This window comes from Rhinolophus ferrumequinum, chromosome 5, assembly GCF_004115265.2.
Source record: "Rhinolophus ferrumequinum isolate MPI-CBG mRhiFer1 chromosome 5, mRhiFer1_v1.p, whole genome shotgun sequence".
In the NCBI taxonomy this organism is placed as follows: domain Eukaryota; kingdom Metazoa; phylum Chordata; class Mammalia; order Chiroptera; family Rhinolophidae; genus Rhinolophus; species Rhinolophus ferrumequinum.
Window position 1 is genome coordinate 86,200,737 of NC_046288.1, and position 213,336 is coordinate 86,414,072.

Below are 213,336 nucleotides of genomic sequence, written 5' to 3' on the forward strand. Positions count from 1 at the left end.
GGGTCCTTGAGGCCCGGGCGCCCCCTGGTGTGCAAGGGGAGCAGAGTGCTGCCCAGATCCAGATGCTCCCAGAAGCACTCGGGCTGGGGGCTCCTCCTATCGCATTAGTAAGTTAAAGGCTCACAGGGGAGCGTGTCCCCTGAACCTTCCGGGCCACGTTCAGTTGTCACTGCCCTCTGAGTGGCCCCTCCCTGCTGAGCATGTGCGGAGGCCACAGCCCGGGCCGTCCTCTCCAAGGACCCGGGCCCAGCTTCCCAGCCAGCGACTGTCACAGCTGTTCTCCGGGTCCCACCCATCGCCCCCTGCACAGAACAAGTCGAGCGTCACCCAGGCTGGTACTCGGTTTCGGGCACTCACCCCAGAGGGAGGGCTAGAGCACAGTGAGGGCACATGCTGGGAAGGGTGCTCAGATGTGCAGGAAACTCCTTCCACGCCCCCCAAGTCAGACAACCACACGCACTGCAGCCGCGGCCACCAAGGGGGGCTGGGCCTGCGCGGCAGCGAGAAGCGATTGCCGTTCAGAGTCTGACCCACGGAACCGACAGCACGGCTCATCTCAGCTCCAGGAGAAGCTGCCCACGGCCCCAAGGGCTCGGAAGTGACCCCGGCAGCGAGTGTCTGGGGGGGGTCCTAAGGGTGGAGGCCTTCTCGGATGCCACATTCTGGGTGTCTGAAGGTGTTTCAGCGTCATCCTTTCCTCCTGAAAGGACAGCGCTGCTGACAAAAGTGCGAGCAAACAGTAGTAAAGGGCACTTGGCAGCTGGCCAGGCCTCCGGCGCACACTCGGCGGGGCGGGGCCAGCGGGGGGGGGCACGTTTCTGGAGAGGACACGCTGAAGTGCACTGCGGAACTAGTCTACCCTGGTTGCGTTCAGATCGTTCCTGGCATCACCAGGAAAACAAAACAATCCCCACAAAAAAACCCCTGGCAATCAAATGCATGATATTTTCAACAAACTTGGATTGAGGATATGACTGGTACCTGCCAGACATTCAGGAACGTAAAGTCTTAATCCCTTCCTCGGAGTTGACAAGGGGGCCTATTTCCTCAGTGGGATTTAATGAGCAACGACCCCCACTCTCAGACGTGCCAGTCACGCAGCCGACTCCATGTGGCAGCTCTAAGCAAAGTCAGCCTCTACAAAGACCTGACGGCATTCCTAGAAGCCTTGCATATTTGAGATACACAGGGAACTATAGACACGTACACACGCATACGGACAGCCCTTATCCAGGGGTACAGTAGCCACCCATAAACTCACATGCATCTCCGGAGCACACAGGCACGTCTCTGGGTTGGCACCTATCGCCAGAGCTGGGCTCCAAGACCCCTTGTTAAGAACTGATTGCTTACATCACGTCGTAAGCAAGGGAAGCCCGTGACAGGAGCCCTGAGGGGAAGGTCCCAAAGCTTACGCTCAGCGTTGTTCACAAGTGCAAATACCTAACCAGGAACCCACTGGCCGGTGGTGCATCCATCTCAGAGCTGCTGGAATCTCGGGAGGCAGCACATTCTGAGAACTCCCTGTGTTCACAAATCCTCGCACAGGCGTTTTAGGGCAGAAGTTAGGATGAGAAACGGGGGCCCAAAGTGAGCAAGGGTCAGCACTGACTTTCTTCCTTCTCGTTAAACCTCAGCAGAGCCCCTAAGGCCCTGCTCAGACATGTGCCCCACTTCCACCATCACGCCTGGCTCGTCTGGGTCTCTGCTGGGGGTTGGCAGGAAAAGCCAAGGGCTTCTCTGGGGAGGAGTCCCATAGCCTCCCCTCATGTGCGTGGGCAGCGGGCAAAGCCTGCACCTCAGCTGGCCCAAGGGAGTGGGGCAGCGGGTCAGAGCCCCTCGCTGGCCGTGTGCACAGAGGTGAGACGTCAGGTCCTCACACACAGACGTGAAGATAACTAACCAAGTAGCAAAAGGCTCTTCCTGCTTCGCAGACTCCAGAAAACAACTGCAAACTTATCTCCACTCACCACAGGAACTACCTCCCACCCTGACTGCACTTGAACTGCTGACCAAATGGCCAGCCTGCCCCTGGGGACCAAGGAGGCAGAGCACCCACAGGGCCTTACGGCCCACGGCACACAGAGCCCCACCCCTACGCTCCAAGCTCCTAGACCCACGTCAGCCTGACTGCCCAGGGCTCACGTGCATCCCATGGTTTGACTGCTTTGGGCCTGGAAACAGAAAGCTGGTCCAGGGGCCTGGGCCTGGGCTAGAAGCTACATTGAGGAGCGTGGGCTGGCTGGTCACTGCCCGACCCATCTCATTCCTGCCCCGTCCGTGGCCCAGTGGGCACAGACCTGGCTGTCCTGGGCTGAAAGGAGGCCCAGTGTAGCGGCTGAATTGAAAGGGGGCCAAGGAGTGCTGTGGTTGCCCAGACACAAGCTTTGCTCTGGACCAAGAGGTCCGGACAAATGTGGCTGTTACACCTTTGGGGTGGCCGGGCCAGGCGTGCACTTGGGGCCACAGGGGAAGCAGAGCCCTGCAGTGGCCGGCCAGCCGCAGGGCAGACCGCAGGGCAGCCCAGAGCCAGCTCGAGATGGGAGCCGGAGGACATCAAGGCAGTGGCTCTGGGTATGACAGAGGCTGCTGGCCCGGCCCGCTAAGTGCCAGCGAGGCCACCCCTCACTGCTGGCCTCTCGGGAAGAGGTTGCTGCGGGCAAAGGGGCCCCTGGACACAGGACAGCCGAGTGGGCACTTTGTCAGTCCTTCAAGGGGCTGGACAGAGAATTCCTGACACAGACATCTGAAATCAACATTTCTCTATGTTCTAATGGGTGTGAATGCATAAAAAAGGGTGGCGCATGCCTGAAATGTGTCAGCGTGTTAAGGAGGAATTAGGTGTTAGGTGAGAGGGGCTGCTGGACACGGGAGAGGGACAGGCTGTCCGCACCCACGGAGGCTGTGGCATGCAGCACAGACTTTACACGGGCATAGCAAGTACCTTAAAATTAATCTCTTTACTGATACAATTCAATTTGAAATCCTGAGAAGAAAACAGACAAAGGGAAGTATGGCGCAGGGTATGCTCCCGGCTGGCCCGCCCGGCACACAGCGCCAGGAGCAGGACCGCCACCCATGGCTTCCTGTACCGCGCTGCGGGACGCGGCAAGGCTCGCAAAGCCTGACAGCGTCACCTCTGCCTGACACAGCAGGGGGGCTAACGGCCAACCTGCAAGAGCAGAGGGCGCGTGTACCCTGGTGACGAGGACCAGGCCAGACGTTAGGAGAAGAGGAACAGCGGGCTAACTGGCGGGTAACACTAGTTACAGCAGAAGGGCCAGCATCACAGCTGTCCGTGCTTCCTGGAAGGACTCAGGCTCACCCCCACGTTACCGCATACACGCCCTGCGCGCAGCCCCACGGCGACAGCGACAGCGCGTCTGCCTGCAGAGACGGGCGCCACCTGCGGCTGCCCATGCGATGCTCAGCACGCCGCAACCTTGTGGACGTTCTGCAAACAAGCCAGCAGTCGGTGGTACGGGTTCCCCGGGGCTGCGACCACCTCAAACACAGACTGGAAGGCCCGGCGGTCCAGCTCCTCCTGTATCTGGTGCCGGTAGAAGTCCGTGGCCACCAGGCAGAAGAGGTGAACGTCCACTTGTTCCAGCTTGCCCATCCTGCTGATGACGTGGGGAAGGCTGGCAGCGGAGTTAAGGAGCAAGGCTGCAAGTGAGAGGAGAACTGCCTCCCTGTCCTCACCTGACACACAGCTACAATCGGGCCCAGGACGTCGCCCCAGCTGCCTGGAGCAGGCAGCAGAGCGGGGCTGTGCCAGCAGCAGCTGCCTGCTACCGCGGCTCCTGCAGCCGAGTCCGCAGTGGCTCCCAGGACACTTGCCCTCTCTGGCTGGAGGGCACTGCTCGGGAGCACTTACCTGGCCCGGCTCCCTGAGAGGCGCTGGTGGCTGCTGCTCCTGTGAGCTCTGCTCCTGCGAGTGAGGGCAGAGCCATGGCCGCCCTACCCGGGCCTCCCAGGCACGCTGGGTGAGGCCCGCTGTCAGCACCAGGACGGCCGTCTGCTCAGAGGCTCTGTGGTCTGTCTTGGGGGGAGGCTGCCAAAAGGGGGTGGGACTTGGATGTTCACTAAGCCTTTACCCAAGGGGACGATACAGGGCACAGTGACAGAGGATAATGAGAAGCAGCACTGGTGACAGACCCAGATGCACAGAACCCGAGAGTGTGCAGGGACCTCGGCCCTCCTGGTTGGAGGTGAACATGCTGTTTTGTTTCCTTGTCAACGGTTCATTCTCTTGGGGCTTAAAGTAAATGTCACCTTGACATCTGGGATTTTACAGAGGTCAAGTTGAAAAACACACACAGAACATCTACCCAGACATTGACAGAGGGGCCCACGGTGGCTGGTGGTGAGCAGGGGCTGCTCCGCCCGCCCCGCCAGGACCCCGGGGAAGGATACATGGCTGAGACCCATGGGCTGGTGGATGCACTGACGAAGAAGCAGGAGAGGCTCCACACAGCCATGGCAACGGGGGTCCTCTGTGTGAAGTTGGACAGGGACAGCATGACCCAGTCCCGGACCATGGACGACTGCCCCGTGCTGTGCAAAGTCTGGAAAACCTGAGAAGAGAAGCCCGGAGCGTCAGGGGCACAGGCAGCCCGGAGAGAGGGAAACACAGCTGTTCAAAGGGGAGGAGGCGGGCCCGTGGCAAGGCCACTGGGAGAGGCACAGCCCAGGAGTCGGGAGTCAGGCAGCCCCCACAAGCGCTTCCCCGCCCCACCCCACCCCCACACCTTATACACCACGGTGGCCATGAATTGTGGGTAGGGCTGCTGGTTGGACAGAAACTCTCCAATGACTTTGTTCATGACGTCCTGGGGTGGGAAGAAGTCGTCTAGAAACTGAGGCAGGATCCGTGCCACCACTCGGGCCTCACAGGGAAACCCCTTCCTGATCCTAAAAGGAGGGTCACACTCAGAGCCCCGCCTGCCCCTTGCAGCCCTCACCCCCCCCCCAGGACCTTCAGGGCCTTTCCAGGGGGGTCATGAGCTGGGCTCCTAGAATATTAACTGGGAGACCAAACGTCAACCCTCTTGGGGCGGTCAGTGGCTCAGGTGGTTAGAGCGCAGTGCTCGTAACACCAGGCTTGCCCGTTTGATTCCCACATGGGCCAGTGAGCTGCACCCTCCACAACTGGACTGTAAACAATGACTTGACTTAGAGCTGATGGGTCCTGGAAAAACACACTGTTCCCCAATATTCCCCAAATGAAAAAAAAAAAAAAACGCAACCCTTTCCTGTTGACCTCAACAGTGACCGCAGAGATGCACAGGCTTGGAGCTCCCCAACCCATGTGGGGGCCAATGATCCCCACAAAAGGGGTCTTAAGGTCGTGTACAGTATTCAGCAGAAATGGTTTGGGTGGTGACACTGCAGCAGAGATTTAAAAATGCGCAGTGAAAATACCATCCCTGTGACATTCTTCTCTTCTCCACGCCCAAGTGCACGGCACATGGCCTTTTCACCGCCACATCCTGCCGCTGGAGCACAGCTGCCAGCGAGGATTTTTCCCTTTGCTCTACCCTGGACCTGGGAGTCCCTGCTGGCTCCTCCCTAACGGACCCCACCGTGTGCATGGGCAGCATCCTGAGTGCTGGCAGACAGCCCCCAGGCCACTACCCTGGCAGTGCACACAGAACGGCTGTATGTAACCGAAAAGCACGGGAAGGGACCCAGAAGCCAGGCCTATACCCCCTCCCAGGTGTGGCCGGATCTAGCCACCTGCAGACGCTGGCCACATCCGACAGTGTCCTTCCACTAAAAAGCCCAGTGTCCACCTATTGTCTGCAGAGTGATCACGCTGAATGCCTGTACTGCAGCTGCTCAAGCTTTCCTTTGTAACGTGAGACCTGGAATGCAAGCCTCGGGGAGGTAGGGACCCGAGTGTGCTCCTTGCCCACCACCTGGCTGGCTGGTGGACGACTCTGTGTGGAGCAGAGGAAGCCCGACTGTAAACATTTGTTTAAATTTCAACGCGGAAACAGAGCCCATGTGCTCAGCTTCCAGAACACTTCATCTAGCCAGAGTGCGCAGAGGGACTTGCTCACTGTGCTCTTGTGAAAATCCAAATGCCCCACTGCTCCCACACAAGCTGACGGGAGATGACAGCCAAGCAGGGCAGAGCCAACCTCCCCGAGGCCATGTACCATGTCGGCTGCACTGAGGCCTGAGTGAAACTCGGGGCCTGTCCTACAGAAGACGACTGAGGAGGCCCCTGGCCCACTGTCCAGACGGTCAGGCTGAGCCGACCCTGGCAACCAGCTCACACAGTGGGGAGGTGAGGCTAATGTCGGCTCTGAGATGCCAGTGAGCTGTTTAAACCTTCACCGGGTCTACCAAACGCTTCCTGAGGCTGCTCTGCTGCTGTGCTGCCCCCTGGCCACGGAGGGCACCCATGTGACCGGGGGCTCCTTTCCCCAAAGGCAGCAGCGCCGGACGTTCTTGTCACCGCCCAGGGCTCCATGCCCAGTTCTCATGCATCTCATTCACGTGCCCCTCCCGATACCCACACCACCTTCCGGAGAGGTGGGCGGGCACTGGGATGGCCTCGGAGCCGGTCACCTCCAAACTCCCGGGGGCTGGGGCCCAAAGACCGCCTGGTCCCCAGAGCCCTGAGCGGGAGGTCCCGGGACCGCACTGCAGGTGGAGGAGGGCGAATGTGCGTGAGGCCGCTGCAGGCAGCTCAGAACAAGGCAGGCTTCACTGCTCACCTGTCGAAAAGAACAGACACCCGCTCCATGGCCACGATCACGGACTCGCTGTCGGGAGCGGCTGCGCTGGCGTCGGAGGTTCTGCCTGGGCTGACTTTCTCCTTTCCTGAAATGAGTCGTTCAGGACTGTCACTTTGTAGGACTGGACAGGCTTTGCAGACAGTGCCCTGAGCTCACACGGGAGTTCAATGAACCCTAGACATGCTCTGAAGCCATGTGTGCGAGCCCCTGGCAGCCCAGGGCCCAGCCCAGCCAGCGGAACAGGTGGCAGTACTCAGTCTGCAGACCTGCTCCCCAGATGTGGCTCTAGAATCTCCTTGAGAATGAGAGGGGACCTGTGGTCTGCGTACCGAGAAGTGACAGAGACTCGAACGGTCTGGAGCTCAGACCCCGTGGGCCTGGGCCCGCCCTGGCGCCACTGCTCACCTGTGTACATGCAGGTGAGCATTAGGCCCAGGGCCGCCATGGCCCGGTGTGGGCTGTGCACGTTCACTCTATCCACACTCAGCTTGACCAGGGACTCTGTGTCCAGCCGGGAGAGCTGCTCGGACAGCAGAAGGCGCTCCAGGCCCCTCAGGACGCAGTGATAAATGATGGACGGAGTGGACTCCTCTGTCCCAGACAGCATCACCCCGCACATCTGGAGAGAAGGACGCCGTCTAAGTCACAGCGGCCTCCTGCCGCTCACGCTTCCTGCCCAGATCACTACCCAGTGGTGCCATCACGTTCCGGGGGGATGCTGGCCGCTCACCTGGATCACCGATGCGGAGAAGTCAGGCCCCACGTCCAGAGGGTAGTTCTCGATCAGGTAGAAGGCGGTGGCACACGTCACCAGCACGTGCTGCTGGTTATGAACGTTCACGCAGCTGCAAACACCAGACGACAGCCACGCTGAGCCACAGCAGGCCGCTCCCGTCCGACGCTCTGTGATGTCCTTGCGTCCCAGTGACCTCAGCCACCGTCCCCATGAGCAGCCTGCTCAGATTCCCACTGACCCCTGCCTGTCATCTGGCCAGGGTCTGACATAGCTTGGACACGTGTACCCTCACTTCTCCCAGCCCCCTCTAAGGCCCCGCCCCTGGCTGTGGCCAGCTCCACTCACTGGGCGATGCCCTTGAGGTTGGACAGGAGGTAGTCGCTGACGACCGGAATGAGCTGCTTTGCGGTGTCGTCCAGGAGGTCACACTCCAGCACGTAGAGGACGCCGTGCAGGGCCCCAATCTTGCTGGGCAGGTGGCTGCTCCTGAGGGTGCTCTCCAGCAGCCGGCTGACCGGTTCTGCCACGGCCTTGTCCTAGAGCACAGGCACAAGCAGAGGCAGGCCCACGGTGACACGGGGCAGGCTAAGGAGGGCGGAGCTCATGCTACATGGGCGACGCACAGCAGGCCTGGCTGCGCTGGGAGATGCCTGCGTGAGAGCTGGCCCTGGGCTGGCATCGCGAACCTGGGCGTCGGGAGCGTCCTCAGGACCCTGACTGACAAGAGCGGCTCCCTGTGCCTCACCTGTGTGCTGACACCCCTCTCCTCCTGGGGGTCTGGAGTTCGGGACGTGCCCGCCAGAGGGCCCTGTGGGACCAGCCCCCCAATGAAGGCCCTGGCTCTGAGTCTCTGAGGAACCTCCCTTGTGGACAACACTCCACACGTGTTGTCACGAGCCGCTAGGGGACTTGAGCGCGTCCCGTGCGACTCTGGGAGAGGGTTCTGGAAGCTGAGCCTGGTTTCCTCTGGATTTCGGCCCGCGTGCCTTCTCCCTTCACTGACTTGCGTTTGTATCATGACTCTTAGCCGTGAAAATAGCTGAGGCCTGTGAGTCCTCCTAGCAAACACCCAGGTGGTCTTCGTGACCCTGACCATCGTCTACACAAAATGCTGTCCACTTCATTTAGCATCCTCAACTCGAGGTGAGCAGGAACCTAAACACTGAGAAGACCTTCAGAGAAAGTACAGTGCAGAACTGGGGGCAACCATTTCAGACCATCCTGCCCAGCGAAACGCGACCCCTGCTGGCTGAGCCCTTGTCTCGTTCTGTGAAAGCAACAAGAGGCAGGCGGACCACGTGGGCCCCACGGGAGCTGTGTCCCTGTAGTCACTGCTGAGGGGTGACACTCCTTGCTCAGAGCTTCCTTGTTCTCTGCCTCTCTCACAGCCACAGACTGCAGACACCTTCCTGGGACCACTCCCATGCGTACCTCCTGTCCCCCACTCTGAAAACACCAGTAGGGCCACAGTGAGGGGGCAGACCACACAACACTGGGCACTCAGGAATGTCTCAGGAGGTGTCTCAGGAGGAAAAGTGCCTTAGGAGGAAAAGACAGCCGGGGCCCTGCCACCTGCATCAGGGCACACAGGCGACACCCACAAAAGACTGTCCTAGGGACAGTGCCCGGACACGTCAGGACCGGGGAGTTCAAACGCATCATCTTGCCTGAAGTGCTTCTTTACAAAGGACTGTGACTCTGATTTCCTAGAACCCAGCATTTGCCTGGGGGTGTGGGCCTGAGCACACACACACAGTGACGGTGAAAGTGAAGCCAGCAGCTCAAACTCCCCACAAAGACAAAAGGACCCCTTCAAGTCCAGCTGCCGCTCACGGTCTCTCCACACCCACAGGGCGCTGGCTTTGATGAGCTCACGGGAGGCGAGCCCAGGCACTCAGTGCTTCTGTTCCCTGGATGGTGGCACCAGGGCTGGAGGCCAACCAGGACGGGGGAGCACGGGGGGACGGGATGAGAGTCAGGGCTCGGGTCACACCCCGTCGCCCCGTCCTGTGTGACCTGGAGCACACAGCCTGGCCGCGTGTGGCCTCCAGGGTCAGAGTTGGGAACAGCGCTCCCTGCCCATCACACTGTGGAGGGGGCCATGTAGGGTGCAGGAGGGAGAACCCCACAAATGCGGTGGCATGTGGTTACTGTCACCGTTAGGACAGACAGGACCGAGGAGAGAACGTGCGGGAGATAGGGCAGGCACTGCCACAGCATTCACCAATGGTCCCAAACGTGCAGCCAATGGCAGCCACTCATGGCTGCTGAGCGAAGGAGTCTCCACCGCCACCATAAGGATGGGCTCCAGGAGATGCTCAGTCATAATCGCCAGTCACTGGCTAACGTGACACGCCAGGAGCAAGGCCAGTTCTGGGCAGTGTGGTGTCGAGTGCTCGCCAGCATGCTCCAGCACATGGTGGTGCCACGCGGAAGTGCCCTCACGTGTCTATGTGAGGTCTGCTCAGCAGACAACTGCGCGGTGACGTCCCCAAGCGGGGGCAGGGCAGGCTGAGTTCTGACCAACTAGATGCATAATAAGGCTGAACTCAAAAGAAGGCCCCGCCTGCCCTTACGATACCCCCACTTTGGGGGTGTAAACAGGGTTACTGTGAGAGCGGTCCCCAGGAGGGAGGCCCTGCTGACGGAAGCACATCAGGGAAAGGGGAGTGGGGGCGCTGCGGGTGATGTGGAGACGTCAGCCACGTTCCCACTACCCGCACAGCTGAGCTCCTGGGGCATGAGCCACCGTGACGACCTAACGAACACGGGTCCAGGAGCCCACACCGGGTTTGCCCACCACAGCACGCTTCACACCAGCATCCTGTGGAGAAGCACTGATATGAGCTGAACTCTCCAACATCTCACACTTGCTGTGGAAGTTCAGGGCGACAAGGCTGACGTGGCCCCCACAACATTCGGCCCCACCCCTCACTTACCATTCCAAGGACAGCGGCCGCCTTACAGGTGGCGGGCACCAGGTACTGCAGCAGAATCTCGTCTTCTGAGGGATGCACCCTCCGCAACTCGGTCAGTGTCAGATACATCATCTCAAACTGGCTGCGTTCGGTGAACAAATCTGAGACCACGAGAAGCTGGAGACAGAAATTCAGACATAAGGGGAGAATCCCGCGATCAGGAAAGCAATGCAGTTCAAAATACACGTTCTCACAGCCAAGGGACAATAAAGGACGGATTCACACAAGCCCTGACTGGGAAAAGCAATCGGCAAACACCTGGAGACCTAAAATACAGCAGAGACACGAATGTGAGGACCAGATGGTCAGCGACAGCTTCTCCCAGACGCCTCTGCACACACACGCTGCAGACCAGGGTGCACTGGGTCCTGTCACAACCGAGGCGGGAATGCACACACGGCCGTCAGTCACCACAGACAAGCCCACATCTGCTCTGTTGCAAAACCCCAGGCCCTTCTCACAGTGTAGGGGGCCAGGCTCTCAAACGCCCCGGGACTGAGAAGTTGTTTCACAAATAAATGCTTGGCCAACGATTTTTTGTCTTCCCAAAATGTTTAGTTCTCTGGTGTTCTGTTCTTCATATTTCAACTAAAAATGAAGGTGAGTGAGGTGAGATAGCCCTTGTTCTCTGGAAGCCTGTGGAAAAGTGGGGTTGGTCCTTCACAGAGGCCACAGGCGAACCCCACAAGTTGTCTGAGTCAGCAGTGCTTACACATGGGACACCTGGAGTTCAAAGTCAAAACTCCATAATCACAGTAAGACCTTACTCGCCTTTTCATTCATGTTCTCTTCCAGCTCTGTGCTGTTTTCTAGAACTTACCTGAGAGTAAGAGCAGAGCAGGTATGGGAATCCACTATTCTCTAATAAGCCAGGTATTAAAGATTCGCGAAAGTATAAAATAAGGCTCTTCTCACCAATTTGAAAAATTATTTTAAAATAAAAAATGATCAGTTATTTTAAAACGGATTAATAAGTTCTTTTTTTTAAATGTAAGACCTTTATTAATGGTGCTTATTAGTTTGACATTTTTGAAAATATCAAACTTTTACAAATAAAAAATGAAGTTCTTAAAAATCTCAACTTGACCAGATATAAAACAATTTTAAAAAATTTAAAGGTGCACTGAGAAAAACCAGGCTTAAAAAAAAATACACATTTGTCATTACTAAAAAGACGTCTGTAAGTAAAAATAATAAAAACCCCATGCTGCACAGAAAATGCAGAGGTTCTGGTTCTCTGCTCAACGGGCAGAGAGCCAAGTGCTGAAAGGTCTCGGCGCCAACCTTTTGCCCGTTTCTTCCTGCTGGAATTCCTACTGTTTCTTCCTGCTGGACATTATCTGGGTGAGGGTAGAGACCGTGAGCGGCATGCAGTAAGCAGCTATTTTTAAAACTTCTCAGATTTCATTTCTAATACTGTAAATACCAACAGATATAAGCCACAGAAACAAACACTCTTTGGCCCCCACTAATTTGAAGAATGGAAGTGAACTGTGAGACCAACAGTTTGAGAACGACAGCTCCAAACTGTGCTTCTCTAAGGGGGTCCGTGGGACTGTGTCGCAAGCCCTCCAGGAGACACACGTGGACAAGGGCGGCGCGGCCTTAAACTCGGACAGCAGCGTGACATTCCCCCACACTGCCACTGGCTTGAGAAATACAGTTCGTCACGCTGTGGCTCTGAGAGTTCCCACGTAGGTTCCCAGAGACGCACGTACTCACAGGAGTGATGTGCACACAGGACAGGGACGGGGGTCGGGGCAGACTTACAGATCGCACCACTTCGCTGATCAGGATGACGGGGGTCCTTCGGGCCGAGCTGGACGGCAGGACCCAGCGACTGTACAGTTCAAGCAAGAACTGAGAACAGGAGTGGATGTCGACGCCAGCCCGGTGTTTCCTGCGGGGACAGGGCCGGGTCACTTCCCCGCACACAACACAGAAGCTCACCTAACAGGCACCCCAACAAATCAAATGATTAACAAACTTCAAACAATGTTAAACTAAAGGCGATGGGAACCTGGAGTTGACCGGAGACGTGGGCGGTGACGACGGTGCAGGGACTTCAGCCTCCTCATCCTCCTCGCTCCACTCCTCCTCGCGCAGGGGCGTGATGTTGTTCCCCAGCCACACCGAGTGGATGGACACCTAACACACACAGGCTGCCCGGGTCAGTGCTCGACCAGGCGGCAGGTCCCGGAAGCAAGTGCCGCGTGCGGCCCGGGTCCTCTAAACCGAGCAGCCCCAGGAGGCTCCAGGCGGAGAGCCCCAGACCGGGGGTGATGGGCTAGTGATTCGGAAAGCTCTGCCTCCAGGACAAAAGACCCGGAGCGAGGGGAGCAGCTGAGAACAGAGACGGAAAGAGCCTCCAAGAAAGAACATCTGAGCGGCTGAGGAACATGTGGCTGAGGTCCAGCAGAACCAGAACCAGGACATGGTTTCTTCCCAAACCAGTCCTGCCTCATGGGGGCCATTTGTGGTAAACCCCATTTTCTGACTTACTTGCTAAGAAAAGCACTCCCACCAATGCAAAAGCAGTGCCATGCTTATTCTGCAGCGGGTGGGCCAGGGGCGCGGCAGTGCTGGAACAGGAGGTATCCCAGCACATGCTCCCCCGCACCAGCTCAAACACACCACCTGCCTCCCCACGGCCAGCTCACAAGAAGTCCTCCAGCCCTGGGCACGGTGCCACACTGCCCGGTGACGGGACAAGTGGCCGTGGGCTACACTGGCCCCAACGCCCACTCTGCACCAACAGCCATTTCTCCTTCCAGCCCACCACCTGCAGTGGGGATGGGGGCCGCTGCCCCAGGCCTGCCAGAATGAAGATAACCCAGGGATCCCCAAAAGCATCTTCAGGCCATGCCCTCACTTCCCGTCCGACACCCTCTCCTAGATGTCAGTGGCGGCCAAGGGCAGAGGGACTGGAGGCGACAAGTGTCCCTGGCAGGGCAGGTGCCCCACATGACACTGGGTTCTCGGTGGCGGGTTATGGACACAGAAGCTGAAGGAAGGACACAGTTGGAGAAATGCCACTGAGCCCGCAGCCCCAGCCTGTGCTCACAGCCTGCTACTCAGGCCCCTGTGCAGACAGGACAGAATGCTTCCAACCATTCGGACTTGCGGGCTGGGGGACAAATGTCTCTGCCAAAGAGCGGACAGTGTGCCTGGGCTCCCCGATCACAGGAAGGCTGTGCAGGGGAAACGGGGCCCTGCTGCAAACCTGCTGTCCAGGGCGCACGGGGAACCACCGGACCAGTGTTTGCAAACCCTATTCTGACCAGTTTCTCCTGAAACACAAGCTAAAGGATGACGTCAGCCTAAGTGCTTTCTGGGCAGCCTGGCACCGAGTCCCTGTGCCCAACACGCATGTGGCCTCATAGCACCACCACCCACCATCCCACGCACAGCTGCCCCCACGTTTCTGACGGGAAACTGACCACAGTTCAGTGACCCACCCAGGAAGCTGTGGGCCTGGCACCCAGTGCCACCGGCCCTGTGCCTCACTGGGCTGTGTGGCCGCGCTTCCTGAGCTGGCAGCTGGGACACTGCGGCAGATTTGTGGCCAGCACAGCCAGGGCCCCTGCACGCGTTCACACCCCTGGGCCGCGGGACCCCGGCCTCCTGTGTTCCTTCTCAGCTCAGCCCAGCTCACACTCCCTCAGCGAGTTTACATACATTTATACCACTGCGGACAGAAAATACCTTGAATCATCCGTGGAATAATAATATCAGTGAAACAAAAGTAATCCTTTCTTTTAGGTAAGAAGTGCGTTCATCCTTTCTTGTGAGCGTGTGAAATGGCCCAAGTCTGGGGACAGGACAGCGCGAGGCAAGCGGAGGGGGGGCCCGTGCGGGGGCATCACTGACCTGGCCGAGCTTGTAGCTCATGTCCCCCAGTTCCCGCTCGGGGTTGATCTGCAGCAGCAGCTCATCGTGCTTGATCAGGGCCCCTGTAGACGACGACAGTGCATCAGCCCCGCCCACAGGCGCCACCCAGCCTGGCTGGGGCGCAGCTCTGCGGAGCCGGGGGCCTCTCTGCCACTCTAGAGCCTGGTTAGCTGGCAGGGGCACTGGGGCACTGCTGGACCATCACTTTTCTCCGGGACAAACCAGATTCTTACAGGAACTGGCTGAGCTGCAGAAGCTTACGGGTCAGGAGCTGAGGACGAGGCACCAGCCCAGAGCAGACAAGCCCTGGGGGCCCAGAGGACAATTCAGTAGACAGTCCCTCCCGGGACCCTGCTGTAGTGCCCGGGCTACAGGGAACAGGGGGTAGGCTGATGCCCTCCTCACAAACCCCTTACCGTCCTCCATGCCCTCCACGCCCCAGACCAAATGGCCCCTCACTTCCTCCCACTGGGCATCACCCCCACACCAGCTGAAAAGCCCATTAACCTTCGCCAGACGTAGCGTCAGCCTCTCCCGAGAGGCTTCCCTGACAGCCGGGGAGCACCTGCTCTCCTCAGAGCTCCGGGAGCATCTGTCGGTACCTCTCCTGGCACTGGCTCTGCTCCTTCTGTGACACTAGGGATGCCACTTCTCATCTCTCCTATTGGCCATCAGCTCCTCGAGGGACGCACAGCCATTCAAGTTCACAGACACAGCCTATCTCAGCCCCAGTAAATGCCTGGAGGTGTGTAACACACTGCATTTCCATACAGAACCTTTTCCAGGAGAAGCTTTCAAGATGCTTCAACTTGCAGGATCTAATAACTCCTAAAAAACTGATGGAATCACAAAAACTCTAGGCTAAAATACTGTCAACAACAACAACAAAAAAAAAGTGTGTTAAAGAAAAAAAAACACCCAAACTCCCTTCTTTGAAGCCAGGGTGACAAAGTCCAGGGCCCATCACACGGCAGACACACCACTTGCAGGCCCAGATGGAGCAGGTGCCCTGACCAGCCCGTGCACAGGGCCAGCGGTGGAGGTGGCGGTGTGTGTGTGGGGAGGAGGAGCTCAGCCCAGGCCGCCCAGCCCTGAGAGGTGCTGGGAAATGCAGTGTGCTCGCGGCGGTGACTTCTCACAAGAAGGGAACACTCACACTGTCCCCATGAACTCTGCTGACTTTCTAATTCAGCCTTTACAGCCCCATGCAGGCCGAGATTTCTCAGCCTGACGCCAATTTTGCCTCCCACAGCCTGACTGGTGAGAGACAGAGATCCCGTCCATTTCCAAGCTTTATTCCCTGAGGACTGTTGAAGCCCCCGGTCCCAACTGAGACTCACACTTAAATGAATTAGGGCAGCATATTAAGTAAAGAGCCTCCAAATAAAACCATGATTTGGTCTGTCTGCCCAACCGGTGCTGTCACTACGCGGCCACTCTCAGTCTGGCCCAAGTGCAACGACCCCCTTCCACAGATACCTGTAGTGGCCGGAGACAGACAGGGGACAGGATCCCACGCTTGGTACAAGTGATGGGTGGCGATATTGTCTCTCTTTGAAACCATTGCTTGAATTTCCTGTTCTACAATTCCTCTGATCACGCTCAACTTCCTCCCAAACCTAAGATTCAAAACAAAGGGTAAATATTTGCTTCCTTCAAAATCTTAACAGTGAGAGACACCAGAGTCACCCCTCCCCCAGCTTTGCCTAATGCCTAAAGGAAACAGGCATCTACAGTACCAAAGGACACCCCCTTTGTCGGCGATTCCTGCCCGGTGCCCTCGCACAGACATTCTGTTAGCTTGCTAATTCAGGTGACCCCTGTGGCGTCCTGTCTCCTTTTCTTGTCTCTGGTCACATCGCTTTTGGATTCGCACGTCTTGTAGCCAGACAACACACACCGGGTTTTGTGTTAATTTCAGCAACAAGGAAAAGGCCCGGGTGACGAAGCTGGTCGCCCTGGGTGGTGGAGGGCCCCCCCGCCCCCCATAGCTGCGTCCTGGGGACAGACCTCGTGTCCAAGGCCTTCAGCGGCTTGTTGCGGGGCTGCTGCTCCAAGCAGCTCACGGCTGGGTTGCCGGCCACGGGCACAGTCATCGCGCTCAGCACCAGGGAGGTGATAGCCTGTACGGCCAGGACGTGGGTCTGCGTCCTCTCCGTGTCTTCCTGCAAGGACAGCCCCGCATCAGCACGCTATGAGCAGCCGGACGCCAGCAAGCACTGTGTCCCGCTCCCTTTCCTGCCAACACATAGACTCCGAGGCTGTGGCCCTGAGTGCCAGCGGGACAAGCCTTCCCGGCCAGGGGCTGCTCTGCCTGCCTACGCTCGCCACCCCCCACCCACAAGTGACCTGAAACAAACCTGAGGGGCAAACGTCCAGCTTTCAAAGCAACATCTCCACGGGCACAAACCTCCAACAGCAATCACTTTTTAAAACAATTACCCGTAAGTTTCCTGATATGGCACCTGTTAGCTTCTACACGTGGATGTGAAGACAGTGAGGATGGTTTTGACATCCATCTAATCTTTGAACCTGTCTCTCCATAAGTCACACCACACCTTCTGTGAGAACAAGAACCTACGTACATGCCATGGCTTTGGCTCTCTAGGGGCTTTGCTTTACCAGAACATGGCTTTCACAAATATTATGTCACTACAGTATACATTAACACGCCTGGGTGAAGCTTTGCAAAACAGTCAGGAGAAATGAACACAGCACATACGCACGGCCTTTATAAAGCCCCTTTTCATTCTGATTCAACCTATACACTGCACCTGAACACTGGAAAACAGAACTCAGAAATCTGTTCAAGAAAGGGTGCAATTTACTGACTCTTAGCATGGGGAGGCACTGTGACAAAATGCAAAATGCAGTGCAGCCACTGGCAACCCAGGTAGGACCCCCCCCAAACCTTGGGGACATCTGTTCCTGCTCCGGCTACTCTTTTAAAACTAACGTGAGACAGAAAAAAACGAGGCTGCTGCCCTCCTTGCCCACCACCACCGATTCCCAAGCTGCCGTAACTGCCCACATGCCAGCCAAAGGATGCGCGGGCGGGCACGAGGCTTACTTCCGGCGGGCTCTCCTCCTGCTCCATAACGAGGGGCTGGGTCACCAGGACACCGAGGAGGGTGGCCCATGTTTCTTCAAACTGGGTACGGCTGGTCCACCCTAGGAACGCAAATGTTACGTGAGATGGAGGGTCACTCAGTCCTGGAACTTCTCGCCGAGCTGTGACAGCTGGGCTGCATAGCTCTAACTGGCACAGGCCCTGCCCCAGGGCCTCGTACGGCCGCCCTCTAACCATCACGACAGCTCTGTGACGCACAAACACTGCCAGCTCCGGCCCATCAGCAAGGACGCTGAGGCACGCAAGTCCGAGACCACACGACAGAGAAGCAGCACGGGCTAAGTCAGGGCGCCCGGTGGGGAGGCGCCCCTCCGCCTCTGCTTGGAGATGCAGCAGTCTAACGGGCTCGGAGCCGCTTCGGCCCTGCGCACCAGAGAGTTCCGAGTCCCCCAGTGGGTCGGCCGCTGGATGGAGCTCTGCACACACACAGCTCAGGTCACGTGTGCCGCTGTGCATGCTGGAGCGTGTGCGGTGCGGGGTCTGTCTCAAGAAAGTGACAGCAGTATCTCCGGGCCTGTCTGGAAGAACAGACCCAAAAGAAATGGACTGCAGCTCGGGGCACGCAGGTCCTGAGGGCACCTCGGGACCTCAAGCACCAGGCCACAGGCTGCGCTCCGGCGGGAGGGTAACAGCTGTTTCTGAGGGCTGCGCTTGGCGTCCCTCAGGTGGCTATGCCACCTGATTAGTGCTACAAGTGACAGAATCCTTGCTAAGCTGGATGAAGAAAGAGTGACAGACTGATTAGGACATAGGCTAGATATACACAGACGGAGACAGACGCATGTAACAATTTACATAGGGTTTTCAAAGCAAAGGATGAACTAAGGGAGAGTAAGCAAGAACAAATGCAATCATGAGGACCAGACTGCCCGCCCAACGGTCCTGGGTCCCGTGGCCTGACTGACAAGCCACACACAAGACGGCTCAGCGAGGATGACGAGCTGGGAGGAGGCCTGGGAGGCCAGGAGACCGGCTGGCAACAACCTCCAGAGAGACAGGAAGAGGACACGCTCCGGGGCAGCCGGCCTTCGACTGCGCTGATTGCATCTTGGATGGGGTGATGGGTCGTGCGCTCGACTGAAGGGAAAGGTAGAGGCAGTAAGGTTGCCAGCGCGAATCCTCCAGGACCTAAGTGAGCACAAAGCCTGCACGGCCCGGGACAGGAGGGCACCGCAGACCCAGGCTGGGTCCGGCGCAGTCAGGGTGCCATGCCTGACGCAGCAGACAAAACACTCCCGGGACGCCCTAGCAGGGCACTGCCACTCAGGGTCTACCGATCGCAACCCTCAGCAGGTGACACCTCCAGATATAAAACAGGGACAAAAAAAGGCCCTTCCCCTGTGCTGCAGAGAAGAGTCCTGACAGGAAAACTGCCACCGCCATCACCTACAGGGGCACTGGGCACTGGTGCGTCTCTGAACTTCCTGGTGACAGGCTGGGTCCTGCCCACATCACACAGAGCCCCGCGCTGCCTCACCTGAAGTCTGCCTCCTCTCCGCTCTCTCCACGCTGGGTCCACTGTCCCACACACGAGCAGAGGCAGCAGGGATCACACAACGCAATGCCCAGGACAGGTGCCCAGTACGAAGACCGATGTGGCCCTCACTGTCATTTCCCAGAGGACCTACCCAACCTCCAACAAGCGTGATGTATGAGAATTTGGGGTTCAACTCACATACAAACTAGGATTGAATTTCCCACTGTGACAGCTCTGAACACACTGCCAAATGCATTCGTGTGAGTAGGTCACGCCCTGAATTTTTTAGGGAGAAAGATGAGACGAGCCCCCATCCGGGGCGTGGGGTTTGCCCTCAGCGGACGTGTTTCATGGCCCCAACTTGCAGGAGAAATGGCAGCTACCTAGCGTGTTGATGCGGTAGATAAACTCTTTGAAGACTTCCTTTTCCTGGAGGAACTCCACAGGGATCTCGGGGAACACTGTGCTGAAGTCCCCTCCCGGCGTGGGCGACCATCCGAGCTTCCAGACCTGAGGGCATGAAAAAGGAACCAGGCTGCACAGTCAAGGGAGGACACTGCGTTGCGAGGGCACCAGGAAAGGCCACTTCTCTCGGCGCGGCTCCCTCCCGAGCCCGGCCTGCTGACCCCGCACAGCCACCCTGAGAGCCAGCATGCTCCTTCCCCAGGGAAACGGCTCCAACCACCTGGCTGAGCAGCTCCCTGCCCACCAGCGAGCCCATCTGCTCCCACCTCGCCCCTCACCCCCCCACCAGGCTGCGCCTCCGTGACAGGCAGGCAGGAGGGAGCCGGCAGCTGCGCTGAGTCAGGCACCAAGAGCCCCCCGTTCCATGTCTGTTAGCGCCACTGATCCAGCTTTGTCGGTCAGTCAGGGGCTCTACAAGCTGGACCCGGACCCCCCAGCCCATCCAATAGGCCTCAAAGGCACGGCCCCAACCTCAGCTGCCAGGCAGCTCTCGCTTCCCTATGGAACACACTTCCTAAGTGCCTCCCGTTCCTCCCCAGACCCCCACGCACTGCTGTCACCGCCGCCTCAAGGGGACTGCCCGGTGCGGGGAGGAGCCTTGCTGGAAGAGGTCATCTACAGGACAGCTCTGTGCTGACATGTTCCCGGGTCCGTCCCACACACGCTGACCTCTACACTGCCTTCCGGCGCCACCGCCCTGTGCCCTCACAGGTGCAGTTGTCTCAAAACCTACAGTGATTCTGTTGCCACAGCTGAAACCAGCCCTGCAGTGACCACAGCCTCTCTTCCCAGAGGGCGCCTGTGTTGGAAATGCCGCCAACTGTCTGTTCTGCAAAGCCGCCCAGCGCAGCATGCCTGGGGCTCTCAGAAGGAGCCCTCCACGTGGGTACTGTCACCCCACAGCACAGCCCTCTTTGTCCCCGGGTCTATCGAGCACCGTTACTTTGCTACGCGCACGGGGCCTGGGCCCCACTGGCGGGTGCAAAGCCAGCGCCTGCCCTCTGGGTGCTGGCTGATCTTCCGCTCCAGCGCCAGACCCTGCTGGGCCAGCCCATCGCCCTTGGTTACTGCGGCGCACTCCCCGGGGGGAGCGCAGTCCAGCCTCCACCACCCACCCTGCTCACACTAAGCTCCGTTGTCTGAAACGAGCCCTGAAACCGATTCTGAAGACAATTTCAAAAGGAGCGGAAAGGGGGTTGTGCCAAAGCACGTCAGTGACCTTCAAAGGGGACGACTTGGAAAGGGAGACACTCCTGGAGGGGGTCATTTCTGTCACACCGTTAACCAAATTCACCTGTGCCTTCAGCATCACACCGGACACTAAGTGCCTACTGGGGGGATGTGGTCTTATTTCTTACGTGCTGCTTTGCCCCACAGAAAAGCCAGCATTTCTGCTAACTCCAGCCGTGTGTCATGCCCGAAGACACGAGGCAGATAGCAGGACGACAGGCAGCGCCCTGGACACCTCAGGGTGGCATGTGAAGTCACGACCACGCTCACCTGGGAAGCCCAGCCCTGGTCTCCACAAAGGATCGCTCAGACTCACCAGCGGGGGAACGCGCGTGTAGCTGTTGACGAGGGGCAGGCGGGCCAGGCTGACGACGACGTTCCTGAGCACGGACGTGAGGAACGCGGGCGTGCTGCTGTTCCTTTTGTGCCCCAAGGCCAGCACGCTTGGCAGAGCCTCCACCATTTCCGCCACCATACCACAGGCTGCGGTGACATACTCAGGCCCTAAGCAAACAGCACAGTGGAGAGGCGGTGCTGTGAAGCCACGCCCGACCCGCCGCCTCTCCTCCTCCTCCAGCCCGGCCCAGCACACCCCACAACCAATCGTTCCGTCCTGGAGAGAGGCGCCCCCAGACTTCTAGCTGCTCACTGAAGGCCTACAGACTTACCTGCTCTCATCTGTCTACACACTCAGCCGACTCCATGTCGGCTAGACTGCTGGGATCGTCGGGAACCTGGTCTGCCGCCAGGCGTCCCAGCCGTCCCGCCCTCCCTGCAGCTGGCTTTCTTTGGTTCTCCCAGGACCTGGAGCTCGTCCCTACACTGGCATGCGAAAAGCCATGCTGTGCTCCCCGGTTCACCATTTCCCACAATCGGGGTTCTCAGAGTGGTGGGTGTCCCAGCCTAAAACTCTGTAGGCGGGAGAAAGCCCCACTCTTAGCTGAGAACTCGGCACCCAGACAGCAAGGGCTGCTTCTGACTCGCTTTGAGTCTGGCATTGAGTATGTACCCCAAATCACGTGTTGACAAATGTTTAGGACTGTGGGCAGGTGTTAGCCATGGTCTGTGAGATTCAACAGGCCAGGCGACGTCCTCTTACGCAGAGGACTCTTACTGCGTGGAAGGAGTTAGACCCCAAGCTAAGAGAAACGAGGCTGACTTCAGTAAAACTGACGGGCCGTCTTTAGGAGGTATCATCCTAGGGGGTGAGACAAAAAACAGGCCTCTTCCTCTGGCCAAGGAACAGTAAGTGGCCTGAGCAGGGTCGTGGAGCGTGAGCACGACGGCATTAACCCAAAGACAGTGCGCTCCAGCCCGCAGCCTGCCTGTTCCGACTCTACCCTTGACACACCTGAATTCCTTTCAAATCACACCTAGAGTTAGGGCGCCACCGGCCGAACACCTGTAGCAGTAGGGCACTTGTTCTGGGTGCTGTACGAGGATTAATTTACTCCGCCCTGCACCGGCTCTGGGAGGTTAGCATCACTCTTAGCCTCACGGAAGCTCAAGGCCACTAACTGGCACAGGCCACTCAGCGAGACAGGGGCTGCTGAGCAGGGAAGTGAGTGTTTGCACGTTCCCTCACGTTCTCATTGCACGTTGTCAATGAGAAGTCCTGAAGTCACCCACAAAGGGCTGACAGAACCAGTTTTGGGATGAACACTCGGAGAAGAGCCTGGCTGTGTCATGAAACACCACTGCTTCTGGATGGCTGTGCAATTACAAAGCCTTGAGCAGGTTACCATGAATACAAATGACAGGAAGACTCCATCATTAATTACATTAATTACCTGGGACTGCACAAAAGCTGGCAAAAAAAAAAAAAAAGATACAAAGCATTCATGGACTTGCTATGAAAAAGGTGTGTTAAAACCAGCAGAGCATGGATAAGACACTGGTGTTCCAAATAAGAGCCGCCAGGCGGGGCATCTCCTCCCCTTTTTGTGGGATGGGCTGCAGGCTGGTATTCCAGCCAGACCCTTGGTGAAGAGCAGGAAAGACCCTGGAGCCTAGAGACCCAGGTGACAAAAAGTCACTCAGCCGAACAGCTTCCCTCTCACGCTCCCTCGCCTCCAAGTTCAGGGTAAAACACCTGAATTGGGAGAAAGTATGTGAAAACTGAGATATCTGCCTAAATCTAGAATAGGTAGGTTTAAATAAAAGGGATGTGGACTTTTTGTTTCTGTGGGAAGAGCAAGAATTTTCATTTAAAAATCCACCCAAGTGGGGCAACCGGATGGCTCAGTTGGTTGGAGCGGGAGCTCTGAACAACAGGGTTGCCAGTTCGATTCCCGCATGGGCCAGTGAGCTGCGCCCTCCACAACTAGATTGAAGACAACAAGCTGCCACTGAGCTTCCGGAGGGGGGCCGGATGGCTCAGTTGGTTAGAGCGCAGGCTCTCAACGGCAGAGTTGCCAGTTCGATTCCCACATGGGATGGTGGGCTGCGCCCCCTGCGACTAAAGATTGAAAACAGGACTGGTCTTGGAGTTGAGCTGCACCCTCCACAACTAGATTGAGGGACGACGGCTTGGAGCTGGTGGGCCCTGGAGAAACATACTGTTCCCCAATTAAAAAAAAAAATTCCACCAAAGTAAATGGCTGAAATAGACATTCAGGTTACCTAACATTCAGGTGGGTATTTCCCCTAACTGCAAGTTCTCTAGTATTTCTACTAGTTCCTAGTAGTTTGTTCATTCATTACTAAACAAACATTAGTCTGTCACTTATAATAGTGAGAACACAGAAGGCCGCATACGCCCCAAGGAGCCAGTCTGAGGTGAGACACACACTAAGCCACTGAGTGCAAGACGGGGGACAGCCGGGCCTCCCCAGGACCGTGATGCCCGCTGAGTTTGGAGGGTCAGCTGAAGCGAGTCACCAAGGGGGCAGATGTGCAGGTAGAGGAGAGAGCAGATGCAGGGCAGTGTCCTCAAACTGCCCTCAGTTTAGGGACGAGCTACAAGACGCAGCCAAGTCGGCTTTCCAGGGTCCACATTTACCACTTTAAATGTCTTCTATGGATGAATATCAAGCCCCCAAAAACACAGGTAAGAAATCAGGGGTCTTGAGACTTACTCTGCGTGTGTGAGTGTATTCCATCTTCTCTAGCAACTTTTGGGGTGTCCGTCTGTCTTTCTGGACTGAGAAGCTGGTCCCCGGGCTGCACCACAACTGAAATCATAACAACACAGAGAGAAGAATTTCCGAACACTTTTCCCATTCCTTTTTATTCAACTGTTCACATTTATGCAGCCTCATAACATTTCCAAGCGACAGGCTGTGTCAAACGAGGTACAGCCATCATAGAGCCAATTTTAGACAGCTAGGCAGTACCAGGCTTTGGCATCAAGGTCTGGGTTGCCGTGAAACGCACGAGAAGCTGGGCTCCTACGTTCAGACTGCCAAGCCCTCCCACTGTCTGCTGTCGCCACCTCCAGCCCTGAAGGGTTTTATCAGAAGGGCCAGGATTCACTGCTGCTAAAAGCATCCCACAACCCCCAACTAGTCTGGCTTTGAAATACTACTCCCTGGATCTTTGCTTCAAGTTGACTACAAATGTACAGATGAAAACAATTTAACAATGAAACTTCAAAACACCACTCTATAATGTTCATTTAGAAACACAAAACTTCAAAACACCCTCTAACATGTAAACTATAATGTCCAATTTTTAAAAAAATTTTGGCTAATGACCCTTGTTGAGGACATAGTCCCTTGAAAAGAATTTTTACAATATGTTAGTATTACAATGCAGTATAGAAACAAGCATTTTGGCTGTGACAGAAATCAAGTCATCTTTGAATGTAATCTTATTAATCTTACGATCGTTTAGGACTAAAGGCATGAAACTGTCAACTAGGACCAGAGACCAAAGAGACATAAAACGAAGAGTACTTTTTATGAAAGCTGGGACTCCAAAAATCTAAAGAAGAGCCAATTCAGGTTAAATCCTAACGTGGACTTCGAGGCCCTGAGGTTAAGGCAAAGCCCCTATCTTATCCACCTCTTCACCCCAATGCCTCACGTGGCCCCAGGAGGACAGCTGGCACAAAGCAAATGTCTGTGAACAGATCTAAGGAGCTGACTACTGGGTCAGTGGCAAAGGACAGACACCCATCGAGTCAGGGACTCACTGGCCTCCAGGATGAAGCGGACGCAGTGGATGAGGGAGCAGGTGTGTGTGGCCATCTCGGGGGAAGACAGCGCGCTCCAGAGGCCGGGCAGCTGCAGAGCCAGGCAGCAGCAGTCCAGACCCGCCTGGAGGTCCAGACTCAGCGGGACCCGCTCATGGATCAAATGCCACGCCAGCGCCTGGAGGGGAGGGAGGGCTGCGTTAAAGAGGCTCAGACCCACGCTCCCTCCTATCATGCACGCGTGTGCTGTCAGGGAAGCAGACAACACCCGCTGGCAAGGAACAGTTGTCGGAGGCTCGAAAGGCCGGCAGGCGCCAACGACCCTGCCCGTCCCCAGGGACAGGCCACTGCCACTCCTTTCCGTTCACTCCTGACCACCGCTCCCCACAGTGCGTGGGCACCCCCATCTGCCGGACCGGACCGCCCACCCTGATCTGGCCGCCCCTTTCCCTCGGCTCTGTGGGAGCCGCACTCCAGGCCAGGCTCTTCCTTGGGGCCCCCAAGTGCTGGCCATGCCTTTGTTGTGGTCACAGAGGCTGAATGGAGAGCATGGGTTCAAATGCCACAGAGGCTCCGTCCCAGCCGGGTGACCTGGGCAAGAACTCTCAGGGCCTGCTCTCCTCCCTCGTCTGTGGGACGGGAGTTCACAGCCCATCTCAGGGAGATCTGAGACCTGAGTAAGGTGACACACAGGGAGTGCCTCATCCTGCACACAGTGGGCACGTGACCGAGCAGGCAGTGGTCACTCTTACTGAAACTGTGCTGCTTGCCAGCCTCCCCACTACCCTGAGGACAGAAGCACAGCCATGGGACTCGGCCTGGCTCCAAGTAAACGCTGCTTCGTCGTCTCAAGAACCACCACACGCACGTCTCCCAACAGCTTGCTCTGTGTCGAGAGCCGGCTGGTGCCACCAGGGCTGAGTCAGCCCTGTCCCCGCCCAGGCCACACAATGCAGCTCTGGCTCTCGGCTCCAAGGATGCAGGCTACACTCTATTTTCCAGAAGCCATATGGAAAGGCAGCGCACCCACAACGTGCACACATTTTGGGGTAACTACAAGTGTTAACACAGAGTGCTAATTCTTCATGGCTGAAAGTCTAGGTTTACAGCTAAATTTAAAACATAATAAATTTCCCAATTTTTGTTCAAGTGTCTTAAATTGGGATCCACCTTACACTTGTAGTGCTTCCTTTTCCTTGGGAAAAAAGTATAAATGGACCGTCTGTCCTAAAATCAGAGGCGTCTGAGAATCAAGGAAGTAGATCCACGCCCAAGCACACGCTCACCTCACTGTACTGGGGGGACCCCGAAAGGCCTGTGACGGTCTCGCCAACTCCCTGCCGGCCCTCCTCCAGGACTGAGACCCACTCCACTAAGCCGCTCCCCAGACCTGGTGACAACCGGCCAAGGCAGGGAGGAGCCCAGGCACAGGTCCCAGGCCTGGCTCTTCAGAGACCGCTCTCCTTGGCTCTGAAGTAGGTGTCGGAAGTGCCATATCGCCAAATCACGAGGCACCCGTGATCAGAGCTATGAAAGCACTCAGGAAAAGTACGGGACAGGTGTGACCCTTGACAACAGGCGTTGTTAGTTCAGTGGGAATGAGGTGAAGAGGACCCCGGACCACACAGCTCCCGTTTCCGGTTAAAAGTGCCTTCCTCTCGCACGTGACAGTGCCAGTCACAGAAGCACCGAGTTCCCGAGTGGCCGCTTACCTCGAGGGTCATGACCACAAACTTCACCGTGTCCGGCTCCTTCTCAGGAGGAAGCTGCAGGTGGCCAGGCAGTCTGGAGAGCACCACAAGGTACTGGGCCAGGGCCCGGGCCAGAGTGGTCAGGGAACGGTATACCATGGCATCCCCTGAAACGGAACAGCTCGGTGGGCGGGAGAAACCACAGAGGCTCGCGACTTTCCTGAGAATCTGACGGGCGCGAAAGACGCCGCTGCCCGGGAGCACACCTGCACACACGCCAACCTGCACGTGAACTCCAGGCCCCGCGGCCCCTGGGATTTAGCCTAGTGTGGCTCCCGGCTCACGCCCAGGCAGCGTCAGCGAACGGCAAAGTGGCAGACACACCAAAGACATGCAGAGCTAGGGACCCCAGCGCCATTCCTCAGTTACCCTGTAAAGCTTTCAGTTGATTAAAGCAGTGTTTACTGTATGTTTACTCATTGCAAAGCACGGTACTGGCTCTGCAGCAGTTTTTAAAAATAAGACTTTCTTTGTGTTACCAAATAGATCATTCAGCTTGCTCCAGTAGGCAGTGGGCTCCACGGGCAGGAATGGCTGGAAAACCTGGTGGACAGCCGGGAGCTGCTGAGCCATGCTGCTCACACGCTCCAGGGTCGCCTCACGAGCTGCTTCAAAGAGGGGACTGTTCTGGCCTCCGGAGATTTCACGCACCCCCAGGCCCAAGCACGGGGCCAACAGGCTCACGTTGAACTCCTGCATCGGGCAATCAGGGTGCAACAACAACGACAGGCTTTCAGCCAGGCAAGAAAACACAACAGAAGAAAGGACAATGCGAACATTTCTGAGACAACACAGGTCACTAAACCATAAAAAATCATAAGGAATACTCTACTTCTGTTATAAATACACAAACAACTCCAATAAACATACACGCAGTGAAGTTTACTTCTGGTCTCTTTTGGGTGTTTTAATTTTAAAGAAATATTTTTATTTTATTATGCCTTCAGATTGGTGTGAAATAAAAAATTTAATGACAAAATTTAATTGATAAAAATATAAAATCGAGCTGATGTGCCATCCAAGAAATCAGTGAAACACCTAACATTCCCAAAGTTTGAAAAACATAAGCTATGTCCAAAAACGGCTGAGATAAATCAAAGTACCTACCATACAAATGCCACAGCTTTGGCTGGAAAAATAGCATTTCATAGGATGTTTCAATTTGTATTATGTTTTGCCAACTTTTAAAAACCATTTAAGGATTTTGGGGACCAATTTTCAGGTAGAATGTCAATCTTTACTTAGTTAATATTCAGAGAAGCATGTGTCACCATCAGTGACCAGAACAGAACACTTCTGTTACAGCCAGAAGTTTAAAAACTGTTAAAAGTCCAATCACTGAATTTGAAAATTCAATAAATTGGTCATTAAAACAACTTACCATTCAGCAAATCAGTTTTCAGTGAATGGATCTTAAACTGATTTGATTCTAGCCAACTGATTTGGGGCCAATTCTCCTGTTTCTGTCAACGTGACTTGTATTTTCAAACTATTGGAGATTAGTACGTGGGAACAAAGTACTGTGTGGCCTCCCCAGTCTCCGTCCATCCACACCGGCCCAGTCTTTGGTGCCACCCCCACCCCCCATGCAGCTGCCTCGCCGTCCCCCTAAGTCCCTGCTGCTTTACATGCCCGCTGGCACATATCAGAGCGGCACTAAAACACTACAAGTTTAGTTAACTGCTCGCCCCAGGAGGTCTGAGGAGCCCAGTAAGTCTGTGGCTGGATAACACTGAAAGGGACCTGCCCAGGAGCTAAGGACAGGACCTGGGCCAGCCCCGCATGGGGGACCTCAGGACAACTAGTGGGGAAGTGGGGGACCTCCCTGCATCTAGTAGGAGTGGAGGGAATCTCACTACAGGTTATGGGGGAGCAGGACCTCACTGCATCTACGGAGGGGGCTTATGAAAGATCAACTTCCAGAGCTCCAGGAAAGTGTTAAATCTTGCGCTGTGATACCGTCTAACAGCTTTGCTCAGGCCCATGAGAACGAGCCGTTAGAATGGACTGTAATCTGAGAGAACCTACTTTTTTTTGGGGGGGGGGTACTTTTCACTTTATTTTACTTTCTTAGCCATTGCAGAGTATACTGAATTGAAAATCCCAGTTGTACAAAATCCTTGTGTGAGAAACGCAATGTGTCAATCTGGCTAGTGGGGGCTGGCCAGTTTGCAGTGAGCAGGCCTGAAGGGGCTGGGAAATTCAAATGATGATTAGCATATCAAGTATTCAAAAAAACCCTCGTTTCCCAGACCAGCTCCTCAGATGCTTTTCTCGAAAAGGGGAGAACCTACTTTCTTTACATGTGTGAAAAGTTGACACAAACAGTTTGCCTCCTTCTGGACTTGAACATGACTGAACTAACGTCCATCCTGCCTGGACAGCACCTCTGCCAGCAGGGCAGGTGGATGAGTGGTACCACCCCATGGAGGCGGCAAGATGGCAGTGAGAGAAAGCCAGTGTGTTTCAGGAACAGGAGAAAGGCAGGGCGGCCCAACCCCGCGGTGCCCACTGTACCGAGTTCATCATGAATGCACTCATGTCTGCCGCAGGGACCCGACTCAGCAGCTCCGCCCCCTCCAGCAGCGCAGAGTCTGACCGCGTCCAGCACTGGGACTGGACGAGGCGTAGGTACCAGTCCTGGGAAGGAGAGGAGGGCGGGTGAGGACAGCACACAGTGGGCCAGGCTTCCCAGGGCCCTCAACACCACTGGAGACATGGTGCGTCTCCACTGGCTGCCCTGGCAGCCTGTGGCCCCCGATCACAGGACCCTGTCCTCCCCGGACTACGAACGCAATCTGGAAACGACACGCTGGCCGCGCAGGCCACTACCACACCACAGGGGGCTGCGAAGGCTGGTCGCTAACCTTGCCGTGAGGGACACAGCTCCTTCTCCCCTCCACCTGGTGAACGCCTGACTGTCCTCCAAGCCAGCGATGGTGCTATGGGAAGCGGGCCCTACTCTGTGCCCGCCCTGCCTGTGCCTCACTGGGCACCGCACCCACCACCTTCTGTGGGGGTGGCTGCTCTGCTCCTCTCTCCAGGGCCAACACAGGACTCTGCTATTTGTGCCAGGACTGCTGGCTGTTGAAATCCAAGTTCTTACTTAAATTGAACTCTCTCCAGGAAAGGAGAACACCAAGGCTCTCCCCAGGGTCCAATGGCCCCAGCTGTGAGGTGTGAGAGGTGAGGGTGATAACGTGCAGGGTCCATGGCAGGGGGGAGGGGCGTCAACATGCAGGTGGTTGGCAGGCGTGAGGAAGACACAGGCCAGGTGGGCACATGCCAGAAGGCCTGTGTGGTCGTGGGTGCAGGCCACGGTCCCCACCTCCTGCCTCTCCCACTGACCCTGACCTCCCAGCCCCGTGATACGTGTCCCAAGTCAGCATTTCCTTTCTCATCACTTGGGCTGGACCTCGGGCACGCTGTCAGGGATAGGACCCTGCCCATCGCTGGCAGGAAACAGCCGTGCCAAGCGCTATGACATCCTGCCACCTGAACCACCTGTCGCACTATGGAGCTGCCAAAGGTGGACAGATGCCCTCAGCGCCCTGAGCAGCCTACGCGTCACACACAGACATGCGGACACTTACTTTGTCTGGACTCACTGTCTCCAGTGCCAGGGGCCCATCCCCATCCAGAGGGTGAGACGTGACCGGAGGACAGGGGCCGCGTGACCCTGGGGCAGTGGCGAGACGAAGCCTGTCCAGCAGGGAGTACAGCCTTTGGTGCCTGGAATCCAATCACATGGGGGTTAGAGACCGGCTTCATGGGGAAAAAATAACAGTGGCTTCTTAAAGCGAGATGAACACGACTGACATGCTCTTTAGAGCTACTTTTCATTGACGCTCAAACAGTCATGACGCAGATTCAGGCCCTAGTTTACTTCTAGTAACCATATTTATGCCCCATAAATATTTTTCAGAAATTTCATTTAGACTCACACATTGCAACAGGCAATACGTAGACAACAGCTAATCAAAGCATCCTCTAGAAATGCAAGTATCATCTAAGACCCAAGTGCACAGCACTCTCCCAACAAGACAATTTATACCAATTATGGTCATTTCATAGGAGAATCACCCCATCTGGCACAAGATATTTATAATTGTCCTCATCCGGGGAGACTAATAAGTCTAGGGTCAGACAATAATAACAGTTTGTCCAAATCACAACACGATTCAGGCCGGCATCCTGAAAAACCATCCACAGCCAGGTCCTGCCCACCAAACCTCGCCCCTTCCCAATAAGACACCGTCCACAGCCACTCCTCAGACTGAAGTCACAGCATCATAATTAGATTTTCTCTCTCACACGCTCCACCACCCCTATCCACCCTCATGGAGGACAAAGGCAAAAGCTTCTCAGTTTATTTTGCAGTCTGAGAAATATACTCATGTAATAGATCCATGATTTCTGATAAAGGCTTCTAAAGATTTTGCAAACAAAATTAGGTGATAAATAGCTATAAAGAAAAGAAGTTTAACAAGATGCAGACATAATTCTTGCAAGCCAAGAATTGGGTAACGTCTTTCAGATTTGCCAACTCCCACTTAGCAATTAGATTACATACTATGATTACACACAAATGAAGCTGGTAACTCATCTTCCCATTTGCCACAGGACGGGGAACAGAGCTGAAGGCTACCCCTCAAACAGCCCAGAGGTGGGCGGGCACACGTCCACACAGGCAGGTCGGTACACATCCACACATGTGGGCAGGCACACGTCCACAGGTGGGCAGGCACACGTCCACTCAGGCGGCCCAGAGGCAGGCGGGCACACGTCTACACATGTGGCCCAGAGGCGGGCGGGCACACATCCACTCAGGTGGCCCAGAGGTAGGCGGGCACACGTCCACTAAGGCGGCCCAGAGGCAGGCGGGCACACGCCCACTCAGGCGGCCCAGAGGCAGGTGGGCACACGTCCACTCAGGCGGCCCAGAGGCGGGCGGGCACACGTCCACACATGTGGCCCAGAGGCGGGCGGGCACACGTCCACTCAGGCGGCCCAGAGGCGGGCGGGCACATGTCCACTCAGGCGGCCCAGAGGCAGGCGGGCACACATCCACTCAGGCGGCCCAGAGGCGGGCGGGCACACGTCCACTCAGGCGGCCCAGAGGCATGCGGGCACACGTCCACACATGTGGCCCAGAGGCGGGCGGGCACATATCCACTCAGGCAGCCCAGAGGCGGGCGGGCACACATCCACTCAGGCGGCCCAGAGGCGGGCGGGCACACGTTCACTCAGACAGCCAGTTGATGCTGTCAAGTGATCCTGGCCTGTATAGAGTGAGGCAGTTCTGTTTAATGCAGGAAGGCCTTCTATCAAGGCCCTCTGCAGTAAACCTGTCGACAAAGGACGTCAATCTCTCGTCCTGGGAGTTTATTCCCTTACAAACCTAAGTCTTCACATCCAAAGCACAGAGGGCCTGATTCCAACGTTACCTCTGAGCTAAGCCGCTGCTCTGAAGGTTCTCTTGGATTCTGTTTAGTTCTTCCACTGGCAGCTGGGCCGTGCTGTTCTAAAGTAGACAAGCACACATCAGGGGTTTGTAACACACAATTCAATACCGCCTCACACACGTTTACAACAGAGAAACTGACGTGTGCAGCTTATCGGACGCAGCAAAGCAAATTAGAATACAGTGCCAGAAGCACTTGTATCAGACACACAAGGAATGACAAGTTCATACATGTCACGTTTCCCTTAGTGGCCATATGAAGAACATGCCCGTGCAGGAAAACCCCAGCCACTGCCTGGCTTGCCTTGCTCAGTGTTCAGTGGAAATCAGCACCAGTGTTGTGCTTAGTACCTGTAAATTCGCAGCCAAAAGCATTTCTACCCGGCGACAAGCCAGGGTGTCCACCATGTGAGCCAGCACGCGGAACGGAGTACACAGCAGCTTGTCCACATACAGCGCCAACACGGCGCCCGACTGGCTGAGGTGAATCCCTTCCAAGCACTGGAGCGTCTTCTTCAGCGCGGTGGGCTAGCGTTGGACAGAGGACAGAAGGTTTTGCCAACTAGAAACCAGCACTTCCAAAATGCCAGGCCGAGAATACAGACTGATAACAGCGGGCGCAGGGCACTTACGGTCGAGAGGTTCTCACAACGAGACTGAATCGCCTGGATGAAGAGGCCGCTGGCGGCAGCGTTCCGGTGGACGGCACTGATGAAATCTTGCACGGGGGGCTCCCGGGACAGGCTGATCAGGTCCTGGATGTGATTCACGATGAGCCACGTCAGGTGCTCGGAGTCGTGCAGATTCTGACACTGAGCCAGGGAGAGAAACAGGCCAAGCCTCACTCCCAGGCAGAGCGGGAGAGAACAGATGCTCGTGCTGCAGAGCGGCGCGAAGGGGCAGGAAGGGAAAACACAGCTCCAGGTGTGATCCTCACTGAACAAAGCTGGTGTCTGAGCACCGACCATCGACGAGCAGGAACTCTCTCTACAGAGCCTGTCACCTCCAACCATGCACTGTGGCCAAGGCTGCTCCAAATGAGATACCACCGGGGACATGGGAGCCAGCAGTCCAGCTGCAAGGGACACCAGCTGATGGCCTGGCTAGGGCGAGGTCCAGGGCCGTGGTGGGGTCATCAGGCACCTGCCACGGGCGGCAGAGATGGTGAGCTCTGTCCTGACAAGTGACTGGCCCAGAGCCGGGACGCTCCGTTCACGGCCACCCTGCTCTTTCCCAGGCGTCAGTGTGGCCTCTTGGGGGCTGTTCTCCAGTTCCCTTTTCTCCAATTTTGTGAGCGGAAAAAAAGAATTCCCTGTAACTGTCACAGTTTTGACAGAATTCTTGAATCTAAAATATGAATGGATCCCACATATTGACTGGATCTTAAAGGAGGAAATTTTACTTGAGATTTATAAGGAAGTAAAAGAAATACTCCTTTTTAAATACGTATGTTGTCTTTTTATCTTAATTCATAATCCTTCTAGACCAAAATTGTAAAATGAGATCAATTCTTTGTAATCTGGTTAATGATTAGTATTTTCCATGTGGGATAATTTAAGAGCATTAACTTATAAAAATAGTATTTTCCTTACATGCCTGTGAACTACACCATTATATAATTGTATTATTTCTCAGAAGTGGAACAAGATAGAAAAACTATTTCAACATCAAGAATGTAAAGCAAAAAATGAATATTAATAAACTGCTATCATAAAAAGAACTGTAACGACGAGTTCAGCTGAGAAGTCTGCACCGCCTTTCCAATCCAGAGTGCTCACCAGTGTTTTGCTACATGACAGCGGTATGTATACGGCATCATGTGTATACCAAAGAAACACATTTTTATATCGCTGTGAAAAAGTAGTAAATTCCAACAAAAACATAACAGGATCTCTCTAATTATAGGAAATGTTATTTTCTTCTGTTTACTTATTTGGTTTTTGTAAATTTCCTATTTTACACGTGATGCTAGATTTATGGTCAAAAACTCCCTATGTCTTAAAAAGAATGGCATCTTAACAGGGATCTGTTTAATTTATTATTACTATTTTATTTTATTTTTCCCCCCACTGGTACAGGGTTTTTATTTTTATTATTTTTATTAAAAAAAATTTTTTTTTTCCAGATTGGCTAACAATTTTCTTTCTTTTTCTTAATGAGCTTCAAGTGTACAAAACAATGTAATAGTTAGACATTTATCATTTACACCCCTCACAGTGGTAACCACCCCCATCTACTGCCCCTCTGACATCACGTACAGCCGTTACATTTCCACTGTCTCTACTCCTCATGCTGTACTCCGCTTCTTGTAGCTATATATAGATATAAAATTATAGTTGACATTCATTATTGTTCAGCTTCAGGTGTACAGTGCAGAGATCAGGCATCTACATCATCCCTGAGGTGGTCTCCCTAAGGAGACAAATGTCCATTGGATACCCTACAAAATCTTTACAACATTATTAGGGATCTGTTTTAAAATGCAGTGATGAACATCTAACACTTTTTCCACAGATTAAAAACATTTTTAATCAGAACCCCCCCTTCTGGTCAACACTGTCAGCTTGATTTTATTGTTACTATAATTCCACCACTTCCCTCCGTTCAGCAAAACTATCCAGCGTCACGAATGGCATGGAACGGTCACTGCATGTATGAGGGACAAGTGACAGCTGAGTGATGCCTTTACACACAAATTTAGACCCCGTGACCGACTTTTATGTCAGAGCAGCAGGTCTGGACGTGAACTCCGGATTTCCACCCTGTCAGAACGGTGGGACGGCGGGCAGTTTGGCTTCAGCCAGTCTGGAGAGTGTCGCGCACGTGGGGCGCTCCCCAGCCCCCCACCTCCACGGCTCGCGTTCTCACACTTACGACATAATCGCAGAAGAGGATGAGGGCGCCTCTCCGAACGATTTCTCGATTGCACACTCCCAGTTTGGGGGCCACATCGGAAGGTTCCTCTGCAGACATCTGGGGACTAAGTGACTTTGTGCTGGACAGACTACGTCTTCTAGAAGGAGAAACAGATGCAGTGACATTTCCTGGGTAGCATAGAGCTGACTTTCAAAATCCTGAAGGCGATTACATTTAGTTCTGGTTCTAAAGCAGACAGTGACTTCAAATATCGCACATCAGAAAGTGTTTGTGTAATGTGTGCTCTTCGTTACCTACTGCTGTGATAAAGCACACACAGAAACGAGAGACACAGGACATAACAGGCACAACATGCAAATGCTCGACTGAAAGAAAGTCCAGGAAGCTGCGCATTCGATCAGCACTGCTTTCTGCACTCTCGCTGGCTGGCTGATGATGCAGCCACTGCTGCTGCGGTCCCCAGCTCTGGTCGGCATGAAAGCTGTCAACTGCCAGAAGGTGACCTTGCCACGTCCCTATTTTACTACTCAATTAACACAAAACGTTACAACTCTAGACACACCCACAGTGTATATGCTGTTACGGAAACACTGTTTAACACTGCTTCCTGTTCTGTTCTTCTCACTTTGTCTCTCTTCTTCTAAGTACGTGGAATAGACTCTGAGACTCTCGATTCAAGCGCAAACACTTAGATCCTGGCTGGTGCCACACTCACCAACTGCCCCTCTGACTTCTGGGTCTGACCTAGGACCCCACGTCCCCTCAGTGAGTGTCTCTGCTAAGGCTTAGGGAGGCAGAGGTCACGCCAAGACAAGACTATTCAGAAATGTGTCAACTTTTCCTGTAATGCCTCAGGATTTAGAAGAGAACTAGTATAAAAAAAAGTACTACGGATTTAAACGTTTTAAACACTGCCATGCCCGTTTTCCACCTGGTGAATGGATAAGTAAATCATGCTACATCCACACGATGGAACGGCACTCAGCAATCACAGGAACAAACTACTGACATGTGCAACTCCATGAATGAACTTCATTTGGTACAAAAGTGTGTATTACTGTGCTGTAAATTGTTTGTCAATTCAAAATGTCCCCTTTGGCCAGCCCTCCTGCCAGCCCCAACACGACACACATTCACGCTATAATTTGGTGTTTGCAATTGGACAGCAAATAGGGGAAGAGCCTCTGAAAGAGAAGGGCAGAGTCTCCAATTCAAATATCAGCAGCAAACACAGAGAAGGTCTGATGTCAACCCCAATTGAGTCCCAACTGGTAGTAGCGCAAGCCCCCAAGACCTCCGACAATGTTGCCAGACACTGATGGTGAATGTCTCAAAGCCAGGACTGCACGGCAGGCCTCAGAACGGATGGAGAGTGACTGCCACGCTATACCCCTGGGGCCGAGGCACATGTAGGAGGTCACTAAGCACCCGCCAATGGTGGGAAAGATCGAAGGCGAATCATAAGCCTATGATGATGTAAGAAGCAGACAAGAGTAGACCCTGGTGTCCCCAGGGGAATGGTGTGGCCCAAAGCGTGGCCGGCACCTGGCCCCGTCCCCAGGGGAGTGGTGCGGCCCAAGACGGGGAGTAATGCAGCCCAAAGCATGGCTAGCACCTGGCCCTGTCCCCAGGGCAGTGGTATGGCCTCAAGTGTGCCTGGGAGCTGGGCAGATCTTCTGTAACGATCCGACAGAGCAGTATCTGGTGAGTCTACACATGAAAACCAATGGCTTGTCTTTTTGTATTTCCTACTTCATAATTCATTCTTATTATCTCATCCCCATAACATGCAGCTGGAGAAACAGCGTCCCAGTGCAGGGGTGCTCTGGACATACAGGGGCGTTTTCCCTTCTAACAGGGGGACGTGAAGCACTCTAGTGCTAAAGTACTTACTCCATACTATTTTACCTTCATTTTACCTTTGTTTACCTTTAAGGCATTCTATTTTTATGAAATTTAAATACAGATAGGTTACAGACCCCACTAATTGTATTTCAGGATAAGAGAGGGCAATACACAATATTACAATAGGGAAACTGAGTCAGGTAGGGTCAAGAAAAACTATCACAGAGTAAACCGCCTGCATTTACGAAAAGCTGTAGTTTGTCCTAAAATGGCTCAATGAGGACACCTGCTAAAGCCCAGACCACATTCACTTTGGGTTCATTTCTTTCAAACACTGACTGTCTGGTCCAGCATTTCTGTGACTCCCAGATGCAGACGTTTCTGCCATAACATTAGAGTAAACCAAGGCGCACAGGTCAGGAAAGGAGGGGATGGTGAAGAACACTCAGGAGGTTAAACTGCCACCAACACAAGGGAAGGGACACACGGGTGGAAGACAGGCGCAGATGCAGCGTGGCGGGCCGGAAGGATACAGGCTCTCTCAGCACCCAGCCGTGGGCAGCCGCCCACCCAGGCTCCGGAGACGCGCCTGAGCAGAAGAGGCACCTGTGACCTCTGACACTAGTTGGCTTTCAGGCCCGTTTGGGTTTTTCAAGCATTTACGACCAATGTCTAGATCAGCCTTTACCTTCTCTGCTTTAAAAACTTCAGTGAATGTTGGCAATTCCTAATACCCTTGCAGTTTGTGTCTTACATGGTATCAAGGGGTGAAGTTCATCTTTCCTGCCCAAATAAACACCAGATCATTCCCTGAGGTAATAAGACATTCCAGGAGCCCGACAGAAGCAGCCAGCAGCTCAGCCTTGTGCCGGAGGGCCCGGCCCATGTGTGGGGAAAGAGAAGGGAAAACAGGAGGCACCCCGACTGGACAGGAAGAAGTGCAGTCTGCAGCCGTCAATGGTGTGCTCATGTCGCAGGAAACCCCAAGGAACCTCAAGAAGGCCACTGAACGACTGAGGGAGTTTCATGTCAGGACATGCGGTCAGTACGCAAGAGCCACCTGCATTTCTGCAGACGACCAACACACTATGGGAAGAAGAAGTATTTCTTAAAGGACCATCTACAACTGCATTCCAAAATATGAAGTACTCAGGGACCTCAGCAGGCTTTTTTATAGACATTGTAGAACCCGATTCTGATACAGATATGGAAATGCAAAGAACCTGAAAGAACCAGGACTATTTTGAAAATAAAGAGCAAAGCCTTAGGCTGTGCGGTATTTGCCAAGCAGCTGAAGTAACTGGCGGTGCTGGCACTGACGTGATACACGGAGGGGTGGAAACAGGCAGAGCCCAGGGAAGGTCCATATGTACATACTCGACCGACTTTTGCGAAAAGTGCCAAGGTAACTCAAAAGAGAAAGGACAGCCTTTAACAAATAATGCGGAAAGAACTATCCACGTAGGGAGAAAATGGCTCTATCCTTACATGTCATTCACAAAAATGAACTTGCAGGTATACTTGAAGGTATGAAAGTTTGAGAAGAAGCCACAGGAGAAAATTCTCACCTCCTAGGGTGGGCGAAGCTCTTACTTCTCCTTTGCATTTCCCACACATAGAGCAGGGTGATGTTTAATATCCCTGCTAACATGGGATATTCCAGGTGTGAGGAACGGGCTGGCCAAATGGGACCCCGTGGCCTCACACAGCTCAGTGCCCCACACTGAGCACAGAGAAGCTGACCCCAACCCTCCAGCCCTTGCAGTCTCTTATTTCCAGAGCCTTCTCTCCTCGCCACAGGCTCTTGAGCCTGGACTCCGCTGGGGGGATGTGGGTGTCAAAGCTTTTATTTCCACACATGCACAAATGTCTGAGCAAGACAGTGCCTAGAAATTGAGGCTTAAACCTAGAAACTTTTTGCAAAAAGAGGGCCACCCACAATCAGATACTTAAGAAGTCTTTTTGAATGATAAAAAAAGAAGGTATTTACAAGCAGTTTTGAAATGTTGCTAAGTAATTCCTTCATTGTCTAAGAATAACCAGAACCACATTTAACTTACAAAGAAGTTAAGACATTGCAACACGTCTGGCTCTGGAACCAATTTAAGGATGAGAACCTAGCAGGGGGGACACACCATGACAAGAACGACCCACAGGATGGAACAGTGTCAAAGAACGTGTCAAACAAATCACATTTAAAAAGCAGCAGTGATTCTGAATGCCTTTGGTGGGACCACATTTTTTTCCCTACACTAGTGTCTGTGAAAGGAAGATTAAAACGCAAAGGAATCTTTACTAAGCCTCCCGCAAATGGGCCAAAGCTTGAGCTGCCGAGAGGCTTGCTAGCGCAGTGCGGGCTGGCCCGGCGGACGTACTTGGGGGTCTGCTGCACCTCGGCCCACCAGCGGTAGTCGGTGTGGCTGACCAGCAGCAGGATCTGACACCAGAGCAGCACAAGCGCGGGGTGTGTGGGGATCATACAGCGCACATGCGTGTTCAAGCTCTCCAGGCTGTAGAAACTGCTGTCGGCACCGTCGGCGGTGAAGAGTCTAGAGGCAGCTGCTGTAATCCTCCGGAACATTCCTAGAGACAAACCCAAAGTAACACTGATTAAGGTGGAATCTCTTTGTTGCTCATCACCGTCCAACACTTTGTAACTGCAAGAAGATTTTACATAAAAAGACACACGCACGGCTCTGTCCTGCATGTACTCGAAGGGACGGGCCGCCCTCAGCGCACCCACTCCTGCCACACCGACCGGCGCCTTGGCTTGCTCAGAACCGAGGGGGGGGGGGCAACTACAGAGGTCACGTGGGCCACCGCAAGTGCCCAGAGAAAGAATACAGACGGTGCCCCACGCCAGTTCCCGAGGCCTCCTCGCCTCCCACGAGGGGTCCTGGGGTAGGGTGGCCACACGCGGCAGACCCCAGTGGGGTTCGGCCCACAAGTTTCTCCGCAGCATCCTTCTCAGGGCCTAGAAAATTCCCCTCTACGATTTAATGATTTCATCTGGCCCCTCCTTCGGACAGACAGAGTTAGCTCAACACAGCACTCCTGTCACCCTGCACGGCTTTACGCGGCTGGCCCTCGTCCCACAGACGCACAGACACTCACGTGGCACAGCATAGCATGGGGGCGGGAGCTGGCCAAGGGCTCCCTGTCCCCGTATGTTGGGTCTCCTGGCCTCACTGCTGGAGAGTCAAAATCTTATTTCTAGTTTAAATGTCAACACATCCTAAATGCAAGAGGGTTCTAAAACAAGCAAAAGCGGACCGCGGTCTTCTCCTTACTGTTTCGTGACGGCTACACCCATGATCTGAGGCAAGAGAAGAGACCTAATAAAAGCAGGACGATCAGAAAAATCCCAATAAGGGCCGGCCCGTGGCTCAGGCGGTTGGAGCTTTGTTCTCCTAACGCCGAAGGCTGCCAGTTCGATTCCCACATGGGCCAGTGGGCTCTCAACCACAAGGTTGCCGGTTTGACTCCTCAACTCCCACAATGGATGGTGGGCTCCGCCCCCTGCAACTAAGATTGAACACGGCACCTTGAGCTGAGCTGCCTCCTGGATGACTCTGTTGGTTGGAGCGCGTCCTCTCAACCATAAGGTTGCTGGTTCGACTCCTGCAAGGGATGGTGGGCTGCGCCCCCTGCAACTAGCAATGGCAACTGGACCTGGAGCTGAGCTGCACCCTCCACAACTAAGACTGAAAGGGCAACTTGACTTGGAAAATGTCCCGGAAGTACACACTGTTCCCCAATAAAGTCCAATTTCCCTTCCCCAATAAAAAAATCTTTAAAAAACAAAAAAAGAAAGAAAAATCCCAACAAGAAGTTCCCAGGGTTCATCTGGTCTCTGGCCCCCATCCCCAGGGTGTCTCTCTGGTTGCTTCCTGGTCATCACTGCCCACCTCCAGCCCCCTGGTCCTTCTGTGCCCTCCATTACTGTGTGGGCTCTGTGTGGGCACAAAGCACACAGGGAGGAGGCCAGTCTGCCCTGAAGGAATGCTGGAGCCAGGCCAGGAGCACGGGAGTGACGGACCATGGTATGAGGTTTATTGCACAGGAAACCATGGCCAGAAATCAATGGCTCCGTGTCTTTGTTAGGAGAAATGATGTCAGAATGACACCAACCCTGAGGTGACGGGAAGAGGAACTGGACAAACACTGGTGGGACGGCTGTTCCTCTCTGCAGAGCCTGGAGGTACCTTCTGCAGGGGAAGTGGAACTGGAGGTGCTATGAGACATACGAGGAGTGGGACAGGCCCTGGAAAGCAACCCCAGCCCCACCCCCCAGGAGAAGAGAAAGGCGCCAGGGACCGAGAGGCAGTGACAAAGAGCAGAGGAGCACACGGAGGCAGGAAGACAGACGGAAGGCTGTGCACAAAAAGGACTCCCCTAGCCCTGTCTTTTGGCGCCAGAGGGAAGTGCTTAGTGTCTAAAGAAGTAATGGAAGCAGAGAGCCAGTGCCACCTTCAAGCCAGGGGATGACGAGGACGGAGTCCGAGTCAGAAGGCCGGTTCTGGCCCACCCCCACGCCCAGGGCTCTTGCATCACCCATCTCTGCCTGCTCCTTGTGCTACAATATGGGGGTCAGAGCCCTTCCCACGGTGGTCGGGCCCACAAGAAGTGCTGTGCACACGCTGGCGGCCATACTCCCATCCTCAGCCCGCGGGGCAGCACGGAACAGCACAAAGAACACAGGCAAGAGAACTTGGGTTTTCATTCTTAGTTTTACCACATGACCTTTCCGAGGCGAAGTTCCCTCAGCAATGAAAAGGGAGAAACAGATCCGAGTTCTTGCAAGGGGTAACAGGGCTAACATCATGACCAGAAGCAGCCCTTACCTTGCCCACACATCAGTTGGGATCAACGTCAATTTCATGACTGTAGTAACAACTGTTTTCTCTTTCTCCCAGTACTCCTACTCTGGCCCCCACATAACGTGGGAGCACGGACCCTTCTGGAGTACTGGGAAGGAGCCTTCCCGCCCGGCCTGCAGGACGTGTGGTGAGCGAATGGCATCTGCGGCCCGGCTGCTCCTGCCTGGGGTTCAGGAAGGGTACTACCACCCACTGTGTGAGTGTCTGGCCGGCAGGGGCAGGGCATGTGGTGTGGATTTGGAGGACAGTGAGCAGTGAGGGTGCCAGGCCATGGCCAGAGGCCCAGCAACGCCGGCAGCACAGCACGGGACTCTAACAGGCCCTGTCGGACGACAGGACGGGGCACCAGCTACCCAGATTTTGTAAACTGGGGGCCAGGTGTCCTTCTTGGCCATTCTGCTTGTGCTGGCTTGAATCTGAAACAGGCAAACAACTTTGGGACTCACATGCCTCCCCTAACAAGCGGGGTGGCAGAAAACTAGAGGTCAAGGCCATTGTTCAGACTAGTTTCATTTTTGAGAAAGAATACCAGAAATGAGCAAATTCAGTCTTAATTTTCAATGAAGGAGTGAAATTGATTGTCTTTGTTTAAGCAACGCATAAAAAAAAGCTTACCAACTTTATATGCTAACTGTCCCTTATTTATATAAAAGTACGTGACTTATTTCAACTCTATTTCAAATCAACCAAAGACAGTAATTCTGCCCCCTAGTGTCTTTACAAGAATTGTAGTTAAACAAGATAGAAATAGACTTTTACACACACACACACACACACACACACACACACACACGCCTTATTCATACATGTTGGGCCAACAGAACACGGACCAGACACCAGCAGCAAGACCCGAGGGCCACAGTCCCAGCCAGGTGCTTCCATGGAGTGACTGTGCGGCCTGTCCTAACATGGCAGCCGCCAGTCATGTGTTCAAATTTACATTAAATTAAAATAAATGACACAAGCCGCATTCCAAATGCCCAGCAGCCACAGGTGGCTAGAGGCAACTGAACTGGTGGGGTCACAGAGCACCCCACAATGCAGTAAGCTCTGCTGGACAGCCCCACACAGGACTCTAAGAATACCACTCGGGTTTTGAGAAAAGAAAGGTGAGGAAACTAAAGCACCGGGTTAGTGAACACCTGGACAGGCACAGAACGCCACCTGACGCGGTAACGACACACGCCACATCAATCTTCTCCAAAGAAGGTGGAAAAGCAGTCCTAGAGATGAACTATGTCCTTCTGGGGTCAGATCCAAACCCATTGATGGCCAAATACTTAAATGACCAACATACTAAAAAGGGCCTATTATTCACAGGACATAATTATTTTCTCCAGTTATTTAAAGGTATTACAGTGTGTCAGTGAGGCATTAACCAAACAATCTTCAAAAAGAAAATGTGTTCAGGGCGGCTGGATGGCTCAGCTGGTTAGAGCGCGAGCTCTCAGCAACAAGGTTGCTGGTTCAATTCCCGCATGGGATGGTGGGCTGCACCCCCTGCAACTAAAGATTGAAAACGGAGACTGGGAGCTGAGCTGCGCCCCCCACAACTAGATTGAGGAACGACTTGGAGCTGATGGGCCCTGGAGAAACACACTGTCCCCCAATATTCCCCAATAAAATTTTTTAAAAAATGCATTCAATGGTAGTAAAGAAGGGGACCTGAAACCAAAGTCCATTATCAAAATTACTCTGGTCACGTCCCTGTGCCTGGGGTGCTGGCAATCAGATGAAGCGGCCACAATTCTCCCTGCCTCCAGCGCCAGGAGCCCAGGTCCCTCCTGCCTCCCCAGCACCCCGTCTGCCCCTGGCCCCTCACGCATCTCTCCAAAAGGCTAGCGGTTCGGGTCTAAGCTCCACGGTCCCCTCCAGAAAGCCTGGCCCCACCTACCCACCCTGTGGTCTGTCACTGCAGTATTTGTGTCCTTCATAGGAAATACCAAGACTTGTGACGACGTATCCATGAACCCTCTGTCTGCCCCGCTGGGCTTTATACTCCACAAAAGCAAGAGTCACGTCACCTTACTGACCACGCACGCCAGGGCCAGCAGGATGGCAGGCTGCCATGGCCCACCTTCGTCCACGGACCAAAGGCTGAACATGGTTAACTGTCCTGCTCTAAGGTAGTTACTGAGTGTGTGTGTTTTAATTTGTATTAAAGATCTGTGCGTGATTTAAAAATCCAGTAACAGAAAGGGGCTTCTGATTTTAAAAGAGCCCTGCTCAGCCGCCTTCAGGCAACTACCTGCTCTCCCACGTAGTTGTTGGGGCGCCCCAAACTTCCACTTGCTGTGCTCTTATCACGCGGAGCTCTTTTGTCTGCTTCTCTTCCCTCAGTACAGGAAAGCAAGCCTCCCTCTTGAAGGAATGCTATCCAATCTCTCCGCGGGACGGACTGGCCAGAGCACGCAGGGGCCCACACGTCACTCGCAGGACTCACGCGGAAGCTGGGACCACAGGCGGCCAGAGGCCAACCTGCCTACCGTGGGGGAGGAGCACAGGAGAATAGCAACAGGCACGAGAGCTGTGGTGTGGGGCCATGACATGGCCCCCGGCTGAAGCCGCCAGGAAACTCCTCCTCACGCTCGCGCTCAGGGTGGGCCCGTTCCTGACGCGGAACTGCTGACAGGGACTCATCGTGATGTGACTCCGCTCTGTGAGTGGCCTGATAGCACACTTACATACCTCCTTCCCATTTAAGCACACGGTCCATTCTGAGTGGTTACCTGGCAGCCCACGGTTTGTTCTGTGAACTTCACATTTGATCGCATAGCCCCGACCATGCCAGAGGGGACTGTGCATGCCCCTTCTGCCCTCTGCCTCTTCCTCTGCCTTCCACTTGCCAAAGTAAGTAGGTTCCTTCCCTTTATGTTTGTCAGAACTGAAAACATTTTCCTTCTGTTCTGAAACCGTAAGTCAGTCAGTCTTCAATGCTTTATTCATACTGGGTTCCCAAAATTACAAATCAAACAGCATTCACTACGTGACGCCAGTTCCCAACAAAGCCCAGAAGGATGACCTCTCTAGGGGTCCGGGGTCATGACCTCTGAACCACTTAAAGGAGCTTTATAAAGTCAGGGGTTCCCATCATATCAGCTGCTGAAAACCGTGCCACACTCTGGCTTGCTTCACATTTGGACCATGATGTCCGTGGTGTGTTTCTCCTAGAGGTTAGAACTGCCTTTCGCTTTTCTTGCGGAGAGAAGACAGATAGGCCTGTACCCTGTAACTAACGTCTTCCAGCTTCTCACTGATTCTGTTCTTGAACACTCGCTCCTCTGGGAAAATGCTGACTGTCCTAATACAGGTTGGCGGCTTCCTCTGCTCGATGCATGAGTGGCATCTCGTGACAGCTCTCTGGGGTTCACTGTCCTTTTAATTCTCAGCCATATATGTAAAGATAACAAAAACATCTCAGCCTCCAGAATATTTAACACAGGGGCAGCTCTCAGGTTCACTCTCATGGCCAACACAGCGGACGGAACGCACACTGCGCAGAGGCTGCCCCAGGCAGCACGGCCTCTGCACTCGGAGTGCCGCCGCGATGGGGGACCCAGACGCGACACCTACCGGACTTGAAGATGTGGATCAGACACATCAGCAGGGTGCCCAGTTCTTGGCAGTAGAAAGTATGTTGCTGTTCGCTCATTTCCACTTTTAGCTGCTTTGTAACAATGTCCTCTAAAAGAATGCCGACCAGTTGTAGGAGAAACCTTCAAAGAAAGGGGAAAGGGTGACAGTGAATGAGGTGGCATTCCAGAGCACTCAAGAGGTAACCTGGAAAAATATACACAATAGACACAGAGAGAGAAACAATGTGGGTAAGCACTGACACAGACCGCACGCAGCACGTGGTTCCCGGCGGAAAGGGGTGGGGGCAGAACAAAGAGGGTAGAGGGGGTCAAACACGTGGGGACGGGAGGACACTAAACTCTGGGTGGTGAGGACACAGTGCACCACACAGGTGACCGAGCGTAGAATTGTGCACTTGAAACTTATATGATCTCATTAACCAACGTCACCCCGATAAGTTTAATTTTTAAAAAGTGTGAGTCAAGTAACGTAAACAAGTGGAAGACTTAATACCAACCCCTTGGATTAGTCCCTGTGCCTTCTGCATGTCACTGTCCTCCCTTTGGAGATGGCGGTAATCACACCACCTGCACAGGACTGTCAGGTGGACAAAATGACACGTAGTGCCTAAGCTCTGTAAACCGTACAGGTGCTGTGGCTGACGCACGGCAGAACTGAACGCCTCATCCATTTCAGGCGCCTGCTTAATGTAACGGGCAGCTGCAGGCTCCTTGCTGACCTTGCAAACACAGGTGCCACGTGGGTTTCCTGGGTTTATCTCCACACATACACACACAGGCCTCTCCGCTGAAGACCCAACAAGGGGTTATACACACATTCCGGAGGCCTCAGCTGGAAGGCACACATGGCAGAACCTGCACCCACAGCACATCGTCTAAGCCACTCCCACTGAGGGAGCGCCCTGAGTTCAGCCACGGGGGGCACACACTTGTCCAGGCCACAGCATGTAGTTTATGAGGGCAGACATGATTTGATACCACAGCATGTTGCGGGGAGCCCTGGCGGGGAGGATGGTTTTATTACTGGCCAAGTTTAGAATGCCCAGCACATGGTGGGACTAAAAATACGACCAACTTCTAGTGGGTCTGTTCAGCTTTTTCAGTCCTCTGAAGGCAGCGTGGGCCCTCACTGTCTGCTCCCAGGGCAGGCCACCCTCCCCGCACTGCGCAGTGAGCCCCCGTGCAGTCTGTAACGAGGATGCAGGTAGGATGTAAGAGATGAGAGGGGCCTGGACCAGGGCCATAGGCAAGGCAGGATGGGTAAAGAAAACACGCCGACACACACGTCCTCAGGGCTCACAGAGCTGAAGCGAGACAAGCGTTATTCCTGACCTTCCGACCCCCAAACACCACATACTTCCTGAAGGACACGGAAAAGGTCAGATACAGAACACACCTTGAAAATGTTTCTTCTGGCAAATTCTTCGTTTGTTTCCCTTCACTGTGCTCTTCCGGCGTTGAAGGACTGTCCCCATCTCTTAACCTGTTAATTACTGGACAGGAGATGAAATGCGGAGAGAAGGAGAGCTCCTGAATCCGAGAAAGAACGATGTCTTCCGTTGACTGGGAAATCAGAACCCTCAAAATAGCCAGGATTCCTGAGACCCAGAGTTGGACAGTGCTCACAGATGCCTAAAAGAGAACATACACCAGCTACAACGACAGGAAACAGAGGATTCAATTTTTCCCGATTACAGGTTTCATAAATGGAAACCACCACTTTTATTTAACATCCTACCAATAAATCCTGTCTCATGGGCTCTCAGTGTGGTCCCAGACAGGCAGCACCCCCCCGAGCTGGGAACCTGTTCAGAATGCAAGCTCAGGCCCCGCAGTCCCAGCAGAGCCCCCGCGACTGCAGAGTGCTGCATCTAAGACACCACCGTGGGGCAGGATACTCACCATTGTATCCGGAGTGACAAACATACTCCGTAAAAGCATGTCCACAGGCCGCAGGGAGGAAGGGGCCAGAATCTCAAATAAAGTGTTTAGCACACCGAGGGCTTCATGAGAGTCAACGTGCATCTGTTGCAATTAAACAACAAAAAGGCCAACGCTCACCCCCCGGTCAGGTGTCTCCGGGCCAGACAACCTTCCCCTTGCCACCATCACTACCCCAGCACCGAAACTGTTATAACTTCATTAGTCAACCAGGCGAACATTTTTTAGAACACCACCGCATCAGCTACATTTTTTCCACAAAGCAAATCTTTACAGTTATGTTTTTATTATATGTTTTCTATAAAAGATTCAAATATATAAAAGTATGAAAACAAATCAGCTGGACCTGCACCCCCAATACAATTGTCATCCCCATTTCCAGCTGTGCACCCTTGGGAAACCTACGAACATCTCTGAGCCCTGGTTTCCACACCTATGGAGCAGGTAACAAGAGCCTGGGGCCACTGAGGTTCAACGGGACCCCCCGCCCGTGACCGGCACTGACAAGCACCATCGTGAAATGAATCTGCCGCCTCGCCCGCCTCGGGCTCTTCCTCCACATGCGAATGTGCCCCAGTGGCGGGCAGGGTGACACACCTGCTGCTTGGCTAGCATCGGGAGGATGACATCGGCCACCTGGCGGGACAGTCGCCTCCACTTGTCCTCATTCTCCTTATGGCACTGCTGCAGGACCAGGATGAACATTTCCAGCACCTACGAGGACAACGGGCCTGGTCACGCTCGCTCTGGCCTCACTGCGGCTCAGCTGCGACTCCAGGACCCAGAGCAGCACGAGTCCCCACGAGGGCCTGCTACACCCACGTGACCCTGGCCCTGGGCCACGAGACACGGGGAGCCCGCATACAATGCGAGGGTCCTGAGAGCTCCAGCTGCACTCCTCAGGGAGACCTGCCTCGTTACTGTTTCTGTGGAGTCTGCAGGACTTCACGGCGAGGGAAAAGGCCCAAAAAGAAAATCAGACTTCCACTAACCTCTGGCAAAACACAAACAGCCCTCACTACACTGTTCTGCAGAGGCTTCTCGACTTCCGTGCACAGTGGTTCGTGTCTGTGTTCTCTGCAATGGCAATCTCCCACTGGGCAGTCCTTACTTTCACAGGAGTTACGTGGGGTTCAGGACGAGTTTATTAGTGAGCGTTTCTAAACAGAGAAGTCTAAAGGCCTGTATTTGTGAATAAAGTTTCATTGGCACGCAGCCACACGCGGTGCTGAACATTCTGACCAGGATTGCTTTCGCCCACAACAGCCCACATGAGGAGTTGCAACAGATGCCATATAGCCTGAAAAGCTTAAAATAGTTATCTGCCCATTTACAGAAAGTCTATCGACCTGGTCTATAAAATGTAACTGCTACAAAGGCAGAGACACAGCCACTTAAGCTCCTGCTCTACAAGGCCGGCCGCCCGTCCTTTCAAGCTGCGGGGCCCTCCGAGGGACTTGGCGGTGCTTGGACGGCACCAGCACCTTCGCACATAATCCCAGCTCTCTGTCATGGAGACTAATCGGCCCTGTTCTCTCGTAAACCAGCCTGAGAACTTCGGGGATGCGTACAGCTGATAAGCCATTCTCAGGCCTCCCACCAACTAGCACACTGAGTTGCCAAGAGTTCTCGCTGGTTCTCAAACCTCTATGGCAGTTGTACTTATTATTGTAATTATGGGATCTAATTAAAAACCACACATTTAATTAAGTGTTACCTAAATAACCAAACTGAGAATGCACAAAGGAAGTGTTTCTATGAAAAAAGCTTATGGGGCGGCCAGATGGCTCAGTTGGTTAGAGCGCAGTCTCTGGGCAACAGGGTTGCGGGTTCGATTCCCACATGGGCCAGTGAGCTGCGCCCTCCACAACTAGATTGAAAGAACAACCAATGACTTGGAGCTGATGGGCCCTGGAGAAACACTGTTCCCCAATAAAATTTAAAAAAAAAAGAAAAAAAAAAAAGCTTATGACCTTATAAAGATTCAAAGACAAATAGGTAAGAAAAATTACAAAATAAGTGAGGGCTAGGCTACTGTACCAGCTAAAAGAAAAGAGTCATTAAAAAGCCACATTTCTGCACTTAAACTGCCTCAAACTACCCCAAATTCTTGCTCCACCTTAAGGAAAACAAAACCAGAATCAGTTCAAAGAAACCAACTTTGGCCCTACATCAACACAGTGGTAAAGAAATGTTCAAACAAAGTCTCCAAATTATTTCAGATTTGAGACTTTTTTAAATCATTTTTTGGGTCAACAGTGTCAATTAATTGCTTTTGGGGGGGGTCCTCATTTTGGGAAGGAGGGCCTCCACTGTACTCGATAGAGTGGCTGATGTGTGACCGTCAGCCAGGGGGCAAGAGGCCTCCCCACAGGGCAGTTCTGCTTTAAAGACAGGCCCCTCCGCAGCTGTCCCGAGAGCCCAGGCAGGCCCAAAGCGACCCCCAGCTGGTGGACGGTGGGCCCGTGGCAGTTCCTTCCGGGCCTGCAGGGCGCGGCGCCGCGTGCGCCCCGCCTTACCTGATGGTACTGGATCAGTCTCAGCAGCATCGACACCACCACCTCTTTCTGAGTTTCAAGCTCTCTTCCTGCGTCCGCTTTATTGGTTCCTCTCAGTACGAAGAGGTCGTGCACGATGGGCTGCAGAGCCGGTATGGCTGTGGGGGCAAAGGTCGTGCTAAGAAGGCCCTGCACGGCCCTCACGCTGGGGACACAGCACCTGGCACCTGCAAACCCCTCCAAGAAATACAGGAAACCTTACTCCATACTTGGTTTATGGTAAGGGTTATCGAAGGTCTGAAATTGTCAGTGCACCACCATGGAAGGCAAGGGTGTTCCTCTGACACTTACTGATAATTTGTGACAGCTTTAAAAAATAATAAAACTAGGGTTTCTGTGTGTAACATCACTTCTGGAAAAAGAGACTCAAATTCAAAGTCAAATTCAAAATAATAATACCTTCCAACTAGCTAAAATAGTAACATTCTGTACTCATGCACAAACTACTTAAAAGATCCAGGCAGATTTCTATGCTCATTTTAGTAACTAATCTCACTCTATCATTAAATAAAGGTTTTCCCCTGGGTCTTGTCTTTATTCAAAATAGCAGGCAAAGTAAATCCTTTAGTCTAACACAACATGAATAAACTCTTAAGAAATGCCTTTCACTGGGAAGGGTGCAGCCCAATGATGTCACTGAGATTACTGGAAGACATTGTGTCACCTAGTGACACGCGCACATGGGCACACGCACCCCCATGACACGCGCACGTGGGCACAATCACCCCCGTGACACGCGCACGCGGGCACACGCACCCCCGTGACACGCACACAGCTGCACTCTCCCTTTCCCACAGTGACTGGGCCTCCCAGTAGAAAGCAGTGGGGTTTGGCTGCCCCTCAATTTCCTACCCAAAGATCCTCTGTCTCACAAAACCTTGGTCACCCTTTAGCTGACATTTGCACTGTCATCTACATCCAGTGACCCTCAAGTCCATACATGTAGTGATGTATACCTCCCTGAGGCATAAATTTTGGCCCCCACGAGGCCATGACACAGGTGACGGCAGTGGGGACCCCGAGCTGGCACTGGGCCGCCTCTGCCACCTGCAGTCCAGCAGGCACCAGCTCGGTTGCCTGCTCTCCTGTCAGCACACGGAGGGGACAACACTGCATGCAGCAAGCGCTGGGCCCATGCATGAGGTTTGTGGGGCCTAGAGAGCACCCCTGCCTAAGTTCAAAAGCCTAAAGCTTCCCGACAAGGGAGCCAGACAGGAGTCGACAGAGCTGGGGGGCCCCTGGAAGTTCAGAGAAGGGTTTCAGCTCATTCCTAAAACCGCACAAACTCATCCGTAGGCTGGAAAACGGATGCCTGAGCAGCTGGCCGTTCTCTGTGGCCCTGCAGACGTTCCTGCACAATAACCAGGCAGAACAGAAGACCCTGACAAGGCTGACTGTCCCTCCCAGGGCCCAGGTAATAAATCAGCTGTCCTCACGGAAGCCGGGTTTTGCTATTTTGTGTTTCATATGGATAGACAAGACTCGATCCATTCCTTATACCATCTTATTCTCATGCTTTTACCTAAGTTGATTATAAAGTCCTGAGAATAAAGAGTATGCTCTCTCCACACACATGCGCGCACACACAAACACACACGCACATGTGCTCGCACGCACATTCATGCACAGGACCTCCAGAGCACACAGCAGTTGTCGACACAGCTGAAGTGGGGGCAATGAAGACTAACACTGCTGAGCACACCGATTACTGAAGAGCACAGTGAAAGGTTTGTCCCATTACCGTGTGTCACAGCCTTCCTCCCACTGGCCATGATGCCATCACAGAGCTGAATGATTTTAGGAATCCCAATGATCTGTTTTGAATGATAGCGTTCGTAAGACAGTAATACCAGGAAGAAAAAGATGTTTGGGATAATTGCTTCTGATTCCCTAGAAACAAAAACATCCATTTAGACACTTCCTTTATTTACAATAAAAACAACATGAAATTACGCCTGACTCAGCTGAGAGGGACAGAGCACAGACGGGAGCCCTAGTGATCTCGTTCCGCCCGCCCCTTCTAGGTCATCACACTGTCCCGTCGTCTGCAGGGCGGGCCCGCCTTGCCCCTGGAGAGCATGGACGGTCAGCAGGGCTGCGTGGGAGCCCAGACATGCAGACTTCCTGGTTCTCCTTGTGCCCCTTCACACTTCAGTGGAGGAAAATGTATCTCAGAGGAGAAAAAGTAACTTGCCTCAGATCACATTGTCAAGGTGTCACGTGATTAGAATAAGAAACCGGGTCTCTGGACCCAGGTACTCTCACGACACTTTCCTCTGCACTGTTTCCCTCACTACTTAGTAACTAGTTCAGAAATGAAAGAATTTTAATTTTCAGTAATTATATGCCCATCACTGCACAGGAGGAAGTATTAAGTATTAAAAACTTCCTGTCTGGCAAGGAAAGCTGCAATCAATAAAGTGCATAATAATCACCTTACGGAAGACAACCGTACTTAAGAATGTTTTATTTCAGAAGACTTAAGAAATCAGTGTTCTGCCAGGTGAGATTTCATTCAGCAATCTATTATCATAATTAAATGCTTTGAAACATGAAATTAAACTGACAACATATGTGATTGCCAGATGCTGGGCTGCTTCTAAACACAACTTCAGATACTTACTAATTCCTGAGGAACAAAACGGCACAGCATATTTTACTGATCAGATTTCCATTAAAAAACACCTAGCAAGAATGCCTAACAACCCTTTAGGGTATGTTCACGAACACAATCTAAAATGACACATACTTACGCAGCAGGGACAAGAACGTAAGGTGACAGGACGCTGTGAGTTACCTGAACTGGCCGACTTCAATGTACTCGAACTGCTTCAGCACGAACCCAATGAACACCTGCAGCAGGGACAGTCCACAGTGAAAATGTGCGGGCGGGGCCACTTCGCTCCCTACTTGGTGTGAATTTTTAACACGTTTCCTGACAGCACATATATCTGTATACAGGAATGCAAATATATGCTACTGGCGGACTGGACACTTCCAGAAATCCCTTTAATACCTTTACTGAACACTGAGGCAAGGCCTCTTTGGAAAACCCAATCAACTCCAGTACACACTGGGTAGGACCCAGACATCTGGGGATCATTTGTCCCAGATCCTGGCAAAGCAAGCAGCACAGATTTCCTGAGAGCGGCTAGACAACAAGATGCCCAAACTGGTGCACCTTCTCTCTCCCACAAGCCCGACCTCCCAGGAGCCAGGCGCTATGAGCAGAGGAACGGCTTGGGGAGCAGAGGCGGTGCGTGAGGCCGGACTGGAGTACCCGTCTGCTCTGCCCAACCTGAAGCGCGGAGCCCACACATTCTCTGCTCTCCCACGTCCTGGGCACGACACACACACAAGAGCAGGGGCTCGATAAATCACTCTCTGAATCAAATCCAAGGTCTGCCCGCTGGTTTCCCATCCTTATTCAGAAAAACTGTCACTGTACTGAATCCCAGGAACTGGGGAGCAAGGGCACTGAGTGACAGAAGCAAATCAGAACGAACTAAGGCTACAGTGTAAAGGACCCCTAAGGCTCCAAGCGAGGGTTTATGGGGACTTGACTTTGTTGGAGCGAGGTGGAAAGTGCCGGGAAGGAGAGGGAGGCACGAGCCGGAAGAGTCCAACACATCTGCCTGGAGGAAGTCTAACATTTAAGTATCAGATGGAGATTTTAGGAAGATAGAAGAAACAAAAATTGTTCCATTTTGGAGAAAAGGCTCCATGTAGAACGACTAAAGAAAGAATTTGGTAAGAGTCATGTCTATCTGACAAGTCTACTTGGAGTGGGCAGCTGTTTACGTTCTTTGTCTACTAACGAGGGCCCCAAAGAGACCAGCCTGTAGCACCCCGAGAACATGGTTTCTAGCTGTGAAGAGTCAAGGAGCAGGCGGACAGCAGGCTTGGCCGTGTTCTTACTGGGATAGATTGGGATGGATCAAGACGGCTCTGGCCGTGGGCCCCAGGTTTCTTCCCGGGAGCCCCAGGAGCCCTCCTCCTTCCTTAAGCTCCTGTCATGGCTTCAGATGAGGGCTTCTCCCAAGTCACGTGAGGAAAGGGAAGGATAGCCCCAACCATCCCCAAAGGGCGTCTTCCCCAAAGAAGGAAACGGCCCTTTTGAAGGATATTCTGGTAACTGGAGCAGGAGAAGGAAGAGAGAACATGCCGGGCCAGTGCAAAGCACACCCTGCGGCCCTCCTGTGTCACAAGGTCACAGCCCCTTACCACCCTTGGGGAAATCAGCACCTTGGCCTGTCTCCTCCTTTCTCCTGAAGAAACAGACCCTTTAAGGTGAGTGACGGCACTGATGAGAACTGTAGTATTGCTAACTCACAAAATTTCCTACCCCCCATAGGAATGCAACCTAAGGTTGCAGCCCAACAATGACAGTCACACGTTTTGGTGACCTCAAGCCAACGGTAGCTGCCGTGAACTTATTTAGTAGGCATGAATCTTGGTCTAAGAGAATTCGTGTCAGGAAGTGACCGACTGGCCAGAGTCGCATCCCCATGGTGTGAGGATGGCCAGAACTGAGTCCACCTGGTGAACGAGTGCAGCGGCCATGCAGGCACCCGGGAGCCCAGGGGTCAGTTACTGTCCCCTCAGAGCACGTTCCTTTCTAAGGAAGTGAGCTAGCCATAGATTCCTTGAAACTGAACGTCATAATTGATTATCTGCTTAAACTAATTCTCTGGGTTTTGTAAAAGTGTCCCCCCAAACAATAAATCTTAGCTACATCTTATCATTTCAATTCCAGCTTACCTTGGAGTGGGGGAGGTGCGTGGACAGGAAACCTCTGACACACCTCAGTACAGACGGAGAGCTCAGGGCGAGGGCAGTAAGCTGCCGGGGCCTGGAGGCCCTGGGGCAGCCGAGCAGGAGTGGCGGCCACCGCTGGGGAAGAACTACCTGCACATTTCTCTAAGGCAGTTGAAAGATAAATGTGACCAACCTGGTCTGAGTCCAGGAGACAGTAATTGACCCGTAACTGAACCAGCTGCGCCAGCAAATCCAAGACCTGCTTCTGCAGCCGCACGGACGTTGTCGTCGTGTACTGCTTTAGTGCTTTGATGACCAGAGGCTCAAACAGACGGATGTGATTGTGGATAGCACTCTGTGGGAAAGCAAAGGAACACTCTGCTAAGTGAGTCTCAGCCCAGAAGCTTCGAGCAGCCAGCCTGGAGGGCAGCGCGTCCGACCTTCCCCGCCCGTCCCCGGGGTGTTCTCACAGCCTGCGGTCGCTGCCTGCTCCCATTTACCTTATCTGCACGGTTCTTGGTGACACTTGTGAGGTTTGTCTTCAACTGGGTAGACACCTTCTGGAGGACGTCAAACCACCTGCAGACAGGCCAGAAGGCGCAGGAAGACTCCCTTACATACACGTCTGCGGATCAGCACAGCCCAGCCACACTCGTGCACACTCACGCACACTCGCAAAACCCGAACATGCAGGAAGAGCTTTCCGGCCACCCAGGGGAGCAGCGTGATGCTCTCCTGCTCCTGGGCGTAACTAGACTGCTGAGGTGCAGTGACGCAGCTGCCAGCCCCGGCCGCCGAAGCAGAGCGGCTAAGACCGCGCCTCCCACCACTGCAGGACCTGACTGCTCCGCACAGACGGCAGCGGGGCCGGGGAGGTGACGGTCACTTGAGATTCAGAGATTCAGAAAGCATCACTTCAATTTCTTGGGAAAGTTTTGTTTAAACAATTATACTCTTTTCTTTGTAAGAAATACATAGGAAATTAAGTGACAGTAAGACACACACTCACACACACGCTTCTTTTTTTATACCCCACAGTACTGAACAAAGTATTTCAAGAGCCTTATTCCTGAGACTTGGATACACAGTAAGTGTGTCCCCAGCACATGGCCCGGCCCAGGGCTCTGTCCCTGGTCCCTGAGGCTAATGTTCTCACTGTGGCGTTTTGTCAATACGTCTACAAAAGGGATACAAGGAATTCTGTTGTTACTACATAGAGTAGTAACTCAAACACCTGCTAATCATGGTAATTTAAAAAGCAATCACTGTATGCCAGGCACCAAAACACAACCACCAATTTAAGTGACAAGAGATTTTTGGCCATAAAGTTACAAAACACAAATATTATCTAAGACTCTTCTATGCCCTTGCAACGGCCTTACACTAGCACTACTGTGCCACGTGGAGGGTGTTCTTTCAGCCTAGTTATAAACCCCCAAGTGCCCCCAACACACAGCACCTTACTGTAAGAAAAATATGAGGTGAGCACGAGGAAATAATGAAGTCTTTTAACATGTGAGGACATTCCATGGCCTGATTCACAATTTGGCCAGCGGCTGGCTGCTTCTCCAAGAGCGCGCTCAGGCCTCCTCAGCCTCAGGCCCTGCGTCTCTGAGACGGCGTGCCTCCAAGCCCACCTCGCTCATGGGGCCACACACGTCTGTGAAGGCAGGCCTGTGCCTTCAGCACCTTCTCTGAACACACAGACTATTAGAAGATGGCGCTATCCCTTTTTATCTTTTACAAATCACTGACTGCTCGCGCTTTTGTGTTTCTGCCGCGGAGAGCCAGGACGGGTGCATGGTTACCCTGATGTGTCGTGGTCCTGCTCGGCCTGCACCATATTCTTCAGGCTGGCGTCCGCTAGGGCCTGGGTGAAGTGGGTGTAGGGGGCCATGAAGCAGTAGTGGTACAGGCCTGGCCGCACGCTGGATGAGCCCAGGCGCTGTGCTTGGCCTTGAGACTTGTTGGGGTTGGAAGATAAGCCATCAAACTGGGAGGCCAAGTTTGTCCCAAAGAGAGTCTTCAACAACTAGAGTGAAAGAATGAAGCCATCAACATGTCACTTCATGTAGCATGAGCAACACTCCCCAAAACCAAAACATCTAAAACCAAGTACAGACATTAGCAAAAACGCAGACTGAGACCTCGCTGAGTCACTATTTGCGACTCGAGGACGGCTGCTGTGAATCGCGGTTCTCCCCGTAAATAACAACCTAGTAGTTTCGAGTTTCTCTGTGATTCTAAGTGAGACAGAGCACTCTAACACCTACAGGGACACTGGGACAAGTCACATAAAGGTACAGCAGGGCTCCTAACACGCTCTGCCCTCCAGGTGCCAGGCCGCCTCCAGGACAGTGAGGGGATAACGGAATGAGCCAAGGAGTGACAGGTGGGGCTGCTGGACAAGCCACCAGCACCACCTTCTAAAGAACAAGTAGCGTTACGCCTTGTGCCTGGAGTGAAGGGCTTAGAAGAAAAGGGCAGGAAACACTTTCTTACCTGCTGAACGCAGACAGTTGCCATCATCGGTTCACGATTAAAGCAGGATTTCAAGTATCCCAGGATCTCTTCGACACACTGTGGGAAGAGTAAGTCGTAAGATGTCAAAGTAAGTGACTCAAGATGACTTACCCTTGCTGTGAAGCCTAGACAGAAACCAACGACACGAGCTAGCTTCCATTTACGTGGTGTACCTTAGTGATAGCAGAGGAAGGTTTGCAGCCTACCATCATGAACAGAGTGTCAGTAAAAAGTACTGAGGTCCAAGTAGCCGTGTTCCAACCATCCGTGCACATACTCGCTCACTCACCGCTCAGTAACTGCTCACCGTGTGTAGTGCCCACTCTGACCCAGCCCTGTTTTCAGTGCAGGAATTCAGCGTACGAAGGCGTGCGAGCCCTGTATCTGGAGCCCCTGCCGCTGTTTAGGTGTGTTGTGTGTGTTACCACAAATCCTAGGAGGTCTTACAGCGACCTGCAAGAATGGCCAAAATGACGGCCTTCACGTGGCCATTCTCACAAACTACTGTGTTACCCGTCTCAAAAATGCAAGCGAAGGCATGTGGTGTCCACTTGGAGAATCAGATGGAAGACCCAGCCTCTCAGAGGCCACCAGTCCAGGCCCAGCAGCAACAGGACACCTCCTCACTGCCTCCTCCCCAGTCACCAGCTGCTGCTTCCGGCCGCTTGGCTGAAAGTCACACCCGCCAGACTGAAGATGCCTCACACTCATTCGTCAGCTGTACAGGAGGCCCCTTATCCGCGGGATATGTTCCAAGCCCCCCGTGGATGCCTGAAACCGCGGAGAGCACACAGCCCTCATCAGCTTTGTCAGCTCTGCAGGAATGTGACAGCAGATTCTTCATCAGCAGACACAGCCTCTCCAGTCATTTTTCTATTTTTCAGTCCAAACCTGTCCCTGAATCTGTGTAACCATCCGACTGGCAGTAAATGGCTTGGTGTCACTCTTTTCAGGGGGCCCCGTGCTGAAGTCCTCACAGAGGCTCCATGCTTTCTGGCGCACACACATTGCTGTCAATTGAACATGCTTTCTGCTCACGTCCTCCACCCTCAAATTCAGTGCCTTTTCCATCTTCACTAGGCATTTCTCACGCACTGTGGCCCTAACTTTTACAGTTTGAGGTACGATAGCAAAACTGGCATGAAAATTCTTTTCTTCCTCACAATTTCACAGATAGAAGATTCATTCTGACCACAGATCTTAGCCACTTCAGCACAGGATTTTTCCTTCCTTATAAGTGGAAACCTTTCACCCTTTCATTTAAAGGAAGCACCTCACAGCTTCCCTTTGGCGTATATGAATTGCCAGCATGACTACTCTTGTGGTTTGGGGCCATTAAGTAAAATCAGGGTGACCTGAACACAAGCACCGTGATAATGTGACAGTTGCTCTGATCACGGAGACGGCTACTAAGTGACAAAAAGGCGGGGGCACCTACAGCAAGGAGACGCGGGACAAAAAGATGATTCACATCACAGGTAGGATGGGCTCGAGATTTCATCACACTACTCAGAACAGCGTGAAATTTAAAACTCATAAATTATTTCTGGAATTTTCCATTTATTATTTTCGGACCACAGTTGACTATGGGTAACTGAAACAGCACAAAGCAAAACCACAGATGGGGGGGCCACTGTAATTTCCTGTACTAAAAAACAATAGACTTTTGTTGGCTTTAAATACTCAAGGACCAAGTATTTTTTAAATTCTGATTTACTCAAATTAGTCTTAAATGTTCAAGGCTGTACTTGGCAGGGTTGAACTTGCGGCACGTCACATTTTGTTTTTACTAGCTCAGCAGATGTCTAAGAAATGCTAACTGAAAAGTTACAACTAGAGTCTGCAATATCTAGTTACTCCGTCCCACATCTATGGGTTGGTTTTCAGAGATGAAGTTACTACATACCCCTTTAAAAAACAAGAAATATAAGCAGATCTCTAATTTCAGCAATATAAAGATCACCTAATGTCCATCTTCATTAGATTGTGAATTATTAATTTACTTTCACATATTTAGACACATGAAGCATTTGATAAATTCACTGACTGCAACTGAAAAATAACTTTTTCTGTGCGTGTGTGATACTCATAATAAAGAGGTAAAAAAAGAAACCACACAAAAACTAAAACATACAAAAAACAACAAATTATAAAGTCTTAATTCCAAGAAAAACTTTATTAAAAAATCCCACGTAAATGGTTTTTTATTTATCTAACATCCAAATTTAAAACATGTTTTATTTTTCTGAAATGTGCTATCCATACAGACTGCAGGCCACGAAAGCCTTCTCAGTAAGAGCAGTGAGTCAGGAGGAAAGCGACAGGTGGGAAAAGCTGTGGGGCCCCGGACGGTCCCCTCTTTCAGCCTCACGTCATGAGCCAGGCTAACAGCAGCTCCCTTCCAGCATGGCTGCGGGATGAATGAGGCACTGTCTCTGAGAAATGCCTCTTTTACTGACTTCTGACAAGAAATCGACTATTCGTTCACCAAATGTCACTCAATACCCACTACCTCCCAGGCACTGCTGTGGGCACAGAAACGACAGAGCAGCCAAATGTGTAAACAGTGTATTTGATGACTCTACGGTAAGAGAGAAATGAACAGGGAAAGAGAACAGTGTGTGGGGAGACGCAGCCTTAGACAGGCCGGCCAGGCAGGTCTCACCAAGGTGTGACATCTCTAAAATCTTAGCCATGTTCCACTCCGAGAAGACAGAACTGAGCATCGACAGAACACTAGCTAGCCACCAAAACAAGTATGCACAAAAGTGACTCATGGAAAAAAGCACAGGCATAATTGAGAAGAAACATAAAACAATATATGTGATTAAAGCTGGGTAAGCTTTTATGCACATCGAGAAAACGGCTTAAAGAAACTTCGTAAGATGGACTGCATTTCACTTAAGAGATACATGGTTAAGGGGGGCTTAACACTCTGAAATGTATCTGTAAGTCAGGTGTCCCGGGAGCGAGGCAGGTGGACACGCACACAACAAAGCAAATCTAGCGAAATGTTATCTAAAGGATCTGGGCCGTGCTCGGATGACATGGGTGTGCACCAAGCAACTGTTTGAACCCTCCCACATGTTCGAACATTCCTTATAAAACGGGGGAAAACATTACTGGCCATGGAAGCAAAGAGCGTGGGTTTCAGCAGTGCTCTGCTGCTTCCTCAGGCACCAAGAGGCATGTCGCACACCCTCGCCAGGTTTTTATTTTTCCCTCTTCACTTCCGAAGGTCAAGTACAGAAATAAATGACTCGGTCAGCCCAGTTCTAAACCACCAATTTTCTGAAATAAACTGGGTCTAAGCTAGCATAGAACTCACTTCGCATGAGGCTAAGCCAAGAAGCAGACTCAGATGCTGTGGCATAAGCAGTGGCTTCCCCCAAGCAGTCACCACTTTCTGAATGTGCCTGGAGGCCGGGGGCCCACCCCAGAGGCAGTGAGCCAGGGGCCTACCGGGCGCACCAACTACGGCTCAGGGAGAAGAAATGAAACACGAACCTTCCCGATGTCCTGCAGCGTGGCCAACTCCAGAATCTGAGAGAGCACGTCCAAGGCGGAGCGCAGAAAGCCCCCAAACTTCTCAGTGCTGTTCTGGAGATCCAAGGTGACCTTGGGAAGGCGGGGGGTGGGGGGGAGAGAACACACGACTGCTGGCTCTCTAAAGCGAGGACATGCGCTGTCTGCTGCAGCGCCATGCGTTCCACAAGCAGCCCTTGACACTCACCACTCGGGGTGTTTGTGTCTGTCTGTCTGTTTTTAGTACTGGGAAAATGTCTTGGAAAGGAAATTTCTCTTTCAGATAGCTATATAAAAACTGTTATCTTTCAAAGGCATCTTCCGACTTATACTGACACTACTGACAGAAACAATTCCTAATCTCCTACCACAATGAGAAAATTTTAAATGTCCACCATAACCAGTACTTATAAGTAGCGTATCAAAAAGTATCAAGTACACATCCTGTTTCATATACATTAGGCTCCCCGGTGGAAAATAATTATCCAATTCAGACACAGCCTTTCAGTCTGGTTCCAGCAAAATATTAAGTTAGTCTTAAGAAGTATTACATTAAGATCCTAACGGCTGCAGCTTAATTCCATTATGCAGCGATTCTCCCACGTAACAAACTGAGAGAAAAGGTCAGCTCCAAAGATATCACATGGAAGAACAAGGTCAATGGGAAGAGACTGACCGTGAAAATAAAAACTGGCATAAACCCTGTAAAAGCACAATAAATAGAATGAAGGTGCTCAGTGAGATAAAATCTAATCCCCCCACGAAAGAGATGAAAGCAGACAAGAGACGCAGAGGGTGATGACGTAAGGGGCGGATACTGTGAGCACCAGTGCGTCCACCTGGGGGTGTCTCCAACAGGCCGCGGAAGGAGGGAGACTCCAGGAGTGAGACCACCCCAGATCCCGTCCCCGGGGAGGCAGGAGGGGCGGGGTGCACCTCCAGCGGGCACTGTGGGGAGAGGACCCACCGTGGCGTCGCGGGGAGTGGGTCAAGGAAGTGTGCTGGGGGAGGCCTTTCTTGAATAACCAACAGAGGCCACGAAGTGACAATTAAGATCGCAGGGCAGTGAGGAGAGGGGCAGAAGGGGCTGGAAGCTTCCATCAACCACGCTGAGAGACAACCTGGAAAGAACGAATTGTACCTCCTACCCAAAGGCCTAACTTGCTACACACGCACACGTATGTACACAGGCTCCACATCTGAAAGAAACACTACAACCCAGTGGATATTGTGGATGCACTGCTGCCAGGAGCACTGGTACCTTGTAATTAGCGTGAGTGGCTTTCAGGACATCGTGCAATTTGAGGTATGAAGGAAGATGGTAGAAACTCCCCAGTGAGGACGATTTATTTGCTGTAACCGGCCCTGACGTGTCAGACTGTCGAGAGGCTGTTAAAAACACACACACACAAAATAAACTTTTAGATCAAACATTTATAAGTTCAAAAGGGATTACTAGCAATGATGATTTTTAAAAGTACTCTAGTAGAATAAAATTCAAACTTTTTCTCTGACTTGGTTAATCAGAAGTAATGAGAAAGTAATTCCTAAACGACTAATAAACATAAGTAGAATCTGAGTAGCTGCCCAAAAATAATAAAAGAAGGAAAAGAAGAAGGAAAGCAGTGTGCTGCTATTATTAGCTTGCTCTGGTCTGGATGCCCATTTGCTAAGCAGAGGAACAACGAATTCAGTGGCCTTCAGCCAATCACATGACCTCTCAGAGCCCAAGCCTGCCAGTGGCAGGACGGGGTTGACCCCACAGCTCTTTAATCAACCAAGCAGGGGTGACATGTGAGCAAGCGGTGACAGCTGCCAAGGGGACACGTTATCATTAAAGCGGCCTTAGACATTACAATGCCACACCACATAAGGCCAGTCTGGCGTTAAACAGTCTTGACTCGCAGCCCTCTGTATATGTAAGCCATCAGAAGGCCGAGCAGTCACGTACACGTAACCTTGCCCTTGTGAAGTTCTGAAGCTGCTAAACCTTCCGCAGTACCAATCAGCCCTCAGAAAACACATCCTCTAAAAGCCTGAACACACATGCTTTCCCAGCAGCATGAGGGGGAGATTCATGACTGCCCTGGCATGGTGACACGGGCACCACAGGTCACCTGCTTTCCTGGGCCTCTGGGTCCCACCACGATGAGCGTGTGCACCACACAGCCGCTCTCACGCGTGAGCCTGGCCCCTGCTGTTCTGAGACTCCCAGGTGTGGAAGCCCCAGCAAGCGTCTGAATTTTCAGGTTCCTCTCACGCGGGTGACTGTATCCCCTCGTCATCTCTCGTTGAGCACATGCCGTTTGTAAGTTTTCCATTTGTTCCTTCGGAACTCTTCCAGCCAGAACCAACTACCACACCACACTGCCTGCACTCAGGCACCCACATCACAGCCCTGATGGACAGCCAGGTACCCTCCCACCCGGGCAACGAGAAGGAAACGAGGGGGACAGCAAGGCTCCCTGCTCTGGGCCAGACGCCTGCAACAGCTGAGACCACATAGGAGCAGGTGACACTTGGAGATGTGGTTTGTGGTCATTCAGGAATTAACATTTAGTTTCTGAAACCACCTGTGGAAACTGCTGGGTATTGCATTTCCATAAAACACCACGTTATTGCATTAACCTTGACATGAATGGATGCTGAAGCCCTAAGTTCCCATCACACACACAGTCCCCAGAGTCCCTGCCCTTGCGCCCCACCCGCCACCACTTCATACCTGGACTGGCCTCGCTGCCTTTCTTGGGGCTCAGCGGCACAGACGCCTGCTCTCCGGGCTCCTTGTCTTTCCCCTTTCGTCGGATCGGACTTAGGGAAGGGGGGTTTGTTAGAGATGGCAGGGCTGCCTAGGAGAGAGAGCAAACCTGTGAAGACACCGACAGCCACAGTGCACAGTCATACCATCTGCTGAGAACTCACGCACGGACTTCCTTCTCTGTGCCGTTTACAGAGCTCGGGCACTGTACACACACTAGCTACTGTAACACACACCATAGCCCGGACACGGACACAGGCTGGGGAACAAGGGGGCCCTCAGGGCTGCAGGCGGGGCACGTCACCTCCACCAGCAGCAGCCAAGGTGTCCTGTGGCAGCCACACCACCAAAGGTGGCACAGAGCACCGTCTCAGAATCTGTTTTCCAAATGAGGGAACAGGCAGACATGAAGTGACTTGTGGCTGCCATCAGCAGGATGGACTGAGGGCTGCAGGGAAGGACTAGAGAGAGGGCCGCACGTAGGCAGCTGCGCCTGGAGCCCACTCGGGGACAGGGCCAGCACGAAGACACTGCGGGCGCGGCTCCATCGACACGAGACGTCTGTAAGAGGCACATCCACAGAAATGGAAAGGGCAGTAGGGGTGCCTGGAGCCGGGGACATGGAATGGTTGAGGGGTGGCGGCTAAGAGTACAGGGTTCCTGCTTGGGTTCTAAAATTGACAGGGGTGATGGCCAAATGCTTCTGTGGGCCTACGGAAACAAACGAAACCATGTGCTTTAAATGGGGTGTTGTATGGCCTGTGACTTATGCTCTAATTGTGTATGTCGGCAACGCTGTTTGAGAAGCACTCCGAGGACGCTCCTGCAGTCGTCGACTGAGACCACAGCAGTGGCACGTGTGCCTGTGTGTGCACATGCACATGGAGGTACACGTCTATGCACACATATATACGTGACGTTCGGGCAAGATACTTAGTAGGGAAAACAAAGGACTTGGTAAGCGAGACTGAGGAGCTGCCAGGACCCTCTTTTGTGGCCTCACAAAATACGAGTGAGGGAGACGGCGGGCGCAGCGGGGAAGAGGCTGGGTTCAGATCTGGTCCGTGTCTGGGAGCCTGCGAACCACCGAGCAGAGTTCTCATGGGCAGCTGGCCACACTGCACAGCGCCCCAAACACAGGTCTGGGGTCTCTGATGCTTAGATACCGAGGACACGAGAACAGAACTGCCACTATCTACATGTGGCTGTTGAAATGTGAACGTAATGACAATTAAACAAAATTAAAGTTCAGGAGCCGGCCCAGTGGCTCAGGCGGTTGAGCTCCGGGCTCCTAACGCCGAAGGCTGCTGGTTCGATTCCCACATAGGCCGGGGGCTCTCAACCACAAGGTTGCCAGTTGAACTCCTCGACTCCCGCAAGGGATGGGGGGCTGTGCCCCCAGCAACAACAATGGCAACTGCATCTGGAGTGGAGCTGCGCCCTCCACAACTAACATTGAAAGGACAACAAACTTGACTTGGAAAAAGTACTGGAAGTACACACTGTTCCCCAATAAAGTCCTATTCCCCTTCCCCAAATAAAAAAAAAAAAAAGTTCAGTCGCAGCGGCCACGTGACCTGTCCCGGCTGGCACAGAGGTGGGACACTCCCATCCTTATAGAGTTGTTTCGCACGGCACCGGCCCAGAGAACATGAAGAGGACAGAGCCTGGAAAGCACTAACGGTCAGCAGAGACGAAACCAGGAAAGTGCCAGGGAGAAGGGGTCGGGGAAAATCAAGGGACAATCCAGAAGCCAGCTGGAGCGAACACCTCAGGACAGGACAGGGTACTGAGTGCAGCGGGGGAAAGTGCTCCAGGACCTGGGACGTACCCACGTGATTCAAAGACTAATCTGGGCAAGAGGAGCCGCTATGGAGAGTGGTGGCAGGAATGGGACCACCGGGGGCTAAAGTCGATGGCCGCAACAGTGGACAGAGCCCAGGCCACAGAGGCCTTGCAAAGGCAGCCAGTGTCCAGGTGGCGGGAGGCGTCGGGACAAGCGGGCAGACAGGACTCTTCTGAGAAGTCTGCAGTGAGGGAGAGGCTGCGGGGCAGCTGGGGGAGAACCGGAAGCCAGACGCAAGTCTGTTCAAGGTGGAAGAGACTTGAGATGGAAGGCACTGGCCAAGTGAGAAGAACCAGAGCTGACCAAGTGCACTCACCTATTTCAAATCCACTATGTGAACAGGTACCATTCACTTTGAAGTTGACTGTACTGAACTGTACTTCACAGAAAAACACAGGTGTCTGCCCACAGTTCAGAGAGCCAGTGAGTGACTGGAGCCAGCACTTCAGTGCTGAGCGCTCGTGGCGAACGCCCAAAGCCTAAGACCTCAGCTGGCTTTTTCCCTCTTAGCGGTGACAGTAACTGAGGGTGATGCAAAAGGGCTATGAACTGCACGATCGCATTTTGGAATTAAATTCAGTGTCCCGACTGGAGCAATTTAGTTCATTTGAAGAAGAGAGGAAGGAAGGACAGATGGGTAAACGCTGGCGAGCGTGAAGGCCCAAGAGCATGGACTGTATGGGAACAGCTGCCTGAGCAGGGTTACCTTCACTGCTGGTCCTGGGGCCACATCGTCCAAGACGTGCGCACAGATGTTAATGACCTTCAGCAGGTGGCAGAAGAGCTGCTCCACCATGGGCACCAGGCTCCGGTCGCCCAGAGCTGGCCAGACCTCGTCCTGCTTGGTGGCTGCTGGGCTGCCCTCTTCTTCAGAGGTCCATGAACTTCTCAGGGACTTGGGGGCACTGGCTGTGTGTGATACAGGCACACGCGTTACCTCCCACCTCCGCAGTGTGGGGAAAGAAACCGCTTATGGAACACGCATCTTCAGACCCCTCTGTGCTGGACAGCTCCACCTGCCGTCAGCTGATACTTCAAATTCAACAGGAAATTGATATATCCACCCCAAAAATCGTGTTTCCAATTTCCACGAGTGTCACCAACACATACCCATCCAGCACGTGACAGTCATCCTGGGCCATTTTTTGATCTTTACAACCGAAGTTCAACTGGTGACCCAGGCCTGCTGACTGCCTCTTTCATTCTTCTTCCATTGGTCTCTCCCCCACAATTCCACAGCCACTGTCACACTGGACTCTCTCTCTCTTGCTATAACTACAATTTGAACCTCCTGAGTTTCCCTACCTTCTGCTCTAACCCACATTCGGTCTGCCGAGTGAACTTTCTAAAACACTAATCTAGTTGTCAGCTCCTTCCACGAAGCTCTTCAGTGGCCTCCCACGGCAAACAGGACACGTCCTCCTTAATGGAGACCGGTGACATCCGCACCCACGATCTCACAGGCCCCTCCTGCCTCACTAGCCACATTCGCCATCCTGTCCTTCCATGACATCCAAAATGACTTACCATTCTGAAATGTCACACAGTCTTGCATGTCGCCATGCCTGGGCACATGCTGTGCCCTCCGTCCGGTGTGCCCTTTCCTGCCAGCCTATAAATCTTGTTTCCCGTCCTAATCTCCGAAAGAGAGCGGTAACGGCCACTCAGTGCTGTCACTGTGCCTAGTTTACATGGGCCCCCTAGTCTACATGTGACTTGAGATGGAGCCCACACGGCATACTTTCTTATTGCTCTGGTGCCCCCTAAAACGAAACCAGAAATGAGCTTACCCATAGCCAGCTGAGGGGCTAGCCTGTGAAAGGGCTCCTTTAAAATAACACAGAGCGGTTGCCTATAGTACACGTTCCCGCGCGTCAGTAATGTCTGTGATTCTGACTAACGGAACAAGCTAGCCCTGGCAACGACCTCAGAACACTTTTCCTTCAGACACTCACCACCCACAGCCCTCAAAAGGAACTCAAAAGCTGAAGACCTGGGGAGTCCGTCTGAAGTGGGTGCCCATACCTGCAAGCAGGTTTCCGGCTAAGATCAAAGCCTCCTGATGGGCCGGGAGATCCAGCGGGAACCATGCCGATGAGAGCAGGGTGAGGACCGCCGTGGCCATGCCCACAGTACAGCTCTTCCTCGGCTCGTCGGAGGTGCTCAGGGGGGGCACTCTGGAGGCAGACAAATGACAGAGACACTTTAAAGCCATCTTGCTTCCTTATGGACCGAGAGGAAGGCACGTCGCTATTCATTTCACACCAGCTCATACAATGATTTTACTATTGTTAACTAACATCTTTCCTGTAAACCACAGCTCCATAAAAAAATCACCTGGGAAAGGAAATCGGGCAGCAGATCTTCTCCCAAGTGTCACAACTGTCTATCTTGATAACTTTTTAACATTCTTTAAAATTTGAGTTAGCACATTTTACTCCAATGCCTCAGTCATCTAGAAGCTGAGTCCAGTGCTGGTGCTACGACTAGAAACTGTAGCTGCTCATGGACTACTTGCTGACAGGACAGCAATCACACTAGATGGGAGGCCACGGTCCATGCCAGCAAGTGCTGGCTGGCCACACGCTGGCACGCACGTGAGACCTGCAATTCACTTCCAAATGTGACGGAGAGCCACCAAAACTGTCGTCAGGAAGCTGCACAGGACAGAACCTGCCTCCTGACTGTTGTGGCAGCCTGGAAATTATCTCACAGATCTATTAGGGCCCTCTACTGGAAGGAAATCATTTTTCAATGAAAACTGCTGAATCAGCTTCTACAATAGTTCCTAAATTATACTCTCGTAGCTCATCACGATTTTGTATGATAGGTTGCATCTGATTTTAAACAAAAAAGAATTTCTAAATTTTTAATACATAGTGAAAATTTTGGGAGAGAAGCAAGCCAATTAGAAAAGCGTTTTGCCAGCATATGCAAATTCTCTTAAATGAATCTGTAAGTCACACCCTCAAATCCTCCAAAATGAAGAAGAGTGAGCATCACACTGAAATGACAACTAGTTCAGTATTTCCCAACAGCACTCATCACTAGCTCCCACACAAACAGTAGGGCAGAAACAAGCAGCTTTTGGATAGTTTCCCAAGGACAAAAGGCTTCACAAGAAAGAAAAAAGGGATCCCAATAACCATGTTTGTATCACACAACTGCAGACAACCACGAGCTGAGAAAAATACATACCCACAGTGCCAGCCTAAACTCCAAACGCAGACTGGAAAGGCCGTCGACAGAAGACACAAAGCTTCACAGCATCCAAACTAAAGACGAAAGGAAAACACACCCCAACATCAAAAAGGGTTATTAAACGGAAACTTTTACCCTTTATAAAAAGCACAAATGGTGGAAAACTGGAGATCTGTGTCTAATGCCAGGATATTTGCCCTAGGACAGCCTAGTTCTAACTGTCTGAGCTTCACACAACACACAAGCATTTCTTCTGTCACGTAAAATAAATGACAAGGTTTAACTTGGTGATCAGCACATTAACACTACTTTTGTATAATGTTCTTTTTCTCTGATTATGAAAGTTACATTTGTTCATTTTAGAAAATTTGTGAACATCTGAAAAATATAAAGAAAACAAAAATCACTCATAATCCTAAAATTCATTTTGGTAATTTTCTACCCATTATTTTCTTGCGTATGCAAGAAATGTATGTGTGAATATCATTTTTCATAACTAAGATGACAACACAGGAACAGTTTTGTGCTGTGCCTTTTACACTCAATATTATAATCCAGATTACACTCACTATATTCTTAAAAACCTCTAAGCATCATATTTACAGGTGCATAATGAATGTACTACTGTATGCACAGAATTTAATCATTCTTGGTTTCTTGGACGTTATGGTTCTTCTCCACTTTAGCATCCTAAGTAATGATCTATAGATAATTACATTACACAAAAATCTTTGGTGGCATTCTGGTTTTCCCCTTTAGTATATATTACAAAGTCACTGAGTCAATTACATTAGAGATATTTTAAACTTCTGATATAGCACCAATTCAGATAATGTAGTTGTTATTTTCATTTTTATGTCTTCCTGTATTGGCTGAATTTTTTTATAATAAGCATGTATTAATCATCAGAAAACAAGCTGTTTAATTCCTGTTGGAATAAACTACGATACTGTTCACAGAAGCACAACTTAAGAAGCCCACATGTAAGAGCTCTAACACAGGCTCTTACCATCAGCACTGACCATGACCTTCACAGAGACCACCAAAGGAGACTTACTGTGAGCGCGCGAGTGGTCGCTGTGATTAGTTCGTGAGAAACCGCTGCAATGACTCTTGAGAGGTTGTTTTCCATAGTGACATCTGTTATGCTCGGTAGCAAGTTATAGCCTCTATATATTCTAAGAGAAATATGGAGACTTAAAATCTACTATTAAAGCTTATGACGTTTTTCAAAGTTCAAGTGGCACGTAAAAGTTTAAGATTAAAGGCTGCAAGAAGTTCAAGCAATCTTGACTTTTAAGTTAAAGACTGCAAATAAATGTGGCCATTCTTCTATAAAAATGGTTGGAAGTCGCCCCTCCCTTCCTCCAGTGTGCCCTAAATACCTCCCCTCAGAGCCCTGCCTACAATCTCTCTACACATCCCAAGCCACCCACTTTTCAAACTTTAAGTGAAAAGAACTCCCTCACGAAGCTATTCCTGAGCCCAAGACAAAAGAAAGTCCTCCTTCACCAGACTGCCTCGACCCTTTTCCCATATTCCATTCAAGGCCCGTAGCAATTTCCATTCCCCTTCGTACCCACATACAGACTCTAATTCCCCAACTCTGCGAATGAAGCCGGGGTGGGTTAGTGGTGAGTCACCTTGTACCCCTCAGTGTCCTGTCCACGGAGGCACTCAACGAACAAACTAAGGAGACTATTTATCTTCTCACACAAACTCTAAACAGAAGGAGCAGAGCTGCAGACACAGCCGCACAACTAAGTGGGTGCCTCATGCCAGATCCACAGAAACACTGCTGGGTGTCAAGGAGCCAGCCAAGTGTGGAACTGGGAAAATTTTCAAACCAATTAACATTTAGTAACCAATTTTAAGGAAATATATCCATCTGTTGGCACCTCAACATTCATTTTCTGAAATGACATTGAGAAACAGCAATTTCCCCTAAGCTTGTCAATTCCTGATAAATACTCTTTCTCTGCTTCTGCTTATCTTAAAGGATTATTTATTCTGAATCCTTTCAAAGAGAGAAAATGCCAGTTCTGAGCTAACAAAAAGGAAATTCTCTGAGAAGAAAATTACTTCCGTGTGGTTTTTTAAGCACTCTTTACATGTGAAGAGATATTTATTTGGGAGCAACGACTTCAAAATTTGACAAGCTGGAATCCAAACTCAGAATAAAAGCGAACATTTCAGCTTAGAAGTCATTTAGCCCAAGTTTTTTAAAAAATTGCCACTCTGCAGAAAGGAGATTTATCATATAAAACTAATTTTTAAAATAACATTTAAAACACAGAGAGCTAAAAAAGGCATAAATTTTATCACTTCTACAGCCTTCTTTGCCAACTAAAATTCTAAAAAGAGTACAACTTCATTAAGGCATTTTGCTCTAATTACTTCTACAGTCTCTACCACTCATCTGAGAATCAGACGAAAATGGGCTATGTCCAGTCATTTGATACTGCAGTCGAAAGCTTCCACTGTAACTGTGAATACTAATTGCAAACCGCTGAACTAGTGGATAACCCAAGACAACACTGACACTCTATAATAGCCCGTTCACCTAAAAATGAACGGGCATGACACAACCATACTCGTCACAGGTGACAAATAAAGTGAAAATGTTAATGAGTTTTTAGATTAGACATAGCATCAGCCACACAGAAAAATACACTTGTTGGTGTGTGGCTTGTAATGCATGAATGAAGACTTACAGTGTCATTACTGCTGTGACTTGGCAGAGCTTAATTAAATAGGTGGGGGGTAAATCCTGAAAAAAAGGAATATCCTCTCACCGGAAGACCACCTACTCAAAAACCCACACCTAAAGGTTTGTTTCCAGAAAGTCCGTTTTAGACTGACGCCCTGGAGCAGGCATGAGGGAAGGGCGCGTGCTCCCCGACGATGTCGGCAGGCAGCCGGCCGCTCGGTCAGTGTACCTGGTGATCGTGCTGACGGAGAAGTGCGAGGGAGGCTGCGTCTCGTGCATGAGCAGTTTCAGGTAAACACTGCTTTGCTCTCTTGCCACAGCCACTACTGGATCAGCTTGTCCTTGGTCACACTTATAAAACAGCTTCGGGACGAGCCTAACAAAAAAGTCAAGTTCATTTACTCAGGACAGTGCATGCAACACGGGCTCACCAGCCTCCTCCGTCAAGTGGCTCCGCCCGACCCCGTGGGCCCCAAGAACTCCACGCCCCTTTCTCAGGGGGGCACATCCCAGCACATGAGAGTGGGGGTCTCCAAGCACAGGACCACATGCCCCTTCTTTCTGCCTGTCAGAAAGTGCCTTTCTCAGCACATTCTCTTTCCAGTCACCTGCTCAGTACCCACAGGAGCCCCGAGCCAGGGTCCACCCATAGCACAAGCACTGAGCAGATCCTAGGGTGGGAGCTGTCCCCCATTCCTGTTCGCAGCTGTGTGGAACCGCCCCATGCACTCCCCGGAGGCAAAGCTCCAGCTGAGGTCCCTCACAAACCTGAACTGAACTCAAGGCGGAACGCGGGCAACTTTCCCAGGGGCACAAGAGGTGCACGGGTCGTGGCTATATACCCATGCTCACGGCGGGGCGGAACTTTCAGAAACAATCAATGATTTTTATCACACTGGTTTGCAAACTCCAGTACCTCTAATTAAAATCTTTCCTCCATAGAGACGTGGTCACTAAGCACAATTTTGAGAGATATAATAAATTGCTATCACTTGCAGAAAACGGTAAAGATCCAAAATCCCTGATTAGGCAAGTTATACAAACCCAGTTAAAAAAGTCAATGAAAAGGTACATACACCTCACAAGTAATCAAAGACATGCAAATGACAGCAGTGGAAACGGGAAGGATGCACGAAAATGTAACTGGTTTTCTTCGAGTAGTTGGATTACAAAGATTTTCATTTCCTTTTTTACATTTCCCCTAAACGTTGTTCAGTAAATGCATGTTACTTTTAAGATAAAAGTTATTCTAAAAAGAAATACCAATTTCTGTCTGAACAACTGACATGTATTTAACTTTTTCTGAAACATGTGATGTGGTGAGAAGGACCAGGCGTGATATATTCTGATGGTGGGAATGTAAACTGGTCTGTCTCTGGGGAGCAATTCCACAGGAAGTACCAAAACCCATTAAAAATTCACTGCTAGGAATCTACCCACGAGAAATGAAAACGTACGTCCACAGACAATCCTGTAGGCAAATGATCACAGCAACAAGACTCAGAGTAGCCAAAAAACAGAAATAACAACAATACCCATCGTCTGGTGAATGCATGAATGAATAAAACAGCATTGTTCTCCACATGATGGAATGAATACCACTCAGCAATAAAAGGAACGCACTCGTGGTACCTGCTGCGCGGGGATGACCCACAAAACTAAGTGACAGAAGCCGGGGCAAAAGTCCACCTACTGAATGATCCCAGTTACAGAAAATGTCCAGAAAGGGCAGCTCTTTGGAAACAAGAAGTAGATCTGTGGTTCCTGGGGCTGTGGGTGGGAATTGGGAGTTTGCAAAGGGGCACAGGAATCTTTGGGGCGATGCAAATGTCCTAAATGTAGACTGTGGTGACATTTACACAACCCTGTGAGTGTTCTAAGAATCATTTAACTGTACACTTAAAATGTGTGCATTTTAAGGGATGCAAAATGATACCTCAAAAAAGTTATTAGAATTTAAAGGAAGAAAACGCATTAAAAGTTCTGGCCTAGCAACTCAGCTTTTAGAAATAAATTTTAAGAAAAAAATTATAAACATTTATGTGTAATAATGTTGACTGGAGCATTATTCGTTATTCAAATCGAAAAAAACTAAGTATCCAACCAAAGAAAATTTACATAAAAATATATCAAAACCACATAGTAAAAATGGCACTAATTAACGATCCTTTTTTTAGGAGAGTATTTAATAACAAAAAAACGCTAATAATATATTAAGTGGAAATTACCAGATCGCAAAACTGGGTGTCCATTTTGTCCCAATTTTGAAAAAGAAACACATACCAAGGACAAACAGCAAAATGTTAACAGAAATTATCTCCAAGTGGTAGAATCGAAGGTAATTTTCATTTTCTTAGCACTATTCTCTACATTCCAAAGTTTCAAAAATGACAGTGTGTTACTTTTACTCTAGAGGGTTAGTATTTTGTTGCTGTTTGAATTGTCATTTAGACTTCGCGTGGCAGCGAATAATTTCTTTCTTGATAGTTTAAGAGTAGCTGAAGATGACCTCCGAAGATTTAGGAATCCTGCCCTGCGGCCTCGGAGTCTTCCCCTTTCCCCAGAAAAGTAAGTCACGAGGGAAGCACTGCACGTACCTCCTCAGTGAAGCGGCAGCGATGTGGCGCACCCTGGGGTCTTCGTCCCCCAGCAGATGGATGACAACATCACTGAGCACCCGTTCCTGCAGCTTTAACAGCTTTGGAGAGAGGACGAATAAAAGCAGACGTAAGCTCTGTATTTAGCTAATGTTCGGGAAGGTATTTTGGAGCCAGTGAAGAGAAATTCAGGCATCACTAGTCTTACGTTCCCTCCACGCAACCCCGACGTTCATGATACCGACTGTGAACTAAACCTGGGCCGAATGCACCGGCAACACGCCACAGCACGAATGCAACAGCGACAGCGGGAGGTGACTGGGCGGGAAGTGACTGGGCGGCTCCCAAACATGAGTGCGAACGCAAACGTGAACGTGAAGCGCTTACCCCCGTGTAGTGGTGAGCGCCTCTGTGAAGGTGTTCTGCTTTCGCCTCCAGGAAACTCACCAACCTAGCAGGAGAGCACATTGAACAATGAAGTCATTCATTGCTCAGCAAACCCCTCTGGAAGCCCGAAGGCTGCTGGCAGGTAAGACGTCGGGGAGGCCACGCTGGGTCGATCCGAGCGCCAGGGGGCTCTGAGAGGGCAAGGGCAGCGCTTACTTGAAAGGACAGAAAGACTAATGTTTGACAAGCAATTTCATTCCTCTCTGACTCCAGGCTCAAGCAGGCGACTCAGTAAAGTGGTTTCCTCACAATAAATACAAACAAGTCATTCTGAAGGATTCCGGTGCCCTGTGCAGAGAGCGGGGCAGCTGCGGGCCAGACCCCAACATCCTCCCGCCATTGCGCTCGGCACCCCATCTGTGGAGTGCAGCTAGGACAACCTGTAATTCTCAGAGATGTTCTGAGGATGCAAGAAAACACCCTGCCCGCAGGGGGAGGCCAACACGGCCTGGCACGAGACTGGCCTCTGACGGTGGTGCCTTCAAAACACCCGGGCAACACAGGGAAACATCCCTTCTGAAAGAAAAACCTCGAACCCAAGCTCACTCCTAGGAAATGAAAAAGTGCAACATATCAGAAGTTATTTTTCAGTTGCAACAAAATACACATCAGCTGTCCGGCCTAAGCTCAGTGTGATGAAGAGTACACTCCTTTTAAGGAAGCAGAACTAATATAAGCTACACTATTTTAAAAGTTGGAGCCATTTTTATCTCCACCAGCCAGAATGCTTGCAGGACTAAGACCATCAGAAAAGGGCACTGCATTTAAGGAGACAAGAACGGGGAAGCAGAGGAGGAGGACGGCACCGCGAGCTGGAAGCCCCGGGTCTCCGCACGGGCTACCTGGGCACCATCGCACCTGCACAGCCGGCCCCGGCCGGTCCCTGACAATGAAGCTCACGTGCTCACCTGAAGTCGATCTCAGCCAGCGTCTCCAGCAGCTCGGTCCTCACCAGCCAGTAGGAGCTGTTCCTCAGGCCCAGCAAATCTGTGATCAGCTGCAGCCCCAGCTCACTGTAGCTGCTGCTGCAGAGGCTCATGACGCAGTGCTGGGGACGGAAAGCGAGGCCACGGCCATGGCCACGGTGGCCGGTCAGGGGCTGCAGCTGCACTAGCGGGCTGCGACATCATGGACACACACCTGCCCCACACCCGAGATGCTGACAGTACACACTTCACCCCGATAACCTCGAGTTTAGAAGGAAGCGTGCCCCTTTCTATTTCTAAATACATTCTTTAGGAAAAGGTGTATTTCAAACCAATTTTCTGACACTCAAAACTCAAAATAAAGTCTATTAAACCTTAACTTCATCGGCAATGTCTTCTTCCTAAAGCTGAGCAGTGGATACACAGATACTTATTCTTGCTCACAGCTTTAAAAGACCTGGACACATTTACCATTTTAATTGTTAATAGTGGTAAAACTTCCCGTAATCTCACCCGCACAGCTGTACAAGCCAACTTGCAAGTCACAGAAGATTCATCTTTCAAAGTTTTCTGCAGCAAGGGAATGCAGTCCGCCAGAGAAAATGTATTTCCTGACCAGAAAAGCAAGCAACAAATGCCTTCATGAAAACATGAACCTGCGCCCACGACCCAGAAAAGACAGTCCTGGAAAGCTGGCCGTTACCTGTCAGAGCCCTGACGGTGCCCATCCAGTCGCCCACATGGAAGCGTGACCTGCTGAGGGTGGAGGCGATGAGGGTGCCGCAGAGAATGGCTGTGGCCCCTCGGACCTGCGGGTCTCCGTGGTCGATGTAGTTCAAGACGTCTGAGACGTACTGCTCCTCTGTGGGGAGGAAGTGCGCAGCCACCGTCAGGGGCCCTGCCTTCAACCTTGTAACTCAACATAAAAGCTTCATTGTCGGGAAAGAAGAAAAACACAAGGGGCGATGCCAATCTAAACCAGATCTCACTCTAACTACTGTGAGTGGGAAAGGCATTTGGGGGCTACAAGAGTCTAGAGGCGGCATCTGCCTGACACCTGCACACAACAGGTGGTAATTCCAGGGGTCAGCCCATAAGCAAATTACACGATTTCATTTCAGAAAGAAGATGAGAGAAACTCAAGTCTAAACCGGTCCACACTCACCTAACATAAATTAAAAGCACAAGTTTGCTGCCTCGCCCAGAGAGAGAAAGGAGGCCATTTCCCATGCAGGCTCCTCCCACCACTTACTCCGTGACGAGAACACATCCCACAAGGGACCTGCTGCGGCCGCGGCCACGCGGTGCCCACATGTCTGAGTGTGAATGTCTGGCCGGGCTCAGTGTGACCCAGGCAATTCTGACCATACACACTTCGTGCTTTTGGTACAAACCCAAGCGTAGTGAACTGGCTTTACGTTCCCGGAATTCTACTGTTCTGTTGTGTGTGTTTCACCTAAACATCCCATGGACGGGTCCAGAAAGGGACGCTAATTACTATCTGTGTGTTTGATGGAGAGCACGACACACTTCAAATGCCACAAATAAACTCAAAAGCTTCCTGCTCTGAAACAGCCAAGATGGTTTAAAACAGTTTTCTGCACAATGACGACACGTGAGGAGAAAGAGGCAAACCTGACGTACCAAGGTGCTCCGTGGTGTCGAAGGGCGCTCTGTAAAGTTTGCTGAAGAAAGACTCGGGATGAAGGGCCACCGCGGCTCCGACACAGCTGAGTGCCAGCGCCTTCACGCTGACCCGCACGTCCCTGTCCGGAACCAGCGCTGCAAGGGAACCACCTGGGTCACCTTCAAAGCAGCAAACACTTCATTTCTGAAGACACAACACTGGGCCTGCGAGAGCAGCTGCCCCACCGTCCCCTCCCTCCTCCTGCGAGTCAGCGAAACGACGCTCTCACCCAGCTGACTCTCTGGGCTGCACTAACCAGGCCCAAAAGTGACCTGTGACACCTACTGATTTCCTTCCACTGCAGCCGCCCTTCCATACTTACCATTTCTTTCCCCAGTTAGCAAAAACGAAGCAGACAAAAGGCGGACGCAATGGATAAGGGGAGCAGAATCGTTGTCGGTAGGCTGTCCTATGTCACCTTTGATCCGGCAAGGCTAGAACACAGAAAACTGACACTTATTTGTCTTATAGAAACTTGTTTGTCAGAGAACCAATATATTCGTTCATTTGCTCATTAAACAAATGGTTCCCGGGCAGCAATTATGTTGGATGCTAGGGATACAGATGCCTTTCTCTGCCCAGGTACATGCCTGACCTCACAAACCACAGTGGGCACAACAGACTGGTCAGAGGGTCACGTGGACTGTGGCAGGGAGGAGCTCAGCCTACCCGACAGGGAGGGCACACGGGATAGGAAGGCAGCTGAGCCCCGGCACTCAGGAGAGGCTGTGTGGGCAATTACAGTATGAGCCGTCGTCTCTGGGACAAGGAGAAGCTCTCGGGCAGAGGGAAGGGCGTGGGGAAAGCCCAAAGCTGAGGGGCAGGCCTGGCGCCAGGGGACCGGGAAGGAACTATCGGGGGGTGGGGGCAGGCCTGGCACCAGGGGACTGGGAAGGAACTATCGGGGGGTGGGGGGGCAGGCCTTGCACCAGGGGACCGGGAAGGAACTATCGGGGGGGGGGGGGCAGGCCTTGCACCAGGGGACCGGGAAGGAACTATCGGGGGGTGGGGGGGGCAGGCCTGGCACAAGGGGACCGGGTAGGAACTATCGGGGGGGGGGGGCAGGCCTGGCACCAGGGGACCGGGAAGGAACTACTAAGGCCATGACACTAACTGAGCATCTATGTGGGACTAAGTACAAAACACTATTTCTTGCCCTAAAGGAATTTAAAATTAACTGGGAGGGCAGGCAGTTCTTCAAAACCTTAAACGTAGCATGAGCAGCCACTCCACATCTGGCTGCACACACACAAAAATCGAAATCAGGGTGGGTCTTGAAAAAATATTTGTACCCCCATGTTCCGAGCAGCATAATTCACCATCACCACAGACAGAAGCAATGTGTCCATCGATGAATGAACAGCAAACCAAACTGTGGTGTACACACTCAATGGACTATCGTTCAGTCTTAAAAAGGAAGGACATTCTGACACATGGGACAACATGGGAGGACCTGGAGGACACGATGCTCAGTGAGATGAGCCAGTCACAGAAGGACAAACACTGCGTGATTCCACTCCTGTGAGGTCCCTAGAGGAGTCAGATCCATAGACAGACCGCAGAACGGAGGTGACGAGGGGCTGGGGAGGTGTTTCGTGGGGACAGTTTCAGTCTGGGAAGATGGAAAGCTCTGAAGATGCTCTGAAGTTCACAGCAGTGTGCCAGCACTTAGTGCCACTCACCTGGCAAATATTATGTGACGTGTATTTTATTTACCATAATAAACAAACAAACAAATCAGTTCAACGGAACACAAACAAGAAATGTTGCAAGGCCACGCATGACCATCAAATGAATGGCCCGAGAAAGCAGGTGAGGCAGCCACCAGGTAGGACAGGCTGGGGGCAGGGAGGGCGCCCAGGGAGGCAGAGCTCCAGGCAATTCCCAAGGCCTGGGGCAGTGCCTCGGAGGCAGGCAGCAGAGCAGGCCTGGGCAGTATTTGAAGGGCACAGCTGAGCAAAAGCTCGAAGCAGGAGGGCATGCCGCATGGCAGACAGGGTACTGCAGTGACTCAACGCTCACTCACCTTGTTTTCTTGATCTCCTGGTTCAGCAGCCTCCTCTCTTGACACAAACTTCTCTATACTGCTGTCAGAGGGCTGCCTGTTGTGGCCCATGCTGCTCAACAAGTGTGCTCGCTGAAGGGCTTCAAAAACAGACAAATCGAGATGAAGTGGCAAGCTTCCCATTAAAGCACAAATACACATATTTACACACAGTTAACGTGAAACTACAGAAGGAGTTAGATCAAGAAAAAGGACGATCACTCCTCAATCGTTCTTCCTCATTTGCTATTTATGACCCAGAAAATAAAGCTATCAAGAGATTTTTCCTGGAAGCTAAAACTTAGACGTTGCAGTTGAAAGCGAGACCATTTGGCAGCGCACTGGCTGAAGCCAACATACCAAGCGAAGAGTTTCCAAAAGCGTCTGAGTCTTCATCGGGAAGGACACCTGTGGGGTCCTCGTCGTCATCCTGCGGCGACAGCTGCATCCCTGAATACTGGCTGTCGGCGCCATCTAACACCTAAACGGTTCAAGAGGGGCTGTGAGGGCTCTGCAGTGTCACCACCGAGGACAGGCCTCAACACGGAAGGGCAAAGGCAAAACCCCTACGTAACACGGACCACATCGTACACACTAACGCAAAGGCCATTGCACAAAGGCACATAGATGCAAGAGTATAAATTACCGAGAGCTTACTGATCACGAGTTACTACATTTTCAAAGATTTTATAACTCGAAAAATTCCAAAGAATTCCAATCTGGACATTTCTTTTTGATATGAAAAAAAATAATTAAATCTTTGTCTTCACAATTTTTACAGTAAGTCAAAAATGAGGAAAAATTTTTTAGACAAACGCCTAACAGTATAATACTAGGTGTGATCAAACGATGTGGTAAATGTTTAAATTTAACAAATTACAGTAAAAGACATTGCCATTAATCCCCCTCAAAGTACTTCCCCTCACTTCGAACACACTTATCCCATCATTCTTGCCACTTTCTGAAGCAGTTCTGGAAGTCCTCTTTCATGAGTGTCTTTAGTTGTGCTGTCGTGGCTGCCTCGATGTCCTGAATCATTTTGACTTTGGGGAAGAGCCAGAAGTCGCGCAGTGCCGGGTCCGGTGAATAAGGTGGATGAGGACACATCGTAATGTTTTTATGTGACAGAAATTTCTGTACCAGAAGCCATGTGACACGGAGCCTTTCCGCTGTGATCACAAAATATAGTGAGTGCTGCTGCCGAGTGCCATCCAACAGAAAGGCAGGGACCTTCAACGTGGAAAGCAGCCATCAAACCTTAGTAACAAAGTATGTGACAAGTTTCAACTAGTTCAGTGCCGTCAGTCAGGTGTGAGCTACGGTTGAGAGAAGGTGTGTTTTAAAGTGTGCTGTAAATCATCCTCCATCATGACAACGTTCCGTGTCACATATCGCTTCTGGCACGGCAATTTCTGTCAAATCAAAACATTACGGCGTGTCCTCATCCACCTTATTCACCAGACCCGGCACCGCATGACTTCTGGCTCTTCCCCAAAGTCAAAATGATTCAAGACATCAAGGCAGCCACAACAGCACAACTAAAGATACTCAGGAAAGAGGACTTCCAGAACTGCTTCAGAAAGTAGCAAGAACTCAAATATATGGTGATGGAAGGAGAACTGACTCTGGGTGCTGAACACACAATGGGATTTATAGATGATGTAATACGGAATTGTACACCTGAAATCTATGTAACTTTACTAACAATTGTCACCCCAATAAACTTTAATTAAAAAAAAAAAGTGGCAAGAACGATGGAATAAGTGTGTTTGAAGTGAGGGGAAGTACTTTGAGGGGGATTAATGGCAATGTGTCTTTTACTGTAATAAGTTTTTTTCATTTAAACTTTCACTGTATTGTTTGATTACACCTGGCAGGTTATGTCCTAAACTGCTAGGACTGAATCAACTAAGCTTTGGGCACAGTTGCCTCATACATGCAGCCATAAGCTGGGTTAGGATTCCATACTGCAATGTTTTTCACATCCACTTGAAATCCCACGTAATTTACCTGAAAAACTGAATGATAAACCCTTAATATGCCAGTAAATTACTAAAACAAATTCTATATCATTTTCCAAAAATCATTTCAAATCCTTTAAATTAAATTTTTAAAAAATCAAGCAACATGATCAAAAACAACCAAAAAAATTAATTTCCTCCCCTCTCCATCCTCTAGTTTACAAAAATAACAAAAAAGAACATAATAAAAAACACCATAGTAAAAAACATCTTTTGGATGCCTCAGGCAGGATCCAAAGCACTTCACATGTGTTACATGCCCTCGTCTCCATAAGTCTTACACCACGAGTACTGTTACCATCCTCATTTTACGGGTAAGAAGCTGAGGCAGAAGGGGCGTAATGGCTCCAGGCTACACAGCTAATGGCAGAGCCCAAATTCTCATGCTGGTGGGCTCCCCCCAGGCCAAGTCCCTTACCCCACACTGAACTGTCTCGTGAGGAAACTCCCTCCCCCCTCAACTGCTCACTTTTCTCTATGGCGCTTACATCCCTCTGACTATGTATGTCTTTGTTGATTGACTATTATTAGCTAATGACCTGCCCTACACACACATATACACACTCTCAAACAGGGATAGGCAAACTGTGACCTCTGGGCCAAACCTGGCCCACCACCTGTTTTTGTAAATAAAGTTTTATTGGAACACCGTCATGCTCATTTGTTTGTATGTTTTCCATGGCTGCTTTCACACTACAACGCAGAGATGTGACCAAGGCCACATGGCTCAGAAAGCCAAAGATATTTACTCTCTGGTCCTCCACGGAGAGAGTTGGAGGATTCCTACTCTAGGATACTAGTTCCATGCGAGCAGTTTTCAATGTCATGCCCTGGACTTCATCTCCGGTTTGTAGAACACTCCCTGGAACATACTAGGTCTTCAATATATTTGCTCAGCAAAAACTTAATGACTGGATACATGCGCCACGCAGAAAGAACGACAGCAATGTGGAAAGTCAAGGGAAGGTGTTCAGCTCCCTATGGGCCAGAGGCCGGCCTGCCAGGCCCGACCCCAGCACTGCCACACACTCCCCTCTGCTGAAACACTCCCAGCGTCTCCTATGGCCATTCATTCAGATTTCTAACAAGTCTGTCCAGAAACCATGTACTATAAAGAGGCAAGACGTCCGTGGGAGCTGGTGTGCCCCGCCAGCCCCACCCCGCACAGACTTCACGCGCTCCTGCACCCAGCACCTTCCCCAGCCTTCCCTGCTCCCTGTGCTAGAGAACGTGCCTGCCCTTCCATTGCCTGAAGTCACTGCCCTCTGCTCCACGATCAACCCCGGCCTCCCCAGGCCTCTGGTTGAAACCCCTACCCACGAGCCCACTTCTCTAGCGAGTAACTAAACCCACGTAGCCATTAGAAATCACAGCCACGTGACAACTGCTCAAAGGGGACATGCACGTGCTATATCCCGTGGTTTGTAACTCAATGTTTCTGTATTCAGCCAAGTGAAAAACAAAACCATGCTCTGAACAAAACGTATTCAACAGTAGCAAAACAGTGTACAAACTTTTTAAATTAACATTGGGTGTAAAACCTAGTGTGCACTTGTACAAACTTTCTGATTAAACCATCCTTGAGGCACTCCTTGCCCACTAACTCAGAGATCGGAGGTACTTCACGCTTTCTGGATGAGACATGTTGTAAACATTTTGAAAAATCACAAAGTGTTAAAATAATGCATAGTATTCATGTTATTAATTTCACTCTGTTGGCCCACAGATCTGCTAATAGGCTTCTTAAAGATTTTTTAAAATCATGGTTTCACCTGTGCCCAACAAGGTCTTAAAGAATTTAAGATGCACTCAGTTCTAGAGGAGTCCACGTCATCAACTAATCTGGGGCCTCCACGTTCAACACAGACGACACTCAGCCATCTCCTTCAGTGAAGGTCTCGGATGGGGCCAAGCTCCCCACTAATGATCAGAGCTGGTGGCCTGTGCACTGTTATTAGTGGGTCAGATGGAAAGGGGAGAATAAGCAGGCGGGGCCCGGGCTGGGGCTGTAGGGAAGACCCCTCTGCAGACAGCGGGGCACCCCTCCCAGCACTTACAATCTCTGAACTGTCTGAAGGGGTCACCGCTGAGTCCGGCCCTTCAGTGGTGGTCTGGGAGCTGTCACTGAGGGGTGAGGAGGCCTGGGTCCCACCGTTCAGGTCCATGGCGGGGTCGGACGGGACGGCGCTGACCTGGCTGGAGTTGTGGCTCAGCATGTCGTCCTCGTCCCCATCCGTGGCCGTGCTCGTCAGGTCACAGGCGGCCAGGTCCACCGAGTCCGGCTGCAGCGTGTGCTGGGCACGGGGCTGCTCGGTGATGATGTCGTGGCTCGTGGAGTCGGCAGCTGAGCTGGCAGAGCCAGGAGTAGAGACCCCGGAAGAGGAAGCCAGCTCACCACCGATCTCACCCTTGACTGAGGCTGAAGACAAAGAAACACCCATTCCTCAAAGAGCTGGGAAAAATATTCAATAGGGATCAAATGTTTGCACAGTACCCCAAAATTCACTATCACCATTTTAACTGCAAAAAAGCCTGAAATACGGTGAAAATCTGAACCAGTTATTTCAAAAGCAAGGGAACAGCGCAGCCTTCAAACATTACCAAAATCGCTTTCCACTGTGTTATCTACCTCCCTTTCGCCACATTAATACAGTGAGGGCCAGCAGCCAGTACGTTTTAAGCGCTATCAGTATTTCCAGCGGGCATTTCACTGCAAACCTCACGTGCACCAGTAAAATCACCACCTCAAGTTCTTAGGCAGCCGCTGCAGCCATCACTCAGAGCCGCGTGTAAAGACCTGCAGCTAACGGGGCAGTTCACGGGCGGCCAGGCCAGGGGCACAGGCGCGCTCACCAATGCCCGGGAGAGCACTGCTCAGACAGGACGGCGAATTCACCGTCGTTTTGAGTGGCCTTTCCTTCCTCCCACACCTCTAAGACGGTCCTATTCTCCTGCAGCATAAATTTGTACCACGTTTTCCTAGTTTCGTTTTGAAATGCCAGCTAAAAACGACACTGCATAAAAACCACCACAAAAAGACCTACACCAAGCCATTAGCAGTGGGCACCCCTGGGGGCCACGGCGTCAGTGAGCACTGAGCTTTACTTATAATGCTGTGGAAGCTGTCACTTTTTTTTTTATGTGTTTTAACTTTATTTCTGTAATTAGAAATTGGCTTCTATTTTGTAAAATAAATGAATAAATAATCACCACGGGGGTTATTCATATTTTTCTCCCCAAATATTTTAGCCATATTTTCAGTTATCTCAAAATATTCTTTTGGATAGGATTATACAACCCAAACCACTCTCATTTAACCCAATTATTAGTGTGTTAGTCAATACTCATCCTTTATAAGGTGAATACAGAACCTACTTAGACAACTCTATAAACAAACAGAATTCTCCCCAGTTAAATTATCCACAATTTTTAACCCCATCTTTCACCCTCCCGACCAGGGCAGTTCCTGACACACTTCTACTCACTATCCTTACTCAAGGAGTATGAACCTAATTTTAAAACAGCCTAAATCAAGGAAAAGAGCAAGTATTTGATGCAAGGAGACACACACGTTTCGAAGTGAACCTTCTAGAGGAGCCCGAGTTATCCACCAGGAGCAGGTGCACTAAGGGGCGGGGCAGGCAGAGGTGGGGCCAGGAGAGGACGCAGGACGGACCCACTGCCACTCCGAGAGCTACCTGCAAAGGCTGGGCTGCCGGCCTCCGACCTGGGCTCAGGGTCATCCTCCAAGGCCGCTGCTTCTCCAAAGAGCACTTTTCCTAAGAAATGACGCAGCAAGAGTCCGTTAAGCTCGCCAAACAGAAGGGCTTGGCAAAGCAAACAAATGCAGTCTAAATGCAAACTCATACGCATACCGATTCTGCTCTCACACAGGTTACGGCCATAGTTAAATATTTTAGTGCCTTTGGAGTGCTACTCACAAAGAATGCACAGATGTCAGAGAGTATCGTTCAAATCAATAGACCGTAATGTAAAAAAGTTTAAAGCAATGATTCTCAAACTGTGCCAAAGTATTTAATAATAAATATTTATTGACTTAGATTACTGTTAATGATGAATAATTTATATTACTATCTAGTTTTAAAAATGGTAAGTTAGAGCCAGAACCAATTCTATTAGCCCTTGGAATATTCATGTCATATCTTCAATGGCACATCAGAATTTATATATAAAACTTTTATACCTAAAAGTCACTTTCATTTTATTATCTTTTAATTTACTAGATTCTATGGTTGACAATCAGAACTCAAGCACTGCATGATCTGGGAGGGTGGAATAATATTTCATCTTTTGCAAAGTTCTAAAAATACATTTTAGCTTATGGTTTCTGAAGTATGATTTCACTGGACTCCTTAAATCTTACGATTACATTACATATAAATGTCATTAAGTGACACTGTCAAAATAATTACTGGCAACTTCTAATTTCACTGCTCTGCAAAGAACAGGTCACAAGTTTAACAACTTCCAAAACTCTACACTGGTATGACATTCAAGGCAAACAAAAGCAAAGGAAACCCAAATTTAGGTGAAACTGACAGAGGACTATCTGCTAAATAATTCTTTATTCCAGAACAAGCAGTTTACCCTGAGAAAGCAGATATCCCCACCCTCTCCTCCTCCATGAGTTCAGGTGCTAACGAAGGCACTCTGTCCCCCCAATCAGTGGTTAGCAGATGGGGGAGAAAGGAGGCAGGCACCGCCAGAGAAGGGATGCCAGGCCACACACTCCCAGCCTCACCTGACCCTACATCCAACAGCTCTGCTTTTACCTCTCTTATATAGAGGCAGGTTTCACTTGGAAAAAAAAAGAATTTTGAGGCCACTACAAAAGTTTGAAAACCACAGCTCTAAATGAAAAACAAAACACTAGAAAGATAAAACAGACCGAGGACATCATAGCCCACGTCCTAAGCAGAAGAAAACAAAACAACTCATGTCAACCACGTGACTCGGTCATCTTTTCATCATCACTGGAAACAAACAAGACAAGCATCGGAGTAACTTAGTCACATGCCTGAAAATCTCCTCCAAATTCAATAGCGAGACTAGTTTTCCCAGAATCTCTCTCGAACAATCTCAGTGTTTCACCAAAATCTCATAGCTGATTAAGTATCCCACACAATGATGGCCCAAATGTTTGTGTTCTTCTAAGTTCTTCTAGGAAATGTTTATTTAACTCAGTCAAGGCTAGAATATTTCCTGTTAAGATCCCAGCCAATACTGCAAATAGTATTAGGCAGCAGGCTCGCAAACATTCAACTTATGACACAAAAAGATTAGTATGTCGTATGTAATTAACCTCAGTAAGAAAAGAATTAATCTTTTAATATTTCAAAATATAAAATGACAACAATTACTTCCTATGGAAACCTAGACTGGGAAAGAAAATAACTGGTGTTGCAAAGTGACAATGTGTATCAACACTATCAGATTATATCAGAAATGCTTTGATCCAATAAGAAGAAATTAACTGCATCAGAACACTGTGGCAGCTACAAAGCTAAATCCAGCTGAAAAATGATAACCAGGCCCAAATTAACCGAATAATTAACCAGATGTTATTCCTGACTGATATTAAACAAATTGACTGGAAATGTAAGTTACCTTATAAAACATGACACCTTCCCTAAAGCAGGGGGAGGCAGACTGCAGCTCACCTGCTTCTGTGGCCAGTTTCACAGGATGCAGCCACATCCATTAGCTTAGTGTTTATTGTCCATGGCTGCCCTCCTGCCACAGGACACAGCCGGATAGCTGCCAAGGAGACAGTAAGGCCCACAGGGCTAAAATGGGCAGCATCTGGCCTTTTACAGACAAGGTTTGCTGACCCCTGACCTAAAACATTAGAAATTTATGACAAAGCAACTCTGATACACAAGCAATTTTTAAAAGCCACCCTGCTAGGCATGTTTGATTCCAGCAACATTTAGACATACAATCAGTCAGTCTGCTGAGAAGACATATAGCACTGTCGATTGCATTATGGAAGTACAGAAAAATCAGTAAGATTAAAAACTCTGATTTCTGAAATAATCACCTTTTGGTTTTCTTGAAAGGACAGGGCTGCATGAAGAACCCCCTCCAGCTGTAAATCACAGAAAATGACAGATGAAAGTAAAGTAACAAGCTGCTGAATTCCAGAAGGAATTCAAAAATCTTCAAAAAGCTTGATTTGACATTAAAATTAGAGAATATGTGGACATATATTTCCATAGGCGGTGCTTAAGCACCATACTGCAACACTTTAATTTCGACAACAGGAAAATATAGTACCACTCAAATAATGCAGTTTTAAAGATATGACCAAAAACGTCAAAAGAGCTCAAATAAAGTGCATTTAAAAAGCCAAATTAAAAGCATCAGAAATCTCAGATTATATGGTCAACTAATAATCAAATATAAATTTCCATCAGAAATGATCATTAGAAATGAGTATTTCAGCAACAGTTCATCATGCGTGCAATCCTTAGGGAAAAGGATTCTTCAGGACCAAGGACAGTGAACAGACATGTTAATATTTTCTGCTCGTGATTCTGGAACCATTTATGTTAAAGGAAGTAGCAGTTAGAAAAATTAATCCAAGCCTGCCTCATTTGTGGTGCCACGCTGTACACATGCACGCTGCACGCACACACACTGCACGCACGCACGCTGCATTAAACCAACCACACTGCTCAGGGCCCAGGACAGGCCACGAGTGCCGGAAGCCTGCTCAGTGCCACACTCTCCTGGCGGCTGTGATGCAGGGCTCCCCACCTACTCCAGCACCCAAGGGGTGACTCCATACCAGACGGGGCCCACCCACTTTGTGCAGGAAAAGCAGTGGTCAGCGTGCAGCAGCACAGGGTGGTAGGGTCAGGCCCCAAGCCCAACAGCACACAGAAGGAGGGCACAGACCGGGCACAGGAGGTACCCAGAGTAGGAACAGGCAATCGGGACAGCGAATAGGACCCGAGGGCAGAAAGGAACTCGAAAATCCATAGGAAGACCTGAAGGTCCCATCTCTGGCAAAGTGACAGAGATGACAGGTCCTGGAAGTACTTTCCCCACGCGGAGGCAGCCGAGGCAGAGCTGACCTCATTTTGCCACCTCACCTTTCTACACTTCAGTTCTTCGCTCCTAGAATACGGCCACTACCTGCGTTGTTAGCTGTTGGGATCTGAGAGGTAAGCTGCTGGCACAGTGCTGGCCCGTGACTCCACCGAGAGTAACTAGCGTTCCTGCAGGGTCGGCTGCAAGAGTCGCTTCCTGCCCACTCACCTATAAGTTCCACGATACTCCCGCTGCGGCTCCGGCAGCCGGGCTGCTCCCGGGTGGCAGGCAGCTGCGCCAGGCCGCCGGCTGTGGTCAGGGCCTGCAGGAGCTCTGGGGGAGGGGTCCTGAAGAGCTGCTGCAGGAGCTCCAAGGCGCCAGTCACCACATTGTGGTCCTGGTGCTGCGTGTAATGCAAGGTCAACTCGTACACCTGGAGACAGAAAGCACACGTGGCACCGCAGGCTTGAGTGTGTACTCGGGCTCCCTCCTTAGTTTTTGATAGGCTTATGTTGGCAAAACTTGTGCCTTAATTTCTGCCCCTTAAAATTTCTCTGTCACTTGTACCACAGTGATCACTAGCTTCCAGGTTGCTTTCTAAATTCCCAGGGTTTTTTTCACTGCTCTATGAATTCCTTAAACATAAGTAGGGCACTTCCAAAAACAGACCTCCATCTCCCTAAGCTGGTGACTAGTAAAGGGACCATAAAGTTCAATATCCACCCGGTGCGGTTACTCTGACACACATTTAATAAGCAAGAGCCACTGTCATGAGTGCCACTGAGAAACAGTTTCCAACTACTTTAAAGGTATGTCAAATTTAATGAGTGCTTTTGATATTGTGTCACATTATACAGATGTAATGAATTTACTTTTTCCATTTAATTAGTCGCCAGATAAAGTACAGAGCATCCAGTTAAATTTGAATTTCAGATAAACAACAAATAATTTTGTAGTATAGTATGTCTCATGATTTCAGGTATACTTACACCACAAAATCATTCATGATTTATCTGAAATTCAAATTTAACTGGCATGCTGCATTTTTATTTCAAGGGTTGGGCAGCCCGACCTTTAACATCATAAAAGTAACACAAATTTAAAAGAAGAGACAGTATACAAGGGTATAAAATAAAAATTCTCAGTGGTAGCTTCTTTTAATCACTTATTTTAATTCTTCTGGTGGGAAGCCCCGTAACTCTAGGTGACGGGTCTGCAAACTGCAGTCCTCAGGAAACCCGGGCTGCTACCTGTTTGTGTGCACAGGTGTCACGGAGCACAGCCACATCTGAGGCTGCTGTGCGCTGACCTGTCACAGACAAAGGGTGCTGCCCTCCCAGACAGTCAGCCTACACCCAGATCTGTGAAGCTGTCTACTGTGAACGCACTTACTGCAGAAAATGAGGGGAGTGGCATCCCACACAGCCTTCACCTCGCCTGCACTCCCAAATTCTGTCAGCAACATTGTTACTTTCATGTTATTAGGACTGACATTTAATGCACACTAGTGTGGGACTTTCAATCACACGTGCTTTGCCTAGAAGTTGAGTCTAAAACTGAATAAAAGATCAGTATGCACCTTCCCATGTGTACAAATAGGACTGAGTGGGAGTTTGATAAACGTTTGCTGAGCAGGGGAGCAGTTCACATGCCCTGCCTTGAGAAACGGGGTAACAACATTCTCTGTGCCAGGCAGCGGTCTGCGGGCTTTATGTCATACTCTCGGCAGCCTGAGGAGAGCTTGCCCTCATTTCACTCTGGTGTGACTGTCATTGGAGGTCACACAGCCAGGGGTCGTGTCCTAGGATCGGAACCAGGCGGTCCAGCTCCGAGTCCGCGCTCTCAGCCCTGAGCAGGCTCTCTGGGTGACAGTCACTTATCAAGCCAGGGGCTCCTACCTGGATCAGCTGCTCTGTCGAGGGAGAGACTTCCATTTCCTTCCGTGTCACCCCAAAGCTGCCTTTCAGGCTCGTGTCCTTGACCTGCTGCTGCAGCAAGGGCACCAAGTACCTCAGTGTGAGCAGCACCCCAAGAACCAGGAGGGTGGGGTGCTCATCCTCAATGGGAACCAGCAGACCTGGAAAGGCAGTCACAGGCTTCTTAACACCTGCCGCACTGCTCGGAGATTCATGGCTTCATCTGTTAAAACGCAGAGCTCCCTAGCAGAACCCTACCTGAGGCTCAGTGAGAGATAAAGATGGCAGAGACATCACTGTGAAAACTATGTGTGTGCCCCGGGGCCAAACTCCAGGGGTGGCTCTGAAGGGTACCCTTCCACCCTTCATTACACGGAGTCTTGCAGCATTGAAAGCCAGTTCTTTCCTATCAAATGGCCATGTGCGTCCTGTGGCATCTGCTAGTGTTGGTTTCCACAATCCCCCGCGCTCAGGACACGTCGTCAGCAGACCTGCACCCATGCAGAGAACCTGCAGGGCCCTGACGCTTGTCTCCGGGCCTCGGGGACTCTACACTCAGAGCTACCACGCCCCGCTGTGCAGTTGGGCCACACGGAGGGCCAGGCCCAGGAAGACAGCGGGGTGGCATGCTGGCCCGCCCCTGCCCAGCCGGCTGTCCTTAAGCACAGAGGAGCAGCAGCTTGGCCGCGTGCTCACACAGACCCACGTGGGCTCCCAGTTACCAGTCAGCCAGCGCCCAAGGGCCTGGTCCAGAAGCCGAGGGACTGCCTGACTTTAAATAGTTTCAAAGGTCTGTCCTGAGTAAATGCTGCAGACTCTGCCACATACACGCTGGGAAAAGCACGCCGCCGCCCGCAGCTTACCTATAAGCACATTTAGTAGCCAGCTGTAAAAGTACTGCGTCCTCCTGGAATGCTGGCAGACGCTGACTGCGGAGCCCGCCGCCGTCCGCCGAATGGTCGGGGAGCTGGACTTCAGGTTCGCCAGGAAAGCCTTTAACAGAACCTGTGGAAGCAAGAATCCCCACGGGCACAGGAGGAGGGTCCTGTGAGGCTCATCAGGTACTTGGCGACACAGAGCTTGCCCTGACTCCTTGCAGAGCATCCATTATCAGCAGTCTGAAGCTTTCCTACGCTGAACAGAGCCGTTAAAACCTCCAGTCGGGACTTGCTGGCACCTGTGTCCTCCACCAGTGGAGGCCAGTGGAAACCTTAGCGCTGGAAAAGCTGTACCCACAGTATCTTGGGACAGGTTCAGTAAAGGACGTTGTGAAATAAGTGCCGTAAAAAAACAAATGGAGGGCAACCGGATGGCTCAGTTGGTTAGAGCACGAGCTCTCAACAACAAGGCTGCCGGTTCAATTCCTGCAAGGGATGGTAGGCTGCGCCCCCTGGAACTAGACTGAAAACGGCGACTGACTTGGAGCTGAGCTGCGCCCTCCACAGCTAGACTGAAGGACAACAACTTGGAGCTGATGGGCCCTGGAGAAACACACCGTTCCCCAATATTCCCCAATAATAAAAAATTAAAAAATCAGTTGTCTAAAAAAAGAAAAACGAAAACAAGTGGGAAACAAGGAAGCTGAGGAGAGGAGAGCAGCAGCCCGCGACAGCCATGAGCAGGCCTCAGGGCCGACTCGTGCATCCGCACGCCGCTGCCGAGACCACTAAGAGACGCCTCGGGGCTGGAAGACGTGCACCTGAAGCGAGCGAACTGAGCGCCGACTGTGCTGCCCACATTGCTCTCCTACGAAGCCCAGGAAAGCCCACAGGAGGGGCGCACGGTTCCAGCCTGGCCACTGACGCCTTAGCAAGCAGCCCGAGCAGGGACTGGCTGGCGCCCAGCGCCTGCATTTGGTGACGTGGCCTAACACCATTCACACTGCTCTAAACACATACTGTTCGGCACGGGCGGAGCACGCTGACCGACAGGGACACCATTAGGTGCCCCCACTGGGGGTGTGACCCCAAGCAAACGCGCAGCCAATGAACACACCAGGCCCACCTGAGAAAGAAGTTTCTCCCTACCACTGCAGTCAGCAGAAGCCGGTTCTCAGAGCCTCAACTCTCAGCGAACTCAGAGTAGATTTCTAAACCCAGAGAGGCGAACGAAGGCCCAGGCCCCCCGTCACAGGCTCCCCATGGTCTGTGGCTTCTGGTTCCTGCCCAGAGCCCCCACCCAGTCACATTATCTCTGACAAAGCTTTTCTCTTTAGCTCCGAGAAAAGATACTGGCATCTCAGACAGCTCCTTCGAGTGAAAACACACAACTATATTATTGAAATAGGAAATTAAGAATCATTCTGTATCAGTCCAAACTTCTACATACAGTGAAAGCTAGGTGACATTATAACATGATGACGTCAGCCCATGCTGAACCAAAACAGTCTGGAATGATAAATAATACTGATGAGAGCTCGAGGGGGCCTTCTCAGGTCCAAATCCCACAACCCCGAGAATGCCTCGTAGAAAGCAGCTGGCAGGAGGTACCGAGACCAAACAAGGGAGCAAGCCTAGAAAGGCAAAGATACACCACCCAGGAATGAGGCATCCAACAGGACAGCAGCCAAAGGAATTCCCAGGGTGACAGCAGGGAGAAGTCATACGGTACGGCTGCATGGCAGGTGCAGAGTGCACCCGGAGGGGACCAGAGCAGCCGCCAGAGAGTTCTAAGACGGGGGACTCGAGTGGGGAAATGATCCAGTAATTATGTCTTGTGGAAACTGTACTGAGATACAGTTTACAAAGCTGCTGGAAGGTACGAGAAGATGCACATGGCCAAAGAATAATATGCAAGTGAAAAAGAGGCAATTATTAACTCCAGAACAACCCAAAAGGTGTACAAAGGAACAAAATCACAGCACAGAACGTAGCTGGATGTGACTATTTACTGAGGCCTAATAACGTGCACATTGAACAGTGACGCAACTACAGTAAGAGGACGGGGAGCGTTAGAGCTCTAGTCATCTCTTCCGCAGTTAAAAATCCAAAACTGCAGCAGAAGCATGGGATTTGGAACTGTGGAGGGAAACACCAAGAGAGACACTAACACAGAACTGACCCACCAAAAGCAGGAGGTCCCGAACCTGGCACCCTCAGGCCCTGAGGCAGGGTCACAACTTCTGGACATTATGCACAAAGCACTACGGAGGGCCGGGGCCTGCTGGTCAGGGCACAGAACAAACAGGAAGTCCAGAAGTCCCTGAGAGCTGCAGGGCCCACATTCTGGGACCTCTCCTCAGCCAGGGTAAGGGGCCAGCCCAGACCATGGAAAGCCAGTCTGCTCTGCAACGCCTTGTGAATTTGCGTGTATGAACCAGCCCCTCTCCCACTCCTCACCCACTAAGAAAGCACAAGTGGAAAGAAGCTCTCAGTGAGCCTCAAAACAACGCCAAAGACTCCAACCTAAATCGTGCAGCACGGCAGATGGCAGGCAACCTGTCCAAAAACCCCAACGCGCCACCAGACGCATTCTCACACTGTGACTCAGCGTAACAATCATACCTTAATTTCATTGTCGTTTGCAAAATTGCCAAAAGAAGCCATAATTTTGGGTATCGCTGCAGCCAAGGTCTCTTGGACAGATTCCTCGGGTCTCCTGCTTGTTCGAGTCAGGCACGGCAAAAGGTTTACCAAGTAAGGCCTGCGTAGAGAGAGGAACACGGTTACTCTGCCAGGTCTGCTTCAGCAAGAAACAGAAGCAGTTAGTTTAGTACCTGCTGGAGAAAAGCCAGTTCCACGTGCCAACCAGTCCTCAATGGCAAGTGGATGAGCCTTAGCTATTATAACAGAACGGGAGACTGAACACAAGAAGTTCAAATGCTGAAAGACACTCATCCTTCCTTTCTCCTGTAACCAGAGGACTCTCAAAAGCTTGTTTTAAAAATTATCATAGTTATTAAAATATTCATATTTTAAATGAGGAACTAATACAGAATATAAGAAAGCACCATTTTAAAAATAAGTGTTAAGAAATGAGAATAAAGCTGTCATGGAAAAGCAGCATTAAAAAAAATTTTTTTCATGTTCAAATGAAGTAAGTCAGGCCTTCGAGATGAGAGAGGGAATGGGCCATGCCGGGCTGAGAGGGGAGTCAGAGGACAGACAACGCCGAAGCACAAAAAGCCTGGGCCCACGGTGAGTGCGGCTGGCGCTGCGACAGCGGATCCACACCGGACTCTCTTAGTGAGGCTGCGCCTGCCTTTCTGAGGAGACAACCTCTGGGAGAAAAATAAAGCGGCCATCAAGAGGAAGGGAAACCTGACTGCTGGAAGTAAAATCAGGCCAATAAGTCCACAGAGAGTGCCTGAGGTGACGGAGCCATCGGGGCAAGCCCTCCCTGGGCTGTGGTGAAGGAGTCTTGATTTCACGTGAACAACTCTGGGAAGTGAGTCAAGAGTGCAAAGCAACAACTGGACCAATCATGCTTTTAAGGTCACTTTGGCTGCTTTGTGGAAAACTTGAGATGTATTACTTTAGAAATATAACAAATTTTTCAAAATAAGGATAGTAAAAGCAAAAGGCTGTATAAAAAGAAATTTCCTTAGTGACTGCATATCAACAGCCATATAAGATTCTTATTAAAGTCCCACTGAATGGACTAAACCCTTGTTTCATATTAATAGTGAGGGTTTGGGCCACTCCACCAGCCCCTCAGGGACCCACAGCCCAGGGTCGGTGGCCAGAGCACGTTTTGACAGTTACGGAGAGAAGGTAGGCGTTGGAAGTTGTGGTCTTTCTTTTGCTTTTCAATTCATTCAGATAGAACTGTTTCAACTAGTCAGAACTTGGTTTGCAGTTTAACGTTCACATTTTAAACTCAGGTAACAGACCAAAGCAAGTATTTCTAGAATTCTTATGGTAAACAGTGATGAGGGTGGGACTAAACCTCCAGCCACCTGACAAGTGTCTTTTCAGCAACTACCACATGTAGACAAACAGTTCCCAGTGCGGGACAGACAGGAAGAGCCCACTATCCCCAGGGATACATCCCCTACGTCTCTGGGGGCAGGCTGGGGCAGACAATGAACGAGCACACTCATAAAGTGGGCGACAATATTTCTGGGAGTGGTAAGTTATTTCTGGGAGTGGTAAGTGCGACGAAGGGAAAATAAACAGGATGTCACCGGCTGCGATTGACGGGCAGAGGTGGGCGGCTTGAGACGAGGACAGGAAGGACCTGTGAGGAAGTAACATCTGAGCTGAGAAGGACAGAACCTGAGGAGCTGGGCCCCAGCAAAATAATGACCATCATCGCCATCACCATCCAGAGCGTACAACGTACCTGCACTTCTGAGGCCGGACCAGGTGAGCCAGCTCGGCGAACCTCCACAGGGCGGCACGCAGGCTCCGGGCAGCGCCGTTCTGAGGGGATTTAACGAGCAGGGTTACGTTCACGTCACGGATACTAGTCACCAAGGTGACTTCATGTCAACAAAAGCATCTTGTTCACTGCTAGTTTCTATTTCAGACAAAAGGCCATTTAAATGTATAACTACTTTAGAAATTTTAAGGGCTAGTGGGCTTAATTATAAAGATACAAAAAATAAATTACTATGTAAAATTCCCATCTCATCTAATAAATAATGAAGAATAACCTTTTGAAGAAAAGTAAAATAAAGTCTACTTTATCAAACAGCTTTAACTTCTAACATTTTTACTCATTAAATGTAAGATAAAAGCTCACACATACTGCTCAATACATTGGAAGCACCACCTTTTTCAACAATGGAAAATAAAGGCCCACCTTTTTAATTTCCTTATAGAGCTCTAACTGTAACCTCGGAAGATTAGAATCCATCAAAGCCTACAACAAAATACAAGAGAGCTGGTCATGGAAGGCACCGTCCATCAGCAGTTCTAAAGAAAGCTAAAATGCAACTTCAATTTCCATCTTGGGCGAAGTAGAATTTAATGGCAACTAAACCAAGAAAGAACCTACTCATTAAGAAAAAGCATAGATATGCAGGAAGTGATTGGATAAACTAGATACAGGTCATTCACCTGAACAAAAAATTGAAAGAATTTCACTTTTTTACAGTCAAATACTATACAATATCAAAACTAAATGGCACATGGTTCAAATCCATATAAAGCTCCTCTTACACGAAAACCATAACAGTCAGTGAGGAACACCCAGAAAGTTTTCTCTTCATTGAAAATCTTTCATCTCCCATGGGGTGGGAGATCCAACATTAGCAACGCCCTGAAGACGCAGGGCCAGCGGCAGGGGGTGTCCGCATGAGAGCAGAGCCCCTGCTCTGCCAGGCAGACCTCGCCTGTCCTCCCTTGGTGCTTGATGCTCCCAGCCCCATGGCTCCGTGACCCCCGGACCCCACAGCTCCGCACCTCTCTCCCTCCCAGGCGGGCAGGCTTCCATGGGCACCCGTTTCTCTTCCTAAGGAGCCCTCCGCTGGGCATGCCCACAGTCCTGGCGCCCCAGAGGCCGGATGCTGCAGTGGTTAAGAATCTCGTCGCTCATCTACTAGCCACCGCCTCCAGGAGGTCTTCTCTACCTCTCCAGCCAGAAATCCTCTCAGCCTCCCGACTGCCATGATGTGCAGCCAATCCCTCTCAGAGCAGACGGTTTATACCGCATATGAAGTGATTTCGGTACAAACACGCTGCCCACACAAGGTTGTACCGGACCTGAGGCCTGGAGCAGACGGTCGGGCTGCGTCTGATCCCCAGGGCATTTTCCTACACATGCGAGAAGCTAAACGTGCCCTCTGTTGGGCCACACAGAGCCTGGCCGACTGAGCAGTGACGACACTCACTAGAAGAGCGTGTAAGTCCAGGACCCGACTCCTACGTGCCCTCCCTGACACCGCGCCCAGGGCCACCCATCCTCCCAAGCCCGTCCTCCCGTCACAGGGACAGCACGTCTAGCCAGACCCTGCTCCCACCCCCAGCCTGCTGACCTGAAGACCACAGTGTTCGAGGAAGCAGAAATCTGAGCACAGCCAAGCTCCGTTATGCCCAACTTTGCACAGAAAGGAGAGCCTGAGAGAGACTGGCCTTGTCTTACGTTCAGGGGCATAACGTGAGACGTTGGCATCTCTGCACTGGGAGACGAGAAACAGGAGGAGGAAACGGGGACGAAGCAGGGAGAGGGCCAGAAGGGAACCCGGGGCCTGGAGCTATAACCTAGGGCCGTGCCCCGAATGCGTGAACACACACACTGCTGTCCTATGCAGCAGTTCTCAGACACAGGTCTCTGAAGACGGGCTTCGAAGGGAACAACGTCCATGTCTAACATGACCAACCAGAGCAGGCTGGGTCACAGCATTCTGTCCTCCCTAACCCCCACCTGCCGAGAACCAAAGCAGCCTGTGGTGGTTTGCTAAGGTTTTCTGATTCTAAGGATCAAAGTACAAGAGCCAAAACATCAGAACGCCCAGCCTGGTCCTGCCAGTGGGACTGATAAAAGCACCAAGGACATTCGGACCTGGGAAGAAGGAAGTGTATGGAAAAGGCTGTCCGCAGACAGGCAGCAGGACCCCACGCACACGTGAGTGTCACCAATGGACCACCAGGCCTGGAGGACAAGGAGAAAACCGTGACATCACTGGGGGAGGCAGGATGCAAGCCAAAGCAGGAAAGCAGGGCGGGGAGGAGGGAGAAGGCCAGGTGACCACCTCCAGGTGAAGAGAGACCTCCCTCAGGCTGCTCCCGACGGACGGGGCTAGAATCCTGTGGCCACAGAGAAACCAGTGTCCCGAGCACAGAAAGCACAGCTGGCCAAGAAACAGTGTTCTGCAGACAGGAAGGACTCCCTGGGCAACAGGCTACCGTGGAGCCACATGACAGAAAATGGAGAGCTGGTGCACTCACGTGCCCCTCAATCTCTGGGGAAGAATGTAAGAATCTCGTTATCGATTAGAGTATTTCTTACCAATCTGAGGACCAAAAATGGCCAGGATGACGCCAAGCACGTCACATAATTTACTGCACTTGGTACACACACACACACAGCACGGAAAACTTGTCTGGTTCCCTTCTGAGTTAAGGAAACTGAGGCTCACAGAATTAAATACACCCCCAAGTGGTTCAGCTGGGGGGCAGAGGCAAGCCTCAAATGCAGCTCCCCACACTGCAAACGCACACATGCTCTACGTGCTTGGCACAAGGCCTCATCTCCTCACCCAGGAGTCACAGGTGACCAGCTGCCCACGAGGGGAAGGCTGGACGCACGAGGGCAGAAGGAGGGATCATTTCTTGGCCAGCGTACTACGAGGACACTCTCCAGAGAAAGCCCTTGGGAAGACTCCAAAGAACAGTTTTGTTTTCAAGACCCTAACAAGAAGGGAAACAGTCCACTAAGCTACGCCCACCTGCTCAGGGAAGTATCACTAGGAAAAGGAAGAGATGCAGCCTCTTCCCAAAGCCTTATCTGAATTTCAGGGTTGAACTCAAAGAGGTAGGGAAAGAGAAGAAAACCTGGGAAGATGCAATAAACAAGGGTCCTTCCGAAGAAGGGAACAGGTACACCTGTTCCTTAACTGTTATGAAGACTCAGTTTCGGAGAGAGTGTCAAGAGCTACGTCAGAGAAGCTTTCTCGTGCTGGAGGAACGAGAAGCTACAGGAGGAACGACGGCCAAGTCTGGACACGTGAGTCAAAAGGCCCAGCCACTAACTCAAAGGCAGCCTGGAGGACGGTGAGCAGGGTAGGCTGGGGACACACTGGCAGCAGGGCAGGCTGAGAAACACAGGACAGTTTCCAACACACAGAGGATTATTGAGGAAGCAGCAGAAGACAGAGAAGGGGACAGCAGATGAAAGCTCTGTGATGTTGGCCATCAGGAAGCAGTACCAGAAGAGAGGTGGCCCTGCGCTCTCCTTACCTCACCTGTCACCCATGTGGCTTCAGCTTTCTGGCTTAGCACCTTTTCCTAGGAACTCCCTGCTTCCCAGTCAGGTCACACGAACTCCAGCTAACCTACTGTCGAAGTCACATCTTTACCTGCAAACGGTACTGTCTGACCCAAATCTTAGGAGGGGCAGAGAAAGGAAAGGAGGTGAAGGAAGGGAGGCTACAGACACCGAGACAGTTCCATTGACCTGTTCCCCCCCCAGCTCCCGCTTTCTCAGGGCCTTGTCCAAACAGAGGGTGGTACCTGGAGGGACATTTTCCCTAAGAGCACCCGTGGGCGACCATCAGCACCACCCTGTCCCACGCATGCGCAGGTGCAGCAGGCAGGCTGGGAGACAGCTGAGTGCCTCCAGAGCACACAGCACAGACGAAACCCATGCGGACACCCTAAGGGACCTTGCTGGTCTATCCCGGTTACAGCTCGGGGAACCTGTCCATGGGGCTCTTACTTTGATGACTTTGTTGAGGCATTCGTCAGCCACCATCCTGACATCTGACTCTGCGTCATCACTGCACAGCAGGAAAAGCTCCACGGCAATGCCCAGAAGTTTCTGAAATTCTGGAGAATTTCTAAGTGAAGAAAGAAGAGACTGTCATAGCCAAGAAGAACCTGGGAAGACGTGACGATGGCGTGTGGCGGGGTGTCTGGCCTCCTAGACAGAGTCTGGGACAGAAAAGGACATTACACAGAAGTTAAGGGTAACAGCACATCGACAGTCATTCAGTCCTTGGGAAAAATGTACCACAGTGACGTAAGATGCAAATAACCAGGTGACCGGATAAGGGCATGTGGAAACTCGCTACGCTATCTTCGTAATTTTTCTGTAAATTTAAAACTATTCTATAATTTCAAAGTTTTTTTTTTTTAAAAAAGGTTGCATTTGTAAGACAAATCTCCTTTTTAAAAAGTCTTAAAAAGACACTGCTTTTTGTATAATTTCACTCAATTAAAAAAAAGAGACGCTGCTTCAGATACTCCGATCCCAGAAGGCCATCTGCTCTCGACCACACGTTACTCTCACAACACTGTCCAAAGCTTGAAAATAAGCACACCAGTCTCACTCTTCTCTCCTTCTGAATCTTGCTTTCAGTGTAACAAACAAAGTACGACCATATTTCACTTAGACGCAACATGGCCCTGGTCAGGCTGTGTGTCTGTCGCTCCCTCTGTCTCACAAAAAGTGTAGTCTATGCAACGTTTGTGAACGACTTGAAAATGTTAAATGAGACATCCCGTGAGGCTGTTGCGATCCAAACAGCCTAGACAGAGCTGGCTGGGCCACGCCCATGACACTGACCTCACACCCTGGGAAGAACAGCAGGCCCGTAACACAGCCCCTGAATCCGCTGCTGAGCGGGAAAGTCAGAGTCAGACTGCTGTTTCACCATCTCCGTCTGGCTACTCTGAAATGGAGCCCCACCCCCACACCCTTTCTCGCTACATCAGAATTCCTACCAAGAGTCAGAAGAGCCATGAGCCTTCTGACTCATGAGAAAGCAAAAGACAAAGCAGCGATCAACAAAAGAAGCTAGAAACAAAATGTGTCACTCAGCAGTATTTCCGACCTCAACTCTGTGGAATGCAGCTGTGCAGAAAGGACTAAGGACGTAAGGTCCCTGAGAGGCTGGCACTGCGCCCAAACACGCTCAAAGCAGGGCTGTGCCCAGAAATATAATGGGCTACCTGTGGGAGGTGATGTCAGACTTCCCAGAAGACACGTCAAAGAGAAACAGGTAAAATCACTTTCATAACATATGTCATTTAACCCAATGCCGAGATATTCTTTCAACATGTAATCAATATGAATAAATTATTGAGATATATAACAATCTTTTTTATAACACATCTCAACTCAGACACAAAACTGTCATCAGAAATACTTTGTCTTTAGACTTCATAAAATTCAGTTGAAAAAGTAGGTTCACTTGCAACTAGTAGGTAAGTCCTGACGACCCAACACACAGCGGTGAATGCAGTCAACATCACCGTATTATTACAAAGTTCAAAATTGCTAAGAATCTAGATCTTAACCGTTCTCAACACAATAAAGGAATTATAATTCTGTGACTTGATAAAGCCGTTAGCTAACACTACTGCGGTGATCATACTGCGATACATAAACGTATCAGGCCAACCACTGACCACCTCAAACATACAGTGTTGTCAATTATATCTGATTTTAAAAAAGAAGAAAGGTTTATATACTACTTCCAACCATACTGAAAAGTTCTCCAGTAACTAAATCAGATATTGATCTTTAAATATTAATTTAATAAAGCAGGTGCAGGAATATTCAGGTTGTCTATTTCTTCTTGAGAGCTTTAGAAATTCTTCCAAGACACTTATCCAATTCATCGAAGGTGTCAAACGTACTGGCTGGCACAGAGTCGTTCATACCATCCCCTTATAATCCTTTGAATATCTCTACAACCTATCCTAGTATCATCTCCCTCATTCAGATATTGGTAATTTGTGGCTTCACTTTGTTCAGTCTTATTAATTTTACTGATACTTTCAAAGAACCCCCTTTCAGTTTTATTGATTTACTATATACTCCTGTTTTCTATATTACCAACTTCCGCTCTTGTCTTTATTATATCCATTCTTCTGGTAAATGTAGGTTTCATTTGCTCTACCTTTTCAAGTTTCCTAAGATGAAAGCTGAGGTCGCTGACTGGAGACCCCCCTTCTTTGCTCAAATGGCATTTACTGCTATCAACTTCCCTTTAATGTGCCACAGCAGCATGTCACACATATTGAAATCTTTTTTTTATTTTCAAATACTTCCAAATTTCCCTTGACTTTTTCTTTGACCCATGGGCCACGTGGAAATGTGTTGCTTTCCCACATTCGGGGTTTTTCCAGACTATCTTTCTGTGACAGAGTCCAGCCTAACTGCACGCAGGTTGGAGAGCAGACTTGGCGTGAGCTGAGGCCTTTTTCACGTAGAGACCTGGTAGGTGGCCCAGCATCTGGCCTACCTTGGCAAACGCCCCGCGAGCACAAGAAGAACGTGTCTTCTGTTGTTCTGCATTGGGTGTCTACAAATGTCAACCAGGACACGGGGGTAGACAATGTTTTTCGAGTCTTCTAGATCCAGATTTTGTGTCTACGTGTTCTGAGAATTGTGGAGAGAGGCTGCTGAAATCTGACTGTGGCTTTGTCTCTTCCTCCCTGCAGTTCTATCGGTTTGGAAGCTCTGACCTTAGGTAGGTACATTTAGGGCCGTTATACCCACTTGATGCAACTGATGTCCCTGTCACTATGAATGAGCAGCCTGCCCCTGGAACAGCCTGTGATATGAATACAGCCACCCAATCTGGCTTTCAATCCATCAGTGTTACTAGCCCGGCAAACCACTTTCCATTCTTTGACTTTTAACCTATTTGTGTCTTTACATTCAAAATGGTTTTCTTGTAGGTTTTCATCTAGGTCTTGCTTTGGCCCCCGCCTTGAGAGCTCTCACATTTACTGGGACTACTGCTGTAACCAGGCTGAAATCGACCAGTGCACTGTTTCTTTCCTATTTGTCCCGTCGCTTTGTATGTACCTTCTCCCCTATTTCTGCCTTCTTTGTGGTTGAGTATTTTTATGCTTCTATTTCATCTTCCTTTTTGGTTTATTAGCTATAACTTTTTCTTTTGCTTTTAATTGTTGCTTTACGGTTTATAGTTTATGTCTTAAATGTCTCACAATCTACAGTGATATTATACCACTTCACATCCAGCGCACGAAACTAACAAAAGGTATTGTATTAGCTTCCTGCGGTAGCTGTAACAAGTTACTAGACACCGGGGGCTTCAGAACGCAGGAATTCTTCTCTCACATTTCAGGAGACCGGAAGTCCACGATGAGTATCAGCGAGCTGAACTCCAGGTACTGGCAGCGCCATGCTCCCTCCCGAGCCTCCGGGGGAGAACGGCTTGGTGCCCCTCCCAGCTCTGGTGGCTCCAGCATTCCTGGGCTGTGGCCATGGCACTCCAATCTTCAGGGCCAACATCTTCAAACCTGCCTTTGTTCCATCCTCACATCACCCGTGTGTGGGTGTGAAACCCCCTTCCCCTCCCTTTATAAGGATACACGGGACTGTTTAGGGTCCACTTGGACGACCCAGGATGATCTCTCCATCTCAAGATCCTTCATCGCATCTGTAACGCTCGCACAGAATTCCAGGGATAAGGACCTGGTGTCTTTGCGGGGAGGAGGCAGTACTCTGCCCCCCACGAGTATATTTCCATTTCTGCTCTTCCTTATGCTACTGTTGTCACACATTTTACGTCTACGTGTTATAACTCCCCCCAAACACATTCTGGTTATTTGTGCTGTAAACAGTCAAGTAATTTTGAAAGATTACAAATAAGGAGTCTTGTGTTTGCCCAGGTGGTTACCATCTCCAGTGCTCGTCAATCCTTGGCATAGATCCAAGCCCGTTTTCCTTCTCCCTGAAACACTCTTTCATAGTTCTTAGAGAGGTTGCCTGCTGGACGTCAATCATTTCAGCTTTTACGTGTCTGAAGAAGCCTTTATCTCACCTTTGCTTTTCAGAGAGATTTTTATTGTACAAATGATGTTTCACTGAAATCTGTATACGTGGTTTCCAGGGAGAAATCCACGGTCACTCTTTCCTTTGCTCAATTCAGGTCTTTTTTATGACTTGTCTGAATTTAACACATTCAGTCTTCTTGGACACATGAAACATAGTTATGGTAACCGTTTTAATGTTTCCGTGTATAAATTCTACCATCTGTGCAATTTCTGGGTCAGCTCCAATGACCAGTTTCACTGCAACTCATCCATTCCTGGTTACCTTTATCCCGTGCCGGGCCAGATGACTTTGAGCTTGCCAGCTGCTGTACACTTTGGAATTCCTATATTCCTGCACCTGGCTCTGGGATGCATCACGTTACTATGAAAGAGTCTGACCATCTTGGGGTTTGCTGTTCAGCTTCACTAGGCAGGAGCTAAGCAGCATCTCAGTCTAGGGAACGTCAGCCCTGTGGTTCCGCCGGCCCTTCAGAGTGCCCCAAACACGGTCCCATGCAGCCTGACGTCCCGACTTTGTGTGTGAACAGGAACAGCTCTCGCCGCACCTGTGGGTTCCTTATGACCCTTGCAGGTGCTTTTATCCTGTCCTGTGAGCATCCGCGCTCAGTGAAGACTGAGGGCCCCGCTGCAGGTCTCCCGAGATGGTCTGTGCAGCTCTCTCTCCAGCACTCTCCCCAGTGGTTTCTAGCCCCCTTGGTCCTCTCAGGGCCCCCAGCTATCTCCTCAACTCAGCAGCCACTGAGGCGTGCTTGGGGGTTCCCTCCTGTCATGGCCAGGAAACTCCCGCCAGGCAGTAATCTGGGGACATCATAGGACTCCCGGCATTAGTTTTCCTTCGGTCCAGGATCCCTGTTACTCTTTGCCTGATGCCCAGGGCCTTGAAAAACACTGTTACATATACTTATCTGTATCAATTGTTTTAGGCAGGAAGGTAAATCCTGACATTGTTACTTAGCCAGAAGCAAAAATCTTTCATGATTTTTTAACTTAATTTTTAATATTGTTAATATCTTTTCTGGTCACAAATATACGCATCTATAAATCATCTTTTATAAAGTTAACTAACATTCCCTTTTATAAATGTATCTTAATTTTTCAATTCACCTACTGGTAAGTCATTAAGATTATTTTTAATTTTCTAACAGGATGAATACCATTCCATCGATATCATTACACACTTTCCTAAGGATAAATGCTCGAAACGAAACTGCTGATACATACACAGAGAAGCTTAAAGCTTTGTATTTTGCCAAACTGCCTTTTAAGAAGGTTGTATCACCGTTGTCAAAATCCTGAGTAGTTTTTGATGTTTGCTAATTTTACAGGTAAAAAAATGTCCTGACAGTATGTGCCGTGCATGATGACATTTCAGTCAACGACAGACCTCATACATGACAGGTCCCTTAATAGCACACTGGAGCTGATAACTTCCTGGTGACATCATAGGGCAAAGGCCGCAGAAATGACCACGGCTGTGGCCGAGATGGCGAACGACTGCAGCCTGGGTGTGCATGAGGATGGCCCTGGGGAGCTCCTCGAGGGGGTTCCTGAGGAAGCAACTATGGGGGGCAGTCGGAATGGGAACAGGAGCACACAGCTGAGGAGAGGAAAGGAAACTGCAAAAGAACAAGAACCTCCAAGAAAATCCAGTGAAGGGGTCAGCGGAGCCATTTGCAGACCTCAACTGCTCCTTAAAAAGTCCGAAAACCTGGACCCAACACCGAAGGTTCTCGTGAACAGAGGGATGCTGATGGTGCGTTATCTGTTCACAAGCAAATCTACGATGAAGAAACAAAGCAAGCGGGCCGCCAAGGACATACTTTGGAAAAGCGTGACGGCCCCTCAAGAAGAGCCGGGCAGGTCCTACAGGTGTTCCACAAGGCAGTGCTGTCACAGGATGTGACAGCTCCACGCGTGTTGCTGCCCGAGACCTTCCGGTGGGACAGATGTGGAGGTAGAGACAGTGAGACTGACAACCCGCGCCCTGTGGAGGCCGAGGCTAAGGTGTGTGTGTGTATCTCAGCTTTTAACAAAAAAGTGAAAAAAAAATTTTAAATGTAAAATTAGAGAAAAGCTTATAGAATAAGGATATAAAGAAAGAAAATATTTTTGCACAGCTGTATAATGTATTTGTGTTTTAAGCTAAGTATTATCACAAAAGAGTTAAAAAGTCAGAAAAATTTTAAAGCTGATAAAGTAAAAAAGCTACGGTAAGCTAAGGTTTATTTATTATGGAAGAAATACAATATTTTGAATGAATCTAGTGGAGCCTAAGTGTGCAGTGTGTAGTCTCCAGTCGTGCACGGCCTAGGCCGTCACGTCCACTCCCCGCTCACCCACTCACTCAGCCAGAGCCATTGCCAGTCCCGCAGGCTCCGCTCACAGTGGGTGCCCTCTGCAGGTGCCATTTGATCTTGGATGCTGTACTTCTACTGTAGCTTTTCTATGTTTAGATACACGAACACTTACCAGTGCCCACAGTATTCAGCCCAGGAGCAGGCAGTACAGGCGGGTAGCCAGGGGCCGCAGGCGGTACCACACGGCCTAGGTGAGTGGTGGGCTGCACCACCTGGGTGCGTGCGTCTCTGTGATGTTCGCACAACAACGAAATCGCCTAACGATGGACACACTTCTCAGAACGTATCCCTGTCGTTAAATGAGGGGCTGTATTTTTGTGTTAGTCTCGTTCTATTGATTACTAGTAAATTTGAAAATTTTTCCACAGGAAGCACAAAATAAATGTTATTATGTTTACTGGTCCAGTCATATTTCTTCTTTTCTAAACTACCTAGTCATGGTCTTCGCCTATTTCCCAATTAGAATGATAATCTTTTTCTTAATGATTTATAATTGCTCTTTACAGAGGCTTTTAAACCTTTGGTATATAAGCTGTCAATTCCTCCTCAAGTTGAGTTTACTTTGAGTTTAAGGTGGATTTTGACATACTGAACTGTATTCCAGTTAAAGCAATTTTTTCCTTTATTTGCTAGTCTTCCTCAGCCTAAGATTATAGGTTCTTTTTATAGTAATTTTTCATTTTTCTACATTTAAGTAATTAATCTGACATTGATGTTTGTTTGCAACATTGAGGTAGAAACATAATGTTTCCCCAACTAGTCAGTTGGTTCAATAACCTATCACTTCCCTACTAATACAAAATGTTATCTTTACCATAAATTCACATACAGATACACACAGACACTTTTGGAATTTCCTATCCTACATTTTCTTTAATGTCTAATTGCTATTTCAACCTCACATACAGATCTCATCCTATTACTGATGGTTTCAGATTTTCTTGGAAACATTTAAATACTTATTCTTACTGATGAACAAGTTCAAAAATACTCCTACTAGAATTTTGATCATTCTTACATTTATGAAATAATTTAAAGGAAATTTAACTTCTGATAAGAAAAAGTCTTCCCACCTAGGACGGAAAGTCGTCATGTACACCCTTCAGAAAAGTTAATACCAGTCTTTAAGTAGTTTTGGCATATTTTTTGTCAATTCCTTGAAATTGTACATGTTGATACTACCATGCATGGGATGTTGAACCATTACACTGTCTAACTGACTTATGCTAACACAGGAGAAATCCACAGATTTCTGTGTATTTATTTTTACTCAACCACCTTATCAAAGTGCGCTTGCTTAGATGAAGGTACCAAGGTATGCCTGAAAGGACACTTGTTAAAAGCAAATCCCCAGACTTCACCCAGACAGATAGTATAAGTGTGTTGAGGAAAGAGGGCAGTGAGGTATCTCCGTTACTGTATTTTTGACACATATCCCAGGTGATTCTGATGCTCGTCCATATTTAGGAACCAGCAGGTTAGACCACCAAACTCAGAGCTGAAGTAGATGCATAGTCAAAATACACATGAAGTTTTAGATGACTTCCCACACTGAAAACTCCAGAAGCTGCCACTGAAATAACCTCACTGGAGATAAGGTTAGTAAATTACAGAAGCTATAAGAACATACCAAAGATGTAGTTACACTCAAGGAGAGATCACAGGAAATACCAGTCAACAAGATTTCATAAGACACTGCATGTATATAAAATATTCACTTCAGCTCTACACTCCCAAATTCCTGCACAGTATGGAGAGTATCTTAAAATAAATTGTTCTTTGATCTGATGATACTAAAAACCTGTTCTCTGGGTCCATAACCCATAAACTGTCCTATTAACATGCTCCTCTGTAAAACAAGAAATTAACGACTACCAACATTACTCCATACAAACAGAATATACACTAACGTAAAAATTATTGACAACTATTATTTTGATTTAGATGGCAAACCGAACCACAAATCAATTCTAAGATATCTCAATATACTCTACTAATATGTGAAGCTAAGCCAACATTCCATCACTTCCATCAAGAATTATCAAGAAACAAAAGAAACATAAAGCACAAAGCACTCAGATTGGAAGAGATCTTGTTTTCTGGGGCCAGCGGTTTGCAAAGTAAAATGGGTGGCGGAGATCACGTGCAGAAAGCTAAGCGACACCAGGGGGCAGCAGTGTGTCAGGTTTCAGTCATTCCACACACAAGTACCGTTAAGTTATGGGATGTTAAGTTATGGGACGGAGGCATCACTACAGGAAGCTAATGAATATATCTGTATGGTTTGGTCCCGGGTTTCACGGGTCACCTGATCCCACAAGAACCCTACAGTGCGGGTTTCCATTTCGTAAATGAGGCAACAGAGGCTCCAAGGAGTTCAACTGACCTAAGATCAGCCAGCTAGGAGGAGCAGAGATGAAATTCAAACCTTCCTCCTTTTCCCCCTACTTGTATCCTAGCATTGTTTTCTACAACAGCATGCTAAGAATTTTCATATTTTCATTTTCAGCACATATTCTCATTGGTTACTACATTTTCTTCCCACAAGATTTCTACAAATTAGACAGAAACCGTCCACGCATTAGACACACTCAGGAATGAGTTAACTACAAGGACAGATCAGATGTGAAATCACTTTGAAAGTATAAAACACAAATGCCAGATATCATTAAAATAAGTGAGTCACCAAGTTTCTGTTAGAACTAAAATCAAGATTATCATTCTCAGAGCTTTTCCTAACAGATTACAAAGAGCCCTTTCCAGCTTCCAGCAGGAGAATAACAGGAATTATTTATTCCAAGGGAAGAAAGGCAAGGAGGTATTTCACACATGCCCATGTGGGTAAGAGAATTGATAAGTCAACTATGTCTCCCACTCAGCCTTAGAAACAGGCCTAAAACATTTCCCCTCCACAGCTCCCAGGGACAATGGGCAGAAAGACAGGCAGTCAAAAGCAAAGAGAATGAGGAGAATCAGCAAAGAAGCTACAAAAGGTGCCACTTCACCCCGGAAGTACGAGCCAGCAAGGAAAGCCGACCTCGGTCAGCGGGCACTGCTGGGCGTCTGGGGACTCCTCCAGGGGTGGGCAAAGGGCAGAAGTGCCCAAGAGAAGTGAGGAAAAGATATGCTGACTGGACAGGCTCATGTGTTCCCATTACTCAAGTAATGTAAAAATAGCAAACAAAAGGTGATTTTTAAATGATTAGTTACCAAGAGTGCTCATTAAATATAAACATGCTGTTCAAATAGCATAATGGCTACAAGCGTTTTTTGTAAGATTACAGAAAGAAAACATTGCTCGCTACAGAGTCTGGACAGCCAGAAACAAGGGGCAAGGGTCCTTTAAAGGCTTTAAGACAACTGGGGGGACAAAGACTATTCCAGCTTAAGAACTGAAATATGTCAAATTTTTATTTTCACTAGAAAGTTCAAAGTGTAATTACCTGAGCGACTGAGCCACTATGTTTTCACATATTGTCAGACAATGATTCACACGGTCTTTCTTGGTGGCTGAGAGTTCTTTCTTTCTAAAAGAAAAAAAAAAGAAGGAAAGGAAGTGAACAGGTGTTGAATTACCCCCTCCATGGATGTCTACACGTCGTAATGCCTTCAAGCACTTCGTGACAACTGCGAATAAACCAGACAGTCTGCGGGGGGCAGCGGCAGGGGGGGGGGGGGCGGCGCAGGACCGGGATGTAGATGAGCTCAACCCCGGGCTTCCTCAACTGCACGGCTCCACGCAGTCAGGTGACGCTGCGGACACACTGTGTTTCCCATTTCAGAGGAGAAACTGCAGTGTGAACAGAGTGAGCCGAGCCACAGCGACGGAGGGGTACGCGATCCAAGGAAGTACAGTAACACCGTGCCTGCTCTGTACTCCTCGCCGCCTGCCCTTCTCCAATCACACTGCTCACCACACGGCCCTCGTGCTCTCTACTGGGTATAAAACATGGACAATGGCCATCGCTTCTCTATCTCCAAACAGCTTTGATAGAAATAAGCCTCCTGCGCAGAGCCTTTCTCGAAGGCTTCCTATTCAGACTTCTCAGCCAAACAAAAGGACAAAACAGCCAGGTTGAGATCAGATTAAAGCGCTCGCTTGCCACCCAAACCTATGGCTTCAGGTGTCTTCAGGCACAGGGAAGATCCAAAGAGGAAGCCAAAACATACAGCAGGCTGAAGAACTACATCCACAAAAGAATCTGAGTGCAGGGCCAGCCCGGTGGCTCAGGCGGTTAGAGCTCCGTGCTCCTAACTCCGAAGGCTGCCGGTTCGATTCCCACATGGGCCAGTGGGATCTCAACCACAAGGCTGCCAGTTCGATTCCTCGACTCCCGCAAGGGATGGTGGGCTGCGCCCCCTGCAACTAGCAATGGAAACTGGACCTGGAGCTGAGCTGTGCCCTCCACAACTAAGACTGAAAGGACAACAACATGACTTGGAAAAAAGTCCTGGAAGTACACACTGTTCCCCAATAAAGTCCTGTTCCCCTTCTCCAATTAAAAAAAAAAAAGAATCTGAGTGCAGTAACCAGTACGTGGTACTGACTAGAACTAAACTAGAAAACGACTAGGTTTTCGAGGGAATTCTACCACCAAAGGGGGGAAAATCCAACCTATACTCCCCCCTCCACCCCCGCCGTGACTATTTAATCCCTAATGCAACCCTCAGCCTCCAAAAAGTGTGCCTGAAGGAAGTGTGCAAATCCTCCAAGAGGCACTGCAGCTGTGGCCAGGGCAGGACATGGGCAAGAGAGAACCTCCGAAGGGGAAGTCGGGGGCCCGAAAGAACAGCCACAGGCACAGGGCCTGAATGGGAAGGCTCGCCTGGCGAGTGGAGTGGGCTCCCCTGTGACCGCCCAGGCAGAGTCCGCTATCGCGTGGATGGTAAATGAATGGTGCTCCCACCGGGGTCCTTCCCTGAAGGGTCAGTTACACCACAGGGTGCTCGCCATCCACCACAGGCCTCTTGGACACAGGCCTCCGCTCAGAAGTTCCACTGCCCAGCTCCCCCGGAGCTAGGGATACACACAGGCCTGCGTTTCCCCAGAGGAAACACGAACGGAAGGGGGTGCGGAGCGTCTGCCTGGCTGGCGTGCCCTGGGTACCTTCCCTGTGAGCTCCCTCCAATTGGAACAAACACGCCTAACAGCCACTTGCTGGTTATACAGAGAAAGACGACTGCATGACCGGAGCCTGCGTCCCTACGTGCCACAGAAGCAGGCCCCTGGCCCTTCAAAAGCACTGTGATGGAAACAACCCCATGTCCTCACTTCACCTGGAGGATGGAGAAACCAGCCGCTACAGCCAGCCCACAGCTACCTGCTCGGCGGTAAGAAGGCACAAGGCGCTAACACAAACAAGGGTGAACTTCAATGTGTCAGGTTCAAGACTACGCACTGGATAAGGCCATTTATATGACATTCTGGAAGAGACAAAGGTACAGGAACCAAAAGTCATCAGGAATCTGCAGGGGTGGGGGAGGGGCTGACAGCACGCGGCATGGGGGTGACAGAACTGTTCCAAACCTCGACTCTGGTCATCGTACACGGCTTTCTTTCTGTCCTTGTACAGATTCACAGAAGTGCACACGTAAGAAGGGTACATTTCACTAGACGTAAATCACACCTCGTTTTAAGAACAACGAGAAAGTGTTCTCTCCGTTAAACCATCATACCAAAGTCTGTTACAGCAGGTTAGAGTTTACCCGGTCTACGACAGTCAAGAAAACTAAAGGACACTGGCAAATTTAAGAATTTCAGGAAGAAACTAACTCGCCTACCCACCATTACTCTTTGATTTCTAAAGTGAAATTGTGCCCAGGCCTTAAATGAACTGAATTCACATAGCCAGGCCCTTGGCTGCATCTTACATTGTGTCTAAAACAAGTCCTTAGGGCAGTGGGAATGAGAAAAAGGTTGACAAATACTACCTAAGTGGACCTCAGAATGTACCAGTGGCCAGAACAGAAGTATTCATGACCTGAGGTTTTGGAAAAGTCAGAACTAAGCAGAACCTCCTTCCTGTGGTGTCCCCGCCCCCCCCAAGCCGAAATGCAGTGAGCGTGAGCCCTACTATCCCCAGCTGGCACTGAAGGGGCACAGCTAAAGCAGGGGGGTAGCCAGGTGTCTTGGGTGTGCCGGCCCTTATCAGGTGGCATGGGTGCCAGAGCGCAGCCTGGAGAATACTTTGAGGCCTCACTGTATGTGACGAGTCAGCCGAGCAGAATGAGGGAGTCTGCCCCAGGGTGGGGAAGGACCTGTCCCAAACAAGATGACTCCCAGGGTCCCCTCAGGCTGCATCATTGAGCCTTTATGAAGCAGAAAATGCTCCTTGGACTTCAGAGACAGTACTGACAGAAGGAGCACATCAATATCCCAACTACCTGTGTGGTTAAAAACTACAGTGTAGAGCCACCAGGGTACCAAAGAGAGTAAAAGTCAGCCCTTCACACTAACTACCCACATGCCTGACGGAGAACTGGCAGGGCGCGTGGAGCATTTCTCTGTCTTCTTAGAAGTGACAGATACAAAGATGAGCTGTAAAAAGAACTGTCTCTCTCTTCATGTGTGTGATACACCAAAAGAATACGGTCACCAGTAAACGCCACTGCACCAGCTTGCAAGGTCGGTGCCTGTCATCAAGACCTATCTGTGCCGTCCCCACGAGCCAGAACTTGAGAAAGGCTGTCACAGTGACCGCCAAAGACAGAATACCGCAGACTGCACACCATTTAGCCAGGCCTCAGGCTACTTCCACCCTCCCTCCTAGGTCACTATTCCGGAACCTTCAGAAAATGCTGGCTGCCCCAAGTAACTCCCTTGTTTTGGTCATGCAGCTTCAAACTCAGTTCTTGTACATTCCCTGGTCCCTGTTTGAAACACCTCCTTCCTATCTTATTTCGTCCAAGCAAACTTGGAAGTTTAAGAAAACCTCAACTAGCTCCTTCCCCCGTGAATTTAATTGGATTGGTGAACTGATACCATGTTTCCCCAAAAATAAGACCGGGTTTTATATTAATTTTTGCGCCAAAAGACGTATTAGGGCTTATGTTCAGGGATGTCATCCTGAACAATCATGGGAGGACTTAATTTTCCAGTGAGGTCTTATTTTCGGGGAAACTCGGTAGGTCAAGCTGACTCGTTCTACGTGAAAATAAGTATGGAAATTACGGTGAAAAAAGAGAACCACCTTTCTGCTCTGGGAAGTAATTGCCTGGATGAACAGGGTTCCAACAGTCCTGACTCTTCAACCGTTTTCGGGAAAGCAGGCATTTTAACTTCCCCTTCAAAATAAAAACAAAGCTCAGTCAGCCCCCTCATTGCGCAATGAAGCAATGTGCACGTAGACACGCTGGGAGGAGCGGCACAGAAAAATCAAGGGCCCTGCAGCATAAACAACTATGAAAATCTAAAAATGGGAATTCAAGCCCTCTCATCTATTATAAACTGTTATTTTTAGAATGATGTTAAGATTATGTCATGAAAAACGTGACTGCAGGTTGAGTGAACAGGAGAGCGGCCTGGACCACCCTAGGAAGGGCAAACCGCAAACAATCACTCCCCTGCACCTGTCTTGCTATTCGTGCTCACAAGCACTTTCACGTGCACCTTTGAGGCGGGGGTGGGGTGGGGGTGGGGGTGCCAACACAGGCAAAGCCGGGAGGGAGGAGGGGGACTGAGCCCCGGAGGCTGCAAGGCCCGCGCAGCACCCCCGTCTTCTGTTGGCTCATCACTGCTCTCCATTTCCCATCAAATGCTATAATCACGGGACAGCGTGCCTCTCTCAGAAAGATTTTTCTAAGGAATGGGACACCAAAAGTCATGTTGGAATTAAGTCTCATACCTAATTTTAAAAATAAAAGTGCTGATTAGGGGAAACAGGGTCTAAGATTTCCCCCCTCTACAGTCTGTATCAAGGAAAAGAGTCATTAAAACAAAGCCTTTCTCGCTAGTGAGCTGAGTACAGTAACGATTACTAACAAAGTACAACCCAAACACCAATCTGCGATGCTCCGTGAAACAGCCTGACATAAAAGGTCCCATGCTATACCATTCCGTTCATAAGAAATGTCCAGAACACGCAAATCCACAGGGACAGAAATAGATGAGTGGTTGCCAGGTGCTGTGAGAGAAGAAACTGGGAGTGACTGCTAAGGGGGACGGGCTTTTTTTGGGGTGATGAAATGTTCTGGAAACCAGAAAGTGGTGATGGTTGCAGAACCCTGTGAATATACCAAAAACCACTAAACTGTACACTTTCAAATGGTAAATTTTATAATATATGAATCCTAATCTCAATTTTTCAAAAATCTGTAAATCTGGTTAGCTCTTCCTCCAGAGATCCAGGATCTGACGATGTCTCCCCACCACCTCCGGCAGCTTTCCTTTGTGCTCCCTGTTCAGCAGCGCGGTATTTATTTGAAGTGCAGTTTTTACTGAGGTACATGTAGAAGTGTCCACTTTACCCAGTTTCCCACAATGCAACATTTTGCAAAACTATAGTATTGACAGTGATACGATCCGCTGATCTCAGATTTCCAGTTTTACTTTTATTCATCTGCGTGTGCATTTAGTTCTACACACTTGTACCCGATGTGCAAATCTGTATGCCCACCATGGTCAAGACACAGAACGCTCCCAGCAGCACAGGCGGCAGGGTACCCTTTTAGAACCTCACCTACCGCCGCCCCTAACCTTGGCAGCCACTCACCTACAGTCTTCTCTCAGCAAACTGGCATTACGTAAACATTGTGTCAACAGGTCACAGTGTGGCACCTCTAGGGACCAGCTGTTTGCTTGAGTGTAATCTCCTCAAAATTCATCTAAGCAGTATCAGAAGTTCACTCTTTCTTGCTGAATAGTTAGTTCAACCATTCATTCAGCCGTTGAAGGACATCTAAGTTGGTTCTACTTTCTGCCTTTTATGAATAAAGCTGCAGACACTTATGTCCGGGTGTTTGTGTGAACATAAGTCTTCATTTCTCTGGGACAGAAACCCATGAGTGCCACCGCCAGGTCATACAGGAACAGTATGTTCAGTGCTACACGATGCTGCCAGGCTGTTTCCCAGTCGCTGGGCCATCTTACAGTCACACCGGCAATGATGAAGTGACCCAGTTTCATTTGGTGTTGCCAAAGTGATCCTTTAGAAATATAAACACATAGCACGCAGGACGCATCCGGTCAGAGTACAGCCGGAAGTCGTTAGGCCGGTGCACAAGCCCACGTGGCCGACCCTCATCTCTAACCGCGCAGTCCTCTAACCTCGTCTCCTCTGTCTGCCCTTCATTTCGCTTCAGCCATCGGGCCCCTGGCTAATCCATGAATGTGCAACGCACGGCTACTTCTGCCCCCTCCACCTGGACCTCTCTTTTTCCAGGTGCCCACGTGGCCTGCTCCCTCCATTCTAACTGGGGTCACCTTGTCAGCGTACCACACACCCTAAAGAAAACTGCGAGGCCTCTCCCCGTATGCTATCTTGTTTTTCCCCATAGTGTTTATTACCATTGGTCCTGTGCACTGCTGTATCCCAGGGCCCAGGACAGGGCCTGGGAATGACGGGTCTTTGGGGATGCGTCCGCGTCACCGAGTCCAAACCTCCTGAAGTCCCCATTCCAGGGGCGGGGAGCTCTTATGCCCACCGCAGCTCACCCTCAGTGTTACAATCTACTTTGCAGCTACATAAATGTTCAATGGCCCTAGGACAGAAGTTATGTTGCCTCCGCTACATGGGGACATATGAGGACAGACCCTTAGGTTCGCGAACTCATCCCAGAAAAAATGCTCCATGTCTCATTGCTGAATATCACTACGGTCACCTTTGCCTTCAAAGACATAGCTCCCCTTGGGAAGCTATGCACTGATGCCAGCACCTAGTCCACCCTTCAAAGCAATTTTGGAACTCTTTTTCTGGAATGGCCATCAGAGCTGTCGTTGTATTACCCTTGGTGACCTGAATGTCATCAAAATGACTTCCTTTCGGTATTTCCTTTATCTTTGGGTAAAGAAAGAAGTCACTGGGGGCCAGATCAGGTGAGTAGGGAGGGTGTTCCAATACAGTTATTTGTTTACTGGCTAAAAACTCCCTCACAGACAGTGCCCTGTGATCTGGTGCATTGTCGTGATGCAAGAGCCTGAATGGTTGGCGAAAAGTTCAGGTTGTCTGACTTTTTCACGCAGCCTTTTCAGCTCTTCCCAATAGTAAACTTGGTTAACTGTTTGTCCAGTTGGTACAAATTCATAATAATCCCTCTGATATCAAAGAAGGTTAGCGACATCGGTGCAACAAGTTCGTGAACTTAATTGTCAGACCCCCTCCCGAACGCTGGCAGCACTATTAACAGAGGCGGCCAGGGCGCGTCCAGGACTGCTCCTCAAGCGTTAACATGCACGCAGCTTGCTGGCAGAACCTGTTAAGTGCAGACTGAGGAGGTCTGAGGCCAGGCAGAGGCTCTGCCCTTCTCAGAAGCTCCGTGTGGCAGGAAGTGCTGGCCCTGAGGGCAGCAGGCTCGGCTGCATTCTTGTCTCCCACGACAAGATTCCATTTAACACAATGTTAAACAGTCAGTGTCTTACGCTGTTATTTTTCCAGGCCACCTGAACACCAGGACAATGTGTGACCTTGGCCCTGACATCTCCAAAAGTCCTCTTTTAAAACTAAATGCTATACTATTGTATAGCAATTAGCAACAATCAACAGGCACACCTCCTCTTATTGCACTTCCCGGATGTTGCGTTTTTTACAAACTGAAGGCCAGACCTGCCACCACAAAAAGACAACGCCTCGCTTGTATGGTGTGGTCTGGAACAGAAGGAGCAGCGTCTCCATGTACCGCTATGGCACAATGTCGAAGTGGGCAGACAGAGTCTGAGCTCAGTCGTGCAAACAACACGAGGACCATTTCATGCTTGTATCTGCATTACAAAAATCAGGGAAGAAGACAGAAGACTTCATAATGTTATTTTCAGGGAACGAGACTAGGACTGGGAGAAGGGCTCTGTTCTTCATCTTCTGTGTCGTTTGAAGATGTTTTTATGATGGACCTGTGTAACTTTTACAACTTTTTTAACTATTAATGAAAAGCAACTGAAAAAGAACTGCTTCCCACACGTGGTCCCTATCGTACTTAATCCAGGGCCGAGCAACCGACAGCCTGCCTGTTTTGGGCCAGTCTATGAGCTAAGAAATGTTTTTACATTTTTAAATGGCTGACACCCCACTTTCCCAAAAAATAAAAACAAAAAACAAAGAATAATTATTTCATGACATGTAAAAATTATATGACATTCCAATTTCAAAGTCATTAATAAAATTGCATTGGAACACAGCCACACTCATTCAGTTACATACTGCCTCTGGCTGCTTTTATTCTACAATGGCAGAGCTGAGTCGCTACAACAGACATGCTCACAAAACCTGAAATATTTACTATCTGACAGTTTACAGAAAAAGTAGGCCACGTTCATGGATCGGAGGCCTTCATGTTGTTAAGACACCAATACTCCCCAAATTGATCTACAGATTCAGTGCAATCCCCACCAGAATTCTAGTTGGCTTCTTTGTAAAAACTGACAATCTCATCTTACAATTCACGTGGAAATGCAAGAGGCCCAGAATAGCCAAAACTATCTTGAAAAAGAACAAAGTTGGAGGACTGCCATTTCACTATTTCAAATTGTGATACAAAGCTACAGTAATCAAGACTGTACCACTAGTAGAGGACAGATGTATAGACCAATGGAACAGAATTGAGAGTCCAGAAATAAATCCATACATTTATGGGCTATTAGTTCGCAACAAGGGTGCCAGGACAACTCCATGGGGGAAGAATAGTTTTTGCAATAAATTGTGCTGGGATAAGTGGATTTCCACATGAAAAGAATGAAGCTGGACCCTTACCTTACACCTTATGTAAAAATTAACCCAAGATGGATCAGACCTAAATATAAGGCATAAAACTCCAAAATTCTTATAAGATACAGAAATAATAAACCTCTGTGACCTTGAACCAGGCAACAATTTCTTAAATATAACACCTGAAGCACAGCAACCAAAGACACAACAGAAAACTGGACTTCATCGAAAATAACTTCATATTGTTAAACACTTTTTATTAACTTTTTAATATAACTTTTCTGCTTCAAAGGACACTATTAAGAAAGTAAAGAGAAAACCCACAGAAAGGAAGAACGTTTTTACAAATCATACATCTGATAAGGGTCTAGTATCAAGAATACATAAAGAACTATTACAATTTAACAATAAAAAGACAAATAACCCAACTAAACAATGGGTAAGAATGAGGACGAGGACTTCAAACTAAGTGTTAAGACCTGGGTCCCTAGTCTTACTGCTGAACTTCCGCAAACAGACAAGTTCTTGTCTTGTAATAAGCTCCTATGGTACCTGTCTGAGCTACTGCAGCAGGACTTGTGGTTCGCAGCTGAATACGGCCCTACCTGATAACACCAGCTCGAAGGAGACGCTGTGGGGCTTAGCAGGCAGAGATGGACAGGTCCTGCTGGTTCTACCTTCCACATTCAGTCACTTCTCAGTCACCTCACCACTGCCAACATCCTGACAGCACCCACTATCACCTCTCACCTGACACTGGGATAGCTTCCTAACTGGTTTCCTGCTGTTGCCCACGCTCCCCTTCCCTCTGTGCGCAGCCATCCTGCTACTCCCATGACCTGACCAAACTCTCCAATGCCTTCCTATGTCACTTAGAACAAAGGCCGATCAATGTCTTTATCCTACAAGGATCCAGTGTGGTCCTGCCTCACCTCCTACCAAGTCTCCCTCTCACTAATTCTACCAGCCATACTGACCTCCTTGCTATGCCTCAGACAGGGGGGCTATGAACCTGCCTCCCGCCTGGAATGCCCCTCCTCCACACCCTCATGGCTATATCCTGGGCTCACTTCAGGTGCTCACCCCAAAGCCACCATCTCAGCAGATCTTCCTGGGCCCTATCTAGAATGGCAACACCTTATTATCCCAGGCATTTCCTAGTTCCCTTCCCTCCTCCGCTGCTCCTCCTTCATTTGTCACTATCTAGCACACTGTATGTTTTACTGATCTAACTTGTTTATTGTCTACATCCCTCACTAAAATGAAGCTTTATCTGTTCCCTGCTGTAGCCCTGCACCTATCAGAACAGTGCCTGGCACACATTAGATGTCAGTAAATACTTACTGATGAGTGAATAATTAAAGTCAAGGGAAAACTGGCGGGAATCTGAATGAGAAAGTGCCAAAGGCAAATGTCAACTGCTTCATAATTGCAGTCGAGGACTCTCCCACGCTTTGGCACTCCCTGCACGGCAGGCCCACCCAGGACCCCTGCATCCTATATGCTGAGTCAGAGAACAGGCACTCAGATACTTCAGCTGAAGCCCACCCATGGCTGTGACACTAAAGTTCCACACCACAGACAGCAAGAGCCATAAAAATAGAACAGGTACTTTCTCAATTGCTTTTGGCCAAACTTACTGTGGGGAATGGATTTTTCAGCTGAAGCATCTGAATGCCAAGATTCAAATTGTAAGCAGTGAGTTGTTTACTCAAAATTTACGAATACCTGCTTTCTCAATAGCAAAGTACATAAAATATATTTATGCATTTTATTTAAAATAACTATAATCAAGGGCCGGACCAGTAGCTCAGGCGGTTAGAGCTCCATGCTCCTAACTCCGAAGGCTGCTGGTTCAATTCCCACATGGGCCAGTGGACTCTCAACCACAAGGTTGCCAGTTCAATTCCTCCAATCCCGCAAGGGATGGTAGGCAGCGCCCCCTGCAACTAAGATTGAACAGGGCACCTTGAGCTGAGCTGCTGCAGAGCTCCCGGATGGCTCAGTTGGTTGGAGCGCGTCCTCTCAACCACAAGTTTGCCGGTTCGACTCCTGCAAGGGATGGTGGGCTGCGGCCCCTGCAACTAGCAATGGCAACTGGACCTGGAGCTGAGCTGTACCCTCCACAACTAAGACTGAAAGGACAACAACTTGACGTGGGGAAAAAAAAAAAAAAAAGTCCTGGAAGTACACACTGTTCCCCAATAAAGTCCTGTTCAAAAAAAAAAAAACTATAATCAAGCCTAAAGCAACTGACTTCAGAGCATGCTAAGAACCTTTCAAAGCTACTCTTCTGAAATACTTTTGCTTTTAAGTAATTTAAAATCTATCTTCATATATGCATAGATTATATCTGGAAGGATTCACAAGAAGGAAGTAAAACCGTGCTTGCCTCCGGGGACGGAATTAGGCCCTCAGGAGAAAGGAGTGGGAGAGAGAATTTTAATTTTTACCTTTTGGAATGTATTACTTATGCAAAAATAATAGATAAAATTATTCAAATAAGTCAATCATACTTTCCTGAAAGTAATGAAACAAAATCTACTTTTGTCAAGTCGGCTTTACAAGGAAACCTCTGTATACCCATATTTTGAAGATAAGCAAATTCAGGTTCTGACAAGTCAGCATAAGAAACAGAGGCAGGTTTTTAGATTGACGGAGTGGAGGAGTCACCAGGTGGCAGTAAACCTTGCAGAGACCCCCTTAGTGTTTCCCTTGTTTACACACGTGGAAACGTCTGTGACATTCACTTCCTGGAGAGACATTACATACAATAAGTCTCGAATGGGTTATGATTACAAATTACTTGCTCTAGAGATAAAGTCAAATTGTTTAAAAAAAATTTTTTCTCTCTAAATATGCAAACAGGTTTTTCACATCTTAGAAGGAAAAATAATTTATTTCTTCTAAATTTTATTCTAACAGATAAGCCACCATTACTCCCCAAGTCCTCATTTTCCAATTAAACTATTAGGACACAGCAAGAATTATGTCAGAAACATAAAGAACAAGAAAACATTACTAAGAGTGAATCAGCCTTAAAAGAGCAAGCTCCTTAAAGGGGCTGCTTCTTGGAAAGTGTCCCCATTAAATACCATCTTACACATCTTCAGATCAGAAGTCTAATGCCCCGAGCTGAGACAGGCCTGAACTGCAGCAAAGCACCCCCTAAACTCTGCTCAACACACAGCACAGGAAGACTTCAGGGAACAATACTTGGGTTCTGTTAGAGGGTGCCATTAGTGGTCTCCCTTTTCCTGTTTCAAAAACTGTCCCGGGCACAAGCAACAGAGATCCCTATTATGAAAGCAGTATCAGGATGCCGGCAATGAAGGGAACAGGAGACGTCCGTGGGGTGCGCTGACACCCACGCTCTGTCCAGCAGGCTGGACGACACCACCAGTAAAACGCACATCAGTCACCGCGCCCCACGATGAACTTCTCTCCCTCAGCAGTGTGTCGTTTTTATTTCCAAGTGAAAACAGGCCGTAAACTTCAGTCAACTCTTAATACTTAAGTCAATTCTATTACTTCTCACTCGTTAGCAATCATAACCATCTACGTATGGTCACCACTTACTTGGCAACCACAACTCGGTCAAATGCGTGCAGACCAAACTTGAGCTTGGACAAGCAGGCCTCTTACTGATGCTTAAAATCCTGTGATTACCACTGCGATTCCCGGACTAAGGGGAATGTCTCGAGAATGTGGCAGTACAGCCTTAAGTCACACAAGCTGTCTCAAGGGCCCCTGGCAAAAAGAATCTCCCACAGACGGCGCCGCACTGGCCCGCCCTCCCAGTCTAGGGCATGACGTCATGCACTGTGCCCACAGCGCTCCAGCTCCCAGCTCCCCGCGCAGCGCCCTGCGCCCCCAGCCCTGCTCCCTCTCAGACTAGGAGAGGGAGCGGAAGTGGCCCGGGGGAGCCAGATGCGACGCGCTCAGGGCGCCGCCAAGTTCTGCTACCCACGCAGCCCGGCCCTTTGCAATACAGAGCAGTAAGTTCCCCCCTAACTTGGCACGCTGAAAAACAACCGTGGCCGCCTCGGCGCCTTCTGGAGAGGCTGTGCCTGCACGCGCGAAGGCACTGAGGCCCACGCGAGATGCCGGGACGAGATGCCGCGGCAGGCAAGGCAGTGGAGCCGTGCGCGGGGTGGCCCCGTCGCCGCGGGGCCCGGGGTGCAGGGGGAGATGCAGCGGGCCCGCACTCACGGTCGGTGCAGCGGCTCCTCGGCCACGGCCGGGCCGGGCGGCAGTGTGGGAGGAGGTGGCTGAGGCTGAGGCGGCGGCGGCGGGTGAGCCTGCGGCGGCGGCTGAGGAGGCTGAGGCGGCGGCGGCGGCGGGGGCTGCTGCTGCTGCTGCTGGAAGGACTTGAGGGACTCAAAGGCCTTCATCAGCTTTTCCAGGGTCGCCATGGCGGCAACCCGCTCCGCGGAGACCGCCCCCGAAGCCCAAGGGCCGGCTCGCGGCGCCGCTCAGCAGCGCGGCAATGAATGGGGTTCGGGGCCGCAGGCTGTAGAAGAACCGAAACGCCCGGCCATCTTGAACCCTTCCCAGCAGCCCCCGCGGCCCTGCGTCCTGCGGCGTTCCGCCTGCGGGGCGGGGCCAGACCGGGCCGCCGGGATTGACAGCCCAGGCGGCGGCCTCTGCCAATGACCAAACGAAGTGCTAGCCCGCCCTCCCTCGAGCCCACTAGATCACCTCCCAGAGCTGACGCAGCCACTGAGATAATCGCGCCCCTCCCCTGCGAGGGCGCGGTACACGGAGGGGCGGGGCGCGGCAGTGTGGGCGGGACCTGGCGCTGAGGGGCGAGTCACTACAGAGGGCGGGACTGGGGCGGCACGCGGTGTGTGGCGATGAGGGGCGTGGCGTGGCGGTGATGGGCGGGGTACAGTGCTGAGGACAGGACCTGGCCGTGAGGGGCGGGGCACGGAGGTGGGAGGCGGGGCGGGGCGCTATGAGGGCGGGACGTGGCGGTGGGGGGCGGGGCACGGCATTGAGTGGCGGGAAGGGGAGGGGATACCGGTCACGCCCCGCTCATCCTGGCAGGAGCTCCGCCTGGGCTTGGGCGAGAGACACCAGGGGGCGCCCCTGCCCACCCGTGGCCGGGACTGAGGGGCGGGTCGCCGGACTGCTCTGACGTGAGTAGTCGGGGCTCTTTCTGTGAGGAGCACGGAGAAGTGAGTGCGTCCTTCGCAGAGCTGGGGTCGGGTAGGTCGGCGGAGACCTGCAGGAATGGTCTCGGCGGGAGGAGAGCCTGGGTGTGGCCCCCAGAGAGGAGAGGGAACCCCTGGGGGTCGGCAGCCAGCCGGCAGGCGCCTCCCAGAGTCTGCAGCCTGAGGGCAGGGGAGAAGAGGCTTAGCACGGTCAGGTCAGTGTCTGCTGCCCACAGAGACGATGGCTGTGCAGCGGGAAGCAGTCCTCCCCACCGCAGGAATGACTGCCCTCCAGCGAAGAGGACCCCTGTCCCACAGGTCTGTGGGCACCTCTGCCTGGGCCGCAGCAGGCTGCACGGAAGGGTCGGTGCTCCAGGGCCTCACCACCTCAAGGGGAGGCAGGTGAGCAACTGGGGGGGGGGGCGGGCAGGGACTGCGCTGGCCTCCGAGAGGGCCGCCTGGGGGAGGCAATGCATGCAGCAGGAGCCCACTCGGAGCAGTGCCCTATCTGTGCCACCAGCCACATCTCCACCCTCTGTCAGAGCGTCCGTTGTCCCAAATGGTCAGGGAACAGGAAACCCACCACCACCACGGGCAGTATTGTCCCCAAGGGCACAGCAACAGCTCTCCTTCAGGGGAACACCACATGCACCACCCTTGAGGTCCCAGTTCCGTGATGTTTGTTAATAAAGGACCTTGTCCGTGTGCCAGGCCACTTACCGAACCGCAGGCTGGACAGGCCAGATGGTGTTGGCCGAGAGCTGTCAGGTGCTGGTAGCCAAGTTCTAAGACAGCCCAGTGGCCCCCTCCTGGTGTTCACGCCCTTCATAGTGCCCTCCCAGAGTGTGGGCTGTCCCCTGGCGGCTTCCTTCTACCCAACAAAAGGAAAGATGGCCCTCCTGGATTAGCTTACAAAAGATGAGGCTTCAGTCTTGCCCGCCCTGGTCCCGTCACTTGGCTTACACGTGGGCACGAAGCACGCTGCCATGTTGGAGGCTGCCACTAGCCAAGTCAGTGAGAAACGGAGGCTTTCAAACCGACAGCCCACAAAGAGCTGAATCCTGCCAACACATGAGCTTAGGAGCCGGTCTTGCCCGGTAGAGCTTTCAAGTGGAGGCAACTGGTCCTTGATCGTAGGCTTTTGGGAGACTGGGAAGGGAAGGACCCAGCTAGGCTGTGGCAGATGCCTGCCCCACGGCCCCTGTGAGATTCTGTGGGTAGTTAAGCCACAGTGATTGGTCACACAGCAACAGGTAAGTGTATTAGTTTGCTAGGGCTGCTATAACAAGGTACCACACACTGCAGGCTCAACAGCAGAAACTCATCTTCTCCCGGCCCTGGAGGCTGGAAGTCCCCAAGATCAAGGTGTGGGCAGGGCAGTTTCTCCTGAGGCCGCTCTCCTAGGCTTCTACGTGGCCGTCTCCCTCCCTGTGTCTTCACATGCTCTTCCTGTTTGTGTCCTAATCCCTTCTTCTTATAAGGACAGCAGTCATACGGGGTTAGACCACACTAACGACCTCATTAAAGGGCCTCTGTCCAAATACAATCACATTCTGAAGTGCTAGGGGTGAGCACTCAACATGAAGGTTGAGGGGACATATTGGAACCCGTAACAAGTAGTAGTGTCGCCGCCTGATAGCCACTCTGGCCGCCTTCTTCAGTAACAGGACCTCAGTTCTTATCTGGGCACTTTTCCACTTAGTTAAAATGCTCCATTTCCCACCTTTGAGCTGGCTGTAGCCACATGATTAAATGAGTTCTAGCCAACGAGATGGAAGCAGATGTGTCCTAAGAAGGGGTTCACCTGTTCTTCCTGCTGCCTGGAATGCGGCTGTGTTGGGTGGTGCTTAAGCAGTCATTCTGGCTCATGAGGCTGAAAAGCCACATCCTGGGATGGTGGAGCTGGAAGGAGCCAGGGCCCAGAGGACGGGGTGGGGACGCCAGCCAGCCTGCCCACCTCATGAAAATCTGTGAGAGTGAAATGTAAGTCTATTTTGTATAAGCCACTGTTACGTGGGATTGTCCCGTTTATATGCTCCTAAACCACCTTCTGACCAGTCCAGATAGATTATGGGTCACCAAAGCCTTATATGGCCACCGACATGGCTTCTTCTGCCACAGCAGAAAGAATCATCTGCCTGGAACTTATTGTAATCCTGAGAAGAAATCTTATAGAAAGGGACTGTCAAGAAGCAGATTTTTTTAAGTTCAGAGAAAAGCTTGGCACAGTCCAAAGCAGATAAACTATGCTAGGTGGACAACTTGGCACCGGGTCTCCACAGACTTAAAACTGGGCACAGTCCCTGAATAGCAGACACTTCCAGTGCGTTATTCTAGGAAAACAATCGTGTGTGTGAGAATGGTCACTACTTACAGCAACATTTAGGACCAAAAAACTGGAAACATAAATGCTGGGCAGGAGGAGATTGGCGATATGAATCCAGATAAATCTGTGACAGAAAACTGGACAGCCATTCAAATCCTATTTTAGAAGAGCACTTGTGACCCAAGAAAAGGTTTACCATGCTTTAGCAGATTATACTACTACATATGGCATGATCTTCTCTTTCTTAAAGAAAAACAGTACACACATACATAGATGAGAGCTGCTCACCAAATTCGTAATACTGACTCTCTGTGCAGGGTTCTTATATCTTGTGTGCTTGTCTGTAGTTTTCAGCTTTTCAGCAGTAAATGTGTATATTCAGGGGAAAAACACATAAAAGCATAGGTTTGGGTGGAGAACTGAAAATGAAAGCCTAGCAACACACGTGGGACGCATGCTGCCCAGGAGAAAAGGCAGATATTTAAAGCAGCCATGACAGGTGGCGTGCCCTCCAGCTGGGGGGCTGGCACGCACCCTGAACCCAAGACCAGGTGAGGGGGGGTCTGTGCAGGGCAAGGCCTGGGCCCAAGAAAGAAGGAAACGTGAAGGAGAGCCAAGAGGGACAAGATGAGTGGACCGGCAGCTCCTGGGGACAGGGTGGTGGTTCCCCCACCCGTCTCCCTGGGGGTCCCTCCCAATTTAGAGGGTATTCTTGCCGTGTATTTATTTCTACATCAAGACATGCACACATTGTAAAAGACACAGACATGATTGTTGCTTTGAACAGTCAATATTTACTTAAATGACTCCCACATTTGCCATTTTTACTCCTCTGCATTCCTGCCTGCACGTCTGATCTTCCATCTGGGATCATTTTCTTCTGCCCAGAAGACACCCTTTAGACTTTCTCTTACAGTGGATCTTCTATTGCCAAAATGTCTGTTTCAGTTTGTCTGAAAATGTCATTATTTTACATTCATTCTTAATGGATCTGGGGTTGGGTCTAGAACTCAAGGTTGGCAGATGACCCGTCAGCAGGTTAAAGATGTGAACACCTCTCTCCTGCCTCTCATTCTTGCTATTGAGAGGTCAGCTGTTGATTTGGTAGCTGCTCCTTTAAAAGTAATGCTTTTTTCCCCCTGGCTGCTTTAAGATTTGCTCTTTGTCTTTGGTTCTCTGAGGTCTCCCTGTCCATGTCTAGGTAAGTAAGGACAGACCTGCTAGTTAACAGGATGACCCTGCGGATCCTGATCAGTGCTCTACCATAGGCTGCTCAGCAGGAAGGGTCCAAAAGGCTGGCTGACAGCAGTTCTGCAAAGTTCTGGATTGCAAGTTCCCCTGGTGAAAGATATCTAGGGCCAGCATGTTCTTTTCACCAGCAAAGCCATTCCCCACAGCCTGAGATCTGCCGTTGCTGCATGATTAGTCCAGTGTCTCTGTTCCCTTCTGATTCCCCTATAAATACACAGAATGTCAGGTCCCTTCTCCTGCGGTGCTACCTATGATGTGACCAGCCAGGTCCCGAGCTGATACAACTTTCCACGGATGACAAGAGCTTGGGGGACAGGTGATTAGACCCTCTGCCTCTTAAGTTTCCCTGTGAACTGCCTTCCATGCCTGCACCACATATTGTCACTCTCCCGGTTTGCTCTTAACACTAGGATTTCCTCTCATTTAATCTGTTTTAAACTAGATGGGTTTGGGATGTGTGGATTGATGATTTTCATATTTGGAGAACCTCCAAGTCATTATTTCAAAATAACTGCTGTTTCGTTTTTTCTCTTCCCACTGCTCCAGATAAATGTGTATCAGGTATTATCTTCCCGTTTTCCACTTTTTGGCTGCTCAGTGCTTTATTCTGGATAGCTCTGTCTGACTTACTTGTTCTCTTTTTAGCTTATTCTATTGTTGGTAAACCTTTGTTTAACTGTTAAGTTCTGGAATTTTGTAGTTTTCAGTACTAGAATTTATACTTCTCTTTCTAAAGTATGCTATGTCATTTTCTATAGTTTCTAGTTTCCTGCCAAAATTTTCGAGCTTTGCAAGTTTTCTCCTTAAACATAAGCGGTTACTAAACAGTCTGTCTCATATATTTCCATTATCTAGAGCCCCTGAGGGTGTTTGTCATGTCTGGAAGCTTCTGCTAATTCTCATTTGCATTGACTCATCTTGTGCCTGGTTATCTTTGCCTGTATACTGGACATTGTACTTGAAAATTACTGTGGAAGTAATTGGAAGCTTAAAGCATTACCTTCCTCCAGGGGAGATTTCCGATTGCAAAGCTAGGCTCCTTGGGACACAAGAAGTCATAGGTCACCTTCATCAAGTTCCAATTCTGAAGTCCTCTGGGCCACCCATATTAGAGAGCTGGTTAATTCCAGGTCACCCTTATTCTCAGGTGGACTGAAGCCCAAAGTGGAGGGTGAACTGCCTGGGGCCCCAGTCTTGGCATGTCATGGATTTGATACCTGTTCCCCTAGCCTCGAAAATAGCTCAGCCTCTCAGCTTAGGACCCCAAACACCCCGACAGCAGGAGCAGCCCAGGTGTTTGGCTCGTCTCTCTGGCTTCCAGCCCTGAAAGTTGTTTACTCTCTGGATGTTTATGTTCGCCTAGCTCATTCTTTTCACCAGGAGGGTAGGTTATGTGCTCTGTAGCCCATCCTTGCTGCACGTGGAAGTTCCTCCTTGAAGTGTTAAACAGGATGCTATTGAAAGTGGTCGTTGGGAGGATAGGAGAAGGTAAACGGATCAACTGTATATGGTGATGGAAGGAGAACTGACTGCGTGGTGAGCACACAATGTGAGCTACAGATGATGGATTACAGAATTGTACACCTGAAACCTAGGTAACTTCAATACCTATTGTCACTCCAATAAATTTAATTTTTTTAAAAGTGGTCATTGTTCTCTTAGTCTTGATTTTAACACAAATGCCTCCAGGGTATACCCTCATCAGGTAAAATGCTGCTGAGCAATACATTTTATCATGCTGAGGAATTTATTGACGATAAAAAATGGGTCAAATTTGGTCAAATGCCTTTATAGCATCTATGAAAATGATCTTTTTTCTTTTGGATTTGTTAACATGACTTACCTGGATTAACATGTTAACATGACGTTCCTGGATTTCCTAATATTGAACCATCCATGCACTATTGAAATAAACCTCCTAGATTATGATGTCAGTTTTTAATGTGTTGTTGGATTCTGTTTGGTAATATTTTATTAAGGGTTTTTGTATTAATATTCATAAGGGATTGGCTTTTTGTAGTTTTTATATAAAGTCTTTATAAGATTTTGGTATCAATTTGTACTTGCCTTATAAAAAGGATTGGATGTTTCCTTCTTTTTCTGTGTTCTGGAATATATACATCTCATTGACATTGTTTGTTCTTCCAGGGTTTGCTGACCTTCCCTGTCAAATAATCTGAGCCAGGTGCTTTCTTGAAGGGTAACTCTCTGATAACAATATTTCTGGGGTGGCCAGATGGCTCAGTTGATTAGAGCGAGCGGGCTCTGAACAGCAGGGTTGCCAGTTCAATTCCCACATGGGCCAGTGAACTGCACCCTCACAATTAGACTGAAGATGAGCTGCTACTGAGTTTCCAGAGGGGCGGCTGGATGGCTCAGTTGGTTAGAGCGTGAGCTCTCAACAACAAGGTTGCGGGTTCAATTCCCACATGAGATGGTGTGCTGCACCCCCTGCAACTAAAGATTGAAAATGGCAACTGGACTTGGAGCTGAGCTGCGCCCTCCACAACTACAACAAAGGACAATGAATTGGAGCTGATGGGCCCTGGAGAAACACGTTGTTCCCCAATATTCCCCAGTAAAAAAATAAACAAAAAAGTAACACAAAACAATGTTTCTTTAGATTTCCTATTTTACCTATAGTTAGTTTTGGTAAATTGTTTTCCTAGAAATGCATTTCATCCAGGTTTTTTGTTTATTTTCATACAGTGTGCAAAGCAATTTTTTTTTTGCAAAGTATTCTTTAATTTCCTCTCTCTGTGATTTTTCTCCCCTCGTAATCTCTTTTGTGCATTCCTGTCTTTTCCCTTTTTTTCTTGACTAGGTTAGACATTTATTTTATTGATTTTTTAACACAGAACAACACTCATATGAGTTATAGTTTTTCTGTTCTATAGCCATTAATTTCTGCTTTTGTTTCATTAATTTCTTCTGCTTTCCTTCAATGTCTTTTCTATCCTTTCTGAGTGAGAGGCTCAATTCATTTCTTTTCAGGTGCTTATTTTTGTCAGGAGAACCAAGAGCCATAGATGTTCTCCTTGAGCACTTGTGTCCGTACATTCAGATACATCGGAACTGTCACCTTTTTGTAGAAGCCCTGCCATTTTGGATCACAGATCCGCCTTGACCCAAGAGAACGTTAGCAGAGGCTGTCAAAGTTCCAGCTGCCAGGGCCTTTCTGTTTTCTAATTGTTATTAATTCATAGGTTTATTTGTAATCAGATGCTCTTAACTATATCTCTTATCAAATTTTTTATTAGGATTTTCTTTGTGACATAGTAGTATATGGTCAATTTTCATGCCTGTTCCATGGGCATTTGAAAAGAAGGTGCATTTTCTATCATCAAAATAGAATGTGTTACCTATACATCAACATAATATAGTACGGGTATCTGTGTATGTACACACATGCATGCACACGCATGCACACACACACCTTACCATGCCCTTTAGGTCTGCTCCATGAGAGGTGGAGTAACTTCTCAGCACTGCTCTATGACAGCTGTACCTGTTACTTGGGGAGTAGTTCTTTCTGACCGTTTTATCTTCTTTGAGAATTGTACCTTTAACATTACATATCCTTTCTGTTTGGCTTATGCTTTCTGGCCCAGATTCCATCTTGTCTGATATTCAGATTGGGACTGCTGCTTTATTTTTGTTTGTACTTTCCTGGAATGCATTTGCAATGGTTAAATTTTAACCTTTCTCACTATGTTTTAGGTGTGTCTTCTGGAAACAGCACAGCTGGGTTTTGCCTTGTGACCCACTGTGATATCTGTCATTTTAATTGGTGAGTTAAGATCATTTGCACATATTGTATGGTATGTTTAGTCTTAGTTGTGTCAACTTATTTTCTCTTACAACTACATATACATACCTCCCCCACGATAGCTCCTTTTCTTTCCATAATGCATTCTGAAATGTCTCTCAAGGGAAAGGGGGAGAAATGTATCCAGTGAGTTGGAACTGGAATTGTAAGTAACAGAGTGGCCACACCCCGGAAGGACCACTGAAAGGCGTGTCGTCGGGGGAGGGTCTGGGGGTGTCCTGGAGCTCTGGCTTTACGCTTGTCCTCAAGCTCTTTCAAAGCAACATTTGTAATGACAGAGAAGGCCTGAGGCACATGTGTAAATGACAGAACACTCCGCATGCTGGACTCCCCGCCCCACTCACCTCTTAGCGCCACCACCCACCCTGCCGCCAGCCCACAACACAGAACTACTTTGTCCCTCAGCTTCCTCTCTTAGAGGCACCTTGGGCCTCCACGAGAATGCTCATCCACAGGCCACGGCCCTCTCTTTTCTCAGGGGCGCAATCAAAATCTGATGAATGAGTTTAAAGCTTGTTCTCGCCTAATCCCCAGGTATGGTCAGCTGTCCCTCTTCTTCAGTCAGCCTAAGCCCAGGCCTCTTCTGGACCTGGTCTTTAACCTTTGGCCCAGTCACCGGGTCACAATGCAAACAACGGGCACCGCACAGTCCCAGAACCACAAGTCGCTGGCAGAGAAGCCCTTGAACACACGCCAGGGTCAGTGAGTAGCACCTGACGGCCAAGCCCTGACCCCAGGCTCCTGCAAACAGGCTCTTTCTGAGGGTAGGTAGGAATGCCTGGACACTTAGCCAGAGCCACGCATGCCAACACGCGTGCCCTCAGGAAGGTGGAATGTCAGCGGACATAAGTGTGCATGCAGACAGACAGCCTTTCTAACCCCACCCCCACCCTGTCCAAAGGCACAGGTGAAGCTCGAGCCCCGCCCCAAGTGTCCACACGTGGGGGACTCTGCACATCACAGCAGTCCTAGTGGCCTTTTCTTCAGCCCAGCTTTAGTGAAAAGACTATTCAGCTATTTAACGCAGGAAAATCTGCAGACTGATGCAGCATGTTTTAAGGTGTGTCACTGTTTATTGCCACTCAGATAGAACGAAGCACCGAGCTTCTACGTGCTTCTGGGCTCTGGCGCTGGTCTGGGCAGGGCAGCTCTTCCTTCTGGCTGGCTCCAGTGCTCATGCAGCCCTGCAACACACGCAGCACCGGGCCGTCAGCCTCCTGCCTGATGCCAGCCGGCCTCACTTTCCTGAAGTGTAAACAACACTGACAACCTTGGGGGCTGTTCACCTGAAGGCACGCAAGACCCTCACTTATTTGCTTTCATTTACTTCAAGGTGTGGAGGAGGCCCGATTCGCACACAGAGAAAATGTCTCAGACTCATTCTCTCCTCTGCACTGCATTTGCAATCCCATTTACCACCCAGAGCGGAGCGCCCCCGGGGCAGTCTGGTGATGGATTGGGCTCTTTCTCGGGGGGCGGGGGGTACACCCTACCAGCTTCAGTTTCCCTGACCGGCTCCACCTCTACAGCCTGGGGTTAAGTGGGAAGCGTTTTCCAGGCAGGACAAGCTCTCCAGGGAGCAGCTGTCTTAACTGGGCCTGACCCCCAGTTCCCAGAGAGGACGCAATCACGGGAAACACACCCTGAAAGATTTTTACCACCTAAGGCTTGTTTTTATACTGAAAAAGGATGGATTAGAATGTTAGTGGACAACCTCTGAATAAGCTTCTCAAGAACAGACAAGATACAAAGCAGGATAATCCCCTAGTCTAAGGAAAAAACTTCGCTTGGGGAACAAAAAAATGTCTGAATTTAATGCTACTGTAAAAAGTCTCTCCAAACCACTCTTGCATTTTCGAGAGAGAAACAGTTTTCCCTGTGAGAGTGGGCCAACGAGAGAACTGCTCTAGAATCAGAAATAGAAAGTAGACATATTGTTTTAGGATTTGTTCTATAAGATACTGATTTCTGAGCCTCGCCTAAAACGCTCCATTGCTTGCAGAAGCATTTGTCTGTGTTGGTAAGCCGTTCTTTCTGGATCAAAACAGTCTCGTACCAACAGCAGACATTACTGTGAGGGTTTTTCTGGCTGGGCTCAAATAGCACCCATGGTTGGCTCTTAAACTATGAAATGTCATATACAAGAGGTCTTGGGGGAAAAAGCTGAAAAAAGAAAAGAAAGCTTTAACTTGATGAAATATTTTTCTTTTAACATGTCACATTAAAAACAAAACAAAACCGCAAACCAAAATAACAAACGTGTTTTACCCTTACCCCTCTTCCAAGAAGTCTATAGAAGAAACCTCGCTTTCGTTTGTGAACTGGTTGCCACGTCTTGTCTTCTACATCTAAGGCCACACTTTCCTCACTTACACTTTCGTTGATGTCCTTGAAACACCCCGATTCGATCATCTGCGTCACAGAAGAGCAGGACGCAGGATCAGTCAGCTACCTCCCGGCCGTGCTTCGTGCTCTGTGTGACTCCCGTGGCTGTCCTCACTCCTACTTCCCCGCTTCCTGACCTTCCTGGGGTAAGTACCATGCCTCCCCTTCCCCTCCCACACACCCCCAGAGGGGAGCCATGGAGCGGGACTCGGGGCCCACAAGCCCCCACGGGAGCCAAGATGTCCACTTCCTGTGAAGGAGCCCAGAGCAGGGCCATGAGCACTTTGATACACAAACATATGTACAACAACTAACGGTATTTTAAAGAGGACACTAGTAGATACATATCTGCATCCTTTTCCTTCTGTCCTAGTAACAAACATAATCCTGCTGTGCTGAGAAGGGCGGTACCTCATTCTGCCAGGGGATGGAGACACACCCCGTGACAAACTGGCTGTAGAAGGTGTCGTCAGCCGGGTCCAGGCAGACTCCTTTCACCGCAGAGAACTGCTCGATGTCCAGGACGTCCTTACAATAAACCGCATGAGGCTGTGCAGGGAGCAAGGAGGCACTGAGCAAGCGTGAGAGCGCGGGGACCGTGGGGACGGCCACTAAGAACAGACGCACGACACGTCTACTGTCCCCGCATCTCGGCTGAACCCCCATCTGAAGCATTTCTGCCCCTTCCCCGCGACACGGCCAGCGTCACAGACCCATGGGCGCCACCAGCTCCCTCATGGCTGTCCACCCACGAACCTCGTGAGGCCCCAGGTTCTGGACGGGGGGCCGGGCTGAAGAAGGTGGGGCAGGGTGCTTTTGTTGGAACCAAGGAGGAGGGAGCCGTCGGCTGACCCCCGCTTCCTTCATGGAAAGCACCTCGTGCAAAGTCTAAGTGAAAACTGACAGGTCCCGCTTCCCCCTCTCCCGTCACAGCTCATCCAGCGGTTGGTCCCCAGCCCACAGAGGCACCGCAGGCGGTCGGCAGACCCCTCCTCTCGGACAAGAGCCAGCTCTGCTGTCCTCGGGTGCGAGGGTGTCCAGTGCGGCTGCCCGGCATGTGGGGTAAAGGACCGAAGTGCAGGCGCCCGCAGCTGGGCCGGGCCCGGGTGACACAGGAGGTACCCTGCAGCTCTGCCAAGTGTCCTACGCACATGCCACAATTTGCACACCACAGTGAGTGTGTGCTCAAAGAGTAATGTTCCCTACCATCCCCTCAGAAACTCTCATTAGTCCTTGAGATACTGTGACAAATTGAAATTGAAATCACCTAAAAATTTTACTTCCTTCAGCAATTCTTCACCTTATAGCTCCTGGCTGCTGTGTGCTTCTAAATGGTACGTGATGACTTCAGAAATGATGGAAGCTACTGATGGGAAAAATAGAGTACGGTTCCCTAGGTCACTGTTGGAACTACTGTGAAAGCAGCTGTCACCACAGATGTGGACATGGAAGCCCTCAGGAGACAGTCCAGGGGAAAGCTGGTGAGCATTGAGCCCCGACCGAAGGCCCAGAACCCCGTATGGCCCGTCCTATGAACGAAAACTGCCTGACACGTTACCAGCAGACTCTGCTGTCACCTGGCCCCACGTTCTTCTGGTTAAATCCAGTAACCACCCAGAACCACCAAGCCTCTGCCCACACTCCTCAGCACTGAGCCCGCCAGCTCTCGTCCTCAGAGAAGACTGTCTCGGGCCTGCCTTCCCTGCCCCTGACCCAAGCAGCCCCCAGAGCCTGGTGGAAAGAAGACTCTGAGACGGAAGGTTCACTGAAGGCCCTGCCTGGGCCGTCCTGGCCTGAATTGTGTTCCATTGCCTATCTGTGGAGCCTGGAGTGAGCTGCGTCGCAGCAGACCTTGCTTCACTCTTCTCCGTGGCCCCAGTACCCAGAGCTGTGTATGGCAGGTCGCAGACATGCAATAAACAGATAACATGTGCACAATTCCAAGGAAGAAGTTCCTACTGCAAGATTCGTGGATGTGAAATAAACCTACGCCCTGACTCGTATAACTACAAAGACTGTAACTGCCCGTCTTCCTTCCGTGCCACCCTGCACAATCCGCTCATCGTCCCAGCTCTATAGTACACCTGTAGCAGATGGTTAAGGCTAGTCTGTTGTTTTCATCCGTTTATGCTTTCACCAACAGGACTGTCGGCCAGTGTCCCACCAGGCACTGACACGTGCCGGGCTGCAGGCCAAGCACCCCTTTGCGCCCCATAGCACTCTCATGAGCAGGCTCAAGTGACCGCTCAGGGTTCTCAGTGTGGAGCCAGGACCTGTGACGCACAGTGGGGAAGCACACTGCAGACTAAAGAAGGGAGCGTGCCAGTACTGACATCAGAAAGGGACACTGGCTGCAGGGACAGCCTCGCAGGGCTCCCCGAGGAGATGGGGGCTGAGGCTGCTGAGGAGACCAGTGACACGGGCTCGGCGGCACCAGCAAGGTCAGCCCACAGCAGACACTAGGCCGGAAGCCAGAGCGCTGCTGGGAAGGCCGGAGCGCAGGCCTGGGAACGGCCAGGGGCTGGAGGCGGCGGCAGCATGGCAGGAGCCGGCCCGGGCCGTGCCGGGAGATGGCGTGTTTGTGTCTGCAGGCTGAGGTCCTGGCCCCCTGGCCCCAGGCCCGGAAGTCCTGGCCCCCCGTCCCGCCGGCCGCACAGCACTCACATCAGGACAGAACGGGGGCTCTAGCATGTTCGCCTCCAGCCTCCTGAAGTTAATGTCTTTGAACACAGGATGTCGCTTTACCCCAGCAGCCCCATCGCCCTGGCAGCCCAGACGCTGCTTGGGGTTCTTGGTGAGAAGCTGTGAAGAAGCAGAGATGGAGTCAGAATGCTCCCAGGACAGAAAAGAAATTCAGCAACTCTCCCCAGTATAACCAAAGAATCGGGGGTGGCCGAGAGCACCTCCATCTAACAGTCGCTCAGATTTCCAAGCACCAGTCCAACATCACACCTCAGATTGTGTGGACTTAGAACACGTGACGCTTCAACAAGGAGGCGACGGGGCCCCTTCCCAGCATGCCTCTCCCTCAGAACCCCGCGAGGAGGCAGAGCTTCCTAAGGTCGGGGGCACGCCTCGCCCTCGCCCACTCCCAGCCTGTCTGACAGTCCATGTGTCTGCCTGTTTCCTGTCCATTCCCACCAGCCCTGCAGAACGAGCGCTGGGCACAGGGCTCCAGTGTGTTTTACTCACTGCTGGGTCCCCAGTGCCTATGACACGGCCTGTCCCATGGGAGACACTCATAAATCCTTACGACGAAAATATATGAAAAAAATGTGCCCAGAAAATCCTAAGTACTGGCTTCCGATAAGTGACAGAAGGCTTCTTTCATTCACTTAGTGTCTGGGCGGCCTTGGGCTGAGTGAATGAAATAAGGGGCACCGGTCCAGCCCCGAAGGCACATGGAGGCAAATCTGACTGAGCCTCGGGGCCTTGTCTGCCTACTGTGACACATCAAAGAAAGAGACGGACACTCAGCAGGTCATGTCAGGGTGCCTATTACGAGGGCAGGCCCTGGCAGCCAGCTAAAGGGAAAAGAAACATGGCCAGAGAGAAAAGTGTCACTGTTTCAAAATCTGTTGGAGATTCGGAAATTGGTCAGTGACACAAGGCTCTGCTGTGTTCTGCGAAGAGACTAGTGACCTTGGCCTTGGCATCTCTCCCACCTCAGCAGCATCCTGTGAGAAAGCCAAGCACGAGCTCTGCTCTGCCTGATTGGAAAGCACTGACACCATTTTCCCAGACAACGTCTGGGACTGTCCCTACTGTCCCTTCTGATTTGAGAGGAAGCCCCACTGACATCAGGAAGCATCCAGAAGTGATCTCTGGGGGCCTCTCCCACGCCAGCCGGGCACAGCGGCCAATAGCATTTCCCAAGCGACAGCATGAGTGACAGTCTTAATCCCCAAGCTGTTGGGTGTACCCACCATCCTACAGATGGACTTGGTGTCCTCCGAAAACTTCCTGGAATACTCCTCAGTGTCCTCCTTCACTCGCTGCTCCACCTGCTCCCGTCTGATTTTCTCTTTGAATTTTCTGAATGGAGAATGTCCCTGAATCATTTCATATATCAGACAGCCGAGTCCCCACCAGTCAGGGCTAAATGTATAGTTTTCATTATTGATCACTTCAGGAGCTACGTAACAAACACAGGAAACTAAAATTAAATCAGGGTTTTAAAATTTCTTGTAATCAATTCCAAATAACAGTAAAAATTTAATGTTTATGACAACATGGATGAACCTTAAAAACACGTGAAGCGAGAGAAGCTGGACACAAAAGGCTGAAGAGTGTATGGTTCTAGTTCTATGAAACAGGCAGAATATACGAGTCCATGGGGACAGGAAATAGATCGAGGGTGCAGGGCGGGGGGTGGGAGGTGAGGAACAGGGGTGACTGTTGGTGGGCGTGGGGTTTTGTTGGGGTGATGAATATGTTCTGAAAGCAGACAGTGGTGGCAGGTGCACAAGTCCGGGAATACACTCAACCCCCTGAATTGTATGTACACTTCAGATTGGTGGGTTTTATGGTACGTGAATTATATTTCAATAAAGCTGACGTTAGAAACTGTGTACTAGTCACAGAACGTGAAATGAATCACCACCTTGTACCGTGGGAAAGGTACGCTGGGGAAGAGCCCACCTCCCGACAGAGCGCTCCCTCCAAACACACAGAGCCACGCCCATGGGCGCCCCACAGGCTTTGGCCACCTATTCCCAGCAGCAGGTGACAGCACAAGCAGTGGGTGTTACTGCAGGACTCTGCAGAGGCCATCAGGGTCCCTCCCTCATGTCGGAGGCCACCCTGGGTCAGGCTGGCACTGCTGGGCCTGGGAACTGCAAGCTTATTCCTCTCGAGCCAACCTAAGGCCAGACATCCTGTTCCCCGAGGCTTCGGAATAACCAGGAACACTATTTTACGAGGGGTCTACAGGGCCAGTGGGCATTGGGTGGCAGCGGCAGAGAGGCCTGCTGCCCTGTCCCGACCTGCCTTCACGGAGCCTCATGGCCTCTATGGGCCCCCCTCCGATCTAGGAGAGGAGGGTGGACGGAGGACCCCTCGGAGGCTGCAAGGTAGGCTGGGTCCAGACTTCAAACACCGCCTGTGCGGCCGGATGTAACTGACCTCCAGTGCGTTCACATTTGAATTTCTGTGTTCTGAGGACTTGGGCATCCCGACAGAGAGCGCAAGGATCGCTGAAGGGGTCTTTTACCTACCCATGTAGCCGACTGTTCCAACTCTTCCTCGAATCGCCCCTCCTTCTGGGATCTCCATGGCTAAACCAAGATCTGAAATCCGGATGTGTCCTGTGTGTGTTCAAATACATTACACAAATCACAGGGGGGCGTGCCGACACTTGAACAACAATACAAAGTGGGGAAAAACATCAAAGAAACATGGATGGTAATTTCAGCAATCTACACTCGAAAACACTGAAATCTAAAATACGCTTAACTTTTCCACACTTAGTGAAATATTATCCACTGCAGTCAGTTCCACTAATGGCAGGAAATAAGACTGATACCTGGCTACTGGTCGGGAAGCCCTTTAACCACAGAAAACCAGATGATAAGATACAAGCACTGGGCTTATTATTTTATTTTCATGTAACTACCAGATGCATAAATAAAACTATAATAAATACTACGTCAACCACAAAATAGCAAATAAACACTTTCTGTCAGAATACCAGTTGGCTTATATGCAGGGACAACAACAGACAAATAATACGGAGTTTTTCTCTAAAGAATAAATGGTAACAAAGTCAGGGAAATAAATAAAATTAAGGCAGTTCACTTAGAAAACTTTATTATGTGTTCATGCCTTAATATAAGAAGACTTAAACAGTTATTAAATTCCTTATGAAAACAACAAATTATAGAAAACATTCTTTTGGGAATCTAGAAAGATAAACCAGCCCTGGGACAGACACCCTGTTTAATTTATTTACCTCTGTATCCCCAGCTTTTAATATAGTACCTGGCATAGAGTAGGTACTCAATAAATGTTTGCTGAAGAAGTAAGTGACTCAACCGTAAATATCTGCTGAACACTGAAAATACAGACCATGCCCTTCAAGGCACTGCACTGGCTTGAATCAGTCCAGGAAAACGGACCTCTGGCTTGGGCTGCACCGCAGCATGAATCACGCTGTGCCCGGGGCACACCCACCGCGGGAGGCAGGAGGGCGGCAGGGTTAGAGCAGGTTCTGCAGCCGGGTTCTGTGGCCTGGGTTTCAGTTCCAGCTCTGCCATACTGACCACGTCTCGGTTTCCTCCTGTCACACAGCTTTTATGTATTTTGTGTTTAAGTCAAGTACGTAACTGCTGTGAAATTTTAAGTATCCCTATTTTCTTTTTAAAAAGAGATTTTTTGAAACTACGAAATGAGCAGTAGAGCTGCTGACAAACACTCTGCGTCTGAGAACACAGTGTCGGTGGGGCTGTGGGGAAGCGGGCCACTCACGCACTGGGGGTGGGGACACAGAGCAGCACAGACCCGCGAGAACAAGCTGGCAAAGTGCGCGTGGCTGTACGCTGCAGCCCAGCACCCCCTCTCCTGTGACTCTATCCCAGCATGTACTAGGAAAGAGGGAAATGACATGTCACAAGGCCATGCATGGCCACACTGACGGACGCAGAGGCCGGCACAGCTCCCTCCCAGTGCGGCCGGTACGTCTGCAGGCAGCGGGACTACGGAACCCAGCAGATCTCCACTTAGTTGGCGAGTGAGCTCTGTCACACAGTAAAAAAGCTACATGGAGAAAAATGCTGTGATTATGTTACTGTCATTAGGAACTAATACAGAAGGTGACAAAACAATGTATAGACTTTTTAAGAAAGGAAAAAATGTGTTAAAATTGTAATACTCAATATATACCGATAACAAAAGATGAACACAAGTCACGTTTGACTTTTGCACTTACAAGAGGTGCTCAAAGTAGTTATCATCAGTGTAATTTTCAGTTTTTTCCTTTCTTAAAATGTGTATGCACTTTTTGGCACCCTCTGTATTTTCAGCATTAGGACAAAAACACACAAACGTGAAATGGAGAAGTTAAATGAAAATTGGAACTATTGATATGAATCTATGATGAATAGTTTCTTTTTAAAAAAGAAAGAAAAAACAAGACAAATGTTTTCCCTGTTCACTGACAGGCCCAGGAAGAACCACCAACAGGGCAGCCACAGGCACCTCGGTGCCCACACTGCGGTCTCACAATGCCACTTGGCACTCAGAAGCCCAGGGCCCTTTGGAGAAACAGATCCCAGGTCGTAATCAGCACATGTGCAAGTTGGTCCTAGAACATTATCACAGCCCAAAACAAGGGATTTATCAGAGACGACCAGACACCCATGGGCCAAAGACGGGCCAAGCTCAACTTCAAAAAGAATAATGACTCCAATGCATTGAAACATAGCAACGTGTTAGAGTCCATGAGTTCAGAATGGTACCAAAACAGAGAAAAACAAAAACCTCATTGGTCATCTTGCAGAATGATAGAGAACTAACATGGTATTCTGAAAAGTGAAAATAAAGGGAAGTAGTATTCCAGTATTTCACCTGATTTTCCTGAACAAACAAATGTTGATGAAGCAAAGTTCTTTTTTATAAATGAATCCCAACAATAAGTGCAAAAGGAATGACAGAATTTGCGTATCATTTTACAATCCCGATGAAATGATGTCTCTCGACATTGACCATTAAGCCACTAAGTGAAAGGATGGTGAGAACTGAGCAATGGATAGCTCAGGCTGACGACATTCGCAACCACTATCCACCTGAACACCATAAAGAGACGCTCAGCCATCATACATCTCCTGATGAACTGTAACAGGACAAACGCACGAAGTCTGCCGACCCACAACCAAACCTGGACCTATGCCAGCCTCCAGACCTAACTACTGGCTTACAGGAAAAACAGCGGGGGAGAGGAACACATTCAATCCAGCCAAGTCCACAACCTGGAAATTCTACTGGACAAACGTCTGTGTACTAGCCTGCCGGGGCCGCCGTAACAAAGTGCCATAGAGCGGGGACTCAAACAACAGAAACTGACTTCCTCACAGTCCTGGAGGCGGAAGTCCAAGATCAAGGTGTTGGAAGGGTTGGCCTCTCCTTGGCACATCCGTAGGTGACAGCCCTCTCCCTGTGTCCTCATGTGGTCGTCCCTCTGCATGTCTGTGTCCTCGTCTCTTACAAGGAACCAGTCAGATTGAACAGGACCCACCCCAGTGACCTCGTTTCACCACATTCACCTCTTTAAAGATCCAGTCTCCAAACACAGGCACATTCTGGGGCCGGGAGTTAAGGCTTCAACATGTGAATTTGGGGGGGAACACAATTCTGCCGGTAATACTTGGTTTCACAAACAAATAACAAAAAGAAGCAAGGAAGAGGAACCTATGAAAGTTAAAAAAGACTCAACAAGAAAGATATCAACCAAATGGAATGTGGAGTTCACTGAAAAGCAAATACACAACTACAAAAACATGTATGACATAATTAAGATTTAAAGCCTATGGGATACTAGGTGATATTAAGGAATCATTAAATACTTTTGGGTATAATAATAGTATTGTCTTTATGTTAAAAAAATAGTATCCTAGGGTAAGGGGGATCAAATACATGGTGATGGAAGGAGAACTGACTCCGGGTGGTGAACACACAATGGGATTTATAGATGATGTAATACAGAATTGTACACCTGAAAGCTATGTAATTTTACTAACAATTGTCACCCCAATAAGTTAAAAAAAAACAATAGTATCCTTAGGATGGATGGATAGATAGATAGATAGACAGATAGATAGGCAAGATAGAAGAATATGAAGTATGGGATTTCCTTTACATCATTGTCAATAATAAAATGCTACTGGTTTTTACAAAAACGTACTATCCCACTTTTTAAAAATATATCTATTTCATAAAACTTAGGCCTCTTCTATAGAAAATATAAGCATGATACAGTTTTCTTTGTTACCTCAACCACCAGCTGAATTTCAAAAGTCAAGTCCCCCTTAATTTATAAGTTTGTAAAAATGAGTGTTGCCACATTGAGGATGGTCGAAGGGTGCATGCATCTCACAACCTGGAACAGGTGATATTCAGCTTTTCTTACCTAATTTCACCACAATAGTCAAGTTCTGCTTTACAGACAAAAGCAAACCTAACGAGTTGTCTAGAAGGGAAATGAAGAGGGACTGACACAGAGAATCACGACGCTGTATGTTCTAGGGCTTATTGGTGGCAATTAGTTCTTAGAAGTCTTAATTACATGACAGTTAGAACCTAAAATCAGTTGCATTTTTTAAAAAACTAAAGTAGAGCTAGGATTACTTTTTTTAAATTAAAAGGGTAGGAAGATAGGAAGGAAAGAGTAAAAGTCTCCTGAAATCAAGAAAAGCAAGGTTTTGTCGTTTTTTTTCCTATTCTTAACTGGAAGGTGAACGGGTCCATGGTGCGTAAAGGACAGTAACACAGTAAATACCCAGAATGCTGCTGGGCTCCTGCTTTGGGGCAGGACAGAGAAGGTCGTGGGGACCTATGCTGCTACTGACCACAACCAGAAGAGCCTAAAGATAATGACAGAAACAGAATAGAGCCCAGAATCAGATCCACACATATAAAGACACCTGATTTATGACAAATGTGGCACTCCAGAGAAACGGGGACTAGACGATCATTTCAATGAAGGGAGATGGGTCAACTGATTACCTGTTTAAAAAAAATGTATCTTAACCTCTACTTTACACCATAGAGAACAGGCAATTCCAGATGGATTATAGAAGTAAAAAGGAAAGATAAAACAATAATGTTTTTGAAAGAAAATTCAGGAACATTTTGCAGTATGGGAGTAGGCAAAGGTTTCTTAAGCAAAACACAAAAGGCACTAAACAAAATGGGAACTAATTCATACACTGGAATGTACTAAAATTAAGAATATCCTGGAACTTCCAACTAAGAAGACATAACTGATACAAAACTTGCCCTCCCACCACAACTAATTTAAATATGGTCAAAATACACTGCCATTGGGTCCACGGCAGCCGAGGCAGTGACTCCTGAGAGCGGGGCCCTGCGGTCTTCCTGGCCCATCCTGTCCCATCCTGGCATTGTACCTGGAGCGATTGTCAGACATGGCACAGGAAGGGGAACCTAGTAGAGCAGGCGGTCTCGCTATGTTAAGAACACAAGAGACTAGAGCCTGGGAAAGACAGGTCAGCTCAAAGTTACGGGGTAAAGTTCTGGAGAGGAGGGGCCCATGCAGAGAAAGAGCTACAAATATCTACAAGGAGTTTCCTCACGTCCACTTACAAAATGGACAAACAAAACACTTTTGAACAAGTAGCACACTCAAATGGGACTACAGTGAACAAGATTGTGATGCAATACCGAAAGAAATCAAAGGAGCCCAGATACACAAAAACTATATGCTACATTCATAAACTGACTCATTCGATGTCGTTAAGATGTCAGTTGTCCACAGGTTTTCTATAGATTCAACACGGTTCCAATCCGAATCCCAACTTGTGGTTTGTTCGGGTTTTTTTGCAGAAATTAAATAATATACAAAGAATACATGAAAAGGTATCAGCATCAGTGGAAAGTCTGCTCCCCCATGCTCTTTTCACTCTTATTAGTTTCTTATGACTCTCCCTTTATGTTTCTTTACATGTAGATAAGCCAATACAAATATACGTCATTTCCCCTTTTTTTTACACAAAAGGTAGCAGACTATACACTGTTCTGTATCTTACTTTTTTCTATTTATCAGGATATGTTGGACATTACTCCCCATTTCCACAGAGTACGTCCTCCCTTTGTTAAGCCGTTTTAACCCCTGCTCTGGGCAGCAGCAGAGCACAAAGAATGAACAATCACAGGGGATGCGGTAAAAAGAAGAAGAAAAAAAAATGAACCACAGGCTAGGAGCCAGAAGCCATGGACATGACCTTGGCAAGACACTTCCAAATCTTGGTATCACCTTCCACAGAATGAGAATCCATGAGCTTCCTCACAGTTTCCTTGAGTTTCACGCGTAAACTCGACAGTAGGCGGAAAGCACGTGGCGGAAAAACAAAAGGAGTCTGTGCTTGAAACTGCCGCACGGTGGCCGGCCTTCAGGATTCTGGCCTCAGCCCTGCGCTCTCCCTTGTCGGGGTGCTGCTGGCCTTGTATCATGCTCTCCACTAGATTTCCCAGACAGCCCCAAAACTCACCCAAAGAAAGTCCCCTCCCAACAGGACTCATTTGCGTACTTGTAATACACCAGCCAGAGGCCTGGCAGGCCTGGCAACAAGTCTCGCGTTCCCTGATGCAGGTGTCACCCAGCTCCCAAGGGGCCACTCCCATCCACTAGCACAGGGTCCCCACGGCCAGTGTAGGAGCCCACGGGGCCACCTGCGCTCCCGGCCCATGACATGTGCTCTGTAGAGGACAGCAGCATCAAGAGCGGCGCACCCATGTTTACAAGGGCAGGGAAACACATGCCTAAGGCATAAAGCGAGATGTGGGTCCACAGCAAGAAAGAGGAGAGAGAAAATGTTCTTCCTTTGACTTTCCTTTGACATGCTTCTAAAACTCAACTATTAACCAGAAATTGTGACCACCTGTGCTTCCCGTCTAAACACCGGGAATGACAATGGCCTACATTACACTTCTGAAGGAGCACCTACCAGTTTCTCTGTTTGCCATTGTTTCTATTCTGCATTAACTGGCTAAGTCCACAGCAACTTACTGTATCCAGGTCAGTGTCAACAAAGTCAGCACTTTAAATGTGAAAGTTCACTCACTTACCATGATCATCGAGGAGAATATTCTCAGGCTTTAAGTCTCTACAAAAGAAGAAACAACAACAAAATGCTCCATTATTCAGAAGTCGAGTCTGCGATCCCTCAGCACTCAGCAGAAATAAGCACAGGCGTCTCTATGCTGGGAGCAGTGGCCAGATGGCAGATAAAGCCATGTCTGTGGATCAAGTCAGGGGCCTTTCGTGTTGTCCCACGGCTGTGGTCAGGTGGAGAGACAGGAGTCAACCTGAGGGGTGCGCCTGATGACAGTGCACAGCGGGCCTTCCAGCACACTACCCACTTCCCCGAAGGCATTTCAGTGATGAGACGTGCAGCCCAGTGTCAGGAACAAGTCTCCAAATTCTCTTGCCATTAGCATCCTTTGCAAAATGACAACCGAACAGTCCCCACGTTAGAAGAACTCAGTTTGGGGGCCAGACAGACATGGATTCAAACCCTGGCTCCGCCCCTCATCAGCTGTGTGACCTTAATCTGTCTCCCCTTACTGTCTCCCCTGTAGAATGGCGTGACCGACACCCACGGCACCTCCAGCCACGCAGGGCGTGAGTGAGGCCAGCAGCAGAGACTGTATTGCAGTCCATTGTGAAGGCACAGGGATGCCACAAACTGCCAATGAGGGTAAATCACTGGGACTAAACGATCTGAAGTGTAGTATCTCAAGTTACTTTGTTTTTTCCCTTAAAAATTGTTTTTCAAAGGATTTATGTTTCACTCTGATTTTAAGTACAGTCCCATCTCCCTGAGCATCCGCCCAACCTGTGGTCACATCACCAGAACCCACAGAGGAGGGAGCTGAAGCCAGCCGAGCGCCGACACCCCTGCAACCAGGGGAAGGCAGAAGGAGGATGGGTCAGAAAAGCCCCAGAACAAGAGCCCGCAGCACACCCCCAGGCCGTCAGTGCAGAGCCTCCTCGGTCAGAAAGCAGACCCCCAGGAAGGGAGAGGTCACCCTGCCACTAGAAGCTCACGGAGATGTGACTACATGAGTGGAGACACCCACGTGCTGTCACTGGCCTCCGTGGGGAGACGGACGGTAGCGGAAGGGTGGGAACGGCGGCTTCTGGGTTGCATTTTCTGGCCACGTGCACATGCTCCTACATCTTGGGGTGGCATGATGAGGGTTTTTGTTTCTCCTTTTTTCTTTCTGTATTAAACAAAAACCCCAACCCTCACTGTCTAAGTGCGGGCCGGGACCACTGCGGAGGAGAATGTAAATCGTGGGCCCACCGGACCCCTGCTGACTCGAGCCTGAATTGCACCTGGTCTTCGCCCTCAAGTCACCAGGTCACGGAGCTGTCCCTCCAGCGCTACACCCAGCTGGCACAGTGCACTGCCGTGAGCTGGCTCTGAAGGGACGCACTGTATACAGCTCACAAAACACCAAGAGGAGTGATAATACCCATCAGCTAACCTACCGAATGCTCACTAGGCTAGGACTTGTGCTGCAACTGTCACAAAATCTCCACAGAGCACCAAAGGGGCCACGCGGAGGCTGAGTGACAAGCAGACACATCCCAAAGTCGCACTTGCTCCTGCCCCCACTCCCACCCCACGTACCATGTGTGTATCAGCACCCAAGGGTCACAGCTTCGGGCTACCAAGTGGTGACGTTTCTTGAACCTCCCCTCAGAAACAACTTCTCCAGGCTTTCATCAAAGTAATGGTTCTCTGGTACCATGTCCCAGGCTGGGCACAGGGTGCCTGCTGTGTGGAGGGCACTGGACACGGCCTCATCACTGTCAGGCCAGGTTTCCCCAACTGTCAGGTGAAGGGGTTCACTGGATGACCTTCTCAACTGCTTCTGGTCTGAGAAGAACTGACTGAATCTTAGGCCAGCAACACAAACACGACGGTCTGACGGAAGCTGGGGACAAAAGCGAGTCCGGGTGCCTCCTTACCCAGGACAAGCCCGCGCCCCATATTGTCCTGCTGACCTGGTGTAACATGGATGTGACGTGTGGTGCCCCCACTGTTGTAAGTCATCTCCTGGTCTGCCGGAAGCTCGTTTTGCTGGCTTCGTGCCTCTTCTCCTGATAAAAACCTACTTTCCCACCTAGATCCCATTTCCCAACCTGCTCCCGGGTCAGGAACTGTCACAAGATGGCAAACTGAAGATGATTTCTGGAGCCTGAGCCTCGAAGCACTCGCTGCCTGGCCCCAGCTCACGGCCCACTTGCTCCTCCTGTGTCCCTGCCCACGCCTGTCCCAGTGCCCTGCTCTTCTCTGATGCCCTGTGCTGCCCACGGGGTCCTGTACTGGGGAGTGAGGCAGGACGGGGGCAGAGAAAAGCATGGGCCAGCATGGCCACAGCTAAGGTTTCCACAGCTGGGGCTGAACTGGAACTGATACGGCTGAAATATAGAGAACATGGTCTGGAAAAGCAGCTCCACTCCAATCAAAAGCCCCCAGAGCATGTTCCTGGAGGGGGTGGGACGAGAAAATTGCTCCTCTGAGTTTTGCCCAAACCTTGACAGGCAAACCTGCTGTTCAGAGTCTGGACATCAGACAAGGACCTGCACGCGGGATTTCCGTTCCCAGGCCCTGCTTCACTCTGCCCAGAGCACCTTTCACAGTGACCGCTTAGAGCTGAGCAGAGAAAAGCCGTGACCTCCGCCCCCACCATCTGTAAGCCACAGGTGCTTCCAGTCTCTGCTCACCTGGAACAGACGGCAGTCCATCCTTCTCCTGGCTCAACAGCCCCCCCACTCCGCCCCTTCTAGGATCTGTTAGTAATAAATCTTGTGACTTTACTTCCTTTGTGTTGTGTACTAAAACTGCACCTTCCATCAAAATGGCCCAGGTGTTCTCATCCCCAAAGTGGGAGCTCAGATGCTGAGAGCACCTGCCCACCCCCGTGGGCCTCGTTCCCAGGTCATAATCTGCAGATTCTTAATTTAATATACCAGCTACAGCCCCCAACACAGGGGGAAGGGCAGGCCCAGGGAATAAAGGCAAAAGTCACTTTGCTTCACCCCCAAGTGTCCCCTTAAACATTCTTCAAGAACATATTCTCACTAGACTCAGGGCAGGACTCTGAGGTCCCAGTCAATCAGGGCCCGTCCAGAAAGGCTGACTTGCCCAAGAGAGCGACCAGGAAATGGCTTTGTTAGGTACTACGGTTTTTAGAGAACCATAAACTTCTAATCTAGAAGAATGTGGGTCATATACAGATTAATACTTCTTAGAAACACTGAAATCTGTCGTTCCTACTTTACATAAACTTCCATGTTTCAAAAGAATGGAAAACAGCGATTATCCTTTGAAGCACTTCTCGTAAATGGTAATTATACCTCACTTCCGTGCCCACTTGCACATTGCTCTTCTACCCTCGGGTGCAAGCTTCCCGAGGACAGTGACCTCAAAACTGGATGTGTCCCCTAAAGTGTTCTAGCACGCAGCATGTACACATCTGGGGTTCAATACAGATTTCTGGATGAATGAATAAATCTTGCCGCTACTGCTAAATCTCATGAGAGAACGATAATCTATACTGTCCAATGGCCTGTATGACCCAGTTCACTACTGAAGGAATTAGAAGTCTGAGCGTCCCCTCACCATATTCTCCTGCACACCAACCCCCTCTCCTTCATACAGTGGGGAAGGTGCCATTTGCTTTTCGATCCACAATTCATTCATTACAGAGAGATCCAAGGCACAGCTAAACATCCATTTCCCAACTATAGCATTCCAGACGGGTGGAAATTTCATGATTCACAACTTGTTTAATTAAAAAAGAGTCAAGTTTCTTGGGAAATGTAATAATCCGACAAAGTTGCCAAGGAAAGGTTCAGGTTCCGCCCCCTTGGAAAAAGAGCGAGGCATGAAAGACAGATTGCAAGACCTGGCTGGCCCATCATTCACACACCAGGGAGGTGACAGGAGACAGTGTCTCATATGTAAATAGATGTGGTATCTCACAGACCACGGGAGGATGAAATGACAACATATGCCAAGTGCTCAGAAATGACACGTGTTCTATAAATAAATATTAGCAACTATTTTCAGCACAGCTAGCAGCATTTTTGTGATTCATGTCATAGTGGGCGGTTTTCTTTCAACGCAGTGACACATGGGAACAAAGCCAGGGGCACGCACAGTGCAGTGTGCTCCTCGGTGCAGAGGTTGCCGTGTCTAACCACACGTGGGCATCCGGTCACGGTGGATTCGTGACCTCAGCAGCTCAGCAGCCTCCAGGGACATGCTGTTTGCAGAAGACTTGAGCCACAGACATTACCCAGAACACGCCTGCTCCTCCTGAAGCAGCAGACTGCATCCTTCCTCTTCCAGGAGAGCGGGAGGCGGGAGCTCAGACTTTCCGTAATTTTACATCTTAAAAACCCACTAAACGCAAACACACTGCCAGCCAAAGAACAGATAGAGAGCCAGGCCACCCCATCACCCCTTCGTTTTAGAGATCTTGGTTGACTTGTGGGGTCACTTGCTTTTTCTCTTCCTACGCTTTAAATTCCCCTCTTACATTTAAAATTTACCAATAAAGAGTGAGCCAAAAAGTGGAAACAATTGAAAATGTCCATCAACTGGCAAATGGGTAAACAAAACGTGGTCCATCCAGACAATGGACTATCACTCCACCATAAAAAGAGGGAGGTGCTGGTAAATGCTAAAACATGGATGAACCTCAAAAACATTATGCTAGTGGACAAAAGCCAGATGCAAAAGGCCACATACCACATGATCCCATTTATGTGTAATGTGCAAAAAAAGTACATCTATAGAGACAGAAAACTGGGGTCCCACTTGCCCAGTGTGAGCTCCTCTTTAAAGGTACATGATAGAAGACGACACACGTGGCTACTGGCACAGTTTGGAAGCTGACCTTTGGGAACATGACAGACAGGGGTCACTGGGTCAAGGCCACCATGGGCATTGTCAGCCCCTCCCCCATTTATTATCTGTTTTATATTTTTCTATTGTTTCTGAAATTGCTAGAAAATGCAATGAAATTAAAAACTATTTTTTTAATTGTGAAAAGATTTCCTCTATCTAGTTAATGAACATATCCATTACCTATTTATGTTATTTTTTTGGTGAGAACACTTAAGTTCTACTCTTGGCAAATTTCAATTATAAGACTATAGTCAATTTCAATTATATCAGCCACAGTCAGCATGTTATACCTGAGATCCTCAGACCTTATTCATCTTACAGCTGAAAGTTTGTACCCTTTGGCCAACCTTTCCCCATTTCCTCCACCCCCTAGCCCCTGGTACTCACTTCTGTACGCTGTTTCTATGAGTTTGACATTTTTTTAGATCCCACATATAAGTGATATCACATAGTATTTGCCTTTCTGTGTCTGATGCTCTCGAGGTCCATCCATGCTGTTGCAAATGGCAAGACAGCCTTCATTCTCATGGCTGAGCAATAGCCAAGACTGTGTGTGCAAATGTACACTCCCCTCTTCTTTATCCAGTCATCCGCCGACAGACACTTAGGTTATTCCATGTCTTGCTCTTGTGAATCATGCTGCAGTGAATGTGGGGGTGCAGACATCTCTTCAACATCCTGTGCGTATTTCCCTTAGACGTACACCCAAAAGTAGACTGCTGAGTCGCATGGTAGCTCTATTTTTAATTTTTTGAGGAAACGCCCTACTGTTTTCCGTAGCGGTAAAACTGAAAACATTTTTAAAAGCCAAATCTTTAAAATTTTCATAGTTTTTAGCCACATCCACGTGCATACATATTGTACGTTGTTATAAAAAATAACTCTGGTAATTTAGAAGAAATTACACTATCAAAACAATAGAAAGCAAAATACAGCATCCCCAGAGAGGCTGCAGACAGGGAAGAATGTTGATTTCCTAGCAAGCCAGGACCTCCCTGAGGCTGCAGGTTGGTCTGGGGAAAGCTTTTACATGAAAAGAAAATACCGTGCAGAAACCCAAGTGCCACTTACAAGGAACTGGTTATTCCCGGGTGTCAGGATGCAGGACAGTGGAGTTGGAGGACTCATGGCGCCTGATCCCAGCTAAGAGCACTTAGGTTCATCTGATTTTACAGAGACTATGTTCCTAAGTTAATTTTTAAAAGACATTCAAAACCCCAAAGGCAACAGTTTCCTTTTGGACTTTTGCATAATGAACAGGCAATTGAAATGTCATGTAGGAGTTTCAGAGTGAAAGCACTTGGCTGGCCTTTAAATGTGCACGCATCTGCATGCGTGCGTACGTACACACACACACGTGTGCATGTTTTATTACTGTTGTTTTGTTTTCATTGAAAAAGGTTGAACTTCCTGAATAAGTGGTGGTTTTACACTGAAAAGTATGATACTTTTCTTCCCTCAAGATTCTCTCCCCACACATACACTTTACTTCATTCACTTGCTTTTTGTCACTGAGTATTTCAGACAAAGCCAGTTATAGGTAGAGGTAGGTACCTAAGGGAATGACAACCTACCAGAACCTAAAACCACAGCCTGTGGCACTGACAGCATGCACGTCCCCATTGGGTGAGAGCCCGCTTCCTGGGCCTCCCGCTGTCCGCTGCCTTAAGTGCTGCTTGGGCAGCCGCCCGGCCCAGGAGTGCTCCTGAGTCTCCTTTGTGATCTGTCGCCATGTTGTGTCAGGCAGTTACCTGAACAAACAGCACAGGACTGCAGAGGACCCTAGGCTGCGATGGCTCTACTAACTTCTTAACCTGTTCTCCAAATAACATGCAAAAAGGCATGGGGCCTGGCTGGCAACAGAAAGCCAACTCGTGCTTGCTCCTTCCTTCTGCTCCTTGCTCCCTGCCCCAGGGTACAACACAATGCATAGCTCCCCAGGAAGAACCACCTCTCCCTCTGCTCAGATCTTAGCCATCTTTCCAAGCTGCAACCAAAGTTCCAGCTCCTCCAGGAAGCCTTCCGTGACCAGGCCTGGGCCCAATTTAAAGCACTAATCCTGGAAGGAATTCTGGGAGCCCATGATGTTTAACTGCTCTTGGAATGCAGATACCCCTTTGCTAGACTCCTGACCGCATAGCACCGGGTGGCCAGCTCCACTCTGCAGGCACTCTGGAGGCAGCTCCATGTGGGGAGTGGGGGGGGGGGCAGCCCCAGGGCTCTCAGTTCCACCTGGTGACATCCGTCCCCTAAGGACTGCTTAAAGCCCCTCCTGAATGCCTCCTCCCTCTGACCTTGAACTGCTGAAACAGTAAAGCATTTTTATTTGTATCATCTCTCTACAAAAAGGAAGATTATCTTTCTGGCACCTGGTCTGATAAAACTTAAGTGGCAATCTCTGAAAACAAGAAAGAGGACACAAAACTTTTCCTTTGAAAAATGCGAGTGGTGCTTTAACAGGTCCTTAGAGTAAAGGAGATGCACCTTTCGAGGCTGAAAGCCATGGGTGACCCATTCAGCAAACACCTAGTGGGTGCCTCCTGGTGGCAGGTGTTGTGGACATGGGAGGGACGGGGCAGACGTGGTCCAGCCCCCACTGCGTGCAGGCCGACCCAAACCTTTAGCTGCTCAGCCGCAGGGCGAGTGGGAGCCCGCCGTGAAAGGACGGGCAAATAAGACTCTTCCCACCGATCCAGTCATACACCGGAACACCAGGAGCAACCAGAGGGGGCTTAACTGTGCTTCACTGTAAGAAGCTGTCATTTCCTCCAGGACGGAAACAGGAATCAAAGCTCTCACAGGTTTGTCCCACATGTCAGTGTCACCCGTCTCTCCCTGTAAATGTGGTGACAAAGCATTCTCCATTCAGACAACCACCTCTGTCTCTAGAGCAGGGGTGTCCAAACTTTTTTCACCAAGGGCCATCTGCGGTAAAATACACAAACAGCCGGGCCACTCACTCGAGGTGAAGTACGTATTGCCTCACCTGGTTTATTTAAGTAAACTAAATATATTTTTGGAATTTGCTGCGGGCCAATTAAAAATGGATTGCGGGCCGCAGTTGGCCCGCGGGCCACAGTTTGGACACCCCTGTGCTAGAGGAATCGTTCCCAGGACAGAATGCACCCCTTGCTCAACTCAAAGTGGGGCCATGTCAGCCCCATGGTGAAGCCTGGAACCTGGACCTCAAGAGACTCGTAACAAGGCTGTGGGCCACGTGAGACAAAGAGAAGTCGGAGGTCATCAGAATAGGGATGGATGAGCTAACGGCCTCCTGAGAAGCTCCCAGGCCGGCGTGACCAGCCCTAGGGTGGGACAACACGAGCGCTGTGCGAGTGCCGAGGGGCAGCACGCCTCCGTGCCGTCAGGGCGGGGCATTGCCATGCCCACTCGGGGACAATGAGGAGGAGCGTTTCAGAGGGAAGGAAGAGGGGCAGCGAGGAAAGGCATCAACTGAGGAACCGCATGTGCAAAGGGGTAAAGGGATGAGGGCGCCAGAGGTACTGGGAGCCACAAATACACGCACATGACAAGAAGAGAGGGTGCCCACCTGGAGAGTGGCAGGACACGGGCTGGAGGTCAGGGGGGCATGGCATTACACAGGGCCCCACACTGGGGACGACGTGACAGCATCAGACCTGCACTACAGAAAGCCACTGCTGTCAGTCTCACGGAGGAGGGAGTAGGCAAGACTGGCGATAGGGAGACCAGGTCCTATAGGTCGGCCTGCGAAAGACATGAACTAAGCCAGCGACCCTAGAGATAAAGAGGGAAATATTCTGGAGCGATTTGGTGGCCCACTGGATGGGGAGGATGAGGGCAAGGGACACACAGCCCCCTGGGCATTTCAGGACAAAGGGCACGGCTGGCGACGTCTGGAGGAAGTGGCCTGCGGGCAGCGGTAGGTGAGCACGAGGTGAATGAAGAGAACGGGGCCCCAGGAGCCGGCACCCAGAGCGCAGTGGGGGCCGCTTCCATTCCAACTTAATACTCCGATCACACTGAACTAGTTCTAACTATGAAATTAACTTTCTTCACTACATTTAAGATGCAAAAATATTAAAATAAAATGTTCAGACATTTAATTGTTATGCTGTCCTTGGAGGCGAAATGTCTAAAAATCTCCGATGGGTCCTCAAGCTTACGTGAGTAGCACTGCCCATATGTGCTCCACTTAACGAACAAAACTACTTATTAGAGAGGGAAAAGGACTGAGAGGAAAAGCAAGGCCCATCCGACCGGCCACAGCGCCGGCACTGAGCGAGCGGGCAGCCCGGGCCCCCAGCCAGCCTCTCCGGGCCCAGGAGACACGGCTCTTACCTGTACACAATGCGCTCCCTCTGCAAATCCTCCAGGCCGCAGCACAGCTCGGCAGCATAGAATACAGCTCTGCGCTCGTCCAGGCCGGGGCTGCCCAGGCTGTGGATGTGGAACTTCAGGTCGCCTCCGTTCATGATGGTCAGTACCAGGCACAGGGCGTCCCTGGTCTCGTAGGTGTAGCACAGACTCACCTAGAGGACACAGACAAGACACGGCCCCGTTGCTCGCTCGCTCACTCGCCGGCGGGCTTGTGACGGGACGCACACCGGACACCCTGCACCTGCCTCAGGACCCGGTGCCCCGCGCCACGGGCTCTGGGACCTGTGCCTGTGGAGGCTCTCACGGCAGCTCTACTGACGGACAGACTGACGACGCCTAAGCGGGCAGGTGGCAACACTTCACAGACACTTGGGACCATGACTCCTCAGAGCCACGCTCTCATCACCGTCATCATCACCAGGCGTGGGTACTCCGCGCTCCCCGGACACCGCATAGCGAGTGGAGCGCTCCCGCCAGTGGCAGCCCTCCCCGCCCCCCTACCTGCTGTCAGTCAATACCATCAGGCTAAGCGTCTTCTCCTGGGTCCGCATGTGCACTCCTCCTACACGCAAACACGGGGGACCCTTCACCAACTTTTCACACACTTATTATCCATCGGGAACCTCTTTTACCAAGTAAGTGCCTGTTCAACTTTTGTGTCTACTTTCCTACTGATTTGTACACATACACACACACACCCCGCTGGGAGTTTGGACTGCACTTAATTCATTTAGTCTACACATCACTTTGCGGAAGAGCTGACATGCTCACAGCCCTGTCTTCCAACCCATAACATGGTTCCCTCTATTTGCTTAGGTTTGTCACATCTTACTGTGTTTCCACTTCTCAGTGTAGAAGTCTTAAACATTTTCATTCAACAGTTGATTTTCGCCTCAACTGTAATGTTTCTAGATGTTATCATAACTGATATCAATTAAAAATTCTCCTTTTCTATTTGTCTGTGGCTGGCGTGTGTTTAGCAACTTGGACCATCTACACACAACCATGCTGTGGGTCAGGCCAGCAGTGGGAAGAGGAGCGGATGAGCATGACCCAGGTACAGGTCAGGACCCGCTGACCAATCGTAAGCAGGAGAAGAAAACAGAATGAAGGGGAAGGAAAGTACTTCTAGGTTCCTTGGCAGCAGCCAAGAATATAGAAACCCAAACATTTCATTTAAATAAGCTATTACTATTTACGTCCCTTTCACAAAGCTAGATTGTGGATTTCTGTGTTTCAAGGTAGTTACACAAATATGTGTAAAGCAACTCCAAGATGAGCCCATTTTATCAAAGATGTCCAGGTAGCACACGTCAGCCTGACATACTACACACATAAACTATCGCTATTCAATGTAGATGATGGCTGTCCACTCTTGGGGAACGTCTGTCCCCCAGCACAAAGCAGCTGGCCTCAGAACTGAGAAATAAATGACTTGGCAGAAGTTATCGAACATGACAAATCATCCTACATACTATCTTTCACTCTCTACCTTCACCTAGACCTTCATACTGCAGTAGATGCTACAGGAAATGTGTAGTTAGCTGGCGAGAAGCTGGGTTTGGAGGTGAAAAGCACATGTTAACGCAAGGCCTACGGCCTAGAACGGGTCTTGAACTCATCCCAGACCCCAGACCATCCATCTTTACCCGCAACAGTCAAGGTGGGATCTGAGGCTTCATTCGATTGGGCTATGCTAACTGAGGGCCAAGTCAGAAAGAGGACGAAGACGGAAACAGACTGCAGGCTAGAGAAGCGTCTTCAGCTGGTGGTCAGAGGGTCCCCACCAGCCAGAGTGCTCAGCTGGAGGCTGACAGCGAACTGAGGAGAAGCTCTGGCTGCCACCAACGAGGGCAAAGGGCACCTGGCAGCAACGCCACGCGTGTGGGTGTGGTAGAACGCAAAGGGTTTGTCAGAAATCACAGGTTCAGGCAAGATCGCCGCTGTTTTGTTTGTGTCCAGTAAAAACCAAGAAAAAAAGAGGGCGGTTACTGAAACAAAGCTGTGCCTGGCACATATCCCTGAAAGGTGGCACGCACCGCCCATAGCTGGCCTGAAGGGGAGCGTGGCAGCCGTCGGCTGAGCAAATTGCTACTCGTGAAGCCACCACAGGGAGAACAAACAGGGACATACTTACTACAAATCTACTGTGCACTTTTTCTAGGAGTCTTTTCTCATTTAGAGCCATAGCTTCACTTTTCCTCTTCTTTATTCTCTTTTTTTCTAGCTTTTTACAGGCATACATTTTCCCTGTAGCTCTCACTTGACAGGCACAAACCTAGTTTTAAAAAAGAAAAAAAAAGGTTTACATATACCTAACACTTCTTAGGCTACATGGAGAAAACGGTGTCCTTCACAACAACCCCTCTGGGAAAGAGCAGCAGACTCGGACAAGCCAAGGCCACTCCAATCGCGGACACTTCGGAGTTTCTGAGGCAGCTCTTTCTTCCCCTAGCTTTCTCAGCTATGAAAGGAGCTGGGACGATCCAGAGACTGCACTGTGCTTAATAAACTCTGAGACAGTGGACAAATGGAACTTGTTCATACTGACCATGGTGCATCTGTTTAATCTAAATATATCTCCCCATGTCTTTTTCCTTTTTGGAAAAAGACAAGAACAAACTTTTGGAAACTAGAGTCATGATTTTTTTTTTAAAGTTCAAGAATATAAGGAAACATATTTCATAGCATTCGTAGACTTTCATACATTTACTCTACTTAAAGTAATATTTATATATTATTTAAATTTAGATAATGAAAATTTCCACACACATAGAAAGGGTCACAGTGAGTACTTGGCTGGGTTACGCCAAACATTCTAAAGGTCCCCAGAGCATGCCTGGGGCACAACATGCTCCCTGTCCTCAAGCCATGGCCACGGGGACCGATTTCTTAGCCCGCCAAACAGCACCCATACGGCAGATCTCCCGTAGTGTGTTACCTCTTGGGTCAGCACTCCAGCTCATGGGAAGGGTGAGCCTTCACTTGGAATTGGGGAGCATGTGTGGTACAAACACACGCAGGCAGGGTCACTTCTTGTGACCACACATCCAGTTTCAGTTCCCCTCTGGTTCTCCATCTCTGGGTACTCACTACTGCTGGAGCTGTCTATGACCACTCTAGATAATTCCCGAGGCAGTTAATATCCCTTTAAATCGCCGAAACAGAAGCGCGAGAGTCTGTCCACCTACCACAGGGGTCTTTATCTAGGAGGGCGTCATATTTAAAGGCCATCTCTCATGAATTTGCCAGTAGTTTCCTCAGGATTTTCCCAAATTTAATAGATTTCCTAACACCTTTGGAGGTAGGTGTGAGGGCCATATTTGTCCAAAATGAGCTGAGCTAAATAAGCATATTTAATAAGGTACTCTGTACTACACGAACTTGAAGACTAGTTGTAAATCATGGAAATACAGTAACAGAAATTCCACAGTATAAAAACAGAATAATCTTTTCTATCAGGACAAACTGACTAAGCTTGAACATTAAATAGGTGAAAACGTTCTTTAAGAAATATGCAGTCAAAGGTAAAATCACAAAGATGTGAATTTTTTTTCTAGATCTCCTAATGTTTTGAAAGCTTGTAGCAAAGTACCTTTTGCTCCCAGTTCAATGCTAATTCTCCTGGTTGGCTAAAACGATTCCCCAAACACACAGTAAGGAAACGAACGTGCTGGGAAGACGTCTTTCAATTACCTCGCTGCCTACGGCTCTACAGGTACTGCTCAGGAGTGGCCCCACAGCACTTACCTCTCCAAATCCGCCTTTTCCTAGAACTCTGTAGTGTCTGAATGTTTTCTTTGTTACTGGTTGCCTAATTAAAAAAAGAAAAGTTTCAGGTCTCACATCACATTGTTACTTTAAAACAGAAAAGCCTAGCTTTTGTCCTAGCCTTATTCATGGACCCACACAGGTCAAGGGGAGAGCCAGGCCCACGGCGCCGGCGCTCAGGGACCGTGGCTCCCTCTAGTGGACAGCTCTCAGCTGCACTAAGAGAAAGGAGCCCACAGAACAGCTAAGATTGAGTGAAAATTCTTAAGACAGGTGCAGAACGGTCCAGTTACCTTTACTAACGAAAGACACATGTGCAGCTGACCCACAGTGAGGCACTTTATGTCTCTGAGGCGCACCTCTTAGGCCTGTCAGAAAGCTCCTGAGGAAAAGGACGTATCTACATATCTACAGCGCTCTGTCCTTTGAAAAAAGGACCTCACAGGAGACTACCCAACATGTCAAAAACACATGTATGAACTAGATCTGAAAATCTGATCAATCAATAATAATTGTAATAACAACAACACTACTGATGGCAGCTGACACGGCTGAGCATCTCACACATTTCTCAGGTGACCCTCCAGTCCACGAGAGTGGATTGTAAGTACCTCTATTTTATGAACAAGGACCTGAAGCTCATAAAGGTTGTTGCTTGCCTGAGGCCACACAGTTAGCACCAGGCGAGTGGAGGCTGAGACCACGAAGACGCAAACACTGTATTGGATTATGTTTCTGTGAATCTAGGATATGTTTTATTTCCTAACTACTGCACCAACGGGGCTGACCGCCATTTTAAAAAAAAAGAACAGAGTCAACTGAATGAGAATAAACTGAATAATACACATTAATAATTTCTGTACAAAAATACCAAATACAACAAAAGATTGCCAATAGTTTTTTGACAGACGGAAAAGTATACATCACTCGGTATGTATGATGAGAAGTTACTACTTGTTCTCATTGAACTTTAAGTTAGAACATACCTTTCCAGCCATTTCCACTGTAAAAATCGAGAAAAATATGGGCTTTCTTGGTATTCTTCAAATGGTTCTCCACTTAAGTAGCTATGGACAACTCTAGAAAAAGATTTTATGCATTTATATACCTGTGTTGCATTACAATATGAAAACAATTGTGTGTTAGTTAGTGCACTAATGAGCACCTAATATGGCAAAGTCAACCATACACAATTCAAAATATAGTCAACCATACACGATTCAAAATAATGAATTTTGCATTGTGGAAAATAACGAATTTTCCACAATGGTTTCTAATACTATCAGTGAAAATATGAAGGCAAGAATTCAAAAGAAATGCAGTCAATTTAACCCTCCCAAAGTCAGAGGTTCTTTTTATGTATATGAACATCAGAGAAATAATTACTTGCTAAAAAGAATCAACCAGTAAAAAGACAACAGTTTGAAGTGTATTCAAAGTATGTGTATGCCCTTGCACACGTGTGCACAGGGATGTATATTTCAGGAGGGAATGTAAACATTTTATAAATAAAATTGGAATGTCTAAATGATAACAGTAATAAGGTAGAAAATGTTAATATGTGACACAATCTTTTTTTGACACTGAAAAGAAAGCACCTAATAAATTATTCTACGCTATACATTTCTTAAAGCAATTTTATGCAATTAGCCATGCCTCTTAGGTTTTATTTATTCATAATTTTATTATAGAAGTAATGAAATGCCTCCTTGGGGGCGTAGCTAAGGGACAGCTCATTAGTTAATAAACATCTACTGAGTAGACGCAAGCACTGTGCTGGATGCTGGAGGAAAAACGTGTTCTGAGGATCCCTGAAGATTCCAACACCCTCCCGGGAATATTCAATAATGAAACTATTTACAGTAATAGCAAGGCCTTATGTGTCTTTTAAAACCTCATTCTCACAGAGCGTTTCCCAGAGGTCATGAGACGGGGGACAACATCACTGCTTTGACAGTGGAATGTTTGTGTCTTATTTTTTTAAAACATAACCCACATAAACTAAAGCTCTTTGGGTCAATCATTTTTAAGAGTATACCAGGGTCCTGAGAGAAAAGGTTTGAAACCGCTGCTACATTCGATCTTAGAACTTAACGCACTGTTCTGGGGGCTACTCGACCAGCTCATCTCCTAGCGGAGGGAGAGGAGGGCCTTGGGGGGCCCCTTGCTCGTGTCAGCATGTAGGCAGCTCAATTCCAAACGCTTCTGAACCAGTTAAAGGATTCTGATACCATTGTCTTGGTTAAATCATCTTTACATATAAAGGTATTTAAGTATTTCCATGAGAAGGACGACACAAATACCAACTTATCCTATCAAATTTTATATTTCATAGTCTATATATATTCACAAAGTTAATGCCCACCATCAGCTTACCAGTGCTTCTCAATATCACTTCCTAGTACTCCTGACCTGAAAACAACAGACGCCTTACCACTGCTCCAGGCTGGGAAACTAACCTACTGCACACACTGTGCAAACATTCTGACACGTAGAACTGCCTCAGTTCAATGCTGGTTTTCAACACGCTCACCTGGGAGGTGCTGACGTGCAGGGAAAACCACAGGTGGCAAGAAAGGACCGCTCCTGCCCATCCAGCACCAGGATTCCAGGACCCAAATGAGAACACAAGGCTTTGGGGAAATAGAGGTTGTAACAATACAGAAACGAGCAGGATAACACAAGACACGGAAACTCCTCGTTTCTTCACAGTATTATGCTGAAGTCCCCATTAGGCAGGCCTGGCACAGTCGATGGCAAACAGAGACACTTAATAAAGAGACACTAGAGAGTGAACAGTCATCAGCCAAATGAACTAATCAAAACAGATAGATGCCTGAGTATCAGAGCTTATTTAAACATTGGTAACTTTAAGTTCCTATCTTGAAATTCATGCACAGAGAAGAAGGCAGAATTTCTGATTAGTGCAATACAGTCATGTACATCAGCCCATATTTTCAACACAGGACAGAATTTTAAAAAGTTGCTTAATCAGAGAGTTAAAAATGCATCCAAATCAGGGGTGGCCAATTAGCTCAGTTGGTTAGAGCATGGTGCTGGTAGCACCAAGGTTGCCGGTTTGATCCCCACATGGGCCACTGTGAGCTGCGCCCTCCTTAAAAAAAAAAGGGCACACAAATCTAGCAACAGATACATCAATAAAAAATCATAAGGCTAGAATGGGGGAGCACACAGTAACTATAAAAGAGAAAAGATGCTCTTAGGGGTGAAAGGCCAGATTACGAAAACACAAGGTGCAATTACTAGGTAAGTTAAATGACATCAACTGCTAGAAACTGGAATTCCGAGCCACAAGGAAAACTACAGCCCAGTGACAAGAGGCACAGGCCTGTGAGACCCCATCACTCGGGAGCGGGACCGGTCCTGGCAATCAGTGATTCCTCCCACTGGGTGTGACTGAACAAAGGATCTTGAGATGGGGGCAATCCTGGATTCTTCAGAGGGGCCCTGAATACAATCACCAGTGTCCGTATGAGAGCGCGGCAGAGGGACATGTGGACACACACCGAGCAAGAAAAGGCTACATAAAGACAGAAGCAGGGACGGTTGGAAGATGCTACTCTCCTGGCTCTGAAGATGGAAGAAGGGGCCCTGAGCCAAAGAATGCAGCTCTGGAAGCTGGAAAGGCAGGAAACGGATTCTCCCCTAGAGCGTCAAGGGGAGCAGAGTCCCGCTGACACCGTGGTTTCTGCCAATGACACAACATTCAGACTTCTGACCTCCAGAACTGTAAGAGAAGAAACGTGTGTTCCTTTAGACCACGTTTGTGGCCATCTGTTACAGCAGCCGACAGGAAACTAATACAGATTTCTCTGCCATCCACTGGGTCATAAGTTCCCTGAGGGTGACGGGCCGAGTCATTGTTGCTTATCGCTTCATTCCCAGACCCCAGATCAACGACAGGCACGTGGTAGGTGCTTAATGTTTTCCAAAAGGAGTAAATACACCAAGGCTCTGGCATATATTTTCGTAAGGCATGAAAGAATATAAACTCAAGCCAGCAGGCTTTCATTTTTGTTGGTTCTCTGCTATAACCTCAACTCATAGAAGGAAACTATTATGGGTTGAAATGCATCCCCCAAAGAGATGCGAAGGCCTAGCCCTGCACCTGAAAATGGGACCTGATTTGGAAACAGGGTCACTGCAGATGGAATTGGTTAAGATGAGGTCATGTGGAGCATGGTGGGCCCCATTCCAATATGACCAGTGTCCCTGTAAGAGGAGGAGGACACAGAGCTAGAGGCACGCAGACGGCCATGTGACGACAGACGCAGACTGAAATGCTGCAGCTACAAGCCAAGGACAACTGAGGAAAACCAGCCACCACAGGGACCTGGAAGAGGCAGGAAGGCCCCCTCCTGGCGTTCTGCGACCGCATCACCCGCTGACACCTTGACTTCAGACTTCCAGATGCCAGACCGTGAGACCATACCCGCCTGTCGTTTGATGCCGCCTGGTTTGTGGGGCTTTGTTGCGGCAGCCTCAGGGCCATCCAGGTCCTGACCCAGGGTGGGCCTCCACAGACATCAGCTCAACGAGTCACCAAGTGACACCGACGGCTTGCACAAACATACAAAGGACTAATGTTTTGGACCAGGTCAGTTCAGAAACCGTTCTTTCTTCCTATGTACTTAAGGAAGCTGAATTTAGCCAAAGGTTCTGCTGAGAACTTTCCTGTCCCATGTGGCAAAGGTCTGGAGAAAAGAAGTTTTCAGCAAGTGCCTCGATCTAAGAAACCATGTTACGGGAACCTCTTCACACTAGACACAAGCAGAGAGGGCCAGGAGCCAGCCAAGCTGTCCACAACGGGAGCCACCCAGTGTGTCACCTGTGGGTGTGTAATGGCTGCGCCTTATCTGCCTCTCCCTAGAGAAAGACCCCGTCCTGACTTGGAAAGGCCTCGGATGAGAACTACGCCATGCCGAGAAGCCCCTGCGGGCCCCACCCAGGCCGCGCACCAGAAAGGGAACCATGTAACATGCACAATAGAAGCAACAACGATAACAAAACTATTGCTTACAATTAGTAGTTATCAAAAAAGAAAGCCCAACTAGTTTTAATTTACTTTCTCTAAGTAAAATGCAAAATCGCCTCTATTTGTTATGGAAAAGACATAGGAATAAACCCATAGGTATGTTATAATTTAAATAATTGGCATAATTTAAACAATTATCATCAGACAGGTATCAAGTTCTTTTTATTTCTAATCTAAAATTCCTTCAAATGTATCTATAATTAAACCTTAATCATAACAGTAAAACTAAAGTTATTCGAGATCAAACAGTGCCAGTGATTATGGCTCTTTAGTTATGTTACAAATGTCTGAGCTACACAGCCGCAGGCTGGGCAGACCACTCACCTCATGCAGGCCTCGAAGGCTTCTTTGGGAGGGTCATCCTCCTTCAGCCTCAGTCTACATTCTCTCAGCACACGTGGAGGCACTTCTGGTAAAAGAACCACCAAACCCTGCATGTGGCACAAACCAAACACAGAACAGTTAGTGATTCTATAGTTTACCAGCTGTGAACAACACCTAATGCTTATTGGAAAGAAACGAAACAGAAAGTGCATGAAATAACAGGTCAAAGCCCCACCTTCACTCGGCCCCGTGTCGTTTTCCGGGGTTCAGTGTTGTCTATCTTTCCCTGTGCACATCGATACAGACTGGGAAACAGGATCTCCAAGAGATACTGTACCCCCAAGTTCACAGCAGCACAACTCACAACAGCCAAAGGTGGGAGCAGCTCAAGTGTACATCATCAGATGAATGGATAAACTAAATGTTGTCCATCCATTCAATGGAATATATTCTTCAGCCTTAAGAAGGAAAGAAATCCTGACACCTGCTACAACAGGGATGGACCTGGAGGATAATATGCCACTTGAAATAAGCCAGACACAAAAGGACAAATTCTGTATGATTCCACTTATATAACGTCCCCAGAGCACTTAGATTAAGAGGCAGAAAGAACGGTGGGTGCCACGGACTGGGGTGGGGATGGTGGGTTGTTGTCATGGGCACAGAGTTTCCGTTTTGCAAGATGAAGAAGTTCTGGAGATGACAGCATGGATGGATGTATAACACAGTGTGTATTTAGTGCCACTAAGCTGGACACCTACAAATGGTTAAGATGACAAATTTCATGTTATATTTTTCTTACAATTAAAAACGCAAACACACACACACCTGCAAATCTTCAGGAATACACACTTTTTCCACATATAAATGGAATAAAAATTATATACAGATGCTCCTCAACTTATGATGGGGTTACATCCCAGCAAACTCATCCTAAGTTGAAAATACCATAGGTCGAAAATGCACTGACTACATCTGACCTACCGAACCTCACAGCTCAGCCTCGCCGACCTTAAACGTGCTCAGGACACGGACATGAGCCCACAGTTGGGCAATGATCTTGAGTTGCACCTCGAGAGTAACTGCCTTCCTCTTCTCCCCAGGAAGAGGAGACACAGACGGGCATTTGTAGACATGATGGGATGCAGAAATACAAAGCACACTATCCAAAAGATGCTGGCAACACAGCACACTGGAGAGTATTGGTGGTTTGCCCTCGTGATCACAAAGCAACCCAAGAGGATCAATCGGTCTGCATGTCACCAGCCCGGGAAAACATCAAAACGCGAAGTACGGTTTCTATTAAATGCATATTGCTGTCACACCATTGTAAAGTCAAAAACTCGTATATCAAACCGCTGTAAGCTGGGGCCATCCATATAGTTTGTTTGTTTGTTTTATATAGGTTTTTAAGTATGTGCTGACACAAGAGAGCTACTGTATTTTCTTTAATGACAGCCTGGTTTTCCAGAGTCTGGGTTGATCTGCCCCCATTAAACATTCCAGCTGCCAGTTTTCTCCAGGGCAAATACCACTGCCATGGACATTTCTGTACAAATGTGTTTTCATAGGAACGATTCCTACAACTACTTGCTCAAAGGATACACACATTTTAAATGTTGATATTTAAAGGTTGATACAAAACTGGCCTACAGAAAGGCTCTATCATTTTATATTCTCACTAATACGTCCCTACGTGTCAGTTTCCCATTCCCTTAACCCTTATCCAGAGAATTCTGGAAAAAGAAAACCCATCCCAAAACTATTGTTCAGCTTTATTGAAAAACAAACCCTGATCACACTCAATTGTACATTTAATTTGTCATTAGAAATGAGAAGTGCATTCCGGAGTGATTTCTGACTGTGGTACTGTGGTTTAGCCAGTTACCACGGCTAAACTTGGTGTTTTCTATAAATCAGAGCGGCTAGTTCATCGAAGAAGCTGAACTGTTAGTAGAAATATACAATGACAAAGCTCACACTTCTCCCCAAAACAACAATACTGTTATCATTTATAATGATTAATAGCTGCCACTTAAACTACGTAATACAAGTGAGGCCGTTCCACATGCACATTATGTCATCAAACATCAGCACCGCGCAAGCGGATGGGCTCAGGAGGCTACAGAACGTTCCATCGCCGCAGCAAAGAGTGGAAGAGCCAAGACTGATGCACGCCCTCGGGACTCCCAAGACCAGTTTCTTTCTACAGGGCAAGGGTAAGATGGGTCCGTTCATTTTACCATTTCGGAAAAGACGTCTGTTCATTCGTTTATTCCACAAATACGTTGTTCCAGGCATAGGAGACAACAGGAAATGACAAAATTTTCACAGAAGATAAAGCCATTAAAACCCAAAACTGTCTCAAAAATACGTATTTTTAAGAACTAGCTTTCAGTATTTCCCCTCCAAAGCTCTCAATTTTATGAAGCTGAACTGCAGGTTAATTCGATTAAAACTGTTTGATGATTAACTCCAAGTAGAGATCCTTTTTTCAGCAACTCGTTAATAGAAATTTGTATGAATCAAAATTCATTCCCACAAAAAAGAAATGCAATGCTTGTAATCCTCCACGAACAGAGAGGTGAGGTGAGCTAAGGCAAGCTAAGGTGTGCAAGCTAAGGTACAGCACAACCAGCCTGGTGCTCTGAGCATAACGATGGTGGAACAGACTCCTGCTGGGGCTTTCAAGTAAGGAACAAGAATTACTTTTCAGAATAGGTAGTTGCCAGGGCAAATTTACCAAATGACTCAGTGCCTTGTTTTCCAAGTTTTGGACCACTGGTGGGGAGGGAGAGGTAGATTAATTTTGCATAAATATTCTTATTTTCATGTGTTAAAAAATACACATACTTAACTATTTTTTAAAAATCGGGTTGTCTTTTTATCACTGGATTGTAAAAATTCTTTATATACCCTGGATTCCAGACCCAAACCAGGTGCTCGGTTGCAGCTGTTTCCTCCCATGCTGTAAACTGTCTTTCCACTTTCTTTATAGCAGTTTTTAAAGCACAAAATTTTTAATTTTGATGAAACCCAGTTATTTTTTCTTTTGTTACTGTCCCTTTGATGTCATACCTAAGAAACCACTGTCTAAACCAAGGTCACGAAGATTTACACTGAAGAGTTACACCTAAGCTTTACACTTTAGAGATTGTCTCTGAGAGTTTTATAGTTCTGGCTCTTATATTTAACTGTTTAACCCATCTGAAATGTGTGAGATAGAGGTCCAGCTTCATTCTTTTGCGTGTGGACATCCAGTTGTCCCAGCACCATGTACTGAAAGACTATTCTTTGCCCACTGAGTTGTTCTGGCACCTTTGTTGTAAGTTACTTGACTATAAATGTGTGAATTTGTTTCCACACTCTATTCGATTGATCCATACAACTGCCCTACGTCAGGACCAGACTGTCTCACATTCTGGTCCTTTGAGTATGCACATGAATGCTAAGATCAGCATGTTAATTCTGCAAAAAGAGGAGCTGGCATTTGGCTAGGGCTTATGACGACTCTGGATCAATTTGGGGGGTTCTGCCATCTTAACAATATTAAGTTCTCTAATCCATGAACAAGCGATGTCTTTCCACTTATTTAAGTTAATTTCTTTCAATGGTGTTCTGAAGTTTTTCAGCATATGTAAGTCTTCACTTCTTTTGTTACATTTACTCCCAACTATTTTATTCTTTTTGATGCTGCTGTAATAGAATTGTTTTCTTAATTTCATCTTTGGACTTGAAGTGCTAGTGTATAGAAATACACCTGAAGTTTGGGTAGTGCTCTAGGACCTGCACCTTGATGAACTCACTTATTACCTCTAGCACTTTCTTCCCCCAAGGTATGTATGGATCCGTCAGGATTTTCTATACATAAGTACTATGGTCAGAACGTGTCTCCCCCCAAATTCCTATGGTGAAATCCTACCCCCAAAGTGACAATATTAGGATGTAGGGGCTCTGAGAGGTGCTCAGCTCATGAGGACAGAGCCCCAGGAATGAGATTAGTGCCTATAAAAGAGGACCCATTACTCCTTCCCCATGTGAGCACACAGCAGGAAGATGCCGGCTGTGAACCAGGAAGAGCATGCCCCCAGAAGGCGACCCTGTTGGCACCCCAATCCTAAGGCTTCCCAGCCTGCAGAACTATGAGCAATAAATGTCTGTGGTTTATAAGCTACCAAGGCGGTGCAGTTTGTTATAGCCTCCTAAATGAACTAAGACAACAAGATCGTGTCATCTGCCAAGAGACGGTTCTACTTCTTCCTTTTCAATCCAGATACCTTTTATTTATTTTTCTTGCCTAATTGCCCTGGCTAGAATGCCAAACAGAAGTGACAAGAGCAAACAGCCTTGTCTTGTTTCTGGTCTTAAGATGAAAGCATCCGACGTTCCACATTTAAGTATGTCGTCAGCTGTGAGTGTTTCGTATATGTCTTTTATCAGATTGAGTAAGTTCCATTCCATTCCTAATTTTTTGGGTGCTTTTATTAGGAAAGTCTTTGGGTTTTGTCATATGCTTTTCTTGCCTCTAATAAGATGATCATGTGGTGGCAGTATTTTTGTTTGTTTGTTTGTTTTTTTCATTTAAGACAGGGAATATTTTATTCAAACCCATCAGAGAAATGGACAGGTTGGGTCTGTAACAAAGCGTCGTGTTTTAAAGCGTAGGCCAGTAATTGTATGCGAGTATACACTGCTACATACAAATGAACTGATCAGACCACACAGCTTTCCAATGTTTAAAACAGAATAAGCTTCCCTGTGAAAGCAGCACCTTTGTGACATTAACTTCAGTATTCCTCTCCTTCTTCCTCACCCTCTCCTGCAACAGAATCCACACCAACCTCCTCAAAAACCTTCGCCAGGGCAGCCACGTCAGCCCTCAGAGAAGTCCCCTTCCTCCATACCCTCCCCCACGTATCCGTGAACAAAGGCATGCTTGGCATACATCAGGCCAGACTTGTGGTCCAGGCGCACCCAGGCCTCAGCACCAGCTGTGGTGTTGCTCAGCAGGCACACAGCTCGCTGTGCTCTGGCCAGGTCTCCCCCAGGTACCACAAGGGAGGCTGGTAATTAGTGCCAATTTTGAAGCCAGTGGGGCACCAGTCCACAAACTGGATGGTAGGCTTGGTCTTGATGGTGGCAATGGCGGCACTGACATCTTTGGGAACCACGTCACCCGGTACAACATGTATTTACCGTGGCGAGGGTCACATTTCCCCATCTGGTTGGCTGGCTCAAAGCACGCATTGGTGATCTCTGCTACAGTAAGCTGCTCGTGGTAGGCTTTCTCAGCAGCGATGATGGGCACATGTGGCCAGAGGGAAGCCAATGCGGGAATAGGGCACCAGGTTGGTCTGGAATTCGGTCAGGTCAACGTTCAGAGCTCCATCAAATCTGAGGGAAGCGGTGACGGAGGACATAATTTGACCTATCACTCTATTCAGGTTAGTGTAGGTTGGGAGCTCAATATCGAGGTTTCTATGACAGATGTCATAGATGGCCTCATTGTCAACCATGAAGGCACAATCAGAGTGCTCCAGGGTGGTGTGGGTGGTGAGGATGGAGTTGTAGGGCTCAACTACAGCTGTGGAAACCTGGGGGGCTGGATAAATGGAGAACTCCAGCTTGGATTTCTTGCCATAATCGACAGAGAGACGTTCCATCAGCAGGGAGGTGAACCCAGAACCAGTTCCCCTGCCAAAGCTGTGGAAAACCAGGAAGCCCTGAAGCCCTGTGCACTGGTCGGCAGTTTCCGAATTCGGTCCAAGACACAGCCAATGATCTCCTTGCCAGGAGCTGCGCCCCCGGGTATAGCTATTGGCAGCATCTTCCTTGCCTGTGGTGAGCTGCTCGGGGTGGAAGGGCTGGCAGTAGGTGCCAGTGCGAACTTCATCAATGACCGTGGGTTCCAGGTCCACAAACACTGCCCTGGGCACACGCTTGCCAGCGCCTGTCTCACTGAAGGAGGTGTGGAAGGAGTCATCTCCTCCTCCAATGGTCTTGTCACTTGGCATCTGGCCATTGGGCTGGATGCCATGTTCCAGGCAGGAGAGCTCCCAGCAGGCATTGCCGATCTGGACACCCGCCTGGCCCACGTGGACGGAGATGCACTCACGCATGGTTGCTGCTTTGCGGCTGCCGGGCCGATGGCTGAGAGGAAGAGGCTGCTGCTTCTCCCAGCACGCCTCTTAGGCGGTCCATGTAAGAGAACCTTGGTGGGTTTTTTTGACCTGAATTAATATGATGTATTATATGAATTGATTATCAGATGTTGGACCAACTTTGCATTCCCGGGATAAATCACACTTGGTTTTGGTCATGATTATTATTATTTTTTTTATGTAAACAACTTTTGGCTGAATTTTAGTATTCGGGAATCCTGAAAATAAAACTGAGAATGACTGAGGATAAAGGGCTTTACCCTTCTACAAGAATAAAAAAATGCAAGATTGAACACACACAGTCTGGCCTTACTCTTATGTGCTTTAAGGTATTCTGGATTGTTAAAATTTGAGTAAAGGAGTTCCATTTTCAAAATGTAAAATAAAGGTGTTTTTTTTAAAGAAAAGACAAGAAAAACTACAATGATGATTTGACCCACTACTATTTTTTCTTAAGTAAAGCACAAGTGTAGTTTCCCCAGTTGATGATAAGGAAAAAGAAAAAAAGCTTTCAAGCGGCACCATCTTCAGGCAGCGCATAAACATCTCTCACCATCACTGAGTCAGAGATGGGTGCCTGTCCCACCCTTCTCCTTCTACATTGCTGCATCCACCATGATTACTCTTTAAATCATGTCTTCCTTCTTGATAGCCTTCCTTGTTATGTGAGTGTTTCTTCAGAAAAGGAGAGGAAGGAAAAACGTGTTAACAAAAAAAGATTTTAAAAACTAGATAAATGAAACTTCTCTTCCACGTTTTCCAATTAAGTGTCCTGAGGGTACCTACAAATAATGCAGATGTTGTAACAGCTACGTTTGAAAAGAATGACCTCTGAGCCATAGTATTGAAGCTTTGGAGTCAAACCTCTGTGGGTCTAGCCTACCTCTGCTGCCCACTGGCCATGCGTAATCTTTGTGCCCGCCGTCCACTGGCCTTTCCCTCTGGCACTCCATCTTCTGTACAGATGAGTTTCCCCTACTTGACGGTGCTAGCATCTTCAGTTAGCTAGACTCAAAATCTGAATACTTTGGCCTCATTCTCACACTATTCCCCAACTCTAATCTTTACATATTTAATTCCTGGCTCTAGCACTGACTAGCTGTGTAACCTTTGGCAAGTCACGTAACCGCTCTGATTTTCAGTCTTATCCTATGAACATCAACATAATAATGTGCCTACTTCCTAGGTTTGTTGTGCACATTAAATAATTAATTAGATGCACAAGGCTTAGGGCAGCATTCACTAAATGTTAGCTGCCACTGTCGTTACTGTTCTCCTCCAACCCTATAATGGAGGGAACTGCCCAGGCTTGGACTTCTAACAGACTACAAAAAGGAGGTCAGATGCAGGGCAGCAGGTTACAGCTCTAATTGCAGGGACATACTAAACTGCAAGAACATAGTGAATCAAAAAGCTTTTAGGAGAAAAATGTTATTTTCAGTCCAAGAGAGGCAAGTAAAATTCTCTAATTCTATATATTCTGTTTGAGAAAACATAGAAACTTTTAAATTCTTTGAATCAATTTTCTAAGAGATTCAATTGTTAATTTCCTCACCGAATCAAAAGAAAATTCAGAAGAGGAACATTTGTAAGAAACTAAAGGTTTGAACATGCTTGTTATAGCTTATCCGATTAGGTAAAAGCAGCTATGCACTCCACATATTTAGGTAAGTTATTCACAAGTTTTTATATCCAGAAAACAGAACACACCTCATTACTGAAGAACGTGTCTAGAACCAACTGTCCAGAAGCTCTTCGGTCTTCATCAGCGGCCACTTCATACTCGGCCTGATTGTAGACAATAGGGAAAAAATGTTAGTTATGCCTCTTCACTGACCTCACAATGTTTCCAATTCTCTGCCTTATAGAATAGACTTGTTTCCCTAAGAACCAGAGAGCAGCTCTACTGATCAAATGTCTGCAGCTCTTCTTTGGGAAACTAATAGTTATGATAAAAATGAACTGACATCTTAAGATGCTTAGCCATAGAGCTGGGGGCGCTATGAGTGGAGCTGGGCCCCTTGCTAACTCTCTAGTTTTGACTTTCTGCGGTAACTTCCGGGGAAGGGATGCGAATAAAAGGTGGAAGCCATGTTGGGCTCTGGACCTTTTTCCACATGGGTGGCTGGATGGGAGATCGGCCGGTAAGTGTACTCGCACTCCTTGGTGGTTCTGTTTCTTTTTTTTTTTCCCCAAATAAACCATTTACTTTTGGTGGATTACCTAGAGAATGATTTGTCCAGTCGACAATTATGAGGCGGGGAGCCAGTTTTTTGAAAGGGTTGACAATGTAGTGGAACAAGACATCCATGATGCTGTCTTATATTTTCAGCCATGGAATGTGGCCCCCAAAACGGGCTAGAATAACAACTTGGGCGGCTCGAGACAGCAGCACCGCAGAAGTTCCCGAGAGGGTGAAGCACTCCCAGGAAGTCACTGCTGGTGATGCCTGGGGGTGGGTGGGGGCACCCATCACAGGCGTCAGGTGACAGACCACAAGAGTGGACAATACCACACAGGCCAGAACACAGAGGAAGCCTCAAATAGCTAAACATCTATAAAAGGAAAGCAAGGAAGAAGAAATGGAAAGAAAAGAAAAAGAAAACCAGAAGAGAGATCACAAAAGCCTAGATACACGGATTTCAAGAAGAAGCCCCTCCACAATGTCACAGACATGGGGACCCAGGCACGAGGAGGCCTCCACGAAGCCTCTGGTTTCACGAGTAGGGGAAGCGAGAAGCAAGGACATGAAGACCGGAGGAAGTGGGTTTACTGAGCACATTAAAGTTCTCTACGAGAAAGTCCTGTGGGTGGGAGCCCAGCCTCGCACTGCTTCTGTATCCTTCCCAGGCCCGGCCCAGGGGCTGAGACCAGCAGGCTGAGCGCCGGTCAGAACTGGCTTCAGTCAGTGTCCAAGGGCACCGCAGCCACCATGATAATTACCAGCACACTGTCTGCCTGAGAACCCTTAAACTTAAGTTCTGGCACTTCTGGAAACCACATGGCAGGCACCCAGTCCATGGAAAAGAAAGCACTGTGATTCTGCGCTGCTCTTTTTTTTTTTTTTTTTCATAAGAGTTTATTTGAGCCAAACTGACAACATGTTCCGGGGAGCAAGATCTCAAATGCCCCTCTGACATGGTCTGTGTTGATGTGCCAACTTGGCAGGCAACAACCTCCAGTCAGTCAATGTACAAAGCATGACTTGTGAACACAGAATGGACGCTAGTAATTCCAACAGCTATGTCAGTCACAGAGTGACAGGCATGCCACAGCAGCCCCTGAACGGCATATCCAGTCAACGTCCTAACCAGACAGCTCCAGACGCAGGGTGGAGTGTGACCACCTGGACGATGCTTCCTGGGACTGCAGGAGGGGGCACCGCCCCCGGTCTCGAGCATAAAAGATCAGAGCTCACTGACGGCTCCTCGCTCATGCCTCAGCCGACCAGCTGACAGCAGCACCTGCACTCGTCCCAGAGGCGGCGCTTGAAGCCTCGCCTCCTGACCGTGTCACCAGCGCAGCCTGCGGCCCGACGCTCCGCAGCCCAGCACCAGAGGACTCTCGCTGGACACCGGACTCTCTCATCCTTCTTTCCTGGACTCTTTTCGCCTCGCCTCACCGTTACTTGCAAACCTGTGTGACCCTCCTGTGTGAAACCGCCCTCCCTCGGCTATTGGAGGCTGTGCCCCGACCAGAGCCTCGGTTAACGCCCGTGGGAAACCAAGTCAGCAGGGCTAGATCCACGCTTTATTCTAATAAAGTCTGACGTTGTGGAAAGACACCAACGTGTGTGACACGGCTGTCGTGACAGCCATGTCCTGCTCATGACAAACACAAATGGAGCTGTGGCTATGAGGGTTTGTAGATGTGAGTAACGCCTACAGCACATGATTGAAGCTGACTTTGGGTAAGGAGATTATCCTAGGTCGTCTGGACAGGCTGAGTCAATCCCCTCGGAGGCCTTACAAGCAGAGCGGAGGCTTCCTTGAAGAAATCTCTGCCTGAGGACAGCAGCTTCCCCCCATTTGTGGAGAGTTCCATCCTGCTCTTCCTGCTGGTCTGCCCTGCAGATTTCAGACTCCCTAGTCAGACCTCACAATCATGTAAGTCAAATCCTTTCAATAAATCTCTTACTGTCCATCTCCCAATGATTCTGTTTCCCTCATTGAACCCTGACTGATGGCGATGCCAGTCATTCATTCAGCCAACAGCGAGCAGGAAACAGAGCCAACAACCGTGCCAGGTGCCCCGTGGGGAAATGAGTAAGATGCAATCTCTCCACCCAGGAAGCTCAGAGAACCTGCAGCGCCTGCTGCACAAATGGCACAATCAGGTGTTACTTATTAACCCACACAGCTACGTCAAGAAGCAAAACAAAACCTGTCACTGCAGTCAATTGGCTGTCATCTAGTAATTAACAGCTATCATGACAGTATCAGATTTAAACCTAAAACAGTTTTAACAACGCAGCTCAGACCTTTTAAAATAAAGAACTGTAGGTCCCTAAATTCTTCCAACATAGCAACGTGGCAAATAGAACCCAATACGTTAGACACACCACCTGCTACCCAGGACTGAGCAGGCATTCTCCACCCCCTACAGTTCTAGCTTTAAAAAACTAACTGCCTCCTCTCAAAGCCTTGTCTCATTCTAGTTATGGTACCAGGAAAGAAAGGGCTGGGGGAGCTCCAGGGAGTAGGAAGCAAACAACAAAATAGGCAAGAGCTCCAAATGTTTTTCTGAAAGAATACATTACAAACACATATTTTTAAAAAGCAGTGTCAGAAAAAAAAAAGAACACTCAATGATATAATACTTTGCATATAATAAGTAGTCAATACACAGCTGCTATAACAAGGGCAGGCCAAGATGGAGAAAGCAAGTGTTATAATCTCGGTACAATAACTAAAAGAATTTTTCTGTTAAATTCTACCAATTTTCTACTGTTACGTTGCTTCTGAATTTCAGTTTTGAAACTTCTACACTTGCAAGAGGTATAAAGATGCAGAAACAGAGAATTTCTTTCCCTATAAGAAAATCACAGCAAATATCAAACAGGATACATGAGAATGTTAGAAAATTTTATAAATCATTGTAAATTCCATTCAGTGTGATCATCCTTCTTACGCTAACTTTATTCCTTCTATATGCTTCTGGTTTAAAGTGTTTGAAGTTTATAGTATCTGCTCCATGAAAGCAGGAAGGATACTTTTTAGGCAGCTGCCAATAGGCAGATATTCTTAGTTAGCTGTTCAACTGTCGCACCAACTAAAGCAGCAGTTTCAAAGTGATTCCGTAAGTGCATGTGATTCTCCAACACTGAGAGGTGATCCTATACGAGCTAGCACTTCATGCCACAGGGACTCCGAGCCAAGACGGCAACATGGCTTCAGGACAACTAGTGTACCCACTCCCGCGTCACTGCCGAGGTCTAATTAACTTAGACCTCACCCTAGTTTTTCATTTTCAAGAGCACTACATTAGGTGGTCAACACTGAGATACAGACTTACCACCGCATCCAGGAACTCAATGCGCCTCTTTAGGTCATGCTTTGTATCACAGAATTGCCTGAAGAGAAGTCTTCCTATGGGCTGCTTGTCGCAGAGACTGCTATAATCCTTTTCTGTGTGAAGAAAGGGGGTAAGAAACAAACAAATATAATCGTCATAATTCAGAAAGTGCTTTTCTGAACCTTAACTTACTGTTTTCACCTGATACTATGAAAGTTAAAAATAGTATATGCAGCATTTTTTTTTAAACGACTGTTTCGCTTACCAATTTAGACGAGGTTATCATGAATAGGAAAAATACCTAAGAAAAGCCAAATATAGCTGGAAGAACTGATAAAGTAAAATGTATGAAGCCTGACTGGAAAGGTGACTGGAAAGGAAACACAAAGGGAACAGTATTCCCTAGGGAACCAAGCAGTCACGATCACAGTGGAGGAAGAGACTGTGTTTGGCACAAATTACATGTATGTGAAATACACCGCAAGAACGTACTTAGATTTTTAACAACTCTTTTCCATCTGCTACCTTGCTATACATTCACAAGTTACAAATATTACATACACTTGATGATTTTTAACTGCTCTGGTTTTTTTTTTCTTTTCAGTAGAATGATATGTTGTATACCTTACCTTACCTTATCCCAAACAGATATTGTTTTGGGAACAAGGCACTAACATGCGGTCAGAGTGTCAAGAGGAATATGAAACAAATATGTTCAAAATAGGTTATTTTATCTTGAGCGAGAAAATCAGCTGCTCTTTTAGCAGTGACTCTGAACTTGAACAGAATTGTGTTCAGGTACACCTAAGGTGGCTCTAAAGCTGAAGAATTACATGAAACTCATGAAAATAAGCAAGCTATAACAAATTTCTCCAATTAAAGGGTTTATTAATGCCGACTCACTCTAGAACGCTAGCTAAACGATCCTGTGATGAACCACTGTACAGGACAAGTACAGGGAAGCACATAAACAAACATTTGGGTAAAACAATGGTGCCAGTGCACGACTGCTTGTTTCAACAAACATCGGCAACAGGTTTGCAGAAGTCCTACCACCCACTTTGTCCACTTTTGCTGCCACATTTTATTTTAGGGATACTCATGGACTACACTTAAAAAACAAGAGACATAAGGCAGTCAAAAAGTGATGTTTCTTACAAGCTGAGAATGTTGAGTACTTTCCTCCCAAAGTCAAAGGTTCAGAAATGTTCCCAGTTTCCCGGTGAGGATAACAGATGGAGCATAAAGGTCTGCCTACCTTCTCTCCCAGACTCCTACTGAAATGACCAAAAATTACAACAAAAACAAAACCCCAACAGAAGGAATGAAACCCTAACATGGAAAAAGAATACAGGGCACCCTCGGGAGTCAGAAATCTGAGGATTACCTGGAAGAGAGCAAGCTGATGGGGCTGGAGTTGAAGCACCTCGGCTGAAACCCAGAGATAAACTGGGGCTCCTCAGGAAGCCCCCCCCACACCCACATATCTAGGCAATGGGAGCCTTTCCTGGTCCTGATCACAATGGCTGGCCAAGGGGCTTCTCCCTCAGGCTGAAGCCACTTCACAGAAAGACAGATTCTGGGACCCCCGAGGGAGAAGCAGAGCACAGCTAAAGTGTGTGGCTGCTGGGACACATGCCCGGTCTGGCTGGCACCCCATTGGTATACCCCATCCCCCCCAGCCAGAAACCCATTCAGGAGAGAGGACACCCAAGAAAACAGAACTCTGTAACCACAAAGGAAAGCCATGCTGAACGCTGAATGAACAAATGTAGCCCTTACATAAACCTGAATAAACAATCTCAGATCTCTAGATATAGGGAAAAAGCAGCAGGTAAAGACAAACCAAAAGGAACAGCGGAAAACTGAACCAGAAAAAAAGAGAATTCAGTGGAGCCTTTAAATGTTTGGCCTGGAAAAAACTGTGTGTGTGTGTGTGTGTGTGTGTGTATAAAATAAAAATTATATATTTATTTTATATATATTAAAGTTCAAAAGGAAAGGCCAGATATCTGTATCTCCCTCACCTCTACTTTACCTGGACTTCCCCTCTGAATTCCTATTAGACAAATATTTGACTTCCTGGATCTTTCTAGATCTCATTATTGTCTTGTATTTTCTGTTTGCTTTCTGCCATTCGTTTTAGGAGCTCTCCTATTATCCAGATCAACATCCATGCTTTTATGCACATGCAAAGTATTACCCAGCCCATCCCACAATGTTTATTCATTAATCATATTTTGAATTTCTAAGAATACTATCTCGTTCTGTGATTGCTTCTTCTGCATGTTCTGTGGTTCTAGCACTCCACATGGTTCTCCAGTGTCTCAGAGGGTACTAAGTAGGGTTTTAAAAGATGTGTGTTCTGTTGCCTGAATTTTCTTCATTCCAGAAAAGTTCAGGTGCTCTTACCCTGTCGTTACATTTTTAAAGATCTTTCAGGAAACGTGGCTTGCACCAAGATCATTTACTCAAAGGTGTTATAGTTATGATAGAAATGTAGATAGTATCTGAGCCTTAGGACATAGACTTAAAAAAATACAAATAATCTTACATCCTTCCTAAATTAAGACTTTCTACCTAAATTAAGACTTTCAAACCAGTTAGGTAGTTTGCTTTGTAAGTAATGGCTCAAATCTAGCAATTCTGGATGAAACTGAGGGGGACGAGCAACGACTTTGGAACGAAGCAGGGTGAAACCAAGAGCGTGCGGTCTGAGACCTGCCAGGTCTGGAGGATAGGCACGCTGCCCTCGCCCACAGGGCAAGGCTCTTGGCACCCAGCTGGCACAGCAGGCCAGTGACCAACCAGTTCCAGATTCTGGACGACGGTCCTGAAGCACGACGTGGAGACGACGTGGAACGTTCAGACTGGGCAGCATTTCTATGGGCACCTCACAGGAACACCTCTAATTGTACTTGTTTCCACAGTACTCCTCCACCAGGAAGAATGCTAACTCAAAGCTTTATGGCACACTGACTCTCTACCAGCACAAATTCACAACAACCAAAGGATGAAAATGAGAAATACCCCCAAATGCCCACTATTCCACCAAATCAAATGCTATATAAACTCACAGAGACAATAAATGAAAAGTTGTGTTTATTTTCTGAGGGTGTCTGAGAGGAAACGTTGCTTTATTCAGTGACAAAGTTCTACATGTACATCCTCACGGAAACGCCTCCTGCTAAGGTCACCCCTCCATTCACTCGCTCACTTAACAAAAGTGCAGCCACATACTCCTCCAAGGACGGAAACAAAGACCTTGAACTGGTGGCCAAACCCAGTGACTGCTCGACCTGACACTGGTGACCATGCCCAGCTGCCTGGAACCATGCTCGTCCCCGTTCTCTCCATCTCCAGATCCATCCAGCGGCTGCTTTCTGGCCCACTTCCCCGGGGCCAGAATAGGATGTGGGGTGCTGGAACTTGGTGGAAGGAGGGCACTGCCCCACCTTCTGCTGTCTCAGGGAGGTCATCCACTTCCAGTCCCGTGACTGAAATGCCACCTGCACACAGGTAGCCCTCAGATTCCCAACTACAACCTGCCTTCTCTGAGCTCTAAATGTGCGGCGTCCATCCAGACGGGGTCCTCACACGGGAGCCACATCTCCGCGCACGGACAAGACCTGGAAGTCCTGCCTCCCACCCTCGCCTCCCTCACTCCCACACATAAACTCACTGGCGTCTACTTCCTACCTCTCTCTCGTAGTCATCGGGTCCGTTACCACTATCCCAAAACAAGCCACCATCATCTCGCGCCTGCACAACGGCAAGAGTCTCCCATACAACCTTCTTGCCCCCACTCTTGACCCTCTTGATCTTACTTTTCACACTGAAGCCTGAGAGACCCTTTGAAAATGTAAACCAGATTACATCATTCCTGTTAAAAATCTGACAAGGTCCACTTTCATAACTCTAGTAAGTGTAAAACTTTGACCAGGCTTACACCCTGTTGTCCCCCGTCATCTCATCGAGGGTCACTGTCTCCCTTCATATTCACTCCGGAAGACGGAACGTTCTTAAGTCCCCGGAAATCGACACGCTTCATCCCACGGGGGGGCCCTTGTACTGACTTACCTAGCAGTCTGTACCTTTTCCTTCAAAGCACTTACTACAGTTCGTAATTATGTTTATTTCTGTAATTACTTATTTTATAACAATCTCTGCCAAGAGAACATGAGCTCTGTGAGAGCAGACATCATGTCTGTTTCTTAACCATTGTATTTCAGTACCACACCCAGTGGATTGGCACACGGAAGTAAATAAATGATGACATTTAGACATTAACTAATGGTGTTGTACACCTTAAATCCATGCAACGTACTACTCATATGCCAATACATCTCAACACAAATAATTTTTTAAAAGAAAAGAGCATATACTAGGGGGGAAGTTAACGAATGGGATATTCAGTGTAATTTATTTCATTCTACATAGCAAGACACTATCCCAAGGAATTAGAAATATACTGAGATAATTTATATGCAAACATAAAATATACATAAAAATATAATTCTATAATCCTATGAGTATATCTGATAGCATAAATAGTCCCAAAGAAAAGTTTACAGTATTTTAATTTTGCAAATGTCAAAGGATGGAATCAACCTCCATACTAATCACTGTGCTATATCCAGAAAAAATTACTATTAACACTATGGATCAAACATCAATTGGTCCAAGAAGAAACGAGGCCAACAAGTACATGAAAAATGCTCAGCGTCATTAGCCATTAGGGAAATGCAACTCACACCACTGGGATGGCTACGGTGAAAATAACAAGCGCTGCGAGGCTGTGAGAAGACTGGAATCGCATCCACTGACGGGGGTAATGCATAATGATGCAGCCACTTTGGAAAGCAGTCTGGCAGTTCTTCAAAAAGTTAAACATAGGGTTACCATATGTACTAGGCTAAATAATGGCCCCCCCAAAGTATCAGGTCCTAATCCTGGATCCTGTAAATGTTACTTTATTTGGAAAGAGAGTCTTTGCAGATATGATTAAGTGAAGGATCTTGAGATGGAAGATTACCTAGGTGAGCCCCAAATGCAATCACATGTATATTACAAGAGTCTAGAAATCCTCACTTTTGAGAAAGGTGCCACCAATTCAATGGTGAAAGTCACTTCAATGAATGGTGCTAGAACAACTGGATATCCAATGCAAAAAAAAAAGACACCTACCTTAAAAAAAATGAGTCCCTACTTTACCCCATATACAAAACTTAACTTCACTTAGGTCAAACACCTACATGTAGGAGCTCAAACTATAAAACTCTTAGTGAAAAGCATAGGTATAAATCTTCGTGACTTTGGATCAGGCAGTGTTCTTATATATGACACCAAAAGCACAAGCAAGAAAAGAGAAAATAGATCAACTGGACTTCATCAAAATAAAAACCTGTGTTCCTTAAAGGACATCATTAAGAAAGTGAAAGAAAATCACAAAAAGGGAGAAAATACTTGGAAATAAAATATCGTATCTGATAAGGATCTAGTAACCAGAATATATAAAGAATGCTTACATTTCAACAATGAAAAGACAAACAATCCAATTAAAAACTGGACGAAGAATTTGAACAGACATTTGTCCAAGAAAATATACAAATGGCTGGTGAGCACAAGGAAACATGCTCATCATCATTAGTTACTGGGAAACAAACTAAAACACAGTGAGATCCCACTTGACACCCACTGGGATGGCCAGAATGAGAACAGAAAGGGAAATAGAAAAGTGTTGGCAAGGATTATAGAAACGGGAATCCTCATACATTGCTGGTGGGAATGCAAAATGGTGCAGCCACCTGGAAAACAGCCTGTAGTTCCTCAAAGAGTTAAACACAGAATTACCATCTGATCCAGCAATTCCAATTCTGGGTATATGCACAAAAGAATTGAAAGCAGGGACTCAAACATTTGTACATCAATGTTCTTAGCAGCATTATTCACAGGAGCCAAAAGATGGAAACAACTCAAATATCCATCAACAAATGAATGGGTAAACATAATGTAGTGTATACACACAATATCCAAATTAATGCCACTGAACTTTATGCTTAAAAACGGTTAAAATGGTCATTTTGGTTAGGTATATTTTACCACAATAAAAAAATTGTACATGAGTGTTTGTAGCAGTATTATTCATAATAAACAAAAAAATGGAAACAATTCAATGTCTATCAACTGATAAATGGTAAATAAAGTGCAATATATCCATACAATGGAATATTATTTGCCAACAAAAGTGAATAAGAACAGATGCATGCTACAACATGGATGAACCTTGAACACACTGTTAGATGAAAGAAGCCAGTCATAAAAGATTACATAGTGTGTTATTCCCATTTATATAAAATGTCCAGAATCGGCAAATCCAAAGAGGGTAGCTGGTGGTTGTCTATGGCTGAAGGTTGGCAGAGAGAATGGGGAGTGACTGCCAATGGGTACGCTTTCTCTTTTTTTTTTTGAGGTGATGAAAATGTTGTAAATTGATTGTGGTGATGGTTGCGAAACTCTGACTATATTAAAAACCACTGACTTGTACACTTTAAATAGGTAAATTGTATGGCATGTTAATTATATCTCAAGAAAGTTGCTATTTTAAAAACATAATGAGGTTAAAACTGGATAGGTCTTTGGGGGGGAAAACACTACCTCCCGCTTTATACAGTCTGAAATTAATTTTGATACTTAAAATATTTAAACTTTCTTAAAAAGGAACTATAAAAGTACTAAAGAAAAGATGGAATGATTTCTTTAAAATAATCTTGTAGTAAAGGTGTCCTCCCTAAGCACAACACCAAGTTCAGAAGCGAAAGACTGATATATTTGTCTAAATAAAAATTTAAACCTCTACAGAAAATACTGTATGCCAAAAGGCAGAAATATAAAATATATTCACATCAAATATAAAAAGATAAACTCCTTTCATATATAGCTTTTACAAATGAATTAGAAAAAAGCAAAAATGTAAAAAGCTTGACAAAAATGTTCAACCATATCCATAATTAAAAACCAGTTTTCAGATTACAGTCTACTTATCTTTATTAAAAACACCAGGGCCGGCCTGAGCCTGGTGGCTCAGGTGGTTGGAGCGCCGTATTCCTAACACCCAGGTCGCCAGTTCAATTCCCACATGGGCCAGTGAGCTGCGCCCTCTACAGCTAAGACTGTGAACAACGGCTCTCCCTGGAACTAGTCTGCCGTGAGCAGCAGGAGGTTGGAGTGAGCTGCCGTGTGCTGCTGTGGGCTACCATGTGCTGCCATGGGCTACCATGTGCTGCCATGAGTGGCCGGCAGCCGCCATGAGTGGCCGGCAGCCGGCATGAGTGGCCGGCAGCCGGTGAGAGCTGCCGTGAGCGGCCGACCGACGACTGGCGACCGACTGCCTCAGCCGGGGGGAGTGCAGGGCTCATAATACCAGCGTGGGCCAGGGAGCTGCGTCCTATACTAGACTAAGAAACAATGGCTTGAACCGGAGTGGGGGGTGAGAAAAAAGGGGGGAACTATTGGTAACAGCCAGCCTTAACAAGGTCACAGGCAAAGAGAGCTTGTCACATACTGATGGCAGGAAAGTAAATCAATACAACCTTTTTGGAGGGTAATTTGACACCACCAAAATGTTCAATGCACATACCCTTTGAACTGGAAATCATATCCTTTAAGAAATATAATCATGAGGGGTGTAAATGTCTAACTATTATGTTGCTTTGTACACCTAAAACTAATTAAAAAAAGAAAAGAAATACAATCACGATCACCCTGCAAACATGGTTCTGTATCTGACTTCCTGCGCTCACATCAGATCTGCCGCTAACTCTCATTCTTTACAGCTGCACAGTATTCCATTATACTGATGTGTCATATTTTTATCTGTCTGACTAATCCTTTCCGAAGTTATTTAACATCAATAATTTTTGTCCATACGCATAAAGAACTGTCTGGAAAAAGATAGAGAACAGTAAAAAGTGTTCACTTCTGTAGCTATAGCTATAAACTTTGTAACTTAGAGTAGAAAACCTACAGGGTTTTTTCCTGGGAAGAATCCTAAAGATATAAGAGACTCTATTATATAATTTTTGAAACAAATAAGGAACTCAAAAAAGAATAACATCTAACAAACGGTCCAGTGCCAGACATCCCTCCACACACACAGGCACTATTTACTCACCAATGGAATGTCTAAGCTTGCTGCACTGGCTAACAGCGGGCAGCTTCAGCAACTCCCTCCATCTTTTACTACGACCACTTTTTTTGCCATAGTCTCCTAAATTTGGGGGGGAAAAAAGGCATTTTTTAAAATGATCAGAAATATCCAATTATAACAACTTTCACTAATGTATTCTGAGTATTTGGGTACCTTTGACGAGGGAAAATACAAGCTTATAATAATTTGTCTTTTCTGGAAGGCAGCCTGATGTAGAATAAAACTCCCAAGTAATACAGTCACTGACTGTCATTTAGAAACCACATAATCTTGACCTTCTGTAAGTAGCCCCATTGAGCCTAAGTTTCCAAATTTGTATACCGAACCTAATATTACATATCATACGGGCTGTTCAACAAATATTTATTGAGCACTTACTATGTATCCAAACACCTTCAAAATGCAGGAAATACAATGGTAAAAAAGACAAAGTCCCCTCCTCCCCACTAGTCTGGGACAGAGATAAAAAATTGGTTAAAGATAAGTGATAAAAAAATTAGCCATCTTATAGTGATAAACAGAATGAAATAAAATCAAGCCAGACCAAGGTGGAGGGCACTAGCTGGGCTAAGGCGGGATCAGAGGCCTCCTGGAGGGTCACGCTTAGACAGGGACCTGAAGGACAAGGGGGAGCTAGTGTCGGGAAGGTCTGGGAGGAGAGCGTCCCTTCGCGAGACAAGCACGGAGGAAAAAGCTGTTAGATAATACTTCAGAAAGATCGCTTTAAACAAGTACGTACCTTTAAAAAAATTTTTTTAACGTGAAGAAATTAGAACCTTCCATTTTAAGCATTCTGAGGAGCTGAAACCTTACTGAATTTTATCCAAGAAAAAACATCGCTGCTTTGGCTGCAGACTAAAAGACTGGAGCTACTGGGAAGAGTAGCAGGTACTTCAGGAGGAAAGCCACGTTTCACCAGGAAATGATGAGCTCTGCCTTAAATATTCAGTTTGGAAAAGTGTGAGAGGAAGACCTCTGGGAGATGGACAGACTTACCAACTCAGGAGAGAAGGCTTGGCGAGAGATACACAGATTGGATAGCAGTCTGCAAATAGACGGGATCAAAGATGCAACAGTTCCTTCCTTGGCCTTTTTGCTCCTCTACTCCCCCCATTTCAACCGAGATCATGAGCTGTAGACTTATGGCCCACTCCACAGATGTCCCAGGGCACCTCAAGTTCAACAGCTCAAAGTAGACTTCTCACCTTCCCCGTCAAATCCAGTGCTCTTTCCATATGATGAAGCCCGTTACCAAACTACCATCCACCAGGCCAACGAAGCAGGAAACGGGGGCATTACCTACGCTACCCTCTGAGTGCCTCATTCATCTATTCAGAAGGCATCTGCTGCCGAAGTCCTGTGTGCTGGGCACTGTCCAGGCACTGGGCACGCACTGAAGAGTCAGGGTGGCCAGTCCTGCCTTCAAAGGCAACCCCGAGCCCTCCTCTCCTTGCCCGCTCTACTGTCCTCTCACCCCAGGGCCATCACACTCCTCAATCTCTCCCCTAATTGGCCTTCCTACCTCCAGTCTGCCCTTCCGGACCCTGCGCCACACAGTCTCCCAGGGTCATCTTCCTAAAACACAAATATAAGCTCACTTCTCCGTTGCTTGTAGCCCTCGAAGGTCTCCCAGAGTCGGAGGATGAAGTGAGAATAAAGAGCAGCCCTGCCTACCATCATGCCACAGACATACTATGTTCAAGCTACACTATTTACTAAAGCCCAAAGGACGCAAGAGCAGGTCCCAGGAATCTCAGGTGCCGGGCCTGTGGCTCTGGCCTTCTTAATCTAGGCGAACCTCTGCTCAGCTCAAGCAGAACCATCTCCACCAAACCTGCCCTGCCTTTCCCGGGGGGTGCAGGCCCTGCCCCTGCCTTTCCCAGTGAAGTGCAGGCCCTGCCCTGCCTTTCCCTAGGGGGGTGCAGGCCCTGCCCCTGCCTTTCCCTAGGGGGGTGCAGGCCCTGCCCTGCCTTTCCCAGGGGGATGCAAGCATGCCTTCCTCTCCTCGCCCTGAGTTCCTTGAAGCACCCCATTAAATCTCAATGAGGGCAGATTCTAGGTGCGTGATCTTCTTCCTGGTATCTCCAGCATGCAAACAAATAACTGAGGGGATAAGAAACAGCCCTCCCGGTGCCCACTCACCACGAGCAGTGCGGTGCACGACACACAGCAGACACCAAAGAACGTTCGCTAACTTTGAGTCAACCTGAAAAAACTGGAGATGCTGACTCCAGGGAATGGGTCAAGGCAGGCACGAAATCATCAAGGGCTAAGAGGAGGAGGAGGAGTGAGTTAAGCTTTATTAAGTGTATTCCGTGCGGGTACCTTTCTAGGAGCTTCACATGTGCTGACTCGTTCAATCATCCCCCTATGATGTAAACACTATTACTACTCCCTTTTCTCAGAGCAAGGACTGAAGCAAAAGGTTAACTAACTTGTTCACCGTCACACAATGCTGGTGCGACCACAGCCCAGACGCAAACTCAGATCTGCCCACCTCCAGGAACCCAGCGGGCCTGTTACTGTTACTGAGAAGCAATAAGGTATAACCAAAGCATTTTTTTAAATGCAGAAACATTTAAAATATTTGCCATAAACACAATTAGAAAATAAGGCATGCTGTGAAATGAAAATAATAGAAACCCAAAACTCCCAAAATGTCAGAAAAGGTGATGCTGATGGCCAGAAGCAGCCCTACGAGCACTGACTGTAAGCAGATGCTTTTCTAGAAGTGTCACAAGTCTCCTCTCACTGAATCGTCCCATAACCCTATGGGACATGCTGTTGCTATGCTCTTGCTATAACCCTGATTTTATAGGTGAGAAAACCATGGCATAGATATGTGAAATTATTTGTCCAGAGCGTTATAGCCAGTAAACAGAGGCTGGGATTTGAATCCCAGTAATCCCACTGGGCAAATGGGGCCATGATGCACTGACGGGTTTGTACTCAGAGTATATCTACATACATATATATGTATATTTCACCTTTTTCTTGACTTTAACAAAATAACAAATCGCCCTTTCATCTCCAATAGTTTAGTAAGTGCCAATTACATGGCCAGCACTGAAAGGGATAAAAATAGGGGTAAGAGCTATGCCCTGCCCTTACACAGATTCAACTTAGCCTGAGAGTCATTGACCATGCTGTGTTAAGAACCCAAATTCCCAATTCCCAGAGGGCAGAGCATCTCCAAACTGGAAGAAAGCTACAAAGAAGAAAAGAAGAAGGTTAACTGGACCCTGAAGAATAGAAAGAAGCCAACAAGAAAAAAAGCAAGAAGGCTAGCTGCACACAGTATTGGAATTGTAAGTACACAAGAATGTGTGCCAACGAACACAGAAGTTGTTCGTTTACACAACAAAAATGCATTAGGTGGCTCTTGGGGGTGGGAGCAAATTAAGTGCAACGAAGGAAACAAAAATGTTGGCTACTATCTACCCTCTGCAATCAAAGGGTTTATAAGCTACTTCTAGAAACTCCCTGCAACCAAAAATCCTGGGGAGAAAGCCTCAGCGAGAGAGCAGTAATGATAACAGGCACATTAACTATGCTTCAGGTGCTAAGCAAGCTGCTCATCAACTGTAACCTGAAATCAAAACAGAACTGCTGTATACAGAGGGCGCCAAAAAAATGTATACACATTTTAAGAGAGGAAAAACCTGTACTAAAATTGTAATACAATGAACAACGCTAGCATTTACTTGATTACACATTGCTACATAATTCGACTTCAAAAGGCAACACATAGATAACATATCTTAAAATGTGCATTTTTTGGCACCAAAATCCGATTAAATGAACACAGCCTACATTCTTCCCTCTGCATTTATGCTGTCAAGTTTTCCAAGAGATAAAACGCGGTTAAAGTCTCCTCAGAAGTATGTGAAACAATTAAGATTATCATTTAAAGCAATTGAAGATCATAAAATGTTTAATAAATGAAATACACAAAAAAGTCTAAATTTTTTTAAAAAAGCAGTGATTTTTTTGTTTTAGTTTATGAGCAATATGATTATTTCCTACTTCCTTAGAATGTGCCTTAGAATATTGACACACATGAAACTTTTCCAATGCAGCATCATCTGCCAACATTCCTGAAAGGACGAAAGGCTAACAAATCTGTTTGAGACCAAAAAGAGACAGATTGACTTTATTTGAAATAAATCTAGAAAATGACTGGGCTCACTAATAATAATAAACCAACACTGCAATTTCCGGAACCAACATATACCCTGCTATACCCCCAATAAATACCCTGCTATGTCCACTGATTTGAAAAGTTAATTTTCTAATACTTGAGCCAGAGAAACCAACGAGGAACTAGCCATGAACAGACATGTGTCCAAGAAGACACTTCCTGGGAAATACTCAATAAGCCTCTACAGCAAATAAACGAATAGTTTTCAACTTGGGAAAACAGCCCTGAATTGTAACACTCAGCATATATTCATACCTTTCTGATATTTCATTCCCAACTTCCCTAAGCATTAGCCACGCTGACACAATGACTCTGAACACCGGAGTGAACACTACTGACTGGGGGCAGACCTCAGAAGAATCACACCACCAGGAGTTAATACTTAGGGAACAAAAATGAAAACTCTTGAAACTATCACTGTGGTCCTAGGCTTGAGGGCAGCAAATAGTCGCTTATGTTATTTAACATTTATAAAGCACTTATTAGCTACCTCGTTAGTAATCTCTACAGCTTTATCCACAGTATTGCCTTTTCTGCACATTACACCCAGATATGAAGGTAGAGTGGAGAGAAAACAGGTTTAGCCTGGGGCAGACCTGATTTCCCCGGAGGATGATTCACTTGTACGACGGACTTGGAGTTGGGAGTGCGAGGCACCAGGCAATCAAATGCCCCGCGGAAACACATCCTCCGCGGGCTCTGCCTAACGGAAAGCACGACGCGGCTCCCTCCCCACGCAGCCTCAGGGCTCCTGCTCACCATCATTCCGGGCAGCACACCAAAGTCTTGAGAAGGTGAGGTGTCTACTTCCCAGGCTTCATACAAAAACGCGTTACAAACCAAACGCTCAGCACTCCCGGCTCGGGATCCCTACGCGCTCCCTGGCTCCCGGAGTTCCCGGACGTTTGCGCGCCTCCCAGGGCCGAGGAGCACTCCTCCTCATCCCGGTCTGCCCTCTGCGAAGGCTCTCAGGACACACCCGGGGAGGCGGAAGCTTAAACAGGGCACCAGCCCCCGGCCTGCACAGCTGTGCCCCGGCCCCGCTTCTCTCCCACCGAGAACGCGCCCACTCCTCCAACCGCACGGCGTCCCTGTCACCGAGAGCACCCTTTTGCCGACACCCGCACCCAGGGCGGTGCCGAGACCCGAAGGCTGCGCAAAACTACTCCCCGCAGTCTTGACAGCAGCGCGAGCGGGGCGGCACCGGGGCCGGTACTGCCTCTGTTCAGAGCACGAAGACCGGGCAGCTGTCCCGTCCCCGCCTCCAGGCGAGCGAGCCCGCGAGCGAGGAAGGCGCTGCAGAACCGCGGCCCGGCCGCTCTGTCGCCAGCTTCCCCGTGTCCTGGGAGGCAAGCGACAGGGACACGCCGCCGAGGCACAGGACTCGGCGCCAGGCACCTCGGAGCACGAAGGCTGGGCCAACGGCTGCTTTTGCACCGACGGAAGGGCGACTTCTCCCTAAGTCGTTTATGTGTAGCCACGGCGAGCCAAGCCCACTCTACACGCCGTAAAGCCTCGGTCCGAGCAAACCTCCGGACCACGCGGCCGCGTCAGAGCGACGGTCCGCAAACACTAGGGCGAGCTCCTCGCCCAGGGTTGCCTGTTAAGGGACTCCCTTCTTCATCCCTGAAAGCCCACAAAACGGGGTTCCGTTGTGCGGGCTGCACGCGGGGGCCGGCGTCCTCCCTCTCGGGACAGGGCACTGCTCGCCCGGTGCTGAGACCACACGGTGACCCGAGGTCGCGGGGACAGGGCGGGACTCGGACACAGGTTCAGACGGGCAGGAGCGGAGCGCAGGCTCCCCTCACGGGCCCGGGGGCGCCGCCGGGGTGGCGGGCGCGGAGCACGGACCTTGGCGCGCCTTCAGCAGCAGCGAGTTGGCCACGAGGTTTTCCAGCTCCATGGACCGCCCACGACGCCCCGGCTGCGGCGGCGGCCCGGCTCCGCGGACAGCAGGAGGCAGGGCAGGGGCCTCCGCGCATCGCTTGCCGGACGCCGCCGGCCTGCCGGGCCTCACACGGGACCCGGGAGACGAGCCCCGCCGCGGCCGCCGCCGCCACGGCCAACACCAGCGCCACCGCCTCCGGGCCCGCCTGCGCCTCCGCCGCTGCTGGCGCCGGCCCGGGACTCCAGCCGGGACGCGGCGAGAGGAGCTGGCAGCGCGGCCGCCGGGGGTCTTCGCGGTCACCGCCGCCGCGCCGTGGCCGGGGCTCTTGGCCCCATCACCCACGTTTTGTGCGCCCAACTCTCCCTCAGGACCCAGCTCCCAGGACGCCCGGAGTCTCCGCCGATCCCGGCCCCAGAGAAGGGCTCACTGGCACGGCCGCCGCTCCCGGCGGCGACGGCTACTGCCGCCGCCGCCGCCGCCGCCTACTCGCACCGCGGCCGGCTCCCACTAACGGCTTCCCTGAGGGTGGAGCTCGAGCTCCCCTCACCCGGAGCCTGAGGAGGAGGCTGCGGCGCCGCTCAGGACACTACAGCTCCCAGAAGGCCGCGCGCGCGGAGGACGCGGCGCGTCGGGAGAGCGTGGCCTGCTGGGAGTTGTAGTCGCTCAGCCTATAGGCGAGTAGGCCGAGCCGGATGTACCTACTTCTCGCCGGCTGTTATCGCGACCTGACGGCCGGGGCGGCGCCCTGGACCCCGCACGTGTTTCCTGAAGTAAGCCGCTCTCCGCCGGCTGTCTGGCCATCGCCTCGCCTCCTCTGGGTGTCTGAGGCCGTGCGGAGACGGGCGTCTTGGGGTGCGGTGAGTGTACGCCATGGGAAAGGCCAAGGCGGCCGGGGCGCGCACGAAGGCCCCCGCGGGAGCGCGGGGCGGCCGGGCGAGGCCCAACCCCAATCCGTTCGAAGTGAAAGTCAACAGGCAGAAGTTCCAGATCCTGGGCAGGAAGACGCGCCACGACGTTGGGCTACCCGGGGTGTCGCGCGCACGGGCCATCCAGAAGGTAAGCGGGGCCCCCCGCCCGCCGGGCCCTCCCTGGTGGGTGTCCCCTGTCCTGGGCCTGCGTGACAGCAGCGACCGCGCCGCACCCTCCTAGCTCTTTCGGGAGCACAGATTGCCTGCCAGCTACTCCTAACAGCGCGTCCATCCTCCCCGCTGCTCCCCGGCTCGGGACCTGACCACCACACCACACGCCTCTGCCCCTGCGTGATTTTTGAACAAATTCCGTCGCAGCACGGACTCAGTAGCCGGACGGCCACGATTTGGGCCACACACTGGCTAACCAGGAGGCCTTGGGCAACCTGGCTACTTCTCTGCGCCTCAGTTTCCTCATCTGTAAAATGGTGATCACCATAATACCTACATCCTAGGGCTGTTGGAAGGACAAACGCGTTCACTTAGAGTCCTGAGGGGAGTGCCTGGCACAGCCAGATGTCATACAGCATATATATTCCATATCAGTTAGACTGTATCTTCATGCCTCTGCTTTTGCGTGGGCTGGCATGACCTTCTCCCCTAGAAAACTGCCCCTCCTTCGAGACCCAGCACACTTGTGCCACTAATCATTGACCTCTCCAGAAATTCCACAGGTAACAGGGTTTTCTTATTTTTCTAATTTTAGAACTTTAAGAAGGTGTATATGCAGGTGTAAGTAGATAAGGTAGGTAGACAGGTAATCACTCCAGTGCTACCATGGCATCTTACAGACCTGTTGTACCTTTCCTTATTTAGATTGAGCTCTGCAGGTTTAGGCACCATGGATCTTTTTCTTCACAGTACCCGGGATTACGTAGGATGCAATAGATGTTTGAAGAAGAAGCATATCTCTCATTTGAAGCACACGACCTTGTCCCTTGCGGGGTAACTGAAATGCTGCCTTCTACAGAAAGTGTTGTAGCTTTCATCTTTCCTGTGTTGATGGGTCACAGAGTATTCTGTACCTTTCAAATTCAATTCAACAAGTGGCATCCTAGATGCAGCTTCTAAGACCTATTCATTGGTTTGATGAACAATATTTATTATTAATTACTCTAAGGAAGATACATTAGGTTGGTGAAAAAAATTAAGGCACGAAAAGGACAAGTGAATTTCCTAACATCACACAACTGGTAAGGGCTGGGGCTTGCACTCGGTTCAAATGCAAAGCCTTTATGCTCCACTGAGCACTTACATTTAAGCTCTGCTCTGGCTACTCGGGCCACAAAGGTAAATTAAGACTTGGTCACCACCTTCAAGGGCACGTAACCTATATTTTGTCACACAGTGGGCGACCCAATTGTCATCCTTATTGCAAGGAGCTGGCAGTGTGTTCAATAACGAGACAGACTGCCAGCTGACTTGGATGACTGCCCCATCACACACCCCCGGCAGGTGTCGGGGGTCGGATAGGGTGGGCTCTGGAATTGGCATGTTTGTGTTTACCACCTAAGCCTCGGTTTTCTCATTTCTAAAGTGGGGATAATATACATCCTGTCTCTCACGGTGGTTATAAGAAATAAATAAAATCGCACATTTAGCCCATCGCAAGTATTCTCTGAATACTAGCTATTGTTCTTAGACTTCTCAGCTTGTCATTCTCAGACTTCTTCACAATCTGACCCCAACTTATTGTCTTTGTTTTGCCTTTTGCAACTCAGTTTGCCCCAAAGGCCGGTCTTGTCCCCCACCTCTCTCAAGGGCCAGCCCAAGCCACCGCTCTGGTCCTTTCCCGAGCCCCACGACCCAAACAGGAGAGGTTGTGCAGACCTCTAGTGTTTGATGGGTCCAGCTCTGTCCTCCATGCTGAAGTCCTGGGGGTGAGAGGCCTGGAGGGGGCCTGGCTGCCTCTGAATTCCCAGGGTTTGATCCACAATAGAAATTCAGTATTTGCAGGAATTAGATGGAGAACCTTACTGCTTCGGGGCTCAGAGTGAAGAAGGTGTAACAGACAGGGGAGTCAGAACAGTCTTCACAGAGGGAGTCACACTCGAGCTCTGGAGGGTGAGCAGGACGTCCCCAGGCAGAGCTGAAGGTACATCGTCTTGTGTCATGAGGTGTCACGAGGTGTCATGAGGCGTGAGGACGAAGAGCTCAGAACCGTCTGGAGGAAACACAGATCGTCCAGTTGAGTTAGGTCATGATATGTGTGTGGGAAAAACGGTGGACAGGTGTACTTGGGTCTCGGTCTCTGCGGGTCCCTCGAAAGTGAATGGGCTGTCACTTCGTCTTCTCTAGTCAAGGGCAGCACTTGATCCAGAGAGAGCAGGCTTGCTGTTGAGACTGCCAGGCCCCGCTGTCACTTTTTCATCTGTAAAATAACAAAAGTTACTGCATTGATCCCGCACAGTTGGGACGTTGACGTTCAGTCCTCGGTGAGCCTTGTGAGGGAAGTGCTGTGATTCTCCCCATTTTACACCTGAGGAAACCGAGACGGAGCAGTGCTGAATTGTCTTCAGCTCTGTGACTCCGAGCTGGGACCCAGTCCAGACTCGGGAGCTTCCCACTCACACAGCAGTTAGCGCAGGCCCGCTCCGTCCTGAGCCTTCTTCTCTGTGAACTCTTGGGATCCCTCAGAACAGCCTGCGGTCAGCACCATTATCGCCCGTGTACAGAGAGGTTCGGTTCTCCCCAAGTCCTCACTGGGACCCGTGTTCACACTCTTGGCTGCACCTCCTGGGCCTCATGCCCGTGTCAGTGAATGACCACAAGAGTCCACAGGAGCTGGTTTGGGATTACAAGTGCATTTAGCAAGTGGCAGATTTGCAGGCGTGGACTCCGTGAGTGACGACGATTGGCTGTGTATAAAATAAACGCGTGTATGTGACAGCAAAGAGCAAACACGCGGCTGTCACAGTCTGTGCCTGACATTGGTCATGGAGTTGATATTATGGCTTCCTTTTCAGCTCCTTGTTCTGTATTTGTCTCCCTCTCAGCTAGGACCCCAGCTCCTCCAGCTTCCTTACCTGATGCAGGGGCCTCAGGCTCTGCTTTATCTTTGGTCGCTGGCATTTCTCTTTAACCTTCCGTCTTGGGCTCACCAGTACAGAGTGCGCCCTGGAGACTGCCGTCTGCGCCAATGTACGGCAGCAGGCCAGCTTCCCCTCAGCACCGAGGCCCGTCTTTCCAGCCAGAAGATTGGCCCTTTTGGGGGACTCTGGGTTTCAGTGGCCTAAGGCACACCTAATGGCCAGGTGGCAGTGTGTCTCATCTTCCAATTCGTTAGAGCCGTTGTAGTGTCCTCTTGTGGAAGTCTTTCTCCCTTGGGGGCTAAGATCGGCAAGCATCAGAACACAGAGTTGGCAGGACCAGGGTGAGATTGTTTTATCATCTGTTTTTCAGCGAACCCAGACTCTACTAAAGGAATACAAGGAAAGAGAGAAGTCCAATGTGTTTACAGACAGACGGTTTGGGGAGTACAACAGTAGCATGAGCCCAGAGGAGAAGATGCTGAAGAGGTTCGCTCTGGAACAGCAGGTATGGGGAGCGGTGGTGCCATTTGGCACGGGAGTCGAGCACAAGGAGAAGGCAGTTGCCCAGGTCACTTACGCTGCTGTGGGCACCAGCCCACTAGGTCCAGCGGGTGGGTCGTCAGTCCCGTCCCTTGGCTGGGGAGGCCAAAGAGGAAGCAGCCTGCTGCAGGTGGATAAATATCTTAACCAGAGTGCACGGCAGGCAGTGATGTGTCCTCAAGTTTTGACTAACGTACTGCTTCAGCTCGGGTGGGTAGAGAGTGAGTGGGTGCTCAAACCTTCCTGTTGAGAAAAGCCACATGAGAGACCAGCAGCTTAGCCTGGTCTGTTGACTTCTGTGGGTTCTGTTTATATCTGAATGATTACTCACATGATCCAGAATAATCTTAAAGCTGCTGAGGCTACATTGTCACGTTGCGTAATAGAAAAACAATTGGGTTTTGCTATTAAATGGATGTGGAAATTTTAGGAAACAGATTTTTTTTCCCCATGTCAGCGACAACATGAAAAAAAAAACATCTACAACCTAAACGAAGATGAGGAGTTAACTCACTACGGCCAGTCTTTGGCAGACATCGAAAAGCACAATGACATCGTTGACAGTGACAGTGACACCGAGGAGCGAGGAGCGCTGTCTGGTAAGCGCGGGACAAGGGCACTGTCTGCTCAGCACGGGACTTCGTTCCTGCCCTTCTTGGAGACGCTGAGAAATAGTGTCAGGCAAAGGTGCCACTGATCGTTGACCTCTCCAGAAATTCCACACATAACAGGGTTTCCTTACTTCTCTAATTTTAGACCTTTAAGAAGGTGTATATGCAGATGTAGACAGATAAGGAAGGTAGACAGAGGCTTTCGGAGGCTGAAAAAGCACTTCCGAATCCTCTAGGCCATTTTACCCAGGGGCTCAGAGAAGCAAGGGGACTTGTCTACCTGCACAGGTACAAGTGTGGTTTCATGTAACCAGGCGGCAGCTTCAGCAAGGAAGCACGATTAGAGCAAGCGGGGGCTGGCGCTGGGGTGCGGCCTGGCGGGGCGCAGCGCTGTGGACCCCAGCTTGGCCCGAGGGTGGGTAGAGTGAGAAGCCCAGCCGTCGGAAAGGCAGCCTAAAAGATTCTGTTTCTGTTTCTGGTATGTGATATGGGGCAAATTGCTTCCCACCTAAGCCTCCATTTTATCATCCAAGAAATTGGATGTTTTCTTTCCACTCCAACTGGTTGATGCCCACATGTTTTCTTTCTGTCGTCTGCCTGGTAATTCAGGCTGTTTGAGGAGCAATGATTTGTCGCTGTGAGGGGTGGGGGCTGGCAGTGGCCCTGGTCCTCGACTACCCCTCCCAGGGCTCAGCTTCTAGCTCGCTTTACTGCATTTGCCGCCCTCACGAGATTTGAATGCACTTGAACAGGTCCTCTTTTTGTGGTGTTTCCATCCCTCAGATCGTGGCAGGTGGGTGCTTTTCTGTCTCTGGGTTTTCGTGGAAAGAGTGGCTCACCTTGGGTATTTCTTAAGTGCCACTGTGTCCAGGGTCTCAGGCCAGCCATTGGGTGTGAGGACTTTTCCTTGAATGTGGGATCAGCCCTCAGGACTGCGCCTGGAGAAGCGTTGGCAGAAGGCGGTGACAGCCGCTCCCGGGCTTCACCGCTGTGCTTTCTGCTCTGTCTCCAGCCGAGCTGACAGCGGCTCATTTCGGAGGCGGCGGGCTCCTTCATAAGAAGACAGCGCAGCTGCCAGGCGGAGATGGGGAGAGACCCAAATCACGCAGAGAACTGATTGAGGAGCTCGTGGCGAAGTCAAAGCAAGACAAGGTGCGCTGCTTACACCGTAGGCGTGGGGCGCTCCCTCGCGAGACTCGCCCCCAGATGCTCTCACCTCTCGTTCCCCGCACATTTCCAGGCTGTGTACTGCTGTCTGTGAACGTAGAAAAGCATCCGTTTTCAATAGGACTATTTGAGACTTTGTCAAGCGTGCACTCTGATGTTTTGGGGTTTGGGGTTTTGTTGGTTGCCTGCTTGGTTGGTTGCAGCATTTTCACAGGTACTGGGACTGGCACTGCTTTGCACCAGCACGCGCAGTCCGTGGCAGGAAATGAGGGCTCTGTGGGGAGACTTGGTAGCTTTGCAGCTAAGACACCAATGTTGACACATTCGGTTGTCACGTGTAGGCTGGGCGCTGACATCAGGCCGCCCGTCAGAGCCAAGCAGTAATGGTGCGCCTGTGTCTGCTTTCTTTCCCAGAGGGAGAGACAAGCTCAGCGAGAAGATGCCCTGGAGCTCACAGAGAAGCTAGACCAAGACTGGAAGGAAATCCAGGCTCTCCTGGCACACAAGGCGCCCAAGTCGGAGAACAGAGACAAAAAGGGGAAACCTGAGGTAGGGCCGAGTGGCTGAAGCGGACACTGAGCTCACTGCTCACTTGACCTTTTCTGGAGAAAAAGTGGTGGCCAGGCGTCCTCCTGGTCTGTGGCCTTGGCTGCAACAACTTGCGTCTCCGTTTCTGTCAGGATCCAAGTTTCCATTGAGTCGTCATCAGGTTATCTGATATGTGTTACGCCGGGGTAGAGATAAACTGAGAATTACTTCAATGTCTACTCAAAAATAAACTAAAGAAACAGCTATTTCTTCGTATGAGAAATAGTTCGGCAGCAAGACCATCAGATGGTGTTTGAATTAGTACATTTACTTATTTGGTTCCCGGTGCAGTCTTAGTCTGAATTGTTGACAAGCTGCATTCATCTGAGTAGCTGGTTTGGAGGAAATAGCAAGGCTTGTACCAGCTCACCTGGTCACGTGGCTGTCAGCACGTCCTTGTGAGTCAGCCTTGCTGGTACCTTCACCTGAGCTCTCTTTTAGGGGCTTGACACCTAGATGAGCAATGTTTAGTTTTATTAATACAGATATATTTTGAGGAGAACTTTCTGGAAGCGAGAAGTCTTATATGACCTGAAAATGTCCTCAGCACTGTGGAGAAGCTTCTTGAGCTTCCTCTCAAGAAGAAAAGGCTCAAGATGTGCTTTAGCGTCTTCCGTGATGGTGTGTAGCCATGGCTGGAAGTGCAAGAAGCCAGCTGTGTAGGCCTTTTTTCTTCTAAAAAATGACACGTTCCTTCTTTCTGCCCCAGCCTGATGCATATGACATGGTGGTTCGTGAGCTTGGCTTTGAAATGAAGGCACAGCCCTCTAACAGGATGAAAACGGAAGAGGAGCTGATCAGGGAGGAAGAGGAGCGGCTCAAGAACCTGGAGGTGTGGGGACGGGGACAGGGCATTGGGCAGCCCCAGCGCTGTGCGGGGCGGGAAGGGGGCTGTTCTGACCTTCGTTTAGGGCCTTGTTGCTCTGCTTTGTAAGGTGGGACGAAGAAACTCTGCTTTAATCAATGAAACCTTTTTAGGCTATTTAAAGTTTATGTTTATTTTACTATAAATATGTATTTTCATATTATAAAAACAAAAAAGTTCAGATAATGCCCAGACGCCAAATAAACAATCGATGATTCTTACAGTCCCTTCACCTAAAACAGTTGCTGATAATATAGTACACTGCTTTCTCTACTTTATCTGTGCCTTAAAAAAGGGTTTTTAAATGTCATTATATGGAAACAAAAATGAAATCGAGACACGCTGTCCTCCGTCTGGCCTTCTCACTCTAACCTCGCCATGGGCCTCTTCCTATGTCCGGTGTGTTTTCACATAATACGCGTCGGGCTGCTGGTTTGGCCACATGCCAACCTCAGGGTAAGCTGTCCACGCTCTGTGATGTGGCCGGGGACAATCAGGTGGGCTGGCATGATGTGACCAGGAAGACCCCAGAGTAACGGGCTCGCCTTCCTTGTCATTGGAAGACGTTTCTGCCACAGTGTTTGTTGTTTTTGTTAAGAAGAGTCTTTGACATGATACAACCAAGTGTCGGCATGTCTGCTAGAAGCCTAAAGGCAGCCAGAGCTCTGAGGACTGCCACAGAGCAGGACAGCCTGGCTCCTTGTGACTCGTGCGCTGAACACGTCACATGGCTTCTCTCTCTCCTCTCAGGCTGACAGGCTCCGAAGAATGCTTGGAAAGGACGAGGATGAAAACACCAAGAAACCAAAACACGTGTCTGCAGATGACTTAAGTGACGGCTTCATACTAGACAAAGACGACAGGCGTCTGCTTTCTTACAAAGTAAGACATTTGCCTTTCTTTGCTTTCTGCCTGAAAAGAACACACTTGCCGGTGTTTCCTTTAGTAGGTTCGTCAGGGATAAAAATTGTCTTTTTGAAACTCTCTGCAGTTCTTTGGGTGTTTATGGTGTATCAGACACCGAGAGTGGGGACAAGACAGTGACATAGTTCTCACCGCGTCTGGAGCAGGAACGCAGATAATACCAGGCCGACCAGGCTCCTCTGGCTGCTGACCGGTGTCTGAGTTCTGCGTGCACTCAGCATTGACACCGGGCAGCTGAGTAGAGCTGAGCGTCCTGAATACTTCTGAGACCAATACGTGCTTTTCTAACGCTGGTGTGGTATTCATTCATAAACCCCATAAGGCCATAAGCCCTTTTAGAGTGTACCCCTCAGGGTTAGGGCAGGCAGGTGTATCGGGCAGAAGAGGATCCGAGGCAGGGAACTGGGTGCTCCCAAAACACTGGGTTATCTGGGGGGGACAGGGTTTCTTCCAGGTGCAGCCCAAATACCAGGAAGCCCCGGCTAACCCAGCTGTCCCCCAGCCCCAGAGCCAGTGGTGGCTGCTACACAGCTGCTGGCACCCCGGGTCCTGGCAGCAGGGTTTGGAGAACGTGTTCCCAGGCCTTCAGCCCTGGGACCAGGGTGGCATCAAAGGGGGTGAGCAGGGAAGCCCTGGCCAGTAGACAGCTGCAGCACAGCGTTTGTGTTCCTTGCATGCGAGTGAGATAAAGCACCGTGTGCACAGTATGTGACGTAGTAACCAGGTGCCCTGACCACTGTGTCTCTGGGGTCGTGACGCCTGTGCTTCCGGCATTCTGTCCCAGGATGGAAAAATGAACGTCGAAGGAGAGCAAAGCGAGGCAGCCAGTGATGGTGAGAGCGCAGAGGAAGAGGGCGCGAACTCGAGCGAGGGGGACACAGAGGGCAGCAGTGGCTCCGACGGCCACTCGGACCTGGAGCCCGACGCAGACAGCGAGGAAGAAAGTGAGAGGCCGAAGTGGGGGCAGCGGCGGGCTCCCAGGAACAGGTCGACGAGCGGTGATCTGGAAGCTCGAGAAGCTGCAAGAACTGAGCTGCCCTATACGTTTGCAGGTGACACAAAATCGGGTTTTCTTAGGTTTCAGGAGGACACCCAGCCTGGCGATAAGCCTGCCATGCTGGGGCTGCGCATGTGGCATGGGGACTAAGGGTGGACACGATCTGTCTGTTAGGTCTTGGCTGTTGGATGGGCACGGCCGTCTTTCTCCTCGGGCTGTCTGGTGTCACCCTGGGGCCTGACCCAGGCCCTGGCATGAGGGTTAGCCCTGGCTGCGTGCCCGCAGGCATTCTGTGGGTCGTCAGCAGGTGACAGCACACACACATCTTTCCGTAGAAGCATCTTCCTTCTGTTTTTAAACAGTCAGCCTTTTGTGGTGGGCAGGCAGCTGCCATGGAGACCCATGGCAGGGCCGGGAGGTGAGTGAGTGGCCTTGGGAAGGCTGCCTGTGTTCACACCTTGGCACACTTGTTTGGCCACAAAACATCTGACGTGGGATACAGTACGTTGTTTTCTCTGGTACGCAGTCCGACATGGTCCTGTGACTTCAGTCATTTCCAGAGAGGACGAAGTCACGGGTGAAGCTGGCTTCTATGGGAGTCTCAGGTGGCGACACTGCTCCACTCGGCTCTTTCCAGCTCGTTCTGAACCAGTCTGGGCACTAAAGCTGCCACTCTGTCACCTGGCCTCACTGCGTGTTGGGTGTTTGGACAGAGTCCCGATAGAGCAAAGGCCGCCGGTCATTTCCTCATGGCAGCTATCCTCGGGCCTGCTCACTGAGAGCCCAGGTTAATCAGAGCTCAGTCAGGACACACAGAGCACGCGTGGGATGTGTCTGGCATTACAATGTGAGATGAGATCCGTGTGTCACAGACAGACATTAAGGTATCGCTTGGTAAAGCAGAAGAAGCAATATTGCTTCCGCTGTGGCTGGGTTTGCTCCTGTTAGCAGACACCTGCGTCCTTCTGGTCCTTCTTGTTTCAAATGCTAAGTGTGCGGTGTGTCCCTGTTTTTCATAGCTCCAGAATCCTATGAAGAGCTGAAGTCTTTATTATCAGGAAAATCAGTGGAAGAGCAGTTTTTGGTGGTGGAGAGAATTCAGAAATGCAACCACCCAAGTCTCGCCGTGGGAAACAAAGCGAAATTAGAAGTATGTAGACAGAAAGGCAGGTGGAGGGTTGGGGGTAGAGGGTGTGCCCACCGGGGGCTGCCAGGGCCTGCAGGCCACCCAGCTCGTGTCGCCCTCACACACGTGCTGCGGGCTGTGATGCTTCTGGGTTGGAGCAGGCAGAGAAGCAAGCCTTGACATGCGTCACCCTTGAGGCCCACAGCAGGCCCAGGAAGGCAGGCACTGTTGCCTCACACTGAGCCAGGGAAATGGGCGACTGCACGAGCCTGTCCCCTGGCACGTGCTGCAGTCAGTCACTGAGCAAGGCCCACTTTGGGTGCGTCCTTGGTTTTCTTGTAAGATAGAGGTGTCGTCTGCCACGCTGTGGAGGTGCACGCCTGACCCCACTCGTGTGTGCTCCCCCTGGGGTTCAGCGGGGTGCTCTACCCGTCGGTAGCCCTGAGCCCCCACCACCCCGCCAGTGTGGTGACGTGCGTGGGCTGCCCGTGGTTTTGTTCTGAGATTAGCACTGAGCCGTTCCATCATGTTCCTGCAGAAACTGTTTGGCTTCCTTTTGGAATACGTTGGCGACGTGGCTACAGACAACCCACCAGACCTCCGAATAATTGATAAGTTGGTTGTGTAAGTAAAGCTGGTGGGCTGGGGCTGAGCTCAACAAGTTCATCCTGTTTAGGGTCATAAGAATACAGAGCTTTTAAGGTCGGCCTTAGAAACGGGCTGTCCGGCGTACACCAGCTGCCATCCTCTCAGCAGCGACAGCGCGCGGGACAGGTCAGCTGCTCCCCGCCCCAGAGCAGGGTTTGTAGCTACAGTGAACCCCGTCAGATTTGATCATAGTATTCGGTGGCCGACTTTCTGTTTCGTTAGCCAGTGAAATTTCAGGCTACTCTTCGGTGGGAGTCCAGTGTCACCCCAGGTGTTCACCTCAGTGAGACCGGGCTCCTTTTAGGAAGCACGTCATCTTGTCCACCTGTTCCCGCCCTGTGCAGGGACGGCGGCCAGTTTCCAGACCCTCCCTGCACTAAAACCCCCATGAAGCGGAGACCCCCGTGGTGGCTGGTGGCCCCGTGGTAGCTGGGGGGAGGCATGGCAGGGAGTTCTAACTGGGAGGCTTAGTGACAGCGTGTGGCCTCGTGGTGCCGAGCCAGCTTCAGCCGTTTCAGAAGTGCTGGTGCAGAGTCTGGAGTTCACGGTCAGGCGCCTGTGCTCCCCACACAGTTACCACAGGTAGAGCTCTTCCTACCGGAGGTCCCCGCCAGGTTTTTGGGAAATGGCAAAACAGTATAGATTATTTTAAATCAACTACAAAACTCTGGCTCGCCAGGAAGGCCAGCCAGGTAGCCGCAACAGGAAAAGTGTCTTCATCCAGGGGTTTTCAGTTCAAACTTACAGTCAGCAGGTAACTTCACAGGAGAACGGTAATGTGGGAGGTTCGGGGTTTTCTGAGAGTGTTTTTGTACCTGGAGTCACTGGCCCCTGACTTGTGTTTCTGATTAACAGGCATTTATATAACCTGTGCCAGATGTTTCCTGAGTCTGCAGGTGACTCCATAAAGTTTGTCCTCCGAGATGCCATGCACGAGATGGAAGGGATGATTGAGGCGAAAGGTCGAGCCGCGTTTCCGGGGTTGGACGTGGTAAGCTGGGGCTCGTTTTGACCCGGTCGTGGGCCTGCAGCCACCAGGACTGCACTGAACGACTGACATGGCTTCGCTAGGTGGGCTGTCCCTAGAGCTTCTGGAGTGACCTGCAGGGGCACAGTGACCTGCAGTGTGTCCATAAAACGAAACTGGTTGATTGCATATGCATCAGGCTGTGCTTTGTCTTCATGGCAAAGAGGTTTTAAGGCGAACAAAGCTGATTTTCTGAGGACCCACGCCTGCAGGCTGGTTTTGCTCCCTCCCGTCTGTTCATTCACTAAGAGACATTAGAACAGTTTTATGACAGCCATGAGTGGTATTGTCAACTTCAGTAACTTTGAGGAAACACTTGTTCAGTTATTCCATTTTCAGGTCTTTGTGCTGAAATGAATTAACAATTGTTAGCAGAAACTTAAAAATTTTTCACAGGATTGGTGTTCTTGGTTTTAATAGACTCCACAAAATAGGGTCCGAGCCGGTGTCTGTGAACCACTGCTGGTGACTTCAGTTCTTCTGGGAGCTTCCTCCCAGCGTCCTCACTAGGCCTTGCCCTATTTAGCCGGGATTGAGGGGTACCTGGAGCCCTGGCAAGGAAATCCAGCCTCTGCCTCCTCGGAGCCCATTTCTGCCAGGAGTGTTCGTGGGGAGGCCATGTAGTGGTGACATGGCAGGCTGCCCGGCCCGCAGCCCAGTTCCTTCATCTGAGCTGTGGGGTCCTGGCCCCTTTCCTTGTCTGTAAGCGGCAGTGACAGTGACAACAATGCCTGCCTTTTTGGTGCCTTGTGTCAGGGTAGCCTGCAGGCTGTGCCTGACTCATGGTAGTTTCCTAAAAGCAATAGCTTGCTACCATCGTCATCTAAGACAAAACAGCCATGTTTCTGTTTCTAAATGTCATCTTGGGAGAAAGTAGTCCAGGCAGCTTCATGTCCTGGAGATAGCACAGGCTCCCCACTTCCTTGGGGGTGTGGTGGGGTGGGTCTCCCAGTCTGGTCCAGACCCACCCTGCCACCAGGCTGTACCACCCTGATTTGACATGTTTTAAGTCTCGCTTCACCTGCATTACTACCTGATATGACATTAGATCTTGACAGCTTCAAAGAAATACTGCCGTTAGCAATTGGCTGTTGCTCGAACCAAGGCTGGGAGCGCTGGGGTCCGTTTGTCGCGTGATGAGCAGGTGGGGGGATGGATCTCAGCTCGGGACGGCAGAGAGCACGTGACAATGTTCAGAGAACAGTGCCCGCAGCTCCCAGCTCCGCTCCCCCAGGAGCCTCAGTTTCCTCATCTGTATAGTGGGTATACTGTACCTAATCCTCACAGTGACCCTACGAGGTATACATGTGGGCTTGCCATTCTTTCCAGCAGGCTCTGTGAGGTTGTCCCAGAAGGGAGAGGTCCTCTTCCCTCTGAGCTCACAGCTCAGAGCAGGCCTCACTGTGTGGGCCCAAGAGCCTCGGGCCGCTTCCTGCTGAACTGGGGCAGGTGGTCATGAGCGCCCAGGCAGTAGGGACCTCTGCCCAGCCTTATGGGCCATAAACCCTGCTGGGCTTCCCCGGAAAGTGCAGCCCCGTGCTGTGCCCACGCACTGGTCCACCAGGGAAGCCCGCACATCCCAGAAGAGGCCGGCCGTCTGTGGTGTGCGAGAGAACAGGTGCGCTCCAGCGTGTATGGGACAGGGTCTGGGGGACACTGACCCCGACCTGCAAGGCCTGCCGTGGCTAAGAGGCCACGGTGACAGCACCACACGATAGAGGTTGCAAGCCTGTTTTACTCTTGGGCCTTTTTAAAGGCAGCATTTTAAACTTCTTTTTCCTTCTTTAATCTGTGTCATCACACTTCCTTTCCAGCTCATTTACTTGAAAATTGCTGGGATGCTGTTTCCGACCTCTGACTTCTGGCACCCTGTCGTGACCCCCACGCTGGTGTGTCTGAGCCAGTTGCTCACGAAGGTATGTCCCGCTTGCACTCGTCACACGGTCACACCCGCTCCATCAGAGCCAGCATCTCCTGGGGCCGTGCTCAGTGAGGCCATGGAGACTGGCCTTTGGGGTCAGGCATAAGACAGGCTCATCCAAAAGGGCCCGTCAGGATGACGAGATGGGACTGAGGTCAGAAGCGGCCCAGCCCCTCCCAGAGCCCGGTTCCAGCAGCCCCAGACGGACTGGGGCGGGGGGTCTGATTTAGCACCTGGAGGTAGTGGGGTGTGATCCCAGCAAACAACCTTTCAAGTTAGTGAAGAGGGCATCAAGTCCGACGTGGGCTCTGTCCCGCTTTCAGCTTTAACAAGGTCCCAGCAGCTCCTTTTCCAGGCAGCTCACGCCCATGCACGCTCGCTGCAGTCACTGGCTGCCGGCTGAGAAGGGCCTCAGCATGCACAAAGCTCTGCCTGAAGCCCACTGACCCTCCACCGTTGGGAGGGGTGGTCCCCTCCATGCAGAAGATCAGGGTGCGCGGCTCACCTGGGAGCCATGTGTGGAACCTTCTACCGAGCCCATTCCTTCCAGTGCCCCGTCCTGTCTCTCCAAGACGCTGTGAAGGGTCTGTTTGTGTGCTGTGTGTTCCTGGACTACGTGTCGCTGTCGCAGAGGTTCGTCCCTGAGCTGATTAATTTCCTCCTGGGGATTCTTTACATAGCAACTCCAAATAAGCAAAGCCAAGGTAAGTTGATTTGAAGCTTTTTCAAATGTATTATACTTCAGAATTTTTTTCACAGACTTCTGAAAGTAAGTGATACTCATTGTAGAAAATTCGGAATATGGAAAAATGGAAAGAAGACAAAAATGTCTGAAATCCTATCATCCAGAGTAGCTTTTTTCTCAGTGTGGCCGTGTGTACACACCCACATGTGGAAGAGATCAGGATGGTAATTGATATGTGCAGTCTGAACTGATGCGTGCTCTGCATATAAAGTACATTGAAGGTGCAAACAAGAATGTGTTACTCGTGTGGCTCACTTATGTCTCGTGGGCAGCACTGCTCTGGATGGCGTCTTCGGGCTCCGAATTCTGGAAGGAGAGAGAGTCAAAAGCCGTATTCTGATGAGAAAACATTTCAGCGCTTGTTGACCTTCTCAGTTGTTCTCAGTTACGCCCCTCCCCTCCTCCAGGCAGCCTCCCAGAGCTTCCTCCCGCTCGCTGCTCCCCTCATGGGACCACCAAGGACTTGCTAGGCCTTTGTCCCCTCGCTGTGTCATGTCTGTAGGTTCTATCTCAAGAACAAGACCCAGATCTCCCATTCCAGCCTGTCTGTGGTGTTGAGCGCCTCCTAAGTGCCCAGTGGGACAGTGCTGTTCCAAACCTAGGAACTATGCCTTAAGGTGTGTGGCAGGCCCTTGGTTCAGGCTGCTAAATGCAGCCTGTCCTTTTGCTTTAACTCATAAAGCACCGTCCTGCGTGTGGCTCCTGCTCCCTGGCTGCACCCGTCCTGTGTGCTGACGTGATGGGCACCGGAGAGGCACAGTCCCCCCAGGGAAACCCATCAAGATGGGTGCGGTCAGGGCAAAGTGTAGAATGCACTGGATATGGGTCAGGCAGCGCCTGGGCGAGCTGCTGTCAGCCAGTTGCCCCTCCCCGCTTTGCCCCCTTTGCTGTTCCTGTACCACACTCCTCTGCCCGCCCCGCTGTGCGCTCCCTGTTCCTCAGGTGCTCCTCTGGGTGATGGGGTTACGTCCTGTACACCCCAGGGCCTCTGCTGGCCTTCGCCCTTCAGGACAGGCCTCTGCCCTGCTGAACTCTGCAGCCTGCCCCACCCCCCAGCATTCCCACCTGACCCCCATCCCCTTGTCGGCTTCTCGTGTCATCCATTGTTTCGCCTAATTTTCGATCCACTTCATTTCTGTGTACGGGCAAGGACCTGGTCTGTCCTTGGACATGGCCCCAGCACCCCTGCCAAGGCTCTCACCCCGTGTCTGCGTAGTAAAAATCAGTGCATGTTTCTGAAGAGGGAACCTTCTGTAGCTTCGCTCTTCGAGCCTGCCCGTGAGCCCAGTAACACGGAGGTCTCTGTCCCTGTCCCACTGCATTCAGGTTACATTCCGGTGCACCCTTTCAGAGCACTTGGGAAGAACTCGGAACTGCTCGTGGTGTCTGATGAAAAGGACACGGCCACGTGGCAGACGAGGAGCCTCGCCCTCCTCTGGGCAAGTGGCCTGAAAGCCCCGACAGAGACGGAGGCCAACCACACCAGGTATGCCGGGCACGGGCCTCCTGGGCAGTGGCACCTGTGCTTGTGCAGCAGCTCCCAGGGCCCTCGGTGCCAGTCCGGGCCTCAGAGAGGCCGCCAGGAGCTGGGCATCACCTAGGAGCCTGCACCAAGGTGCCCCAGCTTCATCTGTTTGTGGATGGTGGGATCTTGTGTGTGATGTCGTATCCTTTGCTTGTCCATCATCTATTGATGGACATTCGAAGGCTCCCACGTTTCCGCTGTTGTGAATGCTACAGCTGTGAACACGGGTGTGTGGAATCTCTGAGACCCTGCTTTCACTCTGGGGAACATAACCAGGTGTGGGATTGCTGGATCATATGGTAACTCAATATATCATTCTTTGAGGAACCTCCATACTTTTTCCACAGCAGCTGCACCATTTTACATTCCCGCCAACAGTGCACGAGGGTCCAGTGTCTCCACGTCCTCACTGACACGTGTTGTTTTCTGGGCTTTTTGAGAACAGCCAGAGTAGCCATCCTCCTGGGTGTGAGGTCATATCCTGTTGTGGTTTTGACTTGCATTTCTCTGATGATCAGTGACCTTGAGCACCTTTTCACGTGCCTGTTGGCCATATGTGTGTGTCTTCTTTGGAAAAATGTCTGTTCAGGTCCTGATGGCGATTATTTCCATGTAAAAAGTGACTTTCCAAGAATATGTGTATTATTTCCAAAATATACCTGCTTGATCTTTCAGATAGTAATTTAGAAGCTGAAATAGACGGCTCTGCTTCCGAGCGGCCGTGCTTCCCACGATCGATACCCTCCTGTCAGGGCACGTGCTGTGCTCCTTGGCGCCTGGCGCTGTCTGGCCCCGGCGACCACGGCCCAAGTCGGGTTTTCCAGCCTTGTGAGCAGCAGACTCTGGCCTCTGCCGACTTTGCCTCGGGCCCTGAAGCTGCCTCTCGCCCTCACAGGCTGTCCTGCCTGGCCGTGTGCCTGTCTCTGGTGAAGCACTGCGTGCTCATGTACGCCACACTGCCGTCCTTCCACGACATCACGAGGCCCCTCAAAGCCCTCCTGACGGAGCACCTGGCCGCCGGCAGTCACCCCTGCGAGCTCCAGGTGAGGACCCTGCCAGGACAGCACTCAGTCCGGCTCGGCTGTTTCCACGCCGGGGAGCAGGGAGTGGCGTTCCTGCCACTGGGGTTGTGGCCAGGTCATCAAGGACACCATTTTTGCAAGTTAGAAGCTCAAATGGGAAATAGAGTCACGATGGTGAGAGACTGAGAGTAGCTGTTGGACCGAGTCTGGGCCTGAGTCATCTGAGAGCTGTCACGTTATGTGCTCCCTTCTGCCTGCCTGCTGCCCTCCCAGGCCACACAGGTTTTCTGAGGACAGTCCCACCGTCCTGTACAAGACGGCAGAAGGGCTCCCTCTGTCTGACCTGCAAGCTCCCACATATGCGTCTAAATGAGCGTCCGCAGCCTTTTAGCTCTACCTTCCTGCCATTCCGCACCGACTTCCCGTCTTTCCACACCAGCCTGGGATCTCGTTAAGGGAAGTCATCCCTCCAGTGTCAGCCTCGCCCTCCCCTTCACACACTCTGACCTCCACATAGGTCTTCCCACGTGCCCTTCCCTCTGCCTGGAACGCTCTCCTTAGAGCCACGTACTTACTGATCCCCTCGCTTTCTGTGCCTCTTCTCCACGCATGACCACTCAGCACTTCATGCTGTTGTACCTCTGATCCCCTAGGATATGGGCCATGAGGACATCGTGTCATCTTGTGGAAGGTTGGAAGGTCTCCACCCTGTATCCACTTAACGTAGATGTGTCTGTGGCTTGTCCCTTAAAGGGCTGAGTGGCTGTTCGGCCCTATGGGATTTGGGCTGGCCCAGAAACCATGGGTGGTTCGTGGACTCGGGGTGAACTGAGCTGGTCGTGGCTTGAGTGGAGTCCCATGGAGGCTGGGCACTTGGCCCTCAGAGGTGAACCTCCAGACGAGACAGGGAATGGCCATGCCTATGATAAACCTGTGCGAGGGGAAAGGAATGGAACCAACAGCAGTGAGCTGGCTTCTAGAAAGTTCCTTAGAAGCCCCAGCCAACTCTCCTGGAAGCCAAGGCCATGATGAAAATGCCTCAACCATCTGGTTCTTTCTCTTGGGATGAAGTGAGGTCAGATCACAAAGACTGGTAGAAACTCAGTCCCACCCTAGGCCCCGCCGGGTGGTTACCCATCCACCGCCCCTGTACCCAACTCCCAGCGGGTCCATGAAAGGAGTGTTGCCCATGAAAGACTGCTGCCCTGTCTGCCAGTCTTTTTGGAAAATAAGATGCCATCACGTTTGCTAGATGCTGGAAGTACCTAAATCAGACACTTGACCCAGTCTCTGGGCCTGTAGTCCTGCCACATGCAGGGTGTGAAGAAAGATAAGAGCTGTCTGCACAGTCCCCTCCCTCGTTGGCAAGGAGAGAGAAGGTTCAGTCATAGCCAGGCACGCCTGTAAGCACAGCTATGCACCCACACCCGTGTATCTAGCAGATGGGGACTGACGGCAGGGGACAAGGTCTTGTTCTGTCCCCTCCCTCCTGTAGGACACAGATCCTGTTGAAGGAGCTCGTGAGGCCACAGTGGGCGGGCCCCTGACCACCTCCGTTCTCCGTGTTTCAGGAGCTGTCTCAAAGCATACTGACAGAAATGGAAACCCACGGGACGCACTGTCAGCCGCTGATCTGTGAGAAGAGCAAGCCGGTGCCACTGAAAATGTTCACCCCGCGGCTGGTCAAAGTGTGAGTACAGCCGTGTCCCCACAGCACCCCCAGTTCCTGCAGGGGCCCCGGGAGCTCAGGGCTGCAGGTCGCAGCCCATGAAGGTTAGGGGCTCTGGCTGAGACCTGGGGCCAACTAGACTCTTGCCTCCTGGGCGCCGGCTTTCTGTTGTTAGCCTCGAGTTTGGAAGAAAACAGGGAAGCACTAAGGAGGAACAGGAGAGGAAAAGGCTGATCCACAAACACAAGCGCGAGTTTAAAGGCGCCGTCCGGGAAATCCGTAAGGACAACCAGTTCCTGGCCCGGATGCAGCTCTCGGAGATCATGGAACGGTGAGGGAGCTATGGTGTGCCCTGTGGTGTGCCCTGTGGTGTGCCGCCCCGTGGTGTGCTGCCCCGTGGCCCTGGGCCTGACGGCTGGGCAGGGACTGAGGGCGGGGGCCGGGCCGGGCAGGCTACTTCCCCCTTTTCCTTCCTCTGCACTGGACATGGGAGTCATGGGCCCCTTGGGGTTCTGAATGCTGTCGGGTCAGATATGAAAAAGGGACAGTTGTCCTCCAAAACCTAATGGGTTTTTTTTTTCTTTTTTCTTTTTTTTTTCCCCTTCTATTTTTAGGGATGCGGAAAGAAAGCGAAAAGTGAAGCAGCTTTTTAACAGCCTGGCTACACAGGAAGGTGAATGGAAAGCTCTGAAGAGGAAAAAGTTCAAAAAATAAATTATGTTTTATAAGTTAGTCTGGGAGATGTTATATATTGGCAGTAACGAAGGGCACTGTAATATCAGTGTGACCTTTTTTCCCCTACTTCAGTTCCTGTTAAACATCTCTCCTGATGAAGTGTGCTGTGGGACTCGGGAACCATTCTCCACAAGCGTAGTGTGCTCGTATACTGTAAATGACCCGGCCCACTGTGTTTCCATGGACCTCAGCTGATCACAGGGTTTGGGCCTGAGGGGATTCTGGCCAACGTCATTTTTAGGATATCAACCAAGGAAATTTGCCTTCGTGTATAGAATTCAGAGTGTTATTTAACATATAGATTAAAGTAAGAAATCACTTTAGAAATCAGAGAACAAAATCACCCAGAATCCCAGCATCCTAACAGCCCAGATTGGCACTGCCCTAATCCAGTCTTCCTCTGATGCTTTAGGGTGCCAGGTGTTGGTTCCCTTAAGTGCTGGGCTGCCTTGGAAGGGGGTGGGAGTTCTTGGGCTGCATCTGCACTGACCTAGGAGTCTTAAGTTTTGAGTCAGAATAAGTTGGAAGACACTCAGCGGTATGATTAAGGTCGCAAGCTTGTAAATTAAAGAGCTGGCTTCTCATCCTCTGCACAAATCAGGAGCTTAATAATGAAGGACCGAGAGAGGTCCAAGACGGCGGAGTACGTCAGTGCGGTGCCTGCTGCATCCCAGGACCACACCAAAATTACAAATAAATTACAGTGGTACCTTGGTTTTCGAATGTAAATCATTCCAGAAGACCGTTCGAGTTCTGAAACAGAAAACCGAGGCACAGTTTCCCCATAGAAAGTAATACAAAATGGATTAATCCATTCCAGACCTTTAAAATCAACCCCTAAAACTGCAAATTTAGCATGAATTTTACTATCTAATGATACCATAATCCATAAAATTTACGGTGTTTGTAAACCAAAGTGTTCATCAACGGAGATGTTCGAAAACCAAGGTACCACTGTATAGAATAATCAACCTCAAGAATCATCTGAACACTAGCTGAACAGAACCACTATAAGGATATAAATAAGAGGCCACATCGAGACTGGTAAGGAACAGGGAGGTGAAACGGGTTGACCCCAATCCCACAGATAGAGGCTGAATGCCGGGAGGGATACCTTGGTGACAGAGATCCCTTCTGAAGGGGGGTAGCCTCCAGCCCCACGCCAGGCTCCACAGCCCAGGGGTCCTGTGCCAGGAAGAGGAGTTCCCACAGCATCTGACAGTGAAAATCAACAAGGACTCAGTCTTCCCTTCCAAGTGGAGCAGAAGGCAGCTGGAAACCCAGGCGCCCTTCTATGGAGCTGGCACACAGACTTGCTTGCTCGTAGGCCCTCACCTGGTCTCTGATGGAGGGATGGCAGATTGAGAGGCCCAAGAACATGTGGGGAAGGACTGAGTTCTGTGGCTTCAGTGTAGGAGCTGGAGGGACAGGAACCACTGTTCTCCCTATGTGGAGCCTGACACACATGTGGCCTACATGAAGGTGCCACCTTTTCAGAGTTAAGCCCTCCCCCAAAGGGGCAGGTCTGGAACTGCATTGGTCTGGTGGAATCTGCACGTGCACACCGCCTTGGTGACATCCTGGGTCTCTGCCCTCCAAACCACTGCTGCTACATCACTGGAAAACGACTACTCAGCTGCTGCCCCCTCCCCACAGGCTGAAGGGAACCTGTTTAAAGAGAGCGGAGGGCCTGTGGCAGCACAGGAAATGTTTGCCAGTGGCAGTAACCCAAGACCTGTGCCACAGCATCAACAGGCAGTGGCTGGCCGTAGTGTTCTCAAGGCATTTTTGTGGGGTGGTCACCAGTCCAGCACCCAAGACTACATTGACTTTGTAGAAACAGCCGACCACACCCCTTACCTCCTTGGAACCCTGCCCCGCCCACCTAGAGCTGCATTGCCAGGGGCACTCGGGGTACCTCAGTGACTGGCCCCACCCCCACGAACTGAGCAGGTCTTTCACAACAGCAGACAACCTGCAATGGCCCAGGAAGATTTTTGTGGACAGTGACTCAAAAACTGCACCGGGGACAGTTCTCGGGAATTTGCGAGTCTAAGGCAGTGCCTTGCTCCAGTGTTCTTGGTGAGCTGTGCAAGGTGGTCACAGGCCAGGTACTGGCGTAAGAACTGAAGCTGCATTAACATTGTAAAAACCACCAGTAACATCTCATGAGTTCCTTGAACTCCACCGCGCCCAGCATTGCCGAGGGCACTCTTGACACCAGGTCAACCAGCCCAGCATACACACCTAAGGAGGCTCTTTCAATGGCTGGGCCTTACGAGTAGCTGGCAGGTAGCAATAGGCCTCGGGGGCCCTGGACCTTCTGCTAAGCTTTCTCAAGCCCACTATTAGTGGCGACCAGTCTAGGTTCACAGCAAGGCCACCCCCACATGCATCGAGGTCCAGCACAGGTATCAGCCAACCACATACAGCTTTGAGATTCCTACCAAGTAGCCATGGTCTAGTAACAGGCAAAGCTGAAATTGGGCTGCACAGGACCCCTCCTACCCCCACCAAGAGACACCAGAAACACACCCAGAACCCAGAGGCCAGCTTCAGACCACACCAGAAAAGTACCTGGTTACCCCACAGGTTGCAAACCCAAAGGACGGGTCTCAACAGGCACAAGAGCCTGCAAGGGTGAAGCCTCCTCTGAGGGGTCAGCCCCCTCATAGCAGCTCATACACTGTGGGCATAGCCAATCCTCAGCCTGGGAGTCAGTCCCACCCACTGACACACCAAAAGCAATCAAGGTTCAACTACACCAGGAGAACACACATGACACACTCAAGGGACACTCCTGGGACACACACAGGAGATTAGGGAGACTGCGCAACTGGACTACACAGGACACATACTACATAAGGCCACCCAGCAAAGACTGAGAGACATAGGAGAGCTACCTAATACATAGAAGCAAACACAGAAAGGTAACCAGAATGATGAAACAAAGAAATATGTCTCAAATAAAAAAACAGAAGAAACCTCCAGAAATGGATCTAAATTAAATGGAGGCAACCAACCCACCAGAGACAGAGTTTAAAACACTAATTGTAAGAATGCTTAAGGAACTTTGTGAGGACTTCTACAAAGAAATAGCAAGCATAAAGAAGGACATAGAAACCATAAAAAAGAACCAGTCAGAAATAAAAAATATAATAATTGAAATGAAGAATACACTAGAAGGATTCAATAGCAGATTAAATGAAGCAGAGGATCAAATCAGCAATTTAGAAGACAAGGTAACAGACTTCACCCAATCAGAATGAAAAAAACAATGCACATAGTTTAAGGGACCTGTGACACAACATCAAGTGCAACAATATTCAATCATAGGAGTACCAGGAGGAGAAGCGAGGGAGCAAGGGATCGAGAACCTATTTCAACAGATAATGACTGAAAACTTCCCTAACCTGGTGAAATAAATAGACATACAAGCCCAGGAAGTGCAGAGTCCCAAACGAGATGTACCCAAACAGACCCACACCAAAACGTATCATAGTTAAAACGGCGAAGGTTAAAGACAAAGAGAATCCTAAAAGCAGCAAGGGAAAGACAATTAGTTACTCATAAGGGAGCTCCCATAACACTGAGCTGATTTCTCAGCAGAAATCTTGCAGGCCAGAAAGAAGTGGCAGGAAATATTCAAAGTGATGGAAAACAAGAGCCTACATCAAGACTACTCTACTCGGCAAGGCTACCATTTAAAATTGAAAGAGAGATAAAGACCTTCCCAGATAAGAAAAAGCTAAAGGAATTCAACAAATGTAAAAGGACTTCTTTAAGTAGAAGAAAGGAGAAAACAAACTAACGAAGATAAAAAAATATAAAAATGGCAATAATTATGTACCTATCAATAATCACTTTAAAAGTAAATGGATTAAATGCTCCAATCAAAAGCTATAGGGTAGCTGAGTAGATAAGAAAACAAGACCCATGCATATGCTGTCTACAAGAGATGCACCTCAGATCAAAGGCACACACAGAGACTGTAAGTAAAAGGATGGAAAAAGATACTTCACACAAATGGAAATGAGAAAAAAAGCTCGGGTAGCAATAGCTATATTGGACAAAATAGACTTTAAAACGAAGACTATAATAAAAGACAAAGAAGGACATTACATAATAAGAAAGGGATCAATCTAACAAGAGGATATAACCCTATTAAACATCTATGCACCCAACATAGGAGCACCTAAATATATAAAACAAATATTGACAGACATAAAGGCAGAGATCAACAGTAACATAATCATAGTAGGGGACTTTAATACCCCACTGCCACCAATGGACAGATCCTCCAGACAGAAAATCAACACACAAACATTGGCTGTACATGACACATTAGACAAGATGGATTTAATTGATATTTTTAGAGAATTTCACCCCAAAGCAGCAGAATATACATTGTTTTCAAGTGCACATGGAATATTTTCCAAGATAGACCACATGCTAGGTACAAAACAGTCTCAATAAATTTAAAAAGATTGAAACTAGAAATCAATTACAAGAAAAAAAATGAAAAACACACAAATACATGGAGAGTAAATAACATGCTACTAAACGATGAATGGGTCAATAATGAGATCAAGAAACAAATCAAAATATACCTTAAGACAAATGAAAATGAAAACACAATGACCCAAAATCTATGGGACACAGCAAAAGCAGTCCTAAGAGGGAAATTATAGTAATGCAGGCCTCCCTAAAGAAACAAGAAAAATCTCAAATCAATGGTGTATTCTTACACCTAAGGGAACTGGAAAAAGAACAGCAAAATAAACCGA

The 213,336-nt window shown here is 49.5% G+C and overlaps 3 protein-coding genes and 1 pseudogene across 11 annotated transcripts; 1 reads left to right on the forward strand and 3 right to left on the reverse strand.

The window, feature by feature from the left end:
- Positions 1-2,941: 2,941 nt before the first annotated feature.
- Positions 2,942-121,907, reverse strand: HTT (huntingtin). 3 transcript variants are annotated; one of them, XM_033106781.1, is made up of 67 exons: positions 121,561-121,763; positions 108,937-109,020; positions 99,040-99,160; positions 95,464-95,523; positions 95,002-95,081; positions 93,222-93,360; positions 90,582-90,723; positions 89,701-89,879; positions 88,031-88,235; positions 86,808-86,855; positions 84,445-84,525; positions 82,804-83,165; positions 79,086-79,206; positions 78,708-78,826; positions 77,004-77,115; positions 76,639-76,776; positions 75,698-75,856; positions 75,508-75,605; positions 74,977-75,116; positions 74,009-74,072; positions 73,622-73,722; positions 71,254-71,400; positions 69,372-69,492; positions 68,312-68,388; positions 67,139-67,290; positions 65,820-66,022; positions 63,232-63,358; positions 61,771-61,898; positions 60,492-60,602; positions 56,964-57,041; positions 56,270-56,493; positions 54,962-55,040; positions 54,655-54,816; positions 52,501-52,556; positions 51,445-51,593; positions 49,665-49,801; positions 47,743-47,859; positions 47,107-47,229; positions 46,601-46,836; positions 45,182-45,324; positions 39,104-39,311; positions 34,881-35,019; positions 32,639-32,818; positions 32,358-32,534; positions 31,990-32,066; positions 30,136-30,274; positions 29,060-29,182; positions 27,022-27,235; positions 26,504-26,649; positions 24,792-24,969; positions 23,734-23,829; positions 20,973-21,160; positions 19,345-19,471; positions 17,425-17,525; positions 16,365-16,519; positions 15,834-15,973; positions 14,334-14,416; positions 12,484-12,611; positions 12,234-12,363; positions 10,425-10,580; positions 7,831-8,021; positions 7,480-7,594; positions 7,155-7,368; positions 6,729-6,834; positions 4,752-4,914; positions 4,417-4,577; positions 2,942-3,641 (listed from the first exon to the last, which is right to left on the reverse strand). In XM_033106781.1, exons 1-67 carry the CDS (start codon positions 121,761-121,763, stop codon positions 3,428-3,430), a joined length of 9,375 nt encoding a protein of 3,124 aa, XP_032962672.1. In that variant the 3' UTR covers positions 2,942-3,427. The 3 variants fall into 3 exon arrangements, with proteins under 3 accessions (XP_032962672.1, XP_032962673.1, XP_032962674.1); XM_033106782.1 differs by lacking the exon at positions 86,808-86,855 and having other exon boundaries at positions 3,428-3,641; positions 121,561-121,907; XM_033106783.1 differs by lacking the exons at positions 99,040-99,160; positions 121,561-121,763 and having other exon boundaries at positions 3,428-3,641; positions 108,937-109,013.
- A 6,722-nt stretch (positions 121,908-128,629) lies between these two features.
- On the reverse strand, positions 128,630-188,535 carry GRK4 (G protein-coupled receptor kinase 4). Of its 7 annotated transcripts, none has more exons than XM_033105781.1 (16): positions 188,403-188,532; positions 182,315-182,410; positions 174,142-174,254; positions 170,338-170,415; positions 162,467-162,573; positions 158,073-158,165; positions 157,066-157,129; positions 155,453-155,593; positions 153,277-153,467; positions 144,095-144,132; positions 137,512-137,601; positions 136,222-136,430; positions 134,960-135,097; positions 132,707-132,844; positions 132,185-132,322; positions 128,634-131,094 (listed from the first exon to the last, which is right to left on the reverse strand). In XM_033105781.1, exons 1-16 carry the CDS (start codon positions 188,452-188,454, stop codon positions 130,993-130,995), a joined length of 1,788 nt encoding a protein of 595 aa, XP_032961672.1. In that variant the 5' UTR covers positions 188,455-188,532; the 3' UTR covers positions 128,634-130,992. The 7 variants fall into 7 exon arrangements, with proteins under 7 accessions (XP_032961676.1, XP_032961674.1, XP_032961672.1 ...); XM_033105782.1 differs by lacking the exon at positions 128,634-131,094 and adding an exon at positions 131,113-132,073; XM_033105785.1 differs by lacking the exon at positions 134,960-135,097 and having other exon boundaries at positions 128,630-131,094.
- On the reverse strand, positions 167,254-168,585 carry LOC117022131 (tubulin alpha-1A chain-like; annotated as a pseudogene).
- A 600-nt stretch (positions 188,536-189,135) lies between the features above and the next one.
- On the forward strand, positions 189,136-208,546 carry NOP14 (NOP14 nucleolar protein). Its single transcript, XM_033105780.1, has 18 exons — positions 189,136-189,495; positions 192,810-192,944; positions 193,437-193,578; positions 194,603-194,742; positions 195,172-195,306; positions 196,055-196,177; positions 196,961-197,092; positions 197,919-198,186; positions 199,151-199,281; positions 199,796-199,881; positions 200,761-200,896; positions 202,747-202,848; positions 203,404-203,557; positions 204,925-205,084; positions 206,019-206,166; positions 207,717-207,835; positions 207,990-208,145; positions 208,429-208,546. The coding sequence occupies exons 1-18, from the start codon at positions 189,310-189,312 to the stop codon at positions 208,526-208,528; spliced, it is 2,553 nt and encodes an 850-aa protein (XP_032961671.1). The 5' UTR covers positions 189,136-189,309; the 3' UTR covers positions 208,529-208,546.
- The last annotated feature ends 4,790 nt before the right edge of the window (positions 208,547-213,336 follow it).

Excerpts from the sequence above, each read along its gene's own strand:
- HTT (XM_033106781.1), bottom strand. The coding sequence starts at position 121,763 with ATGGCGACCCTGGAAAAGCTGATGAAGGCCTTTGAGTCCCTCAAGTCC. Across the intron at positions 76,777-77,003 it reads GCTAACTGGGGAAAGAAATG|CGCTGGTTCCGGACAGGGAC; the intron begins GTAAGTATGGAA and ends GTTCCCTTGCAG. Across the intron at positions 6,835-7,154 it reads GCTCACCTGCATGTACACAG|GAAAGGAGAAAGTCAGCCCA; the intron begins GTGAGCAGTGGC and ends GACTCATTTCAG.
- GRK4 (XM_033105781.1), bottom strand. The coding sequence starts at position 188,454 with ATGGAGCTGGAAAACCTCGTGGCCAACTCGCTGCTGCTGAAGGCGCGC. Across the intron at positions 144,133-153,276 it reads AGGGAGCGCATTGTGTACAG|AGACTTAAAGCCTGAGAATA; the intron begins GTAAGAGCCGTG and ends CTTCTTTTGTAG. Across the intron at positions 135,098-136,221 it reads CCAAGTCCATCTGTAGGATG|CTTCTCACCAAGAACCCCAA; the intron begins GTGGGTACACCC and ends GCTTCTTCACAG.
- NOP14 (XM_033105780.1), top strand. The coding sequence starts at position 189,310 with ATGGGAAAGGCCAAGGCGGCCGGGGCGCGCACGAAGGCCCCCGCGGGA. Across the intron at positions 196,178-196,960 it reads AGCGGCTCAAGAACCTGGAG|GCTGACAGGCTCCGAAGAAT; the intron begins GTGTGGGGACGG and ends CTCTCCTCTCAG. Across the intron at positions 197,093-197,918 it reads GGCGTCTGCTTTCTTACAAA|GATGGAAAAATGAACGTCGA; the intron begins GTAAGACATTTG and ends ATTCTGTCCCAG.